Below are 281527 nucleotides of genomic sequence, written 5' to 3'. Positions count from 1 at the left end.
CAATTTGCCTTTGTTCACAAACAGCTCATATCATTCATCCGTCGAGCTGCCTTGTCTTTTACAGCCTAACGTGTCTCGCTGCCATCACACATAAGGTTGTTAATAAAGGATGTGACTGCAGGGGGAAATGTTCTATGATGCTGTTAGCCTTTCATTCCCACCGTTGATCACATCTTACCAGGTAGTACTCTCTATTTGGTTTGTGAGGTTTGCTCAAATAAATTGAAGTTTTAGTGTTTTTAGAGTTTGAAGGGTTAAAGAAAAATCTATCTAAAAATCTTGTATTGCTTAGATAACAGGAGAAGCTATGAAATCAGGCTAAAGGAAGGCAGGGGTGAGAATAACTGTGAGGGCAAGTAATAAACTTGTATTCCACGATAAAAATGTGTGTTTTCGACTAATCCAACAACACAGCAACTCCAGTAGAAACAATGTAAAACCTCTAAGCTTCATTACTTACAACTAGAGCAATATCAATATACATAATTATTGAATTTTAAATATTTAATTACAGGTCAGTTAAAAAATACTTCCCCACTGATCGGTAAAGTAAATAAGATACAGTGATGCAGAAAGTATGAAAAAGAAAAGTTGCAGGTTACGAACTCTCTCTAACCCTTCTAAACTAACTGCAGCATGACGTCTGTGTGATCACCACAGATGCCCTCTGATGGGACAGAGACAGGTGGCTGTGAATAATCATCAGGCATAAAGTGACACCTTCCAATATGGCTGGTACAGGGAGATGAGGAAGAGAGGTAGGAGGAGGCTGACTGCAGGAAGCATTGACACTTTAGGCTATCACACCTTGATGTATTGGGTGACAGTGTTGGTAGCTAAATCAACAGACTGAGAGTGGCGGCAGTCTACAAATAGCCCCAGAAAAACAAACAAAAGATGAGTCAAGATTCTGATTTTATTTATTTATTTTTCTGCCACAAAATCGTCACCAGATGGAGCTGTAACCCCGGAGGTCTGGCATAAATTTAACATGTGCTACATCAAATTAACACACTTTAAGCATCATTTTGCATTTTTTGAGTCTCTCTGTAAATAGGCATCGATTCGATCAAATATGGAAGTTATATAAATCTGTCAGTTCGTGAAATATGGTTTTATAGAGTACTGTACACAGCAGCTACTGCAGAGAGAGCTCCAGGTTTTCCTGCTTTGCTTTTTCATTTATTTTGAGTCCAGTCCTTTTACCTGGCTGTTTTTTTTTTCTTGTTTGTTTGTTAAGCCACCTAACAGTGATCTGTGCATCATTTGAATATAAAGATCGCCTAAATCAAGGGATTAACCAATCTTGTGTCTAAACATAACAAAATATTTAGAAAAGAACCGATTTGAAATTGTATTTTTAGTCACCTTGTTACTAGTAACCTGTACAAAATACATTGAAAAACAATCCATAGCAGATGAACACTAATTGAAAGTCATGTTCATGATAAATAAGAAAAAAATCCAGCAAGAACATGACACGGGGCCTGATGATCCATACACTGCTTAATGAAGCCTCATAACGAATGGTTGCAGTGGAAGGATGGCTGTCAAGAAGTTCATCTTAAGGAAGGCAATGAGAGAGAAAAGGCAAATTACACAAGAACAGAGCCCAAAATCAGCAGCAGGTCAAGGTTGTCAACATGCAAAGAGTGTGACTGGCAAAAGCCCAAACACACTGCCAGTTTACTAAATGCAAACCTGGAAAGAAAAACATCCAATAGAACATTTCCAGTCCAGTCTGGGCCTCCCCAGAGTCTGGACCTCAATACTGATGCAGTGTGGAATCATTATAGAAGAGAATGGACTCAAAGGCTGGAGGACTTTTCCCGAAGACGTCTTCAAGAAATGACAAGGAAACTTGCCTACAAGACCGATCGAGCTGTGTTAAAGAATAGATGTTAGATGTTAAAGATGTCCATACTAAACACTGACTTTCAGTCTCATTAGAATAAAAAAAATGTCTGTTTTTGCCTTATAGACTGTGTTTCCATGTATGTTTACACATACACTGAGCCTATTTCCCAGTTTTTGCTAATAAAACAGAAAGAAATGAGGGGTGGCTCAAGACCTTTCCAGGGTACTGTAAGCCCTGGACCAATGGTAAAAGATGATCATGTTCCAAATAACATGTATATGAACAATGTTAGCAGATTTGTTTCTAACTCTAATCCCGTGTTAGCCTGCTGTGTTAACCCTGGTGAACTGTCCAGGGTGTAGGCTGCCTCTCGCCCAGCTAGCTGGGAAAGGCTCCAGCCTCCCTAGTGACGCTTAATTGAATAATACAATAATATATTGCTTACATAGGAAACACAGGTCATAATGAACGAAACAAGTGGCTTATTAGTACTTATATAAATTATGTTAGTAGATTGTTTTTCAGTGAATGATGCAAAAGTATGTGTGGGTTGATTATAGAGATCCGGAATATGTTGTTAAATTTGTTATGACCCCTCCCACCCCTTCTTACTATGCTAAACATGGGTGTCTCAGCCAAGGTACAACTAAGGGAAGAAACTTTCTTATATAGTAGAAGATTTCCACAAGATTTTTCTTCCTCACATTCATCTGCAATTAGTCCAGTAGTGTAGTTGGGCAGTGCTATGGGGTGGCTGGAGGACAGACTCACAACTTTAATTTCAGTTTGTCTCAATTTTGTTTGATTGATGTCAAAATGGGAAACTGCATCTTGTTTGTTGCATAGATAGCTAGAATGCTACTTCTGCCCTCTGTTGGTGGTTTTGTGAATAGCTGATGAAAAGTCACATGGCACACACAAACGTTAATGAAATGTTTTTTTTTATTCACCTCCTCCTTCTCATGTGCTATTGACAAAAGATGCACCCATTACACATCATCATCAGACACTGTTGGATATCATTTATCTTGCAGACTTGTCAGAAACGATGAGAAACGTTGACATCATCATTAGGCCAAACAGTTTTTTTCCTCTGTATTGGAGGTGGGTACAGCATAACGTTTAGTATAAATAATAGTAGTGCAATTATACTCCATCTTAACTGAGGAGATATTTTGATAGTCTCAGCTAGTGTCTCGTTGATGCTAAACTTTGTATTGCATACAGAATTTAGGCAAGTGAAACGCAATAGGAAATGATAATTGTAAAAAATTGTGCTTTGGAAAACCAAAGAAGTATAATTGACTTTTGTATAAATTTCTTGCAATAAAAATTAAGCAACAGGAGAAGCTGAGTAGGTTTTATCGAAAGAAGGTACTGTGCTCTCTGTGTTTCATCAAGTAGAAGTTATGTATCTCAAACCCGGCCCTTCAGAAATGAATCAGGGTGTTAGTGGAAGCAACCTTAATAGTGGTCCTATATAAGCTGTGCACCATTCTTTAAAAAAGGAAAGAAAGAGCATATTACATATAAACACATGCTTTCTGAGGCGCTGATTATAGAATTGTGTACTGGTTAAAACCTGTCAGCTTTTGCTGTTATTGTGCAATCTGCTAATAATAATAATAGTATCTGCATATTTAATATACAGTATTTACATTTAAGCCTTTATAATGCATATGTAAGTGGTTACATAGGTCGCGCAGATTTAGTCTGAAGAGTGAACGGCTCATGTGACGCTGATCTGAAAAAGCCCTTCTGATGAAACAGGAATACAATATATCATGCACATATATTCGATTATTTATATGTATGATATGTTAGCAGAATTCTGTTGCTTTAAATGACACAAGCAGTTGCATTAATGCGATTATTGAAGTGCTTACTGAGACGCATTCATTTTTGTGAGCAATGCAAGACATGAAATGGATGCAGAAAAGAGAACACTGGTGGTTGTACGCACATGAAATCTGACATGTTTTTGATTAAAGTCTATGCATATATATAATGTATATCCTGCTATGTGGGCAGAGAATAAGTAATAATGGTTATAAGACCTGGTACTAATGTAAATACATCACCAGAGGTCACCCTCATGTCCAGTGATAATAAAATACTTTCCCAGGCTTGTTAGGACGTAAACCTTTACAATCAGTTCATGTGCTCAGAGATCTTGTTCCTGTAGAGGAGATGAAGTCTTCTCAGTGGTGTAGTGTAGTGAGTGTCCACAGCTTCTTATTCACAGAGCAACTTAATGCTGACGCTATATTGACAGAGAGTAACAGCAAAATATTGGACGTAAATAAATAAATGACCATGTTCCTGGCTGCGTAGCTTACGGTGATGCGCTTATTGTAATTTAGAGCTACAATCACCAAGCACCACGTTCAGAAGACACACTGAGGTAATATTTAACTGTTAATTGTCTACAGATGTTGTTGGAAATCATTAATCTTTCTCATTTCTAATATTTCCATTATTATTATTATTATTATCATTATTGTTATTATTATTATTATTATTATTATTGGCTCATTGGTTCCAAAGTTTTACTTTCAAACCATCTTAATGAACATTTTGAAGTTAGTCCTAAGTCAGGAGCAGTTGTGGAATAGCTCATGTTAAACATGGGTTATCTGTGATCAATTATTTCTGGGAGGATAAAACAATTTTACAAACTATTTTTTCTTTGGGGTAGGAAAATCATGTAAATACAGTCAAACTTTGTAAAGTGTAAGCATTTAGGATATTTAGATGTGATAACAGACCTTTTCGGGTTTTGCCTCCAATCATCTGCAAACCACAGTTATTATAAGTAATCCTTCCTAAGCCAGTGGACCAGCGTTTATACATTCATAGCTGTGACAAAGATGCATATAGACCGTCTGTGCATGTCTGTGCTTGTTATACATGTGTTCAGCATCACTGTTGTGTACAGATATGCAATCAGTGACACTGAGAGTGAGCTTACGAATTATAAACAGTAGTAACGACAGTTACAGTAAAAAGGTCAATAGAAAGAATAACATAAAACAGGAGCTGCAAGTAAGGGAAAGTAAGAGTCCTCTAACATAAGTGACAACATGATGCCTCTGACATTGCATTTGTGCTGTAGAGAAAACATTTGGTTAAACATTTGGAATGACAACTCATCGAGAGCTGCAGAGATGGAAGACATACAAAGCTGATTTTCTGTCACCCTCTTTAAGTGGCGTGTATCAGACACAGACCCCCTGGAACCCTGTGTTGGGAGGGTGTATAGGTTTTACACTGGTAGCTTTGCTATGCTACAGGACTGTAGGCTAACTTCCTCTGAACTTTACAGGTGTGTGATGTAGCTACAGTGAGAGGTGAATCTGCCTGTGTGAGCAAACGTAGGCTGGCGCACCTTTGTCAGGTGGGAGACGTGACTTCAAATGTAAAAGCGGGGAGTGAGGTACAGGTTTAAGGTCACGGTGAGAGAAAAATATGAGAAAGGGGGCAGATAGTGAGTTGTAACTTCACTGCTACACTGTTTTTCTGAAATACCAGTGCACGTGGAGCTGTAGAAATTGGCCCTGAGTTGTCGCGTGGTAGTGGGAGCAGGGAGCTTTTGCCGAGGGGGCAGCAGTAAGGTGGAGGCTCCTTCTTCTGTTGCAGCATTAATCAAATCATTCTCCTCCTTCTTCTTGTTTTCCTGTTTTTTGTGTCTTCTCTCCTTCCAGCTCACCAGCCTCCTGCTCCTTCTCTCTCACCATACTCTGCTTTTCCTCTTTTCTTTGGCCCAGGTGTGGCTGGAGAAGGTGGTGGCCAGGTTTGGAGAGACGAGGACTGCTGCTGCCCCCTGGTGGTGCCCTGGTCCCTGTGCGCTACGACTGTCTGACCCCAGCTGACAGCACAAGCTGCTCCTGCAGAGGTCGAAGGGGCAAATTTCAAGAGACGGTAACGATAGCAGATCCAGAAAAGTAAGTTTCATCTCACCTACATCTGAAGTAGTGCTCATTCTATCAACTCTTGAGTCTCAGAAAACTAGAGTGGACACAGGAAGCAAAGGATATGTGATTAATAATGCATCCGAAAGTAGTAAATCAAGCACCACCTGAGGAGTTTCTTTTTCCTCTTACCTGTTGGCTGGAGTTAGCAGAAGGTGGAGTTATCACACTTTGGTCCAGTAAGGGATTCACTGGGGCAGAACAGGGGAGGTGCGTAGCACGCCAATAAATTTCCAGGTACTCTGCAAGGTGGTCACATGCATCTTCCAGCTGATTCTCATCCAGGATGACATCAAACATCTCCTGTTGATTCAGAAAATGATAAGAGAAAACTTATACAAAGTCCTTCAATGAAAACTTTTTAAACTTTTAAAATATCATTTAATTACATAACGTGACATACAGGTGGACACTGAGCGAGCTTGTCCCCCGCCATCATCTGGACATTGAGGTGTTTGCTTTGTGATTTCCCTCGAGATTTAATCAACCTCTGAAGAACCTGCCAGATGATTCAGACACACACACAAAAAATGAACGAGCATGGTTTTAATTTAATATCATACAATTAATTTATCCGTTTTAACCGCATTAGACACACCCCTTACAGACAGAAATTGTTTAAATAACGCTCATGCGTACGTTCAGTAAGAAAGATCTGTAATCACTCATCTGCCTGCTTTCCTGTCTCCATGTCTACCTCTTTTCCGTGCTGTCCGTCTCAATATTGACATCTTTACTCGAGTCCAATCATCTTCTCACCTGCCTTATTTGAGCCAATCAGCCTCCACTCTGTGTGGTTTAAATCTACGCTCTCTTTCATTCTCCCTTTCAGACTCTCATTTGTGCAACCCACTTCCTCCCCATCTCCCACTCAGAGTCACTCAGTGCTCTAAATCCTATCACTGCTGGGATTCTGTTCTGCCATTATGAGTCATCAAAGTCTCAATTCCTCTTCAATTCTTCCAAATGATTTCTCCTCATTGATTTGCCTCTTTTGAGCTCCTTCAAACAAATGTTAATCTGTACGGGGAGTGTACTATTTTAAAACCTTCCGAGTTGAACTTTCTAATTCTGTTATCATTTATCCATCCAATCATTTATCCATCCATCTTCTTCCTCTCATCCTATTCAGGTTTACAGGGAGGCTGGAACCTATCTTAGCTACTATTGGGCGAGAGACAGGGTACAGTTCACCAGCCTGTCACAGGGCCAACACAGAGAGAGAACCATTCACACATAGGAGTCATTTACAATAACCAGTTAACCTAACTCTTAATTGCATGGACTGCTTTGGACTGCTGGAGGATGCTGGAGTACCTGGAGAGAACCATGTAACCACGTACATCATTTACCATCTAAAACAAGGCATTTTGTGTACGATCCCTCAGATGATGGGAACCAGCAAATATTTAAATAATTAAAATAGTGCCACAGAGGTTTAATTAACCACTAGTTTGCTCAGAATCCAGAACATGACCAGAAAGGCAGCTTTGAGGATTGTACTCTACTTTAGGTGATGAGACTTTGACGTAGACAATGATGGGAGCCAGAGAGGTTTTGAGGAGTTGTGCTGGGTGATTGATGGTGTCTGCGTCCAGGACGACCAGCTGAAGAGACTTGGCCAGCTCGAAGATCCTCTCTATTTCACTCTGGACCTCAGCTGTGAATGGCAGAGAGTTGCATAAGCCACTTTTAACAGAGCTGCATCACTTATTTAAGTTTTCCTGTCATTGAAGACAGAAGGGGCATCTATTTTTAGCATCCATCTGTCCATCTTTATTGAGCAAAAAAAGATCAAAGACAAGTTTTTAAAATTTTTTTTCTAAATCTCACCCAGACTTGAGCGTGTGTTGGATCTCTCCATTATGGCTTTCTTGTTCAGCACTGAGCGCTTTGCCAATGACAGATCAGCGGTCACCCGGGTAATAGTGATCCTAAACAAGAAGCATCTTATCACACCACATCCACAACTGTTCCATTTCAAAGGAGGAGACGAGCTCGTGCTCCTTCTCGCTTGCAACTAAAAATAAATCATCGTCATCGTGTGTGCTTTCGAGCACGAAACGTGCAATGCAGAAACACACAAGCAGCTCGGCAGTTCAGACATAGCGTTACTGTACGCTGCTCTGCATCTGCAGAGAGTGACACAGACAGCCGTTACCCACCTGCCATCAAATCGGTGCTTTAGGAAGTCAAACAAAGCTTTCTGCATCATGTCTGTTACCTAGGAAACAGAAACAAGGAAGATAAGTGAGGGACGTTGTGAGAGAGAAAGGGCTGTGAAATATGCATTCACTCATGCACACGTCTTGCTCTTTAGTATTTCTTGCATGTTTCACTGATTTTAGTGACACCTGACTTTAAGTGTCTGCACTAAATGAGGATTAATACAGCTGTCACACACTATAATGAAGCTGTAAACAGCTGGAAGGACAGTGATGGGATTTTTTAGCTTTAAGACCAATCAGTTATAGCTTTGTAAAGAGACAGAAGAGTCAGCACAGATAAAAATGAGCAGCATTACAGTCCTTCTTTGTTCAGTGTTAAATCACTTGGATGTCTGAGTGGCACAATGATGTTTGTGCACTGCCAGGATGAAGTGAAGCAGTCTATTTTCAAACAGTCCTGAAAAATGAATGGCCTTTGGAGTAGAGGATGAAGCTTCCACACTGAAACAGAGAGATGGGGAAAGAAGGCAAAGGAGTGGAAAGGAGGAGAGACAGTGCTGAAGAACCCTGATGAGTCGCCGAAAATAATTTGTACACAAGAGACGGAGCACAGAGAAAGAGAATGTGAGGGAATGAGAGAAAGAGGCAGCCTGGCATTCACCACTGGAGCATCCCCAAAGCACATTACCAGAGCAACGCATAAATATTTCAACACACACACACACACACACACACACACACACACACACACACACACACACACACACACACACACACACACACACAAAACAAACAGCTTGGCTCATAGCCTGCACCGCCACAGAGGAAAGAGCAAGGCAGGGAGAAAATGTTGAAGCACATGCCTCACATATTCATCCACCGAGTCATCGAAATTGATGCATTCTGACATTATTTCGTTTTGACTGCAGTGGGTTTTCATATGTCTCATCTGTGATGTGTGCATGTGTGTGTGTGCGTGTGTGTGTGTGCGTGTCTGTTCAGTATGGGAGTATAACACATGGTGTGGCTAATGCAAAGGGGCATACATGCAGTTCTGTAGCTCTCAGATGGATCTAAGATGCCTACTGTGTGCCCTTTAATTTCATCAGGGTGGGACTGCGGCTTAGTAAAAGCGTTCATGGGATAATGGAAGCCAAACACCCCAGTTTTACTGGATCAGAAAATCCACACCTGATTAAACTCATGCTAGAAAGGGAATCCAGAAGAGAAAAAGAGCAGAAACTAGCTGGAAATAACTCAAACATCTAAATACGTTTAACATATAGTTACAGTAAATATTATTGCTTAATTTCCTGCTTAATTTCCTAATTTTTATTCTTTGTTAATAAAAGCAAAGTGAATGAAAGGCTTCATTCCCAGTTAGATTACTGCAACATTAAGTAATGCCTCAGAATAGCTTATTTGTCTTTTTCTGGAAAAGCGATATGGTACATTGCAGCTCTGTGGGCTGCACTTAGGCACACTGGTACTTTCAGCTAACTGCTTGTGTCAGCATACTAATGTGCTCATAATAACAATGCGAGTTTACTAATTATACACATTTTACAGCAGAGGCTACTGTGGGACATCATAATGTTTGCAGCAAAAAAGTGAGATTTTGACCTGCCAATGACTCATCATGAGCAGCATGAATCTCAAATTTCATAAATGTTCACACTAGAGACAAAGTTAAAGGATGGCCAAACTATTGCTGAAATTTGTCGTTTTTGCTTTGCATCAATTTGTCAGATAGCTATTGCAATATTTTCTGACTGGACCAAAATGCAGCTGTGATCAAATGTGTTGTCCATAATAAAAATACATAAAAAACTATCTCTAAAAATACATTTAATATTTAAATCAAATTAATTTACATGCATCAAAACACAAGATTAAACAGAACCAGGCCCAAATAACTGAAGAACAGTACTGATGGCTGACTCACCTCGTAGCCTTTCAACGAAGGACCCACCAGGACCACCGGCCGCATTGAAGGGACCACATCATATGGGGGAACATGTTCAGTCTGCACAGGCAACAAGCAGACAGTGTGGAAGTCATGAAAATTAAGATATGTGGAAGTTACAGTAATACACGATCACAGAGATAGATTTTAAAGTTATAAAAATTTAATAAAAACATTTAAATTAAATAATCGGAGCAGAGTGATACACAGATGAATACCCCAACATACCTGTTTCTGCTTCTGTTTGGCTTTGAAAACAAACAGAATGAACATTGAGCAAAGAGGCGAAAAGCTAAGTGGGTTCTTGCAATTAGTGATGAGCAGGGGCGTGTCCAGTGTTTGTGAAAGTGGAGTGGAGGGGCTTATGATTCCACTTAGCAAAATTGCAAGTTACTAACTGGGCTAACAAGAGTAAAACATTTTTAAACTATAAAGACTAAACAGAAATGAGTAACCCCACTCTGGAAATAAACTGAAAATAATAAAACAATTTAAAAAAAAAAGAACAATAACAATCTGGGCTTTTTTTTTTTGCATTCACTCGAGTTTTTCTTCACAAGTGCACAGTTTTGTTAACTGTGTGTTATTCAGGAAGCTCTGATCCAAATTCAGCAGTGATCAAATAACTTTTGAACTTCAGTTTGATTTAAAGTAAAACTCTATAGTAAAAAGATTTTTGTAAACACGTGTTTTCCCTGAAGGTAACATTTTTGCCCAGAAATAGTCCCTGTACGCAAATCTGACTCGGTAGCAGCTTGAAGGCCTGACAGACAGACATGACAGCAGGACTCCTTCAGTCTCTCTCACCTGCAGATGGAGGGGTGGACCTCCAGCCTCCGGATGACGCGTTCCCTCCTTTCCTGTGGAGCAACATAATGCAAAGCTTCATTATGCGTGGATCCCCTAAGGAGGCAATTTAGAAAGAAGGACCTCCAAACCACAGCAACATATGAGCAGAAGTAATAAAATAACTTTACAAAGAGTGTGCTGCAGAGGAAGCTGCTAAAATTAGGACAACAGCGTCAGAAAAACAGAGAGGTCTCTCAGAGCTGCGTAATCTCTGACCTAGCTGCTGCTTTCTGCTCTTGCTTTATCCTCATGGCCTCAAGTTTGACTGGACTGGGGATGAAAGTGATGTCTGCCCCTTCCTTCACCAGCCGACCAATCCACCAGTCATTGTTGTATTTCTGTGTAACAGTGAAAGACACCTCTCATGATGCAAGATGCGTTAACATTAATCAGAGTAAATATTTATTGTTACTTTATTTGTAAACCATGTACAAATGCAGAATTGTAATGGCTCTCACCTCTTTTATGTGCAGAAAGTCTTTGGTTTCAAAGTTAATTGCAGCACCTTGGACTGGACAATCTTCATCAAGGGCCCCACAGTAACTCACATTGGTTCTCACTGCAAATGCTACTGATTTAGCCTGTGGACGACAAAACCCCCCCCCCAAAACAAATAAGATCTATGGCAATATATCGAATGACCTTTTCTTTAATATTCAGCAAAATTTGAATCTGAAGATTAGTTTTAGTTCTGTAGACCCTTACACACATAAAGACTAAAGTGGTCGACTGGAACGCAAGCTTTCAGCATGACTCAGGACTTTATTGCTGTACCTGTGGAGGTAGAGGTGATTTTAAAGCCAATAATTGACCTTTGACCTTGAGGCTCTCACCTTGGCTCTCTCCAGCTGCAGCTGAGCCTGGCGCTCGGCTTCACGCCGAGACGCCTCCTGGTCCTCCTCCAGGGACAGGTCGGAATCAGAGGGTCGACTAGTGTAGGAATCGGCTGAACCCTGAGTGAACGAGGAAAGGAAGGAAAGTCTTAAAGCAGGTGGAGAAGACATAAATCAGCCCAATAAGGTACCTGGAAGCAGCTGTTCAGAATTCCTCACGGCATAGAAAACACAGACTTAGCTCATATGTTGCGGATTCAGCTACAGATAGATCATCATCTACGCATTGACCTCCGTACTTCCCTTTTCTTTCCTTACTATTCACCTGTTTCTGCACCTGGGTTTCTTCTTCTGCAGCTTTCCAAAGCATGTCACCCAGGGGAATATGAACACGAGTTCTGCAACACTAACAAGCAACACGACCTTGCTGTCTATTTATTCACTCAGACTGGCACACCATACATTGGCAAAAGTCCAATTTTCAACCAAGCATTTTGATAACACATGCTGCAATATCCAGACTTATATCCAATGTCTGGATATGATTTATAATGAAACAAAAACAACAACAACAACATAGGACTATTACCACTGGTACTGCTTTACAATTTAAAATCATACTGACAGTACTGTATAAAGTCTTGAATACAACACAGCTTTTTCAACACAGAAATAGAAACCAGGAGAATAAACCAGCTGTACTCCACAGAACCATCCAAGGTATACGCTCAGAGGCAGGGGAACAATATGAGAACCACACCAGCAAACCTGGAGATGGAGCAATACTGGAAGAGCATATGGGAGAAGGACGCAACCCACAATGTCAATGCTCAGTAGCTATTGGATCTAAAGTGGCAGCACAAATGAACAGACTGCTAATGGATGAAACACACCCAGAATTGTTAACTGAAAGCCAGACAGTCCTGATCTCCAAGGACCCCCAGAAGGGAGCGGTCCCATCCAACTACCAGCCAATAAGCTGCCTTAGTACCACTTGAAAGCTCCTGTCAGGCATCATAGTGGCTAAGATGAACAGGCACGTGGGTCAATACATGAGCAGGGACACAGAAATGAATTGGCAGGAATAACAGAGGAACGAAACGCAAGCTCTTGGTAGATAAAGCAGTCGCCCAAGACTGCAAGACCAGACTGACCAACCTGTGCAGTGCCCGGATTGATTACAAGAAAGCCTGTGACTCGAAGCCCCGCACATGGATCCTGGAATGCCTAGAATTGTACAAGATCAACAGGACCTGTAGAGCCTTCATCAGGAACTCAATGGGGATGTGCCAACAACACTAGATGCCAATTTCAAGCCCATAGCACAAGTCACCATCAAGTGTGGGACCTATTAAGGAGATGCTATGTCCCCACAGCTGTTCTGCATAGGCCTGAACCCCCTCAGTGAGATCATCAACAAAACTGGCTGCGGATACGACTATGGAACGGAGAAATCGTCAGCCACCTCCTGTACATGGATGACATCAAGCTGTATGACAAGAGTGAACGAGACATCGATTCACTGATCCACACCACCACGATATACAGCAATGACATCGGAATGTCGTTCAGGCTGGAGAAGTGTAGTCGGATGGTAACAAAGAGAGGGAAGGTAGTCAGAACTGAGGGGATCAAGCTACCAGAAGGAAATATTGCAGACACTGAGGACAGCTACAAGTATCTGGGCATCCCACAGGCATCCCACACGAAGAGGCTGCTAAGAAAGCTGCAACCACTAAATATCTGCAGAGGGTCAGGCAAGTCCTGAGAATCAGCTGAACGGTAGAACAAAATCTGGGTTATCAACACCTACGCCCTGCCTGTGATCAGGTACCCTGCTGCTGTTATAATAAGGAGGAAATAGAAGCCAGTGACATCAAGACGAGAAAGCTCCTAAACATGCATGGAGGGTTTTACCCCAAGTCCAGCACCCTGAGACTGTATGCTAAGCGGAACGAAGGAGGCCGGGGACTGGTGAGTGTCAGTACCACAGTTCAGGATAAGGCAGCAAACATCCACAAATACATCAGGAAGATGTGCTCAGTGAATATCTCAGAGAGCAGAAATGCACCAAAGAGGAGCAAGAGGAGGAACCATCATGGAAGGACAGGCCCCTGCACGGTATGTACCACCAGCAGATAAAGGAAGTGACTGACATCCAGAAGTCCTACCAGTGGCTGGACAAAGCTGGACTGAAAGATAGCACAGAAGCACTAATCATGGCAGAGATGGGCAGTAACAACGCGTTACTGTAATCTGATTACTTTTTTCAAGTAACGAGTAAAGTAAGGGATTACTATTGCAAAATTGGTAATTAGATTACCGTTACTTTCCCGTAGGAACGCTGCGTTACTGCGTTACTAAAACCGTGATTTTTTTGCAAGAATGTCTCATGACAGTGACGTAAGCGATAGAGGTGGGAATCACCATACATCCCACGATACAATATTATCACAATACTTAACGCACGATACGATAGTATTGCAATTTTATTTATTTATTTATTATTATTATTATTATTATTATTTATGAAAACTATGCAGCCCATTCAGCAACAGAAGAATTTGAAAGTAAATTAAAACAAAATATAATTTTACATTAAATAAAAAAGTTTTAAACTTAATTAAAATAAAACATGTCTTAAATTAAAATAAGTAAACTGTCATGTTTATTGCTGCCAAAAAAAAGTTAAACACATTTGGACAGTGAAGGAATGTCAGGATTCTTGCTCAGAAAAAGGATCAACATGCTCTGAAGTCAGAGCACACAAACCTTTTTTGTAACAAAATATCGATTTCTGCTGTCCCTGTATCGATACATTATTAGCAAACAAAATATCACGATACTACACAGTATCGATTTTTTCCCCCACCCCTAGTAAGCGAGTGCGCCGTTGGTGACAACAGCTGTGTGCAGATCAACAATGGATCCTATATCGATTGTGGGAGAGAGTATGAGCGTGCAGCGTTTAAAGCGTGGAAGTACTGACCTTATTTTGAGTTTGATTCCATAAAAAGTGACAAAAACATTAGTGTCCGTTGTGCGTGGGAAGAAAACTTTTTACAGCGAAAAAAAAACCCTAAACTTCCAAGCAAGCACCGAGTGCGCAACGACGTAATGGGAAACTCACAGAGAAACTCGCGGATTCTTCAACTGACCGCTGCGGCACACCTGCACCAGGGTAAACCTCCGCCTACGCCACTCCTGCTTTACAGGTGAAAATAGAGCAACAGGACCGCTGAGTCTTTGACTTTATTTATTTTCTGCTGTGTTTTACTTGCATCTATTTGAAAGAGTGAGTGTAAACACAAAAAATATTTTATTTTATGTGCTGGAATGTGCAGAAAATAGGTTTAAATGTTAAACTAATTTATTCAAGTCAGAGAATGTTGCATATAATTACATTTTTGCTTGATGCATAAAGTTAAAAGATTAAAACTAATAAAACAAGTTAAAAAAAAGAGACATTTCCATTTGATTACATTTTGTATGATGGATTATGCAGAAAAAGTAGAATTGGGCTGAAAGATCTATCGCTTTATCACCTATTCAGGTTGTAAATCGTGTTTTTAAAAAGTAACTAAGTAACTAAGTAATTAATTACTTTTGAAAATAAGTAATCAGTAAAGTAATGGGATTACTTTTTGGGGGAAGTAATCAGTAATTAGTTACTGATTACTTTTTTCAAGTAACTTGACCAACACTGATGGCAGCACAGGAACAAGCTCTGAGCACAAGATCCAGAGGCTGGGGTCTATCACACCAGGCTGTGTAAAGATGCCTCCTGAGACAATCCAGCACATAACAGCAGGATGTAAGATGCTAGCAGGCAGGGCATACATGGAACACCATAACCAAGTGGCCGACATAGTGTACAGAAACATATGCGCCGAATATGGCCTGGAAGTCCCTAGGTCAAAATGGGAGACGCCCACTAGGGTTGTTGTTACGTCCCTCTGCAGCTTTTAATCGTCTCAGTGTTTTCAGCTGGTGCTAATTGGCCACACCTAGTCAGGTGTGGATAAAAGCATACCTGAGGCAAGCTTTCCGGCAGTGCACTAGTCTTTGCCTTGGTGGCACCAGCCATTTTAGCCAACCTGGTTTTCCATTTTAGGATGAAACCTCTTCTCACCCACACTCTGTTATTCATCTCCTTTTTTTTATGTTGTGGCTTTTGAGCCGGGTCGTAACATAAGTGGGGGCTCGTCCGGGATATTTGGACATTTTAGTGGAGACTGAATGTCAGTTTGTTTTGCTTTTAAGTGGGTGAGTGATGGTGGTCACTGTAATTGTGCAAACTCCCTTTAGTTAGTGTGTTTCAGCTGGGTGGCTGTGCTGCCCTTCCATCGAAGCACTTGTTTGTTGTTTTGCTTTATTGTTTTAGTTTATTGTGTTTGGTGGCTATCCTGGGTGGGGGTACGCTTCAGAGTTTGGTAGGAGACTATATCTCTGGTCTGCTGCCTGCTCTCGAGTTCGCGTTTAAAGTTGCCTCGAGCCTGGTACACCACTGAAGACTAGGGTAGGAAAAGTAAGGGTTTTGTTGTTTTTAGTGTTTTAGGCTGGGAGTTGCACATAGTAAATCAGTGGCACCAAACTTGGTAGGAGGTTTGAGACCATTCATGATTATGGTCTGTAGCTGAGGCAGGTAGGCTGTTTTTAAGTTGGCATTGTGTGCACACCCTGTGTGTGCATATGTCAGTGTGGATGGATGCTAATGAGATCCTTGTGTGGTGAGTGTTTTGTGCTGTGACCTCTAGTGTTGTGGGGAATATGGCTATTTTGTTGGATCACTTGTGAGTGTTGTTGGCCAGGTGATGGCAATAACACTGTGGGGTGCTGAGCCACCCTTGATGTGATCATTGTGTGGCCATAGCTCTCCATTTTGTGGTTGGTCACTAGTACGCTTGATTTACTGAACTTTTTGGATTAAAGTAACTTGTTGTGGTATAGGGCCACTTGTATGTGACTGTTTGTGTGGTGGAGACAACAGATCACTTGGTTGTGATTATTTGTTGCTACTTTTGGTTTTGTGTTGTAGCAGATCAGGTAATCATTTTGGGTTTGTGACTGTTGTGCTCCTTTGTGTTGGTCACATGTTACTTTTTGTCTGTTCAGTGTGGCAACTTCAAATCCTCATGCCCATCCATGCTTAGAGATGCCAACTATAACGTGAACACTGTGCTTCTGTTAGCTTTAACTTTTATTCCAGGTTTGTGGGTCAAGGAACTGAAGGCTTCAGAGGGGCTTTTAATAAATTTAAGGGTCCTAGAGGAACCCTTTTAAGGGAGGAGGTGTTACGTCCCTCTGCAGCTTTTAATCGTCTCAGTGTTTTCAGCTGGTGCTAATTGGCCACACCTAGTCAGGTGTGGATAAAAGCATACCTGAGGCAAGCTTTCCGGCAGTGCACTAGTCTTTGCCTTGGTGGCACCAGCCATTTTAGCCAACCTGGTTTTCCATTTTAGGATGAAACTTCTTCTCACCCACACTCTGTTATTCATCTCCTTTTTTTTTTATGTTGCGGCTTTTGAGCCGGGTCGTAACATAAGTGTTTTTTTTTTTTTTTTTTTTTTTTTTTTTTTTGTGGGTCAACACAAATTATTTTATTAAAACACATATGTGGTGAAGGCTCTGCAAAACATCAGGCTCCATCTCCCGCCTGACAATAGGTGGGGTGTAATATTTATACAACGTTTTGAGGACTGTCAATAGAAGTCATTCTGAATCACCACCTGCTGTCAGTCACAGCTTGCTTTGGGTGTTTCTACCACACACACTCCACAGATGTGTGGACAACTGCAAACAGGGTCAGCGTGCCAGAAAGCACAATGAAGTTTTGATTCTGGGTAGAGGCGTGGTTCTGATGACATTCCTGCACTGTCCTGGTTTCTCTCGAGCCATGCTGCTGCTAACTGTGCCTCTGAATGCAGTTGCTGAAGTCAACCAGCAGCCAGCGCTGGATCTCACCAGCCTCAGCCTGCTGCTGCTCACTCTGTCTCTGGGTCACTGGTTTGTGAATCAGCTGTGGGCATTCTTCCAGATCAGAAAAAAGCTGACCAGTCCACTGCTAATCAGCTCGTGCACACTCAGAAAAATAAAGGTGCCAACTGGAACCAAAAGTGGTTCTTTAGACTGATGCCATAGAAGAACCTTTTTTGGTGCCACAAAGAACCTTTCAAACAATGGTTCTTTGAAGAACCATTTCTTTCAGTGGTTCATTGAAGAACCTTTAAAGGTGCCCCACAGAACCATCAAGAAATGGTTCTTTGGGGCACCTTTAATGGTTTTTCAAAGAACCTTTTTATTTTATTTTTTATTCAATGGTGCACCATTGTGGAACCGCAGAAGCAGCCTTGCAACTCTTATATCTTATATCACCATCAGAGGGACGTAACAGTTGTGGAGAATGGCCGAGCTAAGATCCTGTGGGACTTCCAGACACAGACGGACAAAATGGTGGTGGCTAACCAACAAGCAGTGGAAGACAGCCATAGTGATAGACGTAGCAATACCAAATGACATCAACATCAGGAAGAAGAAACACGAGAATCTAGAGAAGTACCAAGGGCTCAGAGAAGAGCTTGAGAAGATGTGGAGGGTGAAGGTAACAGTGGTCCTACTGGTAATCGGAGCAATTTGTGCAGTGACCCCCCCCCAAACTAGGCAAGTGGCTCCAGCAGATCCCAAGAACAACATCTGAGATCTCTGTTCAGAAGAGCGCAGTCCTAGCAAACTGCAAACGGCAACTGTACAGGACCCTCAAGCTTCCAAGCCTCTAGTAGAGGACCCAAGCTTGAAGGATAGATCGCAGGGGAGATAGGGGAATTTTTATGTATTTTAAAAAGTGCTTAAATGTCAGTCAATCATTTCTCAAGAACATCAATTCTTGAAATGCCACAGTTTAATCATTAAAAATGAATTAGTAAATCCGGCACAGACAGATACAGATGTAAATAAAACTCAGAATGCTCACTCCATAAACTCCACACTCATCCTTTCACTCCAAGCCTGCTCTTCCCTGGTGGCTGCAGTCCCAGCTGGATGTAAGGCTGGAAGACTCCTCACATACCAAACAGGAGTATCCACATAAGACACCTAAATATAGCTCCAGAACAACGTCATCCTTCATTTACCTTTTGTCTCCCACCTGCCTCATCCCTCTTTCCACCTCTGTCCCCCCTCACCCAGCCCAGAAAAAAACAAACAGAAAAATATTTTAGCTGAATCCAGCACAGAGTTTTGTGGATATCATTTGAATATCAAAGCCTGCCAGAAGCAGAACAGAATCTGAAGCGTCTGCCAGCGCAAGAAACAAAACCTAATTAAAGTCCATAAAGTTCTACAGATAGAACAGGAGGATATTTATTCTAAAGTTCAGACAGAGTCTCATTAGCACACAGTGCACACACACACACACACTAGCTGTACTGTTGTTGTCTAATTTAACTGCTTTGATTTGCTGAAGAAGGGCTCCACAACAGTCATTTTCTCTTTGTCACTGTCCAGATCTTTCCATAGACATAATATCAGCTGTCTGCTGTCCAGGCATTTTCTTTTGTGTCACACAAACCTTGTAAAAATATACATGGCAGAAGTTGAGAATCTCACATTAAACCTATCTTTTAATAGTATGGGGAGCCTCTGGGGTGTTTTTGCTTCTGTCTTTCTAACTACTTCTCATTCTCTTTCTTCCTCAGTGCCTTCCAACTATTCATACGTACCCAATTAGTATGTAGAGAATCGTCTACACAGCCTCAAAGGCAAGTGTGATACATCCCATGATGCAGTGCCAATAAAAGCCAGTCACAGAAGAATTTCACAGACTTTTGCCTCTATTGCAATTCTGTCAGTGAAGAAATAAGAAAGCTGGAACTTTGGAAATAAGCTTTTGCCAGCCATTATGGGAACAGATGCTGATATGCATGTACCAATTCCAACTCATCAGTATGGGTAAGCATATTAAAGGGCATGAGTAAAAAAAAAAAAAAACCTTTACATTTTAAGCTTTAGTGTCAATGTGACAGCATAATGGCTTTGTTGCTTCAAAGCTGGATGCTAGTTTAATGTCCAGTGTACAGACTTACACCTGGATTTCAGTCCTTCTGCTCCTAATACTCTAGATAGGTTAAATGCAGATAATGAATCTTGATCCTAATTTTTAAATAAACTGTTAAGTGATCTAATGTATGACACAGCCATGGTTGTAATCCCTCATATTTATGCATCCTTCAATCCATATTTCTAACAAACCAAACAAGATCAGAAAAAAAAAATCATGAATATATTTCACTACTTATTCCAGTCTCTGACAAACTCTGTCTCACTGTAAAAAAAAAAAAAAAAAATAAATCCTTGTTCTGATTGCACAAAAATAGGACCAAGAGTGGAATCTAACACAATCACAGACACACTGGTCAGTCTCAGTGTTGAAACAGCTTTACTGTACCGTGCAAACTCACACCTCACTCTGTTTGACTGACCGGACCCTTAAAAAGACAGACCTGCTCACAGTGCAGCTGACAGTTATGGCCAAAGAGGGTGTCGAGAGAAATCCCCCAGATGTTACGGACTGGAACGTGTGATAATGACACAGCAGCAGTTGTAGATTCCTGCCAGCAGAGGGAAGCATGCACATGACAAAACAAGTTTCCTTGCTCATGAACCAGCTGTTAGAGCCATGGTTTGCTCTTTTTATACTTAGCCATCATGCCTGAAGTAGATGAACAATATTATGGCAATCTGTGCAAAATAAGATACATATTTATGCAGATGTATAAATACACATTATTCCATTAATTGTTCAGTACATATCAAAGTACTGTTATGTCTTTTATTCCAGAAATTATACCTCAGTCTTTTATTTTTGAATTCCACAGTGAAGTGTTGAAGCTGCTGCTGCATTTTTACAATAATGTCATGAAACATTATTGTAGACAACAGGGAAAACAGACCCACAAATGGGTCTGGGGTATACTATTTATTGGTATGGATGACCTTATAAACAGACAAGCCATAAATAAATGGGTCATGAGTCATATTATTCATCAGACAGGCCACCCACTGAACTACTAGTTAAAAGCACCGCTGCAAAGTAATGGAGTTGAGATAGCCTGTGTGTTTTCAGTTCAGTGTGTGTGAAGAAGAAAAGAGGGAGGGAGGGACGAGAGGACAAGTAGGGGCTATGCTGGAAAAGTGAATGAAGTGAACAGACTTCTGCTGAGAAAAGAGTGAGAGGGTTGGGGAGAAGAAGAAGAGGGAAAAAAGCAGAATGAAGACGCCTCTGAGCAGAGCGATGGAGGACTCGTAGATGAAGAGGCTGGAATCGCATGCAGAGTGGTTAAATAAGGGGGAGGGTTAACAGCGTACCTTGTTGCAGATGAGTCCTGTAGCGCTCGAGTCGGAGGCAGACATGATGCTCCTGCCAGCGCTTTCTTCCCCCCATTGCAATGAAAAAGCGTAACCCTCCTCCCCTCAGCCCGTGGTAACAGTGGGGAGAGAGGGAGGTGCGCGATGCCTAAGTGCTTCACAACCACTGCTGCGCTGCCTCAACAGTCATTTCCTATACAAAATTGATGCCCTGACTGCAGCACTGTTGTGTACACGCCCGCATGCTGGTATTGTATAGTTTCTTGCTTTAGCTGCAAGTCAGACTTCATGTAATAAATTTAAAGAAAAAAAAAAGATCTTTTCTCTGCTCAGCTTTGCTCTCCCTTGGGTTGCCCTTCTCTGCCACAAATCTCATGCAGCCCTCTCCAGCATCATATTCACAACCCTTTCAGGTTTTTCCATACCTCCCTCTTATGTAAGTTCAGGTATTAAGAGATCCTGAAAAAGATACACATATATCTATATAAAATCAACAACTACATTGCTGGACTGGTGTTTACTCTCACTGTGCAGTGTATAATTTTTTACTGGGCACAGGGAGAACTTCTAAAAATAAAGCAGAACAAAGGATAAGCTTGTAAGCCTCGATAAGTAAAAATAACAATGGCTGAGCAAAGGAAAGCTTAAAAATAGTCTCTGATTGTCATTCCTCTGCCAATTGGTATCTTTCCTTATTGCACAGGAAAAGCAAAATGAATAACACTCAGAAATGCAGAGGATGTAAAGCCGTTGATGAAAGAGAGGCGAACATGTGGATGCAGAAACAGGAAGAGAAGGCGAGATGGGGCGAGTAGGGTAGGGCTTGCCTGCTTGCCCTGCCCTGCACCATCCTCCTGACAGGAAGGTGATGCATGAGTCTACAAAACAGAATTGCATCGGTGAGTCAGCAAGCAGCCATCTAGAGTCCATCAGATGTCTTAATAAGCCAGAAAGAGACGTCTCCGTTGCAGAAGAAAGTCTCGTTCCTGGCGAGCCAGGCCTGGATGCCTGCTCTATACGTTGCCCCAGGCACTGAAGACCCTGATTTGGGGTCCATTGTGCTGGCAGCATGCATGCTCTCTCACCCTCACTGAACTTTCGCTGCTTAAGAATGAAGAAAGTGCACTCTGCCAAGGCTTTTAGGAAAAAAATGCCCTGGGGCTATATTTCTGTGTGGCTTTTTACAAGCAGGGAAGCACATACCATATTAACACACACACACGCACACACATAGAGACACACACATTATTAAAGTTATTGCAATAACTCTCCGATCCCTCAGCAGAGAAGATATGGTAGCTATATTTCCATCATTAGGGCTGTGGGTAAAACAGCCTCTGAGTAATGGCACCATACAATCATAAAGGGAGAGAGAGTTAGAAGGAATGAAAAAGAGGGCTAGAAACAAGCAAAGGCTAATATGAACTACATCGCAACAGAAAGAGAACTTAAACATGCGAGTTTTCAATACATTTTTAATGTCAAATCATTAGTCTGCTTTGCTACTGTTGATTCTTAGAGCTCTATATTTTCAAGCGAAATGGGTGGAGGTAGATTAAGAGAAAAAGATGACATGAAATTGTGGGAGAAATGAAAAAATACAGAGATTTTTGAAGGAAACAGGCAGAGAAGAACACAGTCAGACTAGAACAGGAAGACAAGATTAAGAGAATATGTCTCTTTTTTTGTTATTAATTTGCTGTTCAGGTGCTCTAAATATAGCTCTCCTCTCCTCACACTCCTCCCAACAGTGACTGGGCCTGGCAGCGGTGGGGAGATAGCCGAGGGCTGTTTAAGTTAAAGTTCAGTGAGTTTTGATGAATTCCTTAAAGAAAGAGTAAAGCAGATTTGAGAATGGCTCAGCTACATTCACTGAAGCCAGACAGACAATCTGAATATGAATGAGCCAATATGGGAAACAAGAGCAGGGATCTGTATAACTGTGCATGTACATGTGCGCTGTCTCTGCAGTAAAGGTGGGTTTATCTATATTGTATCTATTTTTAATATTGTGGTGCAGTTGTACCTTATAATAGCAATTTTGTTCAGATTTTACACAAGCCAATGAAGACAAAAAATGAAATTCATTTAGAGAAAGACAGAAATTCAAAGTGTACATTTTTAAGTAATTTTATATTTGTATATATGGTTTGTTTATCTTGAAGCAGGTGTCAAAAAATATAATAATATGGTTTTGGTAGCGAAATTCTTTGAGGGCGTAGTGTGACGCTCCACACATTTCGCCTGACAAGTAAAAGATCCTCTGTTAAGTCCTGGAAGGAGACACAAATCCTTTGGATCCCTTTTATCAGGAAGGGCACTCAGTGTAAAAGTCTGCGTAATCAAATATGCGGAGCTACCTGCTGTGGTGATCCCATTGTGAATAAAGAAGCACTGAAAGTAGTTTTATCAGTGGCCTCCAAGTATCCAAGTACTGAATCCAAAAAAGGCAAAAAAACAAAACCCATAGTTAAATATTAGATTTTAAACCAGCTCAGTTTTTGAGCACAAGCAGATCTTTATTTGATACTCTCGCACGCCGTTACTTTCTATGATTATCTGTCTCTCTTTTTTCCAACCATACTCTTGTTCTGTAAACAATGTGAGAAGCCCTGTGCCATCTGGGCTTTAAAAAAACAGCTCCAGATCTTAACGACAAATATGGAGATTAACATGCTGGAACTCTGCAGTCAACCGCTCATCTTTCTGGCCTTGTAACTCATGAAAAGGCACCTTACTTTCTGTGAGAAGTGTTAGCTGAGGCAGCAGTACAGGGAAAGGTGGATCATTCAGAGCCAGAGAGAAATGCAACCAGAGTAGGGCAGAGTGGATCAATATGAGAGGCACACAGATTGATACTCCATACTGTCCTTTGCAGCTCCACCCTCCTCCTGCTCTAATGTTACCCCAGAATACTTTATCCCAGTCTTTAATGAGCCTCTGGAAAACCCTGCAGCCTATGAGGACACACTGATAAACAGCTGTTCTCTCAACACCAACTCCACTCTTTAAGGAGACCTAAGGAGTGAATACACCTTGCATTTGTCAGCTGCACAGATAAGTGCTGCGAATACAACACTGACGATGTAAATATGTGACTAGTTATGGATGGGTTGTCAGTGACGCTGGCATACAGTAGAAGAAGACGCAACGAGCGTAGCCAGGAATATCTTTCATCCATGCTGACAACTTGGCCTTGCCGGCTACACTGTGCATCGTTAGACTTTCATCCCCCCGGGGATCCCTCAACCTGACTTCACCAAACTGCTTCAAAGCGCAGAGAGGCTGGAGCTAACCCACATAAAGCTGTGTACCGACGGTGCAGTGCAGAATTAAACAGAACTGCATCCTTCATTAAGTCAGATGTGTTTGTTAAAAGATGACCTGATTTAGGCTTTAGATTTGAGTTGGGCCTAATTGGTGTGTCTTGTTTAGTGCACCGAGCTAACTGGGGGGGATTTCAGACTTATCAATATGTAATGGTGGCCTACATACTCACGCAATCCAGCTTTACATTGAAAAAAAGTGTTTTCGCTCACGTTTAAGTCTCAAAACTATTCAGTGACTACACGGTGTAGGCGAGGAAAGATGTCAGTTAACAAAAGCAAATTAGATAGATACAGATGGATTTTCTAGATTAAACCAGTCCTATGGATACATGAAAGCACATTGTAGGCTATTGTCTTTTCTTTTATCAAGATAACAATGAGAACACCGGTGCACAGATTCTGGAGAGGACCTCAAAGAAGCTGGAACTGGAACCTTTGTGGTCCTCTCAACATTGCTGGTTCATCAAATTTAATCAAGGCTTTGCACACTGATGCACCAGCACACACACACACACACAAAGCACTTGGCTCCTCGCGGGACAGGCTTTTAGTGCTCTGTCTCATGCAGTATTTAATTGACCCCACACAGGAAGCCTAGCGGTCCCAAATGCACTCCTTCCCCCCACCAGCAGAGAAAGAAACGCTTGCGAGCATGCCCACAGCTTCCCACCATTGCTCCTCTTTCACACAACTGCACTAAATGCCATTTTCTGCTTTAGTGCAACATTTCCAGTGAAATGTGAGTGCTGAGGGTGAGGAATCTGGATATCCATCAGATTTGTTCACAGCGGTAAAATGGAGATCAAAATTCAGTCTTCCCCCACTTTAACAACTGCAAACAACTCCACTCTTCAAACTTTCAATCAAAATTTAATGAGGAAAGATTTTTCCATTCTCTTCAAAGTCAGCCAAAATCTTTTATCATCTGAAAATCAGACCTGCTGTGAGGTCTGAGCAATTTGAGGCAAGGAATTTTGATGTAGAAGAGATAGCGCCATACTTACTCAGATAGAGGTAGGAGAGCAACACTCCCCGTCTCTCTTGCTTGCTCTCTCTGTGCTAGGCAGTCATGGTGTGCTCTCTCTCTTGTGTAACACTGAAGTGTACTGTAGCGTGCTTGTAAGCAGACTATCCCTCTCTCTTTCTTTACAGCCCCCCTCCTCTCCTATTCTCCACCACTCAGTACACAACCCTTCTCTACGTCAGTGACGCTCTCTATGCTCCACATAGCATCCTCTCTCCTCCTCCTTAGTCTACCCTTCATCTCTACCTTGCCTGTCCGATGGGACTTTGTACCAAAAGCGCATGCTGGGTTCTTTCAGAACTCCACCATGATGCTTAAGGTGACAATGTGATGCAGCATCGGGTGGCACTGAGCCTTAAAGCAACAACCAAGGTAAACATGACTGGGATCCCTAGACACTTCAGAAGCACTCGAAGGGAAAAGCTGGAGTCATATTTAATTATACCATATCTGATTTTCTTGTAATTTTCACAAGTTTTTAACAAAAATACCATTGCCAGAATTATTTGGGCAAACCAATTTACGCTTGTACATAGTCGATGAGCAAGTAATTCCAAAATTAAGTGTTGTTGTGAAGTTCTTCCAAGATATCTGGTGATCACTGCCAAATTTGTATCAGTAGAGTTGTGATGAAAACTGATGACATAAATATGTACCATGTGTTGTAACTACATCCTTCTGTACGTTTTCTTATCTGCTTATCCAGCTATCCCACCTATCACAGGGCACAAGTGGGATACACCCCAAGCAGACATCTTTAAAATCACATATTAGCCCAACAAGCAGAACCTTCTTGCAGGGCTAACTGTATAGAGCACAGAGACAAAACCTCCAAGGGGGAAAAAAATCAAGCATTTCTACAGTCCTGTCACATTTTTCAGCCGCTCTGGATTTCAACATCTCAAAAGCTAAAAGTTTAAAGAAGGGAGAAAGTCTGATGGTGATGAGAGGGATATGGGGGGCGATGTTCGACACGTGGAGGCGTCCCCGGTGTAGCCTGTGGTTCGCAGAGTGTGTTTTGCAGACGTCATGGATGGCTGTACTCTGACAGCTGCTCGGCTGGTGAGTGTGTGTGTTTTATGGGATGTGGGAGGTCTGCACAAACCAGGTTCATTCATTTGTGCTCACCACACCTTGCACCTTGCATCTATGTAAAAAAGCAGCAGATATGTCAAAGCCAAGTAGTCTCACACATGAAGGAGGACCATGGTTGGCTAGACAATCTCCAACAAGACTGAGATTCATAATTCATAGGCTAGGTTGCAGAAAATAGTGAAACTGGAGGAGGAAAAAAAACAGAAGAGGGACACAGAGGAGGCATCCATTTTCATTCTGTGAATAAAAATATGAATGAATGAATGAATGAATGAATGAATGAATGAATGAATGAATGAATGAATGTTTGGAAGTTAAACAAAGGGAGAAAAGGAGGAGAGAAAGAGAGGAGCTTTAGGAGCTGCACCCAAGCATTGAGTGCAGATGTCTGTCAGTCTGTCCCATATGAAGCGCCTCTGTGGGCAGAGCTGCTGCTGGTGCATTATGGATGAGGAGCTATTTTAAGGCACTGGGGATGCTGCATTTTGATTTTTGAGTGGAGGGAAGATGACTCCTTGCTGCCAAATCCTTTCATGAGGTTTATACAGTACTTGATGGGTTCAGACAAGCAGGTACAGAATGTGTTCCAGCACACCAAGAGGAGGGAGGAGGTAAACAGACTGGAATGTTATTGAAGTGAGCGAGAGTGTCACCACGCAGTGTTTCACACAGACAGTGTACTTCTTGCAGTGGCGAGCTGCGCACATGTACCTTACATAATCTCCGGTGAGGCTGTTCACTGAGAAGTTAACAAGCAGTGCACTGAGAAGTTGGTTCAAAGTGGTTCAGATATAATCACGAAAAAAAGTTTAAAAAAAAGAAAGAAAGAAGAGGGATTTCAGAAGTTTACTGTGATACCACAGATGTGCATGCAGCTACAGTTTGTTTTTTGTAACCTCTAGTACTTCACTCTCAAATGAACATTTGAAAGGGCCTTATTCCAAATAAAAGTTTTCTCTATACAAGAGAAAAGGTAATAGTTAAATATGTATAAAAATGACTCCCCCCCCCCCCATTTTATTCATTGAAAAACGCTGTAAGCTGCTTTTTTTTTTTCAAATAGAAAAAAACAGAATCAATATCTAAGATCTGATTTTGCATTGAGTGCTGAACATTTTGCATAGCAAATGTAGTTTTTGGGATTAGTGCCAAAAAGTCCTCAGCATGATGACAGAGAGACTTTTAGCACTTCATCGTACTGCAGAGGGACTGAGCGGACCTCCAGTAGTTTGCTTCCAGACACACAATGAAGCAGATGATGGACCTTTCCCAGCCAGCTGGCTGACAGTATGGTCAAAATTATGTATCCTGACTTTTCAGTCACCTTTAAGTCCAGACCCCTTGGGTGAGATTTCCTAATATTGTTTGGTGAATCATCTCACTATAGCTGCAGGTATATATTGATCTGTCTTTGTGAAATGCAACCTCCAGGAGAAGAAGAGCTTTCAGAGCACCATGGTAACTTTGATTAAATTAGGCATAAAACATCACAAAATGAAACAACCTAAATAAGTGCAGATTGCTGCAGATGCAACATTATTACATTGATAATTTAGCAGAAATCTGATTTTTGTGTTTTCTATAAAGCACCTAAAGCAGATTAGATTATCAACAGAGAATCATTTCACTCGTATCTATTAACATTGTGACTAATTCAGGCTTTGCAATATTATCTGTAGAAGTAACTTCGCCTGTGTTTCTCTCCCTCAACATGAAACACGTTACTTAGTAAATAAAATACTGATAGCCATCATATTCGGCCTTAGCGTTGTCACTCTGATTTAGGCACTGCATTACATCACATCCTCTGATGAATGACTGGAGTCCTCTCACATTATAAACAAGCATGAAGAATCTAAAGGAGGCAAAGACACAGCCACACAGTTTAACTGATCGTTAATTACCACACTCATTCACAAATGCATGACACCGGTTATGATCTAAATTGCTTTTGTTTTTCCTGCAGTATTAAAACAGTTATTACCTCATTTTCCATAAAGTGGGACTATAAACACACACGCAGTTCATCTGTTGCGCCAGCTGACCAGTTTTGTTGTTTTGGGTGAAATGACTATCACGAACATTTCAAAGCTCATCTGTCCCTAATTCCAGCTGGCAGACAGTGCCATGCACGTCAAAGCTTTTCCACTCCAAACGGAAGATTCCCAGCGTGGTCAGCGTGTCTAATTTAATTATCAGCATCCCAGAAAGGACCTGCTACTACTACCTTCGCCCCCCTTACAGGTCTGCATGGTACTGTAAATGCACTGCACGCAGGTTGGTTTCAAACTCCTTCCAGCACAAAAAACAGTCCAAATTTTCCTCAGTTACCTCGACAACATAAAGGTAAAGAAAAGAAGAGGGAAAAACTGAAAGCCTACCTCGTTCAGCAGAAAGACGCTCGAATTGGTCAGGGACATCCGCAGATAACAGCAGTCTCGGTCACCACAGCCCAACTTGGGTGAAAAAGCCACAAGGCATCAAGTAAAGGCAGAGCACCGCGCCTCGTCGAAACATTTCCACAGCCCGAGAAAACTCAGCTGTAATAACGCTTCATTTGGATGCGATGCTCCCACGGCATCTGCGCTGTAAAATCTCTAGTTTCTGGATTCACGGCATGATCAATGACTGTACACAAAGCCACGCGCACGGACACACGGCTGGATAGATTACAGCTTTCGTAATAAATTATGCAAGACCTGCACTTTTCGCACAGCCCGGTCCCCTTGGATTTCTGCGCCTTCATGTTGGATTTCTATTTTGGAATTTCTGAATATATGACGAACATTTTTTTTAGTAATTCTCATAAATTCATCCAATAATGTTTCTATCTCTAATACCGAACTGTTCCCCTTTCCGTATGCGGCTCAATTTGTTTTTGGCCCAGTTATTTAAAAATGTTTACGAAGCAAGTGTTGCCCCTCAAGCTCTTAAGCTCAGGGTTCATGCAGGATTCCTTGCTTAGCATGAAATTGGTGTAATGGGCTCATTAGAGCGACACGTGAAGGAGAAAGTGTCTGTAATCTGTGCTGTTACACATGGACTAAGCATATTAATTTACTTCATTATCACAGTCCCAGAAGTCCCATTACTTCTGTTTGCTGTTCAGATTCAAAGAGCTTTGTTTGACTGGGATGCTGTTTTAGACGTTTTGCATTCACTATCTGAAGATGTCCAGGCAGGGGGGGTTGGATGAAGGTCTTCTCGGTTTTCACTGATCCAGCACTTTGCCCACCAGCCCCCACCACTTCACATCCTGCAGACGCCTTCCATTTACACCGAGCCAATCAACCAGGTAGCTTAAACTGTATACAGCACACAGCCAATGTCAAAGACACGGGAGAAAGTCACGCACACACATACACAGAGAGGCCCCTGAAGTGGACTGAAAGATTCATTTTGTTCGTTTAATTTCAGATTGTTTTTATTTTAAAAAGATAAGGGGTGTGTGAGACAGTCCGTGACCGTTGGCACCCTCTGCTGGGCAAACTGTAATGAAATCCAAATCTCATATTTGGTCACTTATGTCAAGACTATTAAAAAATCTTAATATTTTGGTAGGAAAATAGGAAATAGGTCCAGTGATTTATTAAGACAGTTTAAACATACATGTGTGTATTGATTCACTGTGTGTTTTTCTATCCAGGTATGCCTTTACTGCACTGGCAGTGCGTTGGGGATCATTAACATGCTGAAAAATGAAGCTGTTCCCAATCAGACAGTTTGGATAGTATTGCGTGGTGGATCAAAATCTGATGGTGCTTTTCTGTGTTTATAATTTTTTCAATTTTGAGAAGATCCTGAACAGTACTGCCTGAATTGCAGTCATGGCTTTCAAAGAATGACACAAGCTCCACTGTGTTTTATGCATTTTGACCTCCTCCATATCTATTGCTGGCCTTTTCAATCAAAAAAATTCTCCTATTTCCCTTCCTTAAAAATTGCTTCATAACAGCATCCCATCCACTGGTTAGATTTCAGTGAACAGATGCAGTTTCTCTGAGGGGGTATAGCTCAGTGGTAGAGCATTTGACTGCAGATCAAGCGGTCTCTGGTTCAATTCCAGATTCCCCCTATGGAAGCTCAAATGATCAGGTAACGTTTTTGAAGGACCCTCTAACATTAAAAAAAAACTATAGCTCAAGAGCATTTCCTAGCTGAAGAGGCAGATTCATATTTTCATGGTTTTCAGATAGTGTTTATCTGCTGTAAATAGTTCAGCTTCCATAGAAAAAATGGACACATTGAAGACTATCTTTGAAATACGACAAGTATGCTTGTTATGCAGTGATTAGATGCCAAGACAATGTCCCTCACATCCTTACACTCCCACCAGCAGCTTAAACAACTTATACAGGGAAGGATCCTTGTTTTCATGTTGCATTTGACATGAGATTTATCAGACCAGGCAACATTTTTTTCAGTAACTGTTCAATTTTGGTGTAAAATGTTGCCTCAGTTTCCTGTTCTTAGTTGACAGGTGAGGCCTCTGGTGGGGTCCCCTGCTGCTGTAGCCCATCTGCTTCAAGGTTTGACCTGTTGTCCATTCAGAGATGCTCTTCATATGTTGGTGGTTACTTAACTGTGTGTTTTTTTTTAAAGTTATTTTTGCCTTCCTGTCAGCTTGAAGCAGTCTGGTCATTTTCCCCTGACCTCTAGCATCAACAAGGCATTTTCACCCAGAGAACCGGCACTAACTGGATTTTTAAAAAAAACTCTCTGTAAACACTTGAGATGGCTATGCATGGCACATTTATTACTGGCAATTTCAGTAAAACATTCATCACTTCACAAGACCTGTAGCCACTGATTTCCAGTTCAGTTCTTGTGTCATCTGCACATTTAAGCCTTTTATTCCGGTTTCCCTTCCTTAACCTCCTAGGACCTGGCGTCCACATATGTGGACATCGCATTTTGGGTTATTTAGACTAAAATACTCAATTTTGCTCTACATGGGTCTGATATCCACTTACGAGGACATTATACTGATACTGTTCTATCAAAATTTTAAACGAATATCCTCATATGTGTCTCTTATTTTTTTTAAAAACAAAAATAAGGTTAAAAAAAATCTGGTAATTCTTTGTTTTTACATTCATCGGGCCCCAATATGCCGAAATATCAAAGAGAAATTAAAAATGCATGTCGTGGAAGAGTTTGGGTCTTAGGAGGTTAATAATGGCTTCAGTGAGCAGCTGCATGATGAGGTATACTACCGACTAATAATGTCTAATATTTGTATAACCTTCCAAACAAGTGTTATGGGATTCGGACCTGGCACAAATTCTACCTAGTAGGTAATTAATAAATAGAAATAAATACATTTAATTAATTAATTAATTAATTAATTAATTAAAAAGAGCAAGAAAAACAAAAATGTTCCCAGACTTCCTCTACACGCGTCCACACTTGCTGTTCTGATATCAAAAGTTTTTAAGGTAGACTGTTTTCTTGGATTTGGTAAATGTTTAAATATGCAATTGTAACTCTCTGGTGCCACCTTAAAACCTGTAGTCTGTAATAGGACATGATGTCGTCGGTAAACAGGAAGTAAGTCTGTGAATTAAGGAGAAGGCATGTGCAGCATGGTGGCCTTAGCCAGATAAATCCAGTGGCATCCACATACATCCTATGCCTTTGGTAGCATTGTGGGTATGTATAGACTTGTTTTATATTTTATGTGCATGTATAGACCACTTTCTTTCAAGTAAGTTCATTTTTCTGTAAGTTTAATGATAAAACCAATCTTATGCAGTTTAAGCTAGCAATCGCTTATGGAGCTAGTTAAAGGGGAATGACAAACGAATTGGAGGCATTCATTATAGTAAGACTTGTTAAAATCATAATTTGATGTTTGTATTTGACTTAAAAAGGGAAGTAATTCATATGAACATTGCATGTTGACATATTAAAAAACTGGATTAATATATTTTCATCGTTATATATGTACATGGTGAATAAGTACAGTGATTATGCCTTGTACTGTTTGTTACAGTTTCACCTTTCCCTGTGTCAATAAACCTGTGAACCGGGAATCGTGTCGTCAGAGTCTTGATGTGGGGAAGGAGTTTAGCTGACTGCCCAACCATAGCAGAGGCAGTACAGTGAAACCACACTTCCTAGCGGGCAAGATAACGTGGAAACGCCGACAGATGGTAGGGAGACCATCATCACAATCAACTAATGGACAATTAGCACATCTAAGCAGAGATTCGCTGAGAAATTGTTCAGTCCAAGTCAGAAGAAACAACCATGTCAAAAACGCATTCGCACGCTCCTTCTGTGCACTCCTATGCATCATCAACTGGGTCTGCTGCAGCCAAGGCACGAGCACGTGCAGAAGCAGCAAAGGCTCGTCTTTCTTATGCTGAGGAGGAAATAAACCTAAAACTAGAAAAGGCTAAATTGGAAGCCTCAATGCAAATGCTAGAATACAAGAAAGAAACTGCTGCAGCCATTGTGGAGGCAGAAGTGCTAGAAGCTGCAGCTGATATCAATAGTGAAAGACGTAGTTGTGACCTTGTACTAGATTCTGACCCTCTAGAAACTATTCAACGAACACAACAGTATGTTGCGGACCAAGGCAAAGTATCAGAGACAGGGCATCAGCAGCATGAAAGTGTTACGCCAACAAAATCACAGCCGTTCCCCAGCTCACATGGAGTTCAGATCTGTAAGGAAGAAGATGTTCACGAGCCACGACAAGTAAGATTTGAACACAGATCTGCTACTCCAACCCAGAATCTCAGATCTCAAAATGACTATAGTGGTGCATTTCCCTCAGCCTATCCCATATCTCCTAACGCCAACTATGGCAGCCCCAACCCAAATGATTTTGTGAGATATCTTGCACGCCGTGAACTTGTGTCTACAGGCTTACTTCAATTTAATGACAAGCCACAGAACTACAGAGCCTGGAAACGCTCATTTCTATCTGCAACCAGTGGCTTAGATTTGACTGCGAGTGAAGAGATGGATCTTCTTTTAAAGTGGCTTGGCAAGGAGTCAAAAGAACACGCAGAGCAGATCAGAGCAATTCATGTTAATCATCCAGGAGCTGGGCTGGATATGATATGGGAAAGACTTGATAGAACCTAACAGAGGCAATAGAGGATTCTCTCTTCAAGCGCATTGACACATTTCCAAAGGTAGGAAATCGAGACTATGCTAAGTTAACAAAGTTGAGTGATCTTCTGATGGAACTTCTTTCGGCTAAGGATGAAGGAGACCTACCTGGACTTTCATTCCTCGACACAGCAAGAGGTGTCAATCCAATTGTGCAGAAGCTCCCCTTTCGTCTGCAAGAAAAGTGGGCTTCAGCTGGCGCATCGTACAAGCGGCGAGAGCATGTGCCGTATCCGCCCTTTACCTTTTTTGTAGAGTTTGTTAGCCAGGAGGCTAGCATTGCCAACGATCCAAGCTTCAACTTCATCACTCAGACAGACATCAGCTCCAGGACTGAAAAGTTAGCGTGGCAGCCAAACAAGCATAGAGGAATCTCAGTCTGTAAAACGGACGTATCCTCCAGAGCTAGTTCTGATTCTAGTAAGTTCTCATCAAAGCTTGATGATTGTGATAAAGTATGCCCCATTCATGGGAAACCACACCCATTACGCAAATGTCGTGCATTCAGAGAAAAATCGATTGATGAGCGCAAGATGTTCTTGAGGGAGCACAATTTGTGTTTCAAATGCTGTTCAGCATCATCGCACCTTGCTAGGGATTGCAAGGTCAAAGTGCAGTGTTCTGAGTGCAAAAGTGAAAGGCACAACACAGCTCTACATCCAGGGCCTGCACCTTGGATAGAAGTGAAGGACCCTGCTCCAGACCATGGCGGGGAGGAAGTTGAAACTTTGCCTCAATCGGACATCACAGCCAAATGCACAGAGGTTTGCGGGGGAGATCTGATGGACCGATCCTGTTCCAAAATATGCCTCGTGAAGGTATATCCAGCTGGGAACAGAGAAAAAGCAGTGAAGCTGTATGCAATTTTGGATGAGCAAAGTAACAGGTCGTTAGTTCGCTCACAGTTTTTTGAAGTGTTTGGTGACAAAAGCCCATGTGCGCCATACATACTGAGAACATGTGCAGGAGTAAAAGAATAATCAGGTAGGAGGGCAAGTGGCTATGAGGTGGAATCTCTTGATGGGACTGTCCGCATTCCATTACCCAGTCTCACAGAATGCAATGAAATTCCCAACAACAGGGATGAGATTCCAACCCCTGATGTCGCTATTCATCATGCACATTTAAAGTCACTGGCACACCTCATCCCAGATCTGGACCCAAATGCCCAGATCATGCTTCTCCTAGGGAGGGACGTTATCAGAGTACATAAAGTCCGCAAACAGGTGAATGGTTCACACAACCAGCCCTATGCTCAGAAGTTAGATCTGGGGTGGGTTGTTGTGGGCAACGTGTGTCTCGGCAGTGTCCATAGGCCATCAGCAATCAGCTCCTTCTATACAAATACCACAGAGCTGCGAAGGCCATCTATCTTTAACCCATGCCCTAATGTGTTTTGTGTTAAAGAAAGGTACAGCGCCATCCAGGTTGCAGACCATCTTCCAACGTGTCCTGAACAAGAGTCCATCTGCGATGTTGACCATCTTGGATGCAATGTGTTCAAGAGGACCAAACAGGATAACCAAGTTGCTCCTTCAATTCAGGACGCTTCATTCATGAAAATAATGAAGGCTGGACTACAGAAAGACACAAATAACAGCTGGGTAGCCCCTTTACCCTTCAAGAGTCCACGTCAGCAGCTTCCTAACAACAGGCCTCAGGCACTGAAGCGTCTCAAGTCTCTCATTCACAACTTTGAGAGGAAGCCTGAAATGAGGGAACACTTCCTTAGCTTCATGGAACAGATGTTCAAAAATGGTCATGCAGAGTTGGCTCCTCCGTTGGGTGAGGAGGAAGAGCGATGGTATTTACCAACATTCGGTGTGTACCATCCCAAGAAACCAAAGAAGATCAGAATAGTTTTTGACTCCAGTGCTCGATTCAATGGTGTGTCACTCAACGATGTGCTGTTGACGGGGCCTGATCTGAACAACACACTGCTGGGTGTATTGATTCGCTTTAGAAAGGAAGCTGTTGCATTCTCAGCAGACGTAGAACAAATGTTCTACTCTTTCGTGGTCAGAGAAGAGGACAGAAACTTCTTGAGGTTTCTATGGTTCCGTGATAATGACCTCTCCAAAGATATCGTGGACTACCGCATGACAGTCCACGTGTTCGGGAATAGCCCCTCGCCTGCAGTGGCTATTTACGGCCTCCATCAATCCGTTCAGGTCAGTGAGTTCCATGCTGACCCTGATGTAAAGCATTTTGTGATGCGAGACTTTTATGTAGATGATGGACTGAAGTCTCTGCCTACAGTCGAAGCAGCTATCAACTTGTTAAAGAAGACACAGGATGTCCTCTCCAGGTCTAACCTGAGGCTGCATAAGATCGCAGCAAACAAGAAGGAGATCATGAGAGCCTTTCCTTCAAGAGACTATGCAAGTGACCTTAAAGATCTTGACCTTGATGCAGACACAGTACCGATGCAGCGCAGTCTCGGGCTCAACTGGAACCTTCAAACAGATTGCTTTGTCTTCAGTGTCTCCCAGGAGACAAAACCTTATACTCGCCGGGGAGTCTTATCTATCATTAACAGTCTCTACGACCCTCTTGGGTTTGTAGCACCAGTTGTCATACAAGGCAAGGCCATTCTGCGAGAGCTCACTGCTGAGAATGGTGACTGGGATGTGCCATTACCTCGAGACAAGGAGGAAGCTTGGGCCTCGTGGAGAGCTTCACTGACAGAGTTGTCAAGTCTGACGATACCCAGACCCTACACTGAAACTTCACCATCGACAGCTGTCAACAGAGAATTGTGTGTTTTCTCTGACGCTTCAACAAAAGCTATTGCTGCAGTAGCATATCTTAGAGTCACAGACACTGCTGGAAACCAGCATGTGGGGTTTGTCATGGGAAAGGCCAAGCTGGCTCCTCGTCCAGAGCACACAATCCCGAGATTAGAGCTCTGTGCAGCAGTACTGGCTGTTGAGTTGTCAGACCTGATCTCAGCAGAACTTGATCTTCAGCTTAATGCTGTGACTTATTACACAGATAGTAAGGTGGTTCTGGGCTACATTTGTAATGAGACCAGGCGTTTTTATGTGTACGTAAGTAATCGGGTCCTGCGCATTCGAAGATCCTCCAGTCCACGCCAGTGGCGCTACGTGGCCACAAACCAGAACCCTGCAGACCATGCAACACGTTCTGTTGCTGCAGGCACTTTAAAAGACACCAACTGGCTTAGTGGACCCAGGTTTCTGTCCAAACCAGAGCAAGACATCCCTGACATCACCTTTGATCTTGTGGACCCAGGTTCAGATCCAGACATCCGACCGCTTGTGTCCACATTAAGCACTGCTACAGCATCCAAGCAACTTGGGTCCCAACGATTCACCAAGTTTTCTTCGTGGCAGTCACTGACTCGTGCAATCGCCCATCTGAAACATATTGCCAGTTGTTACAACATGATCACAACAAACAAACCTTGTAAGGGCTGGCATCTTTGTAAGACAGGATTTAGTGTTGAGGAATCCACCCAAGCCTCAGACATCATCATTCGAACAGTCCAAGAAGAGGTTTATGGCGAGGAGATCAAATGTATCGTAATACACAAAGAGGTTCCCAGAAGTAGTCCTCTGAAAAGTCTCGATCCCTTTATTGATGCACATGGCCTACTAAGAGTCGGAGGTCGTCTTCACTATTCAAGTCTTGCTCAGAGTGAGAAGACTCCTGTGATTATTCCAGGCAATCATCATATTGCAACCCTGCTCATTAGACAGTACCACGAACAAGTTCACCATCAAGGGCGTCTCTTTACGGAAGGGGCCGTCCGTGCAGCTGGATTTTGGATAGTTGGTGGAAAGAGAAAAGTGAGCAGCATCATCTACCGATGTGTGACATGCAGAAGACTTAGAGCTCCAGTAAGCTGCCAAAAAATGGCCAGCCTTCCGGCAGATCGTCTCTCAACAGACCCTCCCTTCACAAATGTTGGCCTTGATGTGTTTGGTCCTTGGAGTGTTTCTGCATGCCGGACTAGAGGAGGCCTCTCACACAGCAAAAGGTGGGCCGTGATTTTTACATGTATGAGCGTAAGAGCCGTACATATTGAAGTCATAGAATCCCTCGACACATCCAGCTTTATCAATGCATTAAGGCGGTTTCTAGCAGTTAGAGGGCCGGTCAAAAGTATTCGATCAGACAGAGGCACTAACTTTGCGGGTGCTTGTCAGTCCTTGAAGATACCCTCTAACATCGACCACAATGGCGTCAAGTCTTATCTGTCAGCCCAAGGTTGCTCTTGGACATTCAACCCTCCACATGCCTCCCACTTTGGTGGAACGTGGGAAAGGATGATTGGTCTGGCTAGAAGGATTCTTGACTCCATGTTCCTCCAGCTCAAGGGGAAGCTGACCCATGAAGTGTTGGTAACTTTCATGGCAGAAGTAGGAGGCATCATTAATGCCCGGCCTCTTGTTCCTGTAACAACTGACCCCGACAACTCATTCATTCTTACGCCAGCTGCTCTTCTAACACAGAAGGTAAACTGTGTTCCTGCTCCTCCAGGAGAGTTTGGAGCCGCTGACCTCTACAAGCATCAGTGGAGACAAGTCCAGCACCTGTCCAACACCTTCTGGGACAGGTGGCGCAAGCAGTTCCTTCCAACATTGCAATCACGTAGGAAGTGGCAGTCATCTAACCCAAACATTAAGCCAGGGGATGTTGTTCTCCTCAAGGACAGTCAAGTACAAAGAAATAAGTGGCCACTTGGTCTGGTAACACAGACCTTCCAAAGCAAAGATGGTAAAGTTCGCCAGGTCGAGGTCAAGGTCATCAAGCCAGGAGGAGAAACATTGTTTGTGAGACCCATTACAGAAATAGTACTTCTTCTGGCTTCAGATGTCTAGGTGTTGAACTGTCATTGACAAAGTGTGGTGGCGTTAATCACGCCAGGCGGGGAGTGTTCTGATATCAAAAGTTTTTAAGGTAGACTGTTTTCTTGGATTTGGTAAATGTTTAAATATGCAATTGTAACTCTCTGGTGCCACCTTAAAACCTGTAGTCTGTAATAGGACATGATGTCGTCGGTAAACAGGAAGTAAGTCTGTGAATTAAGGAGAAGGCATGTGCAGCATGGTGGCCTTAGCCAGATAAATCCAGTGGCATCCACATGCATCCTATGCCTTTGGTAGCATTGTGGGTATGTATAGACTTGTTTTATATTTTATGTGCATGTATAGACCACTTTCTTTCAAGTAAGTTCATTTTTCTGTAAGTTTAATGATAAAACCAATCTTATGCAGTTTAAGCTAGCAATCGCTTATGGAGCTAGTTAAAGGGGAATGACAAACGAATTGGAGGCATTCATTATAGTAAGACTTGTTAAAATCATAATTTGATGTTTGTATTTGACTTAAAAAGGGAAGTAATTCATATGAACATTGCATGTTGACATATTAAAAAACTGGGTTAATATATTTTCATCGTTATATATGTACATGGTGAATAAGTACAGTGATTATGCCTTGTACTGTTTGTTACAGTTTCACCTTTCCCTGTGTCAATAAACCTGTGAACCGGGAATCGTGTCGTCAGAGTCTTGATGTGGGGAAGGAGTTTAGCTGACTGCCCAACCATAGCAGAGGCAGTACACTTGCATAAAATAAAGGTGTTATCAGCTAAGGTATAAAAACAGTAAGACTTGATGCATGTGTGAGGTGTTGATGCAATAACATCAAGTTAGAAAGCTTCCCTCAGATAGTTAGTAGTGACTGGATGCTGACCTTAATGATCTTGAGGAGGCATATGAATGCTGTATATCTGCCACATGATTTGATGCTAGACCATTTAAGGCTAAACACAAACAGTGACACTTTATACTGAATTCTGTAATGCACAGGGAGCCACTGCAAGGCTGTCAGCACTGGAACAATGTGATCTTTTCTTTTCTTTTTTTGCCCCAGCCAGAAATCTAGCTAAAGGGTTTTGGTCTAACTGTAAATAACTAAGACTGACTGAATAACTCCATATATATGCTAAACTAAAGATGGAAGGCCACACAATATAACCTCATTCTTGCCTTGTTTAGCTGTGGGAAAATATGAAACATTGAATTATTTGAAGCCAGGATACAGGGATTGTGCCCTTGTATAGAGGAGTGATTTCCAAGATTCCCTGGTATATGTTTGTAAATCATCTGAGTTGGAATGAAAAAGACATGTCATATTCAGAGGCAGCATGTACAAAGAAAACAGAACAGGCCACAAAATAGAGTCTCTGGGAACTCCAGATGTCATAGAAGAGTATTTTCCAATGTAGACTGAAAAAGCCCCTTATTTAATATAAGACTGAAACCTGTTTCGAGCCAAACCCTTGACTCCTACACAATGTTCCAAATGCTAAATGAGTAAATCATGATTGACTGAGTAAAAGGTAGCACTCGGGCCCAGCGGAGCTAAGATGGAACAATCACCAGTACAGAAATCACCAGACATTCAGTAGAGTATCATTTATTACTTTTAAAAGAGAAGACTGAGCATTGTGAAAGTCCCTGAAACCTGACGGGAAGGTCTCATAAATTTTGTTCTTGTCTAGAAAAGACAAACGTTGATCTAAAACAACTTTTTTTAAAAATAGAAGTTTAGCTATAAATTACAGTTTTTTGAACAGCTGTGTGGTAAACTGCTGTTTCAGTGACTGCTCAGATATTGTGAAGAATTTTGCATTAGGACAACCCCTACTATACACAGTGTCCAAGAAAAAGGAGAAAAAAAGACACATCTGGTCTGAAAACAGCACAAAACTTCAAACTCGAACTTTGAGCATTAAAAGAAGCTAATGAAAACTGGCAGCACAGTTTTGGACAGATGAAATCAAAATATATTTATTGGACTCAGATGGCATCCAGCATGGTTGGAGTGGACCTGGCTAGGATTACAACAGCTGGAGGTAGATCTATACAAGCGTTAACCATGCTGGACAGATGACATTTGTACATTTTTCTGTGAACGCAGGTTTAATGCATTTTGAAGTGCAACAATGCATAAAAGATCAAAGATGATTTCTAGTCTCAAGACACTTGAAAAACATAAATTTCCCACACAAAGCAATCATGAAATTGCATTTAAAGGAGAAGTGAAGACTGTCACCAGTCTCCTAAATTAGAGACATAAATCCAGTTGGACGCCTCGGGAGTATTTTAAAGTTAAGCAAAGACCAAAACAAACAAAATAAGAAGCAATTTTCCATTTTCTATTCTGTTTCTTCTGCACCCACACTTGTGTTGCCCTGGCTAATATAAAGTCATTTTAGTAATATTTAGGCTCACATTAGTAAAATATGGTGCTGTAACATAGATTTATGCAGCAGTCCTTCCATGTAAAAGCAGAGTAAACTAACTTACAACTGTGTGCATTAATGTAGTCATACTGCGTGCTTACTGAAGCCCAATATTTAATATTCATTGTCCCTGTCAGCAAATTGAGCACTTGTTGAGCTCCTAGTTCACACAGTTTGCACTGAGTGATTTTTGGTGGTCTGTGCAGCCATTAAGCCCGAGTCAGTTGTTTCTTAATAAATGGTTTTGATGTACTTTATATAAGACCAACTGTGATGATTGTAAGAACTGAATAAAAAACAGTTTAGAGGTCAACATGATCGCTTCGGGAGACTTTTGGAAGTTTTTAGTGGATAAATCATCGCCACTAGGTGGTGTTTTGACAATATTTGCATGCAATGCTTAACAACAGCTTCTTTGTTCTCTCCTAGCTTGCTATTAATCTGCACGCTGTGTTACAACAAGGGTGAAGTAAACGAGGAGGAAGGAACAAATGGACATAATGACGGGCAGGAGAGCGGATCACACTCGAGCGGGTGGAGACGCACGCACGTCACCTCTAGGGGGACTCCTGCGATCATGAATGGGATGGGAATGTTGGACTGGAACTGTCAGTGTGTGTGTGACTGTGTGTGTGTGAGGGAGAGAGATAGAGAGAGGGAGAGAGGAGCGCTGTGAATGTAGGGTCGTAGCTTTGGCTGGGAAGAGAGAAGGCTGTCCTGCCAATTTCGCAGTTTTCCCTTGCTTTCCACAAGGACAGACCCGCATCCGAAGTGTGTCACGGCGGCTGCGTAAAGACCGAAGACAGGGCTAAGCTCCACTGCAGTGTTACGGTTACTCCTACTGGATGTCCACTGGTAAGTACACTGCATGTCTTAAGCTTTGTATTGGGCAACAATGTGAATTTGCTACAGCTCGGCGACACTGAAAAGCAGTCAAAGGATAGAGCCGTGGAAAAGACTGGGAGCAGTTGACTTGCACTGGAGTGTGTTTTGCTGTGATGACTGCGGCGGCGTTGAGCCGCCTGAACTATTCAGCGGGACTGTACACTACTGTACACAGGCGCAGACATCACTTTATTTATGTAATGTGACATTTAACGCGAAGAGGCGAATCAGCCGAGTGACACTTGGCGATTCTGCCCAGAGCGTTTCACCAGCGTCCTCTTGCCCAGTGACCTGTTTGGAGTCCAAACATAATGACGTACGCGTTTATGTTGGGGGAACAGGCCCGGTGTGTAGCCCTTTTACAGCCCTTATCACTGTACAGTAGTCCTGTGAGCTGGATAGCACATTCATCCGATATCAGAGGATCAGCTGCCAAGGCAGAAGTTGCCCAACGGAATGTTTTACTCACGACAAGTTAGTAGAGGCGCTGATGTGTGGCAACCTGCACTTTCTTCTGCAACCCACACACTCCCGGCTGACTCCAGACTATCCGGGTCCAACGCCGTCTCCATGAGATTTGTGGTTAAAGCGGCTACATTTGAACACTGGGAGCAGTGCCTCAGTGGCTACTTAGAGCGTCCTGTTATGTAATGCGCTTCGGCCGACTGCCCCTTATTCAGACACAGCCTGGGCCTACACGTGTAATTGCCAAACATGTTTTCGGACATCAGAATCATGTTAGCGCCGGTGACCGCAGGACTGTTGCTGCTCCGTGTCAATGTGCACAATAATACAGATATTTGCTCGTACGCATCGTCCTAATTTTTAAACGCACGCAGGACGGCTGATTCCAATGTACACATGTGCAATGTACAGATTCGTTTCGTGGTTTATGGCAGATGTATGCCTGCATAGATTGCATTACATAAGAGCCGCATGTCGCAGTCTGACCTGTCGTAAATGTATAAGGATGAGTCGAGGACTAAGGTTGTTTCTGCAGGAAAAATGAAGGTGAAGGGACACATGCTTGCAGTGTGCCAGAGTGGGTCATACGCCAAAAAAAAAAATTTAAAAAAATGCACCCAACGTGAAACAGCATGCTAATTACTTTACCAGTTTGTAAATGTTGTGATCAGCTATTAATCTATTATTAAGTAGGAAGGAATTTAATTAAATAATAGTTACTGAAGAGATGGTTTCCCAGCTTGCACCAGTGTGGGTTATATTTAACATATAGTTAAATAGTTATCCTTTTAGTTTTCAGCTTGGCAGCTTTCATGTTAGAGGCTGCTGTTGATTATAAACATGTGTGCACTTCATGCTTGCTCTTCCCACCATTAGTCTTAGCTCTGTCAGCCTGGGAGATTTGCTTAGAGTTTAGAGGTTAGCGCTGTCCTTGACATGTACTGCTACAATCCAGCTATAGTGAGTCATCAAAGCTAATGGGGGAAGCATGGACAATTTAATCTGGACTGGAGAGCTCTTGATCTCTGATGGTGCCCACTCAGTAGGCCTTTGTTGTCAAATAGAGCACACCCATGCCTGCCCACTCAAGATGTTAGGGGCAGATTTCGGTGGCAAAGCATGGCAGAGTGCTAGCCACCAAGAAGTGGTGTTTGATACCAGTTGTGGAAGCCGGCAATCAGTGTAGAGCTGGTTGGAACGGGACTGCATTCTTTGTCATGGTTTCAGGATAAAACTTATGAACGGCACCTGCTGCACGAGGCAGGAATTAGAGGAGGTTCTGCTTTTACAGTTCAGCATTTTGCAGGCAGAACAAAAACATTTGAAAGTGTGGTCCCAGGCTGGCTGAGGCATGGAAAGAAAAGAAGTGGAATGGGCAAACCATACAAAGACGTGCACATTCAGTGGCATAAATAGGCCCTATAACACCAAACATATGTGTAATATGAAAAATGCATACTATTAATGTTAATGCAATCAGGTGATATTCCCTCATGCTTTGTTTGCTTAACAATATCACATGTTTTTTGTGTTTGGTTTTTCATTTGCTTTTACAGGAGAACAGGTGGTTTTTAAAGGCACTCGGTGGTGTATAGAGTTGACACACTGACTGTTTCTACAAAAGAAAGCAACTCAAATGCAGACGCCCCTCTGATGCTTTTGGCCAATTTGAGCTCATGGTGTGTGCTCGCTGGGGTAAACTAGTGGCCTGGCCAAAGAGCGCAGTGTTGCTAAACACAATTAAGCCAACACAGGTGAGACGATTCTCAAATCTCTATATTAAAAGAGATTAAAAGCTTCAAGATCAGTACTGTTTTATGTGAAACATTACCAATTGTATGTTGTGTTTTGTAGGATGTCATGGGCCAGAGACCTCTTTCCAGGCAGAGTGGACCAGCGAAAGACAGCATGGGGAGAGCGCAATGGCAAAAAAAGGAAGGACAGCTCGTCACTATGCAACCCACGTTACATGAGCTGCCTGAGGGACCCGGAGGACTTGGAAACCCCTAATGCTGCCCCTCAAAATTACCACTGTGGGGCAGGCACCAGTGGGAACAATTTTGGCCTGCGCTGTGGCTGGCAGGAAGACCACTATGCGAAACGGATGGTTGGTGGTGGAGATCTGGGTCTAAAGGCTGTGAATCTGGGCTTCGAAGACGGTGAGCTGAAGGGTAGGAAAGAGGAGGAATTAGGACAGTTCTCTGAGGGTAGCTGCAAGACAATGACTGCCGCAGACTGTTGTATGCAGGTCGTGCGGGTTTTTCAATCCAAGAAATTTCAGTCCACCAAGCTGGAACGTCTTTATCAGCGGTACTTCTTCAGGCTCAACCAGAGCTCTCTGACCATGCTAATGGGAGTTCTGGTGGTGGTGTGCGTTGTTATGCTTACCTTCCACTGTTTCCAACCGGAGTCAAGCCTCAGACCTGACTACATCTCAGTACTGTCTGTGGCCATGGTTGTTTTCCTGGCGATGATGGTGGTGTGCAATCGAAACGGCTTCCACCAAGATTACATGTGGATTGTGAGCTACCTTGTGATCGGGGTACTGATTGTAGTGCAAGTATATGGGATCGTCAGCGTGTCCCCCCACAGTGCATCAGAGGGCATCTGGTGGACAATGTTCTTCATCTACATTATCTATACCTTGTTGCCAGTCAGAATGAGAGCTGCTGTGCTTAGTGGAGCTGTGCTGTCCATCGTACACATAGTCACCTGGTATCTCAGCAAAGACAATAAGGATAAGTTCGGTTTTTTTAAACAGGTAAGTGATGACAATAATTCTAGAATAGATGGAGATATGCATTTATATTTAATTTGATCTTATTTCAACATCCATAGAGCAATTGTTCAGTAGAATATTTATTTCAAAACACTCAGTTTGAGTTACTTTCAAACATCATTTATGTTTTATATTGTATTATTTTTTTCAGTTTTTTACTTTGCTTCCACGTGTGACCGGTGTGTTTTTGCGTTGTGTCTGACAAAGAAAGGTAAAAGAAAGAAAGACCTCCAAGTAAATAACTTGCTCGCTCCAGCTCCTACAACCAAACACAAACAGTGGGGGAGAGGGTTAGCTCAACCCATCACAACTTCCAAGCTAGCCAGAATTATATATTCATGCTAGCATTAACGGCGCCTAAAACACATTTGTGGCACACACATACTACACATTTATAGCATCTAACAAAAACAGGCACAATGATGACAATAATTGAACTAAAGACACACAATCAGAAACATCAGGGTGGCTAAATATACATTATATGTGTGTTGTACAGGGTCTGGAAAGAAATGACACCAACCTCTCCCACAGGGTAATTGTAGAAAAGGGGAGAGGCCAAAGGGGTACACTGTATTTATAGGGTTGCACCAAAGAAGAAGAAGGACAATGAGGAGGGGCTCCAACTGATAAAGAACATAACTACAGGCTTGAAGGTCCTAAAAGTCAGGTATAAACTGGAAAATAAAATTTGTGGTCTAGAACACATTTTGTGTAATTATAACAACATGTAATGTCCGTTACACACGGAGTCAGACATGCTAGTAATTTTTAAAAGTGGTCTTGAGCAATAGTTCTCCAGGATTTCTGAAAGTCTTTGAAAGTTTTATCTTTGGATCGTGGCTGCTTTTTCTCTCACTTACAGTTCAGTCCTTGTACTTGACCACTTTCAGAGGAATGCTTGTTAAGCCACTTAACACTGACCTATGAATCAGTAAAGCATAAAAAGGCCCCTAACTCAAAGGGTGAACCAGTGCTATGTCTAAAAACAATGGCTGGCTTAACAAAAACAAAAAACCATTTAAAGGCATTATGTTATTGCTATCCTGTCACAAAAACACATAAAATGATTTCATATTTCTTTAATGGAATCTATGAAAAATGTCAAAGATAGCACAGATTATGTTTGCACCGACAAGGTGATTCCCAAAGAGCTATTAGCCAAAAACTTGTCATATCTTGAAATTGTGTTCAGTGTGGTCATAAAAATTGTGAGAAAACTAGAGAATTTCCTGCAGACGAACAATCTCTGTAGGTCAGGAATATGACATTTAAAAAAAAAAAAAAAAAGCTTGAAGACCCGAGAGACGCACCTGTTCCTTCAGTTAGGATGTCTTGAGCAACAGCTCGCCAGGATTCCCCCCAATATTTTTTTCTTTTCCCCCTCTTGAGCTATTACAGGGGGTATCCGGATTTGAACCGGAGACCTCTTGATCTGCAGTCAAATGCTCTGCCACTGAGCTATACCCCCTACACGAGAGCAGTACCGGGCTCCAAACCGTTAGCAGATGATCCCTCAACTGTTCGCCATCACAAATGATCTCAGTGGAAGGGTGGCTGCCAACAAGCTATTCTTAATGAAAAGGCAGAAACAAGGAAATGTCTCAAGGAAAGGAAAGGAAAAGAAACAAGGAGAAAAGGCTGAGGTATGACAAATTGCACAAGAGCTGGCCTGGAATATCAGTGGGAACAGGTCCTATGGCGTGATGAATCCTAGTTACTAGTATGACACTAGCAGCCTAGGAGAGAATTTAAATGTGTGTCTTTGTTCAAAATTCCCCTAAAAATTCACCCTAAAACTAAATTTGTCCCTTAACAAAGAAATATGTCCGAAGCTTTTTTGTTTGGCTTACTCCTATTGGATATCCAATGGTAGTAATGACGCATTTTGCAGAACTCCAAGTTTTTTGTTTTGGTTCAACATCACAATTACCGTAATTGTCGGGCTATAAGCCGCTACTTTTTGCACAAGCTTTGAACCCTGCGGCTTTTAGTCAGGTGCGGCTTTTCTATGGATTTTCCATGATTTTTGTGATATCGTAAGACGATTTGTTTTGTTTGTTCCGCTGTTGTACGGCACTACGTTGCCTGGCGGAAGGATCGGGGTTCAAGAGTGGTATGTTAGTCACATGTCCGTCCGCCAGGCAACGTAGTGCCGTACGAAGTAGCGCGAAAAACAAACTTCAAAGTAGCGCTACGCATTCAGCGGGAGGCGTGGATGACGAACGGCGATAAACTTGCGAAAAGCAAGTTATGCCCAACTCCACCGGTGGATTCTGACAGCGTGGAAAAGTGCGAAAACATCCACGATCACCAACGGATTTTGAAGGGCTGGACTGCTGCATGATGGAGAGGAGGACACCGCCACGGCCCTTCTGAGGGTGTTCGACTCTGACACTGACAACGAGGATTTCTTTGGTTTTGAAAGTGACAACGAAGGAGAGAAGCGGAGAGTGGATGACGAAGCCATCCTGAGCCTGTTCGTTTCCGACATTGGAGAAGAGGACTTTGGTGGTTTTAGTGCGCAGGAAGAAGAGAAAGATGGTGAATGACTGACTTTTCTTCTTGTTAAAGCTGTGTCACTGCACCTGAGCCTAAAAGGTAGTCCGAATCTATTTTTCTGGTGTGCTATAGGTTACTGTTATGTACTACATGTGCAAATATGTACCCATAACTTGTTTTTCAAAATATTAATAAAAGGGGTGTGTCTCCAAACAGCCATCTCTTTCCTGACAATTCCCTTTGTGCATATTCTCTTACATATGATAAGTCAACATTGAAACACCTGCGGCTTTTAGTCAGGTGCGGCTAATGTATGTACAAAACAGGATTTTCCCCTGATTTTAGCTTGTGCGGCTAATATTCAGGTGCGCTTTGTAGTCCGGGAAATACGGTAAGTCTTTTTATAAATACATGCATAAACAGGAATACGGTTACATGGACCAATTTCTTTTTTACAGGAAGCCACTGGGGATTTGTTTTCAAAAAGATAGCGACGGTCACGTCCATGTTTTGAAGCTGAGCCAGTATTATTCCCAGTAACTGCCTGTGTATGAATGTTCTTAAAATTTGTGAGTAAACAAGACAAAACATCTCACACTTGTTGATTTGTGTTAGTCTGGGCCCGCTATTATCACGACACAAAGGAGTACAATGTTGTTACTGTACTCATCAGTGGAAACGGCCTACTTTCTCTTTCCATCAATATAGGACAAAGCATTTTAAAGGCTCTTAACCACTTTTCCATGTCAAAGGTGATGTACTAAAAGTAGATGCTACTGTAGATCTCAGCAGTTTTCAAATGAGATTTTTAATGAGCTTACATTATGTGCTGTAGGGCAGCTACCAGCAGCTCTTTTGGGGTTTGTAGAAGGTCATCTGGGTTGAATGAGCCCATTTAGCTACACTGTGGAGGAATATCATGATAATGTAGCATGGTGCCATCCAGGCCGCCAGTCCCTAAAACAAGGAGGCTATTGTACTGTAGTAAAATGAAATGGGGTGGGGTGGGATGCTCAGATTGTGCAATGAATTTTATGGAAAACAGAATGATTACTTCTTCATACTGGAAGCTGTGGGGAAAAACAAAACAGGATTAGGCACTTACAATGACTTCAGCTCCCAGCACACTGGAAATATTTCTTCATCACTTTTGTATGTTGGTTCCTTCTGTATGTGCTGTCAGTTACTCATTGATTTTATCACAATTTACACTGTGTTTGCATTAAGTGGATGTGCACCGACTGCACTATTAAACTGTACGTAGTGTTTTGTAAACAAAGTAGACCTCCAGTACAGAAATAGTGGATGTCCTTCAGACCTGCAGCAAACCATTTTTTTTTATCAGCTATTAATCCGAACAACCTTCGTTTCATTAAATTCATGTTATACGCTGATAGATGTCAAAGTCACAGCCAACTTTCCACAACGCCAGTGTGTTTAGTTGTTTTTTATATACACGGAAAATGGACTGGTTCTTATATAGTGCTTGTCTACTCTATGTGAGCACTCGCTTTTTTACTACAAGCCTCATTCACACAACTGCTTATTCTATGTCTAAGCTTATTTAATCTCACATTCACACACTTTCTCTTAGGGGTTCAGCGGGTCGGTGGCGTTTAGTGGGTTTGGTGGGATTTGGTGGGGTTCGGTATCCTGCCCAAGGAGACTTTGACATGCAGTCTAGAGTCTAGATTATATCTGCCAAACAGAAGCAAGCTGTTTGAAATTCTTTTGATTTGTAGTGAATCAATCTCACCAACATGTCTTTAATTTGTATTTTTATATTATTGGACTCTACTGGAATAGGTCTGCATAATTAGAGGTCAAAAGACTTCTTTATCCTATATCTTTATTCGCTGATATCCTAGACAGCCAAGAGTCGAGTAGAGAAAATGGTTGAAAACTGTATTTAGAGAACTTTAGGTTCACCTGTTCGCCTCCTTATTTACCGCAAACATCTATCATCAGCCAATCACATGGAAGCAGCTCAATGCTTTTAGGCATGTAGACATGGTAAAGGTGACCCACTGATGTGAAAACTAAGCATCAGAAAGGAAGAAAGGTCATTTCAGTGACTTTGAATGTGGCATGGTTGATGGTGCCACGTGGGCTGAATATTTCAAACCACTGACCTACTGGGATTTTTCATGCATCCATCATTCATCCATCTCTAAAGTTTGAACAACAGATTACTTTAAAAATTGTTGCCTGGTCTGATGAATCTGAGTTTCTGCTGCATGATTTGCTAGGCCCAGAATTTGTCATGAAAATAGTGAGCCATTCTTTATTGTATCAAGTGTTTAGGCAGCTGGGAGGGACAGTTTCAGGAGATTTCAGTTGAGAAATTGTTTTCGGCAATTGTTCTTTGGACTTTTGGAAGGTCTTCCAAAAAAAAAAAAAAAAAAAAGCTAAGGTCCCCTTCAGATCTCAACTGCTCTCACAGTTCTCAGAGTTGTCTTTTCCATTGGTGGCTCTATAGGGGGCATCTGGAATTGAACCAGAGACCACTTGATCTGCAGTCAAATGCTCTACCACTGAGCTACACCCCCTATGCAAGAGTTGCACCTGGCCCTTCAGATGATCTGTAAACTGTTCACCAATGCCCCACCACAAATGGTTTCTTCTTGACATCCACCCTGGTGGTGTAATGATGTGATTAACATTTTCTTGGCACACTTTGGGCCACCTAGTACCCATTGAGCATCTAACAAACACATAACAAGTTTTTTTGCGTGGGCTGTTGCTGGAAGTCACGGTCCCAGAAACTGCAGGAGGAGTGGAGCAGAACAAAGTCCAAGGTGTTTAAAGTCCAGTATGAAGTTACCACTATCTATGATCTATGATTGCTCTGTGTGTCATGGCATGTGCAGCCACCTACCAGGCCTTTTCAGAGCAGTTTTATGGAGATGCTGGTTTCCTTTTCCAGCAGGACTTGGCAGCTGCCCGCAGTGTCAAAATTACTGCTGGTTTGCTGACCATGTCGTTATTGTACTTAATTGGTAAGCCAACTTGCCTGATATTCCATACGGAATATGGTCAAGAGGAACATTAAAAAGATCCAAACTAGAAATAGAGCTGAGCTCAGCAATCAAAGCAGCATGGGCTTCAGTAACACCACAGCAGTGCCATGAGCTGATCACCTCCAGATCTGATATGGACTATTTTTTTTTATGTTTTTAATTTCTAAATATAGCTTTTCCCATATAAATGTATTAAATTTAAATTAAAAAAATAGATAAGTTCAAAAACATGTGCGGTCTGACCCTCTGTTACTGTCTTTCTCCACCAGTCATGACTATTAATCAACCAGATGAATGTGCAGCCATTATGAAGAAGGCAATATTGACATAACTCTACTGGTACATTGAGGGTATGTGTTAAGTGCTCATGTCCCAGAGTGTACAACGTGACTACGGGCCCGTTGGTTTGATGTCCTGTTTAGCTCTGGCCCTGGCTGTTGCATTGGTCTTCTGATGATGTCCTGCTACCTTGCCTGAGGGTCTGGACCCTCAACACAACATGTTCCAGTTTTCTAAACAATCAATGGACATCAGACTGTTCCAATCTCTTTTTGGCTTTACTAAACATGGAGGAAATCACATTTTTCCTTCAATTCTGTTGTTGTATAACAGTGTAGCACACTCATTTTTTGCATTTATCATCTCAAATTTATATGGATTTCATGACCAAGATTTCTGTTTTTAGCTTTAAAAAATGACATATTCTTTCATTTAATCAGCTCTCGGGTACTTCTCAGTTGTATGAATATTAAGGAATAACGTTCAGTCTGTCACTGTGTCTGTATCACACAGCTAAGCCCTTACAAACCTCGGTTACTCTGCTTCTGGGACCTTATCGACCTCCACCCCATTGTGTGCCTGAGCCGTTTGTATTTTTCCTGCAGAGATATTCATGCAGAATTAGAGCTGAGAAGATGTGAAACCGATGATAACGAGGACAAAAGTGGTCTTTGTGAGGGACCTCCACTATGAAGCAGGAGGGGTGAGGGGTGTGCGGAGGTTACGCTGGTGACAAGGGGACAGACACGGATTGAGAGCATGAAATAATACTAGGCTGACTCACCATGCTTTAAATGAGCTGCTATTCTCTTTTTTTCTCTCTCCACTCTTTTTTTTTCTCTGAGTCATAATTCCATTCTTACAAAATCCCTCTCAGATGTGGCCTTTTATTTCATAGCCGACAGAGACTGAGCTCACCCTACTCATGGGGATTGCTTCCATCCATAGATCTCCACATTTCACTGTGCTCTTCTGCTCTGAAGAGCCTCCTGAGACAACTACAAAGAGACAAAGGTGAGACTGTTTCAGGAAGAAGCAAGTTGTGCCGTTGCCCTGCAGATTCAGGGTTCAGGTGAACTTCTGTCAGTCTTACAGGTAGTGCTGCCTGTTAAGATTTAAAAAGACTGTCTGCACAACATTTGTGCAACATTCTCTCAGGAATGTGTTGCATAATTTTTAGGCTTTGTTCATTGTGTTTTGTTGTGGCTCAAAAGGCACTTTGGACATCATTGGTTTCCTTTTTCTCACAAATCACTAACATTTCATTGCTTTGTCCTTTTTAATTAGTTTTCGAACGAGGAAGAAGCATAGCATCTCAGAACATCAGATTTATTATCCAACTGACGATTTCCAAATTAAACCAGTGCCTGTGAGAGATTAACAAGCTGTATCCCTTAAACTCTAAAGCTTCTCTGTCAGTTAACAAATAAGTTATATATGTTAGTCCTCAGTGATTAAGCTGTTCTCATAATAACACGTTGTATCGCATCCATACATTTTACTTCAGAACAGTTCAGATGGCTTAATTTGTCTTCACTTTTATTGCTCACAGTTACTTTTTTCTTTAAAAGGCTTTGATGTGGATGACATGCTGTCTGAGTTCGGCTCAAGTTGTTGGAAACTCTTCTTTGATATTTGATGGGTTGAAATCCCTTCCGTGTATTAACTTGGCAACTGAAGAGTAAATGTATTATTTCCTCATCTTCTGCTTACTGGGTTTTTCCACGCTTCATCCCTTTAACTGGGTTTGGTGTGAAGTCTGTTATGAGAACTTATGTGTTGTGCAAGCTGTTTCATTCCCAGGTCTTCACATCTGCTGGCGCCAAATATAAATGATCATTTCCTGTCAGTATTAGTTGTTGTGATTGGCCTTTCTGACATTTCTGCTCGGCTACTGGATACTTAACATTATAATCTCAGATCCCTGCTCTAGCGTGTGGACATGAAAAAGAGAGAAACACAACTGTAGTTTTCAATAAAATTGTGCAATAATCAAATAAGTTTGGGGGTTTAATTCAATTCAGCTTTATTTATATAACCACAACAATAGCCGCCTCAAGGTGCTTTATGTTGTAAAGTAAAGATAATAATACAAAGAAAACCCCAACAATCAAGCGACCCCCTATGAGCAAGCACTTGGCAACAGAGGAAAGGAAAAACTCCCTTTTAACAGGAACAAACCTCTGATTGATCGGACGGGGCAGCTATCTGCCGTGAGACAGGACAAAAAGACATACTGTCGAAGAGAGACGGAGATTAATAATAACTAATGATCAGTTGCAGATTGGTGTAGAAAAACAGAGAGTGAAAAGAGTCAAGTTAAGATTATAATTTTAGCTCATAGTGCTGAGCACTTGCTTGGTGGTTGAAAGTAAGTAACAGCTGGCATTATTATAGCCATACTCCGTATGGGAGGTCATGTTCCTTATTCTACCATTGTTTCATTGGATCAGTGTTTCCAAGATCTATGATTGTATTGTATTATATGTGGGTCGAGGCTACACATTTTCATTTGTTTGCAGAAACAAACAAATATTTCCATAGACAAATACCAACTCTTTCACAGAGCAGTGGAAGCTGTGAAAAACACTACCCCTTGACACATCAGCACAACCAGTCTGCACTCTGCTGATTGTGTGGTGATCCGACACCTGAGGAAGAACCTGTTTCTTTTGCCAAATTGCTTTGGGGTCGGCGAATGTGGGAGTGGTGGAAACACACTGATCCTTCAGCTTAACACTGGTGAAATTTGTCAATGAAATGTTGCAAGCATGACCGAGGCATGCATAATGCATTTATGCCAGAACATTTGTGTTGCATAAGAAAATCCAAAAGCAGCTACAACTTCAGCTACTTTAACCCTTTGAATTATGACGGGCGCTATGTCTGATATTCACGTGTAGGGAACAGCCTCTGCTCTCTGCTGCTAAATGAAAATTATAGAGATCGTCTTGAATTTAGATGGTACCAGCTGTGATGCTCGGATGTTCTTGAGTCATCGGTTCAAAAATATTACACATTACACATTTGCACTTAAAAATACAATACAAGTTAAGTACAGAAAAACAAAACAAACAAAGAAAACCCCAAAACAAAGTTAGACATGGATGTAAAGTCAGTCAGTGTCCCCATAGCTCTGCCACTTTATTCAGTCAGTCAGACTGCATTTTTATTCACGCATGATCATGAGACAAATAGAGATGTGTATTGTTGCCAAAGTCATTAAAACATTAAACATGTCAGCAGTATGACCCTGTGTAAATAACTATGAGATTACATCATTTGAAAATGATCAGACATGGTGAAAGATTTCATTAAAGACATAGTGAGCATGACTTCAGTATGTGTTCATGCATAGGATACCAACACTTTTTACACCACTCTACTATTTGCTGCTGTTCATATACTTAAATGAGCAGCCAGAAAGACTTAAGCCTTCATTTTCAGCCTGAGCTGTTTGGAGCCAATCGCATGTCCAGTATTACATACGTGTTTTACAGTCATAGTATTGCACTTACTGCATTGGCCACAGTAAGTGCAATACACGATCTGTCTATCAGCTTCACTTGCAGGCCTCGGAGCGCCTCCCTCCCTTTGCTGCTGTCAGATGGTGAGAACTCATCGTCAGGTACTTCACCTCCCAAACAATTCAGTAGCTGAAATAAAAGACCCCACCCGCCCACCCCTCACCCCCTTTACTCCCGACGCCACCCTATCAGAGAGTGAGGAAGTTGTGACTCATCCAGTTATTGTATTACAGCCAAAGGCAACAATGCGAACCCGGATAATTTTTATCACCATGGGTGGGAGAAATTAGGATTGACAATAAGTGAAACATTACTGTTAAAATACAGAGAGTGATAAGGGAAATAATAGCCAGGCTAATAATAGCTGTGTGAGTCAGGCAGGAGGAAGTGCAGGCTTCTAATAACAGTTCATGGTTTACTAACAACTTGGCTCCCTGCAAAAGTAAATACAGGGATTTGAAGCTGAACTGCCATGGCTGACAGCCAAGAGATATATATTAGGAATCCATTAGTGGTGTTAAATGTGCATCTGTGCGGCATGTATGCCCCTAAGCTTTTAAAGGCGGTTTTACTCTGGATATTGTTGAGTGCAGTACCGATCCCAGTGTTCGTGACAGGAAGGTGAATGGGTCTCTGTCAAAGGTCACAGTTACACTAGCCAACTGTCCTGTTATCCTGGCTAACTTGGTTACAGTTACAAAACTGTAACAGAGGCGACATATGTCAGGCTGGAGTGAGGAGGTACTGATAGGGTGAAGCTGTAATAACATGTTTGCTATCAGTGTACAAATAGGCAACACCTTCTTTCTAATAAAATAGGAAGAACACATGTCGAATGTAATAGACTACATAGATCCTCATTTATGCGCTGTGCTGTGCAATACTGTGTTCCAGCTGACCAGAGCAGATCTTTTAGCTCATGTCATCCAGTGTGTATAGATTTTTTTTAGGTTTAAATGACTGGGCCTCTGAGTATGCTTTTTTTCACATTTTAAGTGAATGTCATCAGATATAATAACAATACCCCAGGCCCATGATTATAATTCACATCATCAGATTTAATCCAAATCAAGGTGAGCTCTGTCTTGTGTTCGTGCAAAAAGCTCAGAAAATATATGTTTTATGCTACGTTTCTAGTTTAATTATTATATAACTTCTGTGAATATGGAAGATAAAATAAACAGTCGCTTCCTGTTGAAATGGACAGAGGTGACCAGGACATTTCTTGTTGTACATTTCTTTGCGTTTCTCTAAAATTGTATTTACTTATACATCTATTCTCAAATTCTGAAACGATGCTCATGTTTTAGGCTTCATAAACGTGCCACATGGCATTTCCAGAAATCAGCCCAGGAGGCAAATGTCTTACATGCATGCATGAGTTCAGTATCAGCTCATCCTTGACCGAGCAAGTGGTGAAAGACAAGTCTTCACTGTTTAAACTATAACCTGTTCTTGTCCCAGTATTGATCTGCATACTTAGTAAAAGCCAGCGGTGTGTGATGTTGTTGAGCGAGAGCAGGGCGGGACAGTGGGCGAGCACATGCTTATATAACTGAACAGTTAAACTGAACTCATGCATGTTTAGTTTGACCTTTGTGCACATTTATTTTAAAGTTGTTTAATGTTTCCCCCTTTTAATTCTCTCACTCCAGCCTAAAGACAGTCTTACCCAAAAAATAACAAACTTACCATGTATTACACAAACACGGTGCTCTGGATTTGCACTACAGAGCCATTTTCCTTCTTTTGAGCAATGCCTCGATATCAATGTTACATTGGTCTCTCTAGAGATGCAATGGCCTTTATGTTTTACATTATGTGCAAACAGAGATGAAATAGAAGCTCGAGCGGGAATTCCTGGATGTTCAGCTCATACTCACACACTTCAAGGTCTGACCTCTGTCACACAGCTCAGTCTTTGGGAGGAGGAAAGTGAACTGCCGGTTGGTTGGTTGGATAGTCTAATTGTCAGATTCTGTGTTCCTTCAGCTGCCGTGTTTTAATTGCAGCTGTGCCTGTGAGGGTCTGAGCAGGCAGGAAGTGGAGGGTTAGCAAGGACACAGCTGGAAAGCTGGAGAGGGTTGAGTCTAGTTCTACACACTGACCCCAGACCTCTGAGCAACGAAGACACACAGCAGCTTGTGTGATTTGAACCACAACTTGGAGCTAAAATTCTTTTACGTAATGAGTGATAATTCAGTAAGTAAATGAGAACAGCAGTTGTTATGGTAATGTTGACAAAATGTTTACAAAAAAGAGGGGGGGGGGCTTTGTGTGATCCTCTGCTGAATTTGTGAGTTTGCTCAATTACCAAGAAATGAACAGTCTCCACTTTTTATGGTCTTTAATTTTTATTAATTTGACTGCATCTTTAAATTGAATATAACTTCCAGCACCGATGAGGCCATTTACTTGCTCGTAACACTTCTGAACTTTTATAGAGACAGAAAATCTTGGGGAAGAGAGGAAATGGGGGGCAAATAAAGGGTCCTGGAGCAAACCCAAACTGGAGATGTTACATGATATAATTTTTTTTAACAAAAAGGAAGTAATTGCTAAAAGTTGTGTGTCTGCTATTCTTTGTTGAGGGAACATCAATGTTCTCATTAACCACTCACTTCTTATTTGTGTCCAACTTTACCAATCCATGTGTCTCTCGTTTACTGTTATTTTTTCTTTAAAATCGTTATGACTTTACTGACTTGATATCACTTGCTGTCTTAGACTTTCTTCATGTCTGTCTTGAGCTTCCATAGATAACATAAAGTGGCAAAAGAAGATTAGTGTAATTACGGCAAGCTACTTGTACTGTATGTTTTACTCAACAAGGAATATTATCTGGTAGTTTGTAGTTCAGCCTGCTAACAGTAAATTGAAAATGAGGGACAAACAAGCTTCACAGTGTTTTGATTTGTGGAAAAACTTGTTGGTATTAAAAGAAGTGAGCGGGTAGTTTAAGCTGGCGGTTAGTTTGTTATAGTAATTCCAGGATAGCTGGGAGATTTTCCACGTGTTTTATTTTCCTCATGTAAGTATTAATTCAGGATCTGTTTATCTGGCAGATGTGCGGCCTGGGTCCAGCTCTATTTAGCTTCGCGGAATTTGCTTCAGCGTTTCACAAAGATTACTCCGTGGCCTCACTGGTCGCCTGAGACCAATTTTGGTTTGGCCGGAGTCATGACAAAAACAAAGCTCAGATTCCAGATGGCAAGAGCCCAAGATGGCAAAGAAGGCACCCCCACCCTTCAGCAACATCTGTCTTTATAAGGAATAGCATCCTTCTTAAATGAGTAATTACACAGTTTAGTGACAGCTGATTAGATCAGGTGTAGGCAAACAAAATGGGACAGTATTGTCTATTTTTACTACAGTGGTACTACATGTTGTTTTGTGTTTTTGCAGGCTATGATCAGCAGCGTGTGACTGGGCTCTGCCATTTATCTTTGTAAGACATTTTGAAAAGCTCCAGATGCCTATCAGAGGTCATGTGCTGGAGTTTAGTCCCCATGTCAACTGCAGTCAGTGTCCCAAGTGTTGACTTATGGGATGTAGCACTTTGGCCTTTTAAAGTTTAAGCTTTTTTGCTCAGGGTTAGTGAAATATCTGAACTTTTCTTTCAGGCTTTTTAGATACAACTGCATGAATCCAAGCACCGACCAAAAGAAAAGCGCCTTTAACCAGCTGGCTTATTTTAGTATCTGTGATTGACAGGTCCTAGTTTTTAGCTACCCTCGGTGTATTGTCCATGATTATAGTTACAATTTAATATGACCACTCTGTGGTTTACTGTTGCCTTCACTTAGCTAAAAGAGCAAAAGTAATGCCTGTACAGTGTAGATGTGCTGTCAAATGCCACAAAACTTTATTTTATTGATCAGAAGAACTTTTATCTCACTTTTATCTCTTTTTGTTACTTTTTATCTCTTAAAAAATGGATAAGGATGTTGTTGTCATAACTCGATCTGGGCACATGTGTGTTCCAGCATGCTTGAGCATGAGGGAATTGTCCAGTGGGATATTATTAAAGATAGAATGGATTTAGTGTGTGTTTGCCAAGCAGAGATCTTTTCCATCCCCATTCCCTCATTTGATTATTAGCATGCTATCCTTTTTTCTTTTTTTAACTTTATAAAGCACCTTGCTGTGAACCGCACCTTATAAGCCAATGTTTGGTCTCCTTTTAACTTCACCGCCAAAAGTGCCTGCCTAAGTAGATGTGTAGGCAGGCTCATCTTTAAGAGCCAAAAGTCTGCAGGAAAAATGGTCAGGAGGCATCAGTGGAATATACTCTAAATCCAGATTAGTCGTTATAAAGAGACTGGCTCAGTGTTAATGGAGAGAAGCTGCTTTTCTGTCTTCACTGTTTAGGCAGGGTAGTGTCAGCCGGGGGTCTGTGCTAGATTTGGAGTTCTGGGTGATATGAGTGCAGCAGCAGACACAACAAGCTTCAGGATCAAAGAGCTGCCAGTCCAAAAGGACTCACACACACACGCTCACGCACAAGATTTATTCAAAAGTCTCTGTGAATGTGTCTGCCTCTAATCTCTAAGCATATAAGTTGGCATTAATACAAGCTTTGTTCATCATGTTTCTTCACACTTCACTTTCACTCATTTATAGCTATCCGGCTGTTATATTGCACTACCCTTCTACATGCAGTCAGTAGGTTTTAATAGTCCTGAATGCCTCGTCCCCTCTTGCATTTTAAGGCTTTCGCAAGCTTCAATAAATGCTGCACATACATTTGCATCCTATTTGCAAATAAATGCCTATCCTCGCTATCCCAGCACATCATTGCACTGAGAGTCTTTATGCGTGCATAGCCAGACTATCAGTTAATTTCTTTTCTAGGAATAATATATGGATTAAAATTGCTCACATGGAAAGCTCGAATCTCTGAAACATGTGCATTGTTGAGAAGTATGGTCAGTTAGTTGCAGAAGGTCCTGTATCTTAGAAGGGCCACTTAACAAAATGAACCAAATTTGCCTGCCACTGTCCTTTGGTAATGGTGTTATGTTTCATTTCAAGCACAGGCTGTTAGATTATCTCTGCCTTGTCGTGACAACAAATAGTAAGCTCTTGTGTATACACTGTAAACCTTTATGTGGGGACAGTGGCAGAGGATCTGCCATCACTCTGCAAGCGTGAGGGTTGAAGTGTGGATGCTAGCGCAGTGATGCTTTTTGAAAAGGCGGAGACACATCTTTAAAAAATGCAGTGAATGTACATATACAGATAATCAGCCCCTATCTCCAGTTCAGCGGCTCTGTTCCGCCAACTGTCTGATAAAGACACATTACAAGCATGCACAGAGAAACACACTGGTCTGGCGACATACCAGCCATGGCACAAAGTTTTCAAATCTTCAAGTTCACTGAGAGTGTTGTCTTTAAGACAGATTTAACATTCAGGCTTTAGTGTGTCCAGTGCGTGCATGTCCTGTTCTCATTATTGATGATATCATCTTCAGAGGAAGCACCCTGGGCTGTGGTCAGAGGTCAAGTGACTTTCCCAGGCTGGAGTGTGTTTCTGAACATGGAGGGGACGTGTGTTTGTGTGTGAACGTGCATGCCCACGTGTTTCTAAGCTGAGGGGAAGTCCAGAGCTCAAGGCATCCATTTCTGATCTTCAGTCTTGGCTGTGGACTAGTGAGAAAAGAAATCACTAACAGACTCAAACGCTGGCTTACGGCACGCATCCGAAAACACAAAAAGTGAGTGGAGTAGCACAGAGGAATGCCTTTAAGGTCAATGACCCCACAAAGTTAACTGCACACGATAAACTTAATTTACTCAAGCCACAGATAATGTTATACAGACTGTGCAGAGCATTCTCAGAGCCTCATTGTTAAACTTAGTGGGTACACACAAGGAAGTTACAGTAATGGATCTGTCTGCTTCTATCTGAAGTTGCGCATTGAGATAGACTACCGCTTGCATAAAAGATGTTCTGTCTCTCTGCTTTGTACTATTTGCCAGGAGATTTTAGATTTTAACAAAAGTCATCTTTTGAAATGCTGGAATAATCTCCCTGTTTTTGCCTTTTAATTGGATTCAGCGCAATAAATACAATATTGTTGTTAGCTCTTAAGAAAAAAAAGCTGGAATGACACAATCCTCCCGCGTCTCCACTGATTCATAGCATTAAAAAATCTGGGCTTCCTCTCTGCCATTAAGAACAAGTGTAAAAAAAATCCTTTGCAAAGCAAACACAAGGCCATGCTCATCGTCTCTAACCAGATCATATCTAATGGCCCCTCAGACATTTGAGGAATCTTTCGCCTTGCAGTAATTCCTATGACATAGCATGTTATCATTTTCTCTCAATGACCTCACCCAGGTCAGTCAGAGTTTATTGAATTATTATGACAAGATCTGCACATGTTTGATGCTCTTTTGTTTTCTTTTCAGCTTCGACCTCACGCTTTGTGTCTGTCTGTGTGTTTTCAGATCAGTGCCAATATGCTGATCTTCCTGTGCACTAACATGATCGGGATCTGTACTCACTACCCCGCTGAAGTCTCCCAAAGACAGGCCTTCCAGGAGACTAGAGGATACATTCAGGCCAGACTGCACCTGCAGAGGGAAAACCAGCAACAGGTACACTTATGTGCACACGGTATGCACAGGCACACACATAGAGACACCTGCTGAGACCAAGTCCTGTAGAAAGACATATACACAAATGCAGAAGAGCAACAAATTAGTGTCTCAGTTTTCTAGTCTAACTTGTTTGTCTCCCTTTTTGAGGTCAACAATATGTTCTGGAGTATAACGTGTATCTCCGCTCCACTCTAATTTACTAACACCTTCCCACGCAGATCCCAGCGAGCCAGGGTGACTCAGTAAACACTCCAACAGTGGAAAACGCTGAAAATGAATGAACTCTCTTTATCGTGCACTGTCATATCTTCCTTTCTGTTTTAATTCATCTCTCTGTCTGTTCTCTCATTCTCTTGTGTCATCTCTACCTCTCTCTCAGGAGCGCTTACTGCTGTCGGTGCTGCCACATCACGTTGCCATGGAGATGCAGGCTGATATCAGTGCCAAGAAGGAAGATATGATGTTCCACAAGATCTACATTCAAAAACACGACAATGTTAGGTAAACACAGACAGATGAATGCACGCACATGCTTCTGCACGAACATACTATAAGGCTCAAAAAATGTGGGAGTGCTCAGCTAGCTTCGACCTCAGAGTCCCTCCAACCGCTATTTCCTTTAGAGCATGTATTATGCATGTTGCTGGTTATTGACACTGACAGCACCGGCATAAGCAACAATATTGGCTTCAGGACGCTGATGTGCTTTCTGTAGCAAATAATTTCCGACAGATCTCAGAGTTTGCTGCCTCCTACTCTCATCCATCACTGATGACTGACTACTAACAGGTGATTGAATCTTTCTATTGGCTGTACTGCAGCAGAGTTTAGCCAGCACTGTCCATGTTGTGGTGGCGTGGAGATTGTAATGAGGTTAAAGCAAAGATCTCCTGTCATAGGTGACCCAGCTGCAGCACCACTGACCTACCAAGGTATAAACTTACACAAGCAATCCATTATCCAAATTCAACACAAGACTAGAAAATAAAAAATACTTGGGTTGCTTTGAAAAGGCAATAACACTTAGAAAACAACTAAACTCAAGATATTCAGAGTGTTTTGATTAGCTTAACCCTAACAGGTCTGTAATTTTAAACTATATTTAGTCAAGCATTGTACGAAGTTACTTAGAAAGACAAATCAAATTTAGCATTAAGCAAAGCATTAAGTAAAGCAGTAATTAAAGCAGCTCATCCCTTCCCATTGCTCGCCCACATGAGATCGTTCACTTGAGAGCTGTGCAATCACAAATGTTATTAAGGTGTCCTTTTAAGCTACGTTAGCATGCTCACAGTCGCAGTGCATCTCCAGGCCACTTTACAGCCCATGTCCATCTGAGCGACTCCCTTTTATGCTGTTTCTGAGCTTATCCGTATCATATCTATTGTTGTTGATGCCGCTCCATTCTTGCATCTCTCGCAGCCTCTGTCTTTTCATGTAGCCACATGTCTCCCAGTGCTTCTCCTTGCTCTCTGTGTGTGAAGGACTGGGAAGTCCTAAAACAGAACACTCCTGCCAAGTATAAGTAACTGCAGGAGTGAATAATAATAGAGTTTTACTGGCAAACCAGTAAAACTAAGGTATATGAAGTTTCAGTACCTTAGTTTTACTGGGTTGCCAGTAAAACTACAGTATATGGCATACTCAGTACTCAGTTCTGAGCCCTGAGCTTTTTCTTCCAAAAACTGCGCTGGTTACTCCTGATGTGTTTTTCATGATGCTGCTGTTTAGAATAAGAAGCTGGTTCACTAAAAGTGGTGTTAGCAAAAACGCATATCTCAAAATATGGGTAAAAAAAATGTCCATCCGGCATCAACTTTAGGCTCTGCTCCCACCAGTGAGAAAATACTATAGGTTTGTTTATTTGTTTATTTGTTAATTCTGTCCCTTACAGATGAAGTGGTGCATCATGGCATCGCCTCATCTTGCCCACAGTGGTAGACGCAGACAAGACTTTGACCGCTGTAATTAAGTGCGAGTTTGTCCCTGTTGGATGACCTCGCAGTGGTCACAGCGCCATCTGTTGCCTTCATGTCTAACTTTCGTCTGGGGTGTTGTTTATCCTCGCCTTTCATTACTATCAAAAGTTTGCAATGAAAGGCATGCAGACAGAGGGATCAAGGGGTAGAGAGGAGGGGAGGGGGGCGTTCTCAGAGGGAAGGGCTGGAGGAGGTGACCTACATTGGCCTGAATGATGCGAGCCAGAGCCGAACAAATGTCTGCCTCTCTTTCCCTTGCTCACATGATAGTTGAACAGGAGGAGGGAGCCGCTAGACCATGCTGTCTCTTTCTACACCATGTTGATTGATTGCATTCTGTGTCTCCTTTTTCTCCCCTTTCTTTCCCTCTGTCTGTTCTGCTTCCCCTCTCTCTGTTTCCCTCCCCACATACCCATCATCTCTCCTGCAGCATACTGTTTGCAGACATTGAGGGCTTCACCAGCCTGGCATCTCAGTGCACGGCCCAGGAGCTGGTCATGACGCTGAACGAGCTGTTTGCCCGCTTTGACAAGCTGGCTTCGGTGAGCTTTGCTGTTGGCTGCCACTACTGTCATAGCGAAACTTTGAACCACCGGTTCATACGCATCTTTACAGTCTGTAGTCTCAGTCCTAGTTAGTATGACGAATAGAAAATGATGCATTTACTGATACTTAAGCATTGTGTAACCTGCTAATTGAACTTTGCCGAGGCTTATAAATCATTCACATTATGCGTTTATAATCTATTTGACATGCTGTGAATCAGCTGTAGGTGAAGGTCTAACATTTTATGCGTTGTGTCTTTGTTTACAGGAGAATCACTGTCTGCGTATTAAAATCCTTGGCGACTGTTACTACTGTGTGTCAGGACTGCCTGAGCCCCGTGCTGACCACGCCCACTGCTGTGTAGAGATGGGAGTAGACATGATTGAAGCTATCTCGTGAGTAAAATGCACACTTAAGACAGCCACAGTTATATTTCACTGAAAGTTGAAGACGATTTATTATGCTTGGTTTTCCATTTTTTGTCCTTTTACTCAACTATAGTAATTAGCATGATTCACAATATTCCCTTTTTATCTTATACTGAGGTGCCTAGCCTTAGTGCTTTTGCTCCACTTCCTTTAAGCCACGCTCTCTTAAAGCCAGCTTGTGAGTGATTGGGTTCACCTCCCAAACAGAAGGTTTGAAGAGCAGGTGGATGGCTTCTTTGGTTTGAAGGCAGAGCTTGTATGCTCTCATTGACATTATTATCCACCAAGACTGGAAAAAACTGTCTGGACCAGAGCCTTTAGAACAGTCTCAAACCTTTACTTTTAACTCTGACTAATTATTTGTGTATATGTGGATCTGATGTGAGGCTTTGTTTATTGCATATATTTTATCTGTGGATGGCACACAGGGTTTTGAGGAGACTTTGTGAAGCTGAACGTGATGCTCGCCTTTTGACATCAGTGTTCGTGTGTGTGTTCATCTGCAGGCTGGTGAGAGAGGTTACAGGCGTTAACGTGAACATGCGGGTGGGCATCCACAGCGGGCGCGTTCACTGCGGGGTGCTTGGCTTGCGCAAGTGGCAGTTTGATGTGTGGTCTAACGACGTGACCCTTGCCAACCAAATGGAGGCTGGGGGAAAGGCTGGGTAGGTCCTGCCCAAATTACCTCGTTACCGTGCTGGATTAATCTTCCATAGGATTTATGTTTTAAGACACACTTTATGTTGTGTGTGGGCGTGTGTGTAGTCGTATCCACATCACCAAAGCGACACTGCAGTATCTGAACGGGGACTATGAAGTGGAGCCAGGATTTGGAGGGGAGAGGAATGCTTACCTGAAGGAACACAACATTGAAACCTTCTTGGTGCTGGGCTGCAGCCAGAAAAGGGTTAGTGCATGGTCAAACACACACACACACACACACACACACGCACGCACATGCTTATCTGCTTGACCTCATCTGAATACCACACTAGTGCTATATTTCACACAAATAATATAATGGGTTGTCACCTGGAATAGAAGACGTTATTTTTCAAAGCACTTACCCTGTTGGGGTTTCTTCACTTCCAGAAAGAAGAGAAAGCCATGATAGCTAAAATGCAGCGTACACGTGCAAATTCTGCAGAGGGAGTGATGCCACGTTGGGTGCCTGACAGGTCTTTCAACAGAAACAAGGAGCCTAAAGCCTACCAGAAGATGGTGAGTTACACAGAGGGAACAGTATGCACTTTTCTACAGTACCTCCTCATCCTCTCCATTCTCTCAAGTTAAATTATAAATATACTTTCAATAGGTTGTTTAAAAAAATGTGTGCGTATACTGTTGTGGACATTTCATCTGGATAGAGTTGGTATCACAGACTGTATAAAAGAGATGGACATATCTACTGTGAGGTCACCTGTTCTTCTTTTAAGGCTTAAGAAAATCCAAATAGTTGAAGGAAATGACCCCCGCCTCCCCCACTCCAACTTTAAAATTGTTATGAAGGGAGAACAAAATCATTCTTTATAACGGGTTGCAAACATCTTTATTTAAATTTGTGATGTTGGACATTTTAACATGAAGACGAGATTTGACTCGCTTTTGGAACTGGCCTCAAGTGGCGACTGGAAGAACTAAAGTTAGTGACACTTCAGCCGTAGCGTCATCTGTCTGGGTTGTATTTCTACATTTTTATGGTACTGTTTTTACAGATGGCATCTTAGCTTACTGTTACAGAGTATTCTTACCCTTGTCCTGACTTGCATGCTAACATGCGTATTAAGATAAGTATTGGTGACGTGACCTTATGTTGCTGTGTAAAGCCTCACAGAGTTGCTGGCATAGCTGTACACGCTTATTTGTTCCCATCTTACTTTTGGCTTCATATTAGACAGTGTTCTGTGAATAAATAAATACATTTGAGTGGCAAACAGTAACAGAAGACAACGAGGACCTGAGAAGAAGTACTGATCTGTAGGGCTCTTAAGGATTCCTAGTTCACTATTCGAGCTAATATGATGAGTCTGCAGCTGCATATGTTTTCTTTTTCACACACTTTTTCTGACATCCTCTCTCTCTATGTTTGAAGTCTCATTTCCTTTTCTTTCGTACATTCTTTTCCCTCCTCCTCTTTTTTTTTCTCCATCTCAAAGGGTTTCAGCCCTAGGGGCAAAGAGGGTGTAATTTGAAGCCTCCCAGCATTAATTAAAACATCAGTCTGGCTCACAGGGATTAGCTGTGCAGATGTCTGAGTCTGTGTCTATTTTTCAGTCGTACTGTGACCACATGATAATCTCTTTCCCTTTGTTTCTTTTTCTATCCTGTTTTTTCTTTTTGTTTTCACTCTCTCTTTTTGTTTTTCTCAGGGCATCGATGAAGCATCCAGCAAAGAAAAGTGAGTGGGGTTTTTTTTGGGTGGGCTCCAGTTTCAAGTGTTTGATTTGTCAGCTGTCACTGTAGCAGTTTAACTTTAGAGTAAACTGTTGGTTTTGCACAGTCAGATCCATCAAACGCACTAATGCCATGTTATCTCTGAGTCATCCTCTGTGTCACAGCATAGGGCAACATCCTCATGTACACACACACACACACACACACACTCGTTTCATGTCTTAGTGAGGACATCTAATCGACATAATACTTCCCCTTTGCCTAAACCTAACCATAACCCAATTGTAATTCTGACACTAAAACACATTTTGAGCCTCGACGCCTTCAACCTCGTGGGGACTGGCATTTTGTCCCCATAAGTGGCTATTGCTCCACACTTAGGGTAGTAACGTGCCAATTTTCTGTCCTCACAAAGATGTCTAAACATGTACACGCACACACGCACACTTTCACAGTGAAGCAAACACGCAGCAATGACAGTGACCTATTGTTCCCTGTACTTCACAGTCGCTGTACTCAGGAGGCACTGAACACCGAGGATGAGGTGGATGAGTTTCTCGGACGGGCCATCGATGCGCGCAGCATTGACCAGCTGAGGAAAGATCATGTCAAGAAGTTTCTGCTCACTTTTCAGACTGAAGAACTTGAGAAAAAGGTTGACATTTGACAAAAATTAAATTGAAATTCACCCCAAAACGTCCCTAAAAGAAAAAAATTGTAAATTCATTTCATCTGATTTCTCATTCGTTGTCTTTTCTGTAGTACTCTAAAAAAGTTGACGATCGTTTCGGGGGATATGTGGCCTGCATACTTTTTGTCTTCTGCTGTATCTGCTTCATTCAAGTTATTATTTTCCCAAAGTAAGTAGTTCTCTTTGACAAGTTGCCTTTTCCAGTTATACTGAATTGTGCACAGGAAATGTGCTCTTGATTCGTTTATGAGGAGTTCATTAGAGTTGTACATCTTAATGACTCTGTTTTCATCTATTCCTCAGAACGCCGCTTATGCTCGGTCTTTACATTAGCGTCTTCGTCATCCTCGCCAACATCCTCTTCGTCTGTGCCATCTACTCTTGCATCAAAGTACGAAACAAAGGCCTTCGCCAATCATGTGGTTCCTCTTGTAGATAAGAGACATTATTACATGTTTTCAGCATCGCTAATGGCATTAACTCTCCCTTATCTGATGCTCTCCCTGCTGTCTGTATCAAAGCTTTTTCCAGCTGCCTTGCAGACAGTGACCAAGAAAATAGTCCGATCTCGAGCAAACAGCACACTGGTGGCCGTCTTCACCATCCTCCTCCTCTATATCTCTTCTTTTGCTAACATGGTATGGACTGTCTTAATTTTGATGCTTTTTTGCATCATGAAATACTTATTTCCTGATTATTTTAAATATTATTACACATTACTTTAACATAAAGTAATTAAGCACTATTCTGGCTATATGGATGTTGCTGGATAGAGGCAATTAATCATAATCTATCACTGTGATGGATGAGGTTGTAGAAATCAATATTTTCTTCATGTGATCATTATAAAGATCCATTCAGTTTTATATGTGCTCCATACATGCGTGACTATATGAATACTGAAAACTTCTAGTATATAGGGTATAATCAGATACAGCATTTTGACATAAATACTGCTCAAGGCAAAATCTCTATATAAAAGATGGGCATTGCCCCCCTGACCACACATTTTTAAGCTTGAGTGTTGGTGCCATGTCGGATTTTTGAAGTCCAGAATTAAAACGTATTCGCAGTGCTCGGTGCAGAGTGCTATGTTGTCAGCTAATGCTATCAAGTTTTGGTTAGCAAGCTTTATTTATGAAAGGTAAGGATGCAAAGCACAGACACACATACACGCTGTTAATTTGTTCATAGGTAACAGATGAATTTCACTAAACAAAACTTCTCAGATGGGCTGCAACACATAGAAAGACAGATTTTTTGTGAGATGAGTCCACTAAAAATGGGTTAAGCGACATGGGATACAACTATTGCTACAAAGTGGCTTTAATGGCCAAACCTTTTTTTGTACCAGAATGTAAATACACTATGAAAAGTGTAGCTGAGCATTTTAACATGAGGATTAACACATTTGGCCAAGAGAGAAGCTTCCTGGCTTATTTTTACAGCCCTTGAGGTTCCCCTTGTTTACTAGGACTTTGTTAATTTACACATGCCTATAGTCATTATTTTTACCTGAGAGGAGCAATGAAAACTAGAAACTATGCAAAAATGTCCTTCGCTGTACATCTCTTGGTCAAAGTTATTTAATAATCAGCAAACATGTTGTACCGCCTCCTAAAACCAGCACCATATGTGCTGCAATATAAGGCATAACATGTGCTTCTCTTCCTCGCTGATTCCAATTATTGACTCTTTAATGACAAACTGTTTCCTTCTCTCTTGCCAGTTTACATGCAGCAGAGAGAACCTGAAGGAGTGTGTGGCCAAGGAGTTGAACACATCAATGACTTCCTGCCTGCTTTATAACCTGACCAGCAACGGTTCGACTCTGTGTTCCAGCCAGACAATGCCCTGCCCTTTTCCAGAGGTCAGCTCCACAGCATTTTTTAAAAAGCCTGTGTGTCTGTAAAGCCACTTTCAGACATTCGTTCCCTTCTGACGGCCTCTGAACGTGTCCCTTTCATGTCTGAATGAGCACCTCCGGTTGCTTTTTCATAAGAGCCAGGAGGCAGATTTTATGAAGCACTCACTAAGAAACAGAATTGTTTGGAGAGTGTCCACAGGAGAAGTCGTGTCTTATCTCACTGAATTTTGTTTGTAATTTGCAGCAAGATTAAAATATTTGTCTGTGACGCATTTTCATTATTCCCAATCCAGAAGAGGGGGTTTTCACAGTTTGAGTGCGAGGCGTGAGAGCAGCTGTAGCACCTCGTTGCTGTTACGGATACCCACATGGAGAATGAGAGAGCCTGCTCTTAGTGACAAAGAGAGAGAGAAGTAAAGGTTCATTACGTGCTTGAACCTCTGTAGCGCTCATACTAAAAATGTCTGTTCTCACACGTGCACACTTGCAGTTGTGGTTAAGATTTCATGAAACCGAGGGGGGGAATGTTAGAAGTTCAAAGTGGCTCTTTGTGTGCGTCACTTTGTATCATCACCTGGGCAGTTTAATGAACACAGCGCTCTTACATAGCCAATATTTGAAAAGGGGTTTTCGTATTTGCTTTTGCACATGCACACTGAATCATAGGTGCGTTCTTCATGTTCATGTTTGTTTTTCCTCATTGGTGAAATCTTGACTTATCACTCTAAACCTAAATCTACTTCTCTTCTTCCTCCTCCTCCTTTTGTCTCTGTTTCCTCTGTGCTGCAGTATTTCAGCTACAGTGTATTGCTGACCCTGCTGGCCTGCTCTGTGTTCCTCCACATCAGCAGCATAGGGAAGCTGGCTCTCATGCTGTTCATCCAGCTCACTTTCCTCCTGCTAGTGGAGTGGCCTCAGGTGGCCCTGTTTGACAACGCAGACATGCTGGTCATTGCCTACAAATTGTGAGTCCCCTACCGGCAATGCTAACACAGTCACTGTTTTCCCAGTTTTCAACCTGAAAAGTCTCTATTGTGTCACAGTACTGTGGATTAGGTTAAAATTAGCCTACTTTTTAAAATAAGATTTATATTCTAATAGACCTACTTTCATGTTTAGTTCTATTTTTTTTAAATATGCTCTTTTTTTTTTCCTGAGGCAATTAAAACCTGTTAATGATTCTCTGCAGCAGTATGTTAAGTTGTATATTTGATTATATCTACTTTAAGAGGCCCATATAGTTTGTAGACATGACTCTTTCTTGGCTGTTTTCCAGATTTGGTTCCAATAAAACTGCAGAACAGTGGTATGCATCAGTTTTAATATTGAAGACACTCATTCATTGCTTATCTTTCCCTCCTCAGCTGCGACGATGTGACCAAGGTCTCCCTAAAGGTCATGACTCCTATAATCCTCACAGTTTTTGTTCTGGCTCTCTACTTGCACGGCCAGCAGGTGGAGTCCACCGCTCGTCTGGACTTCCTCTGGAAGCTGCAGGTAGGCTGAACGATTACGTGTGTAGACTATAAACAAAAGGGAAACCAAAAATACTTAAACTCAGCAAAAGACATTTTTCACTGTGGGCAGTTTGACTTGTCATAGCCTGAAAATCATGTTAGTTTAGCTTTAACAGTGGCTCTGTTCTTATTAAGCCATGCCACTGTGCTGCTGAGCCCACATATATGGCAGCAGGACTAAAAGTGAAGGAGCTAAATGTAATGTCAAAATCTTTACTATGAGGTGTCAAATTGTCTTCTGTGAAAAGGCCAATTCTAGCAGCTGTAATAACATCATGAATCCAGTCACCTGACATCGTGACTAAGTAACCGTATCCCTCCCTGTCCCACTTAAGGCTACAGAGGAGAAGGAGGACATGGAGGAGCTGCAGGCGTACAATCGCCGCTTGCTCCATAACATCTTGCCAAAGGACGTAGCTGCTCACTTCCTTGCACGGGAGCGTCGTAATGACGAGTTGTACTATCAGTCATGTGAGTGTGTTGCTGTCATGTTTGCCTCCATAAGCAACTTTTCGGAGTTTTATGTGGAGCTGGAGGCTAACAACGAGGGGGTGGAGTGTCTCAGGCTCCTCAATGAGATCATCGCTGACTTTGATGAGGTGAGCAAAAGGAAATATAAGGAACAATTAATGCACGTTACAATAATTTAGGAAACATTTATTGGACACGGTGTGGTCATTAGATGTAACCATCTGCCAGTGCTGCTGACCTGTTGCTATGCTGCTTTTATTTCTGTCCTTTGCTGTTCTCTCCTAGATTATCAGTGAGGAGAGGTTCCGTCAGCTGGAAAAAATCAAAACCATTGGCTCCACCTACATGGCAGCTTCTGGCCTCAATGACTCCACCTACGATAAAGAGGGCCGTTCACACATCCTGGCGTTGGCTGATTATGCCATGAGGCTTAGAGAGCAGATGAAATACATCAACGAGCACTCCTTTAACAACTTCCAGATGAAGATAGGTAAACACGAAGGAGAGTGAAAATTGCTCTTGAAATCCGATAAGTTTTCTTTGGATGCGCTTTTGTGATGTCAGTCAACGGAGATCAACAATAATGCGTTCAAGCAGACGCTGCATTAATATTTAGTTAAAGTCCTCTATCTGTTATGATGTCTCACAGCCATGTTTTTTCTTAGGGTTGAACATGGGGCCTGTTGTAGCAGGGGTGATAGGAGCCAGGAAACCCCAGTATGACATCTGGGGGAACACGGTCAATGTGGCCAGCAGGATGGACAGCACAGGCGTGCCAGACTACATTCAGGTAACAGTGACTCAGTTACTCCCCAGCAGTTTGCAATTTTATGTTTACAAGAAAACGTTTTGTCCTTTTAGTAATTGTTGGATCAGTCAGCCAACATAGAATACCAATCCAGTTACTCGTTAAATTAGTCATCAAATTGTCGCCAGTGGTTATTCCAACATGAAATGCTTATTTACACCCAAAACAATGGCCGCACATTAGCCATCTTCGCTCTAGCTGAGAAATGCTCTTCGCACACAGTTCAAAGTCTTGTTTACAATATCTAAACCTAGACCTTTGCTCTGTGTGGAAGCATACTACAGATGCTTCCACACATACTACATTCTGCACATTCAATCAGTGCACCGTCCTTCACTTTACTTCACTTTAGGCCCAGACATCTGCCCTCCCGAAGTAAGAGTCCTGTGTTGTTTTCTAGCAGTAATTGTGCTCTAAAGTCCCTCTGGGGGAGGAATAGAGAGCCAAATCTAAATTCCCTGTAGACTTCATGCAGCTATCGCAGTGTTATCTCCTTCAGTGGTGGAAAGCCACAGCAAGTTAGCTTTGGGAAAACAAAAAAAATCTTATTTATAGATGCAGAACAGATATTTTGAAATGTGTGAGAAACATCGAAAGCTGTACTGCCAAAAGAGCTCCTTGAAAGATTGAGTCTCATTACAGCAGCGCTGCCATCTGCTGCACACTTTGTGTTACTGCATATCAAAATGCCCTCTCTGCTATGCACTGACGTGAACTGATTGTTTTCATTTCCCAGATAACATTTTGAAGACTTTTTGGTTTAACTTGTATCAATTGAACTACTTTTTTTCAGACACTAATAAGTGCTGAAGATTTTTATTTTTTTTTTAAATCCTCATATTTAAAAACTTATGCCTCCGTCATCATGCTTTAGGGAGAAGCTAGGACTGACTCTTAGGAAGGGTTGAATATCTAATATCCTGAGTGTCAAATATCCGTGTCATCTCTTAGGTGACTACAGACTTGTACCACGTGTTGGCCAACAATGGATACCAGCTGGAATGTCGAGGTGTCGTCAAGGTGAAGGGGAAGGGAGAGATGACCACTTACTTCCTCACCAGTGGCCCCCCAGGTAGTTAACGAGAGACCGTTTGACCGCAGAGTGACTCCCACTCCACTGATACGTCAGAGACTGCAAAGAGAGACAGAGAGTGGTCAGCTCGAAGCGTGGTGCAAGCACTCTGGGGACAGTAGAAGGCCAGCAGAGACGAGACTGTATGTTGCTCAGATGCACAAATGGAGGGTGTTGTTCGTGTTAGGAGGTTGTTGTTTTTTTCTCCCCAAGCTGCCCGAGAGATAATGAAGCCCAGTTGCCTTAGGACGGAAGTGACTATGCTTGTGTTTATGAGCAATAGTACAAGTATTTCATCTGGAGTAATTATTTATTTTTTTGTGGAAAAAACAAAACTGTTTTATAAAAGAATATATGCAAGGACAACACTATGGATGAAAATAACCAAAGAACAAGTGTTTGACATTTGACACACACTAATGAATCTGCTCAAAAAGTACAGTAAACTTAAGTAATTTATTCATCCTTTTGCTAGCAAAGGCCACGGTAATGTCACTGTCATTGACAGGCATGAACCCTTATTTTGTTGTGGACTTTATAATGAAGGAGAACGTGCACGTATGCACATATATGCAGACAACAAACGCAACTACCCTGTCTTGGATTTTTGTGTTTCTTATCAGGGCCTTATTTGTTTCCTCCAGTCTGTAGTTTTTAACGGTCTGGATCTCGGCTGTTTGTGGTTCCCTTAAATCTCTGAGCACTTTGCTCTCCGAATATTTCTTTTTTTCTCTTTTTGGTTCAAGCCAAAAACAAGAAGTACGACATGAAGGAAGCACGATTGCATTACTGTCACGGAAATGAAGAGACATTGTTAAACTGTTATGAAACATTTTATACCAGTGTGTGTGTGTGAGACAATGTGCTGTATGTGTGTGGGTGTGACCACATGTTACTGAATGCTGTTCTTTATCTATAAGTGGGCATACCGTCACTCTTCACTGTGAGATTTTTAAGATACTGTACGACAATGCTTTCTTGCCAAACTGGTTGCTACGAGGCATGTTTTATATTATTCTTTGGAGTTATGTGTCCATTCCTGATTTGTGTGTGTGTGTGTGTGTGTTTGTTTGCGCGTGTGCGCGTGTGTGTGTTAAAATGATAGTTTGAAGAGAATTATGTCTTCTACGCCTTTTACTGGACTGTGATTTTGACTGATTTCATTCCAACTGAAAGCCTACATGATGTATGTTTTTGGATTGTGAACCGGTTTCCTGACCACTTCAGGATTAAGTGTATGCAGAAATTTTCTGTCTGCTCTGTATTGCCTTGAGATTATGCAGTTCCAAGGTCCACATTCTTCATGGACTAGTATATACTTTACACAACAGTATTTGACCTGATTTTGTATTTGGCACACATAGGCTTGTAACCCCACCTGCCACCACCACCCCCGAAACGAGTTATATGAATGTATGTATCAATGAATATTTCTGTCTGAAGCTAATGAAGAAAGCTACTCTTTTCCAAGCCTTTGGTACTACAGAAGGAGCTAGATTACTGTACTGGTGGTCAGATTGATTCAACTGCAAGGAGTGTTTTGACATTTTAAGGTTCAAAGTTGATTGATATGCTCACTTTTCTGTCCAGAAATGCGGCCTTCATGGGCTGCAGAAAAGATCCTCACTTTTGCTCGTCCCTCTCTGGCTTCAATATGAAAGGTTAACTAAACAATGTTGCATTTTACTTTTAAAAAAGTGGCAGTCTGAGAGTACTGCATTAGTGCATTTATTGGTCTGATTAAATTCCCCTTGGTTAAGAAGTCAACAAATGTCTGTTTTGGGGTTTTATTATTATTATTTACATTTGTTTATTGTGTTTATTTGGATTGCAGTTTTAATCTATGCTGTTGCACACTTTCCCCACCTTTCACAGTAATAATAATAAAGACTTAATAATTAGGCCTACTTTCACAATCCAGCTTCAGCCCAGACAGTGGTGCTCTGTTTGTTAGCTTTAATTTAGAAATCGTGTCAATCAGCAGACTGCAATCAAGATTTCTCCCTATGACAGTAACCCGAGAGAGGCTTCCTTCTCGTTTTCTGAATAAATCAGTCTACGGTTTCAAGAGGGTGATACAGGAGAGAGTATTTAATTGCGTGCACATAAATAATGAATTTCTGTTGAGGTAATAGCGATGCCACTTACAGCACTCTATGCTGAACATTAATTAAGTGACATAAATTCCTCCTAATCCCTGATGAAAAACAGCACGAATGTGTATTCCCTGCGAGTAACAGTGGCCTGTCTCAACTGCTGGCAGCCCAAGTGAGGCTCTTTGTGGGGGGAAAGAAACGCCGCAGCTTTATTTTATTTTTCTTTAAATTGCGGCTCTTATTTTTGTTATATTTCGTATGTTTCAAGAAAGGTCCTCGTGCCATCGTCAAAATTGGCGCGTGAGATGTGACGCACGGAAATAAGTGTAAGTTCAAGACTCGCGCCGCCAGCAGGGGACTCACTTTAACTAATTATTTCAACAAATGGCACCTGTTCGAGTGAAAGCACTGGCTGGGAGACCGGTTAACGCTAAACTCCTGTTTGGAAACTTTAAGGGAACAAAAAATCCCCTAAAACGCGTCGTGTGTGAGAACACACACCAATAAAGGAATATCGAGCCTGAGGGACCAGGTGCAGATGACGGCTGTTTGTCGGTTTGAGGTAAGTAGCAGTATTTAAAGTGTAGAAACATCTACAATACCCACCTATTAGTCGCGAGCCGTTTGTGTCATCTGTGACCTTAATTGCCAGATTGGCTTCACGGGACAAAATGAGCCGTTTCTAGTTTATCTGAGACGACTCAGGACGCGTATTTTTCGTGCTATATTTAAAGCTTTTAATGGCCCTACTTGAACCTTAAACCAGGACATATGCAACCAACTCTTCCTCTTTCATTTCTACTGTGAGCGCGTTTCGCTGAAGGCCCGCTGTCTGCGTTGTCTGCACTCTCAGCATCTTGCTGACCACAGCCTAAATGCGCTACGATAGTCCTAAAGATATAGATTCATTTGAAGTTTTGCCTTCCTGATAAGGAAGAGTAGGCATAATGGGATGTAAATTCTACACAGTATTTACTTATGTGAGAGTTATGAGTGAATGAATGAAAGGTTTGTTCTTTATTTCCTCCTGTGGAACTCCATATTGGATGTCCTGTTGAGCCAGTTTGAAAGTCAGCTGACTTGTTAAGTGAATTAATTATGACCAAGTAAGAGTGATGGGTCTCTTACTTAACAGTGGTCAGCTAAGGAAACGTGGACGTCCTGGATTGCAATGATATCATTTTTCAGGTCTCATAGTAGAAAACAGCCTCCAAGGCTGGGTGAAGTTATGCTCCTGTCATGCTCCACGTAGCAAAAAACTACTTCCTGAATCAAGTGACAGATAATCATTACTGATGAGGTGTCTTTGGGTGTGGGTGTCTTGAGGGAATGCATTGTGCGTCACCTATTTACTGGAATGGGACCTGCAGGGTCAGGCTCACCTGCTGCCACGTGGCTCGTGGAGGATTGTGGCCAGAACAGGTGAATTCAGGTGTTTACAAAGAGGTGTGGTGTGTTTGTTCTCGCTCACCTCTTCCCTGTTCTACCTACCCGCCCTGTGGGACTGTTTCCTAAAGAGACACAGGAGGAGGAGCACGGTTGGCTAGATTACCTACTGCAATGACCGTTGACGCAAGGCGCAAGCCGGTTTAAGGGATTGTTATCATGCTTTTCATTTTTGTATTTACTGTAAAAATAGCTCGGTGACTGTTTAGCAGCTTAAAAAAAAGGTAAGGGTTACAGGCGTGTGGGGGTTGACTGGATTGTATTTCAAAGTTGGGTTCAAGACAGACAAACTCTACATCTTCTACTCTTTTCCTTTTTTTTTTGCTTAACAGCGTTAAGAGAATGCGTTTTTTTATACGCCGGCGGATGTCCCCCCTTAAACTGGTGCTCCTTGGGGGGACTCTCTTCATGGTGATCTTGGTAGTTCTTCAGAGGGATGTTGGCTCTTCAGCTGGGGACCCCTGGTTACAGGATCTGGTGGTAAAGAGGGACAAGGTAATGGGGATGGTCCGAGAAGCTGTCAACAATATTGGCTTCCAGATCGGCGCTCCACAGCCACCACCAGTAAAAGAGCAGCCTACAGAAGACACCAAGTGCCCCAGTGGATTGTACACTCAGGCTGAGCTCAAACCTCACTTGGAGAGACCACCACAGGACCCCCAAGCTCCAGGGGCTGATGGGAGAGCGTTTCAAAAAGACAGCATGACCCCAGGGGAGGAGAAGGAGAAGGAGGAGGGAATGACACGGCATTGTTTCAACCAGTTTGCCAGTGACCGTATCTCGCTCAGCCGCAGTCTGGGGGATGACACCAGGCCTCCTGAGTAAGAGCATGTTATCAGATTTATTACGTACACAGCTTGGACAAGTCTCTGTTTTGCCAGCAAGTATGATGATATGTACACAGGCCAGATAATGTGCTGCATCACAGCTGGGGTCATACTCACAGAGGTGAATTATTTACATCTGTTTGCGTAATGTGCTCCCATTTTCCCTGGGAAAAAAAAAACTTAGTTGAAAGACTCTTACTGTAACCAGTTTTAAATATGGTATGCACAGAATGCAGTATCCTGGTTAGTACAATGCAAGGCAATCTGTTGTAAATAGTTGAATCCGCTCTGTTTGTGTAGCGTAACATTTGTACATCCTGGTAGGCCGGAGATTTATCTGCCCAGTGACTTTTATTGTGAGCTGGTTATTAAAGGTGATGCATATTGAGCTATGTAAAGTATCAGTGAGCAAACCTTGAATATTCTCTTATGTGTCACTTTGCAAGACTGCCACCATGAAAGCTTCTCACTCTCACACACACCCACAGGTGCGTAGAGAGGAAGTTTCGTCGCTGCCCTCCTCTGCCTACCACCAGTGTTATTATAGTGTTCCACAATGAGGCTTGGTCCACCCTCCTCAGGACGGTGTTCAGCGTCCTGCACACATCTCCTGCTATCCTACTAAAAGAGATCATTTTGGTAGATGATGCCAGTACTGCAGGTAAGGGTTAAAAAACATGTAATGTCTTAGCATATGTGATGTGGAGGACTCTGACAAGAAGCCTCAGTTCAGTGGTGTGTGACAATACAGCACTGTTGGAGTAAAGTTTTATTGCTAGAAAGCAAATAATAAAGTTATTCCTTTTCTTCCTTTTAAATAATGTAAATAAAATTGTGTCCCAGCCATCATAGGAGGAGGGGAGGCTCCCAGTCTGTTGCAGTGCTAGCTGACAATCAATCATTGACGCTCACATTTATACTTGTGGCCACTTTTGGTTACTAATTAACCTAGCAGCATGTCTTTGGATTGTAAGAGGAAGCTTGGGCAGCCCTTGACCATTAGATGATCATTAGATTTGAACCCAGAACCTTTTTGCTGTGACATGATGGTGCTAACCACTGCCCCACTTTGTCACCTGTAGAAAGTAATACTTCTTACATGATATAACTGTAATCATGAATAGTTAATTTAATGTGAAAGAAAATCACTGGGATGTGGGTTATTTTTTTTGTGTGTGTATATATATTATAATATTGGAATAGCTGTCAAGCAATAACTGGGATAAATGCTGAAAATCTGACAAGGCTCAACTTAATAAAACTGACCTTCAGGATTTTTAGGGCAATAATTCAGTCGCTTTATCAGCTTTGATAAGATAAACTAGAGTGTTCACTTGGGATTTTAGCAGCTTGCTCATAAAATGCAAGCAAGTAGTGCTTTACAGATAGGTGAAGAGACTTGCATTTAGAGCAGGCAAACAATGGTCTGCATTGTCATATATGAGAATGACCCTGTGTTTACCAGGGAAATGTCCAGAAGGTTTGCTACAGTGAATATGAGCTGCAGGGTGATAGAAAGCCTGCTGGGAGCACCTCCAACACGGTGAAAGCAGGCAGAACAGTTATGATAAGAGACCTGTTTTTAATATTCTGTTCACTGCTTTCCAAAATGGGAAGTGTTTATACAATCCAGCATGTCAGGTGATATGACTTTGCTTACACTGTTTGTCAAAGCTGACTACTCACTTTTTGAAATGGTAAATGTTGTGCATCAGCATACCTTCACCATTTTTACCTGTTTTTTTTGTTTTTGTAAATCTGCTGACATGCCATTTGTTTCATAGAAAGACGCTTTGTTATGGTTTGCTCTCTAGTTCGAATCTAAGCTGTGCAGTCATTGGAATGCCTTTTTATTTGTAGGTCAGGTTTACTACAATGTTGTAGCTAAAAGATTGCAATCGCACTAAAATAATGAGCCCACTGCTACACGTCATCAAAAACCTCAAGCATCCTGTTGTTCATTAATGGTATTTGGTGGCCTATTAGATGAGCTTAAAATATCTTTTTTTTTTTTCCTTTTTTGCAGCAGTTTTCACTCATATCATGTTGGCACCCTCAAATGCATTTCCTACTGTATGTGAGGTTCTCATTTGACTAACAGATCGCTTTCATAATGCTCATGGTGCGAAGCTGGAGGATTCAGTTAGACTGAAACTTGTAAGAAATGTGGTGTTCACTGTGGTCAAGAAGGCTTCTGCAGAGGAAATGTAACCTAGTTTTACGAGCAGTGTTTACAGTTCATTGGTATTTCTTTTTTCAGTGCTCTCATGGGTACAAACTTTATGGATGATTGACTTTTTCATGTCATTTCACTAAATGCTCTTAGTTTGAAGTTTAATGTCTGTCACATTAACCGCATTGATTACAAAGTAACTTTTATTGCAGCAAAGTTGCAGCTTGCCTCAGGACAACTTTTGTTTTACGTAAAGGAAGGACTGACATGATTATGTTGCTTCCCTGCAGAGCATTTGAAGAGCAGGCTGGAGGAGTATATACGTCAGCTGAAGATTGTCCGTGTGGTGAGGCAGCCAGAGAGAAAGGGCCTCATCACAGCAAGGCTTCTTGGTGCCAGTATTGCGCAAGCTGAAGTTCTCACCTTCCTTGATGCACACTGTGAGAAAACGCACATGCAAACAATACACAAGTCAAAGTTTACATTTTAATCATCCCAGGTGATTTACTGAGGCATTTCAGAGTTGGAGGGTTAAATGTATGTGCTTTTTCAGCTTCTAATACTGTAAATAATCTAATACTCCAGTACTCTAATACAAGTGTTTACTACAGCAGTAAACGTATACATATACACACATACCCACACAATTTTCACTTGTCCATATTTTGTAATACGTGATTATTTCATCTTACGTGTACTACTAAATAAGTGTTGGTTTTATGCGCTGCTTATGAATATATTAAAACCACATAGTTTAAGGGCAGGACCCCAGAAAAGGAGTGGTTTTAATGAAGCAGTATTGAAACGGATGTAGTCAAAACCTGCACCTCTTCTTTTAGTGACTGCTGCATTTGACACACGTAATCAATTCAGCTTGTTGAAATTATCTCTTTTGTTTTACGCTCTTTTTATTTAGTAACTGTTAAACTCTTTCTGCCTAACTGATTCACCGTCGGATACAGTTCAGCGTTTTCATACAAGATCCTTAATTACTTTGGTCTGTGCATTTACAGTGTTTTCCATCAACATTTAAATATTTTCACACAGAAGAAAGAAAAATTCAGCTAAATATAATGCCAGCAAACATCTGTCATTACTGTCTATATGAGGTCAAACTCATTTTACACGGAGGGTCAAAAGGAACCCACTTTGATCTTGAGTGGAACAGACAAACGAAACTCCACTTTGTATCAGTGTAAAGTTTAACCACACATTTAATCCTTTCTTATAATAAGATAAAGAAGTGCAATTTCAACAGCAAATCTTGTTTTTTCTTCATGATAAATGTGTAAAATTACAGAATTTTTTTTTTTTAATTTCTTTAAAAAAATTATTTATTATTCACTTACTTTGCTGTAGCATGAATGGCTCTTTATCAGCAGCAAAGCTGTAAAACTCACAAAAATACAGTTAAGTCACAAAAATCTATGGCCTCCTTCATATTTTCCAAAACTGTTCAGTTGTCCTGATTGGAGTCTTTGGCTGGCCGATTCTGGCCCCTGTGCCTTATGTTTGACATTCCTGGTCTATATGTTACACTGAATGTGGTATTATTTTTGTAGTTGATATTAAGAAATATGAAGCCATCACTGTCCTGTTTTCCCCGTTTAGGCGAGTGTTTCCATGGTTGGCTCGAGCCCTTACTGGCTCGAATTGTTGAGGAACCCACTGCTGTGGTTAGTCCAGAAATCAGCAGCATTGACCTCAACAGCTTCCAGTTCCATAAGCCTGTGGCCACCAACCGCGCCTATAACAGAGGTAACTTTGACTGGAGCCTGTCTTTTGGCTGGGAACCCATCCCCGAGGATGCAAAGAGGCTACGCAAGGATGAAACCTACCCTGTAAAGTAAGAACAGTCATGTTGGTGTCACGTTCAACTTCCTGAATTGTATAAAATACCTGATTGGTTTTCTGTCTGACTATGAACATTTCAGAACGCCCACTTTTGCTGGAGGTCTCTTCGCGATCTCACAAAAGTACTTTGAACACATCGGAACATACGATGACCAGATGGAGATTTGGGGCGGTGAAAATGTGGAAATGTCATTCAGGGTCAGACCTCTTTATCTAATCTCTGCTTACACAGATCCACTTTGTCACAAGTCTCCTGTTACTGAGTTTGAGTGTCATTTTTGATTCAGGTGTGGCAGTGTGGGGGTCAGCTAGAGATCATCCCTTGTTCTGTGGTGGGCCACGTCTTCCGTACCAAGAGCCCCCACACCTTCCCCAAGGGCACTGAGGTCATCACCCGCAACCAGGTGCGCCTAGCTGAAGTCTGGATGGATGACTACAAGAAGATCTACTATCGGCGTAACCAAAATGCAGCAGTTATGGCCAGTGAGGTCAGTTTTAAGAATAATTTATCACCCTTGTTCTGATACTTTTTGGCTGGAATTCAGACTCATGTTGATATGATTTTGTACTCATAAGTTTATTAGTGTGTTTTGTTTTGTTTTTGTTTTTTTTTCTAAATAACGCCCCTTTTGCTGTACAGCATAGATTTGGAGACATCTCTGATCGCCTGAATCTGAGAGAGAGGCTTCATTGCAAGAACTTCAGCTGGTACCTAAATACAGTCTACCCAGAGATCTTTATTCCGGACTTAAATCCAGAAAAATCTGGATCTGTGAGTCAGTTTTGTGAATAGCGAACATCTAATGCGCAACATGTGATGTGTACCTGTGGCACTATTTAATTATTGTGTCCATGTTTGGTCCAGATTAAAAACTTAGGGTCTAATATGTGCCTGGATGCTGGAGAGAACAACCAGGGGGGTAAACCTCTCATCATGTATCATTGTCACAACATGGGAGGCAACCAGGTAAAGTAACTGATGCAGTATGTTAAAGACAAGTTGATTATGCTTTTCAACATTCGAGTTCTAATTGGATGATTGTGTCCTTTAGTACTTTGAGTATACGTCTCATAAGGAGCTGCGTCATAACATTGGAAAACAGCTGTGTGTTCATGCGGCGGTGGGATCAGACCCGGTGAAGCTTGAGCTGTGCCGGCTTAAGGGGAAAGGTACCAGTGTGGCCCCTGAACAGGAGTGGGTCTTTACAGAGGTGAGGAGCAGTTGGAGGCCAACATTTCTTTTTCTTTTTTAACATTTGGCCAAATGCAGCTAATCGCTATCATACTTGTCCACCACATGTAAAGCTACAGCCATCTTCCAGGTAGCTGCAACTGGGAAATAAAGGGGGAAAAGAGTGAGCTTACTGAGTGTCATCATGAGGTTGCTGAAAAATCTAGTGGACGGTCATCGCAAAGAAAAACTTATAAAACCTCAACTTGCCGTGTGTACACTCTGAACTGCTTTAATGCATGATATATAATATGTAAGGTAGAAAACTTTAGAGGTGGTGCTAGGGAGATTTTACCTTCAGCAGGGCCATCTTTTGCTTTACATCTCCTGTGATGGTTGTGATTTTTCTCAAACTAGATGTTTAACCAATTGTTGTTGTATCCAAACAACAGTTATTTCTTTTAATTATTATGTTTATTTGAGTTTTGCCAACTCCTTCTGTTCTTCAGGAAAATCTTCTGAAGAATCCAAGCAGTGGACAATGTTTAGCGTTGAAAGGAGGCCAGATTTTGATGGACTGCAATGCTGCCGAACTCCACCAGCACTGGACTTTCACCTGACCTTCCAGTCTTCCCGCCGGGTGACCTTTGATACCTTCTACCCTCCCCCCCTTTCTCAAACCTGGCACAAAGGAGCCACATCAATATTGATCGAGTAGAACTTCACCGAAGCTGTGAAGCTTGGGGCGCATACTGAATGAATATTTAAAGAAGGAGGGACAAGGTAAAGACGGTCACATCTGTCAGATGCCTGGGGTGGTCTTAGTTCATTTTAAATTTATTTATGAAAGAAACTCTGCAAAGACATTTGCTGGTGGTTGGGGATCTTCAGCGTCTGGGCTGCGGCACTTGGGAGTGTCACCTTGATCAGGGCGAAGCTGTGAAAACGTGACCTTAAATGACTGGATTTGCTCCTAAACTTGGAAAATTCTTCTTGCTTTGTTTTTGTCAGACACTGAATGTGATCATAAGTTTATATCTTACTGAGGAGTAACAGATGTCTGCTTTTTAAATAAAAATTATGTTTTAGATGAGGGCTTGTTTGTACACAGTATGTTTTTTGTTTGTTTGTTTTGTCTTTTGTTTTTTGGGTTTTTATTTTTTTGTTTTATTTTGTTTTTAATTGCCAAGACTATTCCTGAAAGTTTTATACATAAAAACTAAAATATATTGGAGTTGTAACAATCTTCTGTTGTACGTTGTGCTTCTTTGTATATATATTTGATAAATATTACATAAGGCACTAATCTTAATTTTCTTTTTAGCTGGGCAATGGTTGGCACTGATTAACAAAATGTAGCCACTCCTAGGAAGAAGTAAAGGAATAATTTACAAAGACTCTTTGGTTACTGATACTGCAATATCAACTCATTGGGCTTCAAAGTTACGGTAGCCTTAAGCTGTTAGCCTGGAAACGCTTCATGATTCGTTTTACAGCCCGAGAAAACTGTGTCCAGGGTCGTAGTCTGATAAGAACTCATTCCTACAAAGAGTTAAGACTTGCTTTGTCAGAGATACCTGTTAGGCACTTGTGCAACATTTATCTAAGGAGTGGCTGAGGAGCAAGAAACATTCATGGCATTAAATTCATGTGATTAGACCTGAAATGTGACTTAACGCCACTGAGCAGGTTCATCAAACTTCAGCTGATGGACTGTGAGGATTCTTGATTTCATATGCAAATGAGATTTATGGAAAAGCAGAGTAAATGGCAGCGGTTACATTGGAGGAAGCAATGGCACAGATGCATTACCCATTTTGTACAGTAGGTGGCAGCACACAGTCGGGAAACTTTTCTGCAAGGCGAGGATGACAGCTGAAATGTCGAGTGTCATGCAGCCACAGGGAAACGAGTGGTCACAGCAGACGGTCGAAGAACAGATGGGTCAGAAGATGAGCTCAGAGAGTCTGACTCGCTCTGAGGTGTTTGGGCAGCTCAGGAGGGAGCTTTACGGGGAGGAGCGGTCAAGTCATTCCAATACACACTTATTCATCATACTGGGAGCATCTGTGAGTACAGCTCTTAAAACTGCTCTTTCATGCAGCATATGATGAAATGTCTCGTTTAATGTGGTCACTGGTCTTGTAGTAGCACCGTATTCTAAACACATCGCGGTGTCTGAAGTCACGGGCTGGTTTGAGGAAAAAAAAAACGTGCATAAAAATAATTCACATATTGTTGCAGTGTGGTGATCCGAATGAAAGCCAGGTGTGAGCGCATGCAGTTTGAAATGTGCTGCATCTACTTTTTCCTTTGTTGAGCAACAATAGAAGCTGATGATTTAGCAGCGAAAACATTTTCACCGTTTTTGGCTTTGAGCCGGGAACAAAGTACCAGTTGCATGTTTATCGGTCATGAATGTTTTTGTAAAGTAACCTAATTCACACTTACAAGTCTGAGTTCTGCAGATCAGGTGTGTTGCTGGAAAATGTGACTTATTCAATTACTCTGCAGATTCTTTTGCACCACAGTGATTATTTCCAAAGTTTACTTAGTCTTTGGACTCTGAGTGTCCGTTCACTGTGAATAGATCTAAAGAAACTTTTTTTTTTGTTTGTTTTTTTTTTAAATTTGTATGATTTAAACAGGGAGATCTTGCTAAAAAGAAGATCTATCCAACCTTATGGTGAGTAAAGAACTGCAGCACGCACACAGCAGCTACATTAATAACAGAGCTGTGCTTTAAAGTTGTTTGGTCACCTTGTGTAATGAAGAGTTTGACCTTTGGCCAAAGTTTTCTGCATTGCTACCTTTGAATTTTTCAGGTGGTTATTCAGAGACGGCCTTCTTCCAGACAACACGTTTTTTGTGGGTTTTGCTCGGTCCAGCTTGACTGTAGAGGACATCAAGGCAGCATGTCTGCCCCACATGAAGGTAATACCTTTAAGGGTGTTTGACTATTAAAGATAAGATTTTGTGTTTTCAGAAATCATTGTTCCACATCTTCCTCAGGTCAGTGATGAAGAAAGCGACTACCTATCAGCCTTCTTCAGTAAAAACTCCTACCTGAGTGGCAGGTATGATGACGGCAGCTCCTTCGACCAACTCAGCAAACATCTGTCATCTCTCCCTGGGGGCGCCAACGCTAATAGACTTTTCTACCTGGCTCTACCACCGACTGTCTACCATCATGTCAGCAAAAACATCAGAACCCACTGCATGAGCCTCAAGTTAGTACCTGACGAGTCCTTAAAGTCAATATCTCACTTAGTGTTGATTGCATTTTCCTAATCCACTGTTTTTGTGGCAGAGGTTGGAACAGGGTAATTGTCGAGAAGCCCTTTGGTCGTGACCTCCAGAGTTCACAGGAACTGTCAACCCACCTGTCGTCCCTGTTTACAGAGAACCAGATCTACCGCATAGATCACTACCTGGGAAAAGAGATGGTCCAAAACCTCATGGTGCTCAGGTAACAAGCTCAGTACAGACTTTTTTGGGTGGACATTATCACAGGAATGAACTTTCAGGTTGTCATAGACAGTATTGCTGAATTTCAGAAGTATTCATTACTATTCAACTTTTCCATCCTCCTGTTTTGTTTTAGTAATATTTTACTCACTCATTTCCAGGTTTGGAAATCGCATTTTTGGACCCATATGGAACAGGAACAGTGTGGCCTGTGTGGTTCTCACCTTCAAGGAGCCTTTTGGCACTCAGGGCCGTGGAGGATACTTTGATGACTTTGGTATTATTCGGTGAGAGAGACTGCATTCAGATAAATGTAAGTTTAAAAAAAAGCTAGTTTGTAAACTTTCCCTCATTGCTTTCTTTTCTTCTTAATATAGAGATGTCATGCAGAACCATCTTCTCCAGATGCTCTGTTTGGTTGCAATGGAGAAACCTCCTTCTACCAGTCCAGATGATGTGAGGGATGAGAAGGTAAAACCAGGGATTGGAAGAATTTGGGAATTGCTTTCCATAGCACGATTATCAAGTCTTCGCCATCCTTTATCCACCCCATTTTTTTCTCAAACTCTAGGTGAAGGTGTTGAAGTGTATACCTCCTGTTGAAGTATCAGATGTTGTGCTTGGCCAGTATGTCGGAGATCCTGAAGGGGAAGGTCAATCCAGACTGGGATACCTTGATGATCCCACGGTGCCCAAAGACTCCTGGACACCAACTTTTGCAACAGCAGTCCTGCATGTCCAGAATGAGAGATGGGATGGTGAGGCTTTAGTCCAGCTTTTTTGTTCCTCACCTGTCTCTCCTAGTCTACATTTTATCAAGCCTCCTTAAATTCTCCTTCTGCTTTTGCATCCATTATGTATGTCATCGCACCATGCACACCATGTACATCAGGAGTTCCTTTTATTCTGCGCTGTGGTAAAGCACTAAATGAGCGGAAAGCAGAAGTACGTCTGCAGTTCACTGACGTGCCGGGAGACATTTTTGGTGATTGCTGTCAGAGGAATGAGCTGGTGGTGCGGGTGCAGCCAGATGAAGCCATTTACTTAAAAATGATGACCAAGAGGCCTGGAGTTTACTTCAATCCAGAGGAGACTGAGCTGGATCTCACCTACAAGAGTCGATACAAGGTACCTCAAGCTCATGTCAAAATATTAATTGTAATCCAGCTTTCAGAAGCAACTCTTACTCTTGCAGGAAACGTATTATGCTTTTCCTTACAGAATGTATATATTCTGTAAGGAAAAGACAATTTATTTATGAGCAATCCTTGTGAGCCACAACCTTAGGCTTAGACTGCTTCAGTTTTTTGGGGGGGTTGTTCTACCTTGAAATGATGTCAGTATGTGTGGAAATCCTTAATCCAGTCATCTCAGACAAATTGCTCCAGATGTTAGTACAGCAGTGACACCCACCTGTTCTTCAAAGACTCTCTTGGCAATAGATGGAGTTGGAAAAAAGCACAATAAATCACTTTTAAAATAATATTATATTTAATACATTTTGAGACTTTTATGGTGGATGTCCCATTGTTACTTATCCTTGATACTGTAGGCCAGTAAACTTGAACTTAGTATGCATGTAGGAGTTTAACAGCTGCTGTCTATCTGCAGGATGTGAAGCTCCCAGATGCTTATGAAAGACTCATACTGGATGTCTTCTGTGGAAATCAAATGCATTTTGTTCGCAGGTAGGTGCCATCATTGAAAACATGAGCACATCTGCACAGTTGTTGCCAAATATTTTATCAACACTTTTAGTTGGAGATGTGCACCGGCCACGTTTAAACAGCTCTTTTTAATTTTTTAGGCAGTGATTTTCAGTGTTCCCTCTTTTTATTTATTTTTTTGTTGAAATGTTTTCATCTTTCTGTCTCAGTGATGAGTTACGGGAGGCCTGGAGGATCTTCACCCCCCTCCTCCACCAAGTAGAGAAAGAGAAGCCACGCCCCATTCCCTACACATATGGAAGGTAAATACTGTTTTATCAGGCAGAATGAAATACGCATATCATACTTTAACAGTGACAGTTCTTCTTTCCATCTTATCTGTTATGTCCACAGTCGTGGTCCAAGAGAAGCAGACGATCTCCTGAAGAGAGTGGGATTTCGCTATGAGGGAACATACAAGTGGGTGCAGCCCCACACCGCTTAATTCTTTCTGTCTCACAATCAAGTACTTGAGAAAAGATTGTAAACAAACAATCAAGTTTACTGCAGTCACTGCTGCACTTGATTGATTTCTGCATGCACAGAAGAAAGCACTGCTTTTCATGACTAATTATGACAGCAGAGATTAAAACAAGCTGTAACAGTCTGATTTTGATGTAAATCTGGTATTTCTAAATAAATCATCATTCACTCTTTTACTTGCAATTTTTTTTAAAAGCATTGCAAATATCTGTATTCCTACGACCTTTGGACATTGTGGACATGGAAAATCTACAACCTTTATGGTATCTTATAGATACTAGTATAGGATAATTATTTACTGGCTGTGCCATTTAACTGTTAAGAATTCAAGATTGTTCAGTGTATTGTAAGGCCTTTGTTTACAACTGTCACTAATGCCCAATGGGAGTCATAAACAGACCCATGTATACCAGAAGGACCTGCTGGCCTGGTTCGTAACAACAGGAGCCTCTTTTAGTATCGGTCATGCAGGAAACACATTTAAATGTCTGGCGTCAGGTAAGAACTCTCAGGTATGTTCTAATCTAAACTAAGAACTCTCTTACTAACATGTTAATCTCTTACAATGCATAAACATGTTTTCAAATGGCTTTATATTTTTCTATTTCTATCAGCAGTTTTCACCAGATTGATTCTGGTTCTTGTACTTTGTCTCTGCTAGGTTCAAGGCCTAACTGGAACTGCATGCACACAGTTTCTTTAACATCAGTAATAGACCATTAAGTGATCCTGCCAGTACTTTGAAGTGCAGCAAGAACAAACATCTTTTTAAACAACTATTTGTAGTTTCTTGTGACAACCTATTGAAGTAATGATTTTAATGGGCCATATATGTTTGTAAATTGTCATGCATTTCATAGATTTGTGTGAAGCTAGAAAATTGTTCACTGATAATGTAGAACCAGTAATCATTCACCTTTTATTCAGCTGGATATACAATCTGCACTGCTGCTGAACAATCAAGCAATAAAAAGTCAAGCAATAAAAAGTCATTGCACAAAGATTTTGTCTTTCAAGTTCTGTTTGCATTTCCCATGACTCTATTCTCTGAAAACTTGTGCACATAAATAAAATTCAGACCACAAGCTGCTCACTTGCCGCATACTGTATAAATTAATGTAGTTTACTGAGAAAAAAAGCCCCCAAAATTAGCAAGCGGTAGTCAACTAACACACACATGCACATTTAAGAATAAATAGTCTTCATCATTATTACAATGAAGATAATCCATAGAAGTACCTGAAATAAAAGGAACTTTTTGGCAATCACAGAAAGCAAGTCTGGCTTTTTAATTTTTTAATAAATTCACAAATCAGTCCCACGATGCAAACACTCCATTCTTCAGACTATTTGTATGTGATGCATCTACTTTTATTCTTGTCACTCTCCTGGCTGCAGTTCTGCATGGCTGCTCCGTCCTCAATGCCCCTGGCGTACAGACGTACCAGCTGACCGTGGATCCTGACAGAAGTGAACAAATCTAATTATATATCTTATGTTTCATAACGTATTGTGGGATCTTTACCCTACAATACAAAGGGCTATGAGGCAACTGTTGTAATTTAGCACTGTATAAATAAAATTGAATTGTAGAACAACATGTTGGGTGGTGCTCTTACCTGCAGAAGATCTCAGTGAAAGGCAGAATCTCTCCATCACAGTTCCACACGGACACAGCTGGAGTCTTTTTGCAGCACAGACCACACAGGATGGGAGCCACTGTTTTGTGCTCGTTCATCGTCTCTCGCTCCACCACACTCTGTGCCAATTGCTGCTGAGATCCATTTCTGCTTACAGTGTCCACGTATTCTCGCTCTTCGCCACCTATTGCGCGATTCAGCTCTCCGATTCCTTCGTGCACCTCTTCTTCTCTGCCATCTGGGAGAGAGAAACGGACGGCCTTCACTCGATGGACCTCCACAAACGGCAGGTCAAACTAGGAGAAGCAGGAACGATTGGGTCAAGCAGTTTCTAAAGTTTCTCAGTCCATTTGTTTTCAGCTGAATGTGATATACCTGGTCCTGTGTGCTTGTGTGTCTGTAGAGGAACTTGAGGAAGCTCAGTGGGTGAGTGTCCCATACTAGGATGAGATCCCCTGTTCCGTCTGCCAGATGAGCAGACGGAGAGAGACCTAATGGGCTCCTGGCACATGAGCTGGACATACAAGTGATCGATACACACCTGAACCTGCCCTCCACACTCACCCATTCACCTAAAGAGAGACGAAGAGATTGGAGAAGCTACAATTAGAACGATTTTAGCAGATGTTGATGATTTCTAAAAGAAAATAATATTTGGCCAATGTGCCCCAGGGGTTATAAGGCAATTTTTAATAGAGTAAGGAAATGGGGAAAAAAAACATTTGTGTGATTTTACTTATTTCAATATGTGTTGTGGACAACAACAGGAAGGCAAGAAAAACTCAAACCACCAGTCGTGACAACCAAGGTATAGAGAAGGGCACGTCTGAACAAACAAAAAGTTGTATCTTGAAGCAGATGGGCTGCAGCAGAAGACCACACTGGGTGCGACTGCTGTCAGCTAAAAACAGGAAATTGAGGCTATAATTTTCACAGGCTCACCGAAATTGGACCACAGAACACTGAAAAAAAAATCTTTTGTGGTTCACTTTTGTTCCAGTTTTGATTGTTGGTAGAGTCAGAATTTGGCATAAACAACATAAAAACATGATTCATCCTGCCTTGCATCAACACTTAAGGGTGGTGGTGTCAGTCAGTGTCACAGGGTACCCATCTTTGGATGGCTTCTTCTCTCATCATCCCAAACTGGTTTCTTGAACACAACAGTGAGTTCACTGCACTTAAACAGCATCCACAGTCAAGCTCAAACCAACAGTCCACATTTGAGATGTGCACCAATCTGCAGCAGCTGTCTGATGTTATCTTGTTATCATGTACCAGAATTTACGAGTATTTGTATCGTTACCTTCAGAGTCATTGCTGTACTGGCTGAAGTGGGAGCTGTACAGGGAGCCTGAATCAGAAGTGTGTGGGAATAGTCGCTCTGTACTTCTGGAGCACACATTGCACCTAAAAAGAACAAAGAGTTTCACTCTCCTTCAAGTCTGTGAACTAACAAGCTCCCTGACCTTAGCAACAGCATTCATAAGAGCATTATAATCCATTCGCTGACAGCCAGAGACACCTGCTCCAAACAAAAACTAAGGTACTAACAAGAGGCTTGGTCTCAACTTTCAACTAGATCAAGTTTCTCTTGCTATGTCTCTTCTACCCTCCTCAAGGAACGAGCAACCAACACCCGAGTCCCTGCTACAGGGGGTAGCAGTTACAGTATCTCAAAGTGAATTTGACCCATTTCACTAGTCCTTGAATAATAATGATGCTCCTCACAAGGGCACCTTCTCGCTTTCAAATTAAAAGATTAAAAATTATCTTCCTTTTTAAAACCCCCACCAGAGTAACAAAAAAAGTTAAAGGCTTTCATATTTTCTTCAAGGTCACGTTTTGGCCTGACTTGCAAGTGAAAGTTGCAGTTACATTAACAATGGGAGGAAGAGCACAGTCTCTTTTTATCTCTTTCTAGTAGGCGTCTTACCCTGAGAGGCAGCGCGTTTTATCCTTAGGGCTGGAGAGCAGTGGGTCTGCTGGTAGATACTGAACTATGCCCGCATAGCTTCTGTTGCTCAGGTACACAACTGTACCTATACAGAAGAAAAAAAATTAAGGTTGGGTAAAAATACAGAACACCAGATACTGTATATGTGCAAGATTTTAAAATAGAACAACAGTGGTTTTACTATAGCAAATGCTGAAAAGGGAAGCACAGATGCCACTAGAGACTTTCAATTTGGTCATCTTGATAACAGTTACAGTTTCAGGGTGAATTTTTAACTTTGAGATAAAAATAAATATAGAGAATCTGACAGAATGTTCTTCAGCAGACTGTCATTTGCTTTGTTTTAAAAGAATCATCGGTCTGGACCTGAATAGTCGTATCTGAGAGGTCCCATCCAGCGGTGTTTTTCACTCTCAGCCAGTACGTCTCCATAGAAGCCATAGCCCACCAGAGATACCGAGTAGCGTACCAGGGTGGAAGCATGGTGAACTGAACACACGTCTAATGGCTGAGAGTCTCCTGCAAGGCATTGAGGGCATCAAGGGGTGGGTATACAAACTTATTTATACAGTTCCAATTTTGAAAAAAATATATATGATCAGGGTTACACTCCCATGAGAAAAAGTTTTCACAAGACTGTGCGATTCTATGAAAACATCGATACACTGTTAACTGCTTCCATAGGAATTTTGAGGGGAAGTAGCATCCAGGTACTGCTAATCAAATGCACTTGATTATTGATTATCATAAGTGTGAGCACCTCGATAAAAGCAGAAGATTTTGCAGTGTGCAGATCTGGAGCATTCAGGTGTTTGCTAACACAATGCCAAGGAGGAAGGGCACCAGCAATGACCTCAAAACCATCAATCTGGAAAAGTTTATAAGGGCATTTCTTAACATTACGGTGCTTTATTTTTCTTAAAAACCAAGCACAGCACCACAAACACCTAATACTGACTGTCACAGTCACGTAAGGTGGTGGAGGATTTGGGTTCGTTTTTTTAGAGTCAAATGTGAGGCCATCTGTTTGACAGCTAATGCTTGTCCCAAATGGGGTCATCCAACAGGACAATGACCCCAAGCACAAAATCTACGACAGAATAACTTAAAAAGAAAAGAATCAAGATGTTGCAATGACCCAGTAAAAGTCCAGATCAGACAGGGCCTTAAGAGACCTGTGCATGAACAAAAATATCCAAACCTCAATGAACTGAAGCAAAATTGTAAAGAAGAGTGGTAATACGAATATAATTATTTCAAGTTTTTGCTACCGAATATAGTTCTTTGAGACATGGGATGTACTTAGTTTCCACGCAGCTGCAGAGAGTCTTGTGAAAACGTTCTTTTTCACATGACCGTATGCAATATTTCCTCACCAATAATGATGTGCAAAGCTGAAGAAACAGGATCAATAACCCCCACTGTGGCATAACACACACAGTCTGTGGAACCTAAAATAGATAACACATATCAGGAAGTGAGAGTGACACCTTTAAATCTGAAGCCATCAGTTTATAATTGCTTATGAACAACAACCTGCAGGGATGATGCCAATATGAAGTGGGCATGGCTGCAATGTGACAGCGGGATCAGTCTCACAAAGACCTGCCTCTTGTTGTGTCCGCCCAATCAAACCATGAAGTACTTCACTGAACATGCCATCGCCACCCACACAGACCACACTGCAATAAACAAACATAATCGTTTCTATTATGAAAGCACCTCACAGTGCTCTTTCACAACAGTATTTATACCGCTGCGCTGATAGCGCTTACCCATCAAAGCTTGTCAGATCTTTCTTCAAGAGGTGGTCTCTGGCTTGGTTAGCCCGTTCAGTCACTGAAAAAGTTTATATAATGATTACATGTAAACTGTAAGGCTGTGTGTCAGAGTTAAACTTTAAACATCAACTGTGCGATCAGTTTACCTATAACATGAGAGCTGATCCCAGCCAGCTCAAACAGAGGGGCAACAAGTGAATGGTAGATCTCTCTTCCTTTCTTTTTTCCTCCAAATGGGTTGATGAACACCAACAGTCTATGTGGACGCAAAGGACCTGAAAGATGCATGTTGAATATCACAGATGGGAGCTCAAAACGTCAGATATGCAACAGATTTTTTTTTTGTTAAAGTAAAATAATAGTCTATTTAGGAGAAATACAAGGTTAAATATCAGCTGTGTTTCTAGTCCAATTATCCACCCCTACTGTGAGTTTTGAGGGCAGTCCTTAGGTGATTTGTCCACTGGTCTCTGAGGACCCGACTGGGGCAGCTGAACTGGGTCCGGCCCAGGTTCCACAACAACCCATAAGTGCTTCTACTCCTGCTACGCTTGATGTAGAAAACTGAAGGCAGATGACAGATACAAGAAATGGAAACCATGATGTAAAACCATAGTATCAACTGTTGGAAGTGGTGGTGGTGGTGGTGATGATGATGATGATAGTAGGGGGGGCTACAGGCACACATTGCACAAAATTGTAAAGTAAGCTGTGAACTTGGGTGTATAGTTTTCGAACTACACCGTCATCTAAAACCCACCTGTGAAATCTTTGTCTGTGTCTTCAACTGACTTCTGGGGCAAGATCTCCACCCGACCGTTCTCCACTCCAACCACCTCTGCCACAGGTACTGAAACTTCAATCGCGCAAACGCACAATGTGAAAAAATTGATTAAACATGTTTCTTTGTGTCGCTGCAACTGAGTGAACTTTTTAACTCTACAAAAGGATTGTTTCTCATTTTTCACTTGTCATAGAAATTAATGCATGATACAGCTGGTTCCTTGCCAGGTCTCAGGCCCAAACAATACAATAATGCTAGCTGAAATTCCATGCTGCTTCAGTTTCATCATGGTGCCCCTATTCGTTTATGCTGCTGCTTTATTAAGATGCGGTGGCTCACGAGGACGCTTGAATAGAGCTGAGCTATTGTTTATGTGATACCTTTAAAAACATAAGATGGAGAAGGTTTATTGTGTCTGCTGACTGACTGGCACACCTAAAAGGATCAAATTCTACATAATTTACTATGGCAGTGTATCATAAATCACAATGTGTTAGTGGTTTTAACTGGACAGTATTAAAATATTTTTTCACCTATATTTGTGGATGAGACAGAAAAAAAACCCCACTTTTTAAAAAAAAAAAAATGCAAACTAGAATTTAAGCTCAGTGTTGGCTTATAATATTATGCCAGGAGGTGGGTGTGTTTGTGGCTGTGTTTTTAGTAAACTACCTTTGTAGGTCATGTGTCATGTTTGTGCTGCTCAACTCGTTCTTCACGTTTTCTGCATGCACTTAGATTCAATTGATGTGCCCCTTCTTGTGTTCAAACTTAACGCCTAGTATGTAATTGGTGTTTGTGGTGTAGGCCACTGTCTTTTTTTGTCAGTTCAGTTCAGTTTATGTCAGTACAGTGCAGACGAAGCAGACTTTCTCTTTTAAATGTGGTGTTGCAAAGTGGTCCATGTGTGCACATTTATATTTGGCTCTTTAAATGTTAAGTAAAACAGGGGAGAAGTGCATTGTGAAACTTTCTGAGTGTTTGTGTCGCGCTCTCATTTAAACACAGTCTCTATAAAGCCCCATTAAACATCTAGGATACAGATGTGAGGGAGATACACGAGCACTTACCTGTTTTCTTGTCACCATTCTTTTTATCCGCCTCAGTCCATTTCAAATGCCAACCTGTGAGGACGGCCCGATATCTTTTATTTCCGATCCACAAACTTGACTCCAACCTCAGGTCAGTCTCCATCTGGAAAAGCGCTCTCAGTCACAGAGTCAGTCTTTCCCGTATGCCAAAACGCGTTCCTGATCACACTTTATGCCCATGGTGTTTGCATGCCTGAGAAGTGCAGACACCGGCGATCTGAACTCAGTTTCTGAATACAGGCTCAGAGTATTATTCCTTTAAAATGCTGAAGTCACCGCCCGATACACGGGCGTTATTCTGCAAATACCCATTTCCTATCTGCACCCTGCTCTTCTGATACCTGCTCGATTTGCATGTTGCGCTGCTGATTGGATGCCAGGTGTTTACCTGGAGCAATGTGGCCAAGTAGGCTAATCTGACGCGAATGTGTGCTTTCTCGCTGTTTGATTGACCTAAAAGCATTGCTTCGTTGACAGAATGGGGAATTTAAATGCATTTAAATACGTCATCTAAATATTTTGAGTGTGGAAGCCTCTGTAAATCATCAAATATTAAGACTAATAATACATGTTGTAGACTAATATAGGGCGACAAGTAGAAGATAGATGGTATTTAAAATTACAGTCTACCGTAATTTATTTTTTAACAAGGATGAGACTTTTAAATAACAGAATGAGACACACTATAAATCTGACATATGCAGCAAGGAGGACAGCAAAGTAAAATAAATAACTATCTAACTAAACTATCGTTTACTGCAAAAAAGATTTTGCAGTAAACGATAGGATATAAAAGGCAGTTTATCCGAAGGTTGAGAGTATTAATTGATTAGTGCTGAAGCAACATTTTTATATTTTAGCAGGCTTTTTTTGGTTTTGTTTTGTTTGTTTTTGTTTTGTGGGATTGCTCTTACATTTTTTTTAAATCTCTAATATAAACTTTTTCAACAACAGTTTGTTTAATCCAGTGTCTATTAAAAAATCCTCTTTTGTGTTTGGAAGTGTTTGAAAATGTGTTGCATTTGTATCATATTATTTAAAAATCTTCATCTAAACAGAGAATGTTGTCTAGTAAAATGTGTGCATCAGTTCCGTGTTAATTTACAAAAATGTATAACCTCAAATTACCTATAGTTGTCTGTCTATGTTAGCCACCGTCGGGCCACAGCAAGGGTTTATGGCCACTTTTTTTTCAAAATAAATCCGATTAATACAATAGGTACAACTTTTATTCTGAAATCCCGGCAGAGCGGACGTGTATGACGTTATTGTGGCACGCTCCTTCCTCTTGCTTTCCTTGCTAGCACGTCCATTTAGTTAGCTAGCGAAACAGGCTCTTTAACCCCGTAGGGGAACTGTTATGAATCATTTGACCAGTGTAGTATAATAGATTTTTTTGATTTTCATAATCTTGTTAGTAATTGATATTGGAAAATGAACATACGAAACGCACGGGTAAGTATAGAGAAATTCACTCGAGAGCCACGCTGTTTCTGCACAGAGCTAAGCTAACGTTACAGGCTGCAGTTTAGCTGAGCAGATATCGCCGGTCAGCTGTGTGACCCTTTTTATGTGTTTCTTTCAGCCGGAGGACCTAATGAACATGCAGCACTGTAACCTGCTGTGTCTTCCAGAAAATTATCAGATGAAATACTACTTCTATCACGGCTTGTCATGGCCACAGGTAACGAGCAGTGCTGATTCCAGTTTCCCTGTCTCTGCTAATGGCACTGCTCCTATCATACATACCATTACAATGTGTACGGTTATGTCTCTAATTGTTCTTCCGTTTAAATCGTTCCAGCTCTCATATATAGCAGAGGATGAAAATGGGAAAATTGTGGGATATGTGCTCGCAAAGATGTAAGTATTAGCGAGCATATTTGTATCCTGCTGTCACTTTTAAGAAAACGCATTGATTCTTATGACTTTTGCAAACTCTTTATAGGGAGGAGGACCCAGATGATGTACCTCATGGACACATAACATCCCTGGTGAGTCGGAGCACCTGCGACACCTCAGACAACTCCTTTGCCTCTTTTTCTTCATATTCTGTTGGGTGCTCCTTTAGGGGGTTCACCACAGCGGATCTGCCTCCAATCTCATCATGTCGCTAGCATTTCCTCTGTCATTCTTCATGGTTTTCATCACTTCTTACTGTCTGGCACCTCCATAATATATCCACTATTATTCTATTGCACATTTGCAAACTAGCTCACCTTTGCCTCTTTATCTCCAAACTGCTCATCCTGAGCTGTCTCTCTGATGTACTAATTTCTGATCGCATCCTTCTTGGTTACTCCAAGTTCAAATCTTAACATCTTTAGCTCTTAAACCACCAGCTTCACCTAAAACACTCTGTCTTCTAGGCAGTAAAGCGGTCCCACCGACGTCTGGGACTGGCTCAGAAGCTGATGGATCAAGCCAGTCGGGCCATGATAGAAAACTTCAATGCTAAATATGTCTCACTTCATGTTCGCAAGAGGTACTGCGGACTCTTGGCTTGTTGCAAACTAGGGTTTATCTCTTTGTGTACATAAATGATTGTATGAATTCCTATGTACAAAATGTGTTCTGACTCCAATTGTATCTGTAAGTGCTCCTGTTTTCAAGAAATGTTTTCTCCCCACTGCAGCAACCGAGCTGCCCTGCACCTGTACTCAAACACACTTAAATTCCAGTAAGTATTTCTGTTTCTCTAGCAACATTACTGTTAAGTTTTTTAAATGTAATTCATGTACTACTACAACTTTTATTTTATTTACATCAGCTGGGCTACAATAGTTTAATAATACTGGTAGTCGATATAATTTGACCTGTGTTTAGTATAATTAATCAGATAACTGTATCACAAATGTGATGGTTACTTATATTGGTAGATAATTATAAGATTGTTATTCCCAGGTACTACTGGGTTTTGTTTTGTTTTTTAAAGTCTCTAAAGGCTCAGTCTACTTTTTTCTTTCCCTCACCATGCTTTAAAAATAGTTTTAAGGGTCATTTTCTACATGATTGTTTCTTTGTGTATATAGATGAAAGAATGTTGGTTGGATTAGTGATAGTTTCAACTATAACTCTCATTTTTAAAATCCATTAAAATTCTGTTTGAAAATGTGCTGAACAGCTGAATGTTTTTGCACCAACTTTAACTGATCTACTATCTTGTCCCTTCACAGGATTAGTGAAGTAGAGCCCAAATACTACGCAGATGGGGAGGATGCCTACGCCATGAAAAGAGACCTGGCCCACATGGCTGATGAGGTACTTGATTTTTACATCTTTTTTAAAAAAAATATGAGCTACTTTAGTTTGATTGTCACTCACTCTGAATTGCCCCTTAATATGAGCATGTGACCAAAATCTGAATGCGTTACTTTTTTTTCTTTTCTTTTCTTTTGGGTCCCCTGGTCATCTCACAGCTGAGGAAACCCGGAGCACGCGTGCCGGGTCAAGAGGCACAATCTGGCCAAAGTCCGTCGGGGTCCGGTGACCATGAGAGAGAAAGCGAGAGAGACAGCGGAGGAGAGAGCAAAGAGCTGAGCGAAGTCAGCGAGGCAACAGAAAGCACAGATGTTAAAGATTCCTCTTCTGATTCACAGTGACACTGCAGCTTTAGACATTTTTAAAATCATCCCTTGCATCCAGTTTTTATCTATTTGCCATTTCCCCTGACCTTACACACTGATTATCTCGGCACCAAAAATGCTCCAACATTTACGTCACTTTTTTATTTTTGGTAATTCTGGTTATTTTTTTTTTCCTGCAGTGATGAGCAGAGACTTTGTTAATAGCATCAATCTACTCAGTTATCTAAATTAAATACAAATTAATTACTGGTCTGGTCATTTTTATTGGATTATTGTCATTGTAAAAGCTGTGTGAGGTTTAAGACCGCCTGTACTTTTCAATTGGTCTTTATTTGACAGAATAAATCTGTCAAATAATACTTCTTGTATTTCATTTTTGTCAAAAAAGGCATCAAATAATGAGCATCTCTGAATGAAAACCAGCAGAGTCGGATAAGTTATTCAACTGCCACCTTGGTATTGTGAGTGATGATCTGATTAAAAGTTAAAGACCCCAAAAAATAGGATAAAAACCTTGATGATGGAATAAACTGATAAAAAGAAAAATTCTTCCACGTTAATGATTTAACCCAACTCATTGTGTCTGCATTCTTCCTCCGTGGGCTACGTCCTTTTCTTTTTCCAAAAATGGTACTGTAGCTTCTAAGCTGAACTAATCCTCTGCAAAGAGTTTGTTTTTAATACATACGATTAAAGATGGAAAGGACATCATAGATATCTGTCTTCAGGTAACTGGTTGAACACATGACAAGGAGATAAACATGAATCACTTGTGAGCATGCCACCAGTTCACTATATGGTGTAGGTAGGTGTAAATACTAGAACAGCTGCCACAAGTCTTCAATCGGAAGGATTTTGATCTGTAAAAATGAGTGCTTGTAAGCACGGCCACTGTGGAAACATGTTCGATGCCATGTAGTAATGGAATGCTGAAGTTCATATTAAAGTGTCATCTACTCAGCCCATTTTTAAGCCTATTATTCATAAGTGGGGAAGTGCCTTTACTGTCAAATTTATACTTTAGTGACTCCTACTGGCGGAGAAAGACTACTGCATGGCTTTTCACAATACCTACAGCAAGAGTTCAATGCCAGGAATGTCATGGGTCTCTATAACAGGTCACAATGGGACATAGTTAAGTGTAACTAAATTCAGATGAGTTTACTTTTCCTGCAGTGAACTGAATAGTTGGGCCATGACTGTTTACAGTTGAGCTCAAAGATTTTGTTTACTTTTATGTAGGGTGTAGCAAGGTTCAAAGGTCATTCTCGGTTTAAACTGAAAGACACAGCTCCCTGCTGCATTGGGACTCAACAGAGACTCCCTTCAATCAAACTGTTCTTTCTCAAATGTCATCCAAAATGCGTAAGTTAAATACCAGTTGTTTTTTTTAATTGTTTGTGCAACACCGTCTGTTTGTCTGTTTGAGGAAGGAAACGAGTGAAAGAGAAGTACGTGACAGATAAGAACAAATTATGCCTAATGATCTTTGAAAGAGTTAGACTCTCTCTGACAAATTGCAAGAAGCTCAGCTTCACACCAGCAGGCTGTTTAACACCTCTCAGACAGAGAAGTCAACAATGTTGTTGTAAATCTTTCTGTGTTATGATTTCATAGCAACAGTGGTCTTTGTTTCTGTTTTTCTTTTCCCTCCTAATCTACATAACTGACTGTTTTGTTTTTTTAAAGTCAAGGTTGCTCCCGCTCACTCATATTGTAGCCATGACAGTGTATAAAAAATATATATATTTAAAAAAACATAATAATAATACTCAAAATAACTTTCTTTTTTCCCCCTCAACTGAAATCAGCTCAGTGCAGCTGATTTCACTCAGGAACCGGCAAGGAGAGCCCAATCAGTGAAAACAGCTGTTGTTTGACTGAACTGAAAACCTGCTGTGGGGTTCAAGAGGAGGCACGAAAGAGAGAGAGAGAGGAAGGACTATACTAGAAAAGGTTTTCACATGCACAGTCACACACTGATGGCTCAAACTGAATGTGTGAGTGAGAAGAAGCGGGGAGGGAGGGGGGTGAGAACAGCAGAAGTAAGTAAGTGTGTGTGAGAGAGAGAGAGTCAGTCAGAGATGACTTCCACTCCACCCACATCCATCCGTGTCCAAAGTGAGGGGGAGGTGAAGCAGTTACTGCGCTATTAACTGGCATCATTTAGTTCAGTTTAGTGTGGAGGAAAGACTAGTCAAGACTCCTGATCAGGTATGACTCTCTGCACGTATGACACTCTTATTGATTTTTATTTGTTTTCCTGTCTCACCAAATCAGCACTGGTAGTCAGTTTAACACTTAATGAACATGTTTTTGTATTAAAAAGGCGCATGCTGTTATGCAGTTAAGGTTTGCATTGCTTGATCGTTTTATGTTGTTGTTGGCTATAGACAAACCCCCCCCCCAGGGCGAGTGATGTTTCATAACTATAGACGCCTCTACTTGTTTGTGCTTGTTTAAAAAAACACTAAAATGGTAGAAAAGGTTACTTTAGTAAAACAGGAACTGAAACGCTATAGTAGCAATAAGGTTAAGACTAGCCTTAATGAAATACTGCGGCAGGTTGTGAGGATAGGATGTGGTGATTCACCAGCTGATCGCATGGAGAAAGAATGAAGCGACTAATGGAAAAGGGTGACACAGGCTGCAAAAATTGAACTCCTTTTTGCAGGGAGTTTGGGCCATGCTGAAATACAGCAGAGTCATGTTAGCAGGTCATCTGTTGGGAGAGTGCACATTTCAGCTAAAGAGAGTGCTGATGAGTGATGTTTGGCTTTCAAAAAAAAGGGAAGTTGAGGGGGAGAAATGGAGAGAATGTGTGCGTATTGATTGTGTACAAAAGGGTATGATCCAGCAAGACAACACTCTGATCTTCCTCTTTTTGAATTGCAATAAATTTCCTTTAATGTACAGTATTTTGCAAAGTTCAGGATTATCGTGCGCTGAAGAAAAACCGCCGTGCTCCAGCCACACTCATCTTTCTTTTTTCTTGAGAATAGACCTGGGTGTAAGTTTCACCCATAAATTATAGTTAAAAGCGTGTCAAGAAACTGAAACCTATCAGAAACGATCAGTTAAACCTCTATCAGTAAGACCTGGTAGTTTTCTTTGTCTGACTAAAGGGTAAAGCCAGTTCTCCGATAAACATGTCCTGTCGTGTTCATCCTGAACTGGAATATACCTGGGTATAGTCTTCTCAACCGGCCAAGACATGCTGTAAAGTGAAAGGCAGAAGGATTTAAACCTTTATTGGTGAAAGTTCTTTTTCCTTCTTTTTTTCTTCTTCTGTAAAACCACCTGTAGTGTTGAGCACAAACATCCCCGCACAGTTGTGCGCCTTGTGGTTCGTCCTATTTTTAGGGCAGCTTGAGATGCTGTTAGAGTTATTTTTGCACCTTGTGCAATTCTGCAGTCTGCCCGGTGCAAGCAAGCAACACATGCCAACCGGTTTTCTAGTTGCCTGCTGTTCAGGGAAACGCAGCAGAGTGTGACCACGTTGAAAAGATGTGCTACAGTAAGACGAACATGCTCATTTCAGCTCTACAAGTCTCTCAAGAGGAAGTGCGTAGGGTCTATTGGAGGAAGGGGAAGGGTGGAGGTGGTGGAGGGGACTTCAGTAGAAAGGGTGTAACAGTGGGTTTAACAGGTTTTCTCCACCAAAGGATACTGATCAGCTTGCATACTCCCCTCTTTAAGAAAGGGTTAACAGAACAGAGCTGATATTTCATGCTAGCTTATAAATGAAAGCAATCACTGCCTTTATACAGAATTCCACCCAGCTGGATCAACAATGAGTTCCCATGTCAAACTTCGGAAGGAGCGGGTCAGTGTGGTGGACTACGACATTCAAATCAAAGGTAAAAGGCATGTGGTGGTTTGTGCCACACTGAGAAACACAACCTCTTTATTTCACACCATCTTAACTCTGATCAGTGAAACCAGTTTCTAACCTACTTGTCACAGTAAGTGTGTCTTTGTCGGCCTTTCAGAGGTTCGCTGTCAGCTTGTAGACCAACTGAAAGTATTGGACTTGCAACTTGAGCAAAAGAACCAACAGCTGCAAGACCTGACAGACTACCTGCGTCGACGGGGTGAGATTGAAAGCGAGTATGCTCGTTCCCTGGAAAAACTAGCAGAAAGGTTCACATCAAGGATAAAGAGGTAATTGCACACTGCACATAACGTGCTAAACTACACAGCAGTTCATTTCAATCTTCAAAGTTTGTGTCCTTTTGTATTTTTTTTCTTGTTTATGCATGACCACGCTCAGGAAGGAGCCCAGTAGTAACTCTGTGTCCCAAGTATGGCTTACTCTGCTGTCCCAGACCCGCCAAGAAAGTAGGGACCATAATGGACTGAGTGAAAGCTGCAACAACTTTCTCACCCAACCTCTCACACATTGTGTGGAGTACACACAGCGCCTTGCAAAGAAGGTACTACTGCAAGCGCTCACCCACGAACACACTGCCATGCACTTCTGCAGTGCAAATGACATAATACTTGCTCTGTTATCGTTTTTCCATTCTCACTTTAACCACCAGTTCATGTTTTTCCAAATCTTGATATTTAAAGTATGACGTGGGTCACTGTGTCCTTGCTGTGTCGTGTCATCTCACTTCTCTGATATTTTGTCTGTGTTTTCCAGAGTAAAGACATCTGCATTCAGCTACAAGATGGGCTACTCAAGGTTACCACAGAGCTACAGGCGGTACGTGAGAAACCAACCACACAGAATGTTTTCCGTTTCTTAAGTACACAGAGGAAAGCATTGCTTTTTGTGCCTGTGTGCAGGCATGGCGAACATACTACCAGTACCACTCAGACTATGTCTGTGCAGAGGGGAAGCTGAGGGAAGCAGAGAAGCAAGAGGAAAAGCAGAAGCAGAGTGCAAATAAAAAACTGGAGAGGCTGATAGAAAAGGTAAATGCTTGGTGTCATGTGCGTGCATGCACGTATCATGTGACTCTTACTGACAATGTTTATGTGCTGTAGAGACAAATTAAAGTCCAAGAAATAAAGCTGAAGTGCAGCAAGGCCCGAAATGAGTACCTCCTAAACCTGGCTGCAGCCAATTCCTCCATGAATAAGTACTACCTGCAAGACATCTCTACTCTCATAGATGTGAGTACATCAGTCACCTTTTCCTTTCAACATACAAAAACCCTACATAGCACTCAAGGTCATGATCTCTCATGTCATTTGAACCCCAGCGCTCATTGTTTCCATTCCTTCTGTCATGATCTGAAAGCTCCCGAATGAATGAAGTGATTCTAAATTCAGTTTCCTCCTCCAGTGTGCAGATACAGGTTACCACACCACTTTGGGCAGGGTGATGCAGGCCTACTTGTCAAGACGGTGGAAGGCCCAGGATAACCTGAGCGCAGGCCTGCAGCAAATAGAGGAGACCGTGTCTAGACTGGACCAGAGCCGGGATAGAGACATCCTCCTGCAGGACAACTACAACACCTTCTCTATGCCCCTACGCTTCCCCTATCAGCCCCACGATGGGGACCAGGTGTGTATTTTGATTAAATTATGTAAAGGAACTTTATATATTAAGTGTGTGGAACAACTCTAGACTCCCTTGCATTCTGTCGGTGCTGTGCTTTTTGGAAATCGAATTTCCCAGAGGAACCCACCCGAGGGATTAATAAAGTTCTATCTTATCTTATCTTATTTCAGGTTACTCAGGTCAGTGCGGAGTGTGAGATGATATGCGAACTGGAGACCAGATTCAAACAGATACAAACTCGACTGCAAGCCGTCACCCAGGAAACTGAGGAGGTAAAGAAAATCGCACCAACCAGGGCTGCTCGTTATCATATTTTGAATTTTAACGAGGCTGCAAATAGTCTATGAAAATTTCTTCTTGTTTCCTTATTCTAATTTTAGTTAAACTTATTAAAGCATCACAGCCTCAAGTACAGAAAGGAAGTAAAAGTGCTTAAAAGTGATGAAGATGCAAAAGCACTATAATAAAAGGCGAGAACGCCTTCCACCTCATTATTGACTATATTTAGCCCTTTTTTAATAGTTCTCATGATCTCAGTGTGTAAGACAAGTATAAATCTCAGCAGTTCTGCTGGCACTTGAAAGTGACATAATGTCTCAAATGTGGGTATCTACACAACACACCTCTCACCCTGCTGCTCTCACATAGGTTAATAAGAGCATGTCAGCAGCCCAGGCTTCTCTGCTGGAGGGCATCGGCGATGATCTGGAGCCTTCATCTCAGGAGGGCAGCACTGAAAATCTGACTGTAAAGCCCAGCGCCACTCGACGACGGGCCAGCCTGCAGGAAATAGAATACCTCTACTTTACTGTGAGTCGGTAAAATTTGGGGGCAACAGCAATGATGTGCAGTTGGTGTGGTAACGATAAAAAAAATACTAATCTGATCGGTGTAATTTGTTTTACAGAAAGTAAAGGAGTACCTCGTTGGCAGCTCTCTTGTATCTAAACTGCAAGTTAAACATGATCTGCTTAAAGAAGCTGTAGAAAAAGGTATTGCTTCTGCATTTCTCACGTTACAATACCACAAGTTGTTGACTCTGTGTCACAAACAAAATACCAAACACAGAGTATTTCTCCTTTTTAAAACGGATTGCTCTTATCATATGTTACGTCCTTTTTCTTTTCTTCCCAGCTGAAGTATCAAATGACCATCAGCCTCGGTATGAATATAATTATTTTTAACAGTTGTCGCTGAGTCATCGTTTTTATTTATTCATGCTACCAGTCTTAACACTGTGCCTCCACGGTCCTGTGTGTCATTCTCCAGACACACTGGGAAGTCTATGCGTGTCAGAAAGAATCACTCGAGTGCCAATTTGATGCACAGCCAAAAACTTTTCAATGGAGACATGCTGTCCTTCATAACGGTAACACCGGTTTCCTCTTTCAGCTCTCTCGTTGTCATTTTAGTTTTTCCCTTTGACTCGTGATGAGTCAGTGAAATTTATTGTTTATTTTTAATTCAGGCATCAGGACAACAGATTCCAATTGTTGTGGAAAGCTGCATTCGCTATATCAACCTCCATGGTGAGTCTTCATTGCTGAAGTAACATTAAACCATTAGATGTTATTGTAAAAAGACAACTGCAGACACACATACATCTAGCCTCTTGTGTTTAAAAGTGACTGAGGGAAACAGGCACTCATTTTAGACCACTGCAATAATCTGTCTGCCCATCAGGACTCCACCATGAAGGGATATTTAGAGTGCCGGGGTCTCAGTTGGAGGTCAATAACCTCAGGGACGCTTTTGAGCGAGGTAGGGGTGTGTGTATTTGTTAGATTAACTTCTATTCATAGCGCTCCTCTCCATGGAGCATTAATAATGTGGGGCAGTGTGCCATGGGCTTCCCCTGCAGGAGAGGACCCTTTGGCTGAGGGGAGTTATGACCTTGACTCGGTGGCTGGAGTGCTGAAGCTTTACTTCAGGGGTTTAGATAATCCACTCTTCCCCCTTGACAGCACCAATCTGCTCCTGGAGCATGCCCGTGAGTGTTCTTGTGCACCTGTGGATATAATTAGTGTGGCTAAGGATGCTCAGCAGCAACTTCTCTTTTATTTCATCACCTTTTTGTTTTCCAGAAATAAAGAATGAGGCAGAGCGAGCAGCTGAGCTGAAAGCTGTGATTTCTTCCTTCCCCGAGCCTGCTATCATCGTCATGAGATACCTCTTTGCATTCCTTTATCAGTGAGTGTCGTTACCTGTGACTTGAATATGGAAAACCTGAATTTTTGCCTTGTTTTTTCTCATTGCTGAATCATTCTGTGAGAATCATTAACATCCACTGTTAGTGCAGTTAAATAAGATTATATGAGGTAAAAACAACCAATAAAATTAACCAACTTTAATTTTTCTTTGTTTCTTTATTTACTCCTCTCTCTCTGCCTTCAGTGTGTCGGAGTATAGTGACGAGAACATGATGCAACCTTACAATCTGGCCGTGTGTTTTGGCCCGAGCCTGATAAGAGGGGCTCATGATGACGACGTCGTGACCCTGCAGCCTCAGATCAATGCCCTGGTGAAGGACATCATCATTGAGCAAGAAAGCATCTTCCCCACTCAGAGCGAAGTGCCGGGACCAGTTTATGAGAAATGCATGACACTAGAACTGGATGACGGGTACAGTGAAAAAGTGTAGTTCACATAACATGCGGGGGTTGGGGGGTGTATTGTGGAATGATTATATTATGCTCTTTACTTCACAGAGAGACCAATGTTGATGGAGATATAGAAACTGAGTACACCCCTAGCAAAGATGGTAAGTTTATGTGGCTATTTCAGTTCATCGCTTCATTAAAAATATATAATGATGTCTTTGAAGAATAACAAAGGATGTATACATTTGCTTTGCTGCAGATTTAGAAATGGGTTTTTTGGCTGACAACAGCACAAGTATGTCAATGTCTGGAGTAGCAGCACCCAGAAGGGGAGAACGCCCCAGAGCTAATAGCAGCGGGGCACTAGAACACAAATTAACAGCTGCACCAGGAGGAGGCAGCTTCGGTTCAGGTGGAAAGTGCACACTTCAGATTCCTGTTGGGCCGCAATGTAAGCCAAGGAGGATGCCCTCTCCTTGTTATGGGCAAGAGTAAGTAACCCAACAACAGCTGACTGACTGTGCTTGAGTAAAACATAATTATTCAGACTGATCTTTCTGCATACAGCTACCAGAGACGGTCATCTGAGGATATAGCCTCTCGAGTAGATAAGGTGTGTCTTGTTTTTCTTATAGCTCTCTGTTTATAACCTAATAAATGTCTTTAAAAAGAAAAATACCGCATCATTGTGCAATGAGCCAACTTTAAATGAAGCCATTATAAAGGGTTCTCACAGTAATCTGTGTCTGTAGCTGTAAGCGTTACAACATCAGAGGTTGCTAAAGGGGACAATGAGCCAAACTGTACTTGGAAATGTGCTGCTGCTAAAGAGCAAGTGGCTGGGCTGTCCTTCCTTTTTTTTTTTTTTTTGAAAAAAATCCATTTTTGATAACCAAAAAGAAGAACTAAGTGTTAACGGTAGCAGGAAACCCACAGTCTGGGTTTCCTGCTTACGAAAATCTGAGTGATGTTCAGTAAATTACTATGCAGAGTAATTAGTCATTGCCAAGAGCGGCGAGCAGAAACAGAAGTTCTGAAGTCGAAAAGTAGAGAAAACGGACACTTCCCCCTGTTTCCTCTCTCATCCGTACTTTTTTATTTTCACATTACAGGAAGTCTGTCGCCAGATGGACTCAGTCTTTAAGGAGCTTTTGATTCGACAAACCCATCAGGATCCCACCCCCACTGTGTCCTCCCCCTCAGTCCAGACTCCCCAGAAGAAAGGAAAGCAGGATGGGCGCAGGGGGAGAGGAACAGGGCTCTTCAAATCAGCAGATGCAGCGGACTGAGATGATCAGCAATGGCACAAGAAGACACACGGGGCGAGGGAGAGATGATACTAATGGAAGTTGAGGTGTAGCGTGAAGGCCTTTGACAGTAGCTTTCAGCACATCTATTTCTAGAAACCTGAGATCCTTGACTGAGAGCCCTTTCTCTGAGGTCTCCTTGACTCAGTCCTGTCTTACGTGTGATGTACAGCAGATTTCCACAGGCCTGCGGTACTATGTCAAAACTGTGAACTACTTGAAATGCACCAATGTGTTTGTAGGCATTTTTGATATTTGCACTTCTTCTCTTATTATATTAAACAGCTGCCCTGCCAGTCAATAATTTTTAGTCAATACAGGCATAAGTGCTCACTCTTAATCAAATTTCTGTCAAAATGAGATGCTGGCACAAAGTCAAGAAAACTGTGAATGTTATAGTTGTAAACGTCAATTCCTACTTATCTCTTTATGATTTATCTGTATATTTGAACTACATGCTGATTAAATAATTTGTCTAGGCTTACTGCTTCATTAGATGTGAATGTAAAACATGACTATAACTTGCATTTCTTTTCTTCATCCTGGGGTTTTATACATAGAATAATATATTCGGGCTTAAGTAAAAGTAGTCGAGATGCTCCTTTCTCATGCAACATTGGCTAGATGCCTCTGGGGCCTCCTTCAGTAATTGAAGGCCAGACGAGATGTATTCTTTTCAGTGTTTTCTGGGTTTCTCCCAGGTGTCCCACCCTGTGGATGTCCCTGGGAAAACCTTCAGTGGAATATGCTTGGGACGCTATTCCAAACATCCAAAATCGCTCCAAACATCTAAGCTCCTTACCCCTGCACCACTGCTCAATCTATACCAATATCTCTGTTGGTGTCTTGTCCTGTTTAATTTATTTAAATTTGATTTATATTGCTTCAAATCACTTAAAGGTATGTTTAAAAAAAAAAAATAGGCCTCACTCTTCTTTACTTAGGGAAGCAAATCACCCTGAACATGGAAGGATCATCATTTATTAACAAAGCACCACAATCAGGTCGTCTGCTGACTTTCACCAAGGTGTGTCTCAGTAGCCTGAGTACATTTTTTTTAATGATTTTCAATTTAGGAGAATCACAAAATATCTAATAAAGAGATTTCTTAAGTTCCCTCAACTGGACACTCATCTTTGTCCAACCTGTCTATAAAGGTGGAGATAATTAATGATAATAATTATTATTATAATATATATTATAACTGAATTATTGCATATTTTTCAAAGGCAATGTCACAAATTTCTGTATACCCTAGATCCCCAAGGATGTCAAACTCATTGTAAATCATGGGCCACATACTTTGATTCTAAGTGAACCTCCACTTTCTTTCATTGTAAAGAAGTTTAAGTGCACATTTGATCCATGCGATATCTTAATATAAGAACAAGAAGTGCACTCTCAACCGCATGTCTCCTCCATTCTATATTATAAACAAATGCTCTAGTATTAAATAAAACAAATATATCAACACAACTCTGGGCTTAAATTGAAAAATAATAATCTAATTCCCCAAACTGTGCTGTTATTTCTAAAACAACATTTTTTGTAATTCACAGAAAGTGTATTATTTATTTCTTTACTTCTTTCACTCGTTTATTTATTTTTACTTTTGTCCAGTTTAAACTTTTCTGTTAATTGTCTGTCTATTACTTTATTACTTTGCTGTGGTGTGAATGACCATGAGGGAGGCTTTCATTAGAAATTTGTAAAAAATAAATAAGGTCAGTTTGTTAAAGCTGTTTAGATCCATCATTTACTGACTTCCGGCCATTTTGATTCTGATGACGTGTCGACGGGGCACTTTCCCAGGGTGCTCTGCGGTTTCGAGAGTCCACGTCATTGGTGCGCAGACGCAGAGGTGCAGAAGCGCTGTGAGCTGAGGTGGACTTCTTCCTTTTTACTGTTTGGAAGGAGCCGAGCACTCAGGCAACTGGACCTCAGGAGCAACACGAAACCTCTTAAACAACCTCCGAGACGTCACGATGATCCGGATAGCCGCCTTCTTTGCGCTGCTGGTGGTCGCCTGCTCAGGTAAGACAACTCTGTAAGAGAGAATACCGGGTTAATAAGCCTGTAATGCTAATCAGCTTTAGCTAGTAGCTAATTCATTGAATCACTACCCGCAATCTCGTAGCCACAGGAGGGCAGAGTGGTGAAAGTTGTATTATCTATAGATGCTGTGTAGATGATCATGTGCAGGATTTCAGCTGACCTCAACTCTGCTCTTTGTGCCCATAGGAGAGAGCTGCACGGACCCAGTCATCACTCCGTCGGCCTACACCACCTCTGACGCCGTCATCTCATCAGAGTCTGTCTTCATCGTTGAACTCAGCCTGACCTGCGCCAACGGAGCACAGGTAACTGTCCACCTCTAACACAGCCAGCAGCACAATGATGTACTGATGCTACTGGAGCACTCATGGTGATTTCTGCTCTCTGCAGAGCGTAACGCTGTATGCTGATGTCAATGGAAGACAGTTCCCTGTAACCAGAGGACAGGACGTTGGAAAGTACCAGGTATGGATTCACATGTGGCTACAGGTCAAGGTACTTGCTTTTACTGAATCTGATTTGTTAGCAGAGTGAAAAAAAATCAATCAGTCTCTAGCCTGGATGAAAGGGGAGGTTTGCATCAAGAAGGGCATCTGGTGTAAAATCTTTGCCAAATCAAACATGCGGGGCATCAAGGAAAAGGTTTCCATACCAGATCGATCGGGGCCCAGGTTAACAACAATGGCCACCTCCAGTGCTGCTGGCCAACAGGATGCTGGTTGATAGTGTGCTACTACTGACTGAAGACAAATTAAGAGGAGAAGGGGAAAAGATGATAGGAGGCAGGGAGAGAGAAGGAGGCTAGTCTAGGTGAGAGTAGGAAACTCTAAATGTACACTGGACAAAGGATGTTGAGTATGAAGCAGCCAGGAAGGAGAAAAAGAGGAAGAGTGCAGGTGAAGCTGGTGGCAAACGATCCACTGTGATGACCCCTATAAAGGGAGCAGCTGAAAACGTAGTAGCACTTTGTAGATTTATGGGTACTGAACTACAGAAGGTTGAACATATAGTCACAATAATTTTAGTGCTGTCTAAATCTATTATGAGCCAGATGATCGTGGTTACAGTTTTACCCGATACTGCTTTATTTCTCATTGTTTTTATCAGCTTTGTGCCAGTAATAATGTCTCATTATAAAAAGTTTCAGAAACGGTTTGAATTTTTTCAGCCAAGATTAGACAGCACCAAATCAGTATTACACAACTAATAAATATTAGTTACAGATATATGTAAATGTAATCTCATTTACTGATAGACTCACAGCAGTCAGTTGGCTGGTATTAGCCTATACTGATCAGCTCTTAATTGAGACCACCCTTAAAGCTTATAAGCAAAGGTGGGAGAAAATATCAAAGTACTTCCTCTTGTTATACATTTTCACTATGCTGGATGGATTCGTACATACATATTGATATCAAAACATGCTGCCCTTTAACTGGATTTTCCTGCCAGTTTGGTCATGACTTCATGACTTCTTGTAGCAGTAATTTCAGTAAATTGCAATAAAAAGGAAAAAGTGGACAGCAAATTATAGAAATTAAGTGAACCAACACACTAATACACACACACACCAGTGCAATAAAAATATATTAAATTCCTTTGTCAAAAGTAATTTCTATTGAATTAATAGTCACAGGATGTCTTTGATTAGGTGGCTGCCCCGAGGTTTATTGACCCTTCACAGATGAACAATCTCATGTAGAGCTTATAAAAAAAAAAAGAAATATTGTTGATTTACTATAGGTGAGTGTCTTTTTCAAATAAGGACTACCGGGGTCATTAGGATACTTGTACCTTATGACTTGCTTAGACAGTAGTTTACATTTATCCCTAACCCTTTCATCAGCAGGCCATTAAAATACACGTTTGCCTTTTAGTACAGACTCGAGGCTTTACATTTAGACACATTTTTAAACTAAAAGTATCTTAAAGAAACAAAAAAAAGTAAATAATCAGCTATTATTAAATGTGTACTTTCTTCCATCAGGTGTCCTGGAGTCTTCCTCACAAACAGGCAACCTCTGGAACATATCAGGTCAAATTCTTCGATGAGGAGTCCTACAGTGCCCTGCGCAAGGTTAGTGTATTATGTGTTGTTGATCAGCTTACGGTTTCCTTTGCTTGAGCTCCACTTGTTTTGAAATGAGTCGTCTTTATAATCAAATATGCTTTAATTTCAATTAAATCTGTTAATCTCATTTGCTCCAGGCCCAGAGAAACAATGAAGACGTAAATGCCATTCACCCTCTCTTCTCTGTCAACATTGACCACAGGGTGAGTTTCTTCTAGGATCTCAGACTGAACACATCACTTGAGTCATGATCCTGCTATCTTGTAAATTAAAAGCCAGTAAACGCCCTTAAATTGTATCAGCTTTAGTGAGCTTACATCAAGTATCACGTAACTTCCTGGCATGTTTGAAAGGTCTCCAGTGAATGAATAAACCCAGAGAGATTATCGCCTGACTGCACACTCTTACAGGCCTCTATTTTGCAGAGTAGTCATATTGTTTCCTTAAGAATTAGTGAAGCTTAAAGAAGAGCAAATGGCAAGTGAACTTTGGACTTAAGTACACATGATTACCAGAAATTTGACATGATAGTGTGCAGGTAACCCTCTAACTTTATTTACCTCCCACTCATGCATCATACCGTCATACAATCAACAGGATGTTACGCTCTCATTAGCAGTGGCTTAAATTGCTCTCTTTAGAGTTGCAAAAAGTTTGACTCAGGGGTCCACCAATTTCATGTTGCCAGCATTTTTTTGCCCCTCGTTGCTTGACGTTACCAAATGTCACTGACTTGCTGCGGTCTCTTTGCTGTTTCCTGTGCGGATGCATCCAAGGGGCCAGTGTCTGATTTATGGTTGGAATCTCTGCATTCATTCAAAACAACAAACTCATGTAAACATGAAACTCCAGTTCCACCTTTAGCTTTGTGTGATTCTCATTTAAAAATAAACCTTATCTGCCTCTTATTGGCACTTGTGCAGCCCCACAGGCCGTTCACTCTGAAACTCTCTCCATTTAAAACCATAAAACTACTATTTAAGCCAACTTTCTTCTGATTGGCTGTCCCTCATTTGCCTTATTTACTCTTGTCCTTAAACCTGTTTCCTTTCCCCCCCCTGCTCACTACAGGGTGCATGGAATGGCCCATGGGTGTCTACTGAAGTGGTTGCTGCCCTCATTGGTATCCTGGTCTACTACTTGGCTTTCAGCGCAAAGAGCACCATCCAAGCATAAACTGACCCAAAACAGCTTTTTAAATACTGGATCATTAAAGACTGATTTCTGATGGGGCTCGACCAATTATCCATCATCCAGTGTTGAGACAAACCAACAGGATTTTGCCACTTGATCTGCTTTGGGGCAAGGAGCAGAAGTAGCAGTCTTTGTATTTTTTTATTCAGACTGTGTCTCTTATGTGCTTTTGAGTCTTTAAAGATGAATTTTGACACACGATTGACTCTCGGTATGGGTGGAGTTTTGTAACAATGGTTTCTTCTTTTGGAAACAACAGATCAATAAACCTGGACTTTACAAATAAAGAAATCACATAGAGCTCATGCATTGTATTGGGTCCCGCTTAAACAGTGGAACATCCTGACCAGATTGTGCTGCAAAGGTCAAAGCTTCCATGCAAATGAAATGTCAATAATGTGGCTGCGCAGACTGGCCTGAACAGGTCAAGTGGATGTGTCTCCTCCAGGAAAGTGAATAAATGACTTTTATTTTATTGGTTGTAGTAAAGCGAAAATCTATAAATTCCTTTTTCTCTAGACAGATGGGAAGGTCTGTTATTTCACAGCAACACGTCATCTACAGTGCTTCTTTTTATTTTCCAGTCTAGAACTAGCTGCAACTAGTCACCTGAACTCAAGTAATAACCAGCTTTAAGCAGATTTATCTTTCACATGCTGAAGTAGTTGAATTGTATCCCATCTATGGGTGGCCAAGTCGCATGAAAATGTCTCCACCTTTCCTAACTCCCATGCAGCCCCAAAAACAGCATATTTAAATCTGCCTGTTAACGTGTTTACTTTGCAACACGTACAAAGCTACAGGAATTCAAGACGGCCTTGGGGTGAGGGAAAAATAAATCTATCTCAAGGAACACGAGCAGGATAAACCTACCCAAAATTAACAAACCAAAATATCTGTGGAGTTGGCAGAAAAAAAGAAAACCACATGTCAGTGTGGTTTTTCTGCTGTAGTCAGACAGACTTGGTTGGATGATGAGTAAATCCTTTGTGACAGTAACCATCTTGGCCGTTGCAGTCCACTTAAAATCTCTCTTGATAATCTAAGCATTTATGTTCATAAATCCGGTTACGATAAAAAAGTTTTAAGGCTTTGTGCGTAGTAAATATCATTTGTGCTAGCTTGCAAACTCTTGAAAAACAATTCCTTTTTTTTCTGTAAACATGTTCAGCTTGGAGGCTGTGGCTGAACTCTCAGTGGACATGATGGCTATTTTTGTCAGCGCAAGAGAGGCAGCGCTGTCCCACTGGTATTCCTCGATATTCACGGAGAGCAGTGCATTAAACAAGGCAGCACGTCAGCAGCTTGTGTCCTGTCACATTTTCTCATAACGGGGACACACACATGCACACATGCCAAAAAAAAGAAAAATCTGTTACAGATGTTAATTCTGTGAGCAGGGAGTGCGGTAGCTTGCATTTCCTTTCTAAATTCCTGTAGTGCATTGCCACTGGTTGAGCACACTGTGGCAGCTGTGTGCTGCTGATGGAGACTCGAGGCTGATGCCAGCTTCAACTTTACAGGCAGATTGGATGTGATTTTTACTGGTTATGGTTTACTAATGTTATTATTATGTTGCCTTATGAACTCCATGCCCTCCTTCTGCATCCAGTTTATGACATAGAGGTGCTCAGGGGAAAGTCATGCTGATGTGATCTAGTTTATTACAGAGACTTAAACTTAGCTTATCTATTTCTGTCTGTGCCCCAAATAAGGTTTAGCAAAGACTCTTCACTCCACAGAAAAACAATTTAGCATCAACAAAAACAGCACAACTGCAGCCTCTCACTTAGTCCTATAGAGTTGATGTATACTGCGAGTAAAGTGATCTGCTCACATAAATACTGCACAGTGTAGAGAACACAAGGAGTTTCTCAGATGACCGCTTCTCTGCTGCTTTGTCATCACACATTCACACTTGTGGTTTAAGTGCTTTCGTCTTCTGGCACCTTGACAAGGAGAGAAGAAAGCCATCGCAGTGTTGTTAATTTAGAATAGGCAGGGGCTGGAAGGAATCCAGATGTTGCCTCACAGAGTCACCTATTGGACTGTGGGAAGTCGCGGACAGCTGGATGGAGAGATATAAATGGAACGGACAAATAAACACTCAATGGAGGCCAGCGAGTCGATGCTAACACAAAAACTCCTGCTTCTCTTTGTTGTGTGATGGAGTTCAAAGTGCGTAACTCCAGCCAGCACATTAGTGGCCATGACTGCCGATGTGGAATGAAATATTTAGAGATAAATGTTGTCCTTTTAGAAGGAATGATCCGACAGGAAGTCACAGTTTATTCTGTCAATGGCAAATTATTGTCCTATATCTTTGGTTTGTTTTTCCCCCATTTAAGAAAGTAATTTACAAGGTTGTGTAAACAATTCAGTCCCATTTCTATTTATATGATTACATAACCCAAGCTTTTAGTCTTGATTATCAGTGCAAAACATAATTTCTTCTTAAACGTCTCTCATATACAGTGGGGCAAAAAAGTATTTAGTCAGCCACTGATTGTGCAAGTTCCCCCACCTAAAATGATGACAGAGGTCAGTAATTTGCACCAGAGGTACACTTCAACTGTGAGAGACAGAATGTGAAAAAAAAATCCATGAATCCACATGGTAGGATTTGTAAAGAATTTATTCGTAAATTAGGGTGGAAAATAAGTATTTGGTCACCTCAAACAAGGAAAATCTCTGGCTCTCACAGACCTGTAACGTCTTCTGTAAGAAGCTTTTCTGTCCCCCACTCGTTACCTGTATGAATGGCACCTGTTTGAACTCATCATCTGTATAAAAGACACCTGTCCACAGCCTCAAACAGTCAGACTCCAAACTCCGCCATGGCCAAGACCAAAGAGCTTTCGAAGGACACCAGGAAAAGTATTGTAGACCTGCACCAGACTGGGAAGAGTGAATCTACAATAGGCAAGCAGCTTGGTGTGAAAAAATCAACTGTGGGAGCAATCATCAGAAAATGGAAGACATACAAGACCACTGATAATCTCCCTCGATCTGGGGCTCCACGCAAGATCTCATCGCGTGGGGTCAAAATGATCATGAGAACGGTGAGCAAAGATCCCAGAACCACACGGGGGGACCTGGTGAATGACCTGCAGAGAGCTGGGACCAAAGTAACAAAGGTCACCATCAGTAACACACTACAACGGCAGGGAATCAAATCCCGCAGTGCCAGACGTGTTCCGCTGCTGAAGCCAGTGCATGTCCAGGCCCGTCTGAAGTTTGCCAGAGAGCACATGGATGATACAGCAGAGGATTGGGAGAATGTCATGTGGTCAGATGAAACCAAAGTAGAACTTTTTGGTATAAACTCAACTCGTCGTGTTTGGAGGAAGAAGAATACTGAGTTGCATCCCAAGAACACCATACCTACTGTGAAGCATGGGGGTGGAAACATCATGCTATGGGGCTGTTTTTCTGCCAAGGGGACAGGACGACTGATCCGTGTTAAGGACAGAATGAATGGGGCCATGTATCGTGAGATTTTGAGCCAAAACCTCCTTCCATCAGTGAGAACTTTGAAGATGAAACGAGGCTGGGTCTTCCAACATGACAATGATCCAAAACACACCGCCCGGGCAACAAAGGAGTGGCTCCGTAAGAAGCATTTGAAAGTCCTGGAGTGGCCTAGCCAGTCTCCAGACCTCAACCCCATAGAAAATCTGTGGCGGGAGTTGAAAGTCCGTGTTGCTCGGCGACAGCCCCAAAACATCACTGCTCTCGAGAAGATCTGCATGGAGGAATGGGCCAAAATACCAGCTACTGTGTGTGCAAACCTGGTAAAGACCTATAGTAAACGTTTGACCTCTGTTATTGCCAACAAAGGTTATGTTACAAAGTATTGAGTTGTATTTTTGTTATTGACCAAATACTTATTTTCCACCCTGATTTATGAATAAATTCTTTACAAATCCTACCATGTGGATTCATGGATTTTTTTTTTTCACATTCTGTCTCTCACAGTTGAAGTGTACCTCTGGTGCAAATTACTGACCTCTGTCATCATTTTAGGTGGGGGAACTTGCACAATCGGTGGCTGACTAAATACTTTTTTGCCCCACTGTATAGCCTTTTATCAAAAGTTTATCTTTATTATTCTTACACAAGACAAAACATTTGCTGTGAAATAAGGATAACTGCAGAGGAATTTGTGTGTGTGTGTGTGTGTGTGTGTGTGTGTGTGTGTGTGTGTGTGTGTGTGTGTGTGTGCGTGCGCTCAGAGGTGTGTAAAGCACACCGGCTCAGGCCACAGACCTCGATGGGCTTAGCGGGATTCAGCAATGTGGAAACCGGCATTGCACAAATAATTTTCACATGAAGTCAGGCTTTTCTGTCTGTTCCATAGGCATCGTTTTTCCTGCTCGTTCCTCACACTTTTCGCAAAGCAGAACAAAGTCAACAAAGTGTGGGGCTAACTCAGTAATCACAGAGCAGACTGTATCTTTTTACACTGGCTTCCCCTTCCTTCACTACAATAACAGTTCATGCTCTGGTTACTTCATGGTTTTGTTCGTACAGAGGAGGGTGTTATATGTACAGTTGCTCCAGCCCAAACAGCTTGACAGTGTTTGGGGTTACCATAACTCACTGTAGCTTCCAAACCTCTGCACTTATTTTCTCTGCATCTCATTCTTCTTGTCCTATTTGGGCATCCTCTCATCTGCTTTGCATGACAATGCAGTTTGCAGTAAAAAAAAAAGAACCATGTAAGGGAGGAAATTCCTTTCACTCCTTTTCCACAACATATTAAACATCCCATCCACATGTCACATCAAAAGGACAATATCTGGTGTACAGCTTTTGTTTGTGTTTGCATATTGGCTTGCGTGTGTCTGCGTGTGTGCATGCACTTCTTGCAGCTGGCCCAGAACTATTAAATGGGTGAAGACCAATGTTCCCTCTAAGCTGCGTGCGTGCGCAATTGCGCACTGCTGCCATGGTCTCTGCGCACAGAAAATCTGCGTTGCGCACAAAAAAAAATCTAACCTGAATTGAAATTAAAATTAAAACTTTAACAATTCTGTTTTGCAGTGTTAGTCAGTCAGTGACTGGCTGCTCCCGTATGGGATTAGAACGATGCCACCTTATCCCATAGTCCAGCCAATAACGCGATTCACATTCGTATATACGCAGCTAATCAACGTCGTTGACAGGCTATGACAGCGTCCTTGTGACACCGGTGTTTTAGCGAGCAAAGCGGCGTGGCTGATGTGGAGTGAAGCCACGTTAATGACAACTTGGACAACCATTGGAGATGTGAGCAGGACAGACGGAACAATTGACGGAAAAAGTGTGGACTTCATACCAGTTTTTAAATTGTGTTGATCGGCCACGTAAAACCAGAGTTATGATAAAAATATCTGCAATGTTTGGTTTTCTTCCTGAATACTGTCGTTGTTTATATTTACTGCGGGAAGAAACGGTAAAAACTGAGTTTTATAAGGAAAACGCTCCAAAGCACTCTCCACCTGTGAGCAAAACCAAAACCTCCCACCCTTTCCTATTGGTCAAAAAATGTACCATGTCGACCAATCAAAAAATGATATAGCAACATGGCATTTAGTGTTTAGGAAAGGGGGAGTTTTAGGAGTGATGGCGGTGTTTTGAGATGTGAGAGATTTGCAACGTTTAGTGCAAATCTTGTGTAGTTAGTGTGTAGTGTAGTCAATAGTTTTGTTGTGTGTGTCAGAAAAATGCTGTAATTATATATTCTTGATTTGAATACTGGCTTGTGTGAAATCCCAGAAATAAACCCCAGACAAAGCGATTCTGTGAACTAAGGTGCAGGTCTATTAGGTTATGCTGTGGTGATCCTCGGGTTGGGGGATGGGTGTTCATACTGGAGTGCAAAATTAAAACCAATGGAAGATGGACAAGAAAAGTTCAAAGCCATCAGGTGCTCAGTTTAGAAAAACAGAGGGAGTGTGGCAGTGGCGGCTAGGACCGCCACTGCCTGCAGGTATCAGGCTGTTGTTCTCCTTTATCTCATAGTGGACAGAAATTATTTTTTGGAGTGGCACAAATAATTTGTGTGGCATCAAATTTGATGCAGAACAGCTGATTGTTCTGTAAATAGTTTGAAATACTTATTTTAAAAAACACCTTGGCTGCATTTTTAGGTAAACAGCTGCAAAAAACTTTGTTTTTTTGCATAGCTCAGTTACTTTTTTGAAGAAGTAACTATATAATTAATTGCACAACATTGGTCATTATATCCTGTATTTTGCAGACAGAGTTACAGGACTCTCTCCCAGACCACAGACTCAGAATACAAGTCAGAGCTTTATACAAATAGAAAAAAGAAAGTTGTGTTTTCAAAATTGGAGTTCAAGTTATTTTTACTTCCAATAGTGTTAACATGCTACACAGGTCATGAACAAGATTATTTGTAAGTGGGCTAAAGCAGTTAATTAAAAGTAGTCTAACATAAATGTAAATGCTGTAATTTGATTATTTTTAATAAACCGTGTAACTTCAATGCTGGCGTGACCACAGTGCACACGTCTGATGTCGCTCACAGTGGCCCAAGGGACCGCTCAGGGAGTTTGTGTGTTCGCTCAGAAACATGAAAAATTAGAGGGAACATTGGTGAAGACACATAACAACAAATCATATCTAAGTGCATAAATGTCGTGGAAGCGTGTTGAACAAGCTCCTGTAAAATATTTGTAGATGCCATTTTATCAGACACCATGCACATGCCTGTTTGTACTATTAAGAAAGCAATGTTGCAGGTGAGGTGTGCGCACAACCGTGCCCAAAGTAATGAAAACAAGATGGCTGAAAGCGATAAAAAAAAGCTAACCTTGATCCCTCTGGCTCTCGGAGAAAGAACGTCTTTTAAATCAGTAAACACTTACAGACTAAGGAATCATAATTGCTGCCAATAGAATAAAAGTGTGGCTATATTTAGCAAACAAAGAAAAAATGCCCTTGGAAAAAGCCGCATTTAACTGCCCCCTTCTCTGTAAGCTGAAACAGTAAATGCAGATAAATTTTATGTGGAAAACAAAACAAACTCCACCAAATAGTTTACCATCTGTTTTAAGGCTAAGAGCATATAAACATCCTCTTGGTGTTAAAACATTTAAGATAGAGAAAAAGAGCAAAATGAAACCCTTTTGTGAGAAGACAAGATAAATTGGGGAGCCTGTTTCTCTTGCTTCCTCTGATAATAAAGTATGATGCTCTTTCCTAACGCAGACACAGGAGTCGATCTGGGCCAGTTGGGCCACCTGGTGTCTTGGAATGAGCCTCGGCCATCATTAGGTCTGCAGAGGGGTCTTGGGTTAAGCAATGCAGACGCATTGCTCAGTATGGTAAAAGTCCTGGCTCCAGGTCTGATTTATACCGGCTGTGGTGAAGGCTGGGGGTCTCAGTCATTCTTCAGAGCCACTGGTTGCACTCCTTGGCTGAATTTAAATTGATTTGAAGACGGAACTTGCCCTGTTTTCCTGCCCTTGTGACAGGCTCCCTGAGGGATAATTTATTTCTTTTATACCCCATTGCAGCCACACGGCTGGAAGGAAGTGCTGCCCTAACTGTAATGAAGAAGTGACCTTGAGTTTAGCCGTCACCCATGCTTCTGCATGGAAACCGTGAGCATTAGGGCATTCAGCATAAATATACACACACACACTGCAAGATTATAAAAACAGCAGTGACCTACCAGTTAGACCATCTATCATATGCTCTGACAAGAGAGAGATGGTGGTGGCTGTTTCAGTGAAAAATAGGAAATGCCAAGTCTTTTATAGGACTACTCAGGAAACTAAACTGACTCTATAGGAAATTCTGTCTGATGATGGGTCTATTTTTAGGGGATATTTAAAGATGTTCGTGCTATCTGCTTCTCAGTCAGTTGAAGTGCATTTATTATTTAGCCGTTTTAATGCTCACTAATGGCTGTACAGAAAGCACAATGCACAGCTGAGGAGTGTTCGGCCTCTCCCATCAATCTGAAAGGCTGGATGAAACTGAGGTTTGGCTCTTTGCGTGGAGAAGAATCATTCTCTGACCTCTCAACTTCCTGCTTGGGAGAGAGAAAAATACATGAACACCCTGAAGGTTTGGGAGAAGTTCATCTATTTCCTGATATAACAAAGTGAGACACGGGACATTGTTGCTGCAGAGTTTCATTTGGCTGATAATCAAAGCAGAGGCCTGTGTCTGGGGAACAAGTTTGCAGTGGCGTGCTGTAAACCCAAACACCACGGCCACGCAGAGGAAAAGGTGAGGCTTCTCCTTCGACCCAGACAAGTACTCTTGAGATACCTTGAAAGCATGCCGGTATTGTCCTGCAGACTCGAACAACACTGTTCTCTCACGAAAAAGAAAGATGCACCAAAGTGTCTCACTGTGAGTGCACATCATTAAAAAAAAAAGATTATTTTCAACAGCATCTAATGGATAGACTGATCAAATACACACAATGTTATCACATTTCCTGTATGTACAGTAGCTTATATAATTATGCTATTGTAAAAACATACCATTAGAATATTTAAGTGTGTCATGCAGCTGAGGGCCATAATACTTTACTCTGTGCACAGAATAAAATGCAATATTATAAAAACTGTACCTGGAAGGCAGAAACAGGGAATAATATACATATATACTATCTAAGTATACATTAAATATATATATATTTGTGTGTACATTTTCATTTACACAACAATAAATAAATAAAGAGATTAAAGAACACATGGCTCATGGTGTGATATAACATATCCTATGATCCCTGCTCTGGAGGTATGCTCTGTCTAAAAATAACTTGGCTGACATCATTTACAGATTAATCCAGTGAGGGAGGCCCCCTCTAAAAATGTCTACTGACATTACAGGCACTTGGTTTGGACTTGGAGTATTTGCAATATTCATGTGAAGTGTTTTCTTAAATAGTAATTGTTTCTAGATGTACGCTAACGTGTAGGTTGGAATATGTCTACTGATAAGACTTTAAAGTCGAGCTTTTAAAAAACAATCTTTGGTTTGACACCGCCTTGTTTTCTTTCTTCCTTCTTTTTTAACTACACTGTACCTCAGACCATTGCAACATTCAGCTTTTATCTAGCACAAAATGTAACATTCTCTTCAATAAATATACTTTACAACGTTGATCACGATACACGGAATGCTGATAAATACTTCTCATGAGTTTCTTCTGTGCTGTGTTCTCGTTTCATACTTTCCGAAAAGCATGACGGGAAGGTTCTTTTATGTGCCTCATATGGCGTGTTTGTATAAAATACAGTCACATAATTGTGTCCCAGTTGAGCAAGGAAAACCAGGTTTATTTTTTTGTGCGGTGCTTTCCTTCTGCTGCACCGTCCTCAGGAGTGAATCTCAAGCCCATCTTGCTAACAAATCACTATTGTTGGAACCTGGAAGTGAATTCTTTCTTTGCCTCAAGCATCCTTCTCTAATCCTTTTTCTTTCTGTGGAATAACAAAGTTTGATCACGTTATTAGATTTCAACAACAGTCCTCCTGGGACCACTGCTGTAACATCCATGACATCCCCTGTCTGTTCTCCTGCAGTCTTATTCTCGTGTACTGTCTGCATGTGCTTCTTTTCTCTTCCTTCCAGCTTGGTTTTCTCTGCACCCATAGTTTTGTCTGCTGCTTTATACATTAGGCGTGCCATTAATGTAGCAATCCACCCCTTGCATTCCTGCTGCTCTACTGTATCCGAGCAGAGTAAGAGACTGTCCACAGTTCTGTTCAACAGCTACTGAGGTGAAAATGTTCTCACCTTCCAGTCCATTTCACCCCACAGATCCACCGAAACACTGTGTTATGAATGGTGCTGACATCTTCAGTGACAGCCGTCCTTACTGCTGGGGCGAGTAAGACAGGTGATTACAAATAGAAGTCCTGGTGAGAAGACAGCTGTCCTTTGATGCTGAAAACATCTGGTGGAGGTCGTCACAGTGCGTTCTCAGGCTGCGGCGCTGGAGGCGGTGACATCAGCAGAGTTGTGTGCAAAAGTACGTCCTTGCAGTGGGCGCGTGTGCACCCATGCATGCCTTTCGAGCATGTCTCTGTGTGTCTCGCTCTCCAGCTCATCAGTCTTTGTCAGTACAGGCTGTCCTTGGTGGTGGAGGTGTGTGTGGTGGTAGAGTCGTCAGGCAGGGAGCCCCGTCGTCCAGATCTTGACCCACAGTGGAGCAGATTTTGCAGCTCTCTTGACACGCTGCTGGAGAAAGCCGTGTAGATCCATGGGTTGGTGCACGAGTTCAGACTGGCCAGCAGCATCAGGATAGTGAAGGCCACTCCTGCAGAGGACACACACCGCCAAAAAGACAAGTCCAAAAATACATTTTCAAATGTACAACCTTTACGTTGGAAGGAAACATTCCTCTTAAAATGAGGACAAACTAAGGACAAATCACAGTGCAAGTCACATTAGTCTCTCACCCCTTAGGAAACAAACATAAAAATGTGCAAATATTTAGCAGCAGAGCACTGTGCATTATTTTGTTTTTATTCTACTTCAAGAATTTGATTATAAATATCCCAGGGGAACAACTCCACACATACTTCCTCCTTCATATTTTTCATTTCTAATAGCAAGTCTATTGTGCATTAGGCAAAACACACTGAGAGCAGCTGAGAACAATGAATGAGACCGTTCTGATTTTAGAATAAAGCTGACAATAATCAGCTGAGTGTGGGGCTGTCTGCCAATCGGGGCTTTTATTTCATGAGAGTATGCTAATCATGCTTGTAGCTGCATGTGAGTACACTTTGTGTATGCATCTGTGCTCGTGTGTGTGCGTTTGTATTTGCGCTTGTTCCATGTGTTGCTTATGATTTTAACTATGCATGCCAGCTGCTGGCACCGATCATTGTTGATGAAATGTCAGCATCTGGCTCTGTTTCAGACTCTACGGGGGACATAAACAGGTTATTTACTGGCCTCTGGTGTTTGTCTTTAGTTTCAGCTCAGGAAAAAACAAACTTGTTTGTGACCTTGTATTATATTCTCTGTTGAGAGCTGGAGCTTGTACTTAGAATAATGAGTTAGATAGCCTAATATTTGGACCCACCAAGATGCTCAAAAGCATTGATTGGAGTTTTCTGTTAAAAATAGGAGCTTTTCAATTAGCTTTATGCTCTCTAAAGTGCAAAACAGGTAAATTAGCTCCATTAGGGCGATTAAATAGATTACATGAGCTAAGGAGAATCAATCCATCTGGGGTAAACAACATAAATGATTCACCTGACCACACAGATGTTGCTTTCATTTCTTTTATGGGGTAGATTGGAAACATAAGTGGATGTTGCATCCATTAAGATGTTTATGACTAACCTTGGTCTGGAGGGTCTGGATCCCAGGCTGCCCACAGCTGGACAATGAAGAAAGGTGACCAGCAGATAGTATACACCAGCACAATGACCAGGGTCATCCTCACCGTCTTTGACATGGCTTTAGTGATACTTGGAGGTGGGGTGGCGGGGCGGTGAGGGGGAGCATAATCAAGGGAGCAGCGGGGAGAGTTGGTGTAGGGCTCCTGGCAATCTGAGCCGTTCACTGTTTGCTGATGCACTGTTGTTCTTGTTGTTGTCACATGTTCCCCGTGGCAACTGTTACACTGAATATCAGGTGGTACATAGTCATAACATTCTCCCACTTGGCTGTTGGGTGTGTTATTGTGGGGGTTGTTATTTGCAACCTTTAAGAGTTGTCCTCCTCTTCCGTCCCAGCCTCCTCCTCCAGACGCCCGTCTCCCCCTCTCTCTGGATCGCTCGTCCTCCTTCCTAAAGCTGTGAAAGCGGAAGAGGATTTCGTTTTTCTTCATCTCAGCCATCACCATCCTCTCTGACTTCAGGTAGATGTTGTTGTGAATCTCGCGGAAGATTCTTATCTGAAATATAAGAACATTTTGAGAAATTACAACAGCTCAGTGAGAGGGAAAACTAGACATGCCATCATTCACGACCTAAAAGGCCCGAGGATTACGTTTTATCATGGGAACGTGGCAAATTCAGATGCTCGTGTTTGCTGCAGACTGTCCTGTTTGCAGTTTAGGTCAACACTGAACGGAAATTTGAAATGTAAAAGAAAGAGAGTATGTGTTGGCCTTAACCATCGGCCATAAACCAGTGTCAGACATTTTTATGTAACATTATTTAACGCCACGATTCCTTCGCTCTGTTACATAGCACCATAAAACTTTATTGCACCAAAATGATTTGTGGTATTCTCCGGAGAAACCAAAACAACGACATGAAATCCATTACTAATAGGCGATTCATCCTTCCAACTATTTTTACTTTGATTCTGAAGGTTTGTTACAACTGAAGCTACACATTAATCCATCTTTCCATTCAGTTTATGGGATTTAATCGGGCGAGACACTTGAAACTTTCCAAATTACCTCCTTCAGCAGAAATAACATCATTCTCTCTTCCAGAAACGTTCTAAATATCCCTCTGGATTTGAAATCTGATATTCAAAATAGTGGGAAAAAGGTCCAGAATTCTATGTTTGGCACAGATCTGGTACATTCCTCTCCCTGGCAGGACGTTTTCAGACTGGGCAGACATCTCGGCAGTAGACCTCCAAGTGCTGTGTTAATTAGGGGAAAAAGCTGGAACCTAGAAATATCTTTCCCTAAATAGATCAGGACTGATGGGAGGCACCCCAGAATGTCATATCTGCCTGGGGATGCGACATAACACCAACCACAGTCTCCACAGGTTATTGAACAATGCGTGCCAAATACACTCTTGAAACCAAAACAGCATTTCATTCATGCCACAAGCCTCATTACTGGATAATGTTGCTCTGAGCATGTAATCCTATAGTCAACACCCTTTGTGGACAGTGCAGAGTTCAGCCAGTACAACTAGAATTACCTGACAGATGGTGATGATGAGGGCGGGCAGGAGGAAGACAGTTACCGTCATCCAGGTGACGTAGGCTTTCAGCCCCCACAGCTCAGCAAAGTGACCCCAGCACTCGAACTCACCGGGAGCCACTTCTGAGCGAGAGAAGATGAACACCTGACAGAAACAACAAGGGAAAAGTGGTCAGCACACCCACAGACACTGATAATCTGCAGTGATCTCTTGAAGCTAAAAATAGACAAACATCTTGAGTTCTCCTGTGGAAATCAAGCTGCCTGTGTGTTCACCCCTTCCTACCTGCGGTATGCTGAGGATCAGTGCCAGGCCCCAGGCCACCATGACAGGAGTGTTCCAGCGGGACACTGTGCCCCCTCGGTAGGCCTGCAACGGGCAGCAGATGGCATGGTGCCGGTCTACTGTCATGGCAACTATCATATAGGAGGAAGCAAACATGCCAACAATCTGCAAGTACTTGATGGACCGGCATAGCAAATCCGGCCCTTGAAACCTCTCTGTAATGTCCCATATTAGCTGAGGAAGAACCTGAACACACAGATAAAAAGCAGTTATTTTTAAAATAAGTGTTTCTAATATATTCAGCGTATCAACAAGAAGTGCCTGTGCAGCCCAAACCCAATTTAGCACTTTGTCCGAGACTGTTATCTGAAAACTGCTTGAGCACATCAGTAAGCCACACCATGGCACTTAATGACATGTTCTTTACTATCCATGACAAGGGCACTGGGCAAGCCTGTTTTTTCATTTGTTTGTTTTTACCTCAAAAAACACCAAAGATATGGTCATCTACATACGAAAGTAGTTCTAAAACAAAAAAATCATTTATCCTGTTTGAATGATGTTTATAATTGCATTGCACAGCTGGACTGGGAAAAGCTGATCTTTTATATACATATATATATTTGACTGCCATTTTAAGAAATTTGTGCAGCTGAGTCACCGAGAAGCCAACTGGGTAGGAAAGCAGCAGAGACTTCAGAAAGAAATACAGATGCATTTCATTACTGTGAAAAGCCCTGACAGAGCCCTCACTCACTGCAGTGGGTTTTTTAAAGCATCTGAAAACAGACATTAAAGTACACTATAAGGCAGACAGTTTGTACAGTTATTACAAGTTTGAAAGTCAATATTTGGTATGACCAACTTTATTCTTCAACACAGACTGAGGTCTCTTAGTGAAACTTTCTTGTAAATTCTTTAAGTAGTCTACAGGAATAGTTCTCCAGGCTCCAGGATAGTTTCTCATTGGCTGTTTTTCTACCTACGTATGCACTGACAGTGTGCTTCCATGGCGGTATTGAAAAAAATCTGATGGTACTTTTCTGTGTTCATAATTCCATCAATTATGACAAGATCTCCACAAAAGCTCCGACATGTTGTTCAGATGGCTGCAGACACTCGCTGTTGTGCTTCTCTCCTGACCTCCTCCAACAGTACATATTGACATTTTGAACTAAAATTTTAAAATATGGATTTGTCCTTCATTCGTCCTGTTGCCACTGATTTTCGGTTCAGTTCTTGTGTAGTTTGGCACACACCATCCTTTTCTTTCTGTTTCCCTTCCTTAAGAATAACTTCCACTGAGACCATCTCTGATTAGGCTTTGGCAGTATAGTATATGAATCAACTGAAGGGCCAGATGCCTTTATCATTGTGGGGGTATAGCTTAGTGGTAGAGCATTTGATTGCAGCTCAAGAGGTCTCTGGTTCAATTCCAGATACTCCCTGTGGAAGCTTAAAAAGCCTTTCTTAAAAATGGCTTCTTCACAGCCAGCTTTCCACCGAGATCTTTTTAACAAACAGTAAAAGGCTCATTTGAAGGCTCAGATGCACGTGTCGTCTTTGCTGTTTTGTTTTTTCTTATTTCTTAAGGACACAACTTTGAGATGTTGTTCATCTGCTATTGACTGTTTTTATTTTTTTAGGCCTACTGTTTCATCTTTATCTTCCAGACCTAAAATTTTTTTTACGTTTTATTTTAAGTTCATTTATTAAACACTTTTCACGGACAAGCAGCCTGTGAAATGGAGCGAGACAAAGATTTCACATGCGAGAGCAGTTGGGCAGAAGGAGGCAAGAACCTGACTGATTTTAAAATGTAATTCAGCAGGAGCTATAATTATGGTCTCAGTCTTGTTAGCATTTAAAACAAGGTAATTACTAGAGAGCCAGTCAGTATTCTTTCTGAGTTAAGCTGTGGACTCGGGTGGACAACCTATCAAGCTGAATGTCATCAGCATAGAAATGATAAAAAAAAAAAATGTAATTAAAAAATTGAATAATGGCAGGTAGAGGAAGCATGCAGAAAAAAAAAATGGACCCAAAATCCCTTTTTAACCCCACAGGTTAGGGAGGAAATGTTAGAGGTGAACTTGTTTGTTCTAACAGAGAAGTTCCTATCAGAAAAGTAAGAAGTAAATAAGTCTAAAGCACAGCCAAATTCACCAGCCAAAACATGAAGCCTATAAAGCAGGATTTTTATGGTCAATGGTATCAAAGGCTTCACTGAAATCAGGCAAAAATGATTACAGAACAATTCCTCCATCAGAGGCCTTCAACAGCATGGTCTCAGTGGAACGCTACTTTTGAGAGCAAGACTGTAAAGGGTTAAAAATATAAAATTTGCATAGTAAAGATCTGAACTTATTTTCTGCTGTTTTTTCTAATATTTGCTTATAAATAGTCTTTTTTTAAAAAAAAAAAAAATTTAATTACCACATTCCTTTTAAAAAGGTCAGGTACAAGGACTGGACTGAAATAACTGAAAAAGCCTCCAACGGCCAAAGAAATGCTGGATAACTATTGCTCATGACCACTTTAAAAATTACAGGAAAGTTTGAAGGTCTGGAGGCAAAGTAAAAAAGAAATGCACAGTATTTATATTATAGGTATTTTTGTGGAACAGTGTATACAGCTGTAACAGATCCAGACAGTATATAACTCACAATTACATAGTTTAACACAGTTAAGTGAAAAAGAAATTCCCATGGAAGATAAAAATCAATATTAAGATGAGCAAGTTTTCAGTGTGACAAAAATTGTTAGTAAAGATGAAATATTTAGACTTGAATAAAGACTCAAAAAGAAATAAACATGTTTTACTTATGGCAAAAACAAAACAAAACAGGCCTTTAACAAACTGAGACCATTTTGTAAATGTTTGTTTCATCCACTGCTGTGATCTATGTATATTCATGTTGCTATAATGCCTCAAAGAAACCCCTGTACTGACCTGAAAGAAAGCCACCACCAGGTCAGCCACACACAGGTTGACCATGAATATGTGCATCGGCGCGTTGTGCTTCCTCCGCCTCAGAAGCACCCACAACACAAAGCTGTTCCCCAAGGTGGTAAGAGCCAGCACCACCGCAAGCACTGCAATCTCAGCCCGGGCCAAGCCGATATCCCTCACCCTGGGCTGGGGAAGGGTGCGAGGTGTGCTATTGGAGCCATTCTCGGCAAAGATGCCAAAGAAGGATCCCCCACTGTGAGACGTGTTGAATGAGTTCAGTTCAGAAATAAACGAGGAAGAGAAGTTGTTTCTTCCTGTGGGGCCCAGAGCGGAGAGGCCTAACCTATCCCAGTCCGTTTCCAAACTGATGCTTTCCATTCCTGGAAGACAAACAAAGTGTTAATTTGGGAAAGCCAATAAAATCTATTGTTTATAGTTTGTATAAATGATGCTCTGCACAAACACAGTCTGCAGGAGTCAATCTGCTGCAGGGCTGTATGACTGTCCACTAGTGGATTTTGGCCAAGTCCAGATTATTATCAACAGACAATGAAATTGCACTGAATTATTACATCTGTGCATCTTATTGCATTTCCTGCAGTTGCCTAAAAATGCACTGTTCCTCACAGTACTGCTGAGAATCCAAAGCAAAGCACACACAGACTTCTCACATAAGCTGATGCAGATATAAATCACAGGAACTCTTTGTTGTTGGATCATCAGTAACAGTTTCACATCATGTACCACAAATAGCTCCTGTTGGGTAACCTCATCACATTCAACTCAAAGTAATGAGAGCCAGACACTCTGCCAATCATGCAAGTGTAATTATGTCTCAGATTTTAATAATTCTCCTGTCTGTTTGTCCCTCTCCCAAAGCTTCCCATTCGATCTGACGCAAGTCCAGTTTGGTTTATTTTCTTTCTAATTCTTTCTCAAGGTTGATTTGACAGCTTTGCCTCCTATCCCACCACCCTTATTCCTTCACGTCCCCTCTCATAATCATTCTCATCCCATGCTTACCCTTGTACATTCCTGTTTCCCCCTGTTTTTGTTCCCCTCTCTCCAGATTTTCTCTCATGCATCCAGGCGTTCTTTTCTCTTCTCTCTCTCTCCCAATCTAAATTAATTTTACGTTTATTTTTCTTTGCTTATAAATAAATGGCTGAAAAGAACAGAAAGTTGATAGGAATTAGATGACAATTTAAGAAACAGAGTCATGGGATGTAGAGGGCAGCCTTGGTCAAATAAACTGCATGTAGAGTAGCGTCTGAGAAGGGGGGGTGGGCGGTGGTGGAGAGTAGCGATACAGGCGGTGAGGAGAAAGGAGAAAAAAACTGCCCAGAAAAGGTAAAAGAATTGATTTTTGAGGGAGGGCGATTGGATGAGACTAGAGGAGTGGCAAAACATAGCTCCAAGGAGAGATGTGCACTTTTAGTTATTTCGCTGTGAGTGATGATTGACACCGTGTTGATGTAATATTTTGACTAATATGCTGTGGAGTGGTCGTATATCTAAATGTGCCACTGAATGGGTGATAAGAGAGCTTCCATTTCTACCTGATCAGAAGGAAAACGTGAGAATATTGAGCAATTGAATGTGACGATACATAACAAGGTTGTTCTCACTATTACGCTACCACCTAATGACCAGTTAGTAACAGTGGACGCACTCCTGGGTGTGTAAGGACGGCCGAACATACTGTCAAGCTTTACATGCTGGCTTTGCCAGAGGAATGTAATCAGATGAATGCATGACAGGCCTGGCCTGGTTGACTTCTCTTCCCAGCACAAATGTACAGCTGTGGGTGAAAAGAAGAGTATCTCAGTGGGATCATTCCTCAGAAAACAGAAAACTGCTCTCATGATTTGAGTGAATCCCTGCCGCCACACGAGGCAAACACAAGACTGCCATAAATGTCCAAACTAAATCAATCATTTTCTTTTTTTTTATTAACATTCCTCTATATTTAAAGGGTTGTATTAGTGGGAAGGTCGGTAGAGGAGAGGATCAGACGTAGCAATAACAGTTGTTTTTTTCATCTTTGTTAATTAAGGGTGTAGACAACAGGGCCCTTTTTCTCTGGGCTTCTTTTTGTTGGTTCTGAGGAGCCTTGTGCCCCTCTCTGTAATTACAGTATAATTCATGAGAAGGTTCTTTGTGCGGCTGCACCCCCAACCTAATTTCATTATATATATATTTCCATGTGATTCGTTTTTGATGTTCAGTCTGTTTTCAAGTATGCCTCGGTGCAGATAAGGTGCAATGGAGTTGTTACAATACCTGGAGTAAAGCTTAATTAAAGCTTTACTCCAGGTACTCAAGAAAGTCAAATAAAAGCATTGAAAACTGCTAAGCAGGAGCAGCTGTTAAGGTCCATCTGTCTGTAGATGACCACTGATGAGTACGTGCTGCATTTCTTTCTTCATAGCAGATTTTTATCTTCAAATTTATGACATTGTTCTGAGAAAATCTGAATCCCTTGTTTACCTAAACTCCCGGATAAGAAAATATGCTGAATGCTCATTTGCATTGCATGTGTATCCAAGAAATCTCAGTGAACTGTCTTCCGATTGCTCAAGCTCATCTACAGGAGACCCATGCATAGCCTGAAACCTGTGCCAGGAGTGCTCTTTGTCATATCATGAAATTTCTCAAACTGAAGCTGCACGATGAAGGTAAATAATGTCTGCAGAACATTGCTGGGTGCAGTTTAATATATTCCAAGCAGACCCCATTATTTCCATCTGTCTGACTGACTTAACACAAGTACAAATTATTCTTTGTGTGCTTGATAGACTGTAGACAGTACTTCTAGTAAAGTATGCTTTCTCTCTGATTGATGATGGAGTCTATCCCTCCCTTGCTTTGCTCTCCAGAGGCAAAGCAGAATGCAACCATCCATTTTCATAACCTCTCCGTGCTGTACTGCTGTCATAGGCACGGGGTTCATGCTCACAGAGCCTCAGGGAAGAAAGGAACATGTAGTTAAAGTGCACAAAAACCATTATAGATAGCATCCACTCACATCTTTCAACATCCGTGTCATCATTTCCAATTGTTCACACGTGTTTTGGTCATTCCCTTTCACAAACTACGATATGTTCAACATTGACCGAGTCTGATTAATGAGGACCTCTTTGTTCTCATTACCAGCCGCCCAGACGATCTGTGGCTAATTTCTCCTTCTACTCAGTCTTCCTTCTCTTCTACTTTTTCCATCCGTTACCTGTTATTTTCGCTACACTTTCATCCACCCACTCCATTTCTCTGATTCTGATTCCCTCCTAACCATTCCACCACCTGTGATCACAGACAAAAGAGGAAGCCGCTTCTCCTGCAGAGGAAACTGGCTGTGACATGTTTTTTTGTTTTTGCTTCATTTTAATCACCGTCCCCATTAATTGACTTTGGCAGCAGGAAACAGGATTAAAAAGGTCTGGCCCAATCTGAATTCAAGTCAACTGAAACTAATAAAGCAAGCATTAGATGACAGCGTGTTATATATTTACCTTTGGTTTTCCGCTGTTTTTCCTCAATGTGATTCATGCACGACACAAATGAATCATGTGGGGTCACAGACCGGGCTGCGTGGCATTTCATCTGCATGATAAGGCAGCCACGGCCACGTTTTTCTCTTTAAGCCCCACAAATCTGTAAATTAGATCCCCGCTTGCACCCTCGCTGCGGCATTGATTCACCTCCTGAATGAGTCGGGTCAATGACAGCTAGATAGTTTGTGTATATTTATGCATTTCAGTTTGTGGAGGAACCTGCTGTACTCATTAAAAATCACATTCACGGTTCTCTATTTGAGTACATGTCACTCAGGTTCGCTCTCCAGCTGCAGCTCATATGAGCAATAATACAAATTATTCTTTTACTGTCTTCAACCCCAAACAGCCAAATAAATGATAATTATGCAGGGCCACACCTCATTATACACAGCGATTCAGTCATTGCTTAGATTACAGTCATATTGTATCAGATCAGATCAGATCAGGTCAGGTCAGGTCAGTAGACAGAACTCATGCAGAAGGTCCAAGTCCTCTTATCGTTACTGATAAACCCCGTTCATTAGACCACTGGCTGTTTTTCTTGTTATGTATCATTAACTAGCACACCACCAACAAGTGAACCATTCAAAATGGGACCTTTTTTCACATCACATATAGCTGATAAAATATTCAGAGTATTCCCCCCAAAGATTGGAAAGTGGGCTGCAGTGTTACCACATCAGCTAAAACAGGCCTGGAGTTGATTTGGTCAGAGCTGCAGCACATGATGAAATGAACGCAAGTAAATGATTCCCTGTTAGAGACCAAAGTAAATTGACTGTTAAAATAACCGTGATGATGATTTTTTCCTGATGGAGGCTGCAATCAAGGAAGTTATTATTCCTCCATAATAGTTTGTGTGAGGGAGAAAAAAGAAGAAAACTTTGCGATTTATGGTGGAAAAAACCTTTTTCAATGACTTTGGTTGAGACAAAGAGCTTCCACAAAAAACACGTCTGCCAAAAAGCATTATTTGATTTAACTGACAGACAAGAAAGTTTGGCTTTTGTTGTTGTTGTTCATTTTTAAGTATGGGATCTGTTTTTGATTTAACTTAAACACAATTTTTGATTATTTCTTCACTGTTAGGAGGAAATTTACCATTGTGATAATAAGTTGTGTCAGACAATAAATCAATGACACTTGAATATACAGACGCATGCATGCCGTCCACTCACAGCCTGGGAAAACAAATCTTTTGTTTGTCTAAAGCCCTTTGAGTTTCCTTTAAAAAAAAACATGCGCAGGGCACGTCTCTTACCTTGTTGTCAGTGCATGGTAAGCATTCTCACGTGTGTCCTTTTCTGTTGGCTTTGCTCTTGTCTTTGCGACTGTGGGACAGAGCATTAAAAGCCATCACTGTTACAGCTCATTTACGTTACAGGCAACAACAGATAACATTAACATCGTGACAGTTCCCCCGAGCTTCTGTAATCTGTGGAAAAACAGGACCACATCCATTTTCAATTAAGCTCTGCAATGACTTACATCTAATCAAGCACAATAACATACATGCTTTATGTTAAGAGAAATGACATCCTGAAAGTAGCTCTGGGAAACAATTAGGTTAGAATGATTTATTCACATTTTTTATTTCTGTTATTTAGAAAATTAGCCTAATTTAATTGCGGCGTTCCATCATTTGGAACAATTTTGTTTAATCAACCCAATAATTTACTACTTTGATTTACAGTCACCAGAGCACTTTTTCAAACAGTTGTACTGTTTCCAAAATATAAGATGTGTGTTTTGTTCCTTTTCTTGTTAAATAAAATATGTAAAATAAATATAATAAAATATATTTTCACTGTCTACAAACATGAAAGTAATATTATTAGATTATTGTATTATTATTATTATTAATGAGGAAGCATGATTCTAAATACAAATATAAAAGAAACTGATAAAGCTCAGCCTGTTTATTAAAATTCTGCACACTGGGCTTTGATGGCATACTTGAGTTTTGAGCATAAATGAGATACTGTAGCCACACAAAGGCATGACCTCGATTGGGTTGTAAACAAATTGGAGGAATACAATGAGATTAAATTTAAGGCCCTGCTGGAAAGTTTTTCAGACAATGTTGAATAATGATTTAAATAATTAAAATAATTGTACATTTAACATAATAAGTATATGTTTAGCCATCAAATCCAGCAGTCATTATGGACTCAATAAGGTACTTACTTGTTCTACTTCAGTGGTGCATTTCTTTTATATGTCGCTTAATTTTACCCAAATTAATTCTTCTCAATCCATGTCTCTCCTTTTAGCCTCAGCTGAATCCTGAATGAATTAGGCAGCACAGGAATAAAAATCACTCTTCATCAGAGTCAGGTGTTGGTCAGTGTTAACAAAAAGTTCTTTAGGGAGCTCTTTGTTAGTCCTTTGCCTGCTGAGTGTACTCTCCTTGAGGTGTTGTAGTTCATTTGTAGTTCATTTTATTAAAGTAATCCATTTGATAGCCATGCGTGCCCTGGGTCCATTTGCGTCAGGTTATGCTTTTGCAATCTGCTGTGCCTTCACTAGCAGAAATGAATTTGATCTCCGTCCGTTCCTACCTCCCCCCTCTTCCCTCCACAGCTATCTCCTCCTCCTCCTAGGTCAACCAGCTTGTCCGCCAGGACTGAGGGTGGAGCCTGCAACCAGGAGTGGTGCAAGAGAGAGGGAGCGCGAGGGAGAGAGAGAGAGAGAGAGAGAGGGGAAGGGACCTGTTTTGTCATCCATAGCATTGCACTGAAGTATGGTGTCCACTCAATCACTGTGAGTCACTGGCAGACACAACCATCAGTCTTTACATGCAGAATTCCTTTATATAATATTACAAGTAAGCAGTCCAGAACAGATACCTGCTGATATTATAAAAGAGAATATTCAGCTGTTAATTATAGCTCTAAATCCAGCTTCCCAGACACCCTCAGCTCCATTTCCTTCCCAACCCAACAGTTGAGCCATGTCAAGAGTCCCCACATGTCAGCTGAGGCTCAGACGAACCGCCCACTCTCACATTTGTTCTGTCTGGTCTCACAACAATACTGCCGTCAAAACATAAATCATAGCAAACAACACAATGTGCTAGAGACATATTTGTATTCCCAAAGAGAAAAAACTAAGCGCTGAAATAGCCAAATGTTATAGTTTCCTAGAAAATGTTATTATGAATCGGCAGAACATCTGCCTGCAGAGATGGAGACGCACTTCCTTCGACAGTGTAGAAGAAATTGTAGAAATTCAAAGGAGCTTAATCACCTGAAGTCGCAAATGCTCTCAGGGCAAGGAGGCAAAACATATCGTGGGGCCCAAGATTTATATTAATATCCAACACTCTAAAAAACAGTTACTGACAAAGAAACACACAAAATGCACAACCACATGCACACATTTGATATAATAACATGCATAAGAGCATGAATGTAAGCATCACTGCATACCGTCCAGCTTTGTTAATATTGTTTCAAAACACAACCAGAGAAAGTGAGCGCTGGAGAAAGAGACACAAACACACACTCCTGTGTTCAGGCGTGTTTGTGATACAGAGAGAGAGATGGTTAAGATGGAGAGGTACCACCCCGCCCTGTAGTGATTTATTGCTTGTGTAGTCATTGATACATGCTGCTGGTGTTTTTATTCAAAGCTCTCTCCTGTCCTCTTCCCTTCAATCTGATTTGTTGCTCAAGGACAAGGGCCGAAGTTCCACCCAACTAGGAATGCCGAATGGCTGACTCAGCTGAGCCAACCTCAGGTCCCACCTTTGGCACACAAACACAAGGCTGGAGCACAAAAACAAAACAAAGGTGCTTAAATGCCGTCTTTCAATTTGGATCTCAAGGCTCTCTCGCTCTCACACACTCTCACGCGTGTTGCTAAGAAAATTATGTTGGCCTGCACTCAAACACTCCAAGGTGTACACAATGAGCGAATTCACAAATTCATACTGGCAGCCACTTTAATGCGCAACTTTAAATGAAATAAATCGAGTCCAAAGTGGCAAAGTGATCTTCCCAAATTTATTTTGACATGTAAATTGCAGCTTCCCCTTACTTTCCCCCCAAAAGCTGAAGTTAACAGGACAAACTATAGTGATACGACATTTTGCAAATATTATATCGTTCCAATTCTGTGGCCCTTATGCACACATACAAACACACACACACACACACACAGATCTAGGCACAGATAGCATGGTGCACTAATGAGTGACTTTCAACCCCAAATCCACTGATTGCTGTCCAGCAGAGTCTGGATTGTCCCATGATGTCAGAAAACCTGGCCATTTCCCCCAGTGCTGCATCCAGGTTTACAAACGAACCATCCCTCAGCCAAACCATTTCATCCTGCTGCTGACAAGGTGGGACTTTAAGCTCCCTGGGAATGTCTCAAATCTGGTCTTAGAGGACATTTTGTCCCAAATGTAATCCACAGTCCACTTTATTTTTTTTAACAGCCATACATCACAACGGATGGCCACAGGAAAACTGAGGGAATTGTAAGGATGGACATTAGCCGTATAATTAAATTAGCTCGACTGGGAGTAAGTTTGCTCAGACTTTTGTTTCTTTTTAAGGTCATGTCAAGAGAACTTTGAAAAAAAAGTTACACTGTATGAAATATTTTATTTGGAAATGTAGAAGCTCATCAGGGTAGAACATCTTTAGTTAATTATATCCAGTCGCAGGGCAGCACTTAAGTTTAAAAGGAATGTGGGGACCTTTAAATGTTTCAATGTGTGACAAACCTTTCCTCTGACATTTTTAACTGGATGTTCTCCCACATGTTTGGGCTTATTTCCAGCTCCTACGATTGCGCCAAAAATAAAAATGACAGCTGTTTTCCTCTGAGATAGTGTCTCTTCTGCAAAGACCTTTTAGTGAATCTTCTCTGGCTGCTCTTAATTTGAACATAGGTGTTGGAAAATAACAAAATTCTGCACTGAGGCAATTGCTTAATGGGGTGTTTGGCCAATGTGTTTGGCTTTATCTCCCACACCTGTTACAGACCACAAACACAGCTACCCTCAACCTCAAAAGACAAAGAGATGAGGCTTAAGCGATCTTTGCTCAGAAGGACAGCAAGTACAGCAGGGCCATTTCTCTTCCTGCAGAATAGCCTGAATCCACCCGTGCCTTTGCTTAAGAAGCGCATATCACAGAACAACACCTGGTTTGACAAAGTTGGCGAAGAAAAGTTAAAAAAACATCTGAGGGAATTGTTAACTGTCAGATGAACCACAAATAACAGAGACAAACGAAGAATTTGAGATTTATCTTCTCTGAGTCTAAAATTACCAGAAAAGATGCCGAGGGAGACGTCTTTGCCATCGACGTGCAGTTTTACTTCTATTAAAGGCCGCTTTGCTGTTACTGCTCTCAGAGCTCCTTTCCAGAAGAATGCCAGAAACATGAAAACAACAGTCCTTTGAAATCCTCATAACTAATTTAACAGAACTGCAGAGGTGAAAAAGAAGTCATTTAACAAACTTTTTTTTTCCCCTCACAAACCGAGTGGTAAAGAAACTATATGAATTGTTTTGACTGGCCTTTCTGCCTGCACACCAATACAATGGAAGTGAAATCAATGTGTGGTGTTCACTGCAGCAGTTACATAAATGAGCATCAAGGGAAACATCCCATCCAGAAATAGTTTTTCTTTGATGCTAGCTAAACCACAAAACATTTCTTTGGGAGAGTAGTTCCACTGAACTTTGAGATTTTTTTTAACGTTCAGTATATTTCCATTCACAAATAGTAAAGCAGCGCAGACATATCTGATATGAATATCTCATGCACCTGGAAAAAAAATATCTCAGTGGGGATTTATGCACCTGAAATGGATCAAAGTGGATCCCGTGGTGGGATTATAAAAAAAACAAAACAAAACAAAAATGCATTCTTATGTTTCGTTTTTATAATTTTTATAATTTTATTTTATATTTGCCTGATTTCATTTTTTAAAATTAATATTCCATTTTTCATATCCCTGCATTTGCATTTAGAATTCTTAAAACTTAACTCTTCCCCTCCCTGACCCTGGCTCTGCTTGAAGTCTCTTCCTGTTAAATGGTAGTTCTTCTTTCCCACAGTCACCAAGTACCTGCTTATAGGGTTACCTTAAAATACGAGGCAAAGCCTGAATAATCCACATGAAGATGACTGATATTGTCTCAAGGTGTAATGTATATAAATAAAACTGAACTAATTAATTTCAACACTTCCTTTGCACTTTTGTAATTTCAGTCCCTTTCAAAGTAAGCGCACAGGTGGCTAGACAAAATGATAAAGTAATCGTTTTTCTATGAGCCCTTCAAATATCTTCAGTGATGGAACTGCAGCTAGGAGATCAGTGTGGAAAGAGGATATTGATGAAGCACTCTGGCAGGACATTATGTTACTGTTGAGATCAGGTTTGTGGTCTTTCAGCTACAAGATAATCTCTGCAAACAAATGTCCTGCTGATAGAGAGTGAAAACATTTCTAATATGTTTTGTTTAGTTCATATTAATTTCAAAAACTGTCCATGACATAATCTGTTCTGTGAAAGAACACATTAACGCAGGGGTGAATTAATCTGTCACATTATGTAGGGAGCTCTGCATCTGGTCACACTATGATAGTTACAACCACTTTTCATGGAAGAAATAGAGCTATTATCTGTGAGCTTTGACATTCTAATATCTGTCTAAGACATAGATGAATAAGCTGAATGGCAGACCTGCAATTCTCCCTGCCAAGCTGGATATTTATAGAAGCTTGTGAAGACAGATCTAAGCCACTGGCCTCACACATACAGATGGAGCACACAGCAAAGTCATTAAGTTGATAGCACACAAGAAGTTTCACCAAGCACTGCCGTTGTTGTTCCTGATCCTCACTGCTCTGCAAATGTAGGTGCAGAAGCGCGTTGATAATTTTACAGAATGTGAAAAATACATGACATTTCAGACGTTTCAGACCTTTATTTTATATTACAGTGTAAGAATCATATATCCCAGGTATAGTCTAATGTCTGTTTATAATTGTCTCGATTTATGTCACATAGTTACAGAGCACTTTCAAAAACTTTTTGCGTCTTTCATCTGTAAACTGTTGTTTTCTCAACACTGGAATTGAAGTAACGGCAGAAACCAGTATTTTTAGTACCTGATTCCTATACCCAGTAGCACTGTAAATTGTCAGCTGTGTTATGAAGTGAAGAAAGAGAAACTGTGAAAAAAAATACAGACAGGAACAAAAATCTACCGGTTAAATGTGTGCATGAGGAATGTGAGTCCTGAGCCATCAGAAGGATCGGGGTCTGCCCAGTCCAGGCATTTCGAGGAGATTAATAAATGCTGACTTAGCTTTTTCCTGATCTGCTGTTCATATTGACCGGACATGCCACCTGACAAAATCTCCTCTAAAAAAAACCCAAAAACGCTGCTTTGATTGAAATGCAGGTCTTTCTGTTCATATTTTGAGTCCAGCAACATTTCACAGATGGCCATGCTTCTGCAATTTATGGAGGGAAGCTGTCATCATTCACTCCAAACTTTCCTGCCACAAGAATTCCAGGCAGACACTCTCTCTTCCCACAAAAATATTATAAAATATTACAGCACACTTAATAAAAGGAAACTTGTGAAAGAAAGCTTTGATGCCTGATGTGTGTATGTAAATCTTCTTAACGGAGAGATAATTCAGCACTCATAGATTTGAGCACTGCTCTGTCAATTTACAGTGTGAAGGATAATATCAGTAACAGGTTTTGTGGGAAAAATAAAACAAAACAAAAAAAACAAGGACGCTCCAAAATTAGAGCATGTGTGCAATATCAATATTTACAGTAAGCCTATAGGGGACCTGAGAAGTGAGCTCTTCAGCGGAAGCTGCATATAAATTTTTCCATCTAAAATTCAAACTTGTTTTTATTCATCTTTTTCTCTCTTCTGGTGGGTGCTCACTTTATTGGTCTGTTCAAGTCCCCCTACTGCACGACGCCATTGATGGATTATCTGTGTGCACAGCAAACACACAAAAGGCTTAGATAAGCGAAGGATAAACATCCAAGCATATCGACAGAAAAGACAAGAGACCAGAAAAGAATCAGGTAGGGAAGAGACGCAAAAGAGAGGAAACGAAAAGAAGCCTGTGACAATCACCAAAGCAAAGGACAAAGGGCAGTGCTTTTGTGGTCATAACACAGCATGAAGATGTTTTCAAATTGTTTTATTTGTGATGTTTCAGCTGCAATCAGAAAAAAAAAATCAAAAATCAACTCTGAAAGCTCTCTGGCTCGAGTATTTTCTTCCCTCCTTTCCACTCTCCTTTGCAAACACTATCCATCCTGCCTAAACCTACATCTCCTCTGTGGGAAACCAAATGTTTGGGAACAGGAAAAACTAGATTGACTGTAATTCAAGCATAAAAGATGGATAGAACACAGCGGAATGGCAGACATCTGCAACCTAGGCAAAAAATAAGAGACACCATGAGGAAAAAGAATTAGAGAGATTAAGTGGGGAAAGGATGGCAAATTAGCAGAGAGGAAACTATCTGTCAGCGTTTAGAAAAATGAATAGATCTGTGACATCACAGTGGAAGACAGAGGAGAACTGTGCCAGAGGAGCCTCGGACGTGATGGTCCAGAAAAAACAGACTGTAAGCACAACGTGATGGTTGTGGGTTGGTGTGTACACGCAGCGTGTACATGAGCGAGGAGTGCAGCACATGTTTCCGTACAAATGGAAGTTTGTTTACAGTAGCGTAAGTGTGAGAAGTGGGTATGCAGATGGAGATGCAGATGTGGTGAATAGCACTCTGTGCTCTTCAGGGGGCTCTGGCATAAACTGGCAGTGTCAAGGTGTTTTTTTGCTCTCCACATTTCTTCCACTTTCTCAATGTCAGCCGACTCCCCACTGAATCTGGACATGATCTGTGGATGCATGCAGTGGGTCAAGGCGGCCTTGGTGCTACATTATGTTTGCTGCGTTTACTAGAATGATAATGATAATGAAAAGCCCTTATGATGATTTCTGCCTTTTGATTGGTTTGCATTCATGCGGGACCACGCTAAAAACAATAGGTTGGCTACAGCTATAACTCGGGCTAACTTTTAGATCTTGTCGATAGAAATGAAATGGGAACTGATTGTTATGTTTGATTATTTATCCTATAGTCTTTTAAGTCTGTGCTCTGTTTAGCAGGACTTCCCGGTGAATACCTCTTTCCATCCACAACTTTGGTCGAAACTGAATCATCGCAACAAGTAACGGATGCAAGAGAATGTGTCACCCTAACTTTGCCATACCTCTGACTCCTCTCTTTGCACCATTATCAGGTCCATGCCTATTAAAATGTCTGAATATTTGCTTCCCCACAAAACTTTGCTCATCCATTACCAGCTGATAAATTGCAACTTTGCTTGAACCCTGAAGTCACCACCAAAGTTTACATTTCTTGTTTGCTTGTTGGTTTTGCAAATCATCTTAGCATGGATTGGGTGATTTCAATCAAAATTTGGCAAAAATAGTGCATTTTCTCCAATGTATGAGAAGTATAATCTCATGATATCTAATCCATTATCACAACTATTTATTTGAAAATGAATAACTGCATAGTATTTACAACCTGTCAAACTGTCTCGCTTGTATGTCTGTGTTTTTTTAATTTATTTTGTATGTTATGCACAAACTGGTACCTATAAAGCACTTTTTACTACAAGCCTCATTCACCCAGTCACACACACACATTCATACAGCACTTTATTCTATGCCTAATAGCCTTGTATTACATTCACACTCACACTCCAATTTATGCAACAGAAGAAAATTGGGGTTCAGTATCTTGCCCAAGGCCACTTCTACTTGCAGACTGAAGGAGCAGGAAATCGAACCGTCGACCTAAACGACCCAATCTACCTCCTGAGCTATAAACTCACATGATTGCCCATCTCAAAGTCCTGCAGAGGGGCCATGGTTCAAAATCTTGTTTAGATTACACTTTTAAGTTTGTATTAGGTGTACATGGTACATTTTTCTAAATGATTTGTCTCTTGAAATTACCATGAAACAGCTGTCAGCCCGAGGGCAGGTTCAAGGAATGCAGTTAGAGCTAGTTTCTAGTGCTGCAGGCAAAATGTAATTAAACTGAATTGTGTAGGCAGTGGTGTGCTTGATTGATACTTGAAGGCAAAAGGGAGGGTGTATGCACAATGCACAGAGAGTGGGAGGAGTTGGGAGGGTCAAAAGGAACCCATTAGCTCAATTTTTGCTAACAGGATGCTTGCAGCAAGCTATTCAGGACATAAAAAAATAAATCTTTACCTGCATGCCTTAATGCAGTCCAGACTTTTAATGATCAAGAACAATAGAGTATGAAGAGAATAATGACACTGACTGAGTAAAGATAACTACCAGATGAACTGCAGCTATTTGAGTTAGACTCAGATAGGCAGTGTTATTTAAACTGGAAAAGACAAATGAAGAGTTACAGCTGGGGGAAAAATAGTGAAAATGTAGATCTATCAGTTTTACTTTGTGAATAGTAAAAGTCAGATAAAGAGGAAGCCCGGGGAAGAAAAGCAAGCCTTCCAAGGGAGTTTTTTTTATGGTAAATGGATGTAACATAAACACTACGAAGGCAAAGTAAACCCAGCTTGTAAATCCACTCTAACTGTTCAAGAAGTAAAGATGGAAGATGAATTGTAGCCGAAATGTAAAATAACCCACACGTGCATGTGAAAAAATAATTTTATATTATAGATGTTTGTGATCCCCTGTGCAAAACCACCATTCAAACCCACAAGTGTGTGCATAGGTGTGTCTTTGTCTACACAGTCCTGCATGCATGCAAGTGCTGACATCATAACTTTAAAGATGATTATGGGAATGGTGGAAAGAAGGTGAATGGGGTTGAATGAGTGCAGCGTCAAGGGCTCCACAGAGCTGAGTCTGACTGAGGACAACCAACAGATCGAGGAAGAGGGAAAAGAAGGGGAAACGGGTGAATAGTTCCCTGTGTCCACAGTGAAAGAAAAAGAGGGAGCTGCTTGGTATGTTTACATGTCACTGTAGTCCTTCAGTCTGATTGATTAGGCTTATGTGTTTGTGAACCTCTGTGCATGTGCCCCCGTGTGTGTTTCTGCATTAAAACACTACGCTTTCCCATCCCATTATTAAATGGAGTTATTATGTCTATTATGCAGTAAGTGTCAAACAGTGATATGTTGCTGAGTGTTGTTTCATTTAGTAATTCTTGGACACTGTAAGCAACGTCTGGGATATGCTAAGAGGCAAAGTATGCTAATAGGCTATAATTTATAATACCTTAAACTGTAAATCTAAGCTTGGCTCAGTGCTGTTTTTGCCAGAGAGATGACATGGGAGGTATAGTTTACAAGATAATGATAATGAAGAAAATCTGATGCGGTTATTTGAAAATAAAAGTAACCACAGGTAATAAAGCCACAGTAACCAAAGCTGTAATTGTATCCAACAGTAAAAAGGATTATCTGTACTCTTAATTCATGTTTTCCCAAACAGCCCTGACCAGTAAGGTATAATCATCCCTTACAAACACTCTACTTAATGAGACATGGGCATTAGGGTGTTATTATAAGCATAATTCCATTATGCACAACTTCCACGAGTCACTGATCCGAGCGTGTCCTGATTTGTTCACTTATAGGGGAGCATTTCATTATAATAGCAGAATTTATAGCAAAGTGGGAGGCAAGCGCAGCTATTTACATACAAACGCAAACATTATTATATACGAGTGGACGTGTAGGAAGATTGTTCTCATCTCCTGTTACAGTCAATTAAACATTAAGTGTGTCAGTCACAATAGTGTTTGTGAGGTGTCGGGTTAGTGCCCTTTGCGGAGAGGCCCTCTTCACTGTTGGGGGTGTTTCTCTGTGTGGGAGCATGTGCATGTACCAACAGTCATGTGCACGTACATATATCTGTTTATTTAATGAATCCCTCTCGTGTGGTAAATGAGTCTTAACACCTGATCAGCCTCGGGGTGTCAGCCTGGCCAGTGGTGCTAATCTGATAGGTTAACTGTGTTAAGCTACACTAAACACACACGTTTGGTGACTTTGTGCTAAAGATACTTGGGATTCATATTAATGGGGCCCGATGGTTCCAATGTCAAGCTTTAGTGTGAGTGATTTCTATGGCACTGTGCCTTTAGGCACATGACCCCATAGTTCCCAGGAAGAGAGGAAAACGGGCTGTGGAAACCCAGCAGCAGTTTGACCACTCAGGTCATAAAAAAAGATCTCTGTGTACTGTTTTTTTTGGCGTTTCTCTCCTGGGACAGAGATGGCACTCGAAGTAGTAACTCAGAGTAACTGCATGAAACAAACTGTTCAGCTTGTTTAATCTGATGGCAAACACCTACAGAGCTGTGAACAAAATTTCCTCCCCTCCTGATCTCTTTTTTTTTTGTAGGTTTAAGGGGAAATTACTTTTTCACTTAGGGTCAGGTAGGTTTGGAATTTTGTTACTTAAATGCTGCATTTTTTTTGTTTACTCGTGTTGTCTGTGTCTAATATTAAAATTTGTTTGAGGATGTGTCTTTGCTCTTATTACTGCTTACTTTGGGTATCTGTGTTTGTAATGACAGGGTGATAAAAGGGCGGCGACTTTATCTCATCAACCGGTGAGATTAGATGAATAACACGTTTCAGTGTGTTCACTGTTCTTTCGACCACTTCTTCTGTGCTCTGATGATGCATTTTGAAGAAGTGAATACAATTTCTTTATTACTAAATTTTTAATTGAAGAATATTTAGAGACTAGAATATATTATAAGGGCACGAGACAAGGTCCTTAATAGGGAGTAAACCGTCTCTGGGTGGAGCCAGTTCTTCCGAGCTTCGTAGCAGATGTCCTGGGTGCACAAGGCCATATAGTTTAGAGTAACATAAACAGCACAGTCTGGGATCACATTTTATCTATCATGCAGGCTGTTAGCTTGAGTGATTTTAGACTTATTTATACAAACATCTTGATGCATGCACAATCATACAGGTAAGGAAATCCCAAAAAGTTGTTTCTGTTTATTTGGACATAACGCTACAAATACTTTAAGATTAAATACATCCTGATGTGTAGTCCTATGTCAAAATAACATCATAGATTTTGATTACACATTTGTGGGCATGCATAGTGGTTAATGAGTGTGAACAAGGACGCAAAGGTATACGAAAGCAATATATTTAGTGTGCAGTCTTTGTGAGTCTGCTGTGCAGGGACTAGAGCTGATTTCTGTATTATATTTCAGTGGAACATGAGATGGTGATGGGAAGAGCTGACAGGGACTGAAAGGTGCCAGTGCATAGGGTAACCTGATTGCCCCGACTTGCTACCATTACTATTAAATCCTGTGCCACTTGCTTGCAGCCGATCTCCATGGTCACTGTGCACCTGACCTGCAAGACCCACTCTCCCTCTTTCTACAGGAGGAAGTGTCAGCACAATTGAGTGGAGCAGAGCAGAGCAGGAGCAAAGACCCACACACTGTGAAACACAGAGCAGCAGCACCGAGCTGAAATGAAACAGGTACACGTGACAGTTAGACCTTTTTTGCAACACCAACTCTGACTCGTTAGTCCCAAAAGATTTGTTTTTGGGGGGGGTTTATGGATAACACTGCAAAACACCATATTTCTGAGACTTTCATCGGTACACTGGTTTTTGAGCATGACGACATGTCTTCAAGCCCAGAAAAACAACATATAGTCTTGTGAGCAATAGTAAAAACCTGATTTTTATTAGAGGCCATCTTAAAAACAAAAAAACATTCGGGGGAGTTACATAAACACATAGCTCGTCAGAAGATTCTTTCCGTGATTTGATGTAATCGTTTAATGGTTAATAATTTCATTTTGGCAGGTTCACAAAGCGCAGAAGTGTTTGCTTTCTTGTACGAGCTGAAATGAGCCAGAACGCCTCACACTGAGCACCACGCGGACACAGCGTGACTTTGCATTGCTGGAGCGAGTGCAAGAGCTGAGGTGCACACACAAACTAAGCTGCTAGAACTCAAGCCTTCGGCTGAGTGTTTTATCAAGTAACAGCTTGCCGAAATTACAGCATGAGGTCATAATCTGTAAAAATCTGAAAAATGAAGCCATATGTAGAGAATATAGGCCATCAACAGTTGGCCTGTGCGCATTGTTTTTCTAAGATTATACAACCGGATGATGGGAAGCCACGGATAAGACAGCTGGGGGAATCTTTGAAGTGAGCAAATTAAGGGTCCAGGCAGGTATGCGCACTTGAAGGCCTGCTGAAAGAAACTTCAAATAAGCAGCAGCAGGAGAATGTGAGAAAAAAGTAGTCTAAGAGTCTAACCTTCACCCTAACGGGTATCATTCTTCATTCTTATAGCAGACCCATTACAGGGTAAACAAGCTGCATGTCATGATACATGACTTCGTCTGTTATTCCATCTTCATTCTTTCATGATCCTCCCAGCTGTTCCACAACAAACCTTCAAACACAGGATAACATTTAGAAATAAAAGCAGAATTATTAGATATTTCAATATTATTGCTTGAACAACTAAGAAACACTTTGAGTGATAAAAACTATCAACAACACGAGGCTTTAGAACTGTGAAGTCTGAGACGCTTACAGCTTCATTCGCTTTGGATTTACCCAAAGACGGGTTGACTGGAGCTATTCAGAGGTGGCAAGATAAAAGAGTTGATGGAAGCGCAGTCAATTCTAGACTGTTTTCATATCTACTTCATCTCATGTGGTTTCGCAGCAGGTCACATCTAGTATGGTACTAATTAGCCTGCTCCTGAGGCCAGATCTGTTCTGGGTGCTAGTTAGGACTGTACTGCTTCTTTTCAGCTGATTCGCCAGCATCAGATCTTCCCTAAATTCACTCCTACAACCATGGATCAATACTCCTGACAGAGAAAACTAACTTTTTAAAAAACACTTTTTTCAGTATATATATTCAGGTCTTCTTTGTATTGACTCAACGTAAGAACAGTCAGACGCCACGCATTTGAGGTTTTTTTGAGAGAACAGCATTGCCGGCCCCTTCAAATTTCATTTACGAACAGCAAGACGCAAGAATCCCACTGAGAAGTCACAGTGACGGCAGAAATATAATCAAAGTTAGGTTTTCTGGTGGATTTGCAGAAATCTGCTTTCATCAAGTCTTTTGAGATGCTTGAGTGGAGAGAGTAGAGCAGACATTGAAGGCAAAGGAGGGGGTCAAAACATATATAAATCAAGAAATGGTGAAATATATGAAAGGCAGAAAAAGGGAGTGGCACAAGCAAAAAGCATGAGCCCTTCCTTTGACAGATGTATGATCTAGATAATCGCAGAAAGAACTTTGGTTTAAAACATGAAAAATGGATAGCAAATTTGTCATTTTGGGGAGTTTTAGAGGGGTAGCATGACATATTTAGATTCTTAATAGCATGTATCTGGCAACAGGTGGGGGAAGAACAGTCATTGTGTGAACTGTAAGCTGAATTGCAGAACATGCAGGAGATTTAGTAGAATACACGAGTGTCACTGGGAAATAGGGTTTGTTTTGGCAACCAGGAGAACAGACTTTTTATAAGCTGGTGAACACAGAGCTGGAGGGGGAGTTGTCAAAGTGCCAAGATGCTCCAGTTTCAGGGGAGCAGAGTTGTAATGACATAAGAGAAGTGTAATGTGGGTTGTCAAGCATGCAGCATGCTTGCCTTGATATAATGCAACTCTAGCAACACCCCCTGAACCCTGAGCAAGGGCACAGACGGTAAAACATTTAATAGCATCAGAGATTAGTAGAGTAATCAACAGAGTGAAAGAGACTAGAAAGGGAGCGAACAGGAAACGCTGGCAAGAATGCCATGTATGTTTCATATGGAACAAATCGCACACCAGTAAACAATCAATTACTGCTTCTCGTCTCTTTCTTGCTCCTCATCTGGCTGTTTTTTTCTCTGATACAAGACAACAAATCAATCTTGTCAAAAAAATGTATTTTTTTTTTTAAACAGCAAGGAAAATAAGCCAGCAAATTTATTATGAACATAAATCCAAGCAGAAATGGCTCCCAGGCTCTCTGTGCTCACGTTTTGCCAAGTTTCTCAGTGGGAGTGGGGGAAGCAATGCGTGAGGTACAGGAAAAGTGCTCAAGACATCAGGATTCTATTCAGAAACAATGCAGAAAGTGCCCCATGCTGACACTTCTTCATGCAAAATGTAACCACAGTGTGCCTCTGAGGTCAGGTCACAAAACTGAGAGAAGGGCAGTGCAAAGGGCTAAGATAGTGTAGCACGGGTGGAATTACTTTCTCTGGCTGGACCAAAGGTTACAGCGGTAATAAAAACATATGCAGATGTGCACACATAATCACATACATAAAATCAGATACTGATCATATCGGTATGCACATCCACTAGGACACGGCTATGCCTGGAGCCTTGATTTCCTCCCAGGGGATGAAACAAAAAACATTATGGCTTACAAATTAGAAAGCCCTGCGGTTTCATAACAAAAGCATGTGTGCTTTTCTTCAAATACTGTAAGTAACTATGGTTTGACTTTGAGCTCAGCGTAGTATCTGTTGTGTTTCAAGGGGAGTCAGGGTGGCCACCATAGTCAAAACTCCGGGAACTATGAGGTCAACATTGTGCTTGAACAAAGAGTCATCAAACTTTGTACAGATGCAAATTCATCAGGTAGGCTTAAATAGGATAAGGAGGAGAAACCACAGTCAGTGGAAAACACCTTATCAGAGCTGCAGCGATAAGAGTCATATGAGCTCAGTCGGTGGCATTCTGCTGGTGTTAAAACCAACTGTGCAAAACGAATATATCAATTTTAAGCTCCTGATAAAAAGATAAGACCGACTCTAGTGATTTATCTGGCTCCTTTCATACTGAAAGATAAAAGATGAAATTAACCAGCAAACTCCCTGATTATCAAACTGTATTCCTGCCCAGCAGGCATCACCCCAACTACCTATTCTTCATTTTCCTTTGATTACAGATGTGGCTAATAAAAATCACAGTGGAAGTCCCTGTGACGAGAAATCCAAGAGCGACCAAAACACACAAAAAGCCAGGCCAAAGAAACAGAGAACAGCTGACCTCTGACATAGCTTAATGTAGCTAAGCCATAGCTGATGAGCGGGGGAAAAAAGTCCCATTAACAGAGAACAGACTAGACTAGATGCAGCTGTGCTCAGCAGTGGCTGATCCGAGGCAAGATGAATGATTACGATCACCTGCACTGCAAAGCGCAGTAGAGCTGATGTAACGTTTCATTGACTGCACATATATTTGTGTGCGTACCTTTGCTTCTGGAAACGATAACCTAAGTAAGATAATGGGATACGTTAGGTAGGTATTAATATGGTTAAATTAAGATGCCAGAGAATTACTGTAAGTCAGTGTGTAAGCTGTGTATATGTGTGGACAGTGATGGGGGCACATTAAGGACTGTGGAAATGATCTGAAGCAAACTAGGGCACTATCATGGGCCACAGGCTAATGAGCTCACATGTTTTAGAGCCAACGTCATATCACATGGTTTAACTAAAATTTTCAGATTAACATGCATCTTAGAGAGGTGGATGAAAGATATTAAACAAGGATTTCAAACACAGATGAAAAGGAAATGAGGGGGGAGGACGAAGATAATTATAAGTTGGTTAACCGGGCAGCAGCAGGAGGTTTAGTGAATGATATCAAGATTAAACATGCCTGTATTAGCAAATTAGCAAAATTTCTCGCATTAGTGTGGCCGGCGATCTAGAAATGGATGGTGTGCACTCTCATTTCGTTTCCTAGCTTAGCAGGAAAACTGATATGAACGCGAGTTAGATTACAACAAAGGTTACCATGAGCCACTTCACAGTAACACTGCTCTGCACAAAGCTATGCTGTTCAAAAGCACCAGAAACTCCATGCCCCTCAAGTTAATTTAGCACTTTTAAAAAATAGTTTTAAAAACAAAAACTTTGAGTTACACTGAAACAGATGTTTTAACCAATAAACAAGCACAAGCATACATGTGGAACATGTTAAGTATGAAAAATGATTTGAAATTAATTGAAATCTTACCTTGCATGTGCTTCTGGTTGTACACAGAAATATTTCCAGCAGAGTTTTGAGATATTTGTACGTCAGCCTAAACCAGGGGTCGGCAACCAAAGAGCCATTTGGAGCCGGTTCCCACGCAAAAGAAAACACTGGGAGCCGCAAATACTTTGTGACATCTAAAATGAAGACTGCATATATTGTTTTTTACCTTTATGCTTTGTGTGAACAACTAAGGTGTGTTGCCATGAAGTGGATAATTTCATTTGAATGTTCTCACTGAAACTATTTTGAGATCTGTAGATTATTTCTAACCAAGGACAACGTTTCAGCACAGAAAAGATTGTGTTGAATTTTCCAAAGGCGATTATTGAAAATTAAATTCCACGCACCTCAGACACTGATCACCATAAATCTGGGCATTAAAAAGTAACCATTTTGATGGCAAGATGATACTTTATGTAATATGGTTGCACCAGCCTTTTACGTGCAGCGTTTGCAGCAAAAAAACCTACAGTGTAGATTTTATACAGAGTTCCTACAAGGTCTGAATAGTAGCCCATAAAGGTGAAATGTCTGGTGGTTTATTTCAACATCTCTCTCACCCCTCACAACACCAGATCATTTGCTTAATGGCTTTGGCTCCAGTGGAGGCGCAGAGAGGAGCAGCTCAGGAGAGGTAATAAGACGGACAGTGTCTAGTATATCGACAGTGATGAGGAGTGATGGGAGATGTAGTGAGGTAAAAAGCCTGTTCCCCTGAGAGGAACAAGACCATTCAAAAAAACAAAAACAAAAAAACTAGTTCAAGGTAGGAAACCTCGCACAAAAACTACAACATTTAAGAGTGAATCCAAGTAAAACGGAGCACATGTAAAGGTCTGTCCATCAGTTGTGTCCGTGGAACAGACAAAAATAAAGACGAAGCAAGAGATTTAAAGAGCCAACTGGCAGGAGTTAAACTACATGCAGCACATTTCACACACTACACATCTTGATTCCCTGTGACAAGTAAATCTAAAAAAGGATGTGCCTCATCACAAAGGATTTTTCTCCTCAGTATGCAAATGTGCACACAGGGAGAACAGCTTGTAAGTTTCCCACAGAACTGCACAGATGATAAATTGTCTACTATCACTACACTGGGATGTGCGCCTATGACTGGAGGCCTTGCTGACGATAGTGAGCTAAACCACGATTGTTTGTATTCTGTAAGCAGCAGGCCGGTGCTGTGCTAGATCTGCTGCCTCACAGGACCGGACAGTGTATCTCAAAGCTGTGTGAGCAGAGAATTTTAAATAACTGGATCAATCAGTGGCAAAGGGTTTGGTTCGACCACATGAAACTATAATAAATTGGTTTCTAACATTTTCAGGCAGTGATGATAGTAAAGCCAAAATCCTTCACATTTTTCTAAGAAACACGTGGCCTAAGCCCAAGAACCTGCTTCCTAGAAATTACATAAAAAAGCACAAGAATTATCTTAATATTCCCATTTTTATCCAACAATCTTCCTGCCAGATATTTTTGCATCCATGATTCCCCTACTGTGTTTACGCAATGCAGACAAAGATCACACTGTGTGTTCTGCATATTGTCAAGACAGTGTATGTAATGAAGCACACATCCAAGCAGCTGTGAGTTTTTTGAGTGGCAGCTATAGAGAGTTGTGTTGCCACCTGGTGGCAACATGTAAAACAGCAACCTACCATCTAATTTTGAAGGTTAAGAAGTTGATGGAGCATGAAATTGTAAAACAAACAGAAAGATCAGCGAGCTTTTCTTACTTACTAATCTTTATCCCCAGCAAGAGGCCAGAACACAAAGCTTCAGAAGCACAGAGTCAAAGTAACAATGAGGCTTCCTCTTGAGCACATATCTGTACACTCAGTTGTCCATTTATGAGACACAGCTACTCAAAACAAATCCCAGTTATTAGAACAATCAGTATGACTTGTCAGCATAAAGCAGTACAGTTCTACAGACTCACAAATTAAAGCCTGAGAAATTATCATTAAAGCATATTAAACATTTCCAGAACAGGTTCAACAAAAAAAAAAAAAAAAAAGAACTGTTAAAGAAACTATTTCAGTGGACAACCTTAATTTCAGCTAGGCGTATCTAACAATCTGGCAGCTTGCTCTCTCTGCATTTATATCCAATTAGTTTCTAGAGTGCATGTCAGCCACGTGCATCCTAATTCTTCGTAGTACTCAAAATACGTCTCAAATATGCTGAGAATTCAAACCTCTCTTCAAAAGAAAGATGTTAAGACATATAATTACTTTATTGATTACATCTTATGCTCACACACACACAAACAAAATGAAACCATTCTTTTCATATCAGGCGTTATGAGCATTTTCTTGGACAGACCCAAAAACAACAGTATAATATTGTGATATCATCCCTAGACCAAAAAAAGCCATTATGGCACAAGCAGTAAAGTTCAGGTTTGACAGCAGTCACGCTCCTCTATAGTGTATCACCTCTTCAAAGTACAGTTGCTGTGATAAGAACATAAACGATGTAACAGGACATAATGGGCACTTTACATTTATATTAAGCATTAATGACATTTTGGTTAATTTAAAGTCTGTGATGTAATCACAAAGTGAAAAATAAATAATGGCTGCTGCAGAAGGTATAGTGGAAGATGCGTGCCTATACTTGTATATTTAAATATCTAAAGTAGGCCCTTTCATGTTTCATACGAATCTCTAAGGAGATTCATATTCAGCTGAATAAGCTCCAGCAGTAAAACCGATGCTTGCAGGAGTGATAATGGAATTTTATCAAAACCCACCTTTTTAAACAGGTCATGTGAAACCTTGAAGTGAGAAAGCAGGCTCATTTGTATTGTGAACAGGTAAGTAAGCTGTGTGAAACGAGATGCTATGGAAACACGGACATCCTCTCTCAGAAGGTACACCTGTTTAAACTCAAACCACCTGATAAGAGCGTGGGTGCGTGAACCTTCCCGGTCATTCTTACAGCTCTGCCGTGAACTGTCCTTTACTCTGGATGACCCTCATGACGGACTGCACCACCTCTGATGTGGTTCCTTGACCCCCGAGATCTGCTGTGTGCAACTGCAAATAAAGAGAAAAAAAAATCATAAATAAGCTACAACAAACAAAAGAACAGGGTGCTAACAGATATGGTCCAAAATCCGTATTAAATTATTTAAGACCTTAACGTATGCTATGAAATCGTAGCACTGTGGATTGCATCTCATGCCGCATACTGTATTTGGATAGACGCTTTGTATTTTCTTTGTGCGTGCAAAGTGTAATCAGTTTCCCACAGTAACTAGTCCGATGCTGCACATGATCGGCAGATCAGGTTTTGGAATTTACTCAAGAAACAATCAGATCCCATAGAGTGTAGAGCTGCACAAGAGCTTTGTGAAAGGAAAAGGGGCACAATGCTGCTTTGTGTGAATGTATTGTGATGCCTTCTAGGAAGCATGCCAGAATTGTCACTGCGGCCTTAAATCCTATGTCACGCAACAATGGCCTGTGAGCTTCATGGCAGCGCGATAGGTGAGGAACCCATCAGTGAGGAAGGCTCACCCTGGTTTCGTTCATTGTGGTGAGGACTGCATTCCGGATCAGACTTGCATAATCATTAAGGCTGGAGACACAAAGAAGAAAAACATTATTTAAATATAATACAGTCACACCAATACACACACACACACACACACACACACACACACACACACACACACACACACAGAAAACCAATGAAGAAGAATTTTTATCCGGAAAAGCTTACTTAAGGTGGTCCAGCATCAGGCAGCTAGCTAGCAGCATGGCAGTTGGGTTTGCAATGTTTTTTTCTGCAATACTTTTTCCTGTGTTTCTTGTGGCCTGAAACACCAGACAGACATGACTCATACATTTTCCATCCTTCAAAATTCTGAGAGAACTGTGTCCTACAAACCTATTCAAGCCTCCAACACTCACCGTTTCAAAGACAGCATAGTCACGACCATAATTGGCCCCAGGCACGAGGCCAGGTCCTCCCACCAGCCCCGCGCACACGTTGCTCACCACATTCCCGTACAGATTGGGCATGACCATCACATCAAACTGCTGTGGTTTGGACACGAGCTAAACGACACAAATGGAGTTAAGTAAAACAAATAAAATCAGAAGAAGAACATTCCCTGGATTCCCTAAAATGTCATCATCTGTTACCTGCATTGTGGTATTGTCCACAATCATGCTGTCGAGTGTGATGTCTGGATAACCCGAGGCCACTTCTCTGCAGCACTGCAGGAACAAGCCATCACCGAGCTTCCTGTTGAAACAGAAATGCCACACTCAGCATATCCAGGACTAAGAAACTCACCGTAGTAAACAAAAGGCCAGACGTGTTTGACAGGATACGTTTCCCAAAAGGTAACTTACATGATGTTAGCTTTGTGTACAGCAGTGACCCTGCGGCGACCTCTCTCCCTGGCCAGTTTGAAGGCATAATCAGCAATCCTGATGGAATTATTCCTGGTGATAATCTTTAGACTCTCCACTACCCCGGATACACTCTGGAAGTAGGACAAGAAGACAACAACAAATGAAATACAGTGACATGAGTTTAAACTGTACTAGAAAGATCAATAAGACTGTAGTGGGAATAAAGTGTCGTCTCTAAGACTACGCGTAATACTACATAAAGTAAAACTTCTGTCTACAAGGTAACACTAAACATTGAAAAAAACGATTAAGTGCAACAAACACAGAACAAAATTAGCAGTAAATAAAAAATAATCATTTTAATTAGTACTAAGTGGTTAATAATGTAACAATACGTTTCTGTACAAATTGTAAAACAGCAGCTATAACTGTATTGTGTAAGCAAACATGGCTCAACAACTACAGTTACTGTGCTCAGAAGTTTATATACATTCATCATAGAGAATAAATGTAACGGAATGATTTCTTTGAACTGTTCTGTTTTCCCAGGGTGGAATGATTGTATAGCATCCATCTTTAATGACTTACAAAAATAAGGATTGGGTGCACAGGTTTTTATTTAGTTTCTCTGATTTACATACGGCCAGAACATAAATATGGGCACAAATATAAACATATACTTAAATCTTTTAATAAGTGGTGCTGAATCTTCTTCAGTGTCTTTTAACTCGACAAGGTCAAGGAGTATCAACTTCTTTTTAGTCATTATGATTGACTACTGGTTCTTTCTCTTTACCAGAGCAAAAATGATTTGTCTGAGCACTCATTGGACTGATCAGTACTCTGAAAAAACTCACTGAAGATCTAAGAATGAAAACTGTAAATTTACACAAGGTGTGAAGATCTCTCTGAAGAATTTTAAACAACAGCAGATTCCAGGATCCTCAGTTCAAACAACTGTGCATGAGTACAAGTTATTCAGAGATGTCATCACTTCCACCAAGATCTGGAGGAAGACCCAAACCGTCACCCACAGGTGAGAGGAAACTGTTCAGGTACAACCACCAAGGCTCAAGCCTAACATGAACCTGAAACAGACAAATAACTAAGGGACAAATAAACAAATAATGGACTATGTTAGAGCCTGAATGTATACCTTTGACCATGTGTGCATTAGAGAAACTGAAATAAATTTGGACTTGTGCACCCAATTCCTTCTTTTTAAGTCATTAAAGATGTATGCTGTATAATCATTCCACCTTGAAAAAAAAAAAAAAAACCACTTTGAAAGCCCAAAATGACAACATTCACAGTGTAAACCTCTGAGCACAGTGGTAGCTTCGTGCACAGCAGGTACACATCCCGGCACACCAATGCCCATTTTAGTCTGCTGTAGATTTGGATCTACAGCAGACTACAGGCTCAGGGGGTTGGGAAGTGTATCTGTAACCGGAAGGTCGCCAGTTCGATCCCCGGGCTCTCTGTCCTGGTCGTTGTGTCCTTGGGCAAGACACTTTACCCTACCGCCTACTGATGTTGGCCAGAGGGGCCAATGGCGCAATATGGCAGCCTCGCTTCTGTCAGTCTGCCCCAGGGCTGCTGTGACTACAACCGTAGCTGCCTCCACCAGTGTGTGAATGTGAGAGTGAATGAATAGTGGCATTGTAAAGCGCTTTGGGTGCCTTGAAAAGCGCTATATAAATCCAATCCATTATTATTATTATTATTATTATTAATGCAGGATTTTCATGTTTCTTTGCAGCCCAGAAGTCTTATTTAGTTTCAGATAATCGTATTTTATCTGTTGCATTCTGAAGTCAATATTGTCTATATTAAATTCTATCATATGACCAAATCAAAAGATTTTGCACAGTTATTTTGATTTGGAAAATTAATGATGCATAGATGGCACCCAATTCCCTTTTCTAAAAAGAGACAGATAAGAAGTGTTTAAGGGACCATAAACATGTTTTTCAGCAGACAGTAGTATTGATTGTTTTTCCTCTTGCGTCTGACCTCGTGCTCCAGACTGCTGTACTCTCCCTCTGTGTTCTCCCTGATGATCATGATGTCAATGTTCTTGTGGCGAGTCTGGACCCCGGGGAGGGACTGACAGTGCATCACATTGGCGTACAGGTCCAAGCTCGTGCTGGTAGTCCACACGAAAGATCAAATTACGTAAGAAATGAGAGCTATTTCACACAAAAAAATGACCCTAATCTAGGAAACTAAAGATTTCATCTAAACTTACCGCAGCACATTATTTCTGGATTTGACAGACGCTGGCAGGGTATGTTTGGTTTCTATGTTACCTATCAAAAGAGGTAAGCAGTTTCACAGTTACTTTAGTTCAACTGTCTTATTAAAAATTATACTCTGCTTACAGCTATGTTCTGTTTTTCATGCTTTCATACTTTGATTGAAAAAAAAGAAGCTGTTTGCTTACCCTTCAGGGCAACTCCATTTCGCCGGATGGCAGTGATGGCATTATTCATGTCATCATCGGTCTCCAAAGCGGAGTTGACATTCACCATCTCAAAGTCAACTGGCACACAGGTGAACCTGCAGCACAATGTTCACAAACCACACAATGGATTCAATTCTTATGTGACTGTAGATGACATGTAATCACTCAACAGGACTGAGATTCAATCTAACCAACCTGAAAACTTCTCTGACATGATTGAGAAGCTCTGGACCGATCCCATCACCAGGTATGAGGGTCACAGTGTGCCTGCCTCCATACTTTGCTGGAGGGGGCTGGAAGATTGTTAAATGCCAAAGAATCAACTTCAATAAATAGAGACAATTGAAGGTTTGGCACCTTTTAAAGACAGATCATCCACTACAGTAAACATATGTTATGAAAAAAAAAGTTTACCTTTCTAAGTCTACAAATAATCTCATGAAAATAAGGTACACAGTGAATTTGATAGTTTTTGGTGTCTGCTTATGTCCACATTACCAATGACATAATAACAAATAGATATGGTGTAGTAATGTTCACTGTGGTGGGTTGACAATATCATGCAATACTTTAATACACAGAATCAGTAGGAATTCTGAAGTCAAAAGAAAAGAATAATAGTAATAGTAGTAGTAGTATTAATAGCAGTAGGAATTGCTGAAAATGCTGACAATGGACACAGCTTACAAATCACTGGCCAAAAATCAACCAGCACATGTCCAGAGCACCAAGTAAGTATGTTTGAGAGATTATTCTCAGGCAGTTAATAGTGTTTTTAGGTTTGACAAATATTTAAATAGATTTGATGATGTCATTACTGTGTTTATTATTGTGACTCAAGATGGTTAGAAATTCCAGTTGAAATTGATGGTAACAAAATTTCCATGCATCCATGCAACATGATGTTTAAAAACTGTTATTTTATTTTGATCATGCTAGTGTTTTTATTATCATCACACATCTTTTTTCCTATATCATAACCCCGTTATAGAAAATATTCTCGTTTAAGACATGATGCAGTGAATTGCAGTGAACCGTGTCACGAGTCAGCTACTTACAATGTTTTCTCCCTGTTGTTGAAGGTGAACAGAGGAAAGCAGAAGGACAAGAGTCAGTTTGATGTTTAGAAGAACAGGTTTGGTCCAAATAGTGGCAAACAGAGTAGTGTCATAACCTTCACCCCACAACAAAGTGGAAAAACACATATACACACACACACAGTTACACACAGTTCAGTTACACTGAAAAAGACAACTTCCAATGCAAAACAGCCCGGAAACTGACAACAATCCCATGTACCGATCTGACTCACTCACAGTAAGCGAGGTCTTATTCCGGTGTCTGATCAAAGTTGTTCCAAATACCTGGAAAATACAAAGTGCAAATGATTTAGAGCGTGTTTTTAAATGGATCCCGTGTACGGATGCCGTAAAACCTGTGACCAACCCACAGATGTGGAAAAGCCCGCTAGCTTTGCTAATCAAATGATGTTAACAGCATGACCTTGTGTTAAAAAAATTATAACGGAGTTTAAATTAGAGCCACGCAACACCATTCACAAGCGAAAGAGCAAGGGCTGCGTGTCTTGTCTTACTTTAGCAGTGTTTCCAAGGCGTCCAACCCAGAAAGGATTCATTACTTTGGACGCGGAGAGTACGGCACTGTGGGCAGCCATCTTGATTTTGCAGCGCTGGTCGCGTGTTTAATAAGAGGAGCAGATGTGCCGATGTGACAGAAAGACTGTTCCTTTTTTTATTTATTTAATTTATTTTATTATTTCTTAAGTGTGATGTATATTGTAAGAATTTGAGTAAAAAAACAAAACACTAAAAATAATTTTTAGAATCTTTTTTTTTGGTCACGTGAGCCACTTCACGCAGACTCTGTACTGACGGGTTGAGGTCCGTGGAAAAGGCTCGGGGTGGGCTGTAGGTTATATCCGGAAGACAAATGGGCTAAATTAAACCAGGTCTTTTTCCATGTTCGTCGAAAGAGGATACCAACTTCAGCCTGTCTTCTTACTGAAAGCGTATTTATGTCAGGGACGACTCAATGAGGAAACAGCGCAAGAAATAGCAAAAAGTCCAGGGTGACAAGAGCAACAGCTCCTCGTTACTGTTCGTTACAGCCGGGCAAAGGCGGCAAAACAAGGCGATCCTCGCTTGTAAAGGTAAACAAGTGAACTTTTCCGGTTCTAATTCTAGTAGAAATGTAATTGACAACATCGCTAAGGGTTCATTCTTCAGTGTCTCGTCTCTGAGATTGTTTGGGTTCATTTTAAAACCTTTAAACGTCATCTCTGCAGAGCCATTTTGCAGGGCCACTGTAAAAAAATTAATAAATAAAAACATAAAGCTAGGAAGAGAAACGTCACACAGAGGAAAAATACCCTTTTAAATAATTTAAAATAATTACATTTTTTATTCATGACTGTGTTTCTTTCAGATTTTATCATCTTTTAAAACTAAAGGTAGACTACAGGCAAAGACTATAATATTTGGTATAACTAGAAGCTGGGAAATGGTATTTTAAATAAGAACGTTTTACTAAAAAGTCTCCTGTCTTGTTAAACTACTTAAGCCACTCTAATGTCAATGCTTTTCTTCTCCCCAGGTCTATGAAAGAGTGAAGCATGAGATTAACAGGTGGGTTGATATTTTCAATGGGGATTTATTGATAAACCCATATGTTTCTGGCCTGAGCTGATGTGTCCTGATCATTGTGACAGGCCCCCTGCGAGCTGTGGCTGTGGTGCTGCTGGTGGGTTTCACCTGGCTGCTGGCAAACACCTTATTTGGAGGGGAGAGTGCGTCCTCTGTGCTGCATTTCTTCAGCGGTAAGAGGAATCAAGCGGAAACCAGTTAACTGACAAGCAAATAAAATTTACCAAACATGGAGGAAAATATGACTTTACACGTTGGATTGTTAGGTGTGTTTTATGCGAGTTAAATCTTTTGTGTTTGTATTGCTAACTGGTCAAAACAAGCAGTTGTTAAACTGCAATCAGTTTTTAATGTGTCTGCCATCTTAGTGACGAAGCTACAGACAAGTTATGTGTGTTGGTTTAAAGTTGATGCATGTTTGATGGCTGGATTTTCGGAATATAACATTGGTAAGTTTAATCAAGAAATCAGTTGTTTTTTGTTTGTTTGCTTTTTTTCAGGTACAAGTGAAGACGCAACACCAGGTAAGCAAACTGTACAGCATAACCTTACTCATTAATTAATACTTTCACAAAGTTGCATTCTTATCTTCCTTCTTATGATCAACATGTTTTTTAACAGAACCCCACCCACGAAAATATAAATGTGGACTTTCAGCCCCTTGTCCTCCAAAACATCTGGCTTTCCGTCTGGTGTCTGGTGCTGCCAACGTCATTGGCCCTAAAATCTGCCTAGAGGACAAGATGTGAGATTCAGTGTTAATTATTTCTGGGTCTTCATCTATGTCTTTGTCTCTCCTTAGTCCCTCCTTTTCCCCCCTTTTTTTTGTTTTGTTTTGTTTTCACACTGTTCTGTGTTTTTTCCTCTGTGCTGTCATAACCAGGCCTTCAAGCCTGTCTGGGGAGCTGAATGCAAGTATTGTTTCTTTCTGCTGGTCCCTCTCACCGTTTTGCCTGTTGTCTTGGCCCATATAAGTGTTACATAGTGTGAATAAGAGTTTAAATAGCTATGTATAAGCCTTGTGGTTTTGTCTAACAGGTTAGTGAGCAGTGTGAAGAACAATGTTGGCAGGGGACTAAACATAGCCTTGGTGAATGGTAAGACTCTTATTCTTCACGTTTTAGCAGACTATATTGTTTTTGTTTTTTAGCTCCTTTTTATGGTGCTGTTTTAACATTTTACTGATGTATCTTTGCTCCAGGGGTGACTGGCGAGCTTTTGGAGACGAAAACCTTTGATATGTGGGCAGGAGGTAATAAAAACCAGACATTAATGTTTAATATCCTGTAGTCCTGTAGTCCATACACTTTGGCAGTAACAACCCATAAACTGCACTTCAGATCTCATTTGATGCTCATTTTCAGATGTTTCCGACCTGTTGAAGTTTCTCCGGCCTCTTCATGAGGGAACACTTGTGTTTGTGGCCTCCTTTGATGATGCAGCTACAAAGTAAGGATTTGTGTTGTGCTCCCAGTTCCTCCCCTTTCACATTAGCCAATTTTAATAGAAACCTGGGAATAGTTCATATTATGAAGTATTGTGTTATAAATATTTAGTAGAGTAAAACAAAGAGGATTTTGCCTCATGTGCTGTCACATTTTCATGTATTTAATTTCTGCTATAAAATAAATTTGAATGCATTTATCTGGGAAGCCTAACAAGTTAAACAGTCACTGAGCAGTGCAAGGAAGAATATATGATAATGTGACAGTGAATGGCAGGCTTGACACAAAAGTTTTTCACCTTTTAAGATTTATCGGGGGTGCTACATGTGAACACCGACTTCATGATTCGATTTAAATTAGATTTACAAAGTGTAGAACTGAATTAAATCAGACTGATTCAATTAATTCTTGATGTCTTGGATGATGGTTATTAAAGTGTTCATGATGAGAATTTATTGCAGAGACCACCATATCTTCCTTATTAAGCAAATGGTGTTTGTAACTTTGTGGTTTCCTTGAAATAAAATTGTGCAGAGAGCATGTTTAAAAAAAACCCTCTAAACTTGTTTGTTGTCTTTGGTTTTTTGTTTGTATTTTTCACTATGTCAGGCTGAATGAAGAGTCTCGACGGCTTTTTGAGGAGCTCGGGAGCACAGCTGTGAAGGATTTGGCCTTTAGAGACAGCTGGGTGTTTGTTGGAGCCAAGGGTATTGAGAATAAGAGTCCCTTTGAGCAGGTTTGTTCCTTTTACTATTAGTGCTGATCGAGGGCTGAAGGTGGAGTCGGTGTGCTGTCTTTGATGTGACGCCAATGTTCAGTAGAAAATATTCTTCCTGTGCGACTAGATCACAGTGCAACTGTCACAACAGTATTACAAAACAGCATTATCTATAACCACTCCTCTGAGATTATGGTCCATATTGATGTGATAACATCACACAGTTGCTACAGATTTGTAGGCTGCACATCCATGATGTATGTTTTTCCATTCAACCACATCCCAAAGGTGCTCTGTTGGATTGAGAGCTGTGACTGTGAGACTAAGACTGCAGAGGCTCTGTTTGCACTAAAGGCCAGCACACGACCACATTCTGAACTGTTGATACAAAGCAGGATGGATTCATGTTTTCATGTTGTTTACGCCAAATTCTGGCCCTACGGTCTGAATGTTGCAGCAGAAATCGAGACTTATCAGACCAGGAAACATTTTTCCCATCATCTATTGTTAACTTAATGTCAGTGACCCTGTGTGAATTGTAGCCTCAGTTTCTTGTTCTTAGCTAACAGGAATGGTACCCAGGGTGGTCTTTTACCACTGTAGTCCATTTTCTTTAAAATTCAACTTTTATAGATCCTCTTCTGTAAACCTGCATTTTAACAAGTCATAATTTAAGTTAATGCTGCATTTCTACAATGTGTCAGTTCTTCTCTGGCGTCGAGCTGCTGAGGAAAATCCCAGCAGTTTCTGAAATACTCGCAACAGCCTGTCTGGCACCAACAACCATGCCACGTTCAATGTCACTTAAGGCATCTTTCTTTGGGTTTCAGAAGTTTAAACATTAACCTGCTTTAAAAAAAAAAGATTAACCTACTGAAGTTTAACGTTCAACAGGTCGTGTTGGCCATGGTAGCAACTCTGTACCTACATGCTTGGTGTTGCTGCCATGTGATTGGCTAATAAGATATTTGCATTTTTCATTTGATTTAGGGGTTTTTTTGCATCTGGACTACCACATGATAATGCAGATTTTTCTCTTTTTTTTGGGGGGGGGGGGGGGTTTTTCAATTGCTGTTCAGCACTCTGTGTACAATTATTCAGCAGCGACTGTGCTATAGGAACCTGATCCCAGTCTGTTTTGCTGACATCATTTACGTTTGTCTTTCCCCCTTAGCGTATGAAAAACAGTAAAAGCAGCAACAAATATGAAGGCTGGCCCGAGTCACTGGAGATGGATGGCTGTATTCCTCTGCGGCCACCACTGGAAAGTTAACTCTGCCTGGTACCCCTCATATGCATTGCAACAGAACCTGGAGGAACTGTCAGAAGGTCCAGGAACTGCTTAATGGGTGACAAAATTCAAGCTCTGGACCACAAATAACTTTTTTATTTGTCCTCTCATGGCAGAGGCATGAGCTCAGTGCAAAGATCGTCTTGACTTGATATATTTAAAGTTGCTGAAACCTGCTGTAGAGGATTTCTGATTTAAGCTTTGTGAGCCACTTTTGAGCTGAAGTAATGCTTTGGAATCAAGTAAGATTATGTTAGGCTGTGGGAAACTTAAAAGTCCAACTCAGTGTTTCCATTATGAAAATTACTGCACCTGAGAAGAAAAAAAAGATATGGAAAAGTTAGTAGATCGAGGCAGCCCTATACTCTCACTATGCAAATGTATAGAGCTTTTGGACTTACGCAATTCCTCTGCTTCCGCTCTCACATGAAACAGTTTGTCAGTGTACACAGCTTTGATGAGAGGATGAAGACTAATTATCTTGTTGGTTATAAAAACCAATGGACAAGTATGGATTATAGAAAGAGCTATCAGGTGAACTCAGTTGTCCTCCAAGTTTTATGTCCACATATATAAGGCTAAACTTGTGGTTTCCTTTAAGTTTCTATAAATGTATTTTTTTCCGTTACAATAACAAAATCAATTGATAATAATAATGTTGACTGATAATGAATGTTCTGCTAGGGTTATGAGTGTGATGGCAGATGGAGAAAAGAGAGAGTGAGCAGAGATAAAATGCACAGGCTTTAGGGCTGGGTAAATACACACACACACACACACGCAATGTGTATGATACTTATCAGGGAAAAGAACGTGCTGCCAGCTAGGCTGCAAACTTGCCAATGACTTAATTCATAGTGCCCTCTGTACATATTTTCTTACATTTCTTTTCCAGTAAGGCACCGCTTTTTTGACATTTACGGTGTGATTTATTCACTTCAGTCATCACCCAGGTATACTTTCCCTGAGCGCTGGAAAAAAATCTTACAGGAAACACTGCAAGTGTCAGATAACCAAAGTGTAACAGTGATGAGTGGATGAATACAGCTAGAGTAGGTCTTCCAAAGCCATTGTTGGAAATAGGTACATTTCTCTCTCTTCAGGACTGCCTAAAGGTTTGTTTTGTTTTTTGTACTTGAGCAACAGCATAGATAAGTGTTTAATACTATGATGTAGAAAAAAAAATAAACATCTTAGTTAGTGGTTTCATGCTGGAAACCCTAATTCAGAGTAGAAAGAAAAACTGGGTCTGTGGACGTATTTTATAGTTCATACTTTAATATGTTTTTGTTGTGTAATGTCAAATTCATTAGTAATAGTGCTTAGCTGCCATTGTTTCCGTAGAACATGATGTACACTAGTTGTTGCTCATCACAAGTTTACAGTTTTGTTTTTTCGTCTGTTTTTTTCTTTTTAAAATTAGTCTTTGTCATTGTCCTTTAATAAAATTATTTATTTTTAAATACTTAAACAGAAAGCAAACTATTTGTGTGGGTTCATCACAACACTGCCAGTGGTTCTGAAGCTGTCCCAGGCCTGCAGGCATCTTTACACTCTTTGCTTTGCTTAAAGATTATTGGTATGGTTATTGATTGTTTTTTTTTTTCTTTCTTTTTATGTTGAACGGATTAATTTTGCTTCTTGAAAGTCTAATATATATATATATATAAAGTGTAAAGACCTAGTTCTTCTCTATCGCTCTGTATGGTTAAGTCTGTTTCAGTCGCCTTTCTGAATTAGGTTGTGCTACCAAAGTGTAATTTTTTTTTTCTACAAAAGATTACAGTCTGTGCTTTTATTGTGACGACAATGATGATGAATAAAGTATGTTCTAATATCAGTGTGTTTTTTTTTTTTTTTTCCCCCGTGGGCCCTAATATTGAGTCATCTGCCATGCTTGGAGAAATTCACCAGAGGGCGACAAAAGGCAAAGTCTCACTGGGGTTACTCAGTTCATCCTGCTGAAGGCATTTGCTTCACTAAGCATACGCTCTGCTGGGGATAAAAGCTTCGGACTGAATGCACCGTTTCTGCTTTGACGGAGTTCAGTGACAGCAAAGAATCGCGATGGTCGTTGAATCGGTACACTGTAACGTAGTAATGTCAAACACGATCAATTTCATTGTTTCATTGAAATGTGTTATGAGGCATTCAAGTCGTGGGAGAAAAATCGTGAATTCGCAATATGCGTTATTTGACGTTCAAAGGCACAAACTGGGGTTGAAAACCTGAGGTAGAAGAGCAAATCTGCACCCCAAATGCCTGACTTCTATCTTTTAGAATTCGATTGGGAATTGTTTTCACTGTCACAAAAGTAGAACTAAATTTAGTGCTGGATAGAGACCGGAAAGACTTTTTGCTCTCGTGGAAATCTTGTCATTAGCGTCATACCTTGCAAGAAAAACAGTATAACATGGATGTATATGCATGCATGTGTCCATATGCAGTTAAACGAGTAGTATAAACTAATTTTTATATTCCACTATTGCATTAAAATAAACTTTGAGGTACTTGAGCATTTCTCTTTAATAGTAAGTATTTATATTAAAAGCTACTTTGCGCTTGTACTAAGGTGTGTGTTGTGGATGTGCAATATCGTACTTCTTATCTGATAGTTAGAAGTTTCTATTTTAATTTATATGGATAATGTGGTGAATTGTTACAGAACAGAGAATGAAAGCTATAGTTAAAATCAGCTTCACCTTAACCAACTAATTGCAATGAAAGCATGAATAATGTGATGCAGGCGTGTCAAAAGACTCCAATCCGACCCCAATAAAAATGTTGGAAAACACGAGAAAGGCATAAATTATGGACTTTTAACTGTATTTTCATATAAGTTTTACAGAATTATCTTTACTGATAAAGGCCAAGCGTTTGCTCATTCTTGCTACACCAAATTCATAAAGCAATACATTATTTTTTACGACAGAGATAGAAATAGAAATTTATAGAACTATCTGGGGTTTCGGGGGGGGGGGGGGCTTGACACTGTTAGTTCATACGGTTAAGGCCAACGAGTAGTGCTGACACTTTTTTTCTTTTCTTTTTTTTTTAACTATAGCAGCATTTATATATCATAAAGGGAAAAAAGCTGTCATGTTCTGTTGAAACTGTGCTTCTTTTTCTTATATAAAGACATCCTAATGATTCAAAGTGGGATGTATGTACGAGGTAACGTGAGTTAGTCATTCCTGATCTAATGTATCAAATGAAAGTATAACATGCACATGATTTATTTAGAGTTTTCAGCTTTTTAAGTTTTTATTATTTTACCTCTATTCATGCTTTTGGTTTTAAACTTCAGATTTTTAATTGAGAAATTTCTTGTAGTTCTACTGAATACTTCTTCCACGAAAAGCTAACAAACACACATATAAACATAGTGTTTGAATTAATTATTTTTTATAATAGTATATAGATTTATGCAGCCGTGTCTCTGTCAGTCACACACAATGTTTCAATTGCCTTTGCAAGACCGCTGAAAACCCTGCTTCCTCCCCTGAAACAGATTTTTTACGACGAGCATTTGAATGCATCACCATATCCACACGATAAACTGCGGGCATAAACACGCGGCGTATCGCCCTCTAGTGGCGTAGTAAGCTAACTGTCGGTTTGTGTTGGTCCTCTGGCTGATGATGAGCCCTGTGGCAAGTGAGAACTGGCAGGCGGCGCGCGCTCAGTACACGCGAGAAACTGCAGAAGGCCGTTGGACTCGTACGTTGTAAATTATGTACATAAGTTGCTGATATTTTCCGGATACACATGAATGGCGTGTTGGTCAACTTTGAGCCGACAAACAGAGCAGCGAGTGAGAAAATCTGTAGACCGACGGCAAGCATCGTCTAAACTGGATACACGTATCCCAAGTGCTCCGCGCCCGTGTCTCACACAGACCGAGGATCGACGACTCCGGTGGGGATTTTCAACCTGACAACACCGCGAGAAGCCTGTAAAATGTAAAGAGGGAAAAAAACGACAGCAACAAACGAACCCAGCGGATTTTTTATTTTTGTTTTGCCGAAGCTTTTTTATTATACATTTTTTGAGCGTGTGTAAAATATTTTTGTAGGCAGAAAGTCCAGTGTAAATCTCCTGTAAATAACACCAAGGTTTGTAGATAGATAGCCGACTATATCCAGTTTTCTGTGAGTTTGCTAGCTATTCAGTCTAAATAACGCTGGACCGACGAGCTGCGATGTTGCATTTGGGTGAGTGATGTTTGTTGTTATTTTCATTTACAGTGCAGATAGTAATTTGCGTGATTACTGGACTGTGGTGCCCCGGTGAGGTGCTGTTGTTATTTTGTCCGTCTGTTTGGGCATTAAGAGATCGCTCAGGAGGTGTTTATCATCCCGACACATAATATTCCATTTTAATTCACGCGGTGTTAAAACACTTAGTGCAGACCTGCGGGCCCTCACACACCAACAGTGAGCCCATCATTCGAGTGATTTGAAATGTGCTCAGGGCAAGTCCTGGAGGTTTGATGATTTATTTATTTATTTTTTGTGATGGTGTCAGCCGTCTCAGTCACTATGCTCTCGCCCTGTATCGTGATTGTACTCTATGTTATGCGTGGCGTTTCCAAAGTCAGCTGAGCTATCTGCTAGCCAATAGCTGTACATCATGGTGCATGCACATCCAGGCATCACTGTGTTGGTACCATGTATTTATATACCTATGAATAACATACACGAACCAGTGAGTACTGCGTGACCGGCCACATCATGGGGGCTTTAAGCAATTTGCCAATTAATGTTAAAAAATGAAAATCACCCCTGCTGTCTCCCATCAGCAGCAAAAGGTATTGATATAATATTTATAAATGTATGCATTCCCTTAACTTCACCATTGATCTATAGCAAAACAGTGGTTTTATCCAGATGAGAGTAGTAGTGGTGCATTCAAAACATTAGAGAGGGCACTTGCTAAACTCCTGAAATCAACACTATGCTGAGCTCAGAGTACTCCAGCATCCATGAAAGTTCAGTGACTGAGGGAATGGGAAGGCTCATAGGAACTCCAGGAGTGGTAAGCCAATTTAGTGACATGTAATCCTGTTTCAACTTTGGCTGATTAAGGAGCCTTTCCCACACCTGGACCATAGGAATCTCTCAGAACTGGACAGCTCTGCTCGCAAAGGGGAATGAAAGAGAACAAAAAAAAAAAAAAACAGGGTTAGATAACATATTCCCTCTCTCAGTGAACAGTACTCCGTGTGTGCTACCTACACTCTACTCTCCCATGCTTGACCTGGATTGGACAAAAGTCCTTGTTGTGTTTTCAGCCTTGCGTTTCCCTAATGGGAAGAGAACAAATAATTGTGTGTTTGATCCTGGTAACCAGGATTCGATATTTTTCATTGGGCTCCAGAGAAGAAAGCAACATGTGCGGAAGCACTTGTGTAGTCGAGGTGGAGAAATAATCACTTTAGTCTCAACTTTTTTTTTTTATTTTGTATTGAAATTTAAAAAGTATTTATACCCGTTAAACACAGACACATCTGCCTTTTTTTTATCTGTGGCCAACAGCTGAGACCTGTGTTGTTCTAAATAGCTTCCGCTAGAGCTGGGCGATATGAGATTTTTTCATATCACGATATGTTTTTTTCATTTCAGGCGATAACGATATCTATCACGATATAAGCCAAATAACTTGTAAGAATTTGTAAGATTTAAATGTGCTGTTGCTCACAAGTAAAATGTGAAATAATCAGCAGCTTGTTTTTATTTAAATATTTATTTCCCATAATAAGTTCAACAGGGTAGATGTACTTAAGGAACATGAGACTTTTTCAGATAAATAAAGGCAAATATTGCAAACTACACAAAAGGCAGCCGCTAAAGCGTTTAAGTTTCAAAATAGAACAAACGAAACAGACTAAATTGTCAATTCCACTTAGAAACAAAATATTAATTCTAAAAATAAATCTTAGTTTGTTTTACAGAAGAACAGACAAAACTGACTAACTTTTGTCAATATCAAATAAACTGAGAACTAAAAGGAAATTCTCAATCTCTCCTTGTTGTATAGCTGAGCTTTTCAAACAGTTTTAACAGTTACTTTAGTCTGACAAAAGCCGAATGACGAATTAGCGCTTCCAGTCAGAGACTGAGGCTACGTCCACACGTACACGGGTATTTTTAAAAACGGAGATTTTCCATTTTCGTTTTAAAAAATAATCCCGTCCACACATAAAGGCAGAAATGAAGGAAAACGCTGCTATGAACATGCCAAAGCAGCAGGTGGCGCTAGATTCCTAACCGTGCAGAAATGTTGGCCAATCAGAAGTCTAGAAGCCTCGGTGGGAAAAAGTAAACAAAGCTGGGGCATAGAAGCAGAACCGAGTCGTATGTGTGGAGGGACAGTAACTGTGTGTATATGTAAGCATTTAAACACTGCAGAGAGTAGAATTAACAGTAACAGTATTGTAGAAATTCATTTCACCGAAACAATAACGTGGCGCACAGTGTGACGCATTCACCAGTTTATTGTATTTCCAGACTTGCTTTCGGCACAATTTACAGTGCACGCTACTCTGTTTTTTGTCAGACTTGAAATAGCCGAAATACCTTCACACTACGGAACTTCTTTGGCTCTTCCGTTTGACAATCTCTCCGGCATTGGAACCATCATCTGTTTTCTCTTCGGTCACGCTCGGTTGATTTTTCTAGTCGGCACACTCATTTCCTCCATTACCCGCTGGCTGCTTCCCAAACAAACACACGTGCGGCTTGGCACTTGTGCTGTACGTAACAAGTCACGCGACGTGACGCTGCGGCTGTGATTGGTTCGGCTCTGCGCTACTTAATTTGGATTGGCTGACCTTTTTTTTTTTTTTTTTTTTTTTGAGGACAAGAGCGGCGAGGTCTATCGCGATAGCTTAATTTCTCTATCGAGTAAAAGTTATATCGCGATACATATCGTTATCGTTCTATCGCCCAGCTCTAGCTTCCGCTTGACATTGGGCCCATTCAAAATTTGGCCAGCAGCTCTCAGACCTTGTGTTACCTCTAGCCTGTCTCCCCATATCACTCGGCCTCCATCTCCTCTTTAACCTCCTAAGACCCGAACTCTTCCACGGCATTAATTAATAAATTAAAAATGTAAAAAAAATTAATAAATGAGAGCCACATATGAGGATATTCGTTTAAAATTTTGATAGAACAGTAGCAGTATAACGTCCTCGTAAGAGGATATCAGGCCCTTGTAGAGCAACATTGAGTATTTTGGCCTAAATAACCCAAAATGTGATGTCCACATATGTGGACGCCAGGTCCTAGGAGGTTAAATCTCTGTGGGACGAATTTGCAGTTGTGAGAATTTGGACAGATTCAAGTTGTTGTATTGGTTATGTGTGGAAAAGTTAGTGTTGCAGACGGGAAGTGGTTTTATGTGGTTAGGTTTTGATCTGCACATGAGACATATTCAATGAATCAGTCACTTAAATGCAGCCAGATTTTTTCTTGCCAATTGGATCTTCTAAACATTTCTACTAATCCCTGACTCCCTGGTACACTGTAACCGTGCTCATTCAGTCAAGAAAATCAACAAAGGGATAGTATGCAAAGTTCTGCCTCTGACTAGACTAGACACATGCAAATGACCTGATAATACACTTTGCTATAATAACTTCATGCCTAAACTGCATCTGAAACTACCAGTTTAGCCTTGGAAGTTTGATTACAAGGCATTCGTTTTGTTATTTTAAATGAAGAACGAGTTGATGGAAAAACCTTTTGCCCCGTGGTAATTGTGTCTCTGTAGTAATGCGTTATTATCATTTCCATTCCAGAGCAGCGAGCGCAATCTCCCATTTATTTGCTTAATTAACTTTTTTTGATCTACATTATGCAAATGAAAAATAAAAAATAGCGGAAAATTTCACAGTTTCTAAATCCAGTGGTAATATTTTCACATGGCCTCTTCTGTCTTATTTTAACCGTGTGAGATAACCGCTCACATGAGACCAAGAGCGAGTCCTAAGAGTCGAGACGTTGTCACGACGGGACATTTGGTGTTTATTGCTTTAAAAATGATGGGATCAATGATGAATGGAGAACTGAGCTCTGTTTATTTAAATATTTTTTAAGAATTTATTTCTGATTTTAGGCGTGCACTTAAAGTACATTTATATGTTTATGGTCCTTTACCCTGCTCTCCCTCAGCCTTCTGCACCGAGTCGGGCAGTGACACAGAACATGCCATTGGAAACTATTCCTGCGCTAATATAATCACCTCATGTTTTCAGCCTTTTCTAAACACTAAAGGTATGTCTCCACTCCTCTCCGTGCACAACTGTAGCTGCTTTTGTTGGTGCAGAAATTTAGCTATAGTCACTGCTTTCATTCACACAAACATTGGCACATATTTTATCAGGCCGCCCCCACCTTTTGTCTGTGCCAGCCCACCGCCCTCCCTTTTCGCTCTCTTGTTCTCTTTCACACACATTTTTCCCACCCCTTCTGCCCCCACCCCACCCCCACTCAACTCACTCCTTCCCTCTGCCTCTGCTGACCGCCCGCTCCCACCAACTACAATCCCTTGCTGTACCCCTCGCCACTTTATAGTCGCTCTTTTTTTTTCTTTTTTCATCTGTATGTCCCCCTCAATTGCAAAAACATAGCCGTCTGCACTTACACGCACACAGTCCCCTGGCTCTTCCTTTGTATGCCTGCTTAATTTTTCAGCGGCTTTTTGTTTTGAGGGATTATTCTGCTTCCCTGTGAAGTGATTTATGGAAGTTGTGCAACCGGATTGCAGCATATTTGTTGTGTTTAAAGATATATGTTTGTCTAGGACTTGTGCTTTTGTCTTTAATGAGCGTAAACACAAGTTGCACAGAGCACATTTTTCCTGTGCTTCACACGTTTAAGCATAGAGGTAAAAGTTATAAGTGAAAACAAACAGAGGCTTCAGTGGGTATTGAGAATAGAACAGAAGTCACATCACTGAAGCAAAGTTGTCACATTGATTTTTGGTGCACATTTCAATAATGATTAGGCAGCAGCAGGTGTTCTCCCATGCAGGAGCCTCACCGTAGCCTGCAGGGCAGGAGGATTGCTGCACGTCAGTTGTTTAGTTCTCATGTACTTCGGCACTGATAGAAAACTGAACAGACAACGGCTCTGACACGGGAACTTGATGCGCGCTACGCACCAGAGTCATTTTGCTGCCAAAGCAAGATGTCATAGTTTTAGCTGCAGCATTGGTTTTATTATCTTTAACTTTAGTTTACCACGCTTGCCCACACGGGCAGTTGCTTGGTCATTTGGCTGGTGTCAGGAAATTCCTTTCGGCATTCTTTCATTGAAAGGGGACATGCAGTTTGGGTGCTAGTGACAGTTTGCTTTCGATGTGTGTCTGTGTGTGTGGTTTTTGTCTGTGTATAAAAGATACAAAGAGTGCTGAAGGGACAGAGGGATAAAGTTTGTTCTAACCTGCCGTCTGATATCTGTATCGTGAGTCTATGTGGGTGTGTTTGGAAGGGAGACTGATCGGGTGTGAGAGACAGTGATGGTTGAACGTGTTTGATGTGCTGTGATAACTCTGTCCGGTATGTGGCTTTCATGGGAACTCCTTGCCCTGGGGACATGGGCAAATAAGCTCTTGCTTAAAGGGCAACTTCCCTCTCTTTATCGGCTGTTGTTTTTCCCCCTTTATGCTCCCTACATCCTGTTAGCCTTTACCTTTTTAGACTCACTGTACACTACAGTATGTCCTCTGTGGGTTACCCAAACATACCCAGTTTTCTGTAGTTTTTTTTAATCACTGTGCAGCAAGTCTTCGATTAGATGCATGCTTTTTGATAGTCTATCTAGTCTATCTAGTGATAGTCCGGTACAGGGTGCAGCACTTAAATGAGTAGACGACTGAAAATGAAACAGGGTTATGGTAATTGAATCAGTTCATACTTACTAGACTCAGCTTTTTAAAGCATGAGGATTTTCTGCTCTTTTTCTTCTGTGTTTATCATTTTAAATTTGGATACAAAATAATAGGACCTCAATTTTGAATTGTAAACACATACTGTTAGCTCCATTAGTTCTTGAAACAGTGACACAGCTGTGCTTCTGTACACCAGATCAGTCAAGAAGTAATTGAAGTGCATACTTTCAGCTTTTTTTTCAAGGGGATTAAGAAAAATATTGCATTAACTGCTTAGGAATTACAGCTGTTTATATGTAGGCCGAAAAAAGAAATGAAAAACTAAGTAAGATAATGTTAGATTTAACAATTGTTTTTAATACTTGGATGAAAATCCAAGTCTGATACTTCTATCAGCATTTACATTATCTTTTTTTTTTTAATTCATATTTTTATTAAGGTTTCAAAAGCAGGCATTCACAGTATGTACATCATGTAAGCATTCTTCATACTTAGGTTATCTGCCTTAAATACTGAAATAGTATTTTAATTTACATCCAAGTCATAAGGGAAGAATACTTACAACGATAGAAGTAATTGAAACCATCACATAATCCGAAAATCAAAAAACAAAAAACAAAACTAACAAACCTAAGAAAAGAGAAAAAAAAAGAAACAAAAAACAAAAAACAAAAACAAAAAAAAAAACAAAAAAAAACACGGATGTGTTGGTATGGGGTGATCCTATAAATATATATACATACATCATAATTATTGGTTTGTAATAGTAAAATCTGGCCTATGAGGCGTGATATATTTAACCCAGTTTTCCCAATATGATGTAAATTTCTCCAGCTTGTGGTTAACAGAAGCTGTTATCTTTTCCATGTTATAAATTTCCATTGTGATTTCCATCCATGTACTTATGTTTGGGCTCTCTGGGGATAACCATTTTCTGGTGATATTCTTTTTACAGGCCACCAATAAAATATTTATTAAATGTTTATCATATTTAGGCCATTCCTGAGGTATATATCCAAAGAACATAGTCTTACTCTCGAGAGGTATTTCACGTTTAAAGATATCCTGTAAGGCATTATGTATTTCTCTCCAATAATCCCTCAAGATTGAGCAGTCCCAGAAAATATGGTAATGATTTGCACTTTGATTTCCACAGTTCCTCCAACAAGCAGGGGGGTTATCATCATAATGAGACTTCTGAGAAGGTGTTATAAAGTATCTAATTAGGCACTTCCAGCCAAATTCCCTCCACTTTTGTGAGCTGGTACACATCCACTGATATCTCCATATTGCCGTCCATTCTTCCTCTAATATTTTTATCCCTCCTTCCTTCTCCCATTTTGTTCTAATATATGAAGTCGAATGTGGTTTCAAATCCATTAGACCCTTATAGAGACATGATACAATTCTATCAATAGTTTCTGAGTTATAGCTTTTTATAAACAGTTCCATCAAGCGTGTGTTTATCATTGTTACGTTTCTCATCTTCGTGTCGGCATAGTGCCTTAACTGCAGATATCGATAGAAGTCTTCTTTTTCTAATGAAAATGTTTTTCTAAGCATGTCAAAGCTGAACAATTTTCCATCCTTCATTATACTGCACAGGGCTGTTATGCCCTTACCTGTCCAGTCCTTGAATCTAGAATCCAGTTCATTAGGTTTGAACTCTGAGTCGTAAGCACACCATTTAAGAACTGTAATATTGGTCTCGAGTTTATATTCCTTTATAATAGTTCTCCATGTTTTAAGGGTCCTTTTCACCCACATGTTATCAGTATTTTTTATATAGGTTTGTAAGTTATTGTCAGCTAGAGTTGCCTGAATAGGTATAGACAGCATTTGTTCCTCAATGGTTTTCCATTGGGCAGTGTATGATTGGTTACACCAGCATATTATTGCTCTCATCTGCGCTGCAAAATAATAATATCTGAGGTCAGGGAGGCCCCATCCTCCCTTTTGCTTAGCCAGCTGTAGTGTTTTAAGGCGAACCCTTGGTCTTTTACCTTGCCATATATATCTAGATAACATTTTATCCCACTCATTAAATTGACTTTGGTTAATCTCTATTGGTAGGGTTTGAAATAGATACAAAAATCTTGGCAATACATTCATTTTAATAGAATCAATTCTTGAATTAAAACTAAAGAAAGGAATTAAATTCCATCTTACTATATCTTCCTTTATTTTTTTGTATAAGGGTAGGTAGTTCTGTTCAAATAGTTTTGTAAGGTCTTTCGGTAAATTTATGCCTAAATATTTAAAACACTCCGTTTGCCATACCAGAGAGTAGCTACATTTTATTTCTTCTGGTGGGCTGTAGTTATATGAGAGTAGCTGGGTTTTACCTATATTAATTTTATAGCCTGATAATTGGCCGTATTGTTCAAATGACTGCATCAGCTTGGGTAAAGAATATGTTGGGTGTCCAAGGTAAATCAAAATGTCATCCGCGTAGCAAGCCAGTTTATATTGTGTCCCTTTGATAAAAATTCCCTTAATGTCCTTATTTTGCCTGATGGATTGAGCTAGTGGTTCCAAGTATAGTGCAAAAAGTAACGGTGACCGTGCACAGCCCTGTCTAGTGCCCCTTTTTAGGGTAAAACTGTTGGATAGGCATCCATTAATTTTGATCCTGGCTGTAGGATTATCATATAATGCTTGTATCGTTTTAATAATCATATCATGAAAGCCAAATTTATATAGTACCCTGTAGAGGAACTTCCAATTGACAGAGTCAAAGGCTTTTTCAGCGTCTACACTCATCACAATTGCTTTGATTTTGTGTTTTTGTATATGGTCCATAATGTGTAGTGTCTTTCGTATATTGTCCTGTGTTTGGCGTTGATGTATGAAACCTGTTTGATCATTACATATCAGTGTTGGTAGGAACTCTTCTAGCCGTTTGGCCATGATAGATGTGAAAGCATTTACATTATCAATAAACACTAGTGACCAGTTCCACTTGCAACCATACATCTCCATGCCACAACATTGCCTCTGCCATGTTTGCAAATAATGTGCTTTAGCTCATGAGCTGTTTTCTTTCTTGCTCCATACCTTTCACTCCCTTTCATTCTGGTAGAAGCTCATCTTGGTTTCATCTGTCTGTGAAACTGCTTACTTTTTCAGTTTCTTCATTATTTTTTTGTGTCGTTTTTTGCACGTTATAATGGCTGTAATTAGTAAATTACTGAGCTCCTAAACAGTAAATAAATACTTTTGCAAAATAGTCTACACTTCTGTCACATACAGCAGCAAAATTATCAAAAACAGTGTCTCTGTCCAGAAACTTATGGACCTAACTGTGTAGGGTGCCTAGTCTTGCTAAAGGGTAAGGATAAGCAAACTAGCAGCTGTCCCCACATTCTGTTCTCCCCTGTTAACTTTAAGAAGTACACTCTTGACTATTTGTCAGATTCTTCTAAACATAGCTACAGGCTGAGAGCCTCTCACCAGAAGCGTTACCTGCAGCTAGTGAATCAGAGGGAAGTGCAGGGGAGATGCTGCTGCAAACATTAGTTAATCTTCTATCAACTTAATTGAGGACTATTTGATTCAAACACTGTTGATGTTTTTCTTTTAAAAAAAGTTAAAAGTAATAATAACAAACACATTTCTTAGTAATGTCAAGTAATTAATTTTTAGAAAATACAGAAAAGGGTAATATTACAAAGCCCTTTCTGAAAAAGCTGTAAAGTTTAAATGTAAGGGACGTCCTGCAACTAATTATGTTAATTAGATCAGTAACATGATTGGAGTATAAAAAAAAGAAGTTTACCAATCTACAAAAATAAAAATAATAATACTAAAAATCACATCTGAAAATTGTGGAACAATTTCTGAATACCGGTAATGTTCCTCAATGTAAAATTTTGAATATTTTGTCATTATCTCATCATCTATAGCAGCGGTCCCCAACCTTTTTTGCGCCACGGACCGGTTTATGCCCAACAATATTTTCACGGCCGGCCTTTAAGGTGTCGCGGATAAATACAACAAAATGAAAGTAGTACCGGTACCGAAAAAAAGAAGATTTATTCATAACACACGTGAAAAGACCCAGGAAAACCGTGTTAACGGTAAAAACGATAACAAAATAACGCTGAAAACCGATAAAAAAACTGAAAACCACACATTTCACACCTGAGCCTCAACTCTCGCGGCCCGGTACCAAACGACTCACGGACCGGTACCGGTCCGAGGCCCGGGGGTTGGGGACCGCTGATCTATGGTACATAATATCACCAACAGATCTGTAGAAATCAATGCTCAAGGAACAAGGCCAAAAAGTCAATGTTTCATGCTCATGATCTTCAAAAAGATCATGAGCATGTTTTAAATGCATTCTGTTATGGAAACCACTCAATTGGCTCAGAAACACTGCCAGAAATGGTACATGAATACTGTGCCATCCACAAATGTGGGTTAAATCTGTGCCATGCAAAGAAGACCCAGGACTGTTAGAATCCTATATCAGACAAGAATGGTACAAAATTGCTCTCCTCTAAGTCCAGTCTCCTCAGTTCAGAGATGTTTACAGACTGTTGTTGGTCTTGTCCCAACTCTTTTGAGATGTGTTGTTACCATCAAATTCAAACTTATATGTTTTCTGTGTTTTGCTACAAATAGAATATGGGTTTACGGCATTGCAGTCTATGTACATTTTATATAACGTCCCAACTGGAATTTGGGTTGTAGAATAGCCTTATATTTATTATTAACAACTGGCTAGTAGCTGCTGGACTTTGGAAAGAGAAAAAAGAACCCTCACTTGAGTGGTGCTGCTGATCGATCCATTTTCTTTATTACTTAATCTGTTTAATTGGAGAAGTGCAAGAAAAAAGACAGATGGAAGTATTTCATTTGGTGGATATTTGAATATTTTATTCATCAATCGGATTCCTAGAAAACAGCCTAAATAACAACATATTACATCACATTTGAAGGTTATTATTTGATGATTTTTTACAATGTTTGTTTTCTTTCGTTATAGTATTTGGGTGTGTCTTGCTTAATGCTGATGATGGCTTCTCTCTTAGCTTACGTATCTGTTCCTTGGAAATGTTGCTAAACTTGAATTGCTTGTTCTTCGGGAGCTTAGGCAGTTAGTCAACAGACAGTGTATTGCGCATTAGTTTGACTGACAGCTACTAGCATTGCACTTCAGACTCACTGCGTTTGAGCCTGGAGACACAATAGGCTTGATGTGAGTGTTAATGTCATTGTAATAAAAGAGATAATGGCTGTTGTGAGCTTCCAGATGATTCCCCTGTGGTAACCGTGGGCTTTGTTCGAGCTTAAAGACAAGTTCAGATTTGCTACTGTGACATTTCAGGGTCTGAGGCCGGCTGCTTCGGTGGGTTTCTTCATAGCCAAGTCGCTGTAACCACAGATTGTTTGGGTGCATAATTACAGTAGGTTTCACATGTTCACTTTCAAATTAATATGTGTGAAGGTGTAAACTTATATTTGTTAATATCCTGAATTGGACTGCACTTCCTATTCACTACATTCCCATAACAATCCTTGTCTACGGCTGTTGTTGGTATCCATTAGTATGCTTCCTGTAACTTCAAATGCTTAGTCATAAGGTGACTTTGGGCCTTATTGCAACTTTTATTAGTAGTTAAACCCTGGCTCTAAGATGCACTCTCCAAAGTAACTCCAGGCTATGAGCCACTTAGAGATCATTTGCCGTAAGAAGGCAGGGGAGATACAATACCATGGGACAGGTGGGGAGTGATAGAGGAGAAGTGAAGATAAAGATGCCACTGGAAAGCTGCCCACTTCTGTCCACACAATGACACAAAAATCACCAAAAAAACCTAACAGCAATCTGGTACTTTTTATAGGAAGATCACTATTTCAGAAGAAACTTGCTTTGTTCACTTCTGCCTCACTTTACCTAAGGGCCAGTCAGTAGTTTCAAAAGATTACACTGCTTTAAATGGTTCCCAGGGTATGAGTAATACTGTAGTGGTGATAATCATAATCACAGTTGTGTAATCTTATGAGGCTTTTGTTGCATATGTGTGATAGTATCTCTCATACAGTTCAACAATCCCTCTGAGTATGAATTATTCACACTCAACCGAACTGGCCCATAGTTCATCATCCATTTTTAATGGTTGGGATTGTATACTCCTAACTGCAGCTTTCTGTTCGCTAATGGAGCTGTTGAGCACAACTTCAGACGCTAGACTCTGGTAAACATGTGATTGACGATTGATGAAACCATGTGTGATCACTGACCAGGCTCACGGGATATTCTTCAGAGACTCTTTCGGTTTAATTGTACACAAATGAGGCGTTTGTTGTGTTAAAATTACAGATGAAAATGTTTCTTTCTTAAGGTTCACCCTCTATGTGATTATGATGATATCTTGAAGTCATTCTTTCCATCCATTCACACTGGGCTGTTGGGGCTATTCCAAGTGTATCTTATTAAATATAAATAATGTACCAGTGTTTTTCTCAACAGATTTAAATATGTCAATCGACTGTGTTTTGTTTTTGTCTTGCAGGTTTACTTGAAGATTTCCGCATCAGAGTTTGAAATAATAACAGCGCTGCTTACCCCAGCTGGCTTGAAGAAAACCCTCCTGGTTTCCTGTGTTTGTTTGAGCCCTGAGATGTCTGATTCTTTCTGATTAGCACCAAACAAGTCGCTCCTGAAGAAAATGTAGGCAATGTTGAGAAGGAAAGTGAAGATAGAAACATCTCACCCTGCTTCTGTGCTTCTGTAAAGCAGCAGAGTAAAAGAGTCCGAGGAAGACGACGGAGGAAAAGAGTGACAGAGTGACCCGTTTGATCAAGGACAGCAGTCTCTTAACACGTTAAAAGAAGTGAGAGGGTGACCACAGAAAAAGAGAGAGACGGGGACTGACGGAGGAACAAAGGTTTGGAGGAGGAGGTCTAGCAGGGGTGGGAAAGCCCATTCCCCATGGCTACTGACCCAGGAGAGCCCGCAGGCACCGAGGATTCCTCGGAGAAACCTGATGGACAGAAGGAGGAGGACCCGGAGTGGGAGGGCAGGGTCGACCAACAAAGGGAGAGGACAGACAGCACCCCTATGGACTCATCCTCCTCCCAGACAGAAGCAGGGAGAGCAGCAACAGAAGAAGATGGAGGAATCAGAGGAGGCGGTGGTGGAGGAGAAGCCTCCCAGGAGGAGACCGTACTCAGACCTATTTCATTCTCCACACCCTCCCTACCCATCGATACAGGTCAGAAACGACTAAGAAGGGAGAAGCGCTTCTTCAGGAAGAGTGTGGAGATTTGTGAGGAAGACGATGAGGTGGATGTACCCACCTTGGCATCACATAGTGCCCCCCACCTGGAGCTGCGCTCATCAGACTCAGTCTTTAGTAGTAGTCCTCAGCAGCATGGGGTTGCTTCATCCTGTGCAACCTTGGGACATGAACCGTCTTGCACCAGCTCAGTCCATGAGCCTGGGAAAGATGCTCCTTCATCTGCACCTGTACCGAGGGGGAAGGAGAGGGACCGAGAACAGGAAGAGGAGGCAGAGATGAAAGCTGTTGCTACCTCTCCTGGAGGAAGGTTCCTCAAATTTGACATAGAACTAGGCAGAGGAGCCTTCAAGACCGTCTATAAAGGCCTAGACACCGAGACTTGGGTGGAGGTGGCTTGGTGTGAACTTCAGGTAAGACAGTCTGTTTTCTGCTTTTTTAAAAATTATTATAATCAGTGCACTTAAAGAACACAATGCCGTAGGTTTACTGGTAATACTTATACTTTATTTATCCACTTCAGAATTTAAACACAGTATTACTGTTGTAAAATGAACAGAGATCTGGAAATCTCAGCACGTAGTCTGCTTCCTATTCAGACTGTGTGACTGCAGTTCCGTGGAGACTGAGGTGAAAACGAGGAGCATCACTTGTAGCTGAGTGACAGCACACAGTGAAAGTGGAGGCATTGCCTTTTCTAGGACTGTATGAATAATAGAATAGACTGTCAGCATATCTTCTTGTTGTGATAGGTGTCCTATCAGAAAGACTATGCCATGTATTTACCTGAATTGTATGAAGGCGATTATTGTTTTTCAGGTTTGTATCAATGCTTGTTGTTCAAGGTTCTTTATTTGTATAACTATGCATGTGACAAATAAAGAACCTTGAACCTTGTAGGTGTAGTAATCAGGAAAGAAACAAATAACAGCACACATTGTCATGAATCGCTGTGCGGCAGGCGGGAGTTGGACCCAAAATGCAGGACTCACAGACTCGAGGGAATGAACTCAAAACACAGCTTTATTTGCCGGTAGAACAAACATACAAACTAAACTAAACTGGAAGCCACAAACTAAGAACTTACAGCGAGACACAGGGAGATCCACACACAGCATGAGGGACGACGTCACGCCGAACAGAGGGAGACGCAGACAGAAATACACAGAGGGTTAACGAGGAAAGTGGGAACACACGGGGAACACAGGTGACACTGATAATCATAACGAGACAGGGTGGGGTGAACTGAACATGACTTGTACAGGCCTGAGAGTCACAAAGTAAACAGGAAGTGCACAGAGGTTCAGACAGGAGGAGAGAGAGCACGGGGAAAACACAGACATAACGGGCTGGGGAAACATGAAACAACCACAAAGGGAGACGAGGGCTCATAAATACACAGGGCACACAGGGGGGGGAGAGAGAGCACGGGGAGAACTTGGACATAATGGGCAGGGGAAACATGGAATAAAACATAAGGAGAGACGAGGGCTCACAGATACACAGAGGGGCACACAGGGGGTAAAAGCCATGAAGGGAAAACACTTAGGGAACAACACAACAGGGCAACTCAGAAAACATGGCCTAAATAAGGAACAAAATACAAACATACAAGAAAACTAAGAACACTGGGCCAACATGGCCCAGGACCATGACAGTACCCCCCCCCTCAAGGGCTGGCTCCCGACAGCCCAAACCCGAAAAAACAAAAACAGAAAACAACCCACCCAGGGCGGGAGGCGGGGGACCAGGACGGAGGGACCAGAATGGGAAACAAAAACAAACAACAGAAAACACAGGAGCACATGACTATAGTCCAAATAAGGTTCAGGGGGCCGACCCAGAGCCCACAGGCACAAGAGTTCACGGGTCACACGGTCGGGGGGCCGACCAGGTGGGTGGCACAGGTGACAGAGCTGGTCCGGAGGCCGGCCGTGTGGAAGGCAGCGGCGATGGCGAAGGGGACGACGACGACGGAGCAGTTCAGGGGGCCGACCGCGCGGAAGGCAGCGGCGGCGGCGAAGGAGACGACGGAGCAGTTCAGGGGGCCGACCGCGCGGAAGGCAGTGGCGGCGGCGAAGGAGACGACGGAGCAGTTCAGGGGGCCGACCGCGCGGAAGGCAGCGGCGGCGGCGAAGGAGACGACGGAGACGACGGAGCAGTTCAGGGGGCCGACCGCGCGGAAGGCAGCGGTGGCCCTCCAGTCTCAGGCGTGCTGGCCATGGCCTGGTGGGCACAGGACCAGTCGAGGCAGGACCAGACGAGGCAGGACCAGACGAGGCAGGACCAGACGGCGGCGATGCGGGGGCCGGACCAGGCGAAGCACAGGCTGAGGACGAAGACTCGGAGGCCGGACCAGACGAGGACGAAGACTCGGAGGCCGGACCAGACGAGGTTGCAGAGGCTGAGGCTGGACCAGGCGGAGCTGCAGAGGCTGAGGCTGGCCCAGGCGTAGCAGAAGCACAGGCAGAGGCTGGCCCAGGCGTAGCAGAAGCACAGGCAGAGGCTGGCCCAGGCGTAACAGAAGCACAGGCAGAGGCTGGACCAGGCGTAGCAGAAGCACAGGCGGATGCAGCCGGACCAGGCGATGACTCGGATGCAGCCGGACCAGGCGACGACGAGGCGGTCGCAGGTGGCGGCTGGACAGGCTCCTCGGGCCCTCCAGCTGATGCGGCGTGAGGCTGAACGGGCCCCTCGGACCCTCCAGCGGAGACAGGAGGCTGAACGGGCCCCTCGGACCCTCCAGCGGAGACAGGAGGCTGAACGGGCCCCTCGGACCCTCCAGCTGACGAGGCGTGAGGCTGGACGGGCCCCTCGGACCCTCCAGCGGAGACAGGAGGCTGAACGGGCCCCTCGGGCCCTCCAGCGGAGACGGGTGGCTGAACGGGCTCCTCGGGCCCTCCAGCGGAGACAGGTGGCTGAACGGGCTCAACGTTAAGCTGGCTAGAAAACTGCACTGCTACGGGGAACTGGGCCAAAGGTTCAGGTGCGAGCTGAGCTGCTGGACACACGGGGACCTGAGCTGCTGGACACACGGGGACCTGAGCTGCTGGACACACGGGGACCTGAGCTGCTGGACACACGGGGACCTGAGCTGCTAACGGTGGAGAAGTAAACAACTGCACAGGGGACTGAACTGATGTCTGTAGTAACGGTGGTGGTGAGAGTGGAGTAGGTGGTGGAGTTAATGACTTCACAGGGGAATGAACTAGAGGTAGTGACGGTTGTGGTGCTGGTGGTTGAGTGGGTGACTGTGCTAAAGGAGGCTGCACTGGGGACACTGGAGACTGCACTGGGGAAAGCAGGGCTGCAGGAGGCTGCACTGGGGACACTGGAGACTGCACTGGGGACACTGGAGACTGCACTGGGGACACTGGAGACCGCACTGGGGAAAGCAGAGCTGCAGGAGACTGCGTTAGAGACTGCAGTGATGGTTGTAGTGGAGGTGTGACGGGTGGAGGAGTGGCTGAAGTGGCTGCGGGTCGGGCGGCTAGTGGCTCAGCTACAGAGCATATTAACGGCAGGGCTATGGGTTGAATGTCTGACTGAGTAGCAGCCTGAATGGCTGGGTGTAGTGATGGTGGTGGTGGAAGGGAAACAGGTGGTAGTGTGGATGACAGAACTAAGGGCGACTGAGTGGCAGACCGAACTGATGACTGAAGCGATGGTAGAGGTGAAAATGGAGCGTGTGGTGGAGTTAATGGCTGTGCTAGCGGGGACACAGGAGACGCAGCTTGTAGCTGGGCAGCTAAGAGAGCGTCAGGAGGCTGGGCAGCTGATAAACTGTTCACATTACCGTCCGTAGCACAAAACACAACCCCTGAACGAATAGTCCCACGGTTCGACACAGAAAAAGAGTCCTTATTCACCACAGCCGGCGATGTAAAAGTCCGAACGTCCGGCTGTGGGGTGGCGCGCCCGCGGCGTGATCGACGCTTCTTCCCCGCAGATAGCTCCAAAGGGCCGGGCAAAACCTCATCCGGCCGGTGAAACTGACGCGGCTGCTCCAGGGTGGCTGTTGTCTGTTGCTGCTGGGCCAAGTCTGATATTTCCCGAGTTCGCGCCGCCTCCCGGGCTTCATTCAAATTGGCCAATAAGTCCAAACATCCTCTGACCTGGCGGAGATGAGAATTTCCTTTGAGGATTGCTTCGATAGCATTTATCCCCACAATCTTTGCCCTTGTATTGGAAGTGTGGGTTATCCACTCGACTAGGCGTTGGACACGTATCAGATCGCTCTCCCCGGGTAAGTCTGCTGGGTCCATGTTGTGGTGACGTCGTACTGTCATGAATCGCTGTGCGGCAGGCGGGAGTTGGACCCAAAATGCAGGACTCGCAGACTCGAGGGAATGAACTCAAAACACAGCTTTATTTGCCGGTAGAACAAACATACAAACTAAACTAAACTGGGAAGCCACAAACTAAGAACTTACAGCGAGACACAGGGAGATCCACACACAGCATGAGGGACGACGTCACGCCGAACAGAGGGAGACGCAGACAGAAATACACAGAGGGTTAACGAGGAAAGTGGGAACACACGGGGAACACAGGTGACACTGATAATCATAACGAGACAGGGCGGGGTGAACTGAACATGACATGTACAGGCGTGAGAGTCACAAAGTAAACAGGAAGTGCACAGAGGTTCAGACAGGAGGAGAGAGAGCACGGGGAAAACACAGACATAACGGGCTGGGGAAACATGAAACAACCACAAAGGGAGACGAGGGCTCATAATGTCATGTCATAAATGTCGAATTATTATAAATGTTTAATATGGCTCCTCTGTCAAAGCCTTTACACGCTGTAGCCCACCAAACGTAATTATGTGGAGAAGTAATGGGAAACATTGTTATATGGTGTGAATATTAAATATGGTGGGAGGCAGCCTCGTGGAGGAGCAAAGAAATGCATCCCTCTGACTCTTAGCCTCACAATAGACAGCAGTGTTACAGTTAGCCATCTGATCTGACTGCTGGCTTTGTGTGAGGAAAGTCAGTCATGTGTTTGGTTTGGAGCTAATTCCAAAACAAGAGTCTTGGCTAATCCTTGAGATCAGGCTCTTTCTGTTGGACTAACAAGCAGCAGGAATGCCCTCATCACCTTTTCTCGTATTACTCCCAACACTTACTGAAACAGGTTCATATCAGCAGTTGTTCAGAGCTACTTAAATAATCGACTTGCCCTTTTTTGGGGGAAATTTACAGAGCTTGCAAAGGTAGCATGTTTCACCTGCGGTATCAATGTTAGAATTGTGTTTTGCCACCAGACAGTTTTTTGTCATGACATCAGCAACAACATTTTTGTGATCATTTTTTGAAGATGAAAAGCCATCAGTGTTAAACTTCACCCATCCAGTCCTACTGAGAACAGCAAGTTTTGGGGGTAATTGTTATAAAACAGGCTGCTTCAATCCAAAATTATTAAGTCATTTGAGAAGATAATAGATAATTTACTGTATAATTAGATTTTGTATTACAAACAGATAGTGAATTGAGAAAAACAAACAGACTGTAATTCTGACACACAGAGCAACAGCTAGGAGAAGGGAAAAAGGCAGCGTGTGAGAAAGAAAAGTGACAGACACAGGAGGTGATCGTGAAGGGAAGAGAAGGAAAGACAGAGGGGGACACAATGAGCCAAACACAGGATTACCATGGCATCCCTCCCAGTGAGCAGCCATGTAGCTAATGCTAAGCTACCATACGCAGGGAGACACATGAACACACACAAACGTGCACATACACAGAGGCCTGGTCACACGCCTATAGATGCATCCAGTGCAACATTCAGTGCAACATTCTAGTCACTCGGTGCACATGATCTGACCCATTTACTCTAAATCACCAAAGTCTACTCATGGTTTCAATGTTTTCAGGTTGCCATTGACTAGACAAAAGTGATCATAATAATAATGACTTAAAGCCGTGATGGCAATGAAAAAGCACAGGACAGGATGATAAATGACTTGTACATGACTAGCCAGTACACTGTTTGATGCTGTCCACTTTACTGTGAGACTGCAGCCTGGGAGCACCAGACTCCTGTCCTCCTGTGACCATAAAGAAAGGGAAGCCGGGGGATTAGCTGTCCAAATGCAGCTTGAATGAGTGGGTAATTAAAGTTCACAGTGTGGACACCATCCCTCTTCTTTCCTTCCCTTTCCCAGGGAATTCCACACCTCACAGAGCAGAGCTATACATCAACCTTGCTATTGCTTCAGTCGTATATTGCCATCCATACAGGGGAATGTGTTTGTTTGAATCCCATAACTGGGAGCTGTTGCCCTCTTGTCTGTCTGTGTCAACATATCACTGTATGTGTCTGCCTGTCACCCTCCCTCTCTCTTTCTCTCTCACCCCACTTTCCCCCTGCACCCATACTCTCCCCCATCACTTTTTTGTCTGTTTGAGTGAGCATGCAGAGTGATCCAGGGAGTTAATTACAGTGGGTGCCTGTCAGGCTGGAACAAAAATCCTGCACAGACAGCATAACTCGGGAGGCAGAAACCAGACTGGTTCAACCCAGTCATCCCAGACAGGTCCAGCACACCCCAGGCCAGTTACATTCACAAGACTAGAAGCATTTAGTACTGAGTTTAACAATAGTCACCACTTTGGGTTTGGTGATTTTACTTGTTTTGTTTCAGAGAATTTTAGCTCCATATCAAAAGGTAAATGTCAGTGTAGGCACTCAGTAAGGGAATGACTTAAAGATTTGAGTTAACTGATTTGGGTTTTTTTTTTTTTTTGTTTGTTTGGTTTTTTTTTGTTTTTTTTATTATATTTTATTTTGGGGTTTTTTCTGTTGTTGTTTGTTGGTTGTTTTGTTTGTTTTAGTGTTGTGAAATGTTAAAAACAAATAAAGACTTCAATTATAAAAAAAAAAAAAAAAAAAGGTAAATGTCAGCTTAGGAGGCTGCCTTCTCCAAACACTGTACCATGTGTGCTGGCTTGGTAAAGACTGCATGCAGTCAAGTCTGACAGTTTGGAAGTGATAAGAGAACACATTTGGATTTTTTTTGTTAACTGTCATATTGTATATGTTCTATTAAAAACTGTCAATTTTGCAGTGATCAAAGTATCTTAGTGAACGTCAACATGCTCATTGACTTGCAAAAGGTGTTTATTCTGGATATACTTCTTTGGGTTGGTCTGATACGACAACAATAAAAACAATAAAGGGAGGAGTCGGGATTGTGTTTGTTGTTTCTCATTGTGAAAGACCAGTCTGATCAGGAAAAGCAAAGACGTAGTAATGATGGGTGACTAAAATTGGTTCAGGCTAAATCAAATAGACTACAGCTGAACTGACTAGACCGATTGGATCAATCTAATCAAACTGGCCAGGCACATATTTGCTGGGTCTCTGATAGCTGACAAGTGTCCCTGGGGCTGTATCCTCCCCCCAGAGTCTTTATTACCTAACCAGCAACCAGAGATTCAGTTGCTATTGATTGCTGGAAACATTGACCGCATAACACTACCATTAACTGTATAGCTTGATTAGAAATCAATAAAAGGTTAGCACTGGTGATCCATTTTTTATGGTATGATAATTGTCAAAGGCAGCCCATTGAAAAAAATCTGTTAGGTCAGATAGCAGTCAGTTGTCACACCATTTCATCTGAAGAGTAGGTTTCTGGTTTGACAACATGTCGAACCAGAAATCTGTGAAGAATGTGGGACTAGCAAAAAGTTTGGTTTGTTTTGAAAACAAAAACGTAGACACATAGTATAAAAGTATAGTCTCTACCACTCCACAACAGTAGTACTACAGTAAAACAAGAAACAATTGAACACATTTCTTGTAGTGGTAAAGGCCTGCGTGTTGGCTAAAGGCTTCTATAGATCTTTGTAAACCTGGCCCACTGACCTGGAGTCTTAATCTGGTATGCAGGCAACCCTTTTGCAGCAATCTGTCTTGTTAGTTTGGGCTGTTGGAGCTTAGAGTAATCTAATCTTAGCCATCCACCACCTTAAAACGCTAACTGCAGAACAAGATACGGTGCATGCACCCTGATAAATGTATAAATATACACCTTCAGTATGAATAACGCTCCTCGGATAGTGCTCCAAATTAGTCCCCTTTATCCTGCTATAGCCATCTCAGATAAGAATGTAACCCCAGTGTAATATACGTATATGTGATACCTATACAGTGCTTGCCAAAATAGATGGTTTAAGACTCACATGGTGCATTCATGATCCCAGCTTCATGCCGTCGACTTATGTACTTTGTAAGCTATATCCTTCCCATTTACCCTGGTGTTTTATGAGGCTACTTAATAACCCGCGGCTTGACCTTCTGCTCTACCAGATGTCTGATCCAAAAAAAATCTCACGGTGCACATGGTGCTTAGATCTTATTCTGTTTACTGATTTATAGTACTGAAGTCCCTGCCACAGATGCACCATGTAAAAAAATACATGATGTTGAAAGTTTTAACAAAATAAGAGGAGCATTACAAAGTATTACATACTTAAATATTTTGTGCAGTAACTATGGCCAAAATCAGTCATTATAATGCAGGGTGAAATAATTACTTCACATGTCTGAGATTCTACAATTACCATTGTGGGCCCATCTATGACACACTTTAAGTAAAAACTGAATATCAAAATATTTCTGAAAGAGAAAGGTTCCTCCTTTTAGGGATCACCACAGTGGATCAACTGCCTCTGTCTCACCCCATTCCTAGCATCCTTCTCTGTAACACCATCCGTTATCCAGTATATCTACTATCCTTCCTCTGCACATGTCCAAACCCTCTCAGCTTTACTTCTCTAACTGCTTAACCAGAGTTATCCAGAGTTACTGCTGTCTTTTTGGTAGTTCCACAATCTTCAAATCATACATCATACATAGAAGACTGACACTAGGAGTACAATAGGTTTCTGGCCTCTCCCATTTATTTACACAGTATATGTGTAAATGTCGAATTTTTATGATTTCTCTATTTGAAAGCAGAAATGTGGAACTGTCTGTGTGTTTATGTTGCTTTGTCATTTAATTGATGGTTAACAAATTGCTTTGCAACTGTTTTTCTTTCCCTCTGGTGTCTATTTTGTCATTTTGTTTGCAAACTCCATGTCTGCAAATTGCTGTTTTACCAATGCATTATTTGTACTGTCATATCTATCCATTTATATTTTTGACCATTAATCTAATTCAGCATCTCAGGGTGGTGGAAGAAAGGGCAGCATTCACCTTGGGCACAATGTCACTGCATCACCGTCCCAACACCGAGTGATAGACAGCCCTTCACACCAATAACCGATTTATAATCACCAATTAATCTAACAATATCAGACTTTTGTGATCTTTTGGCTTATTAATAATACAGTTAGAGGGATTTCTTCATTGATGCTGTGCCTCCATTTATGAGAATATTAGTGTGAATGTGTGAGCTGGTTCACAGTGGGCAGCAGGCTTGTGTGAGTACGTCTAGACAGATATTAACTGAACTCTTAATAACCTTTGCTGACCCTAAGGGTGGCTGATGATGCAATGCTCTGTGGGGAGACAAAATAGACGCTGAGGAGGCAACAGACACAGTCACACTGTTTCACAGTGTGCCAGACAATGAGGTAGACTGGAGCTCTGAACGAGGACACAGACAGTACTCCCTGACAAAATACAGCACAGCGTGAGCACACGCGAAAATATGAGAACAGGTAGAAGCAGGCAGCATTGAGACTCACATTTGCATAAGAATGCTCAAACATAGTAACATGACAGACTTAGTAGTAAAGGCAGGAAGGTGTAAGGGCAAGGCTATTCTGAGGAACTAATTCTTAGTGAGTGCAAAAAGGAGCAGCTTTTTTGTTGATGCTTCTTCTCCGTTGAGAGGGGAGGGTGAAGAGATTGCTTAATATTTCCAGAAAAGGACACCAAACCAGCATCAACACAGAGAGCAAAAGTGCTCTGAAAAGATAAGTACAGAGCTTTTAGTGTAGGCAGAAAAATGTATATCAATATATAACGTGACAGAAGGCTGCATATCGACATTACATGAAAATCTGTTGATCTGTGTCCAAATATCTGCAGTACTCCACCTTCCTGTGGGGAGGCGGGGTTTGTGGGGAAAAAAGCAAGCTTAACATCAATGAAATCGATTAGTGGAAACCAAGTGTTATGATGACTTCTATTTATAGTGAGGTCTGTTTGTGACACAGTAGTGGCTGCCACCCAATCCCCATTGATAATAAGTGAAACATACTGTATTGTTTTGTTTTTATTTCTTCGTAAGTTCTTTGCATAAATGGCATAAAATTAGATTTTTTTAATAATACAAAACCATGACACGTAACTTTCCTGTTAAACCTGTGATAATTCCCTGAAATAGCAGGTCCCTAGGTTAATAAAGCTCAAATGACCGCATACCTGAAAAGATGGATTTGTATACATGGATATAGCAACAGTTGTTAATGACAGAGTCTAAAAATACACACTCACTTAGTGGAGCCAGCAAAGTCATCTCTCACTGTGAAATGCTTTAATTGACAGTTTTATGTGACTCTTAATAAATTCTCAAATCACTATCACAACATAGCATATTCTGAAACATTTTTCCCACCTGCTGGGAAATTCATGTTCGTGTATTTTCTATGTGAATAGAGTACAGCAAATTATATTAATTAAAGTGTTAGTATTTTAAGAAAAAGCAGTATAATGTCTGGAAATGTAAAAAGAAGAAAACAAACATGCTTTATATATTCACAACAGAAGAAAAAACCTTATGCGATCAATCTTAGGGATTGCAAAAGACTATATACCAGTGTGTAACTGAGGGATTAGTCAGTGCTATCTCTGTTCCTATAGGAAGCTGCTTGTGCCAGTGAACTGTATTTCTGCAACAGCCATTCTGTCCGCCATACTAGGGATGTGTGGCAGATGCAGTAGAAATGTGTTTTATAAAGCCAGTGACTGGGTGTTGTCTTTGCAGAGCTACATCTATATGCTGCTAGCACCATCTAGTGGCAGTAGGTGTTATTGCTTCATTATGGGAGTGCTGTCCAGGGCAGGCTTATGTTTTGGTTTCCTGTGAGTAGTCACGGAGTAAGGGAGTGAAACAGATGCTGAGGCTCATGACATGACATGTACCTCCTATTTCAGGATCGCAAGCTGACCAAGGCAGAGCAGCAACGCTTCAAAGAAGAGGCAGAGATGCTAAAGGGGCTTCAGCACCCCAACATCGTCCGCTTCTATGATTCCTGGGAGTCTGTACTTCGTGGAAAGAAGTGCATTGTACTAGTCACTGAACTCATGACATCAGGAACACTCAAAACGTTAGTGTAACCTATCTGCTACAGATAGCTATTATTGAGTCTATGTTTATTACGTTCTAAAAAAAAGAATTATTTCAGTTAATCTATAAAATTTGTTAATCCACATTCATTTGTTTGTCTTGCCAACACCTTGGTACTCACTTCTGTTAATGAATTTGATGAATGGAGATTATTCATACCGCAAAACACAGTTTTTATTGTGCATAGAGTTAATGTACTATTAATTTGGACAGATGTGTTGCTTTATACAGAGATATATAATGTGTTTCAGGTGAAGTGTCATCACATTATCACAACACGTTCAAATTCAGGAAATATAAGTAATTCATAATATTTCGCTATCGCTGTCAGTGTGTTGACTTACACGTTTTGTCTATTGGTTGTTTATTACAATATCCTTTTGAGTTTGATTGCTTTTATTCTCTATCCACAGTTACCTGAAGCGCTTTAAGGTGATGAAACCCAAGGTCCTTAGAAGTTGGTGTAGGCAAATTCTGAAAGGCCTTCACTTCCTTCACACCAGGACTCCACCAATTGTCCATCGGGACCTCAAGTGTGACAACATTTTTATAACAGGCCCCACAGGATCAGTCAAGATCGGTGATCTGGGACTGGCCACTCTTATGAGGACCTCCTTTGCAAAGAGTGTTATAGGTAGGCTGCTTGCAGTTTATAGATTGAATGCTTTTTAGATCACTCATGCCCTGTCTCTACAAGATTAAGGCCTTTCCTCTGCATTCAGCACTACTGAGATTTTACAAAAGTCTCACTTAACTTCAGTAGACATATAGTTTATTTCTATGTTAGTGGTGAATGTAGAAAGAGGGCACTGATGATGAAATGCCAGCTCTCTTAGCCTGCAGAAGCAGTGCCCAGTAAAGATAAATTAGATGATGAGTAGGTAGATTATTATCAGCTTGAAAATTCTTACACTGAGTCTGAGGAAATTTCTGCTTTGTGGATGGTATCACATCACTGTAAATACAAACTCTAATCTGTAGTGAAATAATATTTCGATGTTTGGGTTGTCATAGAGTACTGTTTGGTTTTAACAGGAACCCCGGAGTTCATGGCTCCAGAGATGTATGAGGAGCACTATGATGAGTCTGTGGACGTATATGCCTTTGGGATGTGTATGCTGGAGATGGCTACTTCAGAGTACCCCTACTCTGAGTGCCAAAATGCTGCTCAGATCTATCGCAAAGTCACAAGCGTGAGTCTTTGAAATATTCGCAAACAAACTCTATGCATTTGTGGTGATGATGCATAAGGATCTAATTGATTGTTGTTTTATTTAATTGTGATCTAAACTTTTTGGCTCAACTCTGAAAATGTTTTAATTGTTAAATGCAGGACTTAAAATCCTAATTACATAAGTTCCTGTAGAATACAATGAATTTCCTGTTTCTTTTATTTTTCAGGGTATAAAGCCAGCCAGCTTTGACAAAGTAAATGACCCAGAGATCAAAGAGATCATTGAAGGCTGCATTCGTCAGAACAAAAGCCAGAGGTAAGCAGAATTTGCTTTCATAACACTATGGCATCCACTCTATTATGCAGAGTGACTGGTAATGTGATCATTAAACGTCCCAGTCTCTTCTATCATCGAATTCTCCTTTCTTGACAGACTCTCCATTCGAGACCTGCTGAACCATGCTTTCTTTGGGGAGGACACAGGCGTCCGGGTGGAACTAGCTGAGGAGGACACAGGCATCCAGGACTGCCTGGCTCTCCGAATTTGGGTTGAAGACCCCAAGAAGCTGAAGGGGAAGCACAAGGACAATGAGGCCATTGAGTTCAGCTATGACCTGGAAAATGATAGTGCTGAAGAAGTGGCTCTAGAGATGGTAAGGCAGGAATAATTAATGCCTGATAAGCTGATCGGGTCCGTAGGTGTCAGGTACTGTTGACTGGGAAAAGGCCTTGATTTGATACTTAAAAGCTTAAATGCAGGTTAGGAATTACAAGCCCTTCACTTTATCTATCAGCCACTTCAAGATTTCTCCAGCTGATCTAGATTTCCTCACCTGACATTTGCCCATTAATTAATTACTCTCTCTTTGCCTCTCTACATTACAGGTGAAATCAGGCTTCTTTCATGAAAGTGATGCCAAAGTGGTCGGAAAATCCATCCGGGACAGAGTGAACCTAATCAAAAAGTCAAGGGAGCGTCGACAGCAGCAGGTCCTTCAGCAGCAGGGCTTTGAAGAACGAAGAGACTCCACTCTCACTTCCTACACCTTTACTCATCCATCTTACCCATCCTCACTGGTGCAAGGGGTAGCTGGACACACGGGAGACGGAGGAGGAGGTGGAGTGCAGGAGTCCGAGGAGCTTCCTGAAGTGGACCAACGTGTCAGGCAGCAAAATATTTTCAGTGGGGCAACCCTAAATCTGCCAGGTACAGTGTGCTCCTTAGTGACATATCCCATGTGCCAGTAGCTGATCAAAATGTATCTATATGAAACAATTATAATGGTGAAATTTTAAATGAAAATTTTAAAATACATGAATATGATTTGAACAAGTACTTTTTGTGTAGTCTGAATTTTTATAGTGTCTTATTTTTTAAATGTCTTTGACTACTCAGAAGGGGAGAGCATTGGATCTGCAAGCTGTGAATCTTATGCGAGTGGACAGAGCCAGGCATACTCTCTGCAGGGGGACTCATATACCCACTCACAGACCTCATTACCCACAGTTGCATCTGTAGGTGTATTTTTATATCTTACTGATAAAATTATTGTTTTTTGAACTTAAATACTATATATATATTTATATATGTGTTCATTATTTTTCTTGCACAACAGAGCACTGGTGCATTGCCTCATCCTCAGATGCCCCCCATTGGTGAGAGTACAAGTGTTGCTACTATACCTCTTGGGCCGAGTGTTAGTATGACAAGCATGTCCTTAGGACAAAGTGGAGGAGGACCCATGGGTCAGACATTTCTTCACTCCGGTACCGTGGTTCCGCAGGTATCACCAAGTGTACCTCAACAATACTTTCAGGTGAAAATGGTGATAATGTGCAAACTGACAGCCTAATTTAACATAGGGGCAATGAAGGCTAACATTAATGTTAATATGTTCTTTTCCATTTAATAACTGTTTGTGCCAACATAAATCATCCTCATAATCATCTGAGATTCGCCATCTGGTTTTACACTACACAGGGTTTCCCCCAGGAAGTTGTTTGTCAGAGGTGGTGAGATGTCTCTCTCATTAAATACTATATTAGCTTGGAGTGTGAAATTGTGATTCTGGTTAATTTTGTGGGGAGGCAGCCAACCTCTGCTATAAAGCACTGTGGGACACCCTGATTAAAATTAAATGTGTTGATAATTGATGCTTCTTTCCAAAGCTTAATCTTAACCCAATTTTTCTGCTACTTTCTTTTCCCCCTTCTTTCAACTCCAAACATCATTCTCCCATTATCACTCAATAGTCACAAACATTCCCATCAGATGATTTTCAAACCGCCGCTCCCCACGGATCAGTTGCCCCTTCACAGTCATACATACCACCTGTTTCCCCACAGGCACCCATTAATGTTCTCACTGCATCCATGCCAGTCAGTGATACTGCTGGACTAGCAAGGACAATTGTGCCCCACGCTCAGCAGACCCAACACCCTGCCACTCCCATGCAGATCACTGACATCATTTCCCAGGCCGCACCCCAACAAACACAGTCTGTCGTGATCCCCCAGCAGACTATTGTCCCACAACAACAGATGGGAATGGATCCCCAGACCTCCACCCTTCATTTGCAGCAGCAGCAGCCACAACTGCAAATAGGGGGGCAGTCAGCTGAGCTTGAACAACAACAAGTTACTGCCGCTCAGCCTGCAACAGAACAGCATCAACACAGCCTTTCAGCTACGTCCATCGAGAAACATCAGTCTGAGACTCAGCAGCAGATCTGTGTACAGCAGTCTGCCCCACACGTCCAGCCAGCTTCACAGCAGCATGTGTTCACACCACAAACAGGTATGGAGCAGCGAGCTATGCAATCAACAGGGGATCCCTGTGAACAGATAATGCTACAATCACAACAACAGCTTCAGCAACAGCAAACTTTGTTACAACAGCAGCAGCAAAAAGAGCAGCAGCAACAAGTTTTACTGCTTGAGCAACATCAGCTGTATGTCCAGCAACAGCTTGATCAGCAACAACAAAGAGCACTGCTTCAACAGCAGCAGCAAGCCCAGCTGCAGCAGCAGCAAGCGCTTAAACAAAAGCAACTGTTGGATCAACAGCAACAGCAACAAACTCTCATTCAGCAGAAACAAGAGCAGCAGCAACAAGGTCTTGGACCGCAAGAGCAACCAATTTTTCAGCATCAGTTAGAGCAACAACAACCAAAGCAACCTCCTTCACAGCAACAGAGTCAGTTATATCAACAAATTGGACAGCGCCAAACTGGAACACAAAAGGAAACAGAGAATCAGCAACAAAGTGGGAAAAACGAGCAACAAATTTTATTGCAGCAGCATCCCCAGCAGATGCAGCAGCAGAATGAACAACAACTGCAACAGCAGGCCTTAATCCGGCAAATGGAACAGCAGCAGGCACTGATACAACAGCAGTTAATGCTACAGCAGCAGCAGCAGCTTCAACAGAAAGCTCAGCTGCAGCAACAAGAGCAGCAACAAGCGCAACTCAAACAGCAGATAGAACAGCAGCAGCAAGCTCTGTTGCAACAACAGTTAGAGCAGCAGCGTCAACAGCAAGTCCTGTTACAACAGCAAGCAGAAAGATTACAGCAACAGGCTCTAATGAAGCAGCAGTTTAAAGAGCAGCAGCAAGCTTCCATCATTCAACTTCAGCAAACTGAAAAACACAAAGCTGTCCCTATACCACAAAGCAACAGTGAGCAGCAGATTCATCATCAACCAACCGATATACAGCAGATGTGTATCCCACAACTGAACTCTACTCAGTTTACACCTCATGCTTCTCAGATGATAGAGCAACAGCAGCAAGTAGCACTGATGCAGCAGCAGCAGGCATTTGTTGCCCAACCACAGCAGCACACATCTGTAATGGAACCTCACATATCAGTTGGCGCACCAGTCAGTACTGAGGTAATTCATCACCAAACTTATATTATATCTCAGGGCCAAGTGCCCATGACCATTCCTACTACTGTTCAGACGCCTGCAAGTGTCCCAGCTCAAATCCTTACACAGCAAGGACAAAGTGAGGCTCAGCCCCAGAACCAAGGCCAGAGCCCAGCCAAGTTTATAGCTCAGTCTGCAGCCCAAGCACCTCAAGCTATGACAGAGGGCCAGGTAACTACCCCATTATCATTGATTCAGGGACACACACAAGTCATCCAGAGCCAGCAGGTTCCTTCCCAAAGTAGTTACCCTGGGCCTGTTACTCCCACACAGAGTCAAGTAACTTCTCAGCCAATCCAGGCTCATCCTCTGACCACAACCTTTACTCAGTCACAGCCACTGCATGGCCAGGTCCCAAAGGCTGATGTTCAAATGATGGGCCAACAAAGTCAAACTACTGTCCAGCCTCCAGGTGCAGTTGCTTCAATCCCCAGTCAGATTCAACATGAAACTCTTATTCAGCAAAATGCTCCAATGCCAGCGCTCACCCAGCCCCAGATCCAACAACAAACTCAAGGCCAGCAAGCTAGCCAGTTGCATGCGCAGTCTGCTGCTGGTCCTTTGACCAGTCAGTATGTCCCTCACCCTACCCAGCAAGCCATACCACCTGTACAGTCTGATATAACTCATATTACCCAACAGCTGGAACAACAGCACCCAGTAATCCAGTATCAGCAGATGATTCTGTCACCTGGCTCAGCTGGAAGTTGTGGAACTAAAACAGATGGTCTCAATTCAGTAACTGCCCCTCTTCATCCTATACAGACCAAACAAGCACAAGTCCCAGGCCAAAGATCACTACATTCAGTTGTTCAGGGTGACCCTTCAGTAATTCAGTCCATCTGCCAGCCTGCTGTTCCTCAGTATACTGAGCAGTACCAACAACAGCTGCAGAAGCTTTCTCACGTGCAGCAATCTCTCGCCATGCCACCCCCACAGACCCAGCTACCGGCACTACCCAGCTCAACTCCCGTTCAGCAACCACTTCCTCTGAAACCAGCTTTGATAACCTTTGACGAGAGTCAGCTTCCCTCACAGTGTCAACCTACTTCACCTCTAATGACCATTGCTCCTGGACAATTAGGCCCCAATAATGTGGCTGAGCCTCAGTCCCAGGGCAAGACCCTGTCTCTGTATAGCCACCTAGTGCTAGGTGCCCCTCCTTCTCCACAGCACCATCCCAAGCAGATGCCACCAGCTCACACACAAACACAAGCCAGCAATCAGGCCCAAGCACACTCTCAAACACAGATACACACTCAGACACCTATATCTGAGCAGCCTATTTTGCCCCATGCTGTCTTTCCTACGCAGCAAGTGCCCCTAAGCCCTTTGCATACCTCATGTCCTTCTACACTATCATCTCTTACATCCCTGCCATCCACCTATCCTGCTGTTGCCCCTGCTCCAGAGCTGCCCACATCTTCACCAGCAGCCCAGGTAACCTTACCAGCGCAAGTCGACTTTATACCCACCTCCCCTCTGCCTGTTACTACTCTACAATCACTTGATTCTAATGCCCCCAAACCCAAACTGACCCAAGGCTCGCTGCAAGACTGTGACCTTTCCCTGCTGGGCATTGCTCAGGTACAAGAAGTATGAAAGTTTGCTTTATAAATTTGATAATAACTTTACTGACATGCTGGCACAATAAGTAAGCATACTGCTAAATCGAAATATTTGACAATAAGCTTTGACTGCACCTTTTTGATTCATACTAACAAATTTTGATTCCTAAGTGTATTCATAGAACGTGTCCTATATGTCATTTGTCATAATCACACTATTGCTTTACTTGCCGTTAACATAGCTAATCTATTTTTGCATTCTTTTCTTCATGCTGGCATGGTTTGTGTGTGTGTGTTTGTATATATGTCACTCTACAGGATGGTCCTTGTAAGACAAGTGCAGATCGTCATTCTTCATCAGGGTAAGTGATATCATTGCAGTCTGATTTCCATATAAATGTAATCTCAGTACTGAGTGAAGCTGTAATTTGCCATACAAGGACTTAAAACATGCTCAGAGACTTGGTTTTTCTTTTAAATTGAATTCATTTTGCAGCTAAGTAGTAGTGCAAAAAGATTGTTTTTTAGAAATCATAAGAGTCTTATGATGTAATAATGTTTTACATTTGAATCCTTTACAATTTCACATTAAATGTTGAGTGAGAGCCTTTAAACTGCTTCAAGCATGGCTGCTGCTTTTAGATCATTTGTGGAAAACTCCTCTGCATTTTTCCCTGGGTTGCACTAGATTTTAAACACTGTGGCCAAATCACAAGCCTTTATCTTTAAAGGCTCATTTTGGGTAACAATGCATAGTCTCAGTGATCTTTCTTTGGCAGGTCAGGAGTATTTGGTTTTGGTTGTTCTGGTTCAGCCAGAAAAGTCCATTGCACTGTGTGCTGACCTGCAATAACACTATGACAGAAACCATAGTTCAGGTGGTTTTTGTTGGATGTTCTTCTCATTGACAGTCTGACCCTCAGGGTCAGATTCCTCGCGCATAGAACTGCCGGTATTGAAAACGATGAGAAGTTTGCTTCTGTTTGGGCCTCTGACTGACGTGCCACATTTGGAATCGGACACACTGGTGTTTGATCTCTGCTTCATAGACAGGAACTTTGCTCTTATTAGCAGTGATGATTCTGGACAGCCATTCACAAATGCAGGTTAAAGCTTTATTATGCAAAGGATAATCCATATGTAAACATCAGGAACACAGACATCTTCTCTGGGCTAAAGTTCATTTAAAATGGACTGAGGCAAAGTGTAAATATGGTCTGTGACAAACAAAGTTTGAAATTCTAATTGGAAAACATGAATGCTGAGGCACCACACTAAACAGGGAAGGGACCATCCAGTTTGTTATCAGCACTCAGTTCAATAACCTGCATCTCTGACAGTATGTGGTTACATTAGTGCCTATGTAATAATAACCCTGAACATCTGGAAAGGCACCATCAGTGCTGAAACATGTATACAGGTTTAGAGCAACACATGCTCCCATTCAGATGACATCTTTCTTAGGGAAGGTCTTGCATACTTTAGCAAGACGGCGCTAAACCACATACTGCATCTTTTACAACAGCGCTGGCTTTTTGGTAGAAGACTCCAGGTGCTGAAGAGGCCTGCCTGCAGTCCAGATCTGTCACCCATTTAACCCTTGTGTGGTGTTCGTATTTTTGTTACTCAGCCAGTGTTCATGGGTCTGGTGGACCCGCTAGAGTTTTGGCTTTCCAAATTAACACTATCAAACAATTTTATGTTAAATTACTCAACAGATGTTTACTTCATCCCAATTACAAGACATATGAACAGCAAACATGGTTAATTTTTTCCCTTTACCTTTGTTAGATCACATTTATGAATTAATGTGCTTCTCGTTTTTCTTTTATATAAAATGTTATAAATAAATCAGTTATAATCAAGTGGAGTGAGTGGAAAGACACAACACATTTACACGTGAAAAAATAATTAATTGTTTAATTTTTCTTTTGAAAAAAACTGAACACGGGTCTCACAGACCCGAACACCATACAAGGGTTAAAACATTTAATGCATCATGAAATTAAAAATACCACAAAGAAGACACAGGATGTTTGAGCAGCCTAGAAACTTTTAAAACCGCTCTTAAAACTCACCTCTTTTCATTGGCTTTTAGAAAGGTTTAATTTATTTGTTTTATATATTTTTATTTTATTTTTATCAGCGAGGTGTTATTACGAAATTGTGTTCTATTGTATTTTTATCTGTATTTACTGTACAGCACTTTGGTCAGCCTTGGTTGTTTTTAAATGTGCTCTATAAATAAACTTGACTTGACTTGACTTGAGCAACTAGAATCCTACATGAGACAAGAATAGGACAATATGCCTCTCCCAAAAGTTCAGTAGCTGGTCTCCTCAGTTCACAGATGTTTACAGACTATTGTTAAAAGAAGAGGGGACGCTACCAAATGGTAAACAGGGCCCTGTCCCAACTTTTTTGAGACATGTTGCTCCAATGAAATTCAAAATGACCTGATTTTTGAGATTTGGAAATCATTGCATTCTGGTTTTTTTTCTATTTTATACAGTATCCCTACTTTTTCATAATTGAGTTTATACATTTATACACACTTAAGATTTACAATACAATTTCTAATCTCCATGACACCTTTAGGTGTATACCAGCCAGTGGTGAAGACCCCTTGCAGCTCTTGGCGAATGGAAAATTAGAGAAACTTAAGTCTCAGAGACGAGCTTCCAGCCAGAAGTCTGAGAAACACCAGTTTCAACTGAGCATTATTCAGGTGAAAAAATATAGGAAACACCAACACCGACTTTATTACTATATTTGTTAAAGTATATTTATGGATATTAAAAGATTAATAGCAAAGAATAAATGTGATTATTTGTCTTGTACTTAATAGGTGTCCGGCAGTGGGGACAATATGGTGGACTGTCAGTTGGAGACTCACAGCAACAAGATGGTGACATTTAAGTTTGACATTGAAGGGGATGCACCCGAGGACATAGCAGATTACATGGTACATTACTGTATGATCCTGTAGTTTGCACTTATTTTGAAAAGTATTGTTTTAATTTTTGATGACTGCCATTTGATAAAACTTTGCAGGTGGAGGAGGACTTTGTCCTTGATGTGGAGAAAGAAACATTTGTTGAGGATCTCAGAGCGATAGTTAAGAAAGCCCATGAAATGCTTCAGACACATTCAGAGGTACTATCAGTCTAGCCTCTTTAGTCTTTCTGTTTTGTTTGAATAATGCTGAATCTGAGAAAACGTGAATATATATACAAAATGATAAATCCTTATTTTCGTACTAGACTGGATCGACTGACCAGTTACAAGTCAGCACTCCCACTTACTCCAGTAAGTTTAGGCATATACAAATGTTCTGGTAGAATGGGAATATGTTCTATGTGATGCTTCTCAACTTAGTAGAAAACAGTAATCAATCTTTACGGTTTCTCAGTGGACCCAGTGCCCCATTCCTCCCCAGTGGGACGTTGGCGGTTCTTTATCAACCAGACTATCCGCCACAGAGACTCTCTTTCCAGTCAGGGAGCAACCACACCATCACCCACTGCAGAGACAAGGATTCCCCAGTCTCCTAAAAGAGAGAAAGGTGAGCACTCCTGGAGTCGGTTTTATTACTTTGGCTTATTAACATGGCCCATTTGGCCACATAACAAAAACTTAACTCCGTGTTCATTTCTGCGGCTGTAGAAAGTGAAGGATCCCAAAGTCTGGAGTCCTTGAGTGGAATGGGCTCTCCTTCCTACCCCACCCTTTCTGCCACCTCCCCCCCAGACTCCACTGTTTCAGTACCTACTTCCATGAGCCCCTCTGCTACCGCAGCCCCTGTTCATCACACAGCACCTGAAACCAGGCCTGGACCAGCCTCTGTCCCTGTCACCACCTCAACTGGCCTTATCTCAGCTTCTGCTGACCAAATTTCTATTGCTCCTTTAACTATAGCAACATCTGCTGCTGCTCCTGATGCTAACCTCACCAGCTTGTCCACTGCTCCTGCTGTTGTGTCTCCCTCACCCATCACTATTCATCCTGATAACCTGACTTCTCCTGGAACCAGTGTTTGTTCCACTGCGAGTCAAAGTGTAGATGATACTCTGATCTCTGCTTCAAGGCCCCGTATGTCTGCCGTGGACCAATCTTCAGCCTCTTTTCATTCCCCTTCTCCTGCTGTAGTCATCCCTTCTACTGTAAGCCAACTTGGCATAGAGCAGCAGCAGACATACACCCAAGTAGCCCAACCAGCCCCACAACAGCCACACCAACAGCTACAGTCTGCATCACAGCAGCAAGTACCATCACCACAACAGAAACTGCAGTCCCAACATCAGGTGTACCACGAACAAGTACCACTACAGCAGGAACGAGCACTTCAGCAGTCTCTCCAGCAGTTGCATCAGCAGCAGCTAATTCAAACACAAATACCACTTCAACAACAGCTGACTGAGGTGCAGGGAATGTCTCAGCATTGTCATTCAGAGGTGTTACAGCAGTCTCTGCCTCTGCCACCTTTTCCTCAGCAGCCAACCGAACAACCCCTTGTTCAACAGCAGACATCAAAGTTTTCCCCACAGTTGCTGCAGCAGCCTCAGTTACAGCAGTTACAACAGCAGATTATGAGTCCTGCTGGTCCATTGCCCCCCAAACAAGCCCACATTGATCAACAGCAGCAGCAGCAACAGTTAAACCTACAACAGACATTACACTTACAGCAGCAGCAGCTACAGCAGCAACAGCATCAGATGTTTATGGGTGCTGCAATTTTGAAACCAGATCAAAACCAAATGCTGCCCCTATCAGTTAGTCAGCAGTTTCTTCAACAGCAGACACAGCTAAATGTTTGCCCAGTACCACAACAGCAGGTCCCACAACAAACCCAAGTGCCTGTTGAGCTGTTATCACAACACATACAGGCACAGAAACAATCACAATATACTGAGCAGCAACAGGAGATGGTTAAAGCTGTGGACACGCCCCTCAAACAGCTGCAGTTTCCACTACAGAAGCAGTCCTCCTTACAGATGTCAGAGTCAGAGGTGTCCACGGGAGAGACAAGTGTTACAGAGGACACAGGGAGTTATTCTGCCCCCTTTCATCCCTCCTCTGACTCCTCTCTGCCACCTCTGCATCTGGGAACTGCTGAAACCCCCTTACCCACATTCTCCCACGTAATGACGCCATCCCCTGTTCAACCTTCCTCCGTAGCCGAGTCAGACAGCGAAGGCCCCCCCAAAATTGAATTTGTAGACAACCGCATAAAAACCTTGGATGAAAAGCTAAGGAATTTGTTGTATCAGGAGTACAGCAGTGGGACAGCACTGGCTGGGGGGGCTACCTCTGGCCCAACATCAGCTGCCTCCACATCAGCAGGTGGTGATGAGTCATCAGAGCCACAGTCAATCCACCACTCATCTTTCCCCCCACCTGCCTCCATCTCAGATACTTCTCCACAGTCCTCATCCTCCACTACTTCCTCCACCACCTCCCGTTCATCTTCCACTTCTCCTGACCCAGAGAGAGAAGGAGGTGGAGAGAAAGCTTCCAAAGAGGTGCCCAACTCTATGGAGTTGGACCCAGTGGAGCAGCAGCTTGGCCCATCACTCCTCACCACCTCTGTCTCATCCAGCCCACCCACCCCTCTTCTGCCTCCCAATCAGGATGACTCTGCTGGGCCCCAACGCCCACCTGTACCAGGAGAACCAACCATTCTTGTGAGTGAATACCACAGATTAGATTTCAAGTAAATTCTCCTTCAGTTTGTCTTTCACTGTAGTGAATTATAATTATTGTTCTGTTTCAGTGTGTAAATGTGACTCCACTATGTTTCAGCTGTCCGCGATTATTTGTATTATATAAATGTTTGAGTATCTCTGCGTTTTTTTATATCTCAACTCCATGCAGCCACTCTTAATTGTCTTAACTGTTCTAGGCTGTACCCTCACATTCTGACACCAGTGCCATTGGAGATGCATCATGGCCCCCCAATCAGCAACCGATCCCCCTCCGGCACGGACAGCAGCAGCACAATGCAGGAGGTGGATATTTTGGCCTAAACCTGACATGTCCTAGTATCAGAAATCCTGTTAGCAAGAAATCCTGGACTCGAAAATTCAAAAACTGGGCATGCAAACTGCGTCACTCCGCCAGCTTGTTCAAGAAGCCCAGAGTCCAGCAAGGTAGCGTCCTTTTAGGGAGTAAGCGCGCGCGAGAGAGAGCGAGAGCGAGAGAGAGAGAATGGGATGTTGGGGCATGGACCTAAATCTAATATCTAGTACTAATTTTAACATAGCAAAATAACTTTTTTAACCTTTAAGGCTTTAAAGTTAATGTTAATGGACATTAATGTTTCCAGCTAAATAATACTGTTTTATGTATGTTTTTTTATTTGGTTATAGTCCCCCCTGTAAGTCCCTAGTGTTGACATCACTGCATACATTACTGTTTGTTTGTTTTTATTTATTGATTTTTTTTTTCTAAATTCCTTTTTACTAAATTTCATTTTCTTGGCAGTCTTTCTTTTTGCATGACTTGCTCACTCAGGGGCGAGAACAGTGGAGCGTAGAGGAGGGTGGGAGATTGGCACAGTGTAGGAAGAGTTTGGCATCACAAATCTGATGTCCTCCCAGTGCTGATGAACTATGGAGTAAAGACAAGCTGTGCCTGTGCCAAGGAAATATTCCTTCACATCACACCTCAACCGCAACAATCATCTCAACTGCACCTGCTGACTCAGTGTAGACAGCGTAATGCAACTCACATCATTACACAGATAGCATAGATGCTAAGTTACCAAGCTGATGTTATGTAATTGTTTGTAGTTCAGAATACATATAGGCTTATCCTGTAAACTCATACACAGTAGCACTGCTCCAAAACAATAACATATGATGTAGCTGTAGTGAAGTAAGTGAAGGTCATAATATGTTAGAATACAGTGTGTGCATTACCAAAGGATTGTAAGTTACTGCCGGGCTCTTTTGCACACGTTTAGGCTTTCCATATGGCTACGTTTTATCATGCTTTTCAAGTATTCCAGTCATCTTGCATGTAATCGTGTTTATGTGTGTAAAGTGTGTAGCAGTAGCTTAGATCTTCTGTTACAAGAGCACATGCATGAGCATGTATGTTATGTTCTACACGCGTGACTAATAATGGACCATTACCTGTAAGTAACACATATACCAGGCTGTATATATTTTATGTTAATTTTTATGTTTTATTTTTCCCTTAAAAATGGCTGTGGTGATCCATGTACACACTCTAATGTCGCAATCCCAAATATCAAACACACTGACCAATATCACTGTTGCTCTGACAAAGATCTTAAATGTGATATTGGGCTACATTGTCTAATGAGTGGGTGGAGCAGTGATGACTTGGTGAGAATGAGAGCGTGGATGTGTGGGTGGGCTATACTGTATTTAACTGGTATTTTAAAATATGTTTTTGCTTTTAATGAATGCATTTACCACTACTCCCCACACCTCACGAAGTTTTTTTAACAACTTTAAATTCACAAAGACCTCATTTTAAAATTGACATCCACAGAAAGTATGTTTACACAGTTTACAGATTTGCATGCATGTTAAAGAAGTCACAATGTTCTGTGATTTGAATGGCCAAGTCTTAACACTGTGCCTTTGTGTTTGTTCTCCATGTCTGTCCTTTTGCATTTGTATGTCTCACTGTCATGTGCATTTTTCTGTTTCTGTTCCTTTCTTGTATGTCTGTATCATCATTTGTGTGTTTTTTATACGTGTGTTTGTGTTTTTGTATCTTTGTCCTTGTCTATCCCTTTTGTTTTCATCCCTTTCTCATTATCAGAAGCAGATTCAAGCAGTCAGCTGTTTAAAGATGGGAAGGCAGGAGCACCACTTAATCCACCGCAGCCTTCTAAAGGACGTTTTCAGGTAGGAGCACATTAGCTGATTCTTGTTAGTCTCAGTCTTTGGCACAGTCTGAACTAGGGCTGCAACAAAAAATTTTGGTAGTCGACTAATCTGCCAGTTTTTCTTTGATTAGTTGATTAGTCATCGATTAATGTTTCATATTCATATGTTTCCGGGTCAAAATAATGACCCAGGAAGCGCTTAGCAAGTATCATCCTGAGCAGTTTCTGACAGTTAAGCTAACATAAACATGACGGTACGAACATTTACATGAACAAGGTATCAGTGTGACGAACTAACTTAACTTTCTAAAACTGACCCATTCAGAGTTGATGTCACAGCTCCAGGGGGCGGGCCTTAAATGTTCGTGCACAGCAGTACTGCTGTTGTGAAAGGAAAGCGCTGCTTTGCACAGTCTGCATTTAACTTTGCTTGTTTTCTGTGAAATGCTTTCACATTTTTTAAAATCTCTGTTTCCATTTTCTGCTGACCTCCTGTTTTGCAGTTCGCACTACATTCTTTTTCCTTAGTATTGTCTGCAGTCTTGGCAGACGATATAGGTGATACTTCCCCCATAGCTTCCTGTAGTGTATTGCAGTTACAAAAACACATTTACTTGGTATTAGTATATGAAGCGTTGACAGTAAAATTTTGCATCAACTAATTTTTATAGTTGAGTCATGAATTATGCCGACAAAATATTGCAGCCCTGGTCTAAACAAGCAATGAAGATTTCTCACATTATTAATCACCAGGTGACTCCAGTGCCCCAGACCTCTCCTCCAAAGGATCGCCCGTCGGGCCATGGTGGTGGCACTCACAGAAAAGTTGGCCGTTTCTCTGTGACCCAGACTGAGACTAAGAAAGATGACAGGCAGACTGACAGCTCGCCAGTGTCTCCTGATTTGGTGAGGGAGAGGAGGAAATCTCGGGTAAAGGAAGGAGATAAAGAAGAAAGTAAGAGAACGCCATCAATGGCCCACGCTCCTCGAGGTCCTGGCCACAGCCACTCACCCCTTGGAAGCAGTGATGATGATGATGAGAGTGAGCTAGAGGATGAAGACCTGCGAAGAGAATTACACAAGCTCAGAGAAAAGTAAGTCAACAAGGGAAAGAAGTTTTATTATTGTACAAGACTTTTGCCTCTCCATTTATTGAATTTTCTTCTTTGTGTCTCCGTTTATTTTTGTTTCTTTCCCACAGTACATAACCGTTCTCTTTCTCTGTAGGCACATCAAAGAGGTGGTTTCCCTTCAGGCTCAGCAGAACAGAGAGCTCCAGGAGCTGTACAGACAGCTTCGTTCCCTCAAAGACCAAAGACAGAGTCTGCCTGCCTCCCTATCTCGTACCCCTCCTCTTCCTGCAGCGCCCCCTGCCCTCTCACCTCGCAGGCCCAGGCCAACCAAAACAAAGTTTCGGGCCAGGCCTCACTCTCACATAGACAACAATGGAGTTACACATGCTGGTGAGGCTTTTACTATTTCTTCCTCACTTTCTTGTTTTGTTTTTTTAGATTTGCTCTCTGCGAAACTGTGTCTTGTATGTCTCATCCAGGGATTCAGCAGTCAAGCAGCTTTTCAGGTAGTGAAAAGAATAGGCTGTCACTGTACTGCAAGCCAGAGCACCTTACTACGCTACCTGCTAAAAGAGGTACGGTTTGTCCTCGTAGTGCTAAAATCGGGTCAGCATACCATAATTAATGTCAGTTGGTGCCATGACGAGTCGCCTTGTTTTTCCACAGATCACAGTCCTCTAAGAAAAAGTACATTCACAGACGAGCTGCACAAACTTGTTGATAATTGGACAAAGGAGACAGTGAGCACCACCCCGCCTAAGCCTTCACTGAATCAAATTAAGCAGATTCAGCAGGTGCAGGAGTTGGGAGGCTGGAGCCAGGGAACTGAGGTAGGACTACACATGAAAAGTGTTGTTGGTATATCAGGCATGTCTTTCTTAATAATTAATTATTTGGATAAATAAACTTTATATATTTCAAATGCATTTTACTGAAAACTGTGGCTTATTGTTTATGAGAGGAAAAAAATCTTTTTTGAGTGTGATTTTGAATTACCAAACAATTCTTCATGGTTTTTGGTGATGATGATACAACTAAGTCAGAAAGCTTTAAGAGTTTTAGACAGTTCTTGAGCCAAAAGTACCAAAAGGTTTGTTTTGTTATTGTAGTCATAGTCTCTAAGTATTTACTGCTATATTTGTGCAGGTGGCTCCCCCAGGTTGGTTTCCAGTGGCACAGGCGCCCACAACCCCTGCCAGTTTGACTGTGGCACCCTCTTCCCATTACACGGGTGGAGGAAGCCTGTCCACCCTGCACTCTCCAGGACCTCCACCACAAACACACTTGGCTCAAGTCCCGCAGATGCAGCAAAGTTTACACCTTCATCAGTCTCTCCCCCTCCAGCAGATTAGCTATCCACAGTCCCAACTCTGCCAGCAGATACCACAGCCCCTGATGCAAACTCCCATGCAGTCTCAGTCTTTATCACAGACACCACCCATCGCCCAGCCTCAAAGCCAACCGCTGCTGCCTTCCCAAATGCCCACATCACCAGTGTCCACCGCTACATCTTTGCTGCCTGGTAGTGGTACCGCTGCACCCACAGATAGCGCTGCTGCTGCTGGTGGGGCATTTTGCTCCTGTTCCTCACCCTCTTCCACCTGTTCCTCATCGTGCTCTACTGCTGCTCTACCTACCAGTGCCAAAATTCACCAAACACCCCCCACCTCTACTCTTCCTCTGGGACAGAAATGAAACCAGGTGAAGTGTGAGGCCAATATGAAGGTCCAAGAGATGGACGTAAAGCAGATCCATTTAGAGTGTTAGTTCTGTGTACGTGTGCGAGAGTTGTGACTGCAATGACATATGGGTTCTAGTGTACTTGTGGATGTGATGGGAAATGAATGTGAAAGAAAGGTGATAGGTTGTAGCATGTACAGGCAGAGGGTAATGTGAAGCATGGCTGGGGTTTCTGAATCAGTATTGAGCTGTATAAAGTCTTTGATGTATGAGTGTGTGCATTTATGAGTGTGGGTGGATTATTTGAGTACATATCACTTCTGTCTTTGGACACAAAATAACATTAACGTTTTTGTTTGCAAACCAACTCAGCGGGACCTGAAATCTCCCTAAGCAGAGACGAGAAGGACAAAATATTTGACGGTGTTGACATTTTTCTTTGGATTTGTCAATGCTTACAGTGAAAGGACTATCAATTTTTAAAAGTGCAATTAGTAATGATCATCTAAATTGATCAGCACGTATTGTTTTCATTTGTCTTTAAGGCATAAAATATTTTTGTAGAAGCACAATGATTAATACCTGATGCATAGGGGATTTTGTTCATCATATTTTAAAACTGTAAGCCTACAGATCAAGTGTTTCAAAGGCAATCAGAAAAAAACCCCCAAACTGACAGCAGCATGTTTCAGAGGTCAGCACTTATCCGGCTATCCATTTAACTGCAGTGCAAACAAACACACTGTCGAGGTGTCGTGTACCTGTACAGCATGTGCTTGATTTTATATTGTTTTATGTTTGTAACAAAATTAATATGACCAGATGAATCCATAATATGATGGTAAATTCAAATCTGCCATCTCTGTTCAGTAAATATTTGGGTGCATTCAACCCAGGACTGCATGATTTTATGGCTGGCTTGACTTGCCTAGTGCAAACTGCTTGCACTCGCTGTATATTCATGAATCTCACAGTTACTGTTTGCAGCCCACTGAGGTAACGAGTCATATACATTTGCTTTCAATATGATATGATTTCACATTTGACATTTTCCTTTATTTCTGCTGCATATCATCTATACCAGTGCTGAAGAGGACGATTTAAAAGGAAAAGAAAAAACTGCCAAGTTATCATTAACTAAATTATAAAGGTATTCTCATATTGCCTTTTTCTAAAAATACTGCATTTTTGTGAGCGTGTGAGTTTATTTTTTTCTGTGTGACAAAGTGTTGTAATAGTCCTGGTATAGTGCATTAATTCATGCATCAAAGCAGCCTCTCAAATGTCACTGTAGTCAAGTGGAATTGTTTACGCTGCCTATGTTTTAGGCTTACTTTCTAAAAAAAGAAGAAGAAGAAGAAGAAGAAAAGGAAAACAACAGAAACAAAACAAGTGAGCGCTTCAGTCATACACCAGTTCTAAGTTTGATCAACACCAATGTGAGATCCTCACATGCTCATGTGTCAGCTTTGTTTGGCATTGTACAAATTCCTTGTTTCAATTGTGAGCAATTTAATTATTAAATATAGCCTGTTTGAATTCAACGATCAGAAGATGCAATGTGGGCCACTGTGCTTTATGCACACAACTAAAGGTTTACTCGAGTCAAACATCCTTCATTTCTTGATTTCTAAACTCATTTTGTAGTTGAAGACATTCAGAGTAATATATCATCAGCAGATATATTACTGTACACTCTGACAGCTTATCAGCCATACACACATTAGACCATCGATGGTTAGGTGTTAATACATTTTTTTGGTCTAATAAATAGCCAGTAGTCAAAGCGGTATTTCTGATTTATTAATAATAGATTGTGTGCCACAGAAAACATGTGATTTAACAGACAAAGACTGCTAAATGTAAATCAAAGGCATGAAACACGAGTGGTTAAGAGGAATAGTTCATGCCAAGTGGTATGGTTGTTCAGAAGCGGCATAATCTAGAATATAAATTTACAGTACTCAGTATGTGTTGCTTTTCAAGACTACCCACATTTTCACAGAGATGTACTGTAGTTCATTATTAGTGAAGGTGTGTGTGTTGTCATGTCTGATACTAACATGCATCTAACAAGCTACAGCTTAATGATTATGACTCATGAAGAGAAGCTGACTTTGTCCTTGAAGTGTTACCAAAATGTTATCGAAAAGACAAAGATTATTTTTGTATTTTGGAATGAGGTTGTACAAATTGTAAAATTGTGTTCCCCCCGCTACAAATCAGAGGTTATTTGAAACTAGAAAACTGGTTTTCATCCATGTTTACATGGGACTCCCTGTCTTGCTCTAACTCTGACAGGCGAAGCTCATTCCGGATCATATTCAGATCATTTTTGGTTATTTTGCCATCATATTTTAGTTTTGAACCACTGCAGCCCAGATGGTACATAAAGTAATGACACCTCACCTTCCCACTGAGCTTTAGGTCACATTAAATGAAATTAAAATAAAATTAATACAAATTAAACAGAAAATCTGGGGGCTCCCAAAATGACACGATTGAGAACCATGGTTAAAAAGTACATTTGGGCAGAAAAGAAAACTAAAGGAATAATGTATGTTGCGGGTGATTTAGCCTCTGTAAATTCTAACTAATTCATCTGTTGATTTTATTTATGTTTTGTAACTAATCAAAATAAATGATGTCAAACATCAAATGACACCAGTGTATAGGAGGTTTATTTGTACCGTAAGTTCACTGGGCACGTGGGATGTTCATATATATGCTATATATATGTGTTATTATGATGATAAAACACAATAATCATTTGTAAAACAAGTAAAACCTGGGCTACATTGCCAATCAAAAGTTTTTTTCTTTAATTTCATGACTATTTACATTGTAGATTCCCACTGAAGGCCTCAAAACTGAATGAACAGATATGGAATTATTTAGTAAACAAAAAAGTGTAAAAAGTCAAAACATGTTTTATATTTTAGATTCTTCAAAATAGCCACCCTTTCCTTTGATTACTGCACCCTCTTGACATTCTCTCACTTAGAGAAGCTCATTTAGAGAATGGTAAATGGTAAATGGCCTGTATTTGTATAGCGCTTTACTAGTCCCTAAGGACCCCAAATCGCTTTACATATCCAGTCATCCACCCATTCACACACTGGTGATGGCAAGCTACATTGTAGCCACAGCCACCCTGGGGCGCACTGACAGAGAAGGCCAAGGGTTTGCAGGGCTGTCAACAAAGCGAAGACTTGCTAATTTCAGGAATCTAAAATATAAAACATAATAGAATTATTTATCATTTTTTTGTGCTACATATCTCCCATATGTCTTGCTTCATGTATTTGATGTTTTCGTTATTTATCTAGAAAAAACATTAAATGAGAAGGTGTATCCAAACTGCTAGTCTGACTGGCAGTGTATATATATCTGTTAGTGCCAGACGTTTTTCTCCATTCTCCAGAGGAGCCTCACAGATCACAGCAGCTAACACCACTTGACCTTCGGTGCATTCCTGACCTGGAATCGCTGTTAATCATAATGCCAGGATGTGAGAAAGAGTGCCAGGGAATAAAAACATTTTTTATAAATAAATTTCATAAGTGACGAAGGGCCTTAGGCAAATTAAAAAGAGAAAAAGATAATTGAATTATAAAATATATGTACACTTGAATCACAATCCTGATCACACTCCACCAGTTGCACTCATAATGTGTGGTTTGCATTTCTTAACACAGGTTCAATAAAATGACAACGTGAAAAATAATGACGTAAATACAAACTTTTTAAATTATAAAATCAGGTTACTGAATGTTGGCAATAATTATTTATTTTACTTGAAAAGAAATATCCGTTTCAAATTATAGTTTGTATTCTGACTGACATAAAGTGTGAAGGGAAAAGAGATGAAAAAAATTACAATTAAACGTTATGAGGGTGTGCAGTTATTTGACAAATCGTATGTACTCGCATGCTGATAATTATGTAGTACATTTCTGTTTCTATGAGATGACGGAAAAAATACATGTTTGCAGCGTCTCCTGACGCATAGAACTGAATTTCCGCACCGTAACGTAGTTTCCTGAACGCAACTCAATTTTTGACTGTCTACAACTTTATTGTCCCCGCCACGGCAGACAACGACGAACAACGGTCTGACGTTACTATCTTTGAAATGGCGTCGATGCAGTTAAATACGATGTTATTTGTTGTTGTTTTGTTAGTTTAGGTCGCTTCGTGCTACAATTTTCTGGTCCATTGTGAATTTCTGGACCTGGCCTTTATATTTGGGCATTACAAAGTTGATAAGCAAAAATGTGGTGAAGCAAATTGGTAATAATTTACGTTGCATAATAAGGCCGCAGCTAACCCCGAGCTTGCGTAGGGATTACAACGGCTTTTCAATAGTTGGCCCAGCCGCAGCTACATTTTGGTGAGTTGCTATCGTGGAAAGAAAAATCCAAACGTCTTAACCAGCAACAACGTTTTCCTGGCTGAAATATACTAGCTGCATCAGATACATATAAGGGTTCATTCACGCTTCGTAGCTACTTTTGCTTAAGTTAACATCTTGGCAAATAATTTTCTTCTCTAACTACATCGCTTGCTAACGCGGCTAACGTTAGCGTTAGCCTACTTGCTGTATGTATAAGTGCGTTGATAAAGCTAGCAGCACAACATTCACTATGCATAGAGTGTTTACAAACGGAGCTAACGTTAGCGTTAACAGCTGTTGAGCAGAAGCGATCTTGAATTTTCGTCCGGGATGAGTCTGAGCTTATCTGCAAAGATTAGTATTTGACCAATATGCACCGATGCTCATTAATTCATGTACCACCGAAACAAAATGCTGATCATTCAAGTAAACGACTAAACTTATTCGTTATGACGGGAACAGGATTTATATGTTGCTCTAATCAGCTCTCTACTAGCGAGTGTGGGGTCATTATGGTGAGCTGCTAACAAGTTTTGTTTTTCTTTTTTTCCCTTTATTTTAACAGGTTTTCAAGTAAACCTCTGGACATGTGCATCAAGTAGAAGAATCAGAACGTGAAGTGACAGATTTCACCAGCCTTACCATTAATACATAAATAATAATTCCTTTTGTTGATTAATTAGTCTCTCCTCACTCGTTTCCATTAGATTTGAAAATACTTTACATAAATATCTTGCACAAACACACTGAACATGGCATCAGTGCCCGTGTATTGTCTGTGTCGTCTGCCATATGATGTGACACGCTTCATGATAGAGTGCGACATTTGTCAAGACTGGTTTCATGGAAGGTAGGATGTTTTCCTGCTTTGACCCACTTTATTAGATTTATGATGTGGTTACATCTGTTGTCTTCACTGTAAAATTTCTGTGTCTATATTGGGTAATGGAGCCATTCTTTGTTTTGATATAAGTATGCTTTTTTGTAGCTGTGTTGGAGTAGAGGAAGACAAAGCGGCTGAGATTGACCTGTACCACTGCCCCAACTGTCAGGTCACTCATGGGCCTTCTGTTAGTAAGTTATCATTTCTTAAGTAAAACTCTCAGGGTTGGTGTTATTATTAGTTGACTTTTTCATAGAAATGTACAGGTTGAAAACTGTTTTCTCCATTTTCTTAGTGCGCAAACGCCGGGGAGGCAATAAGCAAGTAGATGGAGGTGCCACTGGAGGAAGAGACCCAAGTAAGCCTGTTAAGACAGGGAGCGCACAGTTTGTTAGGGAGCTACGGAGCCGAACCTTCCCGAAGTAAGTCTCACCTGCCATCCTGCTAAAACAAAAGTTTGAAGAAAATCATGGTTTGTAGTGTGTTTTTCACATTGTAAGAACTTAATGTACTATTGCTGTTATAATACCTTGGCAACTAATTTCTTAGTCAACTAAACAAAGAAAAAAATGTTGCACATAGTACTCCAAACACACAAGAAGAAGAAAAACACTTAAACCAATGTTAAATATGATATGAAAACGTTACTTCAAAACATGTTCACGTTTTATTAAAATGTGACAAATTAACATTCGAAAAACAAATAAACAGCGACTGAAAAGTGTGATAGACTGTGCCATGCATAATGAATTCCCTGGCCATCCAATAGATGTAATCTCTCCAGCGTGTTCCAGGTCTACTCCGGGGCCTCCTCTCGGTAGGACATGGCCGGCCAGAACACCTTACCCTAGAGAAGCTCGCCTTAACTGGCTCCTTTCAATGTGGAGGAGGAGCAGCTCTACTCTTAGCCCCTCCCAAATGAACTCCTCACCTTATCGCTGAGGAAAAGCCTTTTCACACCTGTGAGAAAGCTCATTTTTGCAGCTTATTCTCACCTTTATATAACTAGAAATAATAGTGTTGACAAAAAAAATCAGGCAAAGATGAACAGTTTAATGACGATGCTCCATCGGGTGGCAGATGGCTGCATAACATTTAGGACACAACAATTTACCAGCATTTAAAATGTAAAACAATTAGATAGTAGGGCTGGGCCATATCATACTGTTCACGGTAATACCGGTATAATGTTGGGCAATAATAAAAAATGAAATATTGCGATAGAATATGGGTAAAATGCGCATGCGTAGTGCCTTTGTTTTCATACGCACATTGCGGAAAAAGCATGGCGGCGACAGAGAATGAGAAGGGCGAAAGCGGATCGTTGAATGAAACGGACGAACCAGAATTGGTTTGTAAAAATGCTGCAGCTTCAGTGGTGTGGAACTGGTTTGGCTTTCGTCCGTCAGATACACAACATAGAGCATGCTAGCAGGCCGTCGTCGTTACTGTGTTTTTTGGAAAATACGGCACACTTAAAATCAATCCTTTGATTTTTCTGAAAATCGACAGAGCCCCTTATAATCCCGTGTGCCTTATGTATGAATCCTGGTTGTGTTTACTGACCTCGAAACTATTTTATGTACACGGCGCTCGAAAATCTGTCAAATGTTGTAGTACGACTTTGCTAAGCTACAAACCCGCACCGCTTGATGGATTGTCGGTGCATTACAGCTATCGTAGGCAGGCGCCTTGCGGAGTGATACGTACTGTGCTTCAACATAATATTACCGTATTGTGTGTATATAACCTCTTTTTAAGTTTTGTGGATATTATACATGGTTATGCTGAGGATATGTCGGCCAGTTTCCACTGGAAATGCCTTTTGGTTAAACTGTCAGCGAGGAATTTGCACTGTTACAATTTTATATAAGTTTAATGCACATAAAAAACAGCTGCTTGTTTAAGTGAAAATACATTGATGTTTTTTTTTTTTTGCACTAATAAAGTTGTGGAGTTGTAAAGTATTTTGTCTTCTGTCAATGATATCGTCAGTTATATCGTTATGGCAAATTTTCAAATGTATATCGTGATTAATATTTTTGGTCATATCGCCCTGCTCTATTAGATAGATTATAGTGACAGTTAGTTGTCTGGTTGACTAGTTGATAACATCCCAAATACATTACTATTAAAGTTGATTGCATTACATTCTACTAGTCTTTATCTAACACTGGTCTTGAAACCGGTTGGTGAACCAGCAACACCGACTACTGACTGAATAAATATTATAATTTCAGGAATTTAGTGGTTGCTGGTTTTTGCAAGGACTTTAGGTTGCCAGCCAGTCGCTAGTCCTCTGTGTATGTGTGTGTGTTAGTAAGGGAGACTGGTGTTATAGTTATTACTGCTTACTCCATGTGTCACTATTTTAGTTAGCATCCTGGGTTTTTGATCTTTAATGTAATAACACTGTAAATCACTCTGTCCTATTATTGTTTTTGTTTTTTTTCTTGTGATCAGAGTGAAAACGTACTTTTTGTTTTTCTGTGACAGTGCGGATGAAATATTGCTAAAGCCTTCAGGGGCCCAACTTACAGTTGAGTTTCTGGAGGAGCATTCATTCAGTGTACCTGTCATGGTTCTGCGGCGGGATGGCCTGGGTATGACCCTACCTCCATCATCATTTGGCGTCAGTGATGTGGAGCACTACATTGGTAAAGTTACAGTTACAATTTAAATTATGGTTAGGTTGTGTTTTTGTAATCAGTAAATTCGTTTTTGTTTGCTTTGTTTTCTGAAACCTGTGCATTTTGTTAAATTCAGGTTCGGATAAACAGATTGATGTAATTGATGTTTCACGCCAGTGTGATCTGAAGATGCGTTTGGGCGACTTTGTTGAGCACTACAACAGCCCCAACAGAGACAGGGTCCTCAATGTCATCAGCCTGGAGTTCTCTGAGACCAGGTATGAAAAGACAGTCATTCTACTAAATATACGTTTAAGTAACACATTGTCGTTACTGGTGTGGAGTTTTGAAGACTAAATAAAAGTTTTGGATTTATCTTAGACTGTCAAACCTGGTGGAGACGCCTAAGATTGTGAGGAAACTTTCCTGGGTGGAAAACCTCTGGCCTGAAGAGTCTGTTTTCGAGCGTCCCAATGTGCAAAAGTACTGCCTAATGGGAGTGAAGGATAGCTACACAGACTTCCATATTGACTTTGGAGGCACCTCAGTATGGTACCATGTCCTCAGGGTAAGTGTTAATTGTTTCAAAGGTTTCTGTTCACATTCATTTTTTGTGTTTGTGTTTTAAACGAATAGTTTTGCATCTTTTTAAAGCTTCCCTTATTGTGCTTACTCAGGGTGAGAAAATCTTCTATTTAATTTCCCCCACCCCTGCCAACCTGGCACTTTTTGAGCGATGGAGTTCATCATCTAACCAGAATGAGATGTTCTTTGGGGACCAGGTTGACATGTGCTATAAGTGTTCTGTCAAACAGGGAAACACCTTGTTCATACCAACAGGTAAGCACTTGGGTAATTCTTTTTGTTAGAGCAGAGTTTTGTTTTGTCAGATATCTCAAACTAATTACATTAACTCAGCTACAATATGAACATCAGGCATTTCATCTGGTTTCTACATGGGCATACATGATGACAACACAAAAAAGCCGTAGAAAATAAGTAAAATAGAAACTGTCTATGTTTCTGTGGCGCAGTCTTGTTTCTACCAAGTATATTGCAACAATTCAGCTTATAGTTCAATATCCAAACAGAGGTCAAACAGCTTTTAAAAGTTACCAGTGAAGAAGAAGATGATTGGTGTGCATTCTTTCTCTTTGATTTAGATTATGAAAGCAATAACATGCCACAAAATGTTTTGTGAGCAGTAAAGATTACAATGGTGTTTACAACACTGTTTTTGTGTATGCACCTTAATGCCTAAGTTACATTTTTATATTTATACACAGTTGTGTAAAAGCCTTTTTTTAGAGAGACGAGCCAAAGCTGAGAAAAAATGATCTGCTTATAGTGTGGATTTTTATTTATTTATTTTTTAACCAGGGTGGATTCATGCTGTGCTCACTCCAGTGGACTGCCTGGCTTTTGGAGGAAACTTCTTGCATAGTCTCAACATTGACATGCAGTTGCGGTTAGTTTTTTGATAAACTTATGTATGTCAAGTATATTTAATTGAGCATAATTGTATTCCTTTTGACTGAAATGTTGAAATGTCAGTGTTTAGACATGGCGGACGAAGGAACTTGCACCCTTAATTGTTGTGGTTCCTCACTTCTTGTTCCTCAAGCCTGAAGTTCTGTATTTGGTTAAAATTACTATACTTGTGGGTTGTTGTTGTTGTTGGTTTTTCCTTGTCTGCAGAGATATTTTAACCTGGTGGCAATAAATAACTTTTTGTGATGTGGTATTGTTTAGGGCATATGAAATAGAGAAGAGACTAAGCACAGCAGACTTGTTCAAATTTCCCAACTTTGAGACTGTGTGCTGGTATGTAGGAAAGCACCTTCTCGATACTTTCAGAGGTAAGGGCTTTGGCTTTTATTATGTTTTTATTTGAACTACTTGGCTGGTCTGTGTTTGCTGTTAATAATTGTTGTATTGCTAACTTTGTGGTGTTTGGTCTGACAGGTTTGAGAGAAAATCGCAGGCATCCTGCCACTTACCTGGTTCATGGGGCGAAGGCCCTAAACAATGCCTTCCGCAGCTGGACCCGCAAAGAGGTAAAACCTTAAACATTTGCAATGTAATGTCCCATTTTAGTCCGGTTTTACTGATTCTCTTATTGCTTGGTTTATTTCCCTTCTAAAGTTGACTTTGAAATATGGGAAGTTTTTTTTTTTTTTTTTTAATTATTATTGTTTTGGCCCAGAGAATGCTACTGATTGGATCAGAAATACAGCTCTACAATTGTTTTAATACATTAACTTTAATGCAGTAAAATCTATAGTGTCATAAATGATTACATAAAAGTTACTGCATGGTATTTTTCTTGTTTAGAAGCAAAACATTAAATTGCAGCAATGCTGTTAAGAAAACTGCTAATTTGGGATGTGTTTTTATTTGCTCCCTAGCAAAGAGTTAAATGAGAAAATCAGCCACTTTCATGTCTGCCTCTGTCAGATGGCCGTAAACTGCTTATACCTCTGAAGCTTGTTTGTTTAATCAGTGTAGAAATGACGTCCTGTGGCTTCGCCACGGTGTTATGTCTGTTATGTCTGTTTGCCTACTGGTGGTGGTCAGAGGGCCCGGTGGCGCCTGTGTCCGGCAGCCTTGCCTCTGTCAGTGCGCCCCAGGGCAGCTGTGGCTACAATGTAGCTTGCTATTGCCAGTGTGTGAATGTGTGTGTGAATGGGTGGATGACTGAATGTAGTGTAAAGCGCTTTGGGGTCCTATGGACTAGAAAAGCGCTATACAAATGCAGGCCATTTGCCATTATGTCTTGGTTCTGAGCACTTGCCAGACAACCAGCAGAGACTCCAGGAAGTTACCGATCACTGACAGGAAATACTGCTGCATGACCAAAGTCATTACACTAATCTTACCCCTCGGCAGCCATCATGGCATTGCCCTCAGGCTCTGAGCCTGTAACTTTTCCTTGTAACATCATTTGTGTAACTGATGTAGTGACATTTCTACAGTAAAATGATATATGGCCATTTCCCCATTGTGACAGTTTGTAATGTGTGAAATAATGATAAGAATAATAATCATAGTAACATAAAAAGAGCATAGTATCACTTGTAGCTTTGGAAAATGTTGTAAGGAGATGATTGATGATTATCTCCTACACTCAGGCTTTAGCAGATCATGAAGTGGAGATTCCAGAAACCATCAATACTCAGGCGCTGGTGAAGGACCTGGCCAAGGAGATTCGTCTGGTAGAGGTAAATGAAATCACTGAAAGCTTCTACATTCTCCAAATGTTAATGTTTAAATGTTTTTCTTACTCTTTCTGTGTTTTAATGATTTTAAAAAATAATCTGTTTTTCAGGATATCTTTCAGCAAAACATTGGCCGCACTGGTCCTCAGTTTCCTGGTTCGCCACTCTCCAAAGCTCCCCTCACCACCTCTCAGAATTCAGGACGGCCCCCTGGAAAAAAGAAAGGGCCCAAGCCCAAGGAGATGACAGGGGGTGTTGGGCCCCCAGGAACCAAAAAGAAGAGTCAAAAGGGACTACTTAAAGCAGAAGCAGGAGAACTCGATCTGATTGAGATCCACACCAAACATACACTCAAGAAATTTCAACCTGGAAAGTCAAAACACAAGAACAAGGTATGATGTTTGCAGATGTTTGTGATGATAATGGGAATGCCTATCCAGCATTTTCAGTGAACAAGTTTCATTTTCATATATCCTTATAGTGATGATCTCTCTTTGCAGTTGGAGTTACCATTAGAGGAGTTTGAAGGGAAGATAAATAAAAGCAAGCTGAAACTTGTGTTGACCAATGGAAAAATTCAAGGGTAAGCTTTACAGCCATTTCAAGGGTTCCTGTTGGTTCTGTGATCTTACTACAGGTCGATGTGTTTACCTGCTGTTTTTTCTGGCTTCAGTAAGAAGGATGGCAGCAGTAATGGTGCAGGAAGTGCTAGAAACTACAAACATCTTGCGACGGAGGGATCCAGTCTGTCCGACTTGGAATCTGAGGATGAGTTGCAGATTGATGAGACCCCACCTCCACGACGGAAGACAGCTGGACTGAGTAAGAAGAAGAAGCTGAGTGGTAAGTGTATTATGCATTCTTGAATGAAATATATACATGTGTTTAATCTGTTCATTCATTTATTCATCTATTGCAAGTAAAATTTATCATACTTAAGTAAAGCTGTTTGAATGCTGGGACTAATAACAAAATGTGGTTTCTAATATAATTCAGTAGTAGTTTCAAAGCTGTAATTTAATAGTGTTAAAATGTACCTTCAGGTCTTCCTAGAAAGCTGCCCAGAGCCAAACCCTGCTCTGACCCTAATCGCATCAGAGAGCCCGGAGAAGTTGACTTTGACATTGAGGTGAGATTATTATTGAAACGGCCATCCTTTCAGGTCTTTGAGTTCCAATTCAAATGTGTTCTTTACTTAAAACAGTCAGAAAAGGTCAGTCCCAAAGATTTAAAGAAACTATTCCCTAACCCTAACCCTATTCACTACACTATAATTAATGTTTCATAAATCATAAATCGCTTATATTGATTTTGTTATCCCCTGCTGAGCAAACAAAAGCTTTATTTCATAAGACAAGCCATGGAGTGTTGACAAGAACTTGATGTTCAGTTTTTAAACAATTGATGTGGCTTCAGGAGGACTACACCACTGATGAAGAGGCACTGGCTGCTCATGGAGTGAAGGGTGGTGCAGGGGGCATTCTGGACTTACTGAAGGCTAGCAAGCAAGTGGCAGGCTTGGACTCTACAGCAATCGGGTAAGATTGCCTGGATCATCTGTGTGTTGGTACTTATAAATAATCATAATAAAATGGTACTGTGTGAAGCTGTGCAGCTGAAACACCCAGAAAACTTTGTATACCTTTGTCAAGAGTGGAGGCGGGTGAAAATGACTCATATTGTTGATGAAGTAATCTTGAAAACCTTTGTTTTACAAATTTGCAATGGGTTTGGGGTCCCACTTTGTGTAAGAGTTTTATATTGCGAGGTGATTAGTGATGGGCTGTGTACTTTTCTCAGTGAGGAAGCCCCAGCCTCTCCCAGCACTCGTGATGCCATTCAAGGGATGCTCTCCATGGCCAACCCCCCTTCGTCATCCTCCTCCTCATCCTCTTCATCTCCTTTGTCTATATCTGGAGGCCTGACAGAAGGATTAGGGGTCGTCAAGGAAAAGGGCGGCAAGGCTGTATGGGTGACAGGAGGGGTCAAAAAGACAGCAAATTCTGAGAAGAAACCTGTCATTCAGCGACCTGGAAAACGTCCAATTAAACGACCAGCCCGTCACCTTAGTGACGAGGAAAGTCCAGATGAACAGGAGACTCTGGGAACTTGTTTTAAAGATTCAGACTATGGTGAGCAGTACAACTTTGATTAATTTTCCTGATCAAGCCAAAATTTAATTATGATAATTTTTTTAAATTATTTATTTTTTTAAGTTTACCCATCCTTGGAATCTGATGAGGAGGATCACACCAACAAGACTAAGATGAAGCGGAAGAAAAACTGGGATGACACACCATGGAGTCCAAAAGGTAAACATAGCAGAAGGATCGATCAAATTTCTTTTTAGCTTTCTGATGTTTAGTCACTCAATAACTTCTTTTCATATACAGCCAGGGTGATGCCCACCCTTCCCAAACAGGATCGTCCAGCCAGGGAGGGAGCTAGAGTTGCCTCTGTAGAAACTGGCCTTGCTGCAGCTGCTGCCAAGCTGGCACAACAAGTGAGTGGGGGGGAACTAATAAAAAAAATCTTGTCTTCTAATATTCCTTGGAAAAGATGAAAAACTTTGTTGTTTGTGCAACAGGAGCAGCAAAAGCCTGCTAAAAGGAAGTACACGAAAAAGCAGCGTCCCCCTGCTCCTGTCATCACTCCACCTCCTGTTCAGACCGAGCCAGCCCCACCCTCTCCAACACCTGCCCCAGAGTCTGCAGCAGACGTCAGCCCAGACAGAAGAGTGGATTATTACTCTGCTAGTCTGTTGGACCATGAATATACAGCAGGACCAGGACCTTTTGGCTCAGGAGGACCTAGAGGCAGTGGAGCCATGGCTCCGGGTGTATTTCTTACATCAAGAAGACCTTCCCTGTCTCCACAAAATAGCAGCTCTCACTCCGGTGCATCCCCTGCAGGTTTATCCAGTCAGGGCACAACAGGAGTTGGTCAAGGTGAGCATAAACTTGAGTAAACTTTAGTTTTGACAGCATGATTTCATATTTTATAAAGTTTATTTGTTTTTAATGTTTCCCTTATACCTTGATTTAGGGAAACGTCCAAAGAAAGGACTTGCGACTGCAAAACAGAGACTTGGAAAAATCCTGAAAATTCACCGCAATGGCAAACTTCTCTTGTGAGAGGTGTTGGAAATGTGGCTGAAGACTTGAAGAATGAGAATGAAGAAAAGACCTGAAGTAGGTCTGAAGGAAAAAGAGACAGTAATCTATATTTTTTATTCCAGATAAATTTGTTTACTGTTTTTACTCGTTGCCGAACCTCACAAAAAAAATTCTTGCCCTACACCAGTTACTCTGCCCAGTTCTGCTCACCCTCATCTGCATAAAGGTATTTTCAGAAGCACATGTGTGGCTTTAAGTGAATCACTGTAATATGCTGGACAAGCACTTAACGTGGTAATTAACTGTTAATTACCACCTATTTGACGTCACATTTGAATTTCAGAATGTCAGGTGGATATTGATTTAACGTGGTAATTGACAAAGGCAAATGGTTTCTTTTGTTTAGGCCATTTTAGAGGTTGTATTTATGTTTGTACTATCATCATACATTTTTTTTTCTTTTTTTAAAGGGAAAGAAAACAGTTAATGTGATATTTGTATAGGCCCCTTTCCCATGCAGAAGATCCATTGGTGCAAATACTGACAGAGTTGTAGTATTATTTTTGTTTAGTTTCCTTTTTACCTAATTTTTATTACAATAGAGGTTGTACAAAACTCAAGTGTGTGCATATAATATGCGACATGTATTAATTCTTTTTGAGAAATTTGCCCCTGATGTTTGTATAGAAAATAGATCTCCATATATTGTAGCTCTACCTATGACAGCTGACGTGCTAGACTAATGCCAGGACTTACCACCATTATTCTATTTATTCTTTTCATATTTATTTAACAGGGCAGAACTTTTGCCATCTCTTATCCTGTTTTAATGTTGTATGTTTTTACAATCTCATCTTCTGGTCCCCACGTCAAGTATTTTCAACCACTTTATGCTTGTACAAAAACTGTAGCCATTGCTTTGTTGTCACTGTAAATACTTGTAATATTTGTAATTAATATAGCTGCTTAAATGCAGAACAATTTTAGACTTAAAAACAAACAAACAAAAAAAAAAAAGGTTCCTGCATGTTGCCGTAAATTGCGCCCCGGATGTTAGCAGGACTCTTGGGTCAGAAATAGAAATGTGTTTTTGTATCACAGAATGTACTAGTCCTAAAGTGTTGGCAGAGATGTAGATTTAACTTTGTGAAGGTGCAGGACATGAGTTGATATGTAAATATATGTTGTAATTTAAATTCTTTTATAGTTCAAAAACTTTCAGATCTTTCGTAACATGACTTGTACATTATACATTGCTGTATTTGGGAAATATCTGAAATAGTTCTTTTTTATATTTGTATGCAGTAACTCTCATGCTAAGTCCATGTTGTCTTGTTAGTGTTATTGGAAGCGTGCTGGAAAATGCCCTTGTTAAATTTCATCCATTTAGTTTTATATTAATTATTGTTGATTTTCACTCTTGTGTTGGTGTGAACTGTGCATTTTAAACATGATGTGTTTTAAATACGACCTGGAAATGATAAAATATACCTTGGGCAAAATTTCTTTTTTTCTTTGAGTTTATTTGATGATTGCTGAATCACCAAAAGCACTACCGGGTCTTCTGATTTCTCATGTCTGCTGGAGAACCAAGGTGTCAGTGCATTCATGAAGGTGTCATTTAGGAACGTTTTTGAATACACAAACAAGGAATGTTGTGTTGTATTAAAAACATCTACACTTAATGATTTTTTTCCAATAAAAGTACAGTTTCATTAATTGTAGAGATTAGCAACCTACTTGGGTATTTTTAATAAAGGGTGTAAACATATTTTCTCATGGTTTTTTTGATCTATGAATTACTGTACTATTATTATTTTAACATCTTAACATCCCACAGTTTAATTTTAGGGTTGAATACATTTGTTAATACAATGTCCAGTCTTTTTTCCACAAATGTCAGTAAGTTTGAATGCACTTTGATATTAAACTATATTTTTCAGAAAGCCTGGAGACTTTTGCTGTGTGCTTTCGTTTGCACATTTAATTAAAAAGTCGAGACTGGAAATGCCATTTACTTCCAATCTGAAATGCCTTAGCATTTGTTTTTGTTTTGTGTGTTTTTTTAATAGCAATTACAAGGGAGTGCCCTGTGTAAACGCAACAGCAGGTATTCTCGCGAGAACTAAACTGCCATACCACTCGTTAGTGCAAGATGGAGAAGCAAATGTAACACGCATTCGAGGTAGGCAGAAAGACTTATTCTAAAGTGTTGACACAGGGTTTAGCAAAGCGGTGATGGACGTCTATCGTCCGTAAATTGCTGATTGCTTCTCGTCACGGGATCCGAGCCACCAAAATAGTGTATTTTTAATGGTAATGTATGCGTCTTTTGCAGTGTAAACCGCCATTTTTAATTTAGCCGTGATCCCATGGATAGAGCATTGTGCGGACTCGGAGCCCTAACGGCTAGCCGATTAGCTCGCGCGAAACCCTCTAACACAGAAGCCGCACACTTAACACGCAGAGTCATGTTCACTGTGTGTGGGTATTTGCACCTCTGTGCAAGTAATTCAAAGCCAGTTTTCTCCCTCTGTTGCGGCTTGTTCTCTTGGCGGGAATGAAGACAACTTGAGTCAAAGTGTGTGTTGCAGATTGACTTTTCGTGATGTGCTAACGTTAGCCGTCAAAGCTGAATTAAAGCCGAAGTAGCAAATGTTAGCCAAAAGTGCTAGTAAACCTAGCTAACATCAGATGACTAGCTGTTAACTTTGTCTACGTTAGCGCCACTACTGACTGATCTTTAACTGCGTAGCAAGCTACTTAAACAACACTTAGAAACAATGGGATAGGAGCTGAATGAACACGCTTTCAACTTGGAGCTAACTCAGTTAACTTGGGAGTAATAATAGCCTTTACTTCACTTTGTGTTTCGGATGATGACTTCAACATTCCATAATGTCAGCAGCTATAAATGCTACAGGTTGGTTTTAGATTAAATGTGCGTTCATCGGTAGAATCAGCATGATTTCGTCAAAGAAAATATTGCACTCGGCTACATTTGCAAATTTTATTTATCCTTTATTTATAAATGTGATGCCGGTGAGTCTCACTGTCTCATTTACATATACAAGTCTTGAGATCAAGCGGTGAAACCACTTGGTGAAAACATACCGAGCTGCTGAAATGTGAATATTTGTTACCTGTCAGATTCCCTTCACCATCTCATCATACTCTTAATCGCTGTTAATTGTGATGGTATGACAAAGAAGTAGACCACTTCTCCGTCATTGGCTTAAATCTCCCCTGAGTGCCTCATGGGTTTTTGTATTCTTTATTATTGAATCAAACTATTGCCGGGATAATTCATTAATGCCAGGCCTCAGCTCGCTCATTAAAGGTGATCAGCTTATTAAAGTATAAAACAGTTTGAAAGTGGAGATGTGACAAGTTTTTCTGCAAATATTTTAATGTACTTTAAAATCTGGGTAATTAGGGTAATTCTGTTCAGTGATATGGAGGTTGTGATATTAAAGTACCATATGATTTAATGAGAGAGATTGCCGAAATGGAAATTGTTTTATGCGGACTACTACTCTCGCTCATGGATTTTTCATAAATAAAGTTCTGTTTGGTTGGCATAAATAAGGCATGCACATCAACAGCAAGTCTGTGCTGAACAGTGTAGTTTAATGGCAGACAAATAAGTTGAACTTGAGAAAATTTTAAACAGTAAGGATCTGTTGATTGTTGTCCATGTTTACAGAAAAAATAACTCCCATAGCAGTTATGCACACTGTCCAATTAGTAACAAGATATCAAAGAATTCAGTTTGTTTAAAAATAATGACTTAAGGAAGATACAGATAAGTTAGAAATGTCATTCACATGTGCAAAACCACATACATCCTGAAACCTGTGTCTAAAAGGAAACTGTTAAGGCCCCAAAGTTAGAAAACTGGAGGTACAGTGAAACAGAAATAAGTGTTTAACTATATTTAATTTTACAAAGTAGAAAATCTTTCAGTTTTAATGGAATTCTTCCTGAAACACTGACATGACGGACGTTTGGAGAAATAGAGATGGTGTTTCAAGTGTCCAAGCAGTTCCATTTTCTTTTCTTCATTCAAAACTAATTTCATTGTTTGTCATATGTTTTCAGATTGTGTAAAGAAACAGCGTAGTAAATCAAGGATGAGAAAGGTGGAACCACTGAACCAGATCAGATTCTGGTGAGTACTGCCTCCCCCCCTTTCTTTTTTCTGCTTTGACTGAACTGAGCTGGTAATGCACACTATACATGAAGAATATACCTGCAGGGATAAATTGATGTAACAACTTAATATCTGTATCAGTCGATTTTTGCATCGCCTATTGGCAAATAAGATGGTATTCAGAGATGGCAGTGGTTGATGTTTATCTGTTGTGTTAGAGGAGATTTCCACGGGCTAAATGCTTTGGTAGTTTGAAGGGCTGAACGACATAAAAACAGTTCAGTATTTTTAAAAAAAATAATGATTTCTTTGTCATCATATGGCACAAAAAGCACTAAATGTCAAAAACAAAACACCCCCTATAGCCATTGGCAGAGTTTTGGCACATTCTAGTTTGCAATAAGAAGAAGAGGAGCAAGGTATTTCTGACAGTAAACACTTTGGTGTATTTGAAATATTTTTCCACAACTCAAACTAGCAGAAGTTATTGAAATTCCTAAATAAGAAAATGTGACCTTCTTTTCTGGTTCCATGTGGTTATATCTGTCTAACCAGATGGTCTTGGTGAGATTTACTGTGATTTCTATTTTTCAGCCATTGTTCAGCTCTGAACAACTGGGCTCAGTGACAGTGTTTGTGCTGCTCATCATACCCAAATATTAATTTAGGGAAAAACCATAACCTCTCACAGGGTGTGTGGAGCTTTTGGAAAGTTTTTGGTTTTATGTCCGTGCTGTAATCAATATTGGCAGACATCCATATTTATAATTTAAAAAAAACCTGTAAATACTATTTTAAATAATCACCAATATACAACCAATGTCAGTAAAATATCCACTGATATTGCAATAAAATATTTAAAACAAAAACATCCCTTAAGATAATGCCTAGATATGGCAGGGGTTTAATTTAGTCCCCACTCATTTTGTGTAATTTGAATTTGCCTATCAATAAATAATGCATGAATAATTCAGATTAATTTGGTAAACAAATATAGTGCCAAAAGAAAACAATGCTTCCCTTTTCCCCCCCTTTCTTCTTCTTTTTTTTTAATGACACTGAATTTTGTTGAATTAGGCATATGGAGAAAACTACACTTAAATCATATAAGCTATAATGTAGCACTGAGTAACTGAGCAAGGTCGGTGTTCTAACATCAGTATGTTAGCTCTTAAAGGTTTGAATTAAGTACTTGCTTACTTCATCAGAGAAGTCTTACACACATAATGCAACAGTGAGTAATCTTAAAAAATATCAATGAACTAGACAATTAGCAACCTCTAAGCTTATTTAGCTGAAATAAAGTGTATACTCCTGACTTGTCCAGGTTTTGTAAACAGGCTTTTAAAAATTCTGATTTATTTATTTTGTAAATATTCATGGATCAAATACCTAAAGTTGTTTTGATGCAATGTGCTTGTGTTTTCTAAGTGTTCACGGTGGCTAGCACAATATTTTGATGCACATGTAAGTTCGTATGAATATGTCGGCGCTTACGCTGGTGTGCCTGGTATGCTTTCATGAAAATAACTTGAAGAACTGTGTCGACTTAATATGATAAGATGTTTTGGTGGTGCATCCCACAGAGGGCCCATTGCCCCGTTATAAATACGCACTGCATCGATACAGACAGCAGTGGCTTCTCATTCCCAGCCGTAGCGTTATTCACTTTTTGCACACTACCCACACTCATCATGACTGTGCCAAGAGCTAGTGCCTATGTGCTATGGAAACAGGCGGGGATACTGTAATACTCCGGACGGACGAACAAACTTCTTAATTGATTCGGTAGTCAATTTTCCCTTCTGCAAACTAAAAACAAAACTCGCAGTGTCACGTTAGACCAGTCCGACAATGATTCAGCGAGTTGTTCTGCGTTTCTGCTCACTGCTCAACTAACGGTAGCTAGGTCGCTAGCTAGCGCGTGCAACGACTGTAGCTTTAGAGCCAGGAACTCCGAGCCTAAGAAAAAAAAAAGTCACGTTAGTGTTTCCAGGTATTTTGCACACATTCCTCTCTTTGTCGCTAGTCACCGAGTTGTTTACAGATTCATCTTAACTGGAGTAGGGCCAGCACAGAACTAGGGAGTGCGGGCTCCTTTTTGCGGCCTGTGCAGCCCCGACCTAAATTAGTCAAGAGTCAGGTCAGGACAGGATGGTGAATCTGTAAGGTCTGGTTTGACAGCTGTGCCACAAATGGTCCTAGCGGTTTGAATTTTGTTTAGTTACATTGTGAATGGTTATCGCTGATGACACGCATGACTTGATTATGACTTGGCTGACTTTTTAAAAAACGTTTGGTGACTTAGAATTTCAGAGGAAGATCGTTTGCTAACGGTACCGGTAGCTCGGTGTTAGCTGGTCAGGGGTTAACATCTCCGCAGCAAACGTTGCCGATCGATTCTGTCGCTACGTTGAGTTTTACAGGGGTTCTCGTTTTCTTAGACGTGTTGCTACCTGATTACAAACAAAACGCATCACGTTTATGACCTATAACTGCAGAGTGGGCTTTGAATAGGAACTTGTTAACGTTAGGTAAATAACGTAAAGCTATTACCGACGCTAGCTTGTTAGCTAGGTAGCTATAACTTTAACCTGTAAGCTTCGAGTCGTTTGAGTTTATGGAAAAGCAAACAGAGAGGCGCACTGTTTGGCTTAAATCTCCCCTGAATTTGAAAGTGATGAAACGTCGGGCTAATGTTTTAGGCCAATAAATGGGACCCAATATAATTTGATTAACTTTGTGTCGTACATTGCTCGCTAGCCGTCAGCTAATGCTCTGCCCGGTTTGCTTTGTGATCATCAGACTTTTAGAGAGCCTGAGAAAATGTCAATGTTTTCATCACCTTTTTAACCACTGGTGGTGATCAATCATATTTCGCTGTAACAGAATTTCGAGGATTATCGCCATATCATCTACCTTTGCTTATTCATTGAGTGCCCTGCCAAATGTTGAGATTTGTAGTCGACTGTCTGTATTTTGTTATGTGTATTTCAAGTACATAATGTACGAATTTACCTAGATATATAGCCAGCAGGTACTTTTTTGTGTTATATTATGTACTGGATATTATCCAAATAATTTACATATTTACCTGGAGCATTTTTTTTAAATAACATATGGAACACTGTTTTGATGTAAGGTTTTGATTTTACAGATAGAGCAACTGGAACATGCCCTTAAGTGGGCATTGCCAAATATTTTTTTGTAAGTATGTATCTTATTTGTTTTTTTAGTCTTTTTTTTTGGGGGGGGGGGGGGGGTTTGGGGTTTTTTTTAAGACATTTTAATGTTAATATTTCAATATCTGAATAACTGTTTGGCTGGGAGTATTTAGATATGTAAAGTCCAAATGTATATTTACCCAAGTGCTATAGAAGAATATCTGCATCACAGCACACTGAAATTCATTATTAGATGTTGCTTTATGGGTTACATTAACATTTCTCAACAGGAGCAGCAAATAGAGATTATTGACAATGAAGGTCGACAGAAGCAAGTTAAAGAAAACACCTACGGAAGCTGTGAGTATATTTGATGCTGGCTGCGTTTTCTTTCATAGCTCCTAACCTCACTGCTGCCTAAATTGCATGTAGTTGGGATATTTAGGATGACTTTTCTCTAGCCAATTGTGATAAGAGTTCATAATGGGAGCAGGGCCTAAAAGAACTTGTTGAAGATGCTTTTTATTTTTATATTGTAAGAAATTTACAGTGTGTCATGTCCAAAAATGCGCGGGGGGGGGGGTCTATGACTGCAAGCATGATGTGTACGATACAGTTGACAACTCGGATAACTTCTCTAGTAAAAATCTGGGAATTTTCTTATCTGTAATGTAGAGCTGGGCGATAGAACGATAACGATATGTATCGCGATATAACTTTTACTCGATAGAGAAATTAAGCTATCACGATAGACCTCGCCGCTCTTGTCCTCTTAAAATAAAAAAATAAAAAATTAAAATAAAAAAAAAAGGTCAGCCAATCCAAACTAAGTAGCGCAGAGCCGAACCAATCACAGCCGCAGCGTCACGTCGCGTGACTTGTTACGTACAGCACAAGTGCCAAGCCGCACTGTGTTTGTTTGGGAAGCAGCCAGCGGGTAATGGAGCCGGCTCGTAATGGAGGAAATGAGTGTGCCGACTAGAAAAATCAACCGAGCGTGACCGAAGAGAAAACAGATGATGGTTCCAATGCCGGAGAGATTGTTGAACGGAAGAGCCATAGAAGTTCCGTAGTGTGAAGGTATTTCGGCTATTTCAAGTCTGACAAAAAACAGAGTAGCGTGCACTGTAAATTGTGCCGAAAGCAAGTCTGGAAATACAATAAACTGGTGCATGCGTCACACTGTGCGCCACGTTATTGTTTCGGTGAAATGAATTTCTACAATACTGTTACTGTTAATTCTACTCTCTGCAGTGTTTAAATGCTTACATATACACACAGTTACTGTCCGTCCACACATACGACTCGGTTCTGCTTCTATGCCCCAGCTTTGTTTACTTTTTCCCACCGAGGCTTCTAGACTTCTGATTGGCCAACATTTCTGCACGGTTAGGAATCTAGCGCCACCTGCTGCTTTGGCATGTTCATAGCAGCGTTTTCCTTCATTTCTGCCTTTATGTGTGGACGGGATTATTTTTTTAAAACGAAAACGGAAAATCTCTGTTTTCAAAAATACCCGTGTACGTGTGGACGTAGCCTCAGTCTCTGACTGGAAGCGCTAATTCGTCATTCGGCTTTTGTCAGACTAAAGTAACTGTTAAAACTGTTTGAAAAGCTCAGCTATACAACAAGGAGAGATTGAGAATTTCCTTTTAGTTCTCAGTTTATTTGATATTGACAAAAGTTAGTCAGTTTTGTCTGTTCTTCTGTAAAACAAACTAAGATTTATTTTTAGAATTAATATTTTGTTTCTAAGTGGAATTGACAATTTAGTAGTCTGTTTCGTTTGTTCTATTTTGAAACTTAAACGCTTTAGCGGCTGCCTTTTGTGTAGTTTGCAATATTTGCCTTTATTTATCTGAAAAAGTCTCATGTTCCTTAAGTACATCTACCCTGTTGAACTTATTATGGGAAATAAATATTTAAATAAAAACAAGCTGCTGATTATTTCACATTTTACTTGTGAGCAACGGCACATTTAAATTTTACAAATATAGTTATTTGGCTTATATCGTGATAGATATCGTTATCGCCTGAAATGAAAAAAACATATCGTGATATGAAAAAATCTCATATCGCCCAGCTCTACTGTAATGTTTTGATAAGCAGGAATGGCTGTTATCCTTTTTTAATGAAACCCCAGTTAACAAAACTGGATACAGAAATAACTTTATTCCAATTCTATTAATTACTGTGGGTCTGGCTGTAACTGTTTTGAGCACCAAACATTTCTACAGGAAAAATTCTGGTATTTATCTTAGAAGGATCTTGAACTCTCTGAACTGAATTTGGTTAAATTGAACTGAAATACTTTAATGTTGGAGTTTTTAAGAATGGTAAGGGGTTAGAGCTGAAGACTTAATACATTTAACAGCCATACTGTTGTTTACCTTGATGATAATGCCTGCTCAGCTGATTGCCGTGATAAGTAAACAGTGACAGGACACGTCTTGTAGGATTGTGCTATTCAGAAATGGAAGTATTGGTCAGTTAAACCAAGTAATTCACTATGCTTTTTAACTGTTGGTTCAAAGATGTTGAACAGTCTTCACCACTAGGCAGACTGCAGCACCCCTCACTTTTTTGAAGGGAAGTTGTAAACAAGCTAGGTGGAAAGTAAAACAAGTCACGGCCCTGCTAAAGCAGAGAATTCTAGCAGTACTTTGTTTTAGAAAATAAATGCCTGTATCTAAACTGTTTCAGAATAAAATGGCATTCAACCACATTTTGCACAAGGGTACTGGCATTAAAGAATGCTGTGGTGCTAGCATTGCTAATGTCAGGCTCACTTTGTTTCTCAAAGAGTGTGATTACCAGCTTAAAGTAGCTCAAATACACACATAGTATTTCTATGTACAATTTTAAGCCCAGTTCATTAGATTGTGCTCAGTTTGACTTTGACTTGCTTTTTGACTTGTTAATTGATCTTTTTCTTTTCTCTTCCTTCTCATATTTAAACAACTTGAGTGAAAGTATTGTGGGTTATTGTGTTTGCCCAGAGTTGTTAGTTCAGTGTAAATGGAGATTTTCACTGTCTATCAGCATAGATCATCTGTTTAGGGTGGTATATTGTGTTTTGAGAAGACTCCTAAGGATCCAGGAACTGTGCTTGACCAAATATTTTCCTAAACCTTCTGCACCAACAGCCTGCTGACTGCAGGATACTTATAGAGAAGCTCAAGGCATGCAACGATGAGCAGCTATTGGTTGAACTGCAGCATATCAAGACCTGGAATATTGGCAAGGTAAGAAGATTAGGCTGAAGGAGAAGCTACTCCTTCAGTCTTTTATAAAACACAAACTCTTATAACAAGGTTCCCATCACTCTAGAATTGTGTGGAATATCATCAAATATATTTGAGAAATTTCACAATACCTGTTGACACAAGTTCATGACATCATTTCCGCACCACACTCCTAGAAACATCTCCCTGAAATGAAATTATGTCTTAGCAAGTGTAGTAATAATACAGATTAACAGAATGCAAAAGGGAATGGGGAATGAGAAATAAATTGACTTTGACTTTATTAAATTTATGAAAACTTATGAGCTACAAGCAAATATAAAAATAATTATGTATGAATGTCACTGGCACTTGCCATTGGTCTGACTTGCTGTCATTACAGAATCCTAATGGCCAGAAGTACTACTAATTTGAGAGTAGAATACAAAATCTAAAACTTTTTTTGGACATTAAATTAAATCAATGATATGTAATATTTGTTTGAAATTAGTTTTTTGTTTTTTTTATCTCTTTCAACAGTGTGAGCTTTACCATTGGGTGGATCTGTTGGACCGCTTTGATGGTATTCTGTGTGATGCAGGCCAGACAGTAGAGAATATGTCATGGCTGCTGGTGTGTGACCGTCCAGAGAATGGACAGCTCAAAGCCTTGCTTTTGGCAGTGCTCAACTTCACAGCTTTGCTTATTGAGTACAGCTTCTCTAGGCACCTTTACAGCTCCATAGAGGTATGGTTCAACCAATTCAGCTCTTCAGTACTACTGATACATATTTGTTTATTTTTTGTGCTGTGGATATATCAGAGAAAATGAAGTTCACAAACTTAAATATTTCTTGTTTTATCTACCATCCACCCCCTTTACAGCACCTGACCACCTTGTTAGCATCATGTGACATGCAGGTGGTCCTGTCTGTGCTGAACCTACTCTATGTGTTCAGTAAGCGATCCAACTACATCACAAGACTGGGATCTGAAAAAAGGACTCCTCTCCTGGCCCGTCTGCAGCACTTGGCTGAGGTCTGGTGAACATTTGTCATTGTGATTCTAGCTGTCCCTCAAGAAGTGGAGTTGAATTGTTTAGTCTCTTTGTTCTTTTCTTTTCTGCAGAGTTGGGGTGGGAAGGAGAATGGCTTTGGTCTGGCTGAATGTTGCAGGGATCTGCCTATGACGGTAAGATTTTTTTTTCTTTCTTTTTTTTGTGAGTGAATGATGTTTCATAACTATAATCTACATATTACTGTTGGCCAGAAAGTTTTATGTTTCTAAATAGATGCTGTCAAAAACTATTAAATTACGCCTACTTATAAATTATGTGCATATTCCCACTGCAGAAGTATCCTCCCAGTGCCACCACACTTCACTTTGAGTTTTATGCTGAACCGGGCCCTGAGGTCAAAGTAGAGAGAAAGGTATAGGCATCAACATTTACTAAAGCAACCAAAGTAAAAACTGAATAATATTTGGAATATTCTGTTGACCACCTGACTGTGTCCCAATCATTTCCAAATGTCATATTCCCTCCGCAGACAAGTAGTAACACACTACATTATATTCACATCGAGCAGCTTGACAAGGTACAGTCAAATTAGAATTGCATCATTAACAGCTTAAAAGCCACATCTTGGCTTCTTGACCTAATACATAGCTTGTTTTGTCTCATAGATTTCAGAGAGCCCATCAGAAATCATGGAGTCACTGACAATGATGTACAACATCCCAAAAGACAAACAGACCCTACTGTTTACTCATATTCGACTAGCCCATGGTTTCTCAAATCACAAGAAGAGGTTGCAGGCTGTACAAGCCCGACTGCATGCTATTTCTATACTGGGTGAGCAGAAAGCTTTTTCCCAAGAAAGTGACATGATTTTGGTCCTAGTTTTATGTTCTAACCTTTTCTCTCTTTCTTTGCCTCTCCCCACCAGTGTATTCAAATGCACTCCAAGAGTCAGCCAACAGTATTCTGTATAATGGCTTGATAGAGGAGCTGGTGGATGTCTTGCAGATTACAGACAAACAGCTTGTGGTAAGAAAGTAATTTTTTTTTTTTTTGCCCCCCTTTTTTTTTCCCCCCTTCAAGCTCGATCACTGTCATTACACTAAATGTACTTTCATTGTATTAATAAAATGTCTTTTGATGTGTTTTGTGAATGTGTGAGAAGATGATTACTTTCAGTGCCTTCTTTATTCTTAGGTCTGCACAATATCTGTCCTTTTTCATTGTCTTTTCTCTGAAGTGCTGTATTGGATTTTGTTCTTCAGGATATCAAGGCGGCCTCTTTGCGCACTTTAACTTCAATTGTCCATCTGGAGAGGACGCCCAAGCTTTCCAACATCATCGACTGCACCGGCACTGCCTCATACCATGGCTTCTTGCCCGTGTTGGTTCGCAATTGCATACAAGCAATGATTGGTGAGAACATAGCAGAAATTATGACCCAAATTTTTAATGAGTGATGTGCAAGAAATTTGGTAAATAAAATCAGAGCTTTTAACCCCCCCGCCCCCCTTTGCTTTCTAGATCCTCTGATGGAACCTTACCCACACCAGTTTGCAACAGCACTCTTTTCATTCCTTTACCATTTGGCTAGCTATGATGCTGGAGGGGAGGCCCTTGTGTCCTGTGGAATGATGGAAGCCCTCCTTAAGGTACATACAGGCCCTATAGTACATCGTAGGCATTCATAATGTTGTCTTTAAGAAATATATCAATGATTATCTTGTACTTCATAGGTGATCAAGTTCTTGGGTGACGAGCAGGACCAGATCACCTTTGTAACAAGAGCAGTGCGGGTTGTGGACCTCATCACCAACCTTGACATGGCTGCCTTTCAGTCCCACAGCGGCCTTTCCATTTTCATCTGCAGACTAGAGGTTTGTTAGGCATATTCCTGACCTAGCCACTTTTGGATACAGTCACTCAGTCCTCTGCATTTGCTCATTCCTCTCTCTATCAATTTCTTAAAATAGCATGAGGTGGACCTGTCGAGAAAAGAGTGCCCTTTTGTCATCAAGCCAAAGATCCAGAGGCCTAGTGCAGCAGTAGAGTCTGAGGACATGGACACAGACATGGAGAGTAAGTGAAGATATGGAATGTTTTGAACTTCAATAATATACCAAAAACTTGATTAGAAAACAACCAACCAACCACATGACGTTATGTTCCGTACTAACAGAAGATTGCTCTAAAAGGTTTTTTAAAACTTTTAACTAAAAGCACTTATTTCTTAAATTCAGCTTCACAGACAGTGTTATATCTGTGTCACATTTTGAGAGCAGGGCTCAATGGTGTATATTAGCCACTATATGTATAGTGTTTCATGTCCTCTTTAATGTTTAACATCAGGGTGGTGGTTAAAATGATCTCAATGGACTGGTATTTACATAGTGCTTTTCTATTTATACTGACCACTAAAAATGCTTGACACGACACATGCATTGATAGATTTATTCCACAAAATCATAGCGCTTTGTTGGTCTCACCTCTACATCCAATTTAAAATTGATTTGACCTCACATGGATGTCTCTAAACAAACGGAGCAAACCCACCCTGGCACAGGGAGAGCATGCAGGCTTATGTGCATGATGGCTCCAGGAAGGTGTGAACCTAGAACCTTCTTTCATGCTGTAGATGGTGCTAGCTTTTATTTACTGAAAACACATACCCTGGATGGAATCTAGATTGCTCAGGCATGCGGATGGTATGGTAAGAATTTGTTGTCACCAAATTCTGTGACTCCTTGGATGGTGTCAAACATTCAGGCTGGTGCAGGTTGTATAATGAGGGGAATCTTTGTGGACCAGATTTAGGGCAACTTTAAACCTGTTATTGATTGAATGCTGCTGCTGACTTGAGAATTTTTGTTGATAAACTCAACAGTGAGTTCTTAGTGCTTCACCGGCCTTTCCAGTCTTTGAGTAGAACACTTCTCATTTGAAAAGAGGGTTGTTGGATGAATGCGGCACTGACAGATCTTCTAAACGTATTGGGGTAACTCCTTTACAGAGAGAATGTTGGTATTTTTGAATTTTAGTTGGCATCAGTGGAGGAGTTCAAGTATCTCGGGGTCTTGTTCGCGAGTGATGGGAGAAGGGAGCTGGAGATCGACAGACGGATTGGGGCTGCGGCTGCAGTAATGCGGACGCTGCACCGGTCAGTCGTGGTGAAGAGGGAGCTGAGTGTAAAAGCGAAGCTCTCAATTTACCGGTCGATCTACGTCCCTACCCTCACCTATGGCCACGAGCTGTGGGTAGTGACCGAAAGAACGAGATCGCGGATACAAGCGGCGGAAATGAGCTTCCTCCGAAGGGTGGCTGGCCTCTCCCTTAGAGATAGGGTGAGAAGTTCGGCCATCCGGGAGGGGCTTAGAGTAGAGCAGCTGCTGCTCCACATCGAAAGGAGCCAGCTGAGGTGGTTCGGGCATCTGGCAAGGATGCCCCCTGGGCGCCTCCTGGGCGAGGTGTTCCAGGCATGTCCCACCGGGAGGAGGCCCCGGGGCAGACCCAGGACACGCTGGAGAGATTATATCTCTCGGCTGGCCTGGGAACGCCTTGGTATTCCCCCGGACAAGCTGGAGGAGGTGGCTGGGGAGAGGGAGGTCTGGACCTCTTTGCTTAGGCTGCTACCCCCGCGACCCGACCTCGGATAAGCGGATGAAGATGGATGGATGGATGGATGGATAGTTGGCATCAGAGGAAAATCACGTGTTCCAAAATAATCAAGCACTATGTGAATGTGTTTGATCAAACATGGCAGGTGAACAAGGACATATGACTTCTTTGCCAAAAAGTTGATTCTTTTCATCTGGATGTAGCGTTTTCAGTGGGAGAAATGTTTCATCATTCATCCAAGTGACATCTTCAGAAGTCTTGACTTCTTGATCCAGATGAACAGAATCAAATTTTTTGGGTTTTCCTTACCTGGATGATTGAGCGTGCATCAAGATATGGCTTTGTTGTAGGGCTGTTCGATATAACGATATATATCGGATGACGATATAAAAACGTCTATCGTTTCATTTTACGCTATCGTTTGTTTCTTGGTGTCGCAAAATAAACTGTTTACGGCAATGTTTTTTCATTATTTTGATGGTCACTGTAGTGGCTATATTAATTTCTTCTTTCTCTTATATTTAATATAACCACACTACAGACAGACAAGCGTTTGTTTTTATGCGTTGTCGTTAGCAACAACGAAGGTAAAACCACCGCGTGTCCGCTTGTTCCACATAAACCTTTCGCAATAAAGCTCAAGATCCTGTGGAGACTTTTCAAAATAAACTGAATCACGTGAAAGATGCAGAGTGTATACGGATGAGAAGCAAAAAAGAGCCGCCAGGTCGTTACAGCGACACGACAAAGACGGTCCAAATTCGAAGACTCCGACAAATGTGGCCCAGAAATGCGCCCTTCATTTCCCCTGATTTGAAGGATGGGTCGGGTGTATACTTCGTGGCCCAACCTATCCCAGAATTCTTTGCGCGGCCCTGCTTAGTTTCCAACAATGGCGGCAGCTAGTTAGTTTTAATATTACTCTTATTATTCTTTCTGGGTCACAAAATAAATGTTTAACATATTTTCAGGCGAGAATGTAGCTGTATAAACCTCAAATATCTGCTCAGTTTATCAAGACACCACATATTTTCAAAAGCACTCTGACGTTTTCGGAGACGTCTGTTACCCACCAGCTCGATAGCTAGCCGGGGTTCAAGGCTCACTAGAGCCGGTGAGAACACCAGACTGCCGGCAAATCGTTTTCAAACCCACCGTTGTCTTTCGCTGCTCAGGTTAAACATGATGTAAGTCACTTAGATAACTCAAAAATGTTATTGTTTGGCTTTTTTCAGTATTTTATTTGTTCCTGAGTAAATCGGTTTGGCTGAGATTAAAGTTATAGTTTTTACACAGATGGATAAACGTCAAGCAGACAGCTGATTATCAGAAGTGTGAGATGCTGGAGAATATACTCCGGTGTCCCGTTATATTTTAGATACCAAGGAGCAGACGGCTGAGTTTATTAAACTCCACCTGTAGCTCAGGCGGCAGAGCAGGTCAGCCACTAATCAGAAGGTCGGTAGTTCGATCCCAGGCTGCCTCCTGGCTGCATGCCAAATATCCTTGGGCAAGATACTAACCCCATGTTTGCCTATTGGTGGTGGTCAGAGGGCCCGGTGGCGCCAGTGTCCGGCAGCCTCGCCTCTGTCAGTACGCCCCAGGGCAGCTGTGGCTACAATGTAGCTTGCCATCGCCAGTGTGTGAATGTGTGTGTGAATGGGTGAATGACTGAATGTAGTGTGAAGCGCTTTGGGGTCCTTAGGGACTAGAAAAGCGCTATACAAATACAGGCCATTTACCATTTACCATTATGCACATTTCATTAAAATTTAACAAACTATCATCTTGTCTTATATTTAGTTAGCACATATCTTAAACACTTAAAGCTGTAAGCTAATAATAGTTATATAAGAGCAGATGCATGCTGGTGCAATAAGCTGTACGTTGCACGTCCAATGGATGCATGATCTGATTAGTCGACTAATCGCAAAAATAATCGGTGACTAGTCGACTATCAAAATAATTGTTTGTGGCAGCCCTATTGTTTATATGCCCTGCTGCCTTTGTTGCTAGATGACTGTATGCGCATCAGTGACACAAGTGACACCCATTAAGACTAATGTACTATGCACTGAGTGATGTTCTGTTGCACTATGTGGTACAAAAAAGTATAGTGCTTTTAGCATTAAAACATGCAAACCAATTCTAGTAGCTCCTCCAAAACACTGAATCAATAAAGGGCCATTTCACCAAATGCCAATTACTAGAAAGGCCTCCCTAGTAGGGAAAATTGAAATATTTCTAAAACTTAACTTCTAGAACTTTTAAATACAGTTGTACATATTTATTTTTACACTATAATACTCATGTATAACAATAATGATGATGCTTTATACCTTTTTTTTTTTTTTAATTCTTTGTCAAAGAGCTTTTAGTCCTGTTTTCAGTATTCAGAGAGGGAATCATGCCTAACTTAAAGCTATGGTTTTCCTAATCAAGTCCTTGGTTGGTCGTGGCCAGATTTTATAAGCAGTAGTCTGTTTGTTAGGGTTATATAAAATATTCCCCTGTTGTTTATATGGAAACATTGTGAATTCTCACAGTGTCAGAAGTTGCTATGGAAAGCAGCCCTCGACCATCAACATCTTCTAGTTCCAGAGCTGAGGGAGACCACCGAGCACAGAGCAGCACTACTAACACACCTCGTGCAGGTACGCACATCGCAGACAAATGAATATATGAATTTTATCACTCCTGCGTTCTTCAGTTTCTATGATTCTCATCTCTTTAGGTATGCAGTGTATCCCCCAGAGGGCAGCTCTGTTGAAGTCGATGCTAAATTTCTTGAAGAAAGCCATCCAGGACCCTGCCTTTTCTGATGGCATCCGCCATGGTGAGTCATTGGAATCACTTCTTTGTTGTACCGATGAACTTGAGATCATACATCTTGTACTAATCTTGTTTACATATGTTGCTGTACATCTGTATTGTATTGTGAACCCACTTTTTTTTTTTTTTTTTTTTTTCTTTTTTCTTTTTTTTAACTCCAAGTAATGGATGGGTCCTTGCCTACCTCACTCAAGCACATCATCAGTAATGCAGAATATTACGGCCCCTCACTGTTCCTCCTAGGTGAGTACACAGTTACACTCTTTCACTTTACGGAGTCTTCCTCTTCTGACTTCAGAAATGCAACATTTTTCTCATATTAAACTTTCTGCTTCATCAGTGTTGCAATACAGGGAGTGCAGAATTATTAGGCAAGTTGTATTTTTGAGGAATAATGTTATTATTGAACAACAACCATGTTCTCAATGAACCCAAAAAACTCATTAATATCAAAGCTGAATGTTTTTGGAAGTAGTTTTTAGTTTGTTTTTAGTTTTAGCTATTTTAGGGGGATATCTGTGTGTGCAGGTGACTATTACTGTGCATAATTATTAGGCAACTTAACAAAAAACACAAATATACCCATTTCAATTATTTATTTTTACCAGTGAAACCAATATAACATCTCCACATTCACAAATATACATTTCTGACATTCAAAAATAAAACAAAAACAAATCAGCGACCAATATAGCCACCTTTCTTTGCAAGGACACTCAAAAGCCTGCCATCCATGGATTCTGTCAGTGTTTTGATCTGTTCACCATCAACATTGCGTGCAGCAGCAACCACAGCCTCCCAGACACTGTTCAGAGAGGTGTACTGTTTTCCCTCCTTGTAAATCTCACATTTGATGATGGACCACAGGTTCTCAATGGGGTTCAGATCAGGTGAACAAGGAGGCCATGTCATTAGTTTTTCTTCTTTTAGACCCTTTCTTGCCAGCCACGCTGTGGAGTACTTGGACGCGTGTGATGGAGCATTGTCCTGCATGAAAATCATGTTTTTCTTGAAGGATGCAGACTTCTTCCTGTACCACTGCTTGAAGAAGGTGTCTTCCAGAAACTGGCAGTAGGACTGGGAGTTGAGCTTGACTCCATCCTCAACCCGAAAAGGCCCCACAAGCTCATCTTTGATGATACCAGCCCAAACCAGTACTCCACCTCCACCTTGCTGGCGTCTGAGTCGGACTGGAGCTCTCTGCCCTTTACCAATCCAGCCACGGGCCCATCCATCTGGCCCATCAAGACTCACTCTCATTTCATCAGTCCATAAAACCTTAGAAAAACCAGTCTTGAGATATTTCTTGGCCCAGTCTTGACGTTTCAGCTTGTGTGTCTTGTTCAGTGGTGGTCGTCTTTCAGCCTTTCTTACCTTGGCCATGTCTCTGAGTATTGCACACCTTGTGCTTTTGGGCACTCCAGTGATGTTGCAGCTCTGAAATATGGCCAAACTGGTGGCAAGTGGCATCTTGGCAGCTGCACGCTTGACTTTTCTCAGTTCGTGGGCAGTTATTTTGCGCCTTGGTTTTTCCACATGCTTCTTGCGACCCTGTTGACTATTTTGAATGAAACGCTTGATTGTTCGATGATCACGCTTCAGAAGCTTTGCAATTTTGAGACTGCTGCATCCCTCTGCAAGATATCTCACTATTTTTGACTTTTCTGAGCCTGTCAAGTCCTTCTTTTGACCCATTTTGCCAAAGGAAAGGACGTTGCCTAATAATTATGCACACCTGATATAGGGTGTTGATGTCATTAGACCACACCCCTTCTCATTACAGAGATGCACATCACCTAATATGCTTAATTGGTAGTAGGCTTTCGAGCCTATACAGCTTGGAGTAAGACAACATGCATGAAGAGGATGATGTGGACAAAATACTCATTTGCCTAATAATTCTGCACTCCCTGTATTTTTATCAATTTAATATTTTATTGGATTATGATTTCTTTCCCCACCACCCCCATTTTTGTTTTTGTCTTTCTGTTTTTTAGCGACAGAAGTGGTGACGGTGTTTGTGTTCCAGGAGCCATCTCTGCTCTCCTCTTTGCAGGATAATGGTCTGACTGATGTCATGCTGCATGCCCTTCTCATCAAAGATGTGAGTTTCTAGCTCTTTCTTTTCTTAATGTCTTTGACCACTTGTGGCAGTTCAATATCAGTTTTGTGTCTTTGTACACTCAATAGATTCTTAGAATTAATTATTTCTTTGTTTTTAGATATGGATGGATGATATAACATGGTTACCTATTATCCAAACGTCAGGAATCAGACTTGCACATGTGTTGATTTATAAATTTGACTATTATAACAACAATTCAGTCATAATATATATTTTATAAACAGGTTAACATTACTGGAAAGCATTTCAATGTATGCAACCACTGTTCTTACAAAAAAAAATACAGGCTAATAGTGGGCCTTTAACTTGAAAAACAGTAAAACATTTCAAACGCTTTTGCAGGTTCCTGCTACCCGCGAAGTATTGGGTTCTCTACCCAATGTGTTCAGTGCCCTCTGCTTGAATGCGAGAGGTTTGCACTCCTTCGTTCAGTGCCAGCCCTTTGAGCGACTCTTCAAAGTGCTTTTGTCTCCTGACTACCTGCCTGCAATGCGACGACGGCGTAGCTCTGACCCTTTGGGTGAGGTTCCCCTGTTGTTTATTTTTTGTCTTTGGTGTTTTTTTGTCTTTGCCTGTGAACCACATTTCATTGCATAACATGTTGTTTGTTTTAATTCAGGTGACACTGCATCCAACTTGGGTAGTGCTGTGGATGAACTAATGAGGCACCAGCCCACTTTGAAAACAGATGCTACTACTGCCATTATTAAGGTAGTCCAAATTTGATTTAAAAATATTTCAAGTGTTGAAACAGAACATGTCAAGGTATCTAAAGCAAAGTTGCTGTTACAGTTGCTTGAGGAGATCTGCAACCTAGGTCGAGCTCCTGAGTACATCTGCCAGAAACCATCTATCCAGAAAGCAGATGGTACTGTTGCAGTTCCACCAGCACGCTCCAGCCATGCTGCCGAAGAAGCTTCAAGTGAGGATGAAGAGGAAGAGGAGGCCCTTCACACATTCAGCCAGCAGCAGGGGGAAGCAGAGAGCAGCAGACAGTCAGTGCCACTTGAACTGTATGACTCTGAGTTCATAACACAATAGAAAAGAAAAAAACTGTCTTTACAGACTTTAATTACTTTTCCAGGTTAATTGACAAAATTTCAAATATACGGTTGGTGGTTGAAGTTTTGATCATGTGTGCATTCTTGCAGGGTGGTTGGCACTGAGGAACGGATACCCATTCCTCTAATGGATTATATTCTTAATGTGGTAAGTCTTTGCACAGTGGTTGTACTGTCTGGTTTATGGTCCAATATATTTTAAGTAATAATTGGGAAATGGTGTAAGCTATTAAAGCAGTGGATACCTTCATCACTTAAGTCCATAATTTGGTGTGCATACGTTCTCCAGATGAAGTTTGTTGAATCCATTCTAAGCAACAACACCACAGATGACCATTGTCAAGAATTTGTCAACCAGAAGGGGCTTCTGCCCCTGGTCTCTATTCTGGGCCTGCCCAACTTGCCCATAGACTTTCCCACCTCAGCTGCTTGCCAAGCAGTTGCTGGTGTCTGCAAGTCGATACTGGTGAGCATAACCTAAAGATCACTGGAATTTATTTCCAGTTTCTTTATTTTTTATTTCTTTTTTTTAAGAAATTGGCACACATGGAATGCACATTGCTGTTGCACTCCGTACACTTGTTTTAATAGGCAGTTCGTGGGCAATTTGAAAATGACTCAATCCTTCCCTTTAGACTCTCTCACATGAGCCTAAAGTACTCCAAGAGGGCCTGTGCCAACTGGACAGTATTTTGACATCTCTGGAGCCACTTCATCGACCAATTGAGGTGCCTGGTGGGTCTGTGCTTCTCAGAGAACTGGCTAATGCAGGCCACGTCACAGATGCCACATTGTCAGCTCGGGCAACACCCCTTCTACATGCTCTTACTGCAGCGCATGCTTACATCCTCATGTTTGTCCATACCTGCAGAGTCGGACAGGTAAACACAGATTGTGTGTGTGTGTGTGTGTGTGAGTGTGAGAGAGAGAAAAAATAAAACTACTTGACCTCAAAACACTACAGTTCAGAAGGTGGGTCTCCACCCATGTTGTGATTTCCAAAAACTATTAGAAGCAAGTGCCTATGCAGCTAATTATTTTCTGTTCAGTCCACTATGCAGATGCCTTATGAGGACAGAAACACATTGAAATCCAAATGTTAGATCTCAAAAACATAGAATTTACTTTTCTTTTTCTAATGAATGAAAACTCAGCCTTTGTTTGACAAGTGAGAGCCAAATTGATTCAACAACTCTAAATATTTCTGTTGTCTTCTAAACAGAGTGAAATCAGAGCCATTTCAGTAAACCAGTGGGGCTCTCAGCTTGGCCTGAGTGTTCTCAGCAAGCTCAGCCAGCTCTACTGCTCTCTGGTATGGGAGAGCACTGTGCTACTGTCCCTTTGCACCCCTAACAGGTGAGTAATCTTATCCTTTACTCCTTTACCTAAACTTTGTAGTTATCACCCCTAACAACCTATTGCTTGTTTCTTAACAGTTTGCCTCCAGGATGTGAGTTTGGCCAGGCCGACATGCAAAAACTTGTTCCCAAAGAGGAAAAGCCATCTGGCAACACGACAGCATCTTCAGCCTCTGGCTCTAGGAGAACTGGTAATGTAACCATTTAAACTTGTTCATTAAAAACTAGGATGTCCTTGGAGCACCCTTTAACAAATACATACTTGTCCACATTCATCCAGCAGAATCAGAGGCAGTGTCTGTGGATTCCTCTGCTGGTGGTCTATTAGAAGGCATGGGTCTAGATGGGGATACCTTGGCTCCCATGGAGACAGATGAACCCTCTGCAGCAGACCCAAAGACCAAGTCCAAACTTACTCCAGCTATGGCCACCCGCATCAAACAAATTAAGCCCTTACTCTCTGGTAGGAGTATGTCCAAGGCACACATATTATATTTTTGTGTCTGTAATTTTTTTTTTATTTTTTCCTTTTATCTTACAATATTTAACACTTTTTTTTTGAAAGTCAAAGTTTGTCTTACCTATCCACGTGTGTCTTTGCAGCTTCATCTCGGTTAGGTAGGGCTCTGGCCGAGCTCTTTGGCTTGCTAGTAAAACTGTGCGTGGGCTCCCCAGTGCGCCAACGTCGCTCCCACCATGCCACAAGTACAGGCACTACCCCAACACCTGCTGCCAGGGCCACTGCTTCTGCTCTCACCAAGCTGCTCACCAAGGGTCTAAGTTGGCAGCCTCCACCCTACACACCCACCCCTCGCTTTAGGTAAGAGGAATTTGGCACTGCCACCTCTTTTGCTATTATGTGCTTATCACAAGCAATGATATTGAACAATATATATTTTTTCTTTCCCTGGCAGGTTGACTTTTTTCATCTGCTCAGTGGGTTTCACATCTCCTATGTTGTTTGATGAAAGGAAGTACCCTTACCACCTTATGCTGCAAAAGTTCTTTTGCTCTGGAGGACATGATGCCTTATTTGAGTGAGTCATATTGTATGGTGCAATCAAGTTGTAGAGCACAATTATGGGCAAAAATAGAAATGTTATGTTGTTTGTGATGAGAAGCTTATTTTAACATGCAGTGAAATTCTTGCCACAAGTCGGGGCCTTTACTTTAAAGAACACGAGTACCTCGTTGTTTGTAGGACTGCTGTTTATGGAAGTGGGTGACTTTTGTGTGTTAAAAGACCACTGCGTAGCTGCAGCTAGCAGCCACCAGGCCTTTATTCATATGGGCATATACTCAAACTCAAATGGTGTGACTTTGGTAGAGTTTGCCAAGCAGACAACATACAACTCAGAAATTCATCTTACTTTTGGACTTGGTATGCTTGATATGACTGCTCTCTGCCATCTTTGTTTTTATGTACTGTGCTGGAAATGGGGAGACTAGACACACAAGTGTTTTTGACAATTCTCATAGAATTCTTGAAATAAATGGTTGTCTCCCGCCATTTGTGACGCAGGTTTTCTTCTAAAATTGTGCATTCATTTTTTTGAAACTTTCTAAAGGCATTTGCCTCTGCTACTTTACGTTCTACTTGACACTCCTTCTCACTGACCTGATCGCTAATTATGCAGATAAAGCTTTACTTCAATTAAGACCATACACTTTCATTAAAATGAAATCCTAGTTTCGTGATCTATCCCCACATCCATTTTTCTTAACCGCTTGTCCAATTTAGGGTTACAGGGGGCTGAATCAGTTGTCGTAATGCGTGAGGCAGAATGCACTGTGGACAGTTAAGCACTCTATCACAGGGCTAATGGAGAAACAGACACTCATTCACACTTATATTCACAGCTACAGCCAGTTCAGTATCGCCAGTTAACCTAACGTCCATGTCTTTGGACTATGGGAGGAAGCCAGTGTACCCAGAGAGAACCGACACACGTACAGGGAGAACATGCAAGTTTATGTAGAAAGGCCTTAGATGGCCAATGAATTTGAATCCAAAACTTTGCTGTCAGGTGATGGTGCTAACCAATATACCACTGTCACTCATGTTTCATTTTTTCAATAATTACAGACATCATTTTTTTGCCCATCCCCCAAAAATATTATTTTGACATTTACTTAGTTTAATTGGTTGAGTTTTGTTTTTTTTAACAGGACATTTAACTGGGCACTGTCAATGGGAGGGAAGGTACCTGTATCTGAGGGTCTGGAGCATGCTGATCTACCAGATGGGACAGGGGAGTTCCTGGATGCCTGGTTAATGCTGGTGGAGAAGATGGTGAATCCAAGCACTGTGCTGGACTCACCCCATTCCTTGCCAGCTAAAATGCCTGGAGTTACACCCACCATGCCACAGTTCAGTGCCCTAAGGTTCCTTATTGTCACCCAGAAGGTCAGTATTAACTAAAATAACCAATTTCTAAGTGATTTCTAAGAGATTTTGTCTTTTGAAAAGATGAAAGAGATGAGCATTTATCCCTGTGTTTTCAAAAACAGTTGCTCAGTTGTATTTCTGCATTTTTAGTACTGTGCAGAGAAAAATGAAAAAGGATTGCAACAAATGTCCATGATCTTCATGCCCCCTAGAAATTCTTTATACTGTATTAATTTTTTTGTAGGCTTTAAATATGGTAGTTTTTTTTGTTTGTATTAATCTAAGGATTGTGTTGGTGTTTTATTATTGTAACACAGTTTCTCTTTCATAAAGGCTGCATTCAGCTGCATTCGCAATCTGTGGAATCGGAAGCCACTGAAGGTGTATGGGGGTAGGATGGCTGAATCCATGTTGGCTATTCTCTGCCACATACTAAGAGGGGAGCCTGTTATTCAGGAGCGCCTGGCAAAAGAGAGGGAGGGAACAGTGCGCCCAGATGATGAGGGAACCTCTGCCGGTTCGTTGGGACCTGGCACGACTCCAGGAGCATCTTCATCAAGTGGAGAGGCACCGCCAGTGAGTGGATCAACTTCTGGAGGGCCAACAGGAGGACCAGCTGATGATTCTACCAATTCTACGCCTCGCCGCGAGCCCCAAGTTAACCAGGCTCAGCTAACACAGGTATGTAGGGAAAGCTGTGGCAAATTGATCTTTCTCACCTGATTTTAGTCACAGTTTGGGGGACTGCCTCAGGAAGGGCATTTGGTGTAAAAATCTACCAACTCAAAATATGTGGAACTTCTCACTGTAGTGACAGCTATTTTTTTGGTTTGTTTTTCATAAGTTGTCTGATGTAACATTATTCCATTATATAACATTATTCCAGCAGCAATATTTTTTTTAGCTTGTTATGCTAGTGCTGCAGGTAGATGTGAGAGTACAGGTTAACTGCGTAATTTTATATCTAGATGCCGATGATTCTGGGTTTAGGAAATGTAACACCACCACCACCACCCTGCAGCCAGAGAAAGGGAGAAATTGAGAAACAACTTGGAGAGAGTAAGGAAATGAAGGAAAGAGTCATATTGAAGAAAAAAATAAGGACTTGAGAGACAAATTTCAGTGCTATAATAATAGTGTTGGGACAAGGTTTGTTTGGGGGCTTGAGAGAGATTAGAGAGAGAATTTATAGAGGCCTCTGTCATGTTTCAGAAAGAATGACTTTTTTTTTTCTCCTTCAGCATGCAAACTAGTTTGCTATCACTCACTTATGTGACATTGTTATGTAACGTCCTTTTATAGTTTCTTTTTTCACAACCTCATCTCTCTCTGTCTTTCTGTGGTGTGGTGTTCCAGCTGATGGATATGGGTTTCTCAAGAGAACATGCCATGGAGGCTCTACTGAACACCAGCACCATGGAGCAGGCCACCGAGTACCTCCTTACACACCCTCCTCCACTTCTTGGTGGAGCAGTAAGAGTAAGCTTTATACACAAAAACACACACACAGTACTTTAGTCCTTTACAATGTTTGAGAGAGACTTGGGTAGCTAACATTGTTGCTCTTATTCCATCTAGGATCTAACTATGTCCGAAGAAGACCAGATGATGAGAGCAATTGCCATGTCACTCGGGCAAGAGGTTAGCATGGAGCAGCGCTCCGACTCTCCTGAGGTGTGTTTCTTTTTTCGAGAAAAAAGCGTAGTGCTTTTTATTTGTTTTTGTTTCTAATGTCTCTGTAAAGCACTTTGAATCACCTTGTTGTTGAATTGTGCTATACAAATAAACTTGCCTTGCCTTGCCTAGTGTAAAACATTTTTTGTTCATTGAAACTGAATGAAGGATTAGTTTACTGTTTAGCTAAATAACTGTTGATCGTTGGTGTGTCTCCTTTAGGAAGCAGCACGACGGCGAGAGGAGGAGGACAGAAGAGCCAGGGAACGGGCAGAAGAGGAGGAGGCACGATGCTTGGAGCGCTTCATGGAGGCTGAGCCACTGGACCCCCAGGAGCTACATGCCTTCACTGACACCATGCTGCCTGGCTGCTTCCATCTTTTGGATGAGCTACCTGACACAGTCTACCGACTGTGCGACCTGCTAATGACTGCCATAAAGAGAAGTGGCCCTGAATACAGGGATCTCATCCTTGGTCAAGTTGTCCAACAGGTCAGTAGATGTTAATACTGTAGCCTGCTCTACAAGTTTATTTAAATTTAAAATGCAGGTTTTTCATGGACTTGAAAAAGGTAGGCAAGTCTCTTACTTTGAACCTTCTCAGGTGGAATGTTGTTAGTACATTTTGAATGCAGGTAAGGCAGTAATGCAGTTCATAAGCACCTCTGTACATTTGAAAGATGTGATTGTCGTCACTTCTTTTAAAAAAGAAAAGTTAAGCATCATAGTGACCCTAACAATAGCCATTTGTACACTTGTATAAGCCTGATTGTTGACATGTTGTGTGTAGGTGTGGGAGGCAGCAGACGTGCTGATCAAAGCAGCTGAGCCGCTGACTACCAGTGACACAAAGACGGTGTCTGAGTGGACCAGGCAGATGGCCACACTGCCCCAGGCCTCCAAGCTGGCAACACGAATTCTGCTGCTCACGCTGCTCTTTGAGGTACCAGAATTTTAGGTTCTTGTCATAGAATGTTTATCCATACAGTGCATTTGAAAAGTGTTAGGCCCGCTTAAGCTTTCTACATTTTGGATTATTACAGACTCCTTAATCAATTCTTTGCTACAAATGTTTTATTTGAAAATGGCAGAAATTCCAATTACAGAAGCATTTTTACACTTTAACACCATATGGTCTTTAAGTATTTCTTAAACTGGATTGAAGAAGACGTGCGCCTAAGTGAATTCATTGGACAGAATTGGAAAAGGCACACCTTGTTATGGAAAACCTCAGTTTAATGGTTTATGTAAGTGAAAAGCAATCCATTACGTTGAGAGACCTGCAAGATTAGATTATCTCTAGGCACAGATCTGGGCAAGGATAGAAATACATTTTTGCAGTATTTAATTATCCTAAGGCACAGTAGGCTCATTCATTTTTAAATGAAGGAAGCAACCACCACTACCAAAAACAACCCAAGCCCCAGTGGCCACTGAATATTAATCCAAAGTTCCTTTATGAATGAATATGGATGAAAAATGTATTGGATGACAACCATTGGTTAGAGCATTCCACCATTAAAGCCTTTATGGTATAGTAGTCACACGGGCATGACTCCTCAATGAAAGGCAAATGCCAGCAAATTCGTCTTTCACACAACATAAAGATTGAACTCTTGCCACATTTCAGATTTTGTGTTTATGAATCACACTTCATTAAAGTGAAACAAAACATAGATAATGTAATCTTAGGTAATACCATTCCACAAAAAAAACCCCCATAATACTATCCTTACAGTGACACAGATTGAGTGCATCATTATGCTTTGGGAATTAGGTTTTTAGGGAGGATTTTTAGAGACAAAACGGTTGTGCTTGTGCAATGCTTCCAGGAATAAGAGACACTTGGAAAAGGAACGTGGGCCGAGGTTATAGGACCGTTCCAAGAATATTATTTTTTTTTTGTTCTTTTGGGGGGCTGTCCATGTTACAAAAGTGTTTTTACCAAGTACTAAGTTGCGGCGGCATTTATGTACACGTTTTTCTTTCTTTCTTTTGTTTAAATAGATTAGGAGGAAGTTCTGAGACTAGGCAAGATTGTTTTTATAGTGTGCTTCACTATGTCTGAGAGTTCAGACTCATTTTTCCTCATCCTCTCACTCTCTGTACTTCATGCACAGTGATTGTTGAAAAGCACAAAGAGTTTGATGAATTCATGAATTTTTTTTCTCTACATCAAATCGAGGCATATTTTGGAAGACATGACACATTGTCCTCTCATGTACCTTTTATAGCGCCACATACAAACAGCAATTTGTCATAGAGGAAGCATTACAGTTTCACGCTTTGGTGCGGCTACAAATCATGCAACATGCACACTGTGCCCCAGTTCATCTGAAGTGAACCAGGGAAGGGTATGCACAGTGTCCTTAAGTCCTTTGTACACCTTAAGATGAGTCTGAACAGTAATGTTGAAATCTTATAAGGGTTTGAGTAGACAAATGAAGTGTCGCTGATTACCTATGCATCTCATGGAATTACTTGTTTTCGTTTTCTGTAGGAACTAAAGCTGCTGGGTGCCAGAGTGATTGAGAACAGTGGAATTCTTGATTTGCTCATAAAGCTGCTCGAGGTTGTGCAGCCTTGTCTGCAAGCAGCTAAAGAACACAAAGACATCCAGACACCGAAGTGAGTTTTGCACACCCCTACAAAGATCTTATCACTTGCAAATATGACACCAGCTTTTCATCATCATAGCGCTGATATGTTTTTGTGATGACTTTTTTCTGCAGATGGATCACACCAGTGCTGTTGATCATTGATTTCTATGAAAAGATGGCAGTCTCTTCAAAGCGCCGGGAACAAATGAACAAGGTAAAAAAAAAAAAAAACAACAACACAAAGCCAAAACAAAATGTAAAAAACACAGCTACAAATTATAGTAGTGAAGTAAAAAATGAAAAGATCAGCCTTGGCACAGCAATAAAAATGAGTATATATGAGGGTAAGGGTGGGGGGAAGAGCAGCATTTTGCTTGTATACATATTGATTACTCTTGGATTTCTTTATTAGAGTCTTGTGTAGAATTAGCTATAACTATACACAAAGGTATTTTTACAGGTAATGAGTGTATAGGAATTGGACAACATGTATGTAATCCTGTACAAACCTTTATCCACAAATACTGATTTAAGTTGTTGAGTTTGTTTGTTTTTAAATTTATATCAAGATTTCTTGCATAAACTTTGTTGGAGGGTATTTGTGTTATTCTGCTACATCTCTCTTGTACAGTTATGAACAATTTGTCTTGGTTGCCTTCTAGTATTTGCAGCCAAATGGGAATAACTGGCGATGGTTTGATGACCGCTCAGGCCGTTGGTGCAGCTACAGTGCTTCCAACAACAGTACCATTGATTCAGCATGGAGGGCTGGAGAGAGCAGTGTCCGCTTCACAGCTGGACGGCGGAGATACACTGTGCAGTTTAACACCATGGTGCAGGTATACATATTCCTTTTATATTTTTCCAGAGAATATCCCTTTTTAAGGTTAATTGTGTTAATAGACTTGGCTGGTTCCCTTTTCTAACACAACTTTATTGGGCAGGTAAATGAAGAGACCGGTAATAGGAGGCCAGTTATGCTCACTCTTCAGAAAGTGCCTCGCATCCCCAAGCCTTCCAAAACTGGTAGTGTTACGGATTCTGACCGAGAGGAGAGCGACCGGGGCAAAGTGGAAGAAAGCCAGAGCGATTTAGATTCGGGAACAGCAGTGGAGATGAACGCTCCTAAGGATGATACCAGCCAGCTGAAGGAGGCGACATCTGGCCCCTCATCTTCCCTGGAGTCTGACTACTCTCAGGGATCTGATATTGTTGTGCAAGGCCTAACTGAGGACATGACCACCGTTCTTATTCGGGCCTGTGTCAGTATGATTAGTGTCCCTGTGGACCCAGACACCCTTCATGCTACACTGCGTCTCTGTTTGCGCCTCACACGCAATCACCACTATGCAATGATGTTTGCTGAGCTGAAGAGCACACGGATGATTTTGGGGTTGACACAGAGCTCTGGCTTCAATGGCTTCACACCACTGGTTACTCTGTTGTTCAGACACATCATAGAAGATCCAGCCACACTGCGACACACCATGGAGAAGGTAAATCTAGTTTCATACTGAAACTTTAAATAAAACTCAACATGTTTAAAAGCTTCTGGTATTTAAACTATAGCATCATTTAAACTATATTGTCTAATAACATAAGCCAATTTTTGTTGTAACAGGTGGTGAGATCAGCAGTAACAAGTGGAGCAGGTAGTACCACATCAGGAGTAGTATCAGGCAGCCTTGGTTCCAGAGAAATCAATTATGTGCTTCGTGTCCTGGGGCCGGCTGCCTGCCGTAACCCTGAATGTTTTACTGAAACTGCTAGCAACTGTATCCGCATTGCTCTACCTGCACCTCGTGGAGCTGGCACCAGTAAGTGTGCAAACTTCTCCAATATGTGAAGTTTCTTTTTAAGTAAATTAAAAATAATTGAGCTATAATACACATTGCTTCCTGTAATATATGTTCTTTGCATACATTCTTTTTCCTCCAGCTTCTGACGATGAGTTTGAGAACCTTCGAATTAAGGGACCTAATGCTGTGCAGCTGGTGAAGACCACTCCTCTGAAACTATCACCATTACCACCGATCCCTGACACCATCAAAGAGGTCATCTATGACATGCTTAATGCTTTGGCTGCCTACCATGCTCCTGAAGAACGTAAGACATTTTAACAAGATATTGACTTGAGAAATTTTTGTGTAATTTGCACCAAAAGTCGTTTGAACATTTCGGGTATTAATGCATTTGTGTGTGTCTCAGCCGAGCGTCCAGAAGAACGTGCAGCAGCTGTACCCGGTGGTCAAGACCTTTGCCAGATTTTGCAGGATGTTGGTGATGATGTTTACCAGCAGTATCGGCTCACCCGTCAAGGAAGTGACTTTGACTCCCAGTCTGCATTCCATATCAACGTGAGTCTTCAGTGACATATAATCCTATTGTGCATGTGCACTGGAGTGTGCCATTTGTATCTGTTTCTAAGTTGATAATAAAACCATTTCTTCTTTTCAGAGTCAAGTATTTGCTGCTGATGGAGGCGTTGCAGAGTCTTCCCAGTCTGGTACACCACAAGGAGAAGGTGAGACTAAAAGCTCTTAACACCTGCGAATAGAGAGTTTTCTTATTTTAAGTGCAAAATAAATCGCAGGGCTGAAACATTGCCTCATGTGAATTCGGTGAACTTCACTGTGAACTCACTTCTTGTGAGTTCAGTTTTTTTTTTTTTTTTTTTTTTTTTTTGCCTGTCCCATTTGGTTCTTTAGCCGTCAGAATTGTTGTCTGAAGACCAACAAGGATACCCAACGGATTTACTTTGCCAAATGGATCATCACGGCCTTGCCGTATTGGTCCATTTGATCAACCTTTGTTGTTATTGTTTATTTTATTTTATTTTCACTTGTTACAGATGGGACAGACATGACTGAGGGATAGGAAAGGGAGAAAGAAAGATGAAGGGAAAGAAAAACAGAAGGGAAGAGGGACAGTGAGAAAGGGCACTTAAAAAGAGAAACAGGAGAAAAAAATCTCCTGGATCACCTGTTGAGAGAAAAAGAAGAAAAAACAAGCAAAAAAAAAAAACAGAGCAACATACTAAACACAACACTATCATCTTAATCTAGCTAAGTGTAAACAGCAGTAAACACTAAATATTGAATGTTGTTGTGCAGCAAGCAGGACCGACAGCGCATAATGTGCTTGGAAATAGCAGCCAATAGAGGTGTAGTTTATGTCTATGAACAGTGAACACCCGTGTGCACACCTGTGTGGATCAGCGCGCTTGTATTCAAAAGGTTTCCCCATGTAATGGTCTGCTAGAGGATGTAGAGAGCCATAGCCCCGTCCCCCAGGGCATGAAGCAGGCATGGAGATCCAGCCTCCAGACATCCAGAGGCCCCAGAGTGCGAGAGCCCAAGGAGGACCACCGGAGGGGCATCCGTGCCACCCTCCTAGGAAGAACTGAGAGCCCCAGATGAGGGGTCACCTAGTAGCCACGGAGCAGAAGCCAGAGGGGGCTGCAGTGGGAGATAGGCCTTTGGAGGGCCTGGGAGTTCCCAGAGAGGTGGAGTCTAAGACCCGACCTGACCTATAGACACAGACAAACAGGCACACACAGACACAAACATGCATTCCCACCCTCATGCACACATATACAAATACTCAGCACTGACTCAACGTAGGGATAGACATACATGGACACTGTACACACAATCACACTCCCCAAACAAACTCTATACCCCGGGTCCAGGTACCCTCACCCCTGGAGGGGGAAACGGCACCTAGACCCAGGAGATGTTACCCTTTCCCCCGGGGTGGAGGCAAGCAGACAGCCCCAGGCTCCGCAGCAGCAGAGAGGCCCCGCATCCCAGATCCCAATCGGACGACCAACACCTCCTCCCAGCCCCCCCGCCCCGATGGCCAGCAGAGAACAGGGGTGTGTGAAGACCCCAAACCTCCCTCCTCTCGCTCATGTGTAGTGTTGTCTCGCTCATGTGTAGTGTTGCTGCGTGTTGTTCTAAGGTGCACTTAAAACACGGGAGAGCATGGTGCTGCTGCCAGAGAGCAGCAGGTGTTAGCACGGCCCCTCAGTGTAGACACTGAGAACCCTCAGTGTCTACATGAATTTAAAATTGAGAGGTGGACACCGGCGCCAGAGGTGGGGTTGAATACACAGACCGTCCACTGGACGCCGTTAAGTGAGTTCAGTTTTATACAAGGCATAACTTATTGTGTTATGCTAACTTCCTCAGCCTCCACACCAGAAGAAATGCGGGAAGAGAAGAAGGAGCAGGAGGGAGAGAAGGGTACCACTTCAGATGAGAGTAAAGCAGCTAAGGTCAAGGCAAGCAAACCTCTAATGCCTACTTCTACCATCCTGAGACTACTGGCTGAGCTAGTGCGCTCCTACGTGGGAATCGCCACGCTAATCGCCTCCTACTGTTATACAGCTGGGCAGTCTGAGCTCATTAAGGAGGTGGGTAGCTGAACAAACTCTTCTCAGCCATTCACACATTGTATTCTCAAGCCTCTCAACTCATTTTGACATGCATGTATCCTAACAGGATTGCAGTGTCCTAGCCTTTGTGCTCGACCACTTGCTGCCTCACACCCAGAACTCAGAGGACAAGGACACCCCAGCATTGGCACGTCTTTTTCTAGCCAGCCTAGCAGCTGCTGGAACAGGCACTGATGCCCAGGTGTCCTTAGTGAATGAGGTAAAGGCTGCCCTAAGTCGAGCCCTAGCGATGCCAGAAGGTGCTGAAAAACATGCCAGGTAAATGGAATAGAAATGTCATACAACCCTGACTGTGTGTGGGGTTTTGTTATTGTTGTTGTTTGTTTTTTCTAAATCTATGCCAACCCATTTTCTCTCATCTTGGCAAACCTATTTTACAGGCTTCAGGCAGTGATGTGTATCATTAGCACCATCATGGAGTCATGCCCTTCAACATCCAGTTTCTATAGCACAGCAGCAGCCAAGACGCAACATAACGGCATGAACAACATTATAAGGCTCTTCCTTAAAAAAGGACTGGTCAATGACTTGGCACGTGTGCCACACAGCTTGGATTTGTCCAGGTATAAGATTAGCCTGAAAAATTAGCCAGTAGTTATCTGGTTTACCAGTTACTACTCGTATAACTTAGGTTCACTTCTGTCATAATACATTTTTGTGAGTAGTTCTGTTTCAGAATCAAGTTGGTTTTTCAGCAGTTATTAATACTAAAGAAATTGATCTGAAAGGGCTCCTTATTTTCCCTTTGTGTCCTTTGCTTTAGTCCCAACATGGCCAACACAGTGAATGCTGCCTTGAAGCCACTGGAAACTCTCTCACGAATTGTTAACCAGCCTAGCAGTCTCTTTGGGGGCAAGGGAGGCTCCAGCAAGAACAAGACTGAACACGACCCTGTGGGCACTGCCAGGGACAGCAACAGCAACACTCAGGACCAAGGTATCCACATGAGACAGATGAAATGCTTTAATAGCCTACTTTTCAAATGTATGATGCTCATGTGGGCCATCTGTTGTAGGAGAGTCGGGTGAGGCAGAGCCAGTGGATGGCAGCCACAGGGTCCAAGGAACAGACACTGATCTGATGGATGGAGAAACTGAGGGAGATGCAGTGGTCATTGCTGGCCAGCCAGAGGTTCTTAGCACACAGGCTATGCAGGTAAATAATGTATTAACATTGCATTACACACAACGCACACAATAGCTCAAACTACACTCAGATCCCCTGATCTGTAACATTTGTAATTAAAGGTCAGCACATAAGTGTGTGGATACCCATTCATTTTGTGCACCATGTGAAGGCTGACTGTGTATATCATTTCCTTTCCATGCAGGTAGAGAATGAGTTGGTGGATCTGATTGATGAGCTGTTGGAGAGAGATGCTGGCACTGTCAACAGCACAATTATAGGTAGGCAACTGGATTCATTTCAGGGGTGACAGTGAGTGTTGCTGGGCAATGAAAAGTATGGAGCAGTTCTCTGCACTGCTTGTGATAACTTAACCTTTCTGTAATAGGTGTAGGAAACAAGTCAGTGCATTGAAGCATTGGGGCGATTGTGGCTCAAGAGTTGGGAGTTCGCCTTGTAATTGGAAGGTTGCAGGTTCGAGCCCCGGCTCTGACAGTCTCAGTCGTTGTGTCCTTGGGCAAGACACTTCACCCATTGCCTACTGGTGGTGGTCAGAGGGCCTGGTGGCGCCAGTGTCCGGCAGCCTCGCCTCTGTCAGTGCGCCCCAGGGTGGCTGTGGCTACAATGTAGCTAGACATCACCAGTGTGTGGATGTGTGTGTGGATGGGTGGATGACTGGATATGTAAAGCGCTTTGGGGTCCTTAGGGACTAGTAAAGCGCTATATAAATACAGGCCATTTACCATTGAAGCACAAGCAGTGTTATTTATTTATTTATTTATTTATAATTATGTATGATTTCAAACTGAGTTCACTCTTGATTACAAACAGGCAGAACAGCCCAGAGCTGATGTAGCGTTTGTTTGTTCTGTTGATTAGTTGGACGCAGTGGTGAAGATGAATCGCAAGAGGACGTGTTGATGGATGAAGCCCCCTCCAATATTAGCCAAGCATCAACTCTTCAGGCCAACCGGGAAGGTACAACATTTTGACAAAATGAACAGTTATAGATATAACTTCTGTTCCCGTTCAGTCGATTCACTCGGTACAACACATAAGTACGAGATATCACGCCCCTGTGTGACCTGGGGAATGTTGCCATTCCCCTGGTGGAATGAGCTCTCGCAGCCCGGGGGCAAAGCGAGACCCTTGGTACGCCAGTGATATAGCTTCTATAATCCAGTGAGACAGTCGCTGTTTAGACAGAGCTCTACCTCCTGGCTGGATTAGCAAAGCAGACAAACAACTGGTCACATAAACGCACATTCTGAGTGCACTCAATGTCGGTATGTAGCACATGCACTGCGCACAAAATGCATCCTCCTCTGCTCCTTAGATGCAAAAGAAATGGAGCAGAAGCTGAAATTCCATTGAGCTGTAAGCTGCAGGAATGACCTTTGGCATTTAGGCACAATATGATTTTGAAGCCATCAGGAGAGAACTGTGTGCAGGAGGGATGCACAGACGGAGCATGAAGGTCAGAAACCAAAGCGAAAAGCAATGCAGTCTTTTATATGAAAGAAATTTCACATACTCAACGGGTTCAAAGGGGGGGCAGCAAAGGGCTTCTAGCACCAAAGACAAGTCCCATTCAGCGACACTGGACCTAACCATGGGTCTCAGCTGGTGAACCCCAGCTTAAATATAAACCTTATAAACCTTAATTGTAGAAAACGAAAGGGCCTTATCCAGCAGCTCCTTAAGTAATGTCAAAACATCCACAATAGAGCTTGTGGATCTATAACAGTCCTAGTCGTAATCATAGATGCCATCATGCCCAAAAACCATAGTATCATTTGGAAATGTAGTCTGCATATGAGCTGAAACTGAGCGAGGCTGCAATGAAACAAAGCCACTATGTGCTGCGACAAATGTGTGTGACTGGAAAGCTAGCATATTTCCAAACCGAGGAAAGAAATCTGCTAAATGTCGATTAGCGTTGGGTTACTTAACTTAATCCCTGGTTCTTTGATAACAGAGTGAGGTGTTTTTGAAAGTTCATAGAGAAACTCAGTGACAGCTGTGTCGCTCTGGAGCAAGCGACAAGAGCCCAGTCATATAGATGAGCTAGGATGCGGACGCCCCTCTTTCTGAGGGGGGCTAACGATGACTCTGCGCATTTGTTAGGAGGCACATTTGACTTGACCTTGTTAAGGAGAGGTGTCAGTGGGCTGTCTGCAGGAACCAGCGACTCTAGCTCTCCCAGGCACATCGCCTATAACGTCTAGAGCAAGGGTGTCAAACTCAAATACACAGTGGGCCAAAATTCAAAACTGGAACAAGGTCGCGGGCTAACGTTAATATTTATGGAAAAAAAAAATCTTCCTCCAGATTTAAGAATGAATCTCTTCTTATGGACTCAAACAAGTTTTGCTGAAAAACTGAATATGGAACAAGCAAAGCTTAATACTAAACAATATATATATTAGCTGTATAATACTAGTAGGCCAGCTCTAATAGTAATTTGGTATGGCTTCGCAGCCTAATTACAATTGGCCCAATTGTAATTAGGCTGCGGGCCAAATCTGGCCCACGGGCCAGAGTTTGACACCTATGGTCTAGAGCATAGTGACGGGGCTCATGACGCGGACAGTGCCAGCCTGAGCATGATAGATCTTGTTCAGCTGCGATGCGGAGAATCTGCAGTGCTTGGACAGCAGAGTTGCAGGGTCACCGACACGATGGTTGTGGGACAGGGCCAGGTAATCAGCCAGGGAAGACTCCATAGGAGGTGGGTTAACAAAGCCAGCCTCCTCAGCGCCTTCCAGCTCTATGTACTGTCAATAGTAATGCACAGTGACGCGTTTCCATGATGCGGTTAGCTTGGAGACAAATTCTGGGAACATGGTTAGCACCACCAGGGGCAGTTAAGCTAACTTCAAGCAGCAGACAACAGAGCTAACAAGCAGCAGCAAGCTGCAACTATGCAGAATTGTTTTAGCGAGGTGAAGAGCATAACAGCTGAGGGATGACTGATGTAAAGGGGTATATGTGCAGGCAGGGTCATGCACATGTCATCACAGGTCATCTGTGTGCCTTTAAGGAGTGAATAAAGGTTTCTCTAGCTAGGACACGTGGGGTGTGATATCTCATACTTATGTGTTGTACTGAGTGAATTGACTGAAAGGGAACACTATTGTTCTGTTATTTGTTGAGATGTACATGTAAAGTATTGACGGGCTCTTCCATCAGACTCCATGAACATCTTAGAACCAGAGGATGAGGAGCACACACAGGAGGAGGATTCTAGTGGCAGCAATGATGATGAAGACAGCCAAGATGAAGAGGAGGAAGAGGAAGAAGAGGAGGAGGAAGATCAGGTAGGGGTTAATGCAGTGAAGCTCGTTAAAAAACCTTGATTTTTCTTTATGTTTAAGATTTATTTCCTGTACCATTTGTTAAGGATGATGAAGAAGGAGATGAGGATGATGATGATGAAGGTTCGGAGATGGAGTTGGACGAAGACTTCCCTGATATCAATGCTGCACCACACATTCGCTTTGAAAGGTTTGACAGGGATGATGACCTCATCATAGAGTTTGACAACATGTTCTCCAACAATGGTAAGCGGGATAATCTGATAGTTTTTGTAAGGTCACGTAGTTTTCACGCCCTTAATCCCAAAGGAGTCCTTTCTAAGCAAATCTATTTTTATTTTTTTGGTATAAAATTGAGCTTCCTGATTAACAGAAAAGCTTCAGTTTGATACACGTACTGATGTTTCTTGCAAAAACCACCAGTATGCAGAATAATAATTATACCCGTTGTGCTGATACCAAAATGTTTAGCTCTACTAAGTGGTCCTGTTCAGTAGCTTGTTAAAAATAACAAATCATAAGATACAGAAAATGTATTTAAATAAATTTTACTTTTCATGAACGTTTTTAGGTTTATGCTAGAGGTTTCTCCCTAATGTCTGCGTGCTGTGTTCTGTTTTTCTCTATCAGCTGACATCCCTCCTTCCCCAGGCAACATCCCTAGCTCCCACCCACTGATGGTGCGTCATGCTGACCACGGATCCCTCACCCTAGGCGTGGCAGGCACTAGCAGCCGCTTGGCGCAGGGCATGGGCCGCAGCCAGCGAACACTACGTCAGCTCACTGCCAACAGTGGACACACAATCCATGTCCACTACCCTCATAACCGTCAGCCCAACCCTCCACTTATCTTACAAAGGTTGAAACCATGTTTGTTTATGTGGCTCTATTAAGCAGCTCCTGTTTTACACCAGCTTTCTTTGTCTGCCTGAACATTAAAAAGGCATTTCCTTCTTTTCTTTCTTCTTCAGACTTCTAGGTCCCAGTGCAGCAGCAGACATTTTACAGCTTTCCAGTTCTCTGCCTTTACAATCACGTGGTCGCGCCCGCCTTTTGGTTGGAAATGAGGATGTGCATATCATAGCTCGTTCTGATGATGAGTTATTGGACGACTTCTTCCATGAGCAGAGCAGTACTGGAGGTCAAGCGGGTATATATTACCATAGACTTCAGCGCATTGTAGGGGTCGGGTTTATTATTAACTTAAATGCGTAACATTTTTATCCTTTTGTTTCTTTAGGGACCCTCTCTAGCATTCCTACTGCCTTGACTAGATGGACAGATGAGTGCAAAGTGCTGGATGCAGAGAGTATGCACGACTGTGTTGCAGGTAAACTAGAGGTTTCTTTTCAGTGGTAGTAAGGTAGTCATATGATTAATGAAAACATTTTATGACTTCTTTTATTTATTGTGTGTGTCATCTTTTTGGTACCTTCAGAAAATATTTATATTCCTGAGAACTGGACCATGAATAATTTGGATATGGTAGTCAAGTGGTTGGACATTCCCTGTTAATTTCAGACAAATCTATAGTTAGCATATAGGCTTTTTATTGCATTTTATTTAAAGACAGCAGTTCACATAGTTGTGATCTGATTTTTAGTGAGATGGTTAGAATTCATTACATTTTTTTGGTGACCAGTGAAAAACAAAATGTTTTAGTAACTTGACCAAAAATTACTTTGACTTGGTGACATTTCACAAACCTTTTGAGTTTAAATTGAAAACTATTTTTGATTTGAATGCCCCCATCTGCTTTTAGTGGTTAAGGTGCCTATCCTGCAGCATCTGGAAAGTCTGCGAGATGAGGAATTGGAAGAGCGCAGAGAGAAGAGAAGGCGGCAGCTAGCTGAGGAGGAAGAGTCCAAACAGAATGAAAGGAGGGCCTCTGGAGCAGAACAGGCCAGAGAACAGAGCCTGCAGGTGAGCAGATGATTGCAGTCTGTGCACAAGGATGTATTTTCAGATACAATAGTGCATGCATTTTTGGTAGATACACTCATGTTTTGTTTTGTTTTTCCTAACATCAGCATTTTGTGTCCACAGGGTTCTGGATTGGGGACGGTTAATGGTGCAGAGAACACAGCAGGTACTGACATTTATAAAGATTTTGCTTTTGTTTCTGTTTTAATGTTAAATTCCTTGACCTATGTGGATTGGACAACCCAGAGGCAAGTGGCCAGCTTGCTGTGCGTGCTGTGGGATGAGGTAGTAGTTTGTATAGTTTTAGGATCACACCAGATCTGGGAGATAACTATACAGTCTACTGTCTTTCTTATGGCAACGCCATACCAGCTCGACATCTTCATTTGTTTCATAGGAGATGATCTCTTAACTCGTAATTTTTTTTTTGAGAATTATTGCCGCTACATTGTTTTAAGAACCTTATTCTAAATATTTACATTTTTGATATACAACATGTATATCTTTTGTTCAGTGTATTATTTTTATTGTCTGTGCTGTGGTGAGGTAGTAAGTTGTGTTGTTGTTGGGGATCAGGATTGTGCACCCCGTTAAGGAGATAACTATACAACTTACTGCCTTCCTCAGCAGAGGCCTTTGTCATCTGTTAAATAGCTATTCACCAGCTAATCACCACAGTGTTATTTCTGACATATCTGTGCCCTGATTTTCCTTTTTTGAATATTATTAACACCTTTTTGAAAGGGTTTTGAAAAATTTTTGGAAGCAGTTGTGTGAATGGAAAATGTTTACTGTAATTACATATTTTTAACAGGAACACGTGCACAAGTAGCTGGCAGATATAGCAGAAAAGTGATATTAAGATGCAACAGTCATGTTGAGGCATTGTCAGATATGTAAATTGTTTTTAAGACTTGAATCTATTCAAATAAAAATAATTTAAACTGTCCCTTTTCTTCACACAAGTGTTTCTTTGAATATTGCAGAGGGTGAGCAGGCTCAGGGTGGTACTGTGTCATGTCTGGATCCACCCAGGGTTTCAGAGGGCTTCCTCACTGCCCCACCATCTGGAGAAGTCACTCCAACCACACCTGCTCCTCATGAACAGGCCTTAGTCTCGCTGGAGACTGCTATTAGTCAGCAGGTCCACCAACCAATAGCTGACCTTTTACTGGCTGAGTCGCATGCTAGCTCACTGGCTGCTTTGGCAGGGGCTGGCCTTCCACCCTTGTCGACAGCCGAGAGGCCAAACAGTGAAGCGGAGGCATCTCAGATGGAAATGTCCCCAGCACCTGCAATCGGTGAGAGAGTCGGAGGTGGTGGTGGAGGAACGTTGGATGAAGGCAGGGAAGGTAGACTAACTTTGAAAACTCTATTTATACAGACTGGCTAACCGTAAGGAAGCATATTTGTAATTTAAATAATGGTATAGAAGCTATCATAACACATAATGAAACCAAGGAATTTAGATGTAGTGCATTAAATGATCAGATAACTTCCTAGCCCGAATGATAAGCTCCCTTTTCTTTTCACAGCCTCTCTAAGTCCAGACATTGTAGAGAACTCTGAGCCTGCAGCAGCTGGTGTGTCACAACTGGAAGGGTCACCAATGGATACCAGCAGCCCTGCCTCTGCCACCCAGGAAGAAGCTGCCCCCAACCCTGCCCAGCCCACCCAGCTTTCTCAGGAGCTGTCTGGAAGTGGGGAAAGTGGCCTGACTGACAGGCAAACTGATGCAGAAACTGGGTGGGTAGAAACTAGAAGTTCATTACTGACCAAGTCTCTGTTTAAAAGCAGTATATTCTGCCATTTGAACCTCTTGGACTGATGTTGAGGAAGTTTGACAGAAAAAAAATCACGGTCTATACGTATCTTTAAAATTGTTCCAACCTTTTGTTAAATTTCCACATAGGATTCAAAAGGCATCTCATGCAGTTAGAACTTTAAGATCAATAGATGGTGCACATAATTTTGATAGCAATGATAGTCTTTGTTTTTTTTTGTTTGTTTGAATATGTGCAGCTCTACTTCTGTTTCATCTCCTGGGGAAACTATGCCCAGGAGTGACAGTGCTGACAGCCAGTCTCAGGCCATCCAGGAAGAGCCCCTTCCCTCTACAAGCAATGAGGAGGAGGATCCACTTGCAGGTAAAGTACTCTGCTACTTCTGCAATTGTTAATTGTCATGCCTCAGGAATACCTGAAGGAGATTTGATTACATTTGGTTTAAATGTTCACTTGGATGAATTGATGAGAATATGGTAGTCAGAGGTCCATGTTAACATTAACCTCACAATAATGTTTTTGCCATATTACAGTCATTATGATTACCTCAGACATATCAATAATTTGATGACAGTTTTGACATTTTATTTCTATCTTTGCTGGAGTAATTATAATGCTTTGCAAAAAACTGTGTTCTGGTTGTTTTTGTGACCATATTTCACATTTGGTCAGATACTGATTTTTGCTGCTGCTGCTCCTTGTTGATGGTAATCTTTTGTACCCTCTATTTAATTCCTGCCAAGTCTTCATTGAAACTTGAGATACTTGAATGTAAACTGCAATTTGGATGGTTAGTGGATATATGACTGAAGGGTAGAATCTCTGCGTATGCCACCGTCAGACTACGTGACATTTTTATCTGTTGTGATGGTTACTATGTCTGATTGGACAGCCATAAAATGTTGGATTTATTGATTGAGAGACAACAGATTACACATTGCTCCCCAATCAATCATGACTTCTATCATTTATTGATGTGTGTGACGTCATTGGAAAGGAGTAACTAACTAGCATGTTTAAGATAAAAAGTAGTAACCAAAATAGTTTGTGAAATGCTGGCTCTTATTTTAATCTGTTTTAGTATTCCATCTAGCTGCTTTGTTGTCATCATTCTGGTTTATCGTGTTTATAGTATTACACAGCTTAGTGGTATGAAAAACATCAGTGTGTTTGTTTTGGTCAGGTGCCAAAAGCGATACAACCTTCATGGAAGAACCATAAAAATTCTAATGTGAAATTTTGGACATATCTTGCAAGAGGAGCCCTTTTGTTGCCAACACAAACAGATGCTTTACGTTGCCTGGATTGGTCGCAGTCTGGCTGATATTCTGTAGTGAACCCTGCAATAATAAACTGTATAATATTAATTGTTTCATTTTGGGGGTTTGTTTTGTTCTACTTTGTGATGGCAGGCATCAGCCTGCCAGAGGGTGTAGATCCCTCCTTCTTGGCAGCTCTTCCTGAGGACATCCGCCGAGAGGTGCTGCAGAATCAGCTTGGCATCAGACCACCCTCCCGTCCTCCAGTTGCTACAAGCTTGCCATCCTCTACTGCACCTGTATTGGGAGGGCCAGGGGTTACAGAGGTCAGCCCTGAATTCCTGGCAGCATTACCACCTGCCATCCAGGAGGAGGTGAGAAGTTATGTTTTTTTTTTTTTCAATTGCGTGAGTAAGCAAAATGCTTACTCATAGATATTTCGAACAAAAGAAGTCACTGACAATTGGTTCTATTTACTAAGCATGCCATTGGTTGTCTTAGGTTCTTGCCCAGCAGCGAGCAGAGCAACAGCGTAGGGAACTAGCCCAGCAGCCTCCCCAAGGAGACACACCTTTAGATCCCGTAACTTTCATCCAGACACTGCCATCAGAGCTCCGTCGCAGTGTTCTTGAAGACATGGAGGACAGCGTGTTGGCTGTCATGCCTCCAGACATTGCTGCTGAAGCTGCTGCATTACGTAGAGAGCAAGAGGCACGTCAGAGACAACTGATGCATGAAAGGCTTTTTGGTCATAGTTCATCTTCAGCCCTCTCAGCCATCTTGCGCTCACCGGCCTTCACTAGCCGGTTAGGAAGCAATCGTGGCGTCCAGTACACCCGACTGGCTGTGCAGAGAGGAGGGACATTTCAGATGGGTGGAGGAACAAACCACAGGTATAATAACAGTGATCTAATTTTTTGAAATGTTTTCCTTTTTAAATAAAATGTCGGTTTGGCATTTAGGAAATCTTACAGAAGTTTTGACAGGTGACATACTGTTACTACTTTTTCTTCAGACCATCCAGTTCAAGTGTCGACTCCCTGTTGCGCCTGCGTGGACGATTGCTTCTGGACCACGAGGCTTTGTCCTGCCTGCTGGTTTTGCTGTTTGTGGATGAACCGAAACTCAACACCAGCCGTTTGCACCGTGTGCTCAGGAACCTCTGCTACCATTCTCAGACACGTGGGTGGGTCATTCGCAGCCTGTTGTCAATACTCCAACGAAGCAGTGAGAGTGAGGTATGCGTGGAGACCTCACGTCTAGAGGACTCTCGCGGCAAGAGGACCAGCCAGGGAAGCTGTGGAGGAAAAGGCACAGCCACCTCGTCCCTCTCCTCATCTTCATCTTCTTCTTCTTCATCCCCAGCTTCCTCCTTAGAGTTATTGAACAGGGTGGAGTCTCGCAGTTCCAGTCAGCTTTCCTGGCTCTCTGTTTCTATGGATGCAGCATTGGGTTGCCGAACAAACATTTTCCAGATTCAGCGAGCATCAGGTAGGAAGCACGCTGACAGGCATTCAGCTGGAGGCTCTTCAAGTTCTGGGACATTGGGAGGTGTGTCAGCAGGTGCAACGAGTGTCACATGTGCTGGAGGTGGAGGCTCCACTGTTCACATCCACCCACAAGCTGCTCCAGTGGTCTGTCGACATGTGCTGGACACACTTATTCAGCTAGCCAAGGTGAGGGTTTAGCTATATTGATCTAAATCTTTGTCCATTCTGTGTTCTAAGACTTGAAATGAAGTTGGTTACGCAAGTTATTCAGTGTCCTTTTGTTTTTTCTTTTCTTCTGTAGGTGTTCCCCAGCCACTTCACGCAGCAGCGTTGTAAGGACTTGTCAGCTTCGTCTTCTGACCTAGACTCTCGTCTTTGTTCAGGCTCCTCAGGAGGAGGGGGTGGAGGTGGAGGCTCTAGGTCAGGGTCACAGTCTCAGACCAACCCTAATGTCTCCAACACCCAGAACTCCCTGGGGTCTACTGCCTCTACCCTCCAGTCTCTAGGAATCTCCACCGATTTTTGGGACCTACTGGTCAAGCTTGACAACATGAATGTCAGCCGTAAGGGCAAAGCCTCAATGAAGACGGTGCCTCTAGGTGGAAGTGCAGAGGCAGAGGGAGCCCAGTTCAGCTTGGAGACCTCTCCTCTAGGCCAGCTGATGAACATGTTGTCCCACCCTGTGATCAGACGGAGCTCCTTGCTCACTGAAAAGCTGCTGCGCCTGCTCTCCCTCATATCCATTGCCCTCCCTGACAACAAGGCCACAGAGGTGCCTGCTGGACACCCAACTCCACAGGCTCCTAACCCCAACACGGCAACCAGCTCAGGAGCCACAGCCTCAGTCACAACACAAGGCACCGCCGCAGTGGGCGCTATGCAGTCCACTGTGGCAGGCCCAGGGGCTTCTGTAGGAGCTGTAGCCCAGGGTACATCCTCAGGGACAAGTATAGCAACCTCTCAGACATCCTCTACAACAATCTCTATACCCACGTCCACTGGAACAATCTCTACAGGTAGTGGTACTTTATTCCTGAATAAAATGTGATCAAATCTTACATTTAAATCTTACAATGCAAGAGATTTTATTAGAAAATGATCATTTTTATTAATGAAAATGTTTTTGTTTTTTTTTCAAAACAGGAAAACAGAGGGGTGCTGTTAGCAATACAGAGAGTGAAAAGTTGGCTTCCACTGGACTGACAGAAAAACAGCTTCAACTGTCTGTGGAGGTATGATGAAATGATTTAAAGAAATGTTGAGGGGTTTTCCAAGATATTTCTCTGAATAACTTCTAAGGGTCAATTAAGGCAAGCTTGTTGGTAAACTGAGTTAAGTTGAAGTCAGGATACATTTAGTTTTTGGGCTCAAAACTAAAATTCAGTAATATTTTGCATTAAGTAGCTCTAGATCATCAGGCATTTCAGTTTTTGAGGCAAGGACTTCAGATATTGAAAACACATTTTTCTTTTAATATCCTGTTAGTGGAAGAGTTGCCTGATGTTTGCGATTCTCTCGTGGCAGAGACACAAATGTTAAAACACATTTTAGGATGTTGTTTAAAAAAAAAAAAAGCCTGTCTTCTTTTTTCACAGTCTACAGTAAATTCTTCAGTAAAAATGTGTTTTAAGAAGTAACAAAAGTGCAGTGGTTTGTCTGTTAAACACTATTAGGGAAAAATAAAATGCTGGACTCCCAGATAAATTAACCAGACTACTTTGAGAATGTTGACTGTGTTTTCTTCATCCAGAATTAAGAGTAGATTATTATGGCTGGATAATATTACTTTATGTGAGGAGGGGGGAAAAATCAGAGCAGAAAAGGGTTTTTTTGTTTGTTTTTTTTAAGTCAGATTACATAAAAAATTAAAAAAACAACAACTCTCAACTCCTTTCTTGTGACCTTTGTGCCAAAGGTTTCTTGGCATAATCGGTGTTTGGGTAAATGGGTGAATGAGGCAAGTTGTGTAAAGCGCTTTGAGTGCTCAGAGTAGAAAGTGCTATATAAGAACCAGTCCATTTACCAAATATATTTGTAAGCAGCCATCAAGGAAGTTTTAGTGCTGTCCTTGGGTGTTAGTGCTGGCCAAGATGTTCAAGTAGGCCAGGGAACTATACACAGCAATCGCACTTGTCAAATACATGCTTGGCTGCAGTACGGACAGATCACCTCATCTGGTTACGCCCTTATTGGTAGCTTTTTGTGTTTAGGAGCATAAACAGCAGCTTGTTCATGACAGTGTGTTCTTGGAACCTGGATTCATGCAGAAGTAATGCAGCATAACATGTGTCGATAGTTTTAGGAAATTGTCTTACTGCTTGTTCATAATGATCTCATTTGTTAAGATGTCTTTAAGTCTTTATATATTTTTCTGTTCTTTGTTTTCAACATTTATTTTTGCAATGATGTGTTTTCACAAATGATTCTTTTCCTCTGCGAAAGGTGTTGACATCTCACTCGTGTTCAGAGGAAGGTCTGGAAGATGCAGCTAACATTCTGCTGCAGCTTTCTAGAGGAGATGCTTCCACCAGAGACACTGTACTCAGACTGCTGCTTAGCGGCGCAAGACATCTCGGATACACTCTTTGCAAACAGATTGGTAGGTTTTGGGGAAGAGCGTAGGTGCCAGTTCATATTCCTGTTTTCAGTTCAGTGCAGTTTTTTTTTCTTTACAAACTTTTGGAACATTATTTTTTTTTCTTTTTTCTTTTTTTTTAAAGGGACATTACTGGCCGAGCTTAGAGAGTACAATTTGGAGCAGCAGAGACGGGCACAAGCTGATTCACATTCCCCTGACGCACCTCCCGAGGATTCCTCCATATCAGCTAGACTGAAGGGCAAGATGACAAGCAGGTTAGCTCATGACAATTCTCATCGGTCAGTGGCATTATTTTGTCAGCATAGATGACTGGCAGATTAGAAAAAAAATATACTCATTAAATTTGCATCGTAATGATGACTATAAACTCCTATGCCTTGTATGTGTCTGTTGATTGGGACACAGGTTTGACGGGTCAGAGAGTGTGGTGATTGTTGCGGCACAGAAGCGCACTCTTGGGGGACGTGAACTGCAGCTTCCTTGTATGAGCTCACTAACATCCAAGACATCAACACAGAAGTTTTTCTTGCGAGTGCTGCAGGTTATCATCCAGCTCCGTGAGGACACAAGGCGCGCCAACAAGAAGGCCAAACAGACAGGGCGCTTGGGTAAAAAACATGCTACATATACAGTGCTTTCTTGGTTTTTGTGTACAATATAGTCATCGTGTCTCAATGATTAAAACCCCTTTCTTCCATTTGTGACTGGCAAGGCTCCACCAGTTTGGGCTCAGCAAGCAGCATCCAGGCTGCGGTGCGTCAGCTGGAGGCCGAGGCTGATGCCATCATCCAGATGGTGAGAGAGGGGCAACGGGCACGTCGGCTGCAACAGGCCCCCCCACCCACCGCCCCTTCTGCCTCTGCCGCCGTCGCTGCCGGATCCTCAATGGCTGCCCCACATCCTCCTGCTGGGGCTGCTGCCCCTGTTGGCACGGCTGCTGCTGCCACGGTTAGCATGGGCTCCACTGACAGCAGGCATTCTTACTCACACAGTCAATCATCATTTTAATGAAAAGTCATCATTGACTATGCGGTGTGACCTTCACAGTGAATTTATTCATACTTGGTGTGGTGGTCATCAAGATACATACTATTAGTCATTTGCCTTGAATTTGCCTGTTTTGGATTTGGACATTTTAATCTATTAGCCAACCCATTAATTATATTGCACATGCCTTTAAAAAGTAGGAAACTCCAATTCTAACCTTTGTATTGGATTTAATTATTTGTAAACACATTTTACATTCACCCTATAGTTTGCTACTTCAAGTAATTTATGCATTGTGACATCTGCTTTGCTGCTATGATGAACATTGACAGCTCCAACAGAGAGACAGATGGGCCAGTGATTCATTGCACTCTTTATCATTCTTTGCATTGATGTAGTCTAGTTTTGATGGTGCCTAGATGTGAATGTGCTGCCTGCTCCAAATGGTTTGATTTGTTTCACTGAAGTCGTCTGTTTGCTGGCTGATGTTGCTTCATGCTTTTGGCCCACCCTCCCCTTCCTCCCGCCCTCCTTTCCTTCCTTACTTGCTGTGTCAGTGGATCATGGGAATGTCATTTTGCATGACAGTCTCAGTCAAGATTGAACACTATTAGGGATGCTCTGATGTTCTTGGCCAATACTGTATCAAAAACAGACTGGAGGAGTGTATTCTGTATATACTATTTAATTTTCAGCCTATTAAAAATGTAACCATAAATGTACCTAAATTTGTTACACAAAACAGATAAATATTAGTCACTGCTCTATTGGCCAATAGCTCAGTTTCAGTAAACAAGATGATTATTGGCAAATAAATCTGTGCATCCCTAATTATTTCCAAACAAGCCATCATGTCAATCATTATTTTGTTTTGTTTTTTCCCCCTGTTGTTCACATTCTGTTTCTGCCTCTGGTTCTGCCTGGTTTATTTTCTGTAGTCTGAAGGCCAGTCGGTTTCAGAATCCCAGTCAGCACAGAGAGATGATTCTCCAATGGATGTGGACCAGCCGTCTCCTCTAGAGCAAGACCCTGCACCTCTGGGTATGACTCACAAGCATCCTGTTAATTATACCTTAAAACACTCTCTGCTTTACTGTGATTTTTAACAAGCAGCTGCAATACAGATAAATACGTTTTTAATCACAGACTAGAGAGCAGTCTTGTTAACAGTCAAAATGAAATGTACATGACAGCTGACAGCAACGTTGATGCAATGATTCGGTCTATACTGTAACTTTATTAGATGAAGAAGGAAATGGTCAATCAGAGAGTGAAGAGAGACTTCCAGATCTCCCTCTGCTCAGTGAGCAGCTGTTGTTGGATGAATTATGGGATATGCTCGGGGAGTGTCTGAAAGAACTAGAGGAATCACATGACCAGCATGCCGTCCTGGGTAGGTGGAAATTCAGAAATGTACTTACTGTGATTTTTATATTCTACTAATTGCTATCAGGGATTAAGTAATATGTTCTCCTAATGCTGTTTTCCCAGTTCTCCAGCCTGCTGTGGAGGCATTCTTTCTAGTCCATGCCACAGAGCGAGAGAGCAAACCTCCTGTGAGGGATACGCGGGAGAGCCAGCTTTCTCACATCAAAGATGAACCTCCACCACTGTCTCCAGCACCTCTTACACCTGCCACACCTTCATCTCTAGACCCATTCTTTTCCAGGGAACCATCCTCCATGCACATCTCTTCAAATCTGCCACCAGACACTCAGAAGTTTCTCCGCTTTGCTGGTAAGCCTAAAATATTCAAATAAGGAGAATGATAAAGCTTTGTTTTAGTTTTCTTTTCTTTCTTTCTGGCTCTTGACGAAGGCGGTCACACTTTTCTCCTCTCCTCCTCTCCCTTAGCTTCCCTGCTTAGCCTCTTGTGTCCTTGTCTAGTCTCGTGGTTTTTTTTGTATTACTTTCACTGGAATGCTCTCACAGTCTGTTCTTTAAAACCTACAAGAGGAATTATGGATTTGATCAACTGGTCCCTGAATGCAATTGACACCCTTTTCTCAACGAGAAGCCTGGGCTCGGGTGAGCCTGAGTGTCCTGGAGGGACTTTCCGTGCCGGATACACGATGGACGGGTGGCATAACTGGAGGGTCGTGTGCCTGGCGGGACTGTCGATCGAAGACGCTGAAGATATCTACCTATTCGGAACCATGATAACAGGGTTCTTGCTGATTGGAGCTGGCTTGGCCCTGACTTATCGAAGAATTAAGAAAGCGGAACCAGCTGTTCAAACCCCCACAAGGCTGCCCGCTGGGATTGAAACGATGGGACGAGGCGTGAGTTCTCAAAATGGGCTCATTGAGTGCAGCACAGATAAGATCTTGGAGAAGCTTGTGGCTGCCGTGAACACTCAGAGCTCTTATTCTGAGCGCAAATTGGATCACATCTTGGAGAAGCTCACTGCGGTCGAGTTCTCAGAATCGGCTCTTTGAGCACGAGAACGACAACATCACAGAGCGTAATTTTGATAAAATCATGGAGAAGCTCGCAGCTCTCCAACGGAAGATTGAGAGACCAGTGTCGGACTGTTAGGACTGCTTTGAAATTCATACGAGTCGTTCGCACTAAAGTAAAAACCACCATCACTTCATGCAGATACCACTTAGGCGCCAGCTGTGATCTCAAGGCTAGAGCTGAACAAAAACACCCTGATAACAGTCTGTGCTTAGACTGTTCTTCCTATCCTACGCAAGGCCACCGGGGTTGGCTGGAAGACACTCATCCCCCCTCCCCCTCCAAACGCCTTCGACGCTTATTCCCTTCCGATGCAGATGGTGGATCAAGGAGACCAGCGCATAGGCTGCAGGCCCGGATGCACTGTCTACACTGGCTGTCTCTCACCCTTTACCCATCCTTGTTGCTTGTCATGTGTTTCTTTGGTGTATTAAGAGTTTTTCATGTGCAGAGGTGGGGTTTTTTTCTGTTCTCAAACTGATCTCTTGGAATTCAGTCTGGGGGGGTATTTTTTTTTTCTCCTTATCTTTCCTCATGTTGTGCATTTTCCATTGTTATACCTCTCTGACCTGTCTTCCCCATGTGATGTTTTTGTGTAATGTATGTATGGTCAGAGGGTAAGATGGCGCCGCCATTGCGCTGGCAATGGTCGGCAGCCTTAACATGAAATTTGCCACTCGTGGGACTAATAAAGGTATCTTATCTTATGGTATATGTTCTAATGGGAGTCCTTACTCTTTATTTCTAGAAACTCACCGCACAGTACTTAATCAGATCCTGCGGCAGTCAACCACTCACTTGGCCGATGGACCTTTTGCAGTACTGGTTGACTACATACGCATCCTAGACTTTGATGTTAAGAGGAAGTAAGGAGAATTATCTTCAGCTTAAATTTTGTACTTTGAAGTGTTCCTTTTTTTCCATCGTTGACATGCTGGAATTTTTATTTATCTCTGTAGGTACTTCCGCCAGGAATTGGAGCGGCTGGATGAAGGCCTGAGGAAGGAGGACATGGCAGTACATGTGAGGAGAGATCATGTGTTTGAGGACTCGTACAGGGAGCTGCATCGTAAGAGCCCAGAGGACATGAAGAACAGGCTGTAAGGCTTCATTGCTCTTTCTGTCTATCTGCATGTCTCCGCAATTCAAACCCACTCAACTTGATCCACTCACCTTCCCTTACAGGTACATTGTTTTTGAAGGGGAGGAGGGTCAGGATGCTGGTGGCCTGCTGAGGGAATGGTACATGATCATCTCCCGGGAGATGTTCAACCCAATGTATGCCCTGTTCCGCACTTCACCAGGGGATCGTGTCACCTATACCATCAACCCATCATCGCACTGCAACCCCAACCATCTCAGCTACTTTAAGTTTGTGGGTCGTGTTGTGGCTAAGGCAGTCTATGATAATCGGTTACTGGAGTGCTACTTCACCCGCAGCTTCTACAAGCACATCTTGGGCAAGAGCGTCAGGTATTTGAGCTACTAGCATTTAAACCCAAGTGACCTAATTGTCGACACGTTGCACCAGTTAGTGTAATGATCTCAACAAACCCATGCCTAGTTAAATACAACACTAAATGTTGTGGCAACCGGAGAACCAGTCAGCAATAATATGATTACATTTCTGTGATATTCCTAGGTATACAGACATGGAAAGCGAGGATTACCCATTCTTTCAGGGCTTGGTTTACCTGTTGGAAAATGATGTTTCCACCCTGGGCTATGAGCTGACATTCAGCACAGAGGTTGGTGTCTATTCTTTATGTATTTTTTTCTGTTTGATGGAATTTAATATGTTCCTTAAAGGTTCGAAGTTCTCATAGAAGTGCTGTTAAGGTTTAATTACCTGAACCCTTAAAAATGCTGCTGCTATCTAGGGCAATGTTTTTGACTGTCTTTGACTGTATGTGTAGGTCCAGGAGTTTGGGGTATGTGAAGTCAGAGACCTTAAACCAAATGGAGCCAATATTTTGGTCACAGAGGAAAACAAAAAGGAGTATGTGCACCTGGTGTGCCAGATGAAGATGACAGGTGAGTTTTTTCTTAATACTAATGCTGCATCAGTGAAATTAAATGCTAAAATAATTGGTGTAGGCAAAAACAATAAGTCATCAGCAGATGCCATTTTATTGCCATGTTAAACCAGCATATAATGCAATCTAAATGATGCCACTAGGTGGCAGCACTGCAGCAGCATTAAAGATGCAAAGTTGAGCTACAACCATACATTATTGAGAGATGCTTTGAATTTTCAGGTGCTTAACTGAAAAATAAACAAATTCTCACTCACTAGGTGCAATCCGCAAGCAACTCGCAGCCTTTCTTGAGGGTTTCTACGAGATCATCCCCAAGAGACTGATCTCCATCTTCACTGAGCAGGAGCTGGAACTGCTCATTTCTGGCCTGCCAGCTATTGACATCGATGACCTCAAGGCTAACACTGAATATCACAAGTACCAGTCCAGCTCAATCCAGGTAGGGATGAGGAAATGTTTGCAGTGTTTTTAACTGTTTGGTAAGATATGTGCACGATTCCTCCTGGAGGACTTAACAAATACACTAGCATGCAGCTGAACAGCGAATACTTTTTTTTTTTTTTTTGTTAATATGATGCAGCTTGAACTTAAGTTTCCAGCTGCAGAAGTGATGCAGACACATTTGATTCGATAAAGCGTTTCATTTGAACTTTCACACATAGCGCTGAATATGATTTGGGAATATTGAAAAGCCTTATAAATTATCTTAAAATGTTTCTTGACCACAAGACACTTGCATATTGCTTAAGAATCACATTTTCTTACTATAACTGAAACAGAAATGTATGTTTGTAACTCGGATAAATTTTTTTTCTTTCTCTCCTTTAGATTCAATGGTTCTGGAGGGCCTTGCGGTCATTTGATCAAGCAGACCGGGCCAAGTTCCTGCAGTTTGTCACTGGCACATCCAAGGTTCCCCTCCAGGGTTTTGCAGCTTTGGAAGGCATGAACGGCATCCAGAAGTTCCAGATCCACCGTGATGATCGATCCACTGACCGCCTGCCATCTGCTCACACTTGGTGAGCATGTTGAAAGTTGATATGGCACAAATATTTGTAGATGGTTCAAAAGAGCAAAACTTTAAAACTGTAATGTTTTGTTTTTCATCCTCAGCTTTAACCAGCTGGACCTTCCAGCCTACGAGAGCTACGAGAAGCTGAGACATATGCTGCTGTTGGCCATTCAGGAATGCTCCGAGGGATTCGGACTGGCTTAAACTCTGAGACTCTTAACACACAGACATGCATACACTTAATTTTAGGTTTGCCTACTCCTTACACATTCACATTGATAACCTTTGAACGCACACACATGCACACACCAACATAGACATTACTGGATTACTTGTTGAATGGCCTAGACTTGCTGGTTTCTATTCCACATAAAACAGATAAAACCAGCAAGTGAAATAGACTGATTGACATTGCGTACAACACAGAGAGCCTCATTCTGACACTGTTGTGTCTCCCTTCCCAATTTAATGGCAAATGCAAGAGGGGATTCAAAGGATAAAACATGGACTAATATAAGAGATGTTTTCTTCATTTAGTTTGATTTCTCTGTACAAAAGGTTTGGGAGTTTATTATGTTCAATCTTTTTTGTTCTCTGGCTGTGTAAAAAACAAAAAACAAAAAAAAGATTGTTTGAACAGGATGGTTATAAAACCTTTGGGGAAAAAATGTTGGTGGTTTCCTGTTGCAAATTTGTGACCTCACAAGCTTTGATGACGGGGAACATTTTTATGAGGGGTATATGAACAACTTGAAAAGTTTTGGAGCTATTCACAAAAATGCACTTTTCAAAGTTTTGTGGCATTTTTAAGGATGGTACAAAAATGAAGAGAAAACCTGAAGGAGATTTAAAAAAAGAAAAGAAAAAAAAACATTAACCACATAAACTCTAGAGTATTTTTGGCTATTAAATCGCTGACCCAGCCTTGAGCCTTTGAATCAGAGTGGAATAACTACATGAATAAATGCATAAAAATGCGTTCATTGTCTCTTTTAACAGTGTTTTAACCACTATTTGCAGCAAATTAATTCCATCAAAGATGTCTCTATTCATAATTCTACTTAGCAGTTGAACAAACACAAAAAAAATTGTTGCCAGTCCGACACTCTAGTTTGTGTAGCACGAGTACCAAATTGAACCCTTGCAATGCTACGAATCAGACTGACTGTTGGGGAAAAAAAAATCACTTAAACATGTAATAACTGATGCCATCGTGAGCAGAGTGCCTGCTGGGTAAAGGGATCAGTTGGAACCAGAAGAGGAGCCCAGCTTGACCCAGTTTGGCCTCCATTCTCAAACCTGTGTGTGGTTTTCATTACTGATGAAAGAGAGAGACAACACAACGATGGTATACACACATTTTCACCTTCACTGTCAGATTGCCACCTTTCCTTGGTTTTAACCAACCTGAAAACGTGATCGACTTGTGTGTTCAGTTTTGAAGTCAACCTGACCATTGTTGGTCCTTTATCTTGTCGTTTTGCATCATCACAGAGTTTATTTAGGTTTGTCGTTACTTAAATGGGTTGTGTAGTCTAAACAAAACAAATCTGTTATAAGTTTAACTCTCATTGTCATTGCATGGTCATATTTAGTATGAGTACAAGGAAACTGTAGTCCTCTCCCACATCGGTGCTGAAATAAGACAAGCAAAACACAATTTCTGGAGTCTAGCAGCTTTGGTCGTTTAACAGTTAAACGTGTTGACATACCACATAGCAAAAAAACACAATGGGCACAAATTGTGTAAGTTTTTCTTTTTAGTTTAGACCATTTCAAACCACAGGCTACCCAGAAACCAAGTGTGTGAATTGACTCAAGTCCAAAATATTACTGGAAACCAGACCGCATCACCACAGCTGGACAGAGAACTGTACACCAACACTTAATCTCGAGCCTTTCTGCTCTCTGTGTGCTACTCACATGTTTTCATTTGTTTTCTTATTGTCTTACCTCAGAACCCCCCCCCCCCCCCCCCCTCCAAAAAACCCTCCCAAAAACTGATATTACACTGAAGTAAAAGTTATGGTAAACGATACTGTTGATGATTTAGTGAGAAAACTTAAAAATGATTCAGTAGCTTGAATAACTGTTTAGCTTGGATTAATTTGACTTGTCAGTCTCTGATTATTGTGGAGGGATTTTGGCCCACTTTTCTTTGAAAAATTGCTTCGCTTCATGTACAGCCATTCATTCATTCATGTACAGCTCTCTTGAGGTACTTTCACAGCATTTCAGTCTGGATTCACTGAACCACTGCAACACCTTGAGTCTGTTTTTTATTCCATTTCCTCTCCCTCACAGTCATTACGTTGTAGGTATGCTACAGTGCTTCGGATCACTCTCATGTTCTGAACCATTATGGGCCACGCTTTAGCTGTCAGATAGGTGGCCTCACGTTTGACTCTGGAACACTTCACTATTCATCAGAGTTCATTGATAACTTGGTGACTATAAGGCTCTCCAGGTCCTGTGTGCCATCACCCCTCTACCACGGTGCTGACACCAGGTATGATGTGCTGATATGCTGGGTTTGGCTCTGTGCATTTCAGAGGTTTTGGGGTTTCTTTAGATGCAACTTTGCAAACCTAAACCGTCCGGTGACAACTTTCTCTTAGCAGCCCTTCAGTCTTTTTGTAATTGTACTGTCATAAGCTTTTAATATTTAACACACTCACTGAGGCCTGTGGAATCTGAGGTGAAGCTCTTGGGCTGGGAGATAAAAAGATTGGGGCATTGTTTCAACACCCAACTGAAAGCTCACGAATAGCAAACTGCAAACATGTCTTTTAGAGATGCTCACGATCACTTATTCTAGTGCAACATCTGGCTACTGTTTAGCCTCTTAAATCCTATGGCAGCAGTAAGGATGCACAGAGTCCTGTGAATACTTTTCTTTTCACTTGACTGTCCCTTTTTGTTTTAACAGCCGCACATCACTCTGAATTACCAAAGTTTAAACTTGTGATATTTGCTCTGGTGCTTTGTGCTATTTTTTTTTGTTTTGTTTTTTTACTTTTGTTTGGGTTTTTCTTAAAGTCAATTTTTTTCACAATGCTGAACAAGAAGAACAAAATCGGATGTCTCATTTCGTGTTTACGAGGACATCGTGCCAAATACTCAGTCGCTGGAACAGAGCAGCATCTGGTCAGTCTGTTTTTTCTAAATATGTTCTAGTGCTTGTAATTTCCTGTCATTCCCATTATCTTCTGCTTTTCTAGGATAATTCATGCCTTGAACCACACACTTATTCAAGACCTTTGAACTCATGGACTTTTCATTCTTAACTCTTAAGAATAACATCTTAACATCCCCAAGTTCCCTTCTTCTCCACAGTTTTTGTCACATCCACATTTTAGGCTTAAAAATATGTGGTTAAATATTCCTTGTAACACCCTGTTATTAATTCAAAAGAGAAATAATCTAATATCACCATTTACTTTCAGAAAACTTTTTAGTCACAGTACCAGCGTGTTTAAGAATATTATAAAAGTGTCCCCCCCCAATGTGGCTGAATTTCAACAATTCTGCAGAGATGAGCCAAAATTCATCCACAGCAAAGCAAAAGACTCATTGCCAGATGTCCCAAACACTTGATTACAGTTGTTGCTGCTAAGCATGGCCCAGCCAGTTTTTCCCCC

The 281527-nt window shown here is 41.4% G+C and overlaps 15 protein-coding genes and 4 non-coding genes across 43 annotated transcripts; 13 read left to right on the top strand and 6 right to left on the bottom strand.

The window, feature by feature from the left end:
* Nucleotides 1–2572: 2572 nt before the first annotated feature.
* LOC146550088 (voltage-dependent L-type calcium channel subunit beta-4-like) lies at nucleotides 2573–29043 on the bottom strand. Of its 3 annotated transcripts, none has more exons than XM_085258961.1 (14): nucleotides 28838–29043; nucleotides 11646–11765; nucleotides 11271–11393; nucleotides 11029–11150; nucleotides 10771–10823; nucleotides 10192–10211; nucleotides 9943–10023; nucleotides 7995–8053; nucleotides 7663–7763; nucleotides 7338–7489; nucleotides 6233–6328; nucleotides 5962–6132; nucleotides 5819–5866; nucleotides 2573–5745 (listed from the first exon to the last, which is right to left on the bottom strand). In XM_085258961.1, the coding sequence occupies exons 1-13, from the start codon at nucleotides 28874–28876 to the stop codon at nucleotides 5837–5839; spliced, it is 1167 nt and encodes a 388-aa protein (XP_085115087.1). In that variant the 5' UTR covers nucleotides 28877–29043; the 3' UTR covers nucleotides 2573–5745; nucleotides 5819–5836. The 3 variants fall into 3 exon arrangements, with proteins under 3 accessions (XP_085115087.1, XP_085115085.1, XP_085115086.1); XM_085258959.1 differs by lacking the exon at nucleotides 28838–29043 and adding an exon at nucleotides 21009–21404; XM_085258960.1 differs by lacking the exon at nucleotides 28838–29043 and adding an exon at nucleotides 21009–21404 and having other exon boundaries at nucleotides 5823–5866.
* A 1416-nt stretch (nucleotides 29044–30459) lies between these two features.
* trnac-gca (transfer RNA cysteine (anticodon GCA)) lies at nucleotides 30460–30531 on the top strand. The gene has a single exon. It is a non-coding gene; the product is annotated as a tRNA-Cys (tRNA).
* Nucleotides 30532–33024: 2493 nt separating this feature from the next.
* LOC146550086 (uncharacterized) lies at nucleotides 33025–39131 on the top strand. Its single transcript, XM_085259727.1, has 3 exons — nucleotides 33025–33161; nucleotides 34630–38721; nucleotides 39065–39131. Exons 1-2 carry the CDS (start codon nucleotides 33025–33027, stop codon nucleotides 38426–38428), a joined length of 3936 nt encoding a protein of 1311 aa, XP_085115853.1. The 3' UTR covers nucleotides 38429–38721; nucleotides 39065–39131.
* A 2265-nt stretch (nucleotides 39132–41396) lies between these two features.
* LOC146550083 (adenylate cyclase type 6-like) lies at nucleotides 41397–74459 on the top strand. Its single transcript, XM_085259680.1, has 22 exons — nucleotides 41397–41714; nucleotides 43766–43963; nucleotides 44064–44970; nucleotides 60772–60921; nucleotides 61304–61425; nucleotides 63334–63445; nucleotides 63717–63844; nucleotides 64384–64542; nucleotides 64643–64784; nucleotides 64970–65098; nucleotides 66247–66275; nucleotides 66779–66926; nucleotides 67034–67131; nucleotides 67266–67353; nucleotides 67484–67600; nucleotides 68692–68832; nucleotides 69619–69794; nucleotides 70194–70326; nucleotides 70682–70945; nucleotides 71103–71307; nucleotides 71483–71607; nucleotides 72577–74459. Exons 3-22 carry the CDS (start codon nucleotides 44065–44067, stop codon nucleotides 72703–72705), a joined length of 3501 nt encoding a protein of 1166 aa, XP_085115806.1. The 5' UTR covers nucleotides 41397–41714; nucleotides 43766–43963; nucleotide 44064; the 3' UTR covers nucleotides 72706–74459.
* On the bottom strand, nucleotides 46388–46459 carry trnac-gca (transfer RNA cysteine (anticodon GCA)). Its single transcript has one exon. It is a non-coding gene; the product is annotated as a tRNA-Cys (tRNA).
* Nucleotides 49968–50039, bottom strand: trnac-gca (transfer RNA cysteine (anticodon GCA)). The gene has a single exon. It is a non-coding gene; the product is annotated as a tRNA-Cys (tRNA).
* A 153-nt stretch (nucleotides 74460–74612) lies between the features above and the next one.
* On the top strand, nucleotides 74613–83510 carry galnt6 (UDP-N-acetyl-alpha-D-galactosamine:polypeptide N-acetylgalactosaminyltransferase 6 (GalNAc-T6)). Of its 2 annotated transcripts, none has more exons than XM_085259681.1 (11): nucleotides 74613–75355; nucleotides 76572–77060; nucleotides 77555–77727; nucleotides 79530–79679; nucleotides 80851–81085; nucleotides 81174–81291; nucleotides 81381–81581; nucleotides 81734–81865; nucleotides 81959–82060; nucleotides 82146–82304; nucleotides 82774–83510. In XM_085259681.1, exons 2-11 carry the CDS (start codon nucleotides 76582–76584, stop codon nucleotides 82882–82884), a joined length of 1860 nt encoding a protein of 619 aa, XP_085115807.1. In that variant the 5' UTR covers nucleotides 74613–75355; nucleotides 76572–76581; the 3' UTR covers nucleotides 82885–83510. The 2 variants fall into 2 exon arrangements, with proteins under 2 accessions (XP_085115807.1, XP_085115808.1); XM_085259682.1 differs by lacking the exon at nucleotides 74613–75355 and adding an exon at nucleotides 75420–76463.
* A 345-nt stretch (nucleotides 83511–83855) lies between these two features.
* On the top strand, nucleotides 83856–88094 carry LOC146550081 (glucose-6-phosphate 1-dehydrogenase-like). Its single transcript, XM_085259685.1, has 12 exons — nucleotides 83856–84333; nucleotides 84913–84950; nucleotides 85090–85198; nucleotides 85277–85494; nucleotides 85575–85733; nucleotides 85894–86019; nucleotides 86110–86203; nucleotides 86304–86490; nucleotides 86625–86860; nucleotides 87344–87420; nucleotides 87609–87701; nucleotides 87793–88094. The coding sequence occupies exons 1-12, from the start codon at nucleotides 84133–84135 to the stop codon at nucleotides 87881–87883; spliced, it is 1629 nt and encodes a 542-aa protein (XP_085115811.1). The 5' UTR covers nucleotides 83856–84132; the 3' UTR covers nucleotides 87884–88094.
* A 553-nt stretch (nucleotides 88095–88647) lies between these two features.
* On the bottom strand, nucleotides 88648–95528 carry LOC146550080 (ceramide kinase). The gene is made up of 13 exons (XM_085259683.1): nucleotides 95154–95528; nucleotides 94060–94155; nucleotides 93726–93863; nucleotides 93446–93574; nucleotides 93294–93357; nucleotides 93055–93200; nucleotides 92895–92969; nucleotides 91885–92037; nucleotides 91498–91603; nucleotides 90868–90971; nucleotides 89937–90133; nucleotides 89541–89857; nucleotides 88648–89382 (listed from the first exon to the last, which is right to left on the bottom strand). Exons 1-13 carry the CDS (start codon nucleotides 95275–95277, stop codon nucleotides 89268–89270), a joined length of 1764 nt encoding a protein of 587 aa, XP_085115809.1. The 5' UTR covers nucleotides 95278–95528; the 3' UTR covers nucleotides 88648–89267.
* Nucleotides 95529–96441: 913 nt separating this feature from the next.
* On the top strand, nucleotides 96442–99307 carry naa10 (N-alpha-acetyltransferase 10, NatA catalytic subuni). 2 transcript variants are annotated; one of them, XM_085258522.1, is made up of 8 exons: nucleotides 96442–96629; nucleotides 96760–96858; nucleotides 96979–97037; nucleotides 97123–97168; nucleotides 97544–97659; nucleotides 97810–97854; nucleotides 98351–98436; nucleotides 98574–99307. In XM_085258522.1, exons 1-8 carry the CDS (start codon nucleotides 96609–96611, stop codon nucleotides 98774–98776), a joined length of 675 nt encoding a protein of 224 aa, XP_085114648.1. In that variant the 5' UTR covers nucleotides 96442–96608; the 3' UTR covers nucleotides 98777–99307. The 2 variants fall into 2 exon arrangements, with proteins under 2 accessions (XP_085114648.1, XP_085114649.1); XM_085258523.1 differs by having other exon boundaries at nucleotides 96443–96629; nucleotides 98351–98435; nucleotides 98594–99307.
* A 619-nt stretch (nucleotides 99308–99926) lies between these two features.
* Nucleotides 99927–109258, top strand: LOC146550078 (rho GTPase-activating protein 4-like). 2 transcript variants are annotated; one of them, XM_085258520.1, is made up of 23 exons: nucleotides 99927–100126; nucleotides 100573–100717; nucleotides 102532–102621; nucleotides 102754–102925; nucleotides 103035–103197; nucleotides 103410–103472; nucleotides 103556–103684; nucleotides 103757–103885; nucleotides 104058–104279; nucleotides 104447–104548; nucleotides 104925–105086; nucleotides 105184–105268; nucleotides 105411–105438; nucleotides 105546–105645; nucleotides 105745–105805; nucleotides 105960–106037; nucleotides 106138–106266; nucleotides 106361–106466; nucleotides 106671–106898; nucleotides 106985–107037; nucleotides 107136–107367; nucleotides 107444–107489; nucleotides 107989–109258. In XM_085258520.1, exons 3-23 carry the CDS (start codon nucleotides 102555–102557, stop codon nucleotides 108163–108165), a joined length of 2532 nt encoding a protein of 843 aa, XP_085114646.1. In that variant the 5' UTR covers nucleotides 99927–100126; nucleotides 100573–100717; nucleotides 102532–102554; the 3' UTR covers nucleotides 108166–109258. The 2 variants fall into 2 exon arrangements, with proteins under 2 accessions (XP_085114646.1, XP_085114645.1); XM_085258519.1 differs by lacking the exons at nucleotides 99927–100126; nucleotides 100573–100717 and adding an exon at nucleotides 100752–100975.
* Nucleotides 109259–110036: 778 nt separating this feature from the next.
* ssr4 (signal sequence receptor, delta) lies at nucleotides 110037–114023 on the top strand. The gene is made up of 6 exons (XM_085258524.1): nucleotides 110037–110217; nucleotides 110425–110543; nucleotides 110629–110703; nucleotides 112226–112315; nucleotides 112447–112512; nucleotides 113381–114023. The coding sequence occupies exons 1-6, from the start codon at nucleotides 110169–110171 to the stop codon at nucleotides 113483–113485; spliced, it is 504 nt and encodes a 167-aa protein (XP_085114650.1). The 5' UTR covers nucleotides 110037–110168; the 3' UTR covers nucleotides 113486–114023.
* Nucleotides 114024–122946: 8923 nt separating this feature from the next.
* Nucleotides 122947–138507, bottom strand: avpr2aa (arginine vasopressin receptor 2a, duplicate a). Its single transcript, XM_085259154.1, has 7 exons — nucleotides 135367–138507; nucleotides 134441–134510; nucleotides 129623–130002; nucleotides 126670–126915; nucleotides 126382–126528; nucleotides 124832–125387; nucleotides 122947–123794 (listed from the first exon to the last, which is right to left on the bottom strand). Exons 3-7 carry the CDS (start codon nucleotides 129998–130000, stop codon nucleotides 123595–123597), a joined length of 1527 nt encoding a protein of 508 aa, XP_085115280.1. The 5' UTR covers nucleotides 130001–130002; nucleotides 134441–134510; nucleotides 135367–138507; the 3' UTR covers nucleotides 122947–123594.
* On the top strand, nucleotides 128046–128117 carry trnac-gca (transfer RNA cysteine (anticodon GCA)). The gene has a single exon. It is a non-coding gene; the product is annotated as a tRNA-Cys (tRNA).
* Nucleotides 138508–153003: 14496 nt separating the features above from the next.
* idh3g (isocitrate dehydrogenase (NAD(+)) 3 non-catalytic subunit gamma) lies at nucleotides 153004–159832 on the bottom strand. 2 transcript variants are annotated; one of them, XM_085259100.1, is made up of 13 exons: nucleotides 159708–159832; nucleotides 159430–159477; nucleotides 159172–159183; nucleotides 158309–158406; nucleotides 158093–158208; nucleotides 157898–157958; nucleotides 157663–157795; nucleotides 155644–155777; nucleotides 155431–155533; nucleotides 155197–155343; nucleotides 155006–155100; nucleotides 154801–154861; nucleotides 153004–154317 (listed from the first exon to the last, which is right to left on the bottom strand). In XM_085259100.1, exons 1-13 carry the CDS (start codon nucleotides 159786–159788, stop codon nucleotides 154216–154218), a joined length of 1191 nt encoding a protein of 396 aa, XP_085115226.1. In that variant the 5' UTR covers nucleotides 159789–159832; the 3' UTR covers nucleotides 153004–154215. The 2 variants fall into 2 exon arrangements, with proteins under 2 accessions (XP_085115226.1, XP_085115227.1); XM_085259101.1 differs by lacking the exon at nucleotides 159172–159183.
* A 17-nt stretch (nucleotides 159833–159849) lies between these two features.
* Nucleotides 159850–166073, top strand: fam3a (FAM3 metabolism regulating signaling molecule A). Its single transcript, XM_085259102.1, has 10 exons — nucleotides 159850–160283; nucleotides 160727–160758; nucleotides 160842–160949; nucleotides 161277–161300; nucleotides 161398–161521; nucleotides 161815–161873; nucleotides 161978–162028; nucleotides 162141–162225; nucleotides 162831–162957; nucleotides 164114–166073. Exons 2-10 carry the CDS (start codon nucleotides 160746–160748, stop codon nucleotides 164210–164212), a joined length of 690 nt encoding a protein of 229 aa, XP_085115228.1. The 5' UTR covers nucleotides 159850–160283; nucleotides 160727–160745; the 3' UTR covers nucleotides 164213–166073.
* A 1778-nt stretch (nucleotides 166074–167851) lies between these two features.
* Nucleotides 167852–212641, top strand: wnk3 (WNK lysine deficient protein kinase 3). 7 transcript variants are annotated; one of them, XM_085260779.1, is made up of 25 exons: nucleotides 167852–168444; nucleotides 180649–181787; nucleotides 192496–192668; nucleotides 193102–193322; nucleotides 193724–193881; nucleotides 194090–194178; nucleotides 194296–194515; nucleotides 194748–195069; nucleotides 195259–195377; nucleotides 195479–195646; nucleotides 196116–199379; nucleotides 199679–199722; nucleotides 201959–202088; nucleotides 202209–202325; nucleotides 202415–202516; nucleotides 202624–202669; nucleotides 202773–202925; nucleotides 203027–205044; nucleotides 205263–205509; nucleotides 207158–207243; nucleotides 207978–208318; nucleotides 208452–208687; nucleotides 208777–208872; nucleotides 208964–209127; nucleotides 209444–212641. In XM_085260779.1, the coding sequence occupies exons 2-25, from the start codon at nucleotides 181068–181070 to the stop codon at nucleotides 209990–209992; spliced, it is 9783 nt and encodes a 3260-aa protein (XP_085116905.1). In that variant the 5' UTR covers nucleotides 167852–168444; nucleotides 180649–181067; the 3' UTR covers nucleotides 209993–212641. The 7 variants fall into 7 exon arrangements, with proteins under 7 accessions (XP_085116905.1, XP_085116909.1, XP_085116907.1 ...); XM_085260783.1 differs by having other exon boundaries at nucleotides 195479–195679; nucleotides 196116–197756; XM_085260781.1 differs by having other exon boundaries at nucleotides 195479–195679; nucleotides 196116–199232.
* A 1420-nt stretch (nucleotides 212642–214061) lies between these two features.
* Nucleotides 214062–225991, top strand: phf8 (PHD finger protein 8). Its single transcript, XM_085260786.1, has 22 exons — nucleotides 214062–214370; nucleotides 214939–215223; nucleotides 215362–215447; nucleotides 215552–215678; nucleotides 217753–217913; nucleotides 218023–218164; nucleotides 218268–218454; nucleotides 218564–218726; nucleotides 219267–219354; nucleotides 219639–219745; nucleotides 219852–219943; nucleotides 221018–221107; nucleotides 221215–221496; nucleotides 221605–221687; nucleotides 221778–221947; nucleotides 222148–222233; nucleotides 222521–222642; nucleotides 222905–223236; nucleotides 223321–223416; nucleotides 223498–223607; nucleotides 223692–224052; nucleotides 224150–225991. The coding sequence occupies exons 2-22, from the start codon at nucleotides 215126–215128 to the stop codon at nucleotides 224236–224238; spliced, it is 3072 nt and encodes a 1023-aa protein (XP_085116912.1). The 5' UTR covers nucleotides 214062–214370; nucleotides 214939–215125; the 3' UTR covers nucleotides 224239–225991.
* A 362-nt stretch (nucleotides 225992–226353) lies between these two features.
* On the top strand, nucleotides 226354–278861 carry huwe1 (HECT, UBA and WWE domain containing E3 ubiquitin protein ligase 1). Of its 13 annotated transcripts, none has more exons than XM_085260828.1 (82): nucleotides 226354–226405; nucleotides 228322–228391; nucleotides 231531–231580; nucleotides 231828–231897; nucleotides 234684–234782; nucleotides 235302–235508; nucleotides 235646–235798; nucleotides 235889–235951; nucleotides 236113–236190; nucleotides 236308–236355; nucleotides 236444–236612; nucleotides 236707–236807; nucleotides 237044–237194; nucleotides 237303–237430; nucleotides 237515–237655; nucleotides 237752–237857; nucleotides 241940–242047; nucleotides 242128–242229; nucleotides 242388–242468; nucleotides 244223–244329; nucleotides 244693–244870; nucleotides 244970–245061; nucleotides 245143–245345; nucleotides 245502–245559; nucleotides 245701–245877; nucleotides 246047–246292; nucleotides 246634–246767; nucleotides 246848–246960; nucleotides 247050–247232; nucleotides 247373–247589; nucleotides 247684–247806; nucleotides 248939–249176; nucleotides 249492–249839; nucleotides 250515–250637; nucleotides 250737–250832; nucleotides 251055–251324; nucleotides 251623–251775; nucleotides 253333–253460; nucleotides 253565–253646; nucleotides 254095–254271; nucleotides 254377–254928; nucleotides 255054–255249; nucleotides 255371–255538; nucleotides 255641–255789; nucleotides 255890–255956; nucleotides 257626–257849; nucleotides 257938–258149; nucleotides 258272–258454; nucleotides 258655–258827; nucleotides 258907–259046; nucleotides 259222–259297; nucleotides 259896–259994; nucleotides 262209–262336; nucleotides 262420–262579; nucleotides 262964–263192; nucleotides 263305–263483; nucleotides 263574–263663; nucleotides 264096–264256; nucleotides 264380–264422; nucleotides 265243–265557; nucleotides 265792–266002; nucleotides 266279–266403; nucleotides 267453–267673; nucleotides 267801–268192; nucleotides 268315–268975; nucleotides 269091–269808; nucleotides 269933–270021; nucleotides 271232–271388; nucleotides 271510–271642; nucleotides 271794–271996; nucleotides 272101–272336; nucleotides 273314–273416; nucleotides 273619–273768; nucleotides 273867–274112; nucleotides 275584–275701; nucleotides 275795–275935; nucleotides 276021–276308; nucleotides 276478–276583; nucleotides 276752–276869; nucleotides 277132–277313; nucleotides 277703–277893; nucleotides 277988–278861. In XM_085260828.1, the coding sequence occupies exons 4-82, from the start codon at nucleotides 231853–231855 to the stop codon at nucleotides 278088–278090; spliced, it is 13662 nt and encodes a 4553-aa protein (XP_085116954.1). In that variant the 5' UTR covers nucleotides 226354–226405; nucleotides 228322–228391; nucleotides 231531–231580; nucleotides 231828–231852; the 3' UTR covers nucleotides 278091–278861. The 13 variants fall into 13 exon arrangements, with proteins under 13 accessions (XP_085116954.1, XP_085116950.1, XP_085116953.1 ...); XM_085260824.1 differs by having other exon boundaries at nucleotides 265243–265608; XM_085260827.1 differs by having other exon boundaries at nucleotides 245143–245363; nucleotides 247053–247232; nucleotides 265243–265608; nucleotides 269091–269805.
* Nucleotides 278862–281527: the final 2666 nt, after the last annotated feature.

This window comes from Mchenga conophoros, linkage group LG20 (genome assembly GCF_057382185.1).
Source record: "Mchenga conophoros isolate Kocher_MC1m ecotype Shallow Benthic linkage group LG20, M_conophoros_male_GT1.1, whole genome shotgun sequence".
Classification (NCBI taxonomy): domain Eukaryota; kingdom Metazoa; phylum Chordata; class Actinopteri; order Cichliformes; family Cichlidae; genus Mchenga; species Mchenga conophoros.
This window is presented reverse-complemented; position numbering and strand designations above follow the sequence as displayed.

What these genes read in the sequence shown, in the direction of transcription:
- LOC146550088 (XM_085258959.1), bottom strand. Translation starts at nt 21,053, where the DNA reads ATGTCTGCCTCCGACTCGAGCGCTACAGGACTCATCTGCAACAAG. An exon ending in CAGGACTCATCTGCAACAAG is followed by an intron (nt 11,766 to 21,008) that starts GTACGCTGTTAA and finishes TCGTTCACTCAG; the next exon opens with GGTTCAGCCGATTCCTACAC. An exon ending in TGCAGCTGGAGAGAGCCAAG is followed by an intron (nt 11,394 to 11,645) that starts GTGAGAGCCTCA and finishes TGTCGTCCACAG; the next exon opens with GCTAAATCAGTAGCATTTGC.
- LOC146550086 (XM_085259727.1), top strand. Translation starts at nt 33,025, where the DNA reads ATGTTGCGGACCAAGGCAAAGTATCAGAGACAGGGCATCAGCAGCATG. An exon ending in ATGTTCACGAGCCACGACAA is followed by an intron (nt 33,162 to 34,629) that starts GTAAGATTTGAA and finishes TCCATTACCCAG; the next exon opens with TCTCACAGAATGCAATGAAA.
- LOC146550083 (XM_085259680.1), top strand. Translation starts at nt 44,065, where the DNA reads ATGTCATGGGCCAGAGACCTCTTTCCAGGCAGAGTGGACCAGCGAAAG. An exon ending in GAGGCTGGGGGAAAGGCTGG is followed by an intron (nt 64,543 to 64,642) that starts GTAGGTCCTGCC and finishes GCGTGTGTGTAG; the next exon opens with TCGTATCCACATCACCAAAG. An exon ending in CTGGTCATTGCCTACAAATT is followed by an intron (nt 69,795 to 70,193) that starts GTGAGTCCCCTA and finishes TTCCCTCCTCAG; the next exon opens with CTGCGACGATGTGACCAAGG.
- galnt6 (XM_085259681.1), top strand. Translation starts at nt 76,582, where the DNA reads ATGCGTTTTTTTATACGCCGGCGGATGTCCCCCCTTAAACTGGTGCTC. An exon ending in GATGACACCAGGCCTCCTGA is followed by an intron (nt 77,061 to 77,554) that starts GTAAGAGCATGT and finishes ACACACCCACAG; the next exon opens with GTGCGTAGAGAGGAAGTTTC. An exon ending in ACAACATGGGAGGCAACCAG is followed by an intron (nt 82,061 to 82,145) that starts GTAAAGTAACTG and finishes TGTGTCCTTTAG; the next exon opens with TACTTTGAGTATACGTCTCA.
- LOC146550081 (XM_085259685.1), top strand. Translation starts at nt 84,133, where the DNA reads ATGACAGCTGAAATGTCGAGTGTCATGCAGCCACAGGGAAACGAGTGG. An exon ending in GATGACTTTGGTATTATTCG is followed by an intron (nt 86,020 to 86,109) that starts GTGAGAGAGACT and finishes TTCTTAATATAG; the next exon opens with AGATGTCATGCAGAACCATC. An exon ending in CAAATGCATTTTGTTCGCAG is followed by an intron (nt 87,421 to 87,608) that starts GTAGGTGCCATC and finishes TTTCTGTCTCAG; the next exon opens with TGATGAGTTACGGGAGGCCT.
- LOC146550080 (XM_085259683.1), bottom strand. Translation starts at nt 95,277, where the DNA reads ATGGAGACTGACCTGAGGTTGGAGTCAAGTTTGTGGATCGGAAATAAA. An exon ending in GATCAGCTCTCATGTTATAG is followed by an intron (nt 93,358 to 93,445) that starts GTAAACTGATCG and finishes AAACTTTTTCAG; the next exon opens with TGACTGAACGGGCTAACCAA. An exon ending in AAAACGCGCTGCCTCTCAGG is followed by an intron (nt 90,972 to 91,497) that starts GTAAGACGCCTA and finishes TGTTCTTTTTAG; the next exon opens with GTGCAATGTGTGCTCCAGAA.
- naa10 (XM_085258522.1), top strand. Translation starts at nt 96,609, where the DNA reads ATGAACATACGAAACGCACGG. An exon ending in ACGGCTTGTCATGGCCACAG is followed by an intron (nt 96,859 to 96,978) that starts GTAACGAGCAGT and finishes AAATCGTTCCAG; the next exon opens with CTCTCATATATAGCAGAGGA. An exon ending in TCAAACACACTTAAATTCCA is followed by an intron (nt 97,855 to 98,350) that starts GTAAGTATTTCT and finishes GTCCCTTCACAG; the next exon opens with GATTAGTGAAGTAGAGCCCA.
- LOC146550078 (XM_085258520.1), top strand. Translation starts at nt 102,555, where the DNA reads ATGAGTTCCCATGTCAAACTTCGGAAGGAGCGGGTCAGTGTGGTGGAC. An exon ending in CACAGCGCCTTGCAAAGAAG is followed by an intron (nt 103,198 to 103,409) that starts GTACTACTGCAA and finishes TGTGTTTTCCAG; the next exon opens with AGTAAAGACATCTGCATTCA. An exon ending in ACATCTCTACTCTCATAGAT is followed by an intron (nt 103,886 to 104,057) that starts GTGAGTACATCA and finishes TTCCTCCTCCAG; the next exon opens with TGTGCAGATACAGGTTACCA.
- ssr4 (XM_085258524.1), top strand. Translation starts at nt 110,169, where the DNA reads ATGATCCGGATAGCCGCCTTCTTTGCGCTGCTGGTGGTCGCCTGCTCA. An exon ending in CCTACAGTGCCCTGCGCAAG is followed by an intron (nt 112,316 to 112,446) that starts GTTAGTGTATTA and finishes CATTTGCTCCAG; the next exon opens with GCCCAGAGAAACAATGAAGA. An exon ending in CTGTCAACATTGACCACAGG is followed by an intron (nt 112,513 to 113,380) that starts GTGAGTTTCTTC and finishes TGCTCACTACAG; the next exon opens with GGTGCATGGAATGGCCCATG.
- avpr2aa (XM_085259154.1), bottom strand. Translation starts at nt 130,000, where the DNA reads ATGGAAAGCATCAGTTTGGAAACGGACTGGGATAGGTTAGGCCTCTCC. An exon ending in TGGTGGTGGCTTTCTTTCAG is followed by an intron (nt 126,916 to 129,622) that starts GTCAGTACAGGG and finishes CTGTGTGTTCAG; the next exon opens with GTTCTTCCTCAGCTAATATG. An exon ending in TGATCCTCAGCATACCGCAG is followed by an intron (nt 126,529 to 126,669) that starts GTAGGAAGGGGT and finishes TGTTTCTGTCAG; the next exon opens with GTGTTCATCTTCTCTCGCTC.
- idh3g (XM_085259100.1), bottom strand. Translation starts at nt 159,788, where the DNA reads ATGGCTGCCCACAGTGCCGTACTCTCCGCGTCCAAAGTAATGAATCCT. An exon ending in ACAGCAGTCTGGAGCACGAG is followed by an intron (nt 155,778 to 157,662) that starts GTCAGACGCAAG and finishes TCCTACTTCCAG; the next exon opens with AGTGTATCCGGGGTAGTGGA. An exon ending in GTACACAAAGCTAACATCAT is followed by an intron (nt 155,534 to 155,643) that starts GTAAGTTACCTT and finishes CTGTTTCAACAG; the next exon opens with GAAGCTCGGTGATGGCTTGT.
- fam3a (XM_085259102.1), top strand. An exon ending in ATCTGCCTAGAGGACAAGAT is followed by an intron (nt 161,522 to 161,814) that starts GTGAGATTCAGT and finishes TTTGTCTAACAG; the next exon opens with GTTAGTGAGCAGTGTGAAGA. An exon ending in AAACATAGCCTTGGTGAATG is followed by an intron (nt 161,874 to 161,977) that starts GTAAGACTCTTA and finishes TCTTTGCTCCAG; the next exon opens with GGGTGACTGGCGAGCTTTTG.
- wnk3 (XM_085260778.1), top strand. Translation starts at nt 181,068, where the DNA reads ATGGCTACTGACCCAGGAGAGCCCGCAGGCACCGAGGATTCCTCGGAG. An exon ending in GATCGTCATTCTTCATCAGG is followed by an intron (nt 199,723 to 201,958) that starts GTAAGTGATATC and finishes TGACACCTTTAG; the next exon opens with GTGTATACCAGCCAGTGGTG. An exon ending in AGGACATAGCAGATTACATG is followed by an intron (nt 202,326 to 202,414) that starts GTACATTACTGT and finishes AAAACTTTGCAG; the next exon opens with GTGGAGGAGGACTTTGTCCT.
- phf8 (XM_085260786.1), top strand. Translation starts at nt 215,126, where the DNA reads ATGGCATCAGTGCCCGTGTATTGTCTGTGTCGTCTGCCATATGATGTG. An exon ending in CACTCATGGGCCTTCTGTTA is followed by an intron (nt 215,448 to 215,551) that starts GTAAGTTATCAT and finishes CCATTTTCTTAG; the next exon opens with TGCGCAAACGCCGGGGAGGC. An exon ending in AACATTGACATGCAGTTGCG is followed by an intron (nt 219,355 to 219,638) that starts GTTAGTTTTTTG and finishes GGTATTGTTTAG; the next exon opens with GGCATATGAAATAGAGAAGA.
- huwe1 (XM_085260816.1), top strand. Translation starts at nt 231,853, where the DNA reads ATGAAGGTCGACAGAAGCAAGTTAAAGAAAACACCTACGGAAGCT. An exon ending in TTTTCATCTGCAGACTAGAG is followed by an intron (nt 237,656 to 237,751) that starts GTTTGTTAGGCA and finishes TTCTTAAAATAG; the next exon opens with CATGAGGTGGACCTGTCGAG. An exon ending in CCAGAGAACAGAGCCTGCAG is followed by an intron (nt 264,257 to 264,379) that starts GTGAGCAGATGA and finishes TTGTGTCCACAG; the next exon opens with GGTTCTGGATTGGGGACGGT.